General features: G+C 39.5%; 3 protein-coding genes and 1 pseudogene across 7 annotated transcripts; 1 reads left to right on the top strand and 3 right to left on the bottom strand.

Moving 5' to 3' along the window:
• Positions 1-43,085: 43,085 nt before the first annotated feature.
• CAMK4 (calcium/calmodulin dependent protein kinase IV) lies at positions 43,086-188,471 on the top strand. The gene is made up of 11 exons (XM_036310108.1): positions 43,086-43,379; positions 118,211-118,289; positions 130,609-130,671; positions 133,119-133,201; positions 141,734-141,806; positions 163,141-163,231; positions 165,280-165,354; positions 176,567-176,642; positions 180,787-180,913; positions 185,673-185,825; positions 187,151-188,471. Exons 1-11 carry the CDS (start codon positions 43,234-43,236, stop codon positions 187,607-187,609), a joined length of 1,425 nt encoding a protein of 474 aa, XP_036166001.1. The 5' UTR covers positions 43,086-43,233; the 3' UTR covers positions 187,610-188,471.
• Positions 152,353-152,876, bottom strand: LOC118656631 (replication protein A 14 kDa subunit-like). Its single transcript, XM_036310109.1, has one exon. It carries the CDS (start codon positions 152,848-152,850, stop codon positions 152,482-152,484), a length of 369 nt encoding a protein of 122 aa, XP_036166002.1. The 5' UTR covers positions 152,851-152,876; the 3' UTR covers positions 152,353-152,481.
• Positions 178,617-178,759, bottom strand: LOC118657222 (annotated as a pseudogene).
• Positions 188,472-203,999: 15,528 nt separating the features above from the next.
• STARD4 (StAR related lipid transfer domain containing 4) lies at positions 204,000-223,107 on the bottom strand. Of its 5 annotated transcripts, XM_036310224.1 has the most exons (6): positions 222,976-223,107; positions 213,477-213,595; positions 212,497-212,546; positions 208,213-208,339; positions 207,076-207,190; positions 204,000-205,678 (listed from the first exon to the last, which is right to left on the bottom strand). In XM_036310224.1, exons 2-6 carry the CDS (start codon positions 213,579-213,581, stop codon positions 205,458-205,460), a joined length of 618 nt encoding a protein of 205 aa, XP_036166117.1. In that variant the 5' UTR covers positions 213,582-213,595; positions 222,976-223,107; the 3' UTR covers positions 204,000-205,457. The 5 variants fall into 5 exon arrangements, with proteins under 5 accessions (XP_036166117.1, XP_036166118.1, XP_036166119.1 ...); XM_036310225.1 differs by lacking the exon at positions 213,477-213,595 and having other exon boundaries at positions 222,976-223,067; XM_036310226.1 differs by lacking the exons at positions 212,497-212,546; positions 213,477-213,595 and having other exon boundaries at positions 222,976-223,057.
• Positions 223,108-288,358: the final 65,251 nt, after the last annotated feature.

The raw sequence follows: 288,358 nt of genomic DNA on the forward strand, positions 1-288,358 counted from the left end.
CAAGCAAAGCATCCAGCAGTAGCAGTGGCAGTAGCCAGATCTCCCTATGCACTTTCTTAAGGCTATGCCTCCATCCCTGCTGCCATGGCCATTTTGCACTTAAAAAGCAGCAGGATGGGTGGGAACAGAGGCCAATGGACATTCGCAGAAGGTGTCTTTGTGTCACTTGATTATTGAAAGCTTCCTCTGCAGTGGATGCCTTCTGGTGATATTCACATGGGACAAAAATAACTTCACCTTGATCCATTCTGAGAGTTATTGCTCTAAAGTTGTGCAACTAATCAAAATTTGCATATGTTATCTGGATAAAATACCCAGCATACTAATTAGCCAAATGGAAAAAGCCCAGGGGAGTTGTCTGGATGTAGTTGCAGTAGCCTTTGAGCATTATTTTAGCTATTTAACTCATCCAAGGTGATGCATACGTAAAATTCATGGCACTTATCTACTGATATCAGAGTGAAGGAAGCTATGATCATCATATTCTGTCAGAGACCTCAAGTTCTCACATGTATAAAAGCCCTGAGAGAAGCTAGTAGATAATTCAGTCTAGGAATCTATCATGCTAAAGGTATTTCAAACTCGTAACATGTCCCACTTTCTCCTCTGACAGTCAGTTAACATGACGATATCTTTCTCTGCATTTGCTGAAGCACCAAGGACCCCTCCCCACTCTCACCCTATCTTTCTCCCCTGCCACGCCTCTGAAGAACCATATCCCAACATTGCCATTCAATTAAGAGTCATAAACTTCTAAAGTTAAAAGGGAGAGGGGGCTAATTAGTAATTAAGAATCATTCAGCGCTGGTCCGAATGTAGTGAGTTATCACAAACGACTGTACACAGTCTGTTACAGATTGAAAGAATCATTCAGATAATTGGCTCCCTTAGTCTGCATTAAAACTTACAAAGATTTTGGTATTTTCTATAGTAATTATGTTTACCGAAGCAAGGAACCTGATAGAATGGTGCAATAATTTACTGAGTCTCAATTACGTTTCTGAAAAAAGTGTTTTCCACAAAATAAAATCAAACCCATCCTTCCTCATACGTGGCACGCAAATTTCTGAAGGAAATGATGAGAAAGGATCTCATTTCAGGATTTACATTTATTGACCTCACTTGACCACTCCAATAGATCTTGTTTCATCTTCTCATTTCCTCTGAGAAGTAATTTGAAGTAATTTGGCTAAGCTCATGCTCTAGTTAGTGTAGTCAGTCTTTGTGTCTTCAGAGCCTATTTACTTAGCCAATGTCGTTAATGTTGAATAAAGATCTTTTTGTATATTTCATAATTTCCGGGGAGTCCTGGCTGGGATTAATTAGTACTGGTAAACTCCTCTTCACCTGTGGGGAAAGATCTGTACTTGTGCAGATGAAAAAAAATGACCTCCTAATTTTCTCATCAAGAATTATTTTACTGATCTGGTGAAGTAGCTGATGGGAATAGCTGTGAAAAGTGCACACCCAACTGCCTTCTAGACCTGTTTGTTTGGAAAGTACATCAGAAAAATAACCAGGCTAATAGAGGGCAGGTATTATCAATTCCTGGCTTTGATCCTCTTCAAATCCCAGCACCCTCAGGAACATGGAACTGTTTGGAAACTGACTTCCTGACTCACATATTCTTCTGGCCAATTTCACCACTTCCAGAGGAGAAAAATCCCAGCCGGCCAGAAACTGATTGTTTGTCTACCTCTGATTATCTCAGCTTTCAAAAAGGCAATTGAAACTTAGGGTCCTTGATTTATGGAAAGTGCTGGCAAGGCTGTCGGCAATGCCTGTGGCAGTCCTGTATTTCTTTCCTAAGTTTTCTTCTTGGAATTTAATTTATATATACTTAAATGTACAGATATTTAGTGCTCAGTTCAATGAAATGTTACAGTTGTATATATTAATGAAACAATTAAACAAAACAAGATATAGAACATTTCTATTACCCCAGAATGTTATCTCTTTTTTAAAATATATTTTTGTTGATTTCAGAGAGGAAGGAAGAGGGAGAGAGAGATAGAAACATCAATGATGAGAGAGAATTATTGATGGGCTGCCTCCTACACATCCCACATTCGGGATTGAGCTCGCAACCTGGGCATGTGCCCCGACCGGGAATCGAATCGTAACCTCCTGGTTCATATAATATATGAACCTGCCACCAGTGGTCGGCAAACTCATTAGTCAACAGAGCCAAATATCAACAGTACAACGATTGATATTTCTTCTGAGAGCCAAATTTTTAAAACTTAAACTATATAGGTAGGTACATTGTTATTGACTTAATTAGGGTACTCCTAAGGCTTAGGAAGAGCCACACTCAAGGGGCCAAAGAGCCACATGTGGCTCGCGAGCCACTGTTTGCCGACCACGGAATAGGTCAATGCTCAACCACTGGGCCACACCAGCCGGGCCAGAACTTTATCGCTTTACCCTCTGGTCAATGCCCTTCTCCTCCACACACACACACACACACACACACACACACACACACACACACACGGCAGAAACAACTACTCTATTGATTTTTATAACCATAGGTTAATGTTGCCTGTTCTTGCATATTATATACATAGAGTAATACACTGTGTGCTTTTTTGTGTCCAGCTTCTTTCACTCCACATAACACCTTGAGATTCATCCATGTTTTTGTGTATATCTGTAGTTTTTCCTTTTCATTGCTACAATTTACTTATTTTTCCATTTTATAGACATTTTGATTGTTTCTAGTTTGGGGTTGTTTAAATTTCCCTTTTAAACGATTTGAGATTCTTTAATTGGAGTAGACTTCATGTGAAATTATGAAAGTAGAGCATATATTTTGCAAAGAGGATGTATCTCTAATAAAAGTTTCATTCCTTTGTTGAAGAGAAAATAAGATTGAGTTTCTTTGGGACCAGAGAAGATTTCAAATAGACTTCAGAAATTCTCAACTATAAGATTTGAAGAAGTTGGAATTCTCTTCCAAGGGTATGAGTGACATCTCTTTTATTGAAGGACTTTAAAGATACTCGTTCTGATTGATTTGGGATGATCTGGGTGAAATTCAAAGGCAGAAGGAAGGAGTGCGTGAGCAACAGGAGAGAGCTGAGGAGTGAAGATGAAATATTAGGACAGGGTGCCAGCATGACTGAATATCCCACCTCATGTGCAAATGGCCTGACCTTCCGGTCTAGAGAAAAGTACAAGCCAGGACTTTGCCCTAATAAATGTAATGTCTCCATATTTACTTCATATGTTATTTTCAGTCCTAAGCCATCATTCTTTCAAGAAACCACTTTATTAGCTGTAGTAGTAGAGATATGCTATGCTGTCTGTCTTGACTCCCACTTTGCTCATAGAAAAGCTTCAATTTCCCCTAATATGCAGAAATCACATCTTATTCCTCATTCGTGTGTTCACTCAGCCATTGATTCATTTAGCGTACGCTGGAGTGCCAACTCTGAGCTGTATTAAAGGTTAAAGTTGAATTTTGAAAAATTACTTATTTTGACATATGAACAGATTGAGGCCTCTGGCAAGGTCCCAATATAAAAGTATTCCTTGTTATTGCTAGATATGTATTTACGATGCCAAACAATGTAGGCAGGAGACTTTACATTTATTAGGGCAAAGTCCTGGCTTGTACTTTTCTCTAGACCGGAGGGTCATGCCTTTTGCACATGAGGTAGGATATTCAGTCATGCTGGCACCCTGTCCTAATATTTAATTTTCACTCCTCGGCTCTCTCCTGTTGCTCACGAGCTCCTCCTAGCCCCCAGGAAGGACATGACTAACCCAACTGATGCACTGGGGAGAGGGAATTGTGCAAGTCAGTGAAACTCCTTTTCCTTTCTCTGCCTTTGGTGAATGTTGTGTCTACACTCTGCCACATAGTAGAAGTGGCTTATCTCTGTACAGTGTGTAGGCTGAACTGATCTGCCAAGAGCTGGGTGAGCAAGTGAGTTGAATTCAAGAGTGAAGTATTGTCTAGACTACTTGGCTCCAGCTCTAATTCCATGTCCTCCAGTCAAATGTTCTAGTAAAGTAGATATTTTGAGTATATTATCTTTAAGTATATCATCTTTCCTATACTTCTACCTATTTCCTAATTTAATTTACACTAGGGTGGAAAGAGGAGTGTAATAAAATATAACGTTAAAAATTTGAAAATAGCCAAGACCGGTTTGGCTCAGTGGATAGAGCGTCGGCCTGCGGACTGAGGGGTCCCGGGTTCGATTCCGGTCAAGGGCATGTACCTGGGTTGCGGGCATATCCCCAGTAGGAGATGTGCAGGAGGCAGCTGATTGATGTTTCTCTCTCATCGATGTTTCTGACTCTCTGTCTCTCTCCCTTCCTCTCTGTAGAAAATCAATAAAATATATTAAAAAAAAATTGAAAATATAGCTCTTATGCAAATATATAATGAGCACATGTGACAGATATATTTCAGTCTTTAATGATGAAAATATCAGGAAAGTAAGTCTGGTTCAAAGAAGATACAAGAGACTGAAAAAAGGTGAAAAGAAAAAACTGCTAAAATCAATTCCTAAGCTGGATATAAAAATACTTAATATTCTATGGAGAAATAAACTTCAAACGCTGGGATATCTTTTCTTCCAAAAAGAAATTACTTGCATCCATACTGGAAAAACCAAATCTGCAAGTTATCAATATTTTCTAAGTACACACATAACTTTACAGAAACAGGGCCTTAATTAAGAGTAAATGGTAAGTAAAGTCACCTTCCCCTACATCATCAGATGACTCTTGTTGGACACTTCTTAGACAATGCTCTAGTATGGCGTCTGAAAGGCATGAAGTAATAATATATTTGTTTTATTTTCAAGTCTAGATACCTTTTCTTAGCAGTTTTTCTTTATCAGGATACCAAAAATTCTAAAAGATAAGCACTCATTCAATAAAGGATACAAGATAACACCCCAGCTTGGAATATGGCCAACAGAAGGCAGTTGTCACTAATGGGCACCTTAACCACCACAAACAATATTTCTTTTTTTAAAAAAAAATATATATTCTATTGATTTTTTACAGAGAGTAAGGGAGAGGAATAGAGAGAAACATCGATGAGAGAGAAACATGGATCAGCTGCCTCCCGCATACCCCCCACTGGGGATGTGCCTGCAACCAAGGTACATGCCCTTGACCAGAATCAAACCTGGGACTCTTAAGTCCACAGGCCGACGCTCTAGCCACTGAGCCAAACTGGTCAGGGCAACACAAACAATATTTCTAAAACGAATCCATACTTACAGCATCTGTTAGGGACTGGACTGAATGTTTGTGTTTCCCCAAATTCATATGCTCAGATCCTAACCCCCAATGTGATAGAATTAGAAAGTAGAGTCTTTGGGAGATAATTAGTTCATGAGAGTAGAACCCTCATGATGCAATGAGTGTCCTTAAATAAGATGAGACATAGCGAGCTGGCTCTCGTCCTGCTCTTTCTGCCATGTGAGGATGGAATAAGACAGCCATCTACACAACAAGAAGAAGGCCTTCACCAGATACCAGATCTGCTGGCACCTTCACCTTCGACTTCCCAGTCCCCAGAATCATGAGAAATAAATGTCTGCAGCTGAGCCACCCAGTCTGTGGTATTCAGTTATAGCAGCCAGAACTGACTAAGACAACATCTGTATGATGATTGATTTAGGATACAAATATTTACCTTTCATATAAGTAAGTTGAAAAACATGCCTTCAGATTGCTAAATTAATTGACCTGTTTAATGGAGTTATTTACTGGGTGTGTTTATGTAGGCCTTAGGCTCGACTTTTATTGCCTTATGAATACTAAGGAGTATCTAATATAAACTATGATTTATTGTGAATCATTAATATTTAGCTCTTCCAACAACAGTTGACCAGAAGTTTCCGTTTCTTCTTGTTACCACACTTGGTTTCTGTGCCATAAACATAGAACAGAGCATTTGTTTATCTCTTATCTTTGGCTGGAAAACATGGCACTCATTCATCTAAAAGGCACACATAGTCATTTTAACTAAAGATAATTGGAACTAGGGCACAGAACTGTTTTATGCCACTTTGTAATGGAAGTTGTTCCACCACCTGCCTATTCCTCATAACTGAGAGTCACAATTATTTTTAGGAAAAAGATTCTGAGAGAGCAATAATAGCCTGGTATCTGTTTAAATATTAGTTTGGCTCTTCAATTGTTTCCTTTTATGGTATCAGGACTTGATAGCAGGAATTCAATCAGGAATTGTATTATTATTCAAAACAGTGAAGAAAGTAATTAAGTAATTTATAATAATTTATTAAGTTGTAATAGCTCAATAATATAATATTTCATCCAAGGTCTTGTACCCTTATGAGAATATTCAATTGAAGAAGTTGGACTACAGCATATGGTGTATAAAACTGACATAGAGTTATCAGGAAATACCTAAAGAAATTCAGTGTTGCCCTTTTGAAAATAGGGGGATTAGTGAAATATGTCTGGGAAGCCAAGCTAAGGTATAAATAGATATTAGTATATATTCTACGTCTAGGTTTTTGTTAAAATTGTTTTATATATTTTAGTGAGGTGCCTTAAGCTAAAATAAAAGCTCAATATTTTCCTCTGCTTATGTAAGAGTACAGAAAGAAAGAAAGAAGCATTGCTAAAGTGAAAGATGCCAGGTGTAATGTGAGTTTTTCTTTTTATTGGAGGATATTAACGGTTGCCACAGACAATGAAATCAAAAACAAATAGATGGGAAAAACCTTATATTTGTTAAGAAGAGATGAGTAAGTTGGGAAGGCACTAGATATGTTAGACAAGTAGAGCACATGTGTGTGAATGCAGAAAGTGATGGAAGGAACAAGTAGACACTAAGTTTTTATAATATACTAACTATAGATGAGACACTCACTATTTGTGAGATCTTCAATCAATCTCCATTAGTGACACCCATTCTGGCCCTACCTATGCTCTGCCATATTAAAAACCATAGCAGCTCATCGGGCTAATTGGAGAGCTATTTTGTGACCACAGGCACTTGCCCCTAGAACAGCTGGCCTGGTAATAAACATATAGGCAACTATTGCATCAATGTGATTTCCTATACAACACCAGGCATTGAGAGAAAGTGTATTTCAAAAGCTTGGAACAAAAATCATATACCTCAGGAAATTAGCTTTGCATTTGTATACCTTTAGAGTTTCTCCCATCTTTAAAATTTTTTATATGTTTTTATTGACGAGAGAGAGAGAGAGAGAGAGAGAGAGGGGAAGGGAGAGGGATAGAGAGATAGAAACCTCTGTGAGAGAAAGACATTGATTGGCTCCCTCCTGCACACCCCCTAGTGGGAATCAAGCACAAAACACTGGCATGTTCCCTGACTGGGAATCAATGGTGACCTCCTGGTTCCTAGGTCGATGCTCAACCACTGAGCCACACCTGCCAGGCTCTCCCATCTTTTATTAGTTTTTCTCTATGGATCATGTTGTTTCATTCTTATAATGAGTCATTGACAGTAATAGCATTTATTGTTCCTGCATAGATTTGGACCTGCAAAGTTCCCTTTCTCCTGATTATGTTTTCTGTTCCCTTCCCTCCCTCTTTCTGTCCCTTCTTCTTCCATTTTTTCCCTTCTTCCCTTTCTCCCTTATACCCCTCCCTCTAACTGTCCCTCCCTCCCTTTCTTCTATTTTCCTCTCTCCTCCCCTTTCTCTATTTCTTGTGACTGTCCCAGCTGCTTCTTACACATGGTTTTTTTTGGAATGTTTTAAGGTGGTTTAATGAGACAAGTAAGTGCAGCAAAATACTATTTATGAAAATAGGTGAAAAAGAAAATTTTAAATCTTTGCTGGAGATCTGTGATAATGCTAGAAAAGAGGCTATTATAATACTGCACACCACAGAGCTTTCCTTGAGCCACAAGAGAAAAGTCTTGGCTCCAAGACTTCTAGAAGTTAGTGTGAAAAGGGGAGACTGGTCAGTCACTGTGTTCCCAACTCTTGGACACATTGCTGTTCTGAACAAAATTAACGTTCTGTTAGTAAGGAATAAAAGGTTGTCTGGTAGAAAACTAGCAGTTCCTACCACCTGACACTGTACCTTTCCTGCAGACCTTTCCTCCTATAAATATAATTCCTTCCCAGACTCTTCCCAAGTACTACCACACCAACATCCTATCAGTTATTTCATTCAGTGTAAAGATCAGATTTCTGTGTGATGTGCTGTCCGTTTCTTCAGGTATTGAGGTGGCCCCTTATAGTCTGGATCAATAAGCTTGAACAGAAGTTAGAAGCCCCCATTTGGAAAAAGGGAGAATGAGAAACTCAGGCACTGGTCTACATCGCACAAATCAGTTCTTGTTGGGTGAGAATAATGAGCACTCATTACTCTAGTAGTGAACTGAATTCCTTGGGTAGCCCAACTCCGGTGGGTCCTCTTGTTTATTACTCTCCATGGCAACATTCAGGGAAGGCTTGGAGAGGACATCCTTTTGGGGGCTAGACAGCTGACACAGCTCATTTCCTATGGGTGTAATGTACGGGGGGAAGGGGGCCTCTGGAATTCTTGTATAAGTTGATCAATCATGCAGTGTTTAATATTTCTTTAGAAATATAGTTCCCTCTAAAATCCAGTAGGCTCTCAGTCTCTTCCAGTCAATTCTACATCTGAACAACCACACCCAGAGATCTTATGGAGTTATAATGCGAACAACTGGGAAATATTGTTTCCTAGCAACAGGTTTTCATATTCCATACATCCTCCCCTCATTTTTACTTAATTGCTATTGGCAATGTGAAATCGTAAGTTTGAAGGAAAAGAAACATCTTTTAGCCTTCTTTACCAGCAGGTTTACCGCCTTTGTCTTGCAGAGAACGTGAAGAATGAACTGGAAACCCAATAATACCAACCGCTGGTAAAGCCACTGCCTCTGCTCTGGTGAGGTAGGCTTCTGTTTTGGGGAGGAAAGCAGTCTGCTTCCCTCCCAGAGCAGGAAGACTCACGGCATAGGCTTCTCAGACCACTGAGACTGCAGGCTGCAGGCAGAGACCTGCTATCTTAGCTGTCAGACCGACCGCTCTTGCGCTCTTGCCCGAGTTCATCTCTCTCAGGTAGGACTTTGCAAAAATCAGCAGTAAGCACCCCACATATTTTGAAACTCCAAGTCTGCGCATGAAATTAAATGTGTAATCACCATATAAAAACAAAAGATCAGATTTCCAGCTTGAAATAGTGGGACTTAGTTTCCTGTCTCTCAATCTTTTTTACCTGGGAAATTCACATTTTTGGTTCTTTTACATGAAACATTACACTTATAGGTGCTGTTGAAAAATGGACCTTGAAAGGACTGACTCCATCGTGTCCCCTGCCCTCTATCTGAACCATAGGCACTCCATCTCATTCCCATAAATTTTGTAAGAGCCGCCTTCTAAAGTTTTCCTATGAGCACAGATGGTCCTTTGTTTTGTTAATTCCAGGATGTAACTAAACCAGATAAGTAACTACGCTATTTCTAGCTGCTGTAAGCACGTTTGCTTGAATAATGGGAAAATAAGACATTTTTGGAAAAGGGGTTGGGGGGGGGGGGGAGAGGGAGGCTGGCAATCTGAGTCTGTGACTGTAATCTAATGTACATTCTTATCGGCCTATAGTCTAGTCCAGTGATGGCGAACCTATGACACCTCTGACACGCGAACTCATTTTTTTGGTTGATTTTTCTTTGTTAAATGGCATTTAAATATATAAAATAAATATCAAAAATATAAGTCTTTGTTTTACTATGGTTGCAAATATCAAAAAATTTCTATATGTGACATGGCACCAGAGTTAAGTTAGGGTTTTTCAAAATGCTGACACGCTGAGCTCAAAGGTTCGCCATCACTGCTTCAGTCACTGCTCCCTCTTAATCGTCCTTGCAAGACCTGTTTACTTAAACACGACTCCCATTTTAGGAAGGCCATAAACCATGAACAATACAATCCCAGACGGAATTATCAGGGCTGGTGCCAGGCCAGGCCTTGAGATGTGGTCTTCCTGCACCCACCCCAGAGGGTTTTTTTTCTCTTTTTGCCGTTATAAGCTTACCCTTAATTTCATTTTGAGGCCGAAAGTTTCGATGAGGCATAAGCCCTTCTCGGCCACCAGCTTTTGAAATAAAGACTTCAAATTCAACCCTCTGACTGTGGCGTCTCCTGTTTGACTCACTGAATTCCAATACAAGACTGCATTTTGTATCTGAAGACTGCATATTCAAGTAATAGAAAAGTTATTGCACTGGCTTAATTAAATAGAGATTTGTATTAGTTTGCTCAGACTTCCTTAACAAAAATACCACGGACGAGGCGGCTAAACAACAGAAATTTATTTCTCATAGTTCTTGAGACTAGAAGTCTGACATGTTTTCTGGTTGAGTTCTCTGACTGGTTTGTAGATGATTGTCTTCTCCTGTGTCCTTACAAGGAAGGGGTAGTGATAGAGGGAGGGAAGGAAGACAGAGAGATATCTTTCTTTCTGTAAATTCAATTAAACATTTGATTTCATTCACAGAGAAAAAGACCTCTCTTCCTCTTTTTAAAAGGTGGCCAATCCTATCTGACTAGGGTCCCACCCTTATTACCTCATATAATCTTTTTAAAAAATCTTTATTGTTGAAAGTATTACATAGGTCCTGCTCCCCCGATCCTCCCCTTAACCTCTTCCAGCTGACTCAGTGGCCCTCCCACCCCACCCCACCCCCAGGCCCTCACCACCCCATTGTCTGTGTCCACGAGTTATGCATATATGCACACAAATTCATTTAATCTTAATTGTCCCCTCAAGGCACCATCTCCAAATACAGTCACATCAGGGTTTAGGATTTCAACATACAAATCTTTTTTGGGGGAGTGGGGGTGGGGGAGTCACAATTCAGTCCATAACTAGGTTCCTTTTTTAATATAAAATTCTGGAGGAAGGAAACCCAGGATTGGTGTAGCAGCTGCATGATGCCACTGCTGTCTTAGGCTCTATCTGTTTCCCTTCCTTGTTGTCCTTAGCATGTGGCTTCTGTTCCAATGGTCACAGCTCCCCTTGGTGGCAGAAAAGATGCAAAAGAAGGGTCATGTGTTATCAGGAAGCAATGTTGTTTTCTCCGGAAGTTCCCAGCAGACTGTTCCTTACATCTCACTGGCAGGAACTGTGTCATATGGAGGCCCTCACTGAGGGGGTGGAGTGCTAGACATAGACTTTTACAGCTTGCGATCATTTCTCTTAGAACAACATTGGAGCTCTGTTAGTGAGGAAGAAGGGGTGAATGATGATGGGAAAGGCAACTCTCAGTGTTTGTTATAATGTCCCTCCACACAGGTTGATAATAACAAAAAGCATAACTCAGTAAAAAAAATCAGGAGGGGCTCCTAATATAGTATACTCTGGATCTATAATTGGTTGAGGTTTTGGTCTAATCCACATACAAATGCTAAAGTTTTCGTCATAAATACTTTTTTCTATATTCTTCTCTATGAACATTTTTTTCTGTATTAAAGCATAGTTTGATCTACCACCAACGTTCATATTGAGGCCCAGCATCAGATTTTAGTTGCTAGTACTAGTCTCTACTTAAAAGAATTTGGAGGATGGCTGAATCTATGTACTAGACCCAGAGAAAACATGTCTTCCCTTAATTAAATCACAAGCCCTTCCTGGGAGGAGGTCTCCTCCCTCCGCACTAGCTCCCTGTGGAAGAGCGAGTCTCCTCCAGATACAAGGCCGAGTTGCATAGATGCAATATCACATTTTGCCAGTAGATGACAACAGCATCTAGCACATGAAGATTCCTGACTAGAAGTCCCTTAAGTTTGAGGCACTGAATAAGGAATTATTATTTTCTTTAATCAATTTTGTTAGCTGTTTTCAAAGAACATTCTTTGTGTGAAAGGGGCAAAAGTGTAAGTGGGATCATGTCATTATTTAATTTTGATAACCATCATGATGAATGATAATGATCCTTCAAGATCACAGAAGTCAGTCGATCCCCTGGGAGCTGTGTTACTCAGTATTTACATAGGATGATTCCACCTCACACAAGCATGGTGTGAGAACTTGGTATTATTTCAGTGTGCTATGTCGGGGCTTTCAAACTTGCATACGAAAAGGAAGGAAGCGGTGAATCTTAGAATATCACACTGAAGTCTTACTTCATCTGTACATGTGACAAATTTAAAATATGGGAACACCAGGGAATTGGTCTGAAATTCATTTTCCTCTTGCTTTTTACCCCAATTACAGGATCATTTCCAGGAGAGGCTGTCTCATGGAAAGCCCACGAATTTTTATGTTGTAACCAGGACAGGAGACCTAATGCTTTAGGATTCTGTAATTATCTTTCCCATCAGTAGTTCTCGGGGGACTGACTTCAGTATGCAAGGAAATGAGGTTGTTCTGTTTTTTAAAATGATGGTTTTTACAGAAACTTGTGTGGTCTTTAGTTGAAGAGGTTTAAGTAACAAAGTGATGGGAATGAGCAAGTGGGATTTTTAGCCTCCATAACTGTGAGAAAATACATTTTTGTTGTTTAAGCCACCCAGTTTGTGGAATTTCATTATGGCAGCCTGGGCTGACTAATATAACAATGAACCCACATCAGGAGAAATAAACTGAGAGCCCAGACTGAGGTGGTATCTTTAGTGTTAGAGAATGAGATAGATTAATAAAGTATAAATAACAGGATTTAGTTATCGGCTTAATTTGGGGAATAAGAGAGAAGAAAGAGTCTAGCCAACCCCAAGATTTCCAACATTGGCATTTGAATAGATATTGATTTTATTAGAACTGGTAAACTTGTGTGTGTGCGCGCGCGCGCGTGCGTGTGCCTGTGTGAGTGAGTGCGTGTGTGTGTGTGTGTGTGTGTGTGTGTGTAAGTTAGCGTATGGCTAAGAAGCTTTCAAAAAGACATCCAACAATAATTTCATGGCTTACAAAAAATAGACCTTTATTTCCCTCTCCCATATTAGTCCAAGTTCAGCATTTCAGGTTGGTGGGTTCTCCATTCCCCAAAGCCTTGTCAGCATCTGCATGGTTGAGGTGAATGGCTGCAGGTTGGGGCTGTGGCAAAGGGGAAAGAACGTGAAATATGAAGGAAACAGAGCTGGATGTCCTAAGTCTCAGAGCTGGAAGTGGCACACATCATATTTGTTCACCTTCCTTTGAAGGCAAGTTAGCAGTGTAGTCACAACTAACTTCAAGAAAGAAATTGTGTATGTCCTGGAAGTTCCATGCCAAACTAAAATGTGATTTCTATGGAAGAAAAGGGTAACAGATTTTGGTAGACTGTGAGCAGCCTCCGCCAGAGTAAGGATGTGAAGGTGGCTAAAGATGTACATTTTTGAGCCATTAAACTGTGAGGATGGATGAGATCTCAAGAGAAGTGTGCAGGTGAGAAAAGAATACAAAGGAGACACCAACATTTGGAAGAGGAGCCCATGAAGGAGATCCAGAAGAACTGACACGGTATAGAAATACATCCATATCTTTTGAGTCAACATTTCTCATTTTTTTTTTTAGCCTCCCCATCATCTAAGCCTTCTTCCTATGTTTGGGGAATTTCTCACCTGGTGAATTTGGGTAGGAGGAAAACCACCTCCAAATATAGAGGTTGAAGATACCAGGTCTTACTTTCCCAGCCTTCCTTGTATCAAGAGTATGAGCATGTGACTTAGCTCTGCCAGTCATATGCATCCAACCAATCTGTAAGTTGCAAGGTAGAGCGTGGGGAACTGTGGAGGACCCTCTGGTAGCTGTGGCTGTAGTGGGATGGAGTGCCCAGGGTAGCCATGCAGCTGTGCTAGGGCAGTGTCCAGGATCCAGTGCGGGTGCTGTTGGCTGTCCAAGCTGAAGTACGTGGTCCTTGTGACAGTAATAGTGGTTTTGGTGTTTTAAGCTGGCTGCTTCTGCTGGTTTAAGTATTGCTCCTATCTGCATAGTCTATGAGCCTTCTTCTCCATCTTCTCTGATATTCTTAGTTCATAGGTCTATGCTCAACCACTGAGCCATGCCAGCTGGGCTCCTGTCATTCTTAGATCAATTTAATATCATTATAACAATTCCTCCCCCTCCCCTAAAAAACATGATCTATTTTGCTTACTATTAAGAGCTGTGACCATACAGTTTTTCTAAAAATGCAAATTTATGGTTTGTTCGGCCCCTTTTAAAAGTCAAGTTAATGAATATGTTCTAGAATATTATCTAAGAAGGAAAGGATTCTTTTTCCAGAAAATTTGGGGGCATCTAAATTTCTCCAGAAAAATATGCATGTGCATAATGTAGGTCATGAGATGTAGGTTGTGGTTGGTTACAAAAACCTTTACCATGTTCAGGCAGGCAAACCCAGAAAGCATGACTTAGAAAATGTCTAGGTTTTGTTTTCTGTCAAACAAGGCTGGTGGTTTCATAAAAATGCACGAACAATGATTTAGATCACGAGAGAAGCTGGGCGTGTACTTTCAGCAGTGATTAAATAATGAGAAATGCAGAAGAAATGTTCATGCTGCTAAAGAAGGAAATTTACTAAAGATGTAAATTCCAAACATGATTTAAAATTTATTTTTTGGGGTCAGTTGATGGTCCATAAATTAACCTAGTCCCATGGGAATAAGTAATATGTTTCATAATTTCAGATTTAGTATTTCTTTATTCATCTCTGGACTTTGCTGATATGATAAACACTTTTTATGATAAGTAAGACACAGATTTAAATAGAGATAGGAGATAGTTGATTATTCCATCAAAACCAGAAGTCTTACAGCACTATTGTGGCATTATGATTTAAGCATTTTTATTTTTATGCTTCCCATTCCTTACCTTCTTCCAGTTCTCTCTCTTTTTTATCCTCCTTTTACCAAGAACTTCCTAAATGGACAGTGATTGCTCTATTTCTCATTCCCATCACTGGTCCTTTCTAACTTATCCAATGATCCTCTTCATTTTTTACTTAAAAAATAGAATTATTTGGGGAGGGAATGTATATGCTTATTTGCTCTAATAGGCAGTCAGCTGTGAAGGTAGGGGTCCTTAACAAGTTTTGGTGGTGAATGAATGAATGAATGAATGAGGGAGGGAGGGAGTGAATTAACAAACGATGGCATGTGGGTGAGGTCCAACTAGGTATTCTTCCCTATCTAGGGAGAACTAAAAAACAAATCTTTAATTCCAACTATTATTATCCTGTGTCTATGAATTTCTGGGCTGAAATTACCCAATCACAGCTTGTCTTATGTGGAAATGAGAATATTATTTTTAGGATGTAATGCTTAATAGTAGAGCTGGGCTTACCAGTATGCCCAGGGAGCTGAACTCATACCCATTGTTATAATTCAGGCTGCTAATTATTATAGATTCGAAGGCTTTACAGCAAATATTTATTTCTTAGCTCTAGAAGCTGGCAAGACCTTGATCAAGGTGCTAGCAGGTCTGGCAAGACCCCACTTTCTGACTTGTAGATGACTGTCTGGCCCTTGTATCCTCACATGACAAAGAGCATAGAGAAGCAAGTTTTCTTGGGACACTAGTTCCATTTAAGGGCACTCTGCTCTCTGGACCTCATTTAATCCTCATTACCTATGAAGGCCCTTCCTCCTCATACAATTACATTGGAGTCTAAGGTTTCAACATATGAACTTTGAGGGGACACAGACATTTAGTCCTCAACACTTCCTATGAAAATATGTCCCTTCTTTTATTTTTTTTCCCACTGAATTCTTCCAGCAGTGAAAACAGAAACATGAAAATCACCTGTGACTTCTCTACCTTCCTCATTTTCCCCAGGTCCTAGCTGTTGATCTTACCTCTTTAAAATATGTTAGGTGTTCACTCTCCATTTTTACTGCTTGCACTCTTGCCTAATTTACTTCACCAGCCTCCTAAATGATCTGCTTGTCCCAGTACGTTCATTTTTCGATACATCTCTCATTTGAAAGATCATTTTTACCTCAGAATGCAAATCTGTTCTGTCAGTCACATTCTGAGCACACAAGGTCCTTCATGACTTGAGCACCATCAGACCCAGCCAACCCCATTCCTCAGCAGTCTCCTCTCTGCCCACATTCCATGCTCCAACCGCAAAACACCACTTGGGATCCGCCAATGAAGCATATTCATGAATGCTACTTAGCTTTCGTTCAGGCTGTTTTTTCTGCCCATGATAACTTTTTGTCCCTCAACCTTGTGATTAACTTCAATTTATCTTTATGGTAAAGAATAATTTTCTCTGAGAAGACTTCCTTAAACTATACGCCAACTGAGATACTATGCTCCTAAAGAATACTGTCTTCATTTCATTTTATGGAACATCTCACAAACTATTTATTCATTCTTTAAAATTTTTTAATTTCATATAATTTAAAGTTTTATAAGTTTTATTATAAAAAATATCCTATTGTCCAAGTTCAACTATATTGGTGACCTCTTTTAGTTCTAACTCCTTATCGCTAAATGACAAGCTTTTACTGCTTATCCTGTGGCTTCTTAATGTTTTAGTCTTCTCTTGGTGGAAAAACAAGAATTTAATGTGTGTGTTTTTTCACTCCCTCCACAACCCACAAAATAAAGACAGTCACACACACACACACACACACACACACACACACACACACACACACACCCTTCCACAATCTGTAATGTAGATATACACAATGGTACCATAGGGCTCATAGCTGAGCAATCTATAATAATAAAAGCGTAAAAAAAAAAGTGGACCTCCTTCCAGAGGAACTTCCAGACAAAGCCAGTGGCTGGAAGGAAGCCCAAGTCCTGGGTGCCAGAGGGAAGCCGGTGCCAGCAGCTGGGGGAAGGAAGGACTACTCTTGCATGAATTTCATGCATCAGGCCTCTAATACAAATATATTATGATCACATTTCTGTTTGTTTTGTTTTTGCATAGCTTTTAGTGTTTCTCAAAGAGAATAAATCTTATTTTCTTGTCTCCTTAAGGTTTCTATGTAGCTAACACTAGATTTATCGCAACATGTGCACTCTTTACCTTAAATGAAAATTTCTGTCAACAATTCAAACTAATAAATATTTCTATGAACTTAATCTTTTTTTACCTTCTCCTGGACCCCACTATGCTCTTGCCAAAATCTGAAATTATTTCTCTCTGAGCCAGTAGTTCAGCTATCATTTGGGGTTCACCATCATTCTGTGAATTCCCATTGCCTCTCATGGTATTGGATTTTCTGTGTTGTGTACCTTATGTTTTCTGCTTTCTTAGTTTATTTTCTTACTAGAGGCCTGGTGCACAAAAATTTGTGCACTCGGAAGGGTCCCTCAGCCCGGCCTGTGCCCTCTCGCAGTCTGGGACCCCTCGGGGGATGACCACCTGCTGGCTTAGGCCCAATCCCCCAGGGAGTGGGCCTAAGCTGGCAGTCAGACATCACTCTGGCAGCCCGGGAGCACTGGGGGATGTCCACTTGCCAGCGGGGAGCAGGCCTAGCTGCAATCAGACATCCTTAGCGCTGCTGAGGAGGTGGGCGAGACTCCCACCACCACCGCTATACTCGCAGCCATCAGCCTGGCTTGTGGCTGAGCAGAGCTCCCCCTGTGGGAGCGCTCTGACCACCAGGGGACAGCTCCTGCATTGAGCATCTGCCCCCTGGTGGTCAGTGTGTGTCATAGTGACCAGTGATTCCCAGTCGCTCTGCTGTTAGGGTCAATTTGCATATTACCCTTTTATTATATAGGATAGAGGGCTGGTGCATGGGTGGGGGGAAGCTGGTTTGCCCTGAAGGGTGTCCCGGATCAGGGTGAGGGTGCCACTGGGGTGCCTGGCCAGCCTGGGTGAGGGGCTGAGGGCCATTTTCAGACTGGCCACACCCCCTTCAGGATGGGGGTTCCTGCTGGGGTGGCTGGCCAACCTGGGTGAGGGGCTGATGGCTGTTTGCAGGCTGGCCACAGCCCCCAGCCACCCAAGCTCCCAGTGGAGGCTGGCTGGAAGCAGGTATCTGGGATTTATTTAGCTTCTATAATTGAAACTTTGTTGCCTTTTGCAGAGGCCACAGCTGGCCAGAGCAGGTGGGAAGCTTGGCTTCCTCCATCGCCAGGGCAACCAAGCCTCCTGCTTGCTCCAGCTCCGTGGCTGCTGGCCACCATCTTGGTTGGGTTAATTTGCATATAGTCACTCTGATTGGCTGGTGGGCATGGCTTGGGTGTAGTGAAGGTATGGTCAATTAGCATCTTTGTCTTTTATTAGTGTAGATAATGAAGCATCTCCTTTAGAACTTGTTAAAAAGAGTGAGTATAGAGATAAACATGTGAGATTTTGAAAGTCTGAAATGTTTTTATTCCACTCTTTTATGTTAGATGTTGTGTTGTTCTGATTAGCTGATATTGCATGACAATGTTTCTAAATAATTTCTATCTTATAGATGTTTTCTTGTTGTATAAATTGGCTGATGTTAATCCTGGAGTTTAGGGATTGGCTGACTTTCAGAGTGGGTGTACTGAGCTGAAGCACTGATTGATTGAATGATTGCAGCTCCTTTAAACCAATTTGGTGATTACTATTTACAGATAAGACGGGTAAAGAACAGGCAGGCTTGGGATGTGGGAACTTTTACTTCTCTGTAACATTTTCTGTCCATTTATTCATGTCATGTGCTAATTCCACCCAGGCCCATCATTTTATATAACCAGAAATCTCATGGGTCTACTCTGAACATTTTGTGAGGAAGACAATTTTACTCACATGAGCCATGGGTAGTATGTCTGGTTTCTGCACAAACCTTGGTGAGTTCATTTCTCACAATTCTATTTTGACCTATTTCCTCACTGGTTCAGAGTGCTGTTGGGAGATAAGGTATTGTTGAATTTTTAGAGTTCTGATTCAAATAGGCAGGGGTAGCACTTAAGTTATGTAAATGTCTCTTGCTGCCAATGATTATGCTAGTCTGCACGTAAATATGTACCTACCCATCCTGAAAAGGTATATACAGTCATTAAAGTATTTTAATAAGATTAATACTTCTCACTTGAAAAAAAGCTCAAGCTACATGTTAGAAGAAATGCCTGTAATGAGGACTGTGAGTTGCCTATGTTTTGTAAGCGTTTCGGCACTGTAGACCTGATAGATTGACCAGGGCAGTCTGACACTGTTGAACAATATGGGAACTTTGGAGTCATTGTAAGTTGATGATATTTCAGGTTTGTGAAGTTATTTGTTACTCATCCATCTGGATTTCATCCTTATAAATTCTATGGTCATAATTTCTTCTATTCTATTTTTCCATGTAGGTTTATGCCTTTAAATTTAATTTTGTCCTTTGCTGTCATTTTAATTGGGTTTCAATTGGGAGTGAAGATAAATGCACATATTATGACACCTTCTTTAACTAGAAACCTTTCTACAGTATTGTAATTATGATTTTATTCATCTATCTCTTTGACTAATTTGAATATCCATGAAGAGATTACTCCTTATTTATTTTTGTATAGTCAGGCCTCCAGCCCGTGATAAACCATCACAGATGGTTAGACCATTATTCTTTTAATTAATTTGTATGTTGCAAAAACATGGCCACAACTTAGAGAAGGAACTCTCTTAAGGCTGCACTGACAGAAAATCTTCCATCAGACTGTGCTGTGCTCAGTAGAATTGTTCGGATCTGACAGGAGGTGCAAGTTTTTCTACTTAGTTCTCATTATCTATTTTAATCCATTTATTCTCAATATAAGCAACTTGCTGGAATTTGAAATAAGATTAAATCTTATACAGAAAAAAACAACAACCAGAACATGGCAACAGAAAAGATTGCAATCATTTTATGTCAAGGAAAATAAATCTCATTTCATGATAATATGTGGCACACTATAATAAATTCCCAGCACTCCCACTGCCTATTTTTCCAGAAAAAAAGTAAACAGCTCATTCCAAGAACTACTTTCTACTCACAAAAAGTTGTTCATGAAATGATTAGCCTATCCTTTCCTCAAAATCATTGGATTGATGCACTTTCTATATAGAAGTCCTTTGTCCACTCATTGCATCAGACTGTACATTGATCTCCATTCAATACAGAAAACAAGACAACCACGTTGATCATAAATGGAGCATTCTTATATACATTTACACATATATTTATTGACTCACAGGAGACAGTCTCATTTGACTTAAAAAAAAAAAAAGAAGAAGAAGAAGAGCTGCCTTGGCCGGTTTGGCTCAGTGGATAGAGCGTTGCCTGGCACTGAAGGATCCCAGGTTTGATTCTGGTCAAGAGCACATGCCTGGGTTGCAGGCTCAGTCCCCAGAAGCGGGTGTGCAGGAGGCAGCTATCCATGATTCTCATCATTGATGTTTCTATCTCGCTCTCCCCCCTCCCTTTCTCTCTAAAATCAATAGGATATTTTTAAAGAGCTAATCATATTTTTATTTTACCACTCAGATGTGCTATTGTGAGCAATGATATTGTCAGAAAAAGAAAGCAAATCTTAATGTTGACTCTTGATAAACCACTGAAGTTAACACCTCTTCCCTCTCTCTGTCTCCTTTTTTTCCCCCTCCCTTACTCCTTTGAAGGGATAATACTTACTATAAAGTTGTTTTTTTTAAAAAAAAAAAAAAAAAAAGCACAAAGCTATACAGTCAAAGTAAGTCTATGTCCATCTTGTTCCTCTTCCCATAGGCAACCACTGGGGCTCAGACAATGTATTGTGAATCATTCCAAATGTGTTCTATCCCCTACCAGTGCATATACACAGTCATTAAATTATAAATTTAAAACACCCCTCTTTTCTTTATCTCTTTATGAATATGTCCAACTGCATATGCATGAGGGCAGAATATGTATGACTTTTTTCTTCTTTAATAATGATCCACTTTTTCCAAATGTAGTTTTATGAATATGTGTGTATGAGACACTCCTCTCCTCTTCTCTACTCCACTCTGGCACCCACCCACCCTAAGTAACCAATATTATTAACACGTACTCGCATGCACACTAACACACACAGAGATCATTTTATAAATATGAAAGCATCACTTATATACTTCTCTGTGGATTTTCTCAATGACACACACAGCAGACGCTTCTGAGTCAGCTGGTAGAAATCCAATAATCTTTTTAATTGCCATATTACTCCGTGGTGTGAATGAAGCACACCACATTTAATCATTCATCTATTAGTTAAAATTCAAGCTATTTCCAATTTTCTTGAAGCTTGATATTACAATAAAAATTTTGTACATAACCCTTACTTACTAGTCATTTAATTTCTTTGGGATTAAAAGAGTTGTTAGGTCTGAGGGTATGGGCATTTCAAACGTTTATAAAATATAACTATATCATGAAAACATTGTAAGTGTACAGGTCATTGAATTTTCACGAATTTTACACACTGTGTAATGGTGTTAAATCCAAAGAATAGAAGTTGACTAGCACCCCAGAAACTCCTCTTATGATCCATTCCAGTCACAACTCCCACAAGGAAAGCCACCTGCTTCATTTCCTTTTTTTAAAAAAATATATTTTTACTAGAGGCCCAGTGCATGAAAATTCATGAACTCTGGGGGTCCCTCAACCCAGCCTGCACCCTCTGGCAGCCCGGGAGCCCTTGGGAGATGTCCACCTGCCAGCTTAGGCCTGCTCCTGGGGGGATCGGGCCTAAGCTGCAGTTGGTCATCCTTAGTGCTGCCGAGGAGGTGGGAGAGGCTTCCACCACCACCGCTGCACTTGCAGCCGTCAACCCAGCTTATGGCTAAGCAGAGCTCCCCCGTGGGAGTGCACTGATCACCAGGGGGCAGCTCCTGCATTGAACATCTGCCCCCTGGTGGTCAGTGCACATCATAGCAACTGGTCATTCCTGGTTGTTTCACCTTTAGGGTGAATTTGCATATTACCATTTTATTATATAGTACTAGAGGTCTGGTGCACGAATTCATGCACTAGTGGGGTCCCTTGGCCTGGCCTGAGGGATCGGGCCAAAACTGACTCTCTGACATCCCCCGAGGGGTCCCGGATTGTGAGAGGGTGCAGGCCAGGCCGAGGTACCCCACCAGTGACGATCAGGGCTGGGGAGAGACAAGGGAGGTTGGCCAGCCGGGGAGGGACCGCCGGAGGGCTCCAGGCCATGTCTGGCCTGACTTGCTCAGTCCCTATTGGCCAAACCCCAGCAGTAAGCTAACCTACCGGTCATAGCGTCTGCCCCCTGGTAGTCAGTGCATGTCATAGTGAATAGTTGAGTGGCCTTAGCATGTCATTAGCATATTACACTTTGGTTGGTTAAATGGACGACTGGACACTTAGCATAGTAGGCTTTTATTATATAGGATTGATTTCAGAGAGGAAGGGAGAGGGAGAGAGAGATTGAAATATCAATGATTAGAGAGAATCATTGACTGACTGCCTCCTGCACACTCGCTACTGGGGATCGAGCCCACAACCCTAGCATGTGCTCTTGACCGGAATCAAACCTGGGACCCTTTAGTCTGCAGGCTGACGCTCTATCCACTGAGCCAAACTGGCTAGAGCCACCAGCTTCATTTCTAACCACATAGGTACTTAACTGTACCTTGTGTGCTTTGTATGAGTAAGACATGTAGTGTGTGTTCTTTTGTGTCTGACTTTGCTGCTCAACATTATGTTTGTGAGACTTATTTATGTTGCTGCATGAGATTGTAAATAATTTATTCTTATTGCATACATTTTCAATTTTGATAAAGTACCACACTTTGTTTATTGACTTTTCCTTTAGCTATTTCTGACATTTGGGTAGTTTTGGACTTGAATGAATGCTTCTATAAACATGCTTCTTTTATTTGGTGAAGATACATATGCATTTCTGTTCCATATTAATCTGAGGTTGAAATTGTAGGCTATGTAGAATATGCATATGTTTAGAGATACAACTAAACAGTTTTACAACACAGTAGTGCCATTTTTCACCAGCAATGACGAGTGATCTGATTTCCCACATTCTCACAGACATTTGCTACCCTCTGCCTTTTTAATTTTAGTCAGTCTGTTGGGTGTTCAGTGGTGCTGCATTGTGCTTTAAATTTTAATTTGTATTCCTGTGGCTATTGATGAAGTTGAGCCCATTTTTATATGCTTATTAGCCATTTTGATATCCTCTTTTGGGGACTGTCTGTCTGTCTTTTGTTCATATTTTAGTTGATGGACCATATATTTATTATTGATTTGTAGGAGTTACTTATGTCCCTAGATATGAGTTGTTGAATATATACGCTGTCTCTATTCTATAGTTTGTCTGTGTAGTCTCTTGATAGTATCATCAAGAAGTCATATATTTTTAATATAGTCCAATGTGTCAATTGGGGGGCCTTTTTTCTCATTTTAAGAAATATTTGCTTATTTCACAGCCTTAAAGACATTCCCTATGTTCTCTAAATGCTTTGTTTTGTTGCCTTTTACTTTTCAGTGTGGAATCCATTTGAAATTGATTCTGTGTATGGTGTAAGGTAGGGTCAAGATATATCAAGTTGCTTTCAGTTTTCTTGTAGCTTAAAGTGGTATTGCAATAACTTTTCATATGGATATCTATTTGACTAAGGGTTATTTATCAAAACGACAGCAGTGTCATCTTTTTGAGAAATGCAGTATTTTTTCACTCTATTATATTTTGCCGGTCAATTTGCTTATCTTTGTGCTGATACACATTTTAAAGTATTATACCTTTTAATACATATTGATAGCTCTTTTTGTAATTTCTACAGCTTTTCTTTAAAATTGCTATAACTATTTTTAGCTCTTTGTAATTCTATATGGGTTGTAAATTTAGCCTTTTTTTTTTTTTTTTTTTTTTTGCGAAAAACAGAAACAAAAAAGACAACCTGTTGAATATTTTATTGAAACTGAACTGATGCTATGCACTAATTTGAGGCAAATTGGCAATGATATCTTTCTTTTAATTAATAAGTAATTGATATTGGCACTATAATAAAGCTTACTTTTAAAATTAATCATGTAATCTTAATGAAATTATTTATGCTCTTAGATTCTCAGTTCCTTTAATTATAAAATAGTAATATAGTATCTCCCTCAAACATTTGTAATGAAAATTATCTATGTATTCATCATGGCAGCATTTGGTACAAAGTAGCTATTACATAAATATTGTTATTTTTATTTATTCCAAAGTGTAAGACTTGACAGAAAAAAAGTATATATTTTAGAGTCAAAGTTGGAAATAAAACTTACATATTTCTATTTTTGAAGACCATTTCCTAATTGGTCCAAAATTATGTTATTGCATGTTATAATTTTTATATTATTTTCATATATAATACTAATATTTGAAGAAAATCATATTTGAAGAAAAAGCTTGCAGATTGACATGTAGAGACAAATTGCAAGATAAATTTAATCAAAGAATTCTAACACTGTTATAAACCAAGATTTAAGATAGTTTAGGATGTCACTGGCAACTTGAATAAAATTATGGCATAAGTAATTCATTATTTGTTACACGGCAAGGAAAAAGCATCACATTTATGAGTTCATTAATGTCATATTAATGAAAACATTTAATTGCAATTTTAATTTTCAGGGGATTTCATTTGGTATAGTGAAAGAATAATGAAGAGTTAAAACGTTAATTCATTCTTAAATTTTTCAATATGCATGTCCATTAAAATGTAAAAGTATAATTCCTGATTCTCTCTGTTTATTAGCTTTTATCTCTTGGCTTCAAACCCTTCTCTACTCTTCTCTATGATCCTGGGGCTGGAATTTTGCAAACTGCATTGTCTCATTGCCATCTGGCTCCCTGCTAAAAATGGGCACAAGAGGCAGATGGCAAAAGAAGAGGCAGGAAAGGAGACTTGCTCCTTCTAGTTCTACCTCCTGCTCATATCAGTGTCACCACAGCAATGGTTTTCCATCCTGGTAGTGGCAGTTTATTTCCAGCACTTGCAGAACCATCTTATTTGCCTCCTCACAAAGCGACACCAGCTTGCAGCTGCCCCCTCTGTGGCCTTTCCTCAAACATCTGAGTCCCAGCTATGAAGATCCCTCTTCTGAGCTCCTAGAATACCAGCACCAGCTGGTCAGTTTCAATAACTGCAAACTTGGTTCCTCCAGCCGTAGAGATAGGAGCACTTTCTAAAATTCTTATATCGTTTCCTTTCACCTTTCCATCATTCAATAACTCTTCAACCAATTCCTTACACTGAATTTACTCTGATAAAATAACTGTGTGGTGTCTGTTTTCACAACTGGACCCTGACTGTTACATTCATTGTCTATAAGGCAAGACAAAGGTGTGCACATTTTGTAAGTTTATTAATGTAGATGGCAATAAAATATCCAATAGACAAAAAAAATTTTTTTTGAGTTGCAATTCTAATTTTCTAAGGTCGGTAGGGATATTTTCATTTTAAATAATGTATACATAATAACAATTTAAAACATGAAGTGATTAAATTTTTTTTTAGTATGAGGTTTCTTTAAGACATAAAGGCCTAGTTACTGAAAATTTCTGTTTGTTTTTCATCCTTTTTGGCAGTTATCCTTGTTCATTATTAAAAGTTTTGGGAAAATCCTCTTGATTGTTAGTAGTGATTGTGCCTTACCTTACAGAATCTGTATTTGTCTACCTCAGAGTAGGTTTTGCAAGGCTTAGGCTGTCACTGAAGTGGCGGTCCCTGGAGGCTCCCCAGCCACTGGCTCTCCCAGGCTGGTCCACTGTAAGCTTGTGGAACACGACCTAAGGTTTGATTTTAATTGATCTTTCTCCTAATGAGTAATTTTAATTTTGTGAGGCTAAGAAGTTCAAGACAGAGAGGAATTGGAAGTACACAAAATTATCAACATTCTGCAAAGAGAACTTGCTCTAACAGATGCCTCTGCATTTGAGTACAATTTGTTACCGCAGTCTGCTAAAGAAAGAACTAGAAGAGATGTTTCCACCTACCCATTAGTCCAAATAACACTTCCCTTTGTGAAATATCCATTCTTCCCGTTAAACCATGCGATCTTCCCACAGTGGTATTAATAGGACCATTCCCCATTTTGTTATTGGAAACAGCCTTCAGAAGTTTAAACCATAGCTAAGTTTTAGTAAAACTGTTATCAGGAAATCTAAATGTTTGTGTATGAAACCCTATTTTTCCTTCTCAATTTCATTTAAATCTTTTTACACTGAAAAAATAAATAAAAGAAATAGAAGTGAATGTAAAAAAATAAAAAATAAAAATGAATGTAACTTTAGGGGAAAAAAAAAACCATGAGAAGACACTTTGTGATTACATTTTAAAGGTTTTAAATGTGTTTATATGTCAAATACTTTGTGTTCAGCTAATTCCAAATTGGTCTTTCAGTTACATAATCATCTGACAGGATATTGGAAGTTGTGCTCATGTGAAGCAGCCCTTCAATGTGTGTGTCTGTTCCTGGCATTGCAAACCCCCTAACATCCCCCCCTAGTCACTGTGATGACCCAAAATGGCCCCACAGGTCTGCCGAATTCTCCCTACATGTGGGACAGACTTCACTGAAAATCAATTCGGTGGAGCTCACTTATAAGCTTGCCTGGGTCAGACTCAAAGAATGAACACTTCTAGCAATGGTTTGAAAGATGGCTAAGTGATTTTTAATGCTCAGCATTCACTAAGCTGCAAGAAGGGGGCAATCAGAAGGGAATAATGCAAGATCTAAAATCAGAGATGAATAGTCTTACGTAACTGAACATTAGATTTTTAAAAGTTTGTGTCTAATTGCTGCATTTACAGGTTTTTGTAAGTAGTTTTGTGTATATTTCTCATAAGCATTTTTCTTTGTTGGCATTTTATCAAGGCACTGGATTTTTTTAAAAGGGGGATTATGTAATTCACTGTTTTCTGTAAAATTCAAGGTCTGAATATACTCCAGTAATAATTACATATTCAAGTTATGATTCAGTAAACTTCAGAACTATACATCAGAGTAAGTTAAAAAAGACTGAAAGTAGTTAAATTTGGAGGAAGAAGGAGCATTAGAAGTGCATGTTAGGGAAGTTGTCAACTGTCTTGAGAGGATAAAGGAACAGTGGGTGACTTAAGTGATGAACTCACAATCTCGGAAGGCCCTCAGGACCTGTCAGTCGGACAGATCATTACAGCAGCAAATGGAACTTATCAACATTCTCGTCTTGGAACAATGATTGTTTTAGACCTGTGAACACCTGTCCCTATACACTCATATACTATAGGAAATTTTTATTGATTTTTTTTAGAAAGAGATAAAGGGGAGAGAGAGAGAGAGAGAGAGAGAGAGAGAGAGAGAGAGAGAGAGAGAGAAAGAGAAGAGAGAAAGAAACATCAATTTGCTGTTCCACTTATTTATGCATTCATTGGTTGATTCTTGTATGTGCCCTGACCAGGGGTTGAACTTTCAACCGTGTCATATAAGGACAATGCTCTAACCAACTGAGCTACCAGCCAGGGCCTACACTCATCCTATATAATAAAAGGGTAATATGCAAACTGACCCTAACAGCAGAAAGACTGGAAATGACTGGTCACTATGACACACACTGACCACCAGGGGGCAGATGCTCAATGCAGGAGCTGCCCTGGTGGTCAGTGCGCTCCCACGGGGGGAGCTCTGCTCAGCCACAAGCCAGGCTGACAGCTGCCAGTACAGTAGTGGTGGTAGGGGCCTCTCCCGCCTCCTCAGCAGTGCTAAGGATGTCTGATTGCAGCTTAGGCCTGCTCCCCGCTGACAAGTGGACATCCCCTGAGGGCTCCCGGGCTGCCAGAGTGATGTCTGACTGCCAGCTTAGGCCCAATTTTCCAGGGAGCGGGCCCAAACCAGCAGGTGGTCATCCCTCGAGGGGTCCCAGACTGTGAGAGGGCACAGGCCAGGCTGAGGGACTCCCCCGAGTGCACAAATTTTTGTGTACTGGGCCTCTAGTCTATACTAATAAAAGGGTAATATGCTAATTAGACCGGATCGACCAAACGACTTCTGGGTGTCTGACATCCTTCTGGATGAAGCCACGGTGGCAGGGGCAAGGCAGAGGTGGTTAGGGGTGATCAGGCCAGTAGGGGAGCAAGCAGTTAGTGGCGAGTTCAGGCAGGCAGACAGAAGTGGTTAGGGGCAATCAGGCTGGCAGGGGAGCAATTAGGGGCAATCAGGCCAGCAGGCAGAGGCAGTTAGGGGTGATTAGACAGGCAGGCAGAGTAGTTAGGGGCAGTCAGGCAGGCAGGCAGGCAGGCGAGCGGTTAGGAACCAGTGGTCTTGGATTGTGAGAGGGATGCCCAACTGCCAGCAGTCGGACATTCTCTGAGGGGTCCTGGATTGGAGAGGCCAGGCTGAGGGACCCCCACCTCATGCAATAATTTTGTGCACCAGGCCTCTAGTATACTACAAAGGAGGAAAAAAAAGATTAATTAGATGAGTATTTTCTCAGACTTTTACTCCATTAAAACTATTTAATGGATTATACCAATGATCTAAAAAAGAAATCAAATTTTTGGTAAAATATTTTCTATTTAGTAAAGCCACATGTGCTATTGCAGGTTATTTTGATGATATACCTGTTAAGTTTTCACTTTAAATCAGGAAAAGATTTAGAAACAAAAAGATGACTTTAAACTGTATCACAGAATGAAATTACTGCCTTAATCATGAACTCCTTGAAGGCAAAAACCCATCCTAGTTTAACCAACTTTGTGCATGTAGTATCTACTAGAAAGGAAGTTGGGTTAGGGATACACTGCATTCACTTCTATCATAGCAGTTGTTTCCCTATGTTATACTTGCTTGCCTGCAATTATAATCATTCCCAATAACTCTACCAGGAAATAAGCTTCTTTTCTACTAGATTGGCCTAATTCTGAGTGACATGTTAAAATCTCCTTCTATACTTTTTTCAGCTTTATAGTTATAACAGTTTATATCACTATGTGTTTTAGTTACTGTGTTGTTTGATGCATATAAGAATGTGCCTATCATCTTTAAACACTTGAAATTTTCTCATTATATTTGGCCCTTTTGGCTGAAGAGTGATTGTGTTTTTAAGTTGTACCTTGTTCAATATGCATATTTCACTCTGATCCTTTGATTTACATTTTTCTGGTAGTTTTGTTTTTAAACAAAGTTGGAACAATTTGCCCCTTTCCTGTTTGAAATAAGAACTCTATACTGTCTGTCATATTAATGTTTACTGTTTTATTTCATTGTTTCCTTCTTGTCTTTGTTTTTCTTGGTATGATCAAACTATACTTTATTCTCTTTTTTCCTCGTGTTAATTTGAAAGTTCAACTTTATATTTCCACTGTACTAAGGATTAACTTCTAATTTCAAACAAAATTCTCAGTTGTGATATAAAAGGAAAATATGAACTGTTTCCATTGCTGACACTGCTAGTGATCTAGCCAATAGCTTTCCTCCCCTTCTGTACTAATCAGAGTGTAGTTTTCTTTGGGGGACATGGGTATTGCAAGCTAGAAATGCCATGCTCTCTTTTGACTAGGAGTTGTCAGGGGACCATTCTCTGGCTAATAATAGACAATAAGAAATTTATTGGGTGGGATTTTAGAAAGAACAATAATATATCTACTCAGCATGTACTTTTTGACTTTTGCCTTCTTCTACCTGCTTAAAATGCAGATATGTCCAGAAGTGGATCAGCCATCGTGTGATCATGATGAGAAAGCCACAAGAAAGAGGACTGAGTAGAAAATTCGGACATTTATTTTAGCACCTTGTTGTCAGTGTGGACTTGCTGTACTGCCTGCTCCTGACTTTGGCTGCATGAGAAACACAGCCCTGTTTAGTTAGATTTCTTGTTTTGTGTAGCTGCCTGCAGTCCAAAATGAGATAGTTGCCCTGACCAAGCCACATGTAATCCCCAGCTATTCCCCTAACATTAGATGGGTGGATGAATACCCTAATTCCTTATGCTCCCTAAGCTATGATTAGAATTCTTTTACTTCTCTCCCTTTCTCCTCATTCTCAGCACAAAAGGTTTGGTGAAATTATTTTCTGCTTTATTTCTAAACCAATGATTTTCAAACTTTTCTATCTCATGGCACACATAAAGTAGTTACTAAAATTCTGCAGTGCACCAAAAAAATTATTTTTTTGCTGATCTGACCCCTCCAAAAAATTGGTATAATTTTGATTTATTCACACCAAACAGCTATTGTTGTGTTGGCTATGGTCATTTTTAAATTTGATAATCTAAGAGAAAAGATATCAGTGCCCCTGACTAAATAGTCAGATATGCATATTTTAAAAATTCTTGTGGCACACCAATTGAAAATTGCTGTTCTAAACTATCATTTTAGAGAATGCCGTTATATTTCAAAGCACTTAACTACTTCAAATCACTTTCCCATTTATTGCAAAGTTCATTTCTCATGACTCTTTTCTTCTCTACCTTTGCTTATGTTAAGATTTCTGTTCTGAAATACTTATTTGACTAAATATTATTTTTTTTAGTATTCTCTTCAGAAGAGTTGTGTGCTGATAGCTTCTGTGAATTCTTGTTTATTTCTTCACAGTGTCTCTCTCACTAGCCTGTGGATGTTATTTAAATGCCATCTGGCTTCTAGGATCACAGACAAGAAATCTGATGTCAGTCTGTTCTCTTTTCCTTTATAACTAATTATTTCTGCCTGGAAGCTTATAATGTTTTATTTTTTATCTTCAGGATTCAAGCATTTTATCATAAAACTAGAGGCCTGGTGCATGAAAATTCATGCACTTGGGGGCGGGGGTGTCCCTCAGCCTGGCCTGTGCCCTCTCACAGTTTGGGACCCCTCAGGGGATGTCTGACTAACAGCTTAGGCTCACTCCCCTGCACTGGCCAGCCATGAGCCAGCTTCTGGCTGAGCAGTGCTCCCCCTGTGGAAGCACACTGACCACCAGGGGGCAGCTCCTGCATTGAGTGCCTGCCTTCTGGTGGTCAGTGAGCGTCATAGCGACTGGTTATTCCAGGTCGTAATGCGTTAGGGTCAATTTGCATATTATCCTTTTATTATATACGATGCATAGTTGTCTTTTACAAATAAATCCTGCTCAAGGTCAGTAAGTACTTTACACCTGCAGAATCAAATCTTTCTTGAAGTCAGGGAAATTTTCCCTGGTATTTAATTTTTCCCTGATATTTAATTTTTCTCTCTCCTGAATCATCTATCATTTGCTTATTTGGACTCTCATATGTTCTCCAAATCACTCCTCTCTTCTTTCAGTATGTCTACCTCTTCATTTTTTGCTACACCTTTGACACATTTCTATACTTTGATTTTCCATGACAATAATTCAGTTCTTAGCACTGCTCATTCTGCTTTTCACTTCATATAATGCACTACATTTTAAAAAAAATTAAAAACCATGCCTTTCATTTCCAGAAAGTATATCTCACTGCTTTGATTAAATGTCCTTAAGTGCTCTTATTTTGTTGTTGTTGACGCTATTAAAGGTGGGGCCTGTTTCCATCGGAAGTTCTTATCCCCAGGAGCTACCTTTTTACTGGGAGCCACAAGCTCTGCTTGCTCTTCCTCCATCAGGTGATGGGCACCTTTGAGAACTGGCTTTTATTGCCTTCAGGGCTCAGGTTGACCTAGCTGGGTCCTACAAACACAGCAGAACCAACTAAAGGCTGGGAGAGATGGCACTGTATACTCTTGTGAGTTGATGACAGACATGCATGGCTCCTTCCCAAGTAAGCCTCTTTACTTTCCATGCTGAGCTACAGAATTAGTGTCAAGCTGAAGAAATAGAAAAATCAATATTTCTGACTATGTTATGTTTCAGGTCCTGTTCTAAGCAATTTATAAAAATTAAAACATTCCTATTATCATGACCCTTTGGTCTATGCACTATTATTGCCATTTTATGAAAGAGGAGTTAAGAACTTGCCCAGGCTTTCGCTACTAGGAAGCAATGGAGCCAGAACTTAAATCCAGGCAGTCGTTGTCAATAGCAAGGAAATGTGCTGCTCTGCCCGTAGCAGCATTACTCAGGTATGTATTTCCAATAGCTCCCCAGGGCCTAAGAGACCAGTAGCTCCTCCAGAGGGACCAAGGGTCTCCAGAGGCCAAAATCTTAAAAGGAATTGCAGACCTCAGATTTTTGCTCCAGGCCTTGCCACAACTAGTTTGTAGACTGTTGGTCAAAGGAGGAAAATGTTCTGTATCCCATCACTCTTCAGAACCCAGGTGGGCAGAAGACTTTGCACACACACCCCTACACATTCTTCCTCCTTGACAACCATCATCCAGCTTAGGGTGTAGTTGGAAGCTGGAGCAGAGTTTGAATAAACTAAAGGCAGACATAACATTCATATTTTACCATCTTTGAATGTAACCTGCTTGAGGGTGGGAACTGTTTCTATTGACCACTGCATTCTCAATATCTAGTACATTATAGGGAGCATAATAGTAGCTCAATAAGTATTTACTGAATGAAATTATAATAGGCCTTACCCATCTGAAAGCCATCACCCTAAAGTAATGAGTAGGACCTAGGATTCCATCCCCAAACTCAAACCCCTAGACCAGTCCTCTTGTTAGTTTTTAGAAAGCTATGTCTCTGATGGCTACCCTCTTAGAAGAATCAAGAGGAATCCTCTCTTCATTCTTTTGGTTATGAGTATGCAACAGTACAAAAGATAAGACTTTTATTTCTTACAGAGCAAATGAGTGAATAAACACCATATGCATGAAAGAACTGTAGAAAACTCTGTGTGTGTGTGTGTGTGTGTGTGTGTGTGTGTGTGTGTGTGTGTGATGATTAGGAGGAAAGAGAAACATCAAGCTGATGAAAAGTTAATATGGCAACCAAGCTCCACAGAGAAGAAGGAAATGTTGCTTAGCAACTAGAATTTTCAGGAAGGAAAATTCTAGATTCCAGGAGAGGAAAGTGCAGAAGGTAGGTAAATATGTACCTAAAGTGAACGCTTTTGAGATTGTTTTGTTGAACAATTTGTTTGAGAAGTATGCTGCTTCTTTTTTTCTGTATTCACTGAATATTTGGCCCTGTCTCAAAGCATGATGAATAAATGACCAAAATAAATGGAGTGGCCAAGCTGGGGTGCTGTTTCTCCATTACAAACAGATGTGGCGATGAACCAAAAACAAAAATTCTTTGCTACTGCATTGCTCTAATTGTTTTGTCTTTTTCATTATCCTACTAATGCATCAATATTTTCTCATTGTAAAAGATTTTTAAAATTCAGAAGTATTAAGAACAAACCTGAAATGACCCCTGTAGTATGTTTCTCCTTACTTCCCTTTCCCAGTTGGTACCACTGTGAAGAGTCTGATATCCATTCTTATCTCTGCCCATGAATTTACATATGTGTCTCTCTCTTTCCTCTCTCTCTCCCTCAATCTCTCTCTCTCTATGTCCTTCTGTCTGTCTCTTTTCTCTCCCTCTCTTTCTCTCTCTCACACTCTCTCTTCATATATGTTTTCTTATGTATATGGATATAGATTGGCTTTCTAATTTTTAACACAAAGGGTATCAAGTAAAAATAACATGGTTGGAAATTTTTCCATGTAGGTATATAGGTATAAGTTATTCTTTTTACATGTCATACACTTTATTCCATTCACTACTTTCCTATTGATGGGCATTTCAGTGTTTCCAGTTTTACACTAACATCTATCTATAATAATAAAAGCGTAATATGCTATTTAGACTGGACATCCTTCCAGACGAAGCTGGGGCTGCCAGGGCTAAGGCTGAGCCCCTTGCATGAATTTCATGCATTGGTCTTCTAGTATATATATAAAGGGCTAATATGCAAAATGTTCCCTCGGGAGTTTGACTGGGAGACCGGGAGTTCGATCACTTGCTATGACATGCACTGACTACCGGGGGTGACGTGGAACAAAGGAAGGCCCCGGTCAGCAGCTAGAAGGCCCCAATTGGCCCTGATCACTGGCCAGGCCTAGGGACGCTACCCATGCACGAATTTCATGCACCAGGCCTCTAGTATACAATAAAGTTATGAGTAGCTTTGAGTGTGTTGTTGGACATTTGAGAATATATTTCTTGAAAATGTATTGCTAGAAGCAGAATTTCCAGCCCAAAGAAATTTAAGATTGAAAATGTATAATTGCCTTTCCAAACACCTCATAAAGACCTCTAGCTACTGCATATGAATATGTCTGTTTCCTCTTATTATTGTCAATTTATGCCATCTTATAAGTGAGAAACACATGCACACGCGATTGCCAGTGAGAATGACTATCCATGTTGTTTCTCTTCTTGAAAATTGCCATCTGGCATCCTTTACTCACTTCAGTGTTGAACTGTTTGCCTTTTCCTAAATTATTTATATCAGTCTTTATACATTCTGGTTATTAATACCTTGTCTGCTAAATGTGTTGCAGTAATTTCTCTCTGCCATATGAGAAATTAGCCTTTTTGTATCCCCTCCTTTTGCAAAAGTTTTAAAGCTTTGTAAGAAAAATTTGTCATGCACTCTTGATGGCTTCTAGGTTGGAGGGGTCTCACTTGAGAGAATCTTTGCTACCCAAGGCTTTAAAAATACTATGTATTTTAAATATATATATATATATATATATATATATATATATATATATATATTATTGATGTTAGAGAGAGGAAGGGTGAGGAATAGAGAGATGGAAATGCCAATGAGAGAGAAACATTGATCAGCTGTCTCCTGCATGCCCCACACTGCAGATCAAGCCCAGAACCTGGGCATGTGCTCTGACCAGGAATTGAACCATGACCTCCTGGTTCATGGGCCGATGTTCAACCACTGAACAATACCAGCCTGGCACTAACATATTTATATTTTTGCTTACTGTTTAATGCTTTAAACCATCTGGAATTTGTTTTAGTAAATAATAATAAGGATAGATAGCCTTTTACTTTACTTTTCATATGATAGCTACTTTCCTACAATGTAACGAGACACAATCTTTTCCCACTGGTTAAAAGGTCAAGTTAATCATAAATTAAATTTTTACATACCCATGAGTCTTCCTATATACCCTATTCCATTTTATTAACTTATTCTCCTACTAGAGGCCCAGTACACGAAATTCATGCATGGGGGGGAGAAGGGGAGGGTCCCTCAGCCCAGCTTGCATCCTCTCCAATCTGGGACCCCTTGGGGGATGTCTGACTGCCTCTTGCAATCCAGGACCGCTGGCTCCTAACCGCTTGCCTGTCTGTCTGCCTGATTGCCCCTAACCTCTCTGCCTGCCTGCCTGAACACCCCTAACTGCTCCCCTATCAGCCTGATCACCCCTAACCACCTCTGTCTTGCCCCACACCTGGGACCCAGGATTCTCTCCTCTGGCTGGTCGCAGGTACCCGGGACCTGGGCTTCCCTCCCTCTGGCTGGCCACAGGCACACAGGACTGAGGCCGGCTTCACCCGGGCCAGCTGCAGCCGCTGGGGACCATGGGTGGGTGGCTTTGCCTGGGCCATAGCCGCAGGTGCCCGGGACCACAGGCAGGCAGCTTGTCCCTCTCCTGGGCCACAGGCGCAGGAATAGCCGTTGGCACCTGGGACCATGGAGTGGGTGGCCTGTCCCTCTCCCGGGCCACAGCCTGGCTGGTCCCCATTCCTCTCTCCCCAGTGTTGAATGTCTGAGCAGTTATGGCATGATGGCGTGAGGGCATGGTGACCATTTGCATATTAGCTCTTTATTATATAGGATTCCTAAGCTCTCCAAGTTTAATTAGTATTGGCCTCATAACAGCTCTTCATAACGACGTAGACATCCTGCTCATGGATAGTCTTGGTCAAATCTTTTTGGCTCTTCTGGGGCATCTTTTCTTCCCTATGAATGAGTAGATTAGCTGGATAGATAGATAAATAGATATGTATAGTCTTTTGGATTTATTTGCCAAGTATTTTATATTTTTTAATGAGAACTGTTTTTCATCAGATATTGCATATAAAGAAATGTGCTAGCTTTATGTCTCCGTTTCTCAGACTGATGCCGCTTTCTCTTTTGCTTCCATTACACTGAACATTGCCATGGTAGCTATCCTTTTCTTGTGCCGTTAGTCAGAATGCTTCTTATAATTGGCCATGAACTATGGGATTTTTCTTTAGATTTCACATAAGCACCCTTTATTTGATTGAGGATGTTTCTCTTTCTGCTTGCTAATTTTTGAATCATTAAATATAATTGAATATAATCAATGGATTTCCCCCCTTAATCTGCTAATAATGATAAATGCATTTATTTCCAAATATTTAACCAGGTATTCTGGGAAACCCTTGATTAGAAGAATCTTTTTTATAAGTGTACATTTCAAGATTATTCCTCTCTCTTTCCTACTAAAGAACAGAGAGAAATTTGACCATTTAACTAGTGTGAATAAAGCAATTGAATAACAACTGGGTAGGATCACTGCAAATTATGGCTGTACTAGAAGAGGTTTGACAGAGATCCATCTATCTCACTTAAAGTGGGGAGAAGGAGGTCCATATTAAATCAGATACATGAAAAAAAGAAACCAAATCTCATAAGCAAAAGGTTGAAAACAGTGTGACAATATTTGGGTTGTATGTAATACTACAGGCCCGATGCATGAAATTCGTGCATGGGGCGGGGGGGGGGGGGGTCCCCTCACCCAGCCTGCATCCTCTCCAATACAGGACCCCTGGGGGAATGTCCCACTGCCAGTTTAGGGATTGGGCCTAAACTGGCAGTCGGACATCCCTCTCATAATTCTGGACCGCTGGCTCCTAATTGCTCACCTGCCTGCCTGCCTGGTCGCTCCTAAGTGCCTCCCCCTCCCCCGCTGGCCTGATCGCCCCTCACTACCTCTGTGTGCCAGCCAGGTCGCCCCCAACTGCCCCCTCCCTGCCTGCCTGGTCACTCCTAACTGCTTCCCCCACTGGCCTGGTTACCCCCAACTGACCCCCCTGCTGGCCTGGTCATCCCTCACTAAACCTCTGCTGGCCTGGTTCATAGGTGGACGCTCAACCATTGAGCCACTTTGGCTGAACAATACTCTATTTTCTAAATCTCCTAATGCACTGAAATATCTGCCTCTATATTTATCATAGTTTGTTGTTGTTTTTTTAATCTGAGAAGCAAGTTTTCTCTGATTTTTTCTAGTATCTAAAGCAGAGACAACTTCTACTTGATTATGTTTCATTCTTTAGTTTTCTGCCGGGTTTTAAAATGCTAATATTTACTTTAGGATTATGGCATTCATGCCCAGGAGAAAAAGGTTGGATTCTATTTCTCTTTCTTTGTATATCTTTTGTCCTTTGTTGAGAATAGAGTTTTGCTATTTTCATGAAATCACTTATCGAACTTTTATTTTTTTCTATTCTGGAACTGTTTATATCTAATGTGAAAAATATCTGCTATTTAAAGATTGACAAAATTTTTCTATGAAATAACCTGGTGCTAAAGTCTTTTAAAAAATAAATTTTAATTGCCTTGTTTATTTCTCCAATGCTTGGTTTCACTCAACAAAATATATCTGATTCTATTATCCTTGTAATTATGACTTTCCCTCAACCTTTCGAAGGTTTGAGACATTGTCCCCATTAGTGCTTTTCCTTACCATCTTTGTTCACCCCTAGTGAAATTTTAAACAATTATCCTGCTCAGCAGCTAGTCTCCTAAAATATGGTCCCAAGTTCACTGCATCCATATATGTGTACATATAAGTCACATATACTATTTTCTCTCCCCTTGAATCTGGCCTTTGCTTGGGGTCACTTTGATCAATATAATATTATGGTATAAGTGATGCTTTTTGCCCAACCCTTACTTGATGCAGTGTCCTCTCCTTGGGAACTCTTGTTCTTGGGATATTCCCTTTGGACCCCAACTGCCATGCTGTGAAAAGCCCACATATAGGCACTCGGTCACCAGTCCCAGGTGATCTCACAGTTGAAGCCAGTATCAGCTCCCAATCATGTGAGCAAGTCCAATTAAGCTGCTAGATGACTGTAACTTTGGCTTCATTGATGCTGGAGAACTGCTCAGTTGAGCCCATAGAATCATGAGCAATAAATAGTTATTTTAAGCCACAGTGCTTTGGAATTATTTGTTAGGAAACAATATGTAATCAGAATATGTTGCCACAGTATGTCATGAGCTACCATACTTCATTCACAAACAATAATGGGATCTTCATTCTTAGGCAGCAGGTGAGTGATTTGGCCCCAAAATTCCATCTTTAAAATCTTGGACCACTTGGCACCAACTATCTGAAGTTAGGTCCCCTTAGAAACATTTATTGAGCTAGAGAGGACAGACATATGCATGCACAAAGTTTACTGGGGAACAATCAGGAGCAACAGGGAGTAAAGGAAGGATTGGGCAGAAGGAGAGGTTGAACGGTGGTACATTTGTCCCAGAGGTCTCAGCCAGTTCCACAGAGAGCTCTGGAGATGGGCTGGACCGTCAGAGTCAAGGAGTCTGGGATGAGTAATTGGATGCAAACTTCTCTCAGGAAGGGGGCCAACCCCGAGTGAGACATCCTTGACAGTGCATCACAGCATCTGCTCTACTACCATTTCAAATATTTATAATGCTGCTGTGTTTCTTTTTTATCCCTCTGCATTCTGTCTACTAAACCTTCTTTGTCCTTTTTCCCTCCCCACCTTGTTGTTTGAAAGCTATAAACACTTCCTATTCTTATCATTTTTATCCTACATTTTAATGTATATTAACTGTATAACTTTCCATCAATGTCCATATTTAATCAGATATCTCTTCTTTGCTTGTCCATTCATGTTTGAGTGAGACACAAAATAGCTCAGTAGACACTGAGTCCCTGAGCCTGTTCAGTGATGGGCTTCACTTTCACGTGTTGGCAAAAATTAGAATGTTTTGTTGGGGGTTATTCTAACAGTATCCACAGGTCCTCCTCCTTTGGGGTGGTTTGGTTTTCTCAGGATTGACCCTGCAGTTCCCTGTATGGTTAGGCATGTGATAGGTATAAGCATACTTTTCAGCATTCTAGGAACCTAATGCACCTGGAAGTCTCATTGTTTGTTAGAGTTTCATGAATCCCTCTATTTCCAACATGATCTCACCTGTACCTTGTGATCTAAGACATCACTTTTGTTCAACATTTTCAAAGATTAAGTATACCCCCTTTTCCAAGAGTTTAGAAAGTGTTTTTGTTTGTTGCTATGAATAGTAAAAGAAGAAATGTAGGGGTCTAAGAGCTCCTTATAAAAACGTTCAACCAATGTCTTACTCTCTGCTCCATGATAGAAGGAGCTGGACTCTAATTCCCAAGCATTCTGGAATTCTGTGGTAAGAATTAGATTTCTTATTGTCTCCTCTCAGTGCAAATCTGAGTTTCAGGTCTACCCAGTTTTCTAAGTCAGTAGTTCATCTGTTCCTAGATTCTAAGAATTCTTCCTTTCTGCTTTTTTCCTTTTCTGGTCAGTTTAGATGATATTTTGTAAGGAGTGAAGATAAATTGCATGGACTTAATTCCTGTTCCACCTGTTTTAAAATAATGCTTACCTTCATCTTATATTTTTATTTATTTTTTGCCTTAAATGACACAGTAGAGAAGATGGATTTTATTGATATTTTTAGAGCATTTTACCCCCAAAGCAGCAGAATATGCATTCTTTTTAAGTGCACATGGTAGGACACAAAACATTAGTGTCAATAAATTATAAAATATTGAAATCATATCAAGCATCTTCTCTGACCACAATGGTATGACACTAGAAATGAATTAAAAAAAAAAAAAAAACCCTGAAGAAAACACAAACACATGAAGGAAAATAACTTGTTACTAAACAAAAAAAATGGGTTAACAATGAGATCAAGGAAGAAATCAAAAGCTACCTTGAGTTAAATAAAAATAAACACAAAATCTATGGGCCATGGTTAGAGTAGCACAGGCCTACCTCAAGAAACAAGAAAAATCTCAAACAATCTAAACTTACACCTAAAGAAACTAGAGAAAGGACAACATACAAAGCCCAAAGTGAGTAGGAGGAAGGAAATAATAAAGATCAAAGATCAAAGCAACAATAAACAAAATACAGTCTTAAAAAATACAAAAGATCAGCCGAAGCCGGTTTGGCTCAGTGGATGGAGCGTCGGCCTGCGGACTGGGGGGTCCCGGGTTCGATTCCGGTCAGGGGCATGTATCTGGGTTGCGGGCACATCCCCAGTGGGAGATGTGCAGGAGGCAGCTGATCGATGTTTCTCTCTCATCGATGTTTCTAACTCTCTATCTCTCTCCCTTCCTCTCTGTAAAAAATCAATAAAATATATTAAAAAAAAAATACAAAAGATCAATGAAACCAGGAGCTGGTTCTTAATAAAGATAAGCAAGATTGACAAACCTTTAATTAGACACATCAAAAAAACCAAAAACAAATAAAATCAGAAACGAAAGAGGAAAAGTAACACTTAACACCACAGAAATACAAGGAATTACAAGAAAATATGATGGACATTGATATGCCAACAAATTGGCCAATCTGGAAGTAATGGATATATTCCTAAAAACACACAATCTTCCAAAACTGAATCAAGAAGAAACAGAAAGTCTGAACAGACCAATTACAACTAATGAAATCAAAGCAGTAATCAAAAACCTCCCACAGGTGGCCCCTAGCGCCAGGCGGTACAGCCTGGAGCCCCCGTGGCACACCTGCAGCAGCTTCTGTGCAGGAGGCGGTGGGCGGACTTGTGAAGAGTCTGGAGGGAGAGGACATCAGCAGGGCCCAGGGCCCGTGTTCCGGTGCAGCGGCTGTTGTGAGGACAGACCAGTGAGTGCACTGAGCGCTGCCTGGCGCGCTTCTAGCTCAAGCCCAGGCCCTGGTGACTGGCGAGCTGGAGAAGTTGCAGGACCTCCCGGCCTGGTGCATGGTGCACTGCGCAGCATCGACAAAGCCAAGGGTTCAATAGATGCCGGGAGTAGAGCGCAAGGGAGGCAGCTGGAGATTTGTGTGACCAAGTGTGTGGATGACCACACGGACCTCATTCCAACCATAACCAGAGATGAAGGAGTCGCCCCCTTCCTTTCAGAAATAGAAGCCTTTGCCAATGGCCATTGGGACTGCAGGCCGGAAACTTTGGACACTGTTTTCCTATGTTTTAATCCTAGTGATACGGAATTTTTGGACTGGAACCCGGATTCTTTGTCCACCAGAGTCGAAGAATGAATCCAGGGGCAGAAGGTGGTATAGAAGAGGTGGAGATTTACTGAAGAACAAGTACAGACTCCCACGTGGGGAGGGGAAAGGGTCCCCTCATCTTATATTTTTAAATTGAAAAACTGCATTCATTAAGCCAAATACCCTCTTTTAACCTTAAGTTAATAGTACTTTTTATAAAGCAAAGGTGTCAAATGACTAATGTTGAAAGTAAATAGCAACTCTACAGTCACCCTTGGACCATGAAATGGTGTTTCTCTAGCCATTGTTCCTTAAAATGCCAGGAGAAAAAAAGGCTTATCATATCTTTCAATGTGATATGCTTGCTTTGGACTTACATTGTAAAGGAATTGCTCACGACAGACAAGTATCTACACGCAGTACTGCCACTTCAGGACCAGCCTCAAAGATGTGTGAATAAAATGGCCTGGCCACACTTCATGCCCATCCCTCCACTGTTCAGCACAAGTGAAGGGAAACTTACCTGCCGAGAACTGGAATTCACTTTAGAGTGTTTTATTAGCTTGCTTTGTTTATGAACTTGATCTTGTAACATGGAGATGAGTGAATTCCTTCTCCGAAGAGTAAAAAGTCCTGAGCATTTTCAGTTGAGGTGGACTTGCTGTTTGTTAGGCTATTTGTAAATTGAGCACGTGGTCATCATCACTAAACTGCGTGTGTGGAACAGATTTTCATTTCCAATCAACTAAGGATTACATTTCTACCACTAGTTGGTTAACTTTTTTTTTTTTTGCTGGTAATTCACCAACATAGCAGAAAAGTTCTAAGTGTAAGCAATAAGTCAACAACTGAGAGAAAAATATGGGACCTTGTTTACTGGTATTACTGGGAACGGGGTCATACTGGGAAGAGTTTAATGCATATTGGAGGAAAGTCAGGAAAAAAAAAAAAGACTAACACTAACACCTGTGAAGTAACATTAAATAAAGAGCTTGGAGTATATTAGCCAGAAATGAGATGGGATGTAATAATTGTTTTCATATATAAAGATTTACTGCAAAATATAATCAGTTTGCAGTTCATCCCTGCTGAAATCTAAAAAGAAACTGTTCAGGGATAGAAATATGCAGGATATATATTTAACCAATATTTAAACAATATCCTGAAGGTTGACGGACAGAATGTTTGTGATGGGACATATCTCTTGGGAAGGGGACAGAGCTTTAAAATGGAGCAATCTTCTCTGACACGAATGATGACAGCTCTTGCCTGAGGGCAGAGGGCGGGACCGGTTGGCTTCCACAGGGCCCTTCCAGGTCTGTAATTCTCTGGGTCACTTCTGCTGCTAGCCCTCAGAGCCTGGGAGTGAAGGCGACACAGCCAGTACCCGCCTCTTCAAGAGCTTCAGCAGTGCCCAAGGAGGCAGCGCCAGCAGCAGCACCACGGAATCTGTTCCAACAGAAGACTTCGCTCAGAGGCGAGCCGGTCGGCGTGGACACAGACCACCAACACAGGCTTTGATAGAGGTACACGCCAGGGATGGCTGGTTAGCTAGGGGTAGGTGGACGGGCTGGCCGCCAAGATGCGCTCCAGGAGGGAGGAGTTGCTCCCACAGCCAGGTCCCTTTCCCCCCACCCTGCGGGGCCCCCCGGATCCACGTGCTCCTAGAGCGCGCCGGCCGCCCGCCACTCCCGGAGCCAGCGTCCCACTGCGCGCGGTCCTCCCAGGCTCCTGCGCCCGCAGGATGATGATGCTCTGGTCCTTGTGCTTCCCCGAGTTCCTGCATTCGGAGCGGCCCTAGCCAGCACCGCCGCGAGCACTGCGGGAGAGGGAGAAGGGAAAGGGGGGCGGGGGGGGGGGGCGCTGGAAAGGCTGGGCGGAGGGCGGAGGGCGGAGGGGAAGTGGGACGGAAAGGAGCGAAGGGGGAGGGAGCCTCTCTCCTGCACCGCGCACCCGCCTCTCCTCTCTCCGCTGGCCTGGCGGCCACTCGGGCTCTGCCCCCGCACCCTTCTCCCCGCTCCTCGGCCCCTTCTCCGTCCGCCCACCCGCCCTCCCTCCGGAGCGTGCGGAACCGGAGCCGCAGCGGAGCGGCGAGCCGCCGTGGGAGGCGGCGGTGGGCGTGTGCGTGCGGGTGAAGGACGCCGCCTCTCGCTCCGCGTTCGCAGGCGCCGGCGGGAGCGGCGGGGCTGTTGGCTCCGGCAGCGGCGGCGGCGGCGGCGGCGGCTTCCGGAGTCCCGCCGCGAAGATGCTGAAAGTCACGGTGCCCTCGTGCTCCGGCTCGACCGCCAGTGTGGACCGGGCGGCCGAGAACCTCGTCCCGGATTACTGGATCGACGGCTCCAAAAGGGATGCTCTGAGCGATTTCTTCGAGGTGGAGTCGGAGCTGGGACGGTAAGACTGGGGGGGCGGGCTGGGGCGCTGGGGGGGGCGGGGGCGCCCTGGACCTGGGGGAGCCCGGCGCCCTGTGTGCCGGCTCAGGCTTCTGGGGAAGCCCGCGGCGCGCGCTGGGGTTGTCCCTTTCGCAGCTGCAGCTGCCTCGGATGTGGGAGGCGGCCTCCCTGCCCTCCGATTTCTTCCCGCCGAGCGTCTAGGAGAGAGCGAAGCGCCGTTCAAGTGGGAGCCAGGTCTTCCCCGAGCGCTCAGGCCGGTGCAGCTGCGAGCGGCAGCCCGACTCTCTTCCACCCTCCTTCCTCCTCGCCGGCTGCCACTTCCCTTGGGTGACAGCTCCCATCGCACGTGGGCCCCGCTTTCCCAAATGGTGTCTTTGCTCAGGATGATCGCTTACCAGAGGGTCCTGTTTGTCTAGTTACTTCGGGGGCGGTGGCGGAGGGTAACCCTGCAAATCACAACGGGATTATTAAATTGGATCCTTCCCCCTTCACCTCAGCAAGATTTCCAAAGCAAGTGACTCTGGAAATGAAACTCAAATACTAGCTTCCCTGCAAAGTCTGTTCCGAGTGAAGAGGGGAATGAATCATTCAAAAGAGTGGATGGGAGCATAATGAACTAGCTTGGCTTTCAAGAAAAAAGCAGCACCTGGGGTCCAGGCAGTGGAGATTAGGAGAGTTCTGCTGCACTTCCTAGTTTCGTGTACTGGAGTGATTTATTTAAATGATGAGATAACCCCCCCCCCCTCCGGGGTTGCAGAATTGCCCCTCCTCCCTCCTGTGAAGATCTGAACAGGTGGGAGTTCTGCCACCCGAATGATGCCACATGTTCTCATACTTTTATCCTTTGAATATTATTTTTCCCTTCCTTTCTTTTCCCTTCTTCCCTGTCTGTTATCCACAGCGAAGGAGAGCTGTTTTCACCACATTTTAGATCCAGGCCCTTTGTGATAGGGAATCTGAAGACGTAGTTTCAACTGTTGACAAGTTGAAGCTTCTGCGCTTAGTGCTTCTTTGCAATTTCATTTTCATTGTCTTTTTGCTGTAACGAGTTTAGCTAACAGCCTCTTTCTTTTGATGCCATCAGAGACCACAGTGCAGGATTCTGGATGTTGGTACTTAGTGGGAAGGTGTAAGGGTCACCCCCTCCTCCAATTTGTCACTACTGTTAAGGACTCATGGAGTACAGAAGGTGTGTAAGAAAGGCAGAACTGAATGAAAATTTAGGAGTTTGTCACTATTTAAAAATGTTCCAAATATCTGAGCATTGAGTAATGTCTACATTAACATCCTGATTTGACCACGTTTTTCAGTGTTCATCTGAAGACCTGCTGTTGCATGCATTCACTAGTAAGTTGAAAATGAAATGTCTCCTTCCTAGGCTCCAAACCTATAATTGTATGATGAGCTGCAGGGGAGCAGTGTAAAACTTCCGATGAAAGAGATCATCTTAAAATTGTTTACTTGGTGTTTTAGAAACTGCCACCAGTAGAGGAAGTGCCTGATGGTGCTGCAGGGACTGTCCCACCACCAAATCTAATTGCTTTCTGAGTAACCTCTACCCCAGATGCCTCTAACTGGCAACAGTGTATCATCAGCACATGTTAATCTTTATCAATAAGCTTCACCACCAGGAAACTAAAATTTTACTTAATTTGAGGAATGGGAAAATGGTTTAGAAAGAAAATAAACTGCAAGTTGTGCACATATATGGGATGGTAGATTTCACAGGGAAAACCTAGGGAATTTAAAGTTATTGTGTAAGCTTGTATTTTGCAATACATTTTGGAGGACAGATTAAATCAGTTCTATATTGCTAGGACTCTCAGTCTGCTCCCTAGTTGTTTCAGTACTTGGACAATCACAGGATTACAATATTTTGAGAAAACGAAAATTTTTTACTTTTGCTGTTTTCAGCCGTCACGTGTATTAGGTCAGTTCTGTCAATGCCAGAATTGGTGCGGTGCCTGCTTTACTCCAATTGGTTGAGATTTTGAGAAATATTATCACTTCACAATCAAAGTTATTTTTTAAAAAGTCCTAAAACATAAAGCAACTTGTGTTACAGGTATAATTACTAAGAATCTATAACGCCAGGAATTGCAACACAATTATAATAGTAGATACTGACTGCGTCACAGAAGTCCTCTTCCTTCCTGCCTTAGTGATGAAGTTGAAACAACTGGTTTCAAGTCTTTGCCCTCTTGACTCTCTCTTGGGCCAAAGCTGCCTGACTCTAAGGCCAAAACATTTAGTTCATTAGTAGCACAGTCATCATTAAGATGCTAAGAGAACTATGCTCCAGATATGTGGTTGCCAGTGTGGTTGGTTCCAGGGTACAGACAATCCCCACTAGATAAGTGAATTTGTGAGTAGTCCTTCTTGTATTATACTTATCTGTTGTAGGTCAGGGGCTCCTGAATTAAAGAGGATTGGACATGTAACCTTAGGAGGGGAACACACCCTGAGGATGTGTTTGGAAATTCCAGGCAGCTAAATTCCCAAGGCTATAACCACTTCTAGCCCCTGGATGGTGAGACAACGATCTACATGTAGCCATTTAGACCAGAGCAAATGTGATAGCATTTATTTATTTATTTATTTATTTATTTATTTATTTATTTATTTATTTATTTATTTATTTCAGGATGAAGGTGAGAAGTAGGGGTAGGGATAAGGAGGATTATTTTAGAGTATCAAGGCCCTGGCCAGTATGGCTCAGTTGGTTGAGCATAGTTCCATCCACCAAAGGGTCTCTGGTTTGATTCTTGGTTGGGGCATATGCCCAGGTTGCGGGTTTGATCCTCACTCGGGGATATGAGGTAAAGATTAATGTTTCTCACATTGGTGTTTCTCTCTTACTTTTCTCTCTCTTTCTCCCTCTCTCTCCCTCTCTCTCTCTCTCTCTCTCTCTCTCCTCCCTTCCTCTCTCTAAAATCAATAAAAATATATTTAAAAATACATAAAGTGTCAACTGTTTTTAAAAAAGAGTAACAGGGCAACTGATTAATATTTTCAAAACTCACATTTGAAAATACTGCTTCACATCGGGGTTTCGTACGTAGCAGAGCAGCTCCCTCGCTGCGATCTATTGAAAGTCAGCCCTCGACACACACACACACACACACACACACACACAAAAGAAAATACTGCTTCATGTATAGCTTGTCATAAAGTTTACAAAAATCATGATACACCAACAAATTCAGTTCTACTTAAAAATATCTTAGAGAGAGGTTGGTCCTTTGCCCAGTCATTTGAGAAATTGGTGTTTTAATGGCTTTGCCAAGAGAGAATGGAGCCTGTGTCTGGTCCAGGCTCTGTCTAGTGGTTTGGCACCAGGACGGTAGGATTTGGCCTGCCCTGCTCTGTGGTGAGGATTTCGCCCTGTGCACTAAACCCGTCTTGTTTTCTGTTACTTCACACCTTTTGTTCCTGTCTGTTGTATGAAATTGAAAAAAATGTTTATAACAAAACTAGATGTGTACACACACACACACACACAAATTCAGGGAAACCAAATAAAAAAATAATTAGGACAAAAAGAGAGTTAAATTATTTTGGAATCAATATTTTTAAAAACTTTTCATTCCACTTACCTATAGTTTCTTTTTTAAAAAAAATATATTTTATTGATATTTTACCGAGAGGAAGGGAGAGGGATAGAGAGTTAGAAACATCAATGAGAGAGAAACATCGATCAGCTGCCTTCTGCACACCCCCTACTGGAGATGTGCCCACAACCAAGGTACATGCCCTTGACCAGAATCGAACCTGGGACCTTTCAGTCTGCAGGCCGACGCTCTATCCACTGAGCCAAACCGGTTACAGCTATAGTTTCTTTAGGCTAGTGACTTTCAGTTCCTACCTCTACCACAACCTGATCCACAATGAAAAGAAATACATTTATATGGCACCCAACTGAAGCACAATCATGTAGGATCCCTTGCTATATGTGTTACTGCTTAGGAACCAAATAGATTTAGATAGTGAGACAGAGGTGTGTATAAAATGGAAACTAGTTTAATAAAACGATGCCTATTCTTATTACCAACAGTGTATTCTAATATTTCCTATTTTACACTGTGTGATTTTATTGTTTCATTAAAATTTATCAGGCGAATCCATGTGCTTTCACATCCCACTCATGGATTGTGACAGTTTGAAAAGTGCTGTTTTAGGCCCTAACTCATTGTATGCAGATTAAAGTTATGAGGTAGAGTCCTTTTGAAAAATGCCCTGCAAACCAGTTGGCAACATTGAGTGGTCTCCATTTGCACAGCTCTGTAGAGAAAAGGTCTCCTAGTTTTGCCTTCAAATTATTATTGGGTTTCTTTTTTCAAACACTTCTACCAACTCTGGTGTCTCCCCAAGGTCTGCTGGGTGCACTGTACTCTGGAACGGCTGAGGGGGCAGGAGGCTGGGCCTGGACACCTTCACTGTAGAGGGGAGGAATTCAGGAGCCTGAGCAGTGGTGTCTTCCTCTTGGTAACACAGAACTCTGGCCCCAGTGATGCTTCCCTCAGGAAACATGAAAACATGTGCACTTTCTAACAAGGGCTCCAACGGTGTTCCTGGCTGGGGAGGAATGGGACCCTCTCTTTTCCTTTAGCCAGTACTTCCTGTGCTCTTGACCGAATATCACTGTGTGGTCCCTCTCTTGCTCTCTGTGCAGCCAGTCTTTTTTCTTTCATCCTCATCCAAGGATATGTTCATTGATTTTCAAGAGAAACATCAATTGATTGCCTTCTGTATGCACCCCAACTGGGGATTGAACCTGCAACCATGGAATGTGCCCTGACAGGGAAACCAACCGCAACCTTTTGGTGCACGGGATGACTCTCCAACCAACAGAGCCACCCGCCCAGGGCCACCCAAGTCTTTCCTCAGGCTGTTGAGTCGGGAGCAAGGTGGGATTGCAATGAGAGAATAGAAACTGCAACTGCATGGGCTCTTTACAGGAACACTGACCGGAAGCTCCCAGAAGGCTGTGGGTGGATTTGGCTGGTTCACTGTTGTGTGCTCCTCACCTAGCACAGCGCTTAGTACTCAGTAGGTCCCCAACAAATAATTTCAGAGAGTGGATGAGTGATAGCGAAACGGACTAGACACAGTGGCATGCTCCCTTGCTCTTTGACATGTGGTCTCTGTTGCTCCTGAGGTGATGACTTCAGTCCTAGGGACTCAGGGGAAAGGGAAATCCTCTGACCTGTTCTCTCCCAAAATGTGTGGGGCCATGACTAGGATGTCATTCAGCAATTGGTCCCGTCTTCACAGTGGGAGTACCAATAACTGCCACCTCTGTAGCTTGCAGGTGTTGGAAATAGTGCTGCCTTTCTGATGGCTTCGTATCTCTGAAATGAAAGGGATTCAGTTTCACCTTCACTATCATTTCACCACAGGCGTGTCGGAATTAGGAGTCAGCTCAAGTTGAACCTAAAGGCATGAGATGCCTCTCCGCCATACCAACAATCGAAGTTCATACGTATTAACTTCTAAATTTGGAAATGTACGCATTATAAAGAGCCTCAATAGTAAGTGAAGACTATGATAGAATTATTACTTTAAGAACATCTACTTTTTCATATTTAAATACTGTTGCAAGGGTAAAAATAACTCTGAATTTGGAGAAAAAAAAAGACACAGGTGCCATCTGCTTCTAAACTGTTATGAAGAACTTTACTTGGAAAAAGAGAGAGAGAAAGAGAAAGAGAAAGCACTAACCACAAAATTGCTTCAAAGATTGTAAACAGTTTACCCTCAGATATATATGTGTGAATTATGTGCTTGCACTAATGCATTTGAGAATAGCGTGCTGAGTGATAGCCAAACATACTTTTTCAACCACTAGTTTTTTTATGCTAATTATTTGGGGCAGCAGGGGCAGAGGGTGGGGGGACTAGCTTAAAAAGTAGTTTTCTTTAGACTCCCTTTTGGGAAAGCTAACATATCTAATAAAAAATTAAATTTTTAAAATTTCAAAGTCAGGTTTATTATGTAAAATATATTTAATTGAGTCACTGAACCATATAACTCAGGCTGAAGAATAGCTTTACATAAAATCAGTAGCAGCTAGAATAAAAGTTTTACTCAAATTATATTAATCCTTATGTTAATTATTTTTTCCCTATTTGATAATGGGAGATCACCTAAAAATTTGTAACTACCGTGTTTTGATTAGGAAGTTAGATTTAAATATTGATGGCACAGTATTAGCACATCAAGGACATGGACTTTTCAATACAGTCCATTTAAAAAAATTCTAATCTTAATGGAGCACAGTGGTTGTGTGGGGATGTCAAACAGTGAAAGGTTTGGGTGGGGGATTTTCCCCAGGAATCTTATCAGTGGCAAAGATCAAATGAGGACTGGAGCAGTGCTGGGCCAAGAGTAGTCCCGGTGAGCTTTCTCTTTTCTCTTAGACTTAGAGCTTGGCTTCTCATCCTTGGTGCTGTAGATGTTTGGGCCAGATATTTAGCAGTGCTCCTGGCCTCTACCCACTAGATCCTCCCCCACCCCCAAGTGTGACAACCAAAAATGTCTCCAGACATTGTCAAGTGTCTCCTCCCCATCCCCCCTTCCTGCTGAGAACCGCTGTCTCAGAAGCCTGAGGTTAGGCTTTTACGTGACTTTCTTTTCGTTGTGTAGATGCTTAACAACAGGGAGGTTGATGGAGTAAGATTACTTGACCTTATTGAGGATCTGCTCTGACCAAATGTTTCTTCCATTTTTATGTAATACCATTAAGATTTCTTATATGTGCACACCACCTGTACTATAATTTGCTTAATATTTTTGCTTAAACCACCTCATTTTTGTTAACCTGAATTTATTTATCAAGAATACTTATTTTTATTAAATTGAAAACTAGTATTCGTGTCATAAATAGAAGCAATTTGTAAGAACAGATTTCAATAAAAACAAAGCATTTTCATTAAATTATTAGAGGCCTGGTGCATGGATTTGTGCACCAGTGGGGTCCCTCGGCCTGGCCTGCAGGGATCAGTGGACCTCCGCGCCACCACAGCCCAGCCTTACCTGCCAGCTCATCGGGCTCCAGCCCGCTGTCTGTGTTGATCCCGCACAGCATGAAGTAGTGCGTGAAGCAGCAGGTGCCGGGGAGGAGCCCACCCTGGCCCCACTGTGCCTGCGGCTGCTGCTCAGGCACGCAGCGGGGTGTCCTCAGGAGCTCAGGGGGAGTGTCCTCGGGAGAGGCTCACACTGCTGCAGCGGCGCCCGCCAGCCTTCGGCCTGGTGTCTGTCAGCTGAGTGGCGCTCCCTCTGTGGGAGTGCACTGACCACCAGGGGGCAGCTCCTGCATTTAGCGTCTGCCCCCTGGTGGTCAGTGCGCGTCATAGCTACTGGCCAGTCGTTTGGTCGTCCAGTCGTCCAGTTGTCCAGTTGCTTAGGCTTTTATATGTATCTAGACTAGAGGCCCAGTGCATGAAACTCATGAACAGGTAGGGTCCCTAGGCCTGGCTGGAGATCAGGGCCGATCAGGTTCCCCACCTCCCCACCTCCTCCTTCCCCTGCTCCCTCAGTGCTCTACTGCCGCCGCTGGTCACCCGCCATGTTCCACGTCACCCCCTGGTGGTCAGCACACGTCATAGTGAGTGATTGAACTCCTGGTTGAACTCCCAAGGGGACACTTTGCATATTAGCCTTTTATATAAATAGATAGCTAGAAATATTTGCCTACAAAAGGCTCCAAATTTGAGGATTGTTCTCTTTTTTAAAAAGGGAGATTATTAAAGTTATCAGGGTTAAAACCACAGTAGCACAAGTTGAGATTTTCTTCTTGATGTAATCAGAACCATTGAAAAGAGAATGAAGTTCTCGGTGTTTTTTTTTTCTTTTCTTATTTAATTCCATGTCTTTGTGCCACCTGAAAGTCCTTTTATAGGTTTGACCTTTTGAATAACTATGAACTAGGCAATATATGTTGGTAGGATGTGTGTGGTCGTGTGAGAGGCTAGCGTATGAATGGATATGATGTGTATAACACTATTTGGCCCCCAAACTTATCAACAATAATTTTAACATGAGATAAATAAATAATACCAGGTAAAATAATATGAGATAAAAAAATAGTAGAACCACTTTATAACACAGTGATAATTCTGACTGGGAGGATTGAGGTGTCTTTATGAGAGGGGTAGACCTTGAAATTTGGCAGAATGTTAACAGGTAGAGCTTTTGTGAGGGGCTTGCAAGGTGAAAAGGAAGTTAAAAAAAAAAAGGCAAGTCCAGCCGGCATGGCTCAGTGGTTGAGCTTCCACCTATGCACCAGGAGCATCGATTCCCAGTCAGGGCACATGCCTATGTTGTGGGCTCAATCCCCAGTGTGGGGCATGCAGGATGCGGCCGATTAATGATTCTGTCTCATCAGTGATGTTTCTATCTCCCTCTCCCTCTCCCTTCCTCTCTGAAATCAATAAAGATTTTTTTAAAAAAGAGCAAAAACAGAAAAATTCAGGCTGCTTATTTTGCAAACTTTACAAAACATGGACATTGCAATGGCAGATAAGGTTGGGAGAATAAGTTGATGTTAGACCAAAGATAGCATGTAAAAACAAAACAAAACAAAACAAACCAAAAACTATCTATATCAACTGAAAGCAAAAGAAAGTAACCATTATGAGAGCAAAAGGTGACTATATCAAAGCAGCTGCACCTTGGGTTTAAGTTGTGGGACTCAGAGTTTGCCACTTACCCATAGCCAGGGGAATGGGTAAGAGAGAACTTACCAAGTTTGTTAAAAAGAGAAAGAAACACCTCTCACAGACAGGGGAAGTTTGGGATTGAGAGGACTAACATCAGTTATCTAGACATGGTAAAGTGCCTGTGAAGTGACAGACAACATTGTAGACTTTGTGGGTCATATGCTCTCTGTGATGGTTGAGTGAAAACAGCCACGGACAACACAGCAACAAATGCACATGATTGTGTTCCAATAAAACTTTATTTATAACAGCGAAATTAGAATTTCAAATACTTTTTACATCACAACACATTATATATTTTTTTCTATTTATTCTTTCAATTTTTCAAGTACATTTAAAACTGTAAAAACTATTCTTAAGTTGCAGACTATACAAAGACAAGCAGTCCTTGGCCATGGCTTGCCAAACCCTGACTAAGATCAATCAAGCTAAAATTCTACTCCTCTCCAGTTGCATGAGCATTTCAGGTTAAAACAGCAAGACTTCATTTATGCAGCACCTCCATTACGCTTTGAAAATGTCAACCTGATAATTTTTAAGGTGGGCACAACCTTTAAATGCCTGCCTACTCATCCTTTGCCTACGTCTATTGAAGCCTCAACACAGTTCTTACTTGTGCAGCATGTTAGCTACTTCCATTCATCATTCATATTTTTGAAAATGGTGAAACTTTATAAGAAGTGTGTGTAAGTTAGATTTCCATACTATGATCAGCATTCACATCCAAAGATTATTTATTGGAGGATAATTTACTTTATATATAATAATTAAATATGTTTCAAGTTGATCATTCTTCTATTATATTTGAAGAGTCCATTATAAAACGATATGCTAAATAAACTATTGATAAAAGATTTGTCTCTAGTGAAGTTTAATTAATTTATCTGTTTATTAATATATTATCTGCATTTTGAGTAATCCTTCTATAAGCCATGTATATATCTCAGATGAACTCGTTACAGTCCTTACAGTCCTTAAATTGGGATTATGTTTAAATAAGCAATTTATTTTTTAAAATAGCATTATTATTATTTTATTTTGAATAGACTTTAGTACTAAACTGGTCACATATTTTGACTAAAGCAGAGGTCTCTAAACATGGGATGTCCACATCCAGGGTGTGTGTAACATAGTGGGGTGCTACAGGAAAGAGTTAAAGAATCCTTTTTTCCTAATTTTTGCTTTTAATTTTTGGTTTTGGATGTTTTAAAGAGCACAGTACATATTGGTTCAGTAGCACATGTATGGCATTTAAATAGGAACATAAGTATATATAACGGGAAGAGCATGTGCTTAAAACATCTCGTTGGATGATTATCACATCGAAAATGGTAGTTATAAGAGGACACTGAATAAGCTTCTTTACTTATATTTAAATAATATTCTGCTGTATGAAAATGATTGAACTGCAGATATATATATATATATATATCAAAATGCAAACAAAAAAGAATCACATTGCAAGGTGTGTTTTTGTGCAGAAAGGGGAAGTGGGTACGTATGTGCACTTGTTATGCCTTTGAAGACTACCTGATGAAAGATTTTGATAAGAACTTACTGCCGTTGTAACCGAAAAAGTCACAAAACAAAAACAGAAAAAGAGAAAAATAATACAGCTTGCTCATCAAGCAGAGGGTTAAATAAAATCTGTCTTTCTTTGTTGTTGAACCCAGATTTCATATTATTTTGCAAGAACCTTGATTTTAATATGTCTAATTTACTTTATGGTAAATGTTGCCAACTGCTGTCTTAGGCAGATGACTGCCTTTGCCTGAAGTGTTTGGTGGGCAGAGCTTGAAGAGCTGTGGGCATTAGTGCCAGGACATTGAGATTAACCCTGTTAACAAATGCATTGTCATCACTTAATTATTTCTTAAGTTATGCTTCAGGGAGATATGGATGAAAAATTAACCAGGTACAGAAACATTTCTTAAAAAATAAAAAAGGCTAGACTTGAATAACCTGCTGATTGGAATGGTCTGCTAAAAAGGCAATGGACATGACATGTTATTAACTATTTTCTCTCTCAGTTTGTAGTAACATTCCTTGTTGAAAGTGCACTTTCTTTGATTTATGTCATGATTATAGACAGAACTTGGCAAATATTACAAACTATAAGAAGAAGAGTTGGGAATAGCAAATCTGTAATTATGTTCACACATTTACTGTTACCTACAATGCTGCATTTGAATATGATTTCTTCCTACTTTAAATCTTTATGGACTCTTTAATAGGGATCTTTGCTTTTCTTTTACCCTTCATTACACTTTTTATTTTGGCCTAACTTACTTGTAGAGACTACTTTAATTTAGGATGTGACAACCATGCATTGGGACCCTAACAGTTGTACAGTATTATTCTTTAGTTGTGACAACTTGTCAATCCAAATTTTATCTTTGACAGGATATAAATATACTGCTATATATTATTTCAATTGTATCTTATATATTTTTTAAAAGCTCCCTGTTAGGACAAGACTATTATTAAATATTACTAAATTCAATAAATCAGCCTGTCCGGAGTGTTCAGTCATTGTAGGCCTCTGAAGATTTCCTGTGTAAGTGGAAACATTTTGAGTGGCTCCTATAGGACTCTGGGTTCTTCCTCTTTTTTCTCCCTCAATAAGAACACATAGGCTGCTAAAAATGTTCAATGAGATAAACTTTTGAAAAGCTCTCCTGGGTGTAACCTGTCACTAGAAGCAAACTAAAAACATAATAAACAGAAGTTTTTATGTGTATGTATGACACATTAGTGAAATGGAAATCATAGCAAATCAGTACAGTTCTTTTCTATCTTGAGATACTGAGGAAATGGAATGGTAGGATTAAACTGAGGCCCCGGGGGAGCCGTTGAGGTTCTGGCCCTAGACAGGAGGGGGCAGCAGAGTACCAGTCCCGGCTTAAACTGGCAGGTGGTGGAGGGTAGTGATCTTCAGGTAGCCCTAGCTCAAAAAGAGGTGGGCGGGCAGCTAGCTACTCAGAATGGCTTTAAAGCTGGGGCAGCAAGCAGACCGTTCTGGACAGTTGAGTCAGTGGGGTGAAAGAAGACTGATGAGCAACGCAGAGCTAAGACAAGAACTGAGTGAGATGGTAGAGGATGCGGGCAGGAAAATAGGCAGGATGAAATTGCTACTTGATGACTGTGTCCCTTTGAGCATCACATTGAACTTCACTTAGCCTCATTTGTATGTAAAATGAAGATCATCACAGTATATCCTCCGCCAAGGTTGCTATGACCATGAGATGAGATCACTTATGTATGGAAGAACACTTAGCTCCGTAGCTGGCACATACGCTTACTATTCCCCACACAGGATACAAGGTAGGAGGTAGGGGATAATGATTTCAAATTGGGTAGCAATAGAAGGAATACCAAGTCCAGTTTACATGGCCCTTTTAGCAGTCTCACCCAACCTGCCTGCCGGGCCCACTCCCCGTCACTAGGAGCTTGGCGTAGTGGTTTTACTGTCATATGTGTATTGAAAATCATTTCAATAATATAACAAGGTGATCATCACCAGCACCATTTTTCAGAGAAGAAACTTGAGGGCTAGAATGGCCAAGCAGCTTGTCCAGGCTCACACTGCGGAGGAGGGGGTCAACGCTGGGATTCAGGTCCTGCTTTGTTCTCTTTCCGCTCTACCTGCTTTGGCCTCAAGGACCCCTCACGGACCCTCTTTTCTCTGTGGTGTTGTGTCTGAAACTCTCTTGGCCTGAAATGCCCTTATCCTAAATGCTACAGAGTACTCATCTCACACCCCAGGCAGAAGGTTTCTCCCACCTTCCTGCTCTCACATCACTTTATATGTCTATTGTCTGACAGGCAAATGCTTTGTTTTCACCACCAGGGCATCTGCTCCTTGGGCAGAGGAACCCCATGTCTTATCCATCTTTTATCCCCACTGCTGAGTCTGTTCGTCAGCCTACTGCCTGCTCCCCATAAGTGCTTAATAAATGCTTGTGTAGTAGCGACTGAATGAGTAAATATTAGGTGAACAGCTGCAGGACAATGAGGCGGACTTAAATCTCTCTTTCTTCATGGTGTTTTCCCTCCACCACTCTCTGCTAAACCAGCACCCCATGAAATTACTTATTCAATCCCGTGGCCCTCTCTTTGGAATGTAAGCTGTTAGGGGCCAAATCTCTGTCCCCTTGTTCACTGTTCTGTCTCCAGCACCTAGAGCAGTGCCTGCTATGCAGTCAGCACTCCGTAAGCATTTGTTGTGTAAGTGAGTCAGTTGCACCAGCAGGGCTTCTGCAATTGAAAGTCCTTTGGAGCCCAAGGAACTCTTGCATCAGTCTACTCTCTCTTAAAAGGCCCCGTCTCGGTATGACCTTCTGTGGTTAAATTACTCACTTCTAAGGTCCCTTCTAGCCACAGGCATCTGTGCATCTGTGTTTTCTTCCAGTTGAATTCTCTGGATGATTATCTTAGTTCTCTACTAGGTGCTGAAGAGTCAGAGCAGCGTTTGGAGTAAGTGGTGCTCTAAGCTCTGAAGGCTTTGTAAATGCATGGAAAGATCCTGGAATAATTTTATTCATTTTTAAAAATATTTTTTATTCTTATTTTTAAATGCCTCCCTCTTTTTAGAAACATGTGCTCATTGTCATATTTGCTCATTTTTACTTCCTTTAGTGCAGTAGTTCTCAACCTTCCTAATGCTGCGACCCTTTAATACAGTTCTTCATGTTGTGGTGACCCCCAACCATAAAATTATTTTCGTTGCTACTTCATAACTGTAATTTTGCTACTGTTATGAATTGTAATGTAAATATCTGATATGCAGGATGTATTTTCATTGTTACAAATTGAACATAATTAAAGCATAGTGAGTAATCACAAAAACAATATGTAATTATATATGTGTTTTCCAATGGTCTTAGGTGACTCCTGTGAAAGGGTGGGTCGTTCGACCCCCAAAGGGGTCGCGACCCCCAGGTTGAGAACCGCTGCTTTAGTGGATCATATACATGCTGGCATATCTAGGACAGGATTTAGCAAGAAGGGAAGCTTCCTAGCTTTCCACAGTCTTCTCTTTTTGTTTCTGAAAAGGATGATTCTTTTTTTGTTGTTAATCCTCACCTGAAAATATTTTTCCAATGATTTTTGGGAGAGTGGAAGGGAAGGGGAGAGTCAGAGAAACATCTATGTGAGAGAATACATTGATTAGTTGCCTCCTGAAGTATGTGACCTTGACTGAAATTGAACCGGGGACCCTTCAGTCCAGGGGCGGATGCTCTATCTACTGAGCCAAACTAGTAGGGCAGGACCATTCTTTTTAAAAAGGTTGACTTGTGACCTGTTTGTGACCATGCAATCGATTAGCAGTGTCCTGTAACATAGTCTGTAGCACATGCCCTGCCTGACCATAGGAGGGGAAGAGCTAAACAGAGGGTCATGAAGGAGATAAGAACATAGAAGGTCTGCTGTGTTTATCTTTATTTGGGGTTGTTATTTAAACACCATCCACTGAGATGTCTAATTCTTTGATCAAAATAAAAAAAAAAATCACTCCTTGACTTAACTTCCAAGTAGGGTCATTAACTTTATGGTCATAATTTCTATGCAATGTCAAAATAATTATTCTGGAAATCTGCATGTTCCCATCTCTATTTTGACAACAAAGCCCAGGGGAGCATGGTGAAAGAAAAGCTGCGTGTAGGAAGAAGAGGGGAGGGGAAGAGACAGGGCTGAAGGGTAGAAGAAAGGCCCAAGTCTACTTCTTGTTTTCTGAATCCAGTTAAACCTCAACCTACAAGCACTCCTCTCCCTGCCTCATCTCCCCCTGTTCTCCTTGTCCCACCAGAGCCAAGATCTCTCCCATTTTCCTTATATATCCCCTTGTTATGGCATGGATGGCTGTGTCCCCTCAAAATTCTTATTATTACCCCACAGTGTGATGGTATTTGGAGATGGGCCTTTGGGAGCGAATTAGGGTTGGATGAGGTCATGAAGGAGGGCCCTTGGGACAGGATCCATGCCCTCGAAGAATAGACAGCAAAAGGCTTGTTCTCTCTCTGTCCTGTGAGGAATAAGCAATAAGACTGATGTCTGCAAGCCAGAAAGAGAGCTTTCACCAGAACCCAGCCATGCTAGCCCCTAATCTTGAACTTCCATTGTCTAGAACTGTGAGAACATAGATTTTTATTGTACAAGCCACCCAGTCTATGAAATTTTGTTATGGCAGCCCAAGCTAAGACATCCTTTTGCCTTTCTTCTCCACTTTGACATCTGTCTGACTTCAGTCATAGCCTTGGAATCTACTTATTATGTTTCGAACGCTAACCTGAGCTCGTCTATGCTAATTCGGCCAGCAGAGTTTTAAGACAGCGCTGTGCTTTTAATTCCCTGGATGCCCACCATTGTTCTTCTACCTGATGTTGGGGAATGAGGTCCAGAGACCCACTTCATGGGGAGTATAGCCCCTACACTTGCTTTGTCCAGGATGGCTGGAGCTGACTCTGAGCTGCTCTGCATTCTTTCTAACTAATTAACTACAAGAAAGCTTCAGGCACTTGTGCTGCCCTGCTGCGTGCTAGGCTGGGATGATTCTGCGGTCACACTCCCCTCCCACTCCTCCGCCTTCTAGGCACTAGCACCTCGGTATCTACTGTGCATCCCTACCTGCTGGCTTCCCAAGGACCAGTGCCTGCCAGCTCCAGGCACATTATTTCCTCAGCAGCTGGCACAGGAATGTTTTGTTGCCAACTGGAAGCTGAGATATTAAAAAATAAAACTTGGCCCATCTTGAGTATCATATGTTTCCATCAGAATTCGGATCTGCATTCTGGCACAACTCACACCATCACTTGGGCACCTCTCTCAGGACTGAGAATGCGTATTGTTCTGGTTGCTGGCTGTATTTTCACCTGCTTATTCCAAATGCAGTTTCCAGCCTCGGAAAACCTGGGATGCTTATGATTAGTTGAGGGCCTAATTGACCGAGACTCTACTTGGTCTTATTGAATTTATTAACCTGTTCAGTGTTTCTTTAGCACTGGGTTGCTTACTTTGATAGTTGGCATCAGTTTCATGTCTTAAATGGCAGATTCTCAAGAATAAGGCTCATGTTTCTCAGGTTAATGAATAGCTAACACACATCCATGCTGCATGACTTCACATGAGCACGAGGTGACCCAACAAAAGAGATCTTAATGTGTGTAAGATCTCTGCTCATCACATTTCACATTCTAAAAAGACTGCTGTTCTCCACACTTCACCTTCTAAAATGAGTATGTGGTATAAACCTAGGTTTTCCATATCTGCAGACAAAAGGACAGTTGAAGTAGTTAAAATAATTGTTATAGGTAGGTCTTCCTGTATAATTTTTACAGTTTGCTTATAAGAAGGGTTTTAAAATTAGAAAATATTAATCATTTTGTAGGTTTGAGATCTTATTTGTGCTAAGTTAACGCTTTGTCCTAGATTTATTCATTTTTTATTCAGGATAATGCATTCTTCACTGGAAAGTTAAATAGCCATACCCAGAATTACTGCAACTTGATTGTGATTCAGAAATAAAGAGTAGAGTTTTGGAAATCATTTAAAGATGCAAAACCCAAGAAAACAAAAACAAAACCCACATATGGTACGGCATATTTGAAAGCAGTCTGTAGTCTGTATACACTGATAGAAATATGTGACCTAGGAGAGACTTCTTATATTTAAATGATGTCACCATTAATCATACCTAAAAAGGTATTTTTCTAACCTGGTCCTTAAATGGTAAAAGTTTGGCTTTTGGTTTCATCATACATTCCATTAGTAGCTACTATTAATTGTCTTGGTTTCTCTTCTGATGAAGGGCTTTTTTTTTTTTTTTTTTTTTTTTTTTTTTTTTTTTTTTTTGGCAGCACTTAAGAAAACAAATGAATAAACTTTGAGGAAGGTGTTAATGAGATAGATATAGCTAGGAAAAAAGAAAGCATAGAGACCAGATGACTTAGGACATGCCTCACCTGAGTGTCATTCAGGTAAGGGGCATTCATCCTGGAATGGCTTTCTGTGAAGGAGGAGGCATTGCAACTGATTGGATAGCACAATCTTTCAAGATGTCTTCTGACTCCAAGGTTCTAGAAATGTGTTGGCTGTTTCATCTTGAAGGGTGTTTCTGGTTTCTTTCTGAAAGAGCTGCATTTAATACCAGCCTTTGCAGGTGACACTCATCATGATCTCCCCTACTCAAATTGATCACTGGGCTTGGTTGCAAAGAATAATTCAGAAAAGATATTCAAGTAAAATCTGCAGACGTCTCGTGATTATTTCTGGTCTTACGTTTCTCATCGTTCATAACCTGATGGACACTTATGACAGATACTGGGAGTCACAAGATGTCACCACGATCCAACTAGAATTGCCAAGGTGTCTCATTAACAAGGATCTGAGAATGAAAAAGGGGCTGTAGGCCATGTGCAATGAACCAATGACACTAACAGATATTAATAGAACCTCCAGTGATAACTATGGTAGCACAAAACTACATTCAAACTCTGGTACCTATTAGCTGTCCTTTGTTAATGAATCTTTTAAACTGTAATGAGCTTCACTTTCCTCATCTGTCAAATGAAAATGCTAGTGTCTTTTGCACAGGATTATGGCAAAGATTTAAGAAAGGTAAATTATGTGGCTGTATTAAGCAAAAGAAACTGTGCACATACTGCATGAGATTATTGAATAACAACGGTTTTCTTTCTATTAACTCCTGACTTTCTTTGGATTCCATCAGCTGTTCCATTAATGTCATCTTTCTTTTCCAGGATCCAATCCGGGCAACCATACTGCATTTAGTTGTCATGTTTTCCCTGCCTTCTCTGACACGTTACAGTTTTTTCAGTCTTTCCTTGTTTTTCATGACCTTGAGAACCTTGAGGAGTACTGGCCAGATACCCTGTAGAACGGGTTTGTCTGTGGTTTTTCACATGATTAACTGGAGTTATGTTTTGGAAAGAATACCACGGAGATGAAGTGCCCTTCTTATCCCATCATATAGTCAGAGGCACATGCTACCACATGATCTCATGGGCGATGTTAACCTGCATCATTTGTTCACAGTGGTGTTTGCCAAGTTTCTCCACTTCACACTTACTATGTCTCTCTCCCTACTCTGTCTAGACTTTGGAACTGGGTCACTAAGTCTAACTACTCTTGGGACAGAGGGTGATTAAGCTTTGCCTCCTACATATATTATTTATAGTTCTTCAGTAAGGAAGATTTATGAGGTATTATTTTATCACTAGTAAATTCTTATATGTATATAAAATGATTTCACATCATAAGTCATTTCCCACAATTCGTGTAAAAATGTTCTGCCACTATAAATAAGTCATGCAATGGGGAATGTAATAGACAATGGGAAACTCTGAAACTGGGAGAAGAAGCTGTTGCAGGAATCGTGTGCTTACATGGAGTGCATTAGAGATGAGGAGAGATGCGGCTAATGGTTCCCTCCTGTGTTCCAAAAGGGACAGTGCTGGTTGTATGTCGACCCTCACATTGTAAAAACACTGAATATATTTTGATTGTGTCTTGTGCCTGTGTCTACATGACTAAAATGTGCATACATCTACATCATTCTTAAGATCCTGATGCAGATGTTCAGGAATGTAGAGTGGCTAGCACCTTAGGAATCAACCAGTACAGTGTTTCATTGTACAGGTGAAGAAACCAGAGGACAGAGAGGGCACGTGTCTGTCCCAGCACTCCAGAGCTCATCAGTGGTAGACATGGGACCAGTACCTTGGTCTTCGGGACTTTGACTATGAGACACACTTCCTTTTCTCACAAGTGCTGTTTGCAAAAACCTGGGCTTTCCCAGCTTATTTCAGAATACAAAATTTCTTATCTCCAAGAGGCTGTGAAAGACTGATTTTTGTATTTGCACTATGTTCTGCCTTGCATGTTGTTTCCATTTATTTTTTTTGCAGAGGATGTAGTCTTAAAGACTAAAATGCAACATACCTATCAAACATTGGCTAATATTTATACTTGATTTCTTTCACATCTTTGATATTGTTCATTCATCTTGTAAAAAGCCTTTGTCCCTAAATGTATTAAATTCACATTTAGGAATCCTAGCACACATGTCAGAGTGCATTCTGGTTTTGTTTTCGAGTAATTTGGGGGCTGAGATTCTCATTCTATACAACTCATTGAAGAAACTTGTCAAATATGCAAGTGCCCCACCAACTTTTAAAAGGCTACCTATATTAAAATAGAACAGGATAAATTGACTTTTGTTTGTTCTTCCTGATGCCAGTAAAATTGAGTGTTTGAGCAGATGGATTGCTTTCTATATTACTCCAATACTTAGCAGAACTTAAGACCTGGAAAAATCATATGGAAGTATTTTATGGTGCTGGCACATGTCTGCAGACCAAGCCTGTTTTCTCATAGTTGGGAACGCTATTGACTCCAAAAGTTATTTACTCGCATAGGAGAAATATGCTGGATATTTATTCATAATTTTAATGAATGAAACCAACACCTGATTTGCATTAAATAAATATTCTTGTTTTCTTTACGCAACAGTTTTGCTGATTACAGTGATGGGTTGGCAACTTCTGTTTTAAATTCCTTTAACTGATAAGAAAAAACATTTTTAATTTATTATTGATAGAAATAGCAAAAGTTTTCATTATCAATAATGGGAAAATTGTAACAATATCCTATTTCTTTTGTTCACATCTGAGCCCATGTGGAAGAATCTATCTATAATAATAAAAGCGTAATACGCTAACTAGATCAGACGTCCTTCTGGACGGCAGCCAGGGGAAGGAAGACCTACTTTTGCATGATTTTCGTGCATTGGGCCTCTAGTATACTAATAACAGTTAATGAGAGATGTCTTTTTTCCTCTCTTGGTCTACCTTGTCTGATATGAAGCAACACTGTCATTTCTTTATTCCTCTCCAAAAACTTCTCCTTTGGTCCCTTCAATCTGGTTTTTATCTTCATAGTTCCATTAAAAAGGAGCAGCTGAGTTCCACTTGACCTCCACCTCCAAATTGATTCTCTGACCTCACTTTTTAAACCTCTTCACTGCCTCTGAATAAGTTGATAAAAAATTTTCTCTTATCTACTTTAAAGTGATAAGATGACCATGCTCTGTGTACCATGAATGGTAAGCATTCATGGGCAAAGTTGACTGATGTAAATGAAACTTACCACAAAACTCTTTGGGTTGCCTGGCTGGCATGGCTCAGTGGTTGAGCGTCTACCTATGAACCAGGAGGTCATGGTTTGATTTCCGGTCAGGGCATATGCCTGGGTTGTGGGCTCGATCCCCAGTTGGGGGGCGTGCAGGAAGCAGCTGATCAATGATTCCCTCTCATTATTAATGTTTCTGTCTCTCTCCCTCTTTCTTCCTCTCTGAAATAAAAAAATATATATACTAAAAAAAAACCCAAACAACTATAATGGATGTGCACATCATAATCATGGAGCATCTTAACCCCAGGAGTAAATGGTTCCACAAAAAACTGTAATTTGTGAATTACAAATAACTATTCAGCCAAACCATACTTTTGGTTTTATTCTTTCATATCTATACTAATAAAAGGGATATGCTAATTAGTCCAAACGTCTTCTGGACATCATTCCGGATGTCCTTCCTGACAAAGCCGGGGCTCGGGGGAAGCCAGCCAGGGTCCCAGGTGCCTGTGGCTGGCCTGGGGCAAGCCCGCTAAGGTCCTGGGTGCCTGTGGGTGGCAGGAGGAGGGAAGCCCGGGTCCCAGGTGCTGGAGGGAAGCCGGTGTTGGCAGCCTGGAGAAGGAAGGCCTACTCTTGCACGAATTTTCATGCATCAGGCCTCTAGTGTATTTATAAAAATCATCAACACTGACAGTTTTTCCTGCCATCTGTAGAGTAGGAGTTCCTAACTTTGATCCATAGACCTCTATGCCTGTGTTTCAGAACTACAGGAAGCTCCTGAAATAGAAAGCTAACTTTTATGTGTGTAAACAGTTTTTTTTTCCTGAGGAAAGTGATTATAATTTCATCAAAATTTCTAAGATGTTTTAGGATTCCTAATGTTTGAGGGGTCCACACATTCATGTTCTTACATATGCACAGAACAATTGAAAAGCACAAAGCTTGGAATAACCTAATCATTAGGCAAACTTCTTTTTTCCCTTGTGCTGCTCTGCCCAGTCCATCTATCCACAAGCAGGGCTTTCTGTATTCTTATGTTCCCAGTTTTTACCTTTTCTGTGTTCCATTTTGTCAGTCAGGATGCTATTACATCCAAGTGCAATTCAATAAATATGTATCACACCAAAAGAAACGCAACTCAGGTTGCCTTAAACAATGGAATGGATTTACTGGCTTCAAGTAACTAAAGTCCAGAGGTTGTTCAGGTTTCACGTGTGGTTTGATTTGGACTACTGGTGTATTTCTCTGCATTTCTTTCAGCTTTGTACTCTTAGGTGTGTTGGCTTTGTCCTCATGCCAACTTCCCTTATGGTCACACATATGCAGCAGTTTGAGTCCTGATGTTGACAACCAAGAGTCATCATCCAGGAGGGATCTTCACTTTCCTCTTATCATTTCATAAAGCAGATCTAGTCAGTGTGGCCAGAGGCATGTCTGCACACTAACTGACTTAGACCCATGCTACCATATCGCCACCACACCTGAACAAGTCAGGGAGACAGAGGGAAAGAGAGTGCAATGTTTTTTTATGCCAGTCAAGATCTACTTTCAGGACTTAGGCAATTCCAACTTGTTCGTGGGTGTGGGTTGGGTGCTGGTAGGGAAGATGCTCAACAGCAACTAATAATATTTATTATATCCCTAAATTAAGTAGGGTTCTGGCCTACAGCTCATGGTATCTGATTATAGTTATGTTGTGTAAGATCAACTTTACTGCTGTAGAAGATGGGAACTTATTGTGTTTCCTAAAGAAATTTATGTGAAATGTTAGTTTCTTGGGATGTTTTGTCAGTCAGAGTTCTACCAGAGAAACAGAACTGGTACACACACACACACACACACACACACACACACACACACACACACATAGAGGGAGGGAGGGGAGGAGGGAGGGAGCAAGAGAGAGAAAAAGAGAGGGAGAGAGAGAGAGGGGAGAGAGAGAGAGAGAGAGAGAGAGAGAGAGAGAGAGAGAGAGAGAGATTGTTTCTTTATTCCAAAGAATTGACTTGGAGGCTGGCCAGCCTGAAATCTGCCGAGACTGAAAACTCTTGTTCAGGAGCTGATTCTATAATCTTGAGGTTGAATTTCTTCTTCCTCAGGGAAATTTCAGTTTTTTTCTTTAAAGCCTTTCAATGGACTGGATGAAACCCAACCACATTATTGAAGACTAGTAGCCCTGCGCATGAATCCCTGTGCAGTAGCTTGCCAGCAGCTCGCTGCCGCCCTCCAGTAGCTCTCTGCCTGCTGCCCCACCCTCATGGAGCTCCCCCTCCCCCCATAGCTTGCTGCCCTGTCCCCTCCTGTAGCTCTCTGCTGCCCGCTTGTAGCTCGCTGCCCCACCCTCCTGCTGATCCATGATCCGGTCGTTACGCAGTCAGTTGTTATGCTTCACAGCGTACTATTTGCATATTACGTCTTTATTATATAGGATAACTTCTTATACTTAACATACAATTTTTCTCTCTTTTTTTTCTTTCTTTTTTTTACCATGTGACCCAGCAATTTCACTCTTAGGTATGTACCCAAAAGAATTGAAAATAGGAACCCAAACAGATACATGTATACCAAAGTTCATTACAACATCTTCTTATACTTAATATTAATGTTAATGAGATCTACAAAATATGTTCACAGCAAATCAAGACTAGTGTTTAATTGAATAATAGGCTACTATAGCCTAGCCAAGTTGACACATAAAACTCACCATTACAGAAGTTAAATGTAAGAGCAAGAAGGGATCTGTGGCTGAATAAAGTTGAGAAATGTTACATTAAACTTTGCTCTAAGACTTTCGATTCTTTAATGTGCTCCCATACATTGTGGTTTTTAACTATTTCTCAAGTTTGCTTGATCAAGGACAATTTTTTTGTTTCCCTTTGGGATCATACTTTGTGTCTTCACAAAGTGGAAATTCAATAATATTGACTGAGAAATGTTCTTAGATAAATGAATAGTTATGAAGTCTTGGGTTAATGATCTTTTATATTCTCTCAGAGCCATCACTTATCCTTGGCAGACATTACATTTTAATAGCTTTGAAATGTTTGCTGCCCTTTGGATATTTTATCACTGTAGGAAACCAGACAATAAGATGGAGCAAGTTCCATATTCTCTACATTATAAACCCCATCTCATCACTTTTGCTTTTTAATGTGAAAAGCTATAACTTGTTTCATTTAAGAGATTATTTAAATCCATAGAAAATGAATAAAAGAAAAGAACAAGACAGGTTAAGGTCCTTAAAATGACTTCATCTATGTTTCCTGTTACTGTCCTTTTACAACATCGAGCACATTGCTTTACTCTCAGCAATGCTTGGTGTATGTTGTGCCTAACTCTTAAGAGAGAAAGCATTTTCTCCTAATCTGATTAAATCTCTTTTTATTGTGATGATATGTTATTAGATCAAACAGAGATGAGATATGAGATTTGCTCATATTTGTAACCTATCGGTCCTATCATGTGGTCTAGAGTCTAGATGTGTCTTAAAGTCTTGGCCAAAAACTATGACTGGTAATCAAATAATGTTGTGGGCAGACTCATCTTCCGGGAAGAGAGTTGAGCATGAAAGACAGGTTTGATTGTCACCTGCATGTCCTGAGCATGTGGACTGTAGCACGAATCCCTGCCAAATCCTCTGAGCTGCTTGCTCTATGGGTGCCACCTTGATCTGGCTGCATGGCTGTTGTGAACAAGTAAAAATACTTTTGGAAAACAAAACCAAATTTAAAGTCTGATTTAATTAGAATATGAAGAGATTATTGTTTTAAAATAACTAGCCTGATTGAATTCAACTGGATTACTTAAAAGCCATTTCTGTGTGTAGGCATGAAGAAGTGGACATGTTAGTTTCCTATTCCTTTCCTTATTGTACAAAAGGAAAATATGTTTTAAAGCAGCCCTTGGTCAAGGAGTTGGGATAAAACTTAAAAGACGTTGTAAAACTGAAAAGGTTTCTTCCTCCCAAGGACAGTAATGATCCTGAAATTACCTGATGTGCTTGACATAATGGCCTGAAAACTAAAAAGGTGCCCTAGCTGGTTTGGCTCAGTGGATAGAGCGTCAGCCTGTGGACTGAAGCGTTCCAGGTTTGATTCTGGCCAAGGGCACACATCCTGGTTGTGGGCTCGATTCCCAATAGGAGGCCTGCAGGAGGCAGCCGATCAGTGATTCTCTCTCATCATTGATGTTTCTCTCTCTCCCCCCTCTCCTTTTCTCGCTGAAATCAATAAAAAACAAACAAACAAACAAAAACCCTTAAAACTGAAAAGGTAGAAATTTTGGAAATGTTAGATAAACAAAAAGCAGACAATAAAAATTACTTTTCTCAGAAAACTACAGGATGTTAAAAAAAGAGATAGAGGAAGACATAAACAGATGGAAGAACATAACCGTGTTCATGGATTGGTAGAATCAACATCATTAAAATGTCCATACTACCCAAAGCAATCTATATATTCAACGTACTTCCCATTAAAATACCAACGGCATACTTTACAGATATAGAACGAACTCTCCAAAAATTCATCTGGAATAAAAAAAGACCCCGAATAGCTGCAGCGATCCTGAGAAAGAACAAAGTAGGTGGGATCTCAATACCAGATATCAAGCTGTATTACAAAGCCACTGTTCTCAAAACTACCTGGTACTGGCACAAGAACAGGCATATAGATCAATGGAATAGAATAGAGAGCCCAGAAATCGGCCCGAACCAATATGCTCAATTAATATTTGACAAAGGAGGCAAGAACATAACAATGGAGCCAAGATAGTCACTTCAATAAATGGTGTTGGGAAAATTGGACAGATATATGCAAGAAAATGAAATTAGACCACCAATTTACACCATACACAAAAATAAACTCAAAATGGATAAAGGACTTAAATGTATGACAGGAAACCATAAAAATTCTAGAAGAATCCAAAGGCAACAAAATCTCAGACATATGCCGAAGCAATGTCTTCACTGATACAGCTCCTAGGGCACTTGAAACTAAAGAGAAAGTGAACAAATGGGACTACATCAAAATAAAAAGCTTCTGCACAGCAAAAGAAACCATTAACAAAACAACGAGAAAACCCACTGCGTGGGAAAACATGTTTGCCAATATCATATCTGATAAGGGCCTAAGCCCCAAAATTTATAGGGAACTCATACAACTTAACAAAAGGAAGATAAACAATCCAATCAAAAAATGGATAAAGGACCTAAATAGACACCTTTCAAAAGAGGACATTCAGAAAGCCAAGAGACATATGAAAACATGCTCAAAGTCACTAATCATCCGAGAGATGCAAATCAAAACAACAATGAGATACCATCTCACACCTGTCAGAATGGCTATCATCAACAAATCCACAAACGACAAGTGCTGGAGAGGATGTGGAGAAAAAGGAACACACATGCACTGCTGGTGGGAATGCAGACTGGTGCAGCCACTATGGAAGACAGTATGGAACTTCCTCAAAAACCTAAAAATGGAACTCCCATTTGACCCTGTGATCCCACTTCTAGGAATATATTCCAAGAAACCAGAAACACCAATCAGAAAGGATATATGCACCCATATGTTCATAGCAGCACAATTCACCATAGCTAAGATCTGGAAGCAGCCTAAGTGCCCATCAGTAGATGAATGGATTAGAAAACTGTGGTACATCTACACGATGGAATACTATGCTGCTGTAAAAAAAGAAGGAACTCTTACCATTTGCAACGTCATGGGTGGAACTGGAGAGCATTATGCTAAGTGAAATAAGCCAGTCAATGAAGGAAAAATACCACATGATCTCACTCATTCATGGATAATAGAGACCATTATAAACTTTTGAACAATAATAGATACAGAGGCAGAGCTGCCTCAAACAGATTGTCAAACTGCAGGGGAAGGCCTGGGAGGGTTGGGGGGGCAGGAGGGAGGGGGGTAAGAGATCAACCAAAGGACTTGTATGCATGCATATGCATAACCAATGGACATAAGACACTGGGGGATAGGGGAGGCCAGGGGATTTTCAAGGGCGGGAAAAAAATAAAAGGACACATATGTAATACCCTTTGTAATACTTTAAGCAATAATAAAAAAAGTTACTTTTCATCCCATCACCCAGAAATGGCCACTTCACATTATGCTCAGTACTTTTTGTATTTGTAAATATATGTAGGTAATTGTTTCTGCCTACTTATCTCCCCAAATAATTAATTTATTAATGTTTTATAAATTTAGAAATACATTTATTGTTCAATGCTTTTATATGATTCATTTAAAGTATTAAATCATATTTAATATGTTCTTTCATTGACTATGCAAAATCACATACAATAATGGCAGCTAACCTTTAACAGGTGTGTGCCATGAGCTTGGCATATTATCTTTGTCGTCCTCCATTCCCCTAATTACCTGAGGGGTAGAGGTTATTAACCTGAGCAAGCACAGGCCTGGAGACAGCTATAACCTGTCTATGTCACATGGGTAGTAAGAGCCATGGCCCAGGACTGTCTGGTTATCTGTCTGACTCCAAAACTATAAATCTACACTAATGAAAGACAAAGATGCTAATTGACCATACCTTCGCTACGCCCATCAGCCAATCAGAAGAGTATGCAAATTAACCCAACAAAGATGGCCATTAAATTTGCATACTGCAGGTGGGGTGGGACAGCACGAGCCACCATCCGGGCCTCCCGTGTGACCTGGGGCGGCGGGGCGGGACAGCGAGAGCCGCTGTCCGCCCCGCCACCATTGGGGCATCCTGTGGATAAGCCAGCAGGTGGTTATCCCCCGAGGGGTCCCAGACTGCGAGAGGGCACAGGCTGGGCTGAGGGACATCCCCCCCCCCCCACAGTGCACAAATTTTTGTGCACCGGGCCTCGAGTTATTATATAATTAACATTATTATATTGCCCCCTATGAAGGGAATTTCATGTCGAATTTACTAGGCCCTGGAGAAAATATCTATGATACAGTGGAATGAGATTATGAGCAAATTGGCCGTGCATACAAATTTGATATTTAGGACTTGACAGCAGCGTTCAGAGAGCTTTCACATTCCAGAGCAGTGACAGGACTGCACCATCAGGGAGCAGAGTCCTTTGCCTGGTCCCGCCTCATCGAAGGCATGATGTACTCCTTTAAAAGGGAAGGTTTTCTCCACAGACTTTCTTTAAAATCAAATTTGTGTCTGATAATGGCCTCAAAATAGTATTAGAAGACCCAAATTGGAGGCTAGCTGATAACATACTATATTTTGTCATCCATTGTCAATGCCTATGGGCGCGTAATGTGCCAACTTTATTTGTAGAAAAATGCTCAGACCCGAAGCTTCAGTCAATGGAGGGCATTTTTGTATCTTTAAGAAATATAATGTGGGTAGCCTTTTTTTCATTCTACTCCTGTTAGCTGCACTTTCATAATGTGCAAAGGCTCTTGTGTTATGAATAACCTGATTCTATTGTACTCTTCAATAATCTGTTGTGTTCTGCCCAAAGGCTTTTGACTGAATGAGTGACATGCAGTTTATTCTCCATTGGCCAAGCCACTTCATTGTAGAGGAATGGGTGTCTTTTTTTAATACTTTTTCTCCAGGGTTTTTTTACTCTAGCAGAGGTTTTAACTGCCTGGGTACTCAAGTTGATCTTGGAAATATAAGCCACAACTGTATCAGAAGATAACTATCGAACAAGACACATTCAATGTGTTTCCATGCCCATTATATCACAAAGCTGGAAGGAGGGCAGGACTGGGTTAATTACAGCCTATCTTCATTTAACTTCTTTTTAAAATAAAAAATACAATGATGTGAATTTAACTTGGAGGACTTTATTTCTCTCTGTGATGTTTTCTAGTGTCTATGATTTTCTTTAAATTTCTCTACTTGCTTTTTTTTTTTCTTTCTGCCTAGCCCTTCCCTCCTTTTAAATGCTTCTAATATCAGATGTAAATAAGTAAGAATGTGATACATAGCTGTGATGGAAGGGAAATCCAAACATATATTCACTAATGAAGTTTCCTGGTACACAAGTACATTGAGGAAGCTTGTACTTTTCCAGTTCACATTGTGTGATGTGAAGGATGTGACTTTGTGGTGTTGAGTTTGGGATTCACTAACATGTTCCTTCCCAGGTCTCCAGTGCTGATGTCTCCTTGCCACTAATGAATTCAGGTTGATTTGAAGGGAGAGGGAAAGAAATAATTATGAGTCCAAACTTTTGCATTTTTGTACATTTTCTTTTCCTTTTGCTTGTATTACTTCTTGAGTCATGTTAGCATAACAGAAGACATCTGGGCTAGGGCAGAGTTATGGGATGCCAAGTCATAGTTATAATTACAGAATGCTGAAGCACCATCGTATTTATGGCAACTCTGGGAATTACTCCCCACGTCTGGAGTCATACACTTTCCAAGAATGGATCCTTTTGGAGATGTATTTTAAATCTTGTCAAAGTCATTTGTCTCAGTTTCTTCAGTTGATTTATGTGGAGACTTTAATGGTTGGCTGCTGAAGTGCAATCTGTACATAGAGATATGGGGCTTGTGCTGTAAATAGTGTGACATATAAAGAGTATGTAAGCCAACAAAGGGCAAATGCCTTCTTATATATTTTTGTTTAGGGTGGAGAAGTGTGGACGAACACAAATAAGACTGCTTTCTTATTCAGGCCTTCATGATATGTTCAAGACTAACATTTTCTTATATATTTTCCCTGTATCTCTCTATTTAACCAACTTAAATAGAAAAACACTTTTGGGGAAATAGTGGTTACTGATGGAGTTAGTATAACAAAATCCTGTAAGCCTTATTTGTAGGTCTCAATTAAGACCTATACATAATACTTAACTTAAAAAACTTACAATGGCAATCTTAGCAATTCAGGTACTAATCCTATATAATAAAGAGGTAATATGCAAATTGACCCTCACACCCTCACAAGATGATTGCCTACGAGCAGGCCGGCAGAGGGGTTAGTGAGGGATGACCAAGTGACTGAACAGCAGGCTGCTGGGGCAACCAGGCTAGCAGGGGGGTTAGTGAGGAACAACTAAATGACTGAATAGCAGGCTGTGTGAGGTGACCAGGCCAGCAGAGGGGGCGCAGTTGGGGGCGACCAGGCTGGTGGTGGGGGGCAGTTAGGGGTTACCAGGCTGGTGGGGAGGGCAATACAGGGTGACCAGGCCAGCGGGGGGGCAGTTAGGAGCAACCAGGCAGGCAGGCAGGTGAGCGATTAGGAGCCAGTGGTCCAGGATTGTGAGAGGGATGTCCGACTGTCAGTTTAGGTCTGATCCCTGGGATTGGGCCTAAACTGGCAGTCAGACATCCCCCGAGGGGTCCCAGATTGGAGAGGGTGCAGGCTAGGCTGAAGGGACCCCCCCCCCCCCCGCACGAATTTTGTGCACAGGGCCTCTAGTGTAGAAATAATAATGTTGCAATATTAAGTTAATTGTAATGTGATAACAAAAATAACTTATTAGAAAGCCTTTGACTAAATTTTTGTGACTTGCTACATATTTTTATTCTCTGATTCTACTGATTTTCAAAATAAGGTCTAGATAAGGAATTTGTCCCCAACATAATGATAGTTATTGATGTAGCATTGCCAGTCTGACAATTACTTAGCAATAGCAAGTGGTGCTACTTGTACTGGTGACAGCTTTGCATGGATAATACATAAATTCAAGCTGCAAAATTTATTTGCTTTATATTAGCTTTATATATTTTTGTCAGTCCTGATTTCTTGTCTAAAGAGATTTATTTTTTTTAGGTCATTGGTCTCTGCTGATTAAATAGCTAGTTTAGAATAACGCAGACACATGCACATACACATTCACATTGGCAATGTCTTAGTCCCTGATGTGGAGATGGATACTGATTTCTGCATAGGGCATAGGTAATGCTTCAGGGTTCCTTTCCTGCCCCACCATCCCTGCCTTTCATCTTCCTCCAAAAGCACCGTAGAGTTTGGCAGCTGCATATGGTGTAGCCTCAGAGCCATGTGCTGATGCTACTCTTCTAAGCAGACCTCTCAAGCCAACAGCAGGTGCTGGCCGCCCCTTTGCCCTGGAGCCTGGGAGGAGAGACAGGTTAGTTCCGGACAGGGTCATGCTGTTCTGCCTCCGCAGATGGTCAGCATTTGGCTTTCTCAGTCCTGTCACCTTGGTGAACTCTAATACTGGTTGAGATTCTGTTACTTACTTTTCATTAAAAAGAAGTAGAAAAGCAGAACACAATGCCATATCAAAATAACCAACAGCTTTAATGTTGCCAAGAGTGAAGCGCCATATTAAAACAACAACAACAACAATAAAAAACAACCCTAGGAATGAACCTGGCACATTTACTCAAATGCTTAACTAAAATTCTGTGATCATCATTTTATTCCATATTATAGTAGATTAGAAATGCTTAGCAACTGAGAAGCTATTGAATAGATTTTATATGTGTAGTTTTTTCATTATTCAAAAATAAGTGTGCCAGAAATTTCCTATTTTAATTTTCTAATTTGATATTTATATATGCACATTGATATTTCTTCATCTCAGATAAGACTTTTGTCATTATCAGCTCCATTTAGCTGCATAATGACAGATCAACTCATAGTTTAAATAATTGCCACATAAATTTCAGTTATTTAAATACAAAAATTGCTTGTTATGTTATATATAATTTTTTTTCTTTTCAGTTAGAAAGCATTTCAGAAGCCTTATGATATTCAGATATACTCTGGTAAAACTATCATCATTTAAGATCTGAACATTGAATCTGGCTTATGAAAAATAAAAGCCTGGAATAAATGATCTTCCTCTAGATTAAGCTGCATGTGGAGGTGGCAGTGACTCAAATTTTGTTCTCAGACATAGTCAAGATCTGTTTTGGAGGTTGAGGGCAAGGGCCTTAGTTCTGCTTCCTGGAGTACAACTGCATTTGTTGCTGCTTGATATTAACTCATTCTATGAGTTTGGTACAAAGAAACTGACAGGAAGTGGGGCTAGAGTGGGGGACATGTATGGCCCAAAGGGAGGTAATTGTGAGTAGATTGTCTAGGAGGCTGGCCAAGGCTGCTGCAATGTGGCCATTGCAGTGTGGGCTGTCAGATGAATCCTTTCCTAGACTGTGAGCAAAGTTAGACTCCAGATAAAACACAGGGAACAGACCTGGTAACCTCATTTAACTCCGTCCCACTCTATGATGACATGAACTGACATTAATACCAAAATACAGACTTTTAAAGTGTGGCAGAGGTGACGTTCATGTAAGATATGAAGAAATTAACATATTGAGAAAGTGAAGAACTAAGAGGTCGTTTTCTCTGAAGATTCACACATATATCTTCTCATCCCATCTATTCTTGAGCACATCAATTTTTCACTAGGATTCCTGGCATCTATAGGGCAAGGGGTTTGTCTTTGCTAATCCCATGAGACTGCATCCATGTTGGCACCTATGGCTCTCTATTCCTGTTTTCTCTGGTGGTGGTTGTGGTTCTTGGGGGCTATTTTTATACCCCATGCAATTACTTGTGTTGACCTTGATGGGCTTCCATCAGGTGCTAGGGGTAAACATGAAGCACCTTGTAGCAATGACATTGCAGTGAGCCCAGTGACTGCAAAAAAATGATCCAACAAAATCTCAATGTTCTTGAAGCAAACTTTGTCCAATCTTTATTTAGAACTTTTAAAAAAACACCAGAGTGGTTGTATGTTTCTCTTAAACTGGGGCTGATTACTGGAATTCTCTGATTTGATTAAAGTACATTTTTGACTGGCTTTATTGAAGGTCTGATATCGGAGTTGACTATTATTTGCACTGTTGTGATGGCCCGTGTCTTACCAATAACTTGGTCTGCCCCTCATTTTGTCGTCATCCCCATTGGATCTGTTCACTTTGGTGAGCTATACATGGAAAACTTCTTTCCAAGTACCAAGCAATTATATTTCTCCTTACACACAGAAAATGTGTGCAACAGTCTTTATCATAATCTGAGTGGGTTTTGTTGGACTCATGCCCAGCAAGAATTTCTGTGTGCAGTCGGCTGATTTTCTATTTTTCTGTATATTTCTTGGTAGAGTTTACCAAACTGTTTATCTTTGCTGACAACTTCTGCAAGGTCAGGGTTCAAGTAAATGCAGTGGAGCCTTTAAAAAGCCTTTATCTAAAGTTCCCTATGATCTTTATTGCCAACTTTTATTTATTTATTTATTTATTTATTTATTTATTTATTTATTTTAGTTTTATTGCTTAAAGTATTACAAAGGGTATTACATATTTGTCCTTTTTCCCCCCACCCTTGACAATCCCCTGGCCTCCCCTATCCCCCAGTGTCTTATGTCCATTGGTTATGCTTCTATGCATGCATATAAGTCCTTCAGTTGATCTCTTACCCCCCCCTTCTGCCCCCCTACCCTCCCCAGCCTTCCTGCTGCAGTTTGACAGTCTGTCTGAGGCAGCTCTGCCTCTGTATCTATTTTTGTTCATAAGTTTATAATGGTCTTTATTATCCATGAATGAGTGAGATCATGTGGTATTTTTCCTTCATTGACTGGCTTATTTCACTTAGCATAATGCTCTCCAGTTCCATCCATGCCGTTGCAAATGGTAAGAGTTCCTTCTTTTTTACAGCAGCATAGTATTCCATCGTGTAGATGTACCACAGTTTTCTAATCCATTCATCTACTGATGGGCACTTAGGCTGCTTCCAGATCTTAGCTATGGTGAATTGTGCTGCTATGAACATATGGGTGCATATATCCTTTCTGATTGGTGTTTCTGGTTTCTTGGAATATATTCCTAGAAGTGGGATCACAGGGTCAAATGGAGGTTCCATTTTTAGTTTTTTGAGGAAACTCCATACTGTCTTCCATAGTGGCTGCACCAGTCTGCATTCCCACCAGCAGTGCACAAGTGTTCCTTTTTCTCCACATCCTCTCCAGCACTTGTTGTTTGTTGATTTGTTGATGATAGCCATTCTGACAGGTGTGAGATGGTACCTCATTGTTGTTTTGATTTGCATCTCTCGGATGATTAGTGACTTTGAGCATGTTTTCATATGTCTCTTGTATTCCAACTTTTAGAATAACAATGTCTGCAGCACCTTAGCTCAGTCTGGGAATGGATCCAAGAGCTGAGTTGTGTCTGCATCCCCTGTGCCCCAAACTGTATGTGTAAAATCTACATTATTTATCTGTGTAGTCTCAGAAGCTTTGCATTTATAGATTCATTGTGTCATTGCTTTATGATAATTTGGAGTCTTTGATGGTATTCTAATTAAATTATAACTTCCTAGTTACCATAACACTGTTTTACACTGCCTAAAATAATAACCTCACCCAGTTTGTTGTTGTTGTTTTTTTACGTGTTGGTAATGGGTTGAATTAACATTATTGCAGAAAATAAATAGTTTTGACTAATGATATAAAGATTAAAAACATTTATCCAAGATATATGTCCTTATCTGTAGAGCACACACACACACCATATATAGCTGTATATATTTTTACATTGACTAATTGATCACAACATTTATCCATATGTCTTACAAAAATGAGCCAGTGTGTTACATCCATACACTGGCTATTACTCAGCAATAAAAATAACAGACTATTGGTGCATGAAACTACTTGGAAGGACCCCAACGGCCATATGCTAAGTGAAAAAAGCCAATCTCAAAGGTTATATACTGTTTGACTCCATCTATGTAGCAGTTTTGAAATGAAAACATTACACAGGGAGAGAAGAGATTAATATTTGCCAGGAGTTTGCAATGGGGTCGGGAGGAGGTGGGGTTGGTGGTGATTACAAAGGAGAACATGAGTGAGACCTTTATGGTGATGGGGTAATTTTTTATCTTGATTGTGATGATTCATTGAGTCAACACCTGTGATGAAATGGCATAGAACCATACAACACACATTGTGCCAGTCCATTTCCTGGTTTTGATTTTGTAATATAATTAGGTAAAATGTAACTACGGGAGGAAACTGGGCGAAGGGATGCAGGACCTCTCCATAATATTTTTCCAACTTCCTGTGGATCTATAATTCTTTAAAAATAGATATTTTTAAATGAACCAGTAGATATAAGGAGCCTTAAGTAAAACAGGGATTTCCTTACTGATGTTGGTTAAAATGCAGTAATTGACTCTCCGAACTGGGATAAGGCTTTATACAACATTCACACACAAATGCCAGAATAATGTGCCCATCCTAGCATTTTTGTTGTAAAATTTTGTTAATGTGGCAGAACTTGTTTACTTTCTGTTTAATGCTTTAAAAAAAGTTCCACATTCAGGCCTTTAAGCTAACTCAGCAAAGCAAGCATTTCAAGCTATGGTTAAGGGAACCTGGGAAACCCGTGAGGAAAGAAACCTCGACAAATGGTAGGAATTTTATGTAAAACTGGCAGTCCTAAACCTAGGGAAGGGAAGAGAAGGGATGTCAACTTTCATGCTTTTCCTAATTGAAGTCATTCTGGGAATATGCTGTATGCACTCTTTCCAATCTTTTCTGCTTTCCCCAGTGAAGTAAAAAAGAAAAAAAAAATCATAGAACAACCTTCAGGAAGGGGCAAAAAGGGTGTGCCTTCCTCTCCTCCCTTAGACTTACAGAGTCTATACTTCTTGGAGGGCAATGCATTTTATATTAACTCTGTCTCTCACTGCCGTATCTCAGCAACTGCCATAGAGTTGAATATTTAACTATTGACACTTAGTTGTTCTTAAATAAATGGGAACTGAATTGTTCTTTTGAAACTGAGTGTAGTCTAGGGGAAAGTTATGGCAATGATACAAAATTAATGGGTTCTTTTAGTATAATTTCATTTGAAGTATAGAAAAGAAAGAAAAATGATTTTAACCCAAGTATCTTGACGGACTTTCTTACTGAAATCACGATATTCATGGGAAGAATATTGAAGGGGATTAAGGGCGAGTGTTCACAATTCATTGTAAATGACAGGGATCCGCTGTCTCTAAAGGATGGGACGTACACTGTTCTGAATTCTCTTTGAGACAAGCCAGTAAGGCAGGACGAGTGGACTAGGAAAACTGAGACAGAGCTGGGACAAACTGACAGAGCAAATTACAGCAGGTTCAGAAGGTCACCTCCCTAGAGATAACATCTAGGCCTCAGTAGTGTTTCAGCTCCAGACTCAGGAAAGCAGCAGAACTGGGTGGGCAACACCAGGACCATCTATGATGACAGACGACCCCCTGCCCTGACACTGACCAATTGGTGGAGACCAAGGCCCTTGAGGAGCACTCCTAAAACACTGGTTAATATTCTGCTGGAACCCTCCCCTGAGACCTCCCCTAAGATTCCCGCCTGCGAGAAAGAGGTGAAGCCTCAAAACCAGTGGTTCTCAACCTTCCTAATGCCACGACCCTTTAATATAGTTCCTCATGTTGTGGTGACCCCCAATTTCATTGTTACAAATTGAACATAATTAAAGCATAGTGACTAAACAAAAAAACAATATGTAATTATATATGTGTTTTTTCCGATGGTCTTAGGCCACCCCTGTGAAAGGGTCGTTCAATTCCCAAAGGGGTCGCGACCCACAGGTTGAGAACCGCTGCTCAAGACAAAGGACTCTGCATGCTCTCCCTCTGGGGAGCAGCTTCCCCCCACCATTCCCTTTCTCCTCTTTTTCCCCCACTTCTGCCCCCATTTCTCCCCCCACTGGATGCATCTCCTAAATCCCAAAGGAGCCCAGGAGACTTACAACCAAGGGAGCTATGGGCAATGGCAGCTAATCAGAGGGTAGCCTCTGAACCTGACCCCAAGGCCCCCTTTTCTCTGACTTTTCAGAGAATTAGAGTAGCCCAAGCCTAAACTTTCCTGTTTCTTTTTCCACACTAAGCCTTTCCTCGTTTTACTGTCCCCAGCTTTAATAAATGTTCCCTTGTAATCACTTGGACTCATGCTGTGAAATTTTTCCTGCACAAAGTTAAGAACCCACACACTGCCGGCTGGCCCTAGTAGACCCGCCAAGGGCCAGGTCCCCTTCCCGGTAACATCTTCACCAGGTAATAGCAGTGGCCCATATATATGCATTGATTGTTCCAAGTAATGAGAACATGTTGTAATATTTTGTAAAATACCATAGCCATATGTGTGATCTCCTAATTGTTCTGGTTTGCATTAAGAGAATGTGATTTACAAATTGTCCCCTGTACAAAACTAATTAAAGTTATTTCAAAAAGACTTCACATTAACAAAGGATTTCCTGCGATTAATTTAAGAGTGAACTTCTTTAGGGTGTGAAAGTGAATTTTTATAGATCATTAACAACCTGACAGGTTCTGTGGGTAGAAAAATATAAAATTGATGTGCTAGGAAGCAGTGGATGTTGAAGATCAATCAAAGGTGACATAAAGTATTCCTGAAACCTTTAGATGAATTAAGCAGAAAATAATTTATATGCAATTTTACAAGATCATATCAATTATATACACTTGTACACTGTCTATAAATTCTTTAGATGTTATCATAAATAATAGTTGAAAAGATTTCTAAAAGACAAAATAAGTATCTCTCTTTTTCCCTTTGTGGCTAACTTTCTTGCAGAAGAAATCATTCCATTTGCATGCTCCTCATCTTTGCCTCCTATTCTCTTCTCTATCCAGGTCAATCTTCATTCTGTCCTACCAGGTCACTAAAACTGAAACACTAGTGCCTCTTTTTACTAGACAAATTCAACAGAAATTTTTAGTTCTTACATTAATTGACTTCTTTGTGGCATTTGATGGCTTTAATCATACAAAAATTTGGAAACATTTTCCTTTGGTTCCACTTATATTTTGTCTTCTGGTAAAATCCCTTTGATATTTTTACTAGCCTTCCCTGCTTTCCTCACTGGCTTTTCTTTCTTGGTCTGCTCCTGAAGTGTGGGCTTCCCCCATGACACCACTCCTAGCCTCTTTGTCTTTCTCTACCACTCTTGCTGGGTGATCTCATAAGTGCCAACATTTTTAGTTATAACAGTATTCTTGGCTCACATATGTATCTATAGTACCTAATTTTCTTCTGAGCTGTACACCTAATTTTCCAATATGGATATTTTATTGTCTTCAAGAAGCCAGTTTCTCCCCTATATACCTGTTCTTACCAAGCTCCCAAGTGTGTAGTTTTCATCTTTTCTTTAGCGCTGTTCACTCCTTATTTCCCAGTTCACTCTCTCATATTGCAACCCTACAGATCCCGCAGATCCAGAAACTTCTCTATATCTCTACTGCCACTATTTTTTGAAGCCCTCAAACTTTATCACTTGAATTATTTCAATGGTTCCCTAATATGTATCCTGATCTTTCATTCCTTTCATTTAACACCCACCCTCTTCATCAAGTAAAAAAATATCTCTAATGAAAATCTAATCATCTCAATTATAGTTTTTAAGACATTTTCCAATCTGAGCATTCCTTTCATTTCTAGATACATAAGTTGACTGCAGTTTCAATACTCAACTTAATTTTTAACACCTCATCCTAAAATCCATTGTTACTTTTCCTAGAATGCCCTGTCTCAGCCTTTGTCCACCTGGTGAACTCCTGTTCATTCCTGTGATAGAGTTTGGTTGTCATACAAGGTGAAGTGTTCCCTGATTCTTCCAAAGTCTACAACTTTTTACAAACAATCCAATAGTAGCTGCCTTCATCTACTTCACCTTATCATCCTTGGGATTTTATTTAATTATTTATTATTTTTAAAAATATATTTTTATTGATTTTAGAGAGAAAGGGAGAGGGAGAGAGAGAAACATCAATGATGAGAGAGAATCATTGATAGGCTGCCTCCTGCACACCCCCTACTGGGGATTGAGCCTGCAACCCTGGCATGTGTTCTTGACCGGAATTGAACCTGGGACCCTTCAGTCCTCAGGCAGACCCTTTATTCACTGAGCCAAACCAGCTAGGGCCATCCTTGGGATTTTAGACTCTACCTCTGACAATTGCCTTTCATGTCACCAGAGTGAGGTCGTTTTTGTGCTTCCAATTTTGTGAGATAGTCACTCTTTCTATTTGGTACTCATATTTACTGTTCAAAAGTTGGGGGGAATGCCCTCTGCCTCCACGTCTATTGCATTCTCTTCCAATTTATGCACTGATCACAAGCAGAATTAACCTCTTACCCCTTTAAGAATAATACCCTACCCCTTACTTACTGTTTCTTACAGGTGCTCCCTCTTGTGAACCAGCTTAAGCTCCATTGGAGTGCCAAGTTGAGTGACTGGCACTGTGCTTTTCTGAAAAGTATTTCTTCCCTTCCCATGCTTAACCATTGTCCAGAGGCAAAACTTGTATAGTGTGTCTTCTCCTTTTTTTGTGGTATACAGCCTGGGGCATTAAAGAGAGGCCCCTATCCATGATAGTTTAACAGCTTAGGCATCCTAGATCTGCAGACTCATCCTGGGGTTCATTCATTAGCACCTTGCATGGATTCCCAGGGCACTCATTCCACCAATTTATCTTCATGGGCTGTGGAGACCCAACTTAAATCTTCCACCGGCAAGTTTGATGCAAGAAAAATTGCACCAAACCAGTTAAATTAGCGAGGAATATTTTATTCAAGACAATTTCAATAAGGGAGTGATACTCATGTAATCAGAGAGAGAGTTTGAACTCAACTCTACTGAAACAAAAGGCAAGAGAGCTCTAAGTTCTGGGATGGGCTAATGGGGAGGGTGGTCAGTGTGAGCAAACCATCTGTGTAGCCAGCACTTGTGGAAGTTAGGCCTCTCCCTCCCACTGAGACTGGGAGATAGGGATGCCATCTTTCTTGATGGTTACATTTCAAAAGGATAGCTCCCATATCCAGTAGAAAGACATTCATGGGTTATAGGTTTTATCTCAAAGGGGCAGAGAAAGAATTGATAATTGCAAGTTTTCTAAAGTAAATGCTCTAAGAACAAGGAGGTCAGGGTTTATAGTCAGGAAGAAACTTGTTTAAAGTTTAGTCAAGCAATTTTGAGTCCATCTTGGTCAGGTGACTAAGCATAAACTAAAAGACAAATGACCCACTTAACTTGCTGTCATGTGGCTCTTCATATTTCATCAATAACAATAATATGGGTTGTGCAATAGGGCAGGTGCCATAATTAATGAAATTTATATGTACTTTATCCCAATAATATGATACAGTTGTGAGTAATTTCCCTCTTAGGTTATGTCCTTTTGAGGAGAAATGAAAGACACTTCAAAATAAATGCTTTGCAATTATCACTATTTTCTTACTTCTGACTCACTGCTTATTAAAGGTGAATGCATTTATCACATCGGCAAACACTTGTGGTTTGATTGATTTGTATTATTGCTTTCTCTTTACTGTAGAAGTACCCATTAGTGTAAGTCTTTCTGCAACACAGAAAATGATTTAATGCCCTAACTCGGCAGTTTCTATTATAAGTGACTCATACCAGACCAGAAGGCAGGTAAGTTATAAAGAAAGGGTAGCAGTTAATAAGAAAACAAAAAAAAAATATCATGGTTCAATGTTATCATCTTTCTAAAGGCTACACTTTCAAGGGTGAATCTTAATTATATCCGAAATTTTTATTTTTTTAACTTGGTAGAAATGGTGTTTGACTTAGTTTCCCCATGCCTGCTACATGAAATAAATTTAATAAATACAGCTAGTGATCCCAAGGCTTATGTTACATTCATACAAGTTTGGTTATGGCCTGATCTTCTAGATAAAGTTGCAGAAAATGAGGAAGAGGAGGAAAGATAGGAGCTGGGTTCGGGTACTGAATGAGTGGTCAGTAAAGGCTCTTTGAGGACAATCAGTAACTTGTGCTCTTTAGGAAATACCATTGTTTATTCCTCCACATTTGTTCACTGCTCCACTTCTTTCCTGCTGCATGGCTCCCATATAAGTCTGTTTCTCCAAACCCCATGACATTGCCATCTCTATTTCTATCTCCACCCTATTCCTAGTCAGCTTCCCACATCTCAGCTGAACTACTGCAGTATCTTTATCAATACTTCAATTTTTATTGCCTCTCTACAGTCAAATTTTTATTCAGAGTAGCTTTAAGAAATATTAACTGGACCAAATCGTTCTGCTTAATACCTGTAAAACTCTCCCACTGCTTCCCAGTATCCTAAAAATAAATTCCCACCTCGTAACTGTGGTCCTCAAAACCCAACTGACTCTAGACTCTGCCTCATCCACCTAACTTCTTACCACATTTTAATACTTAAAATTACTTGAAATTTTCTTGTTTGTATTGTTTTACTTGTTCACTACTTTGAGACTGTAAGTCCCATGAAGACAAGGATCCTGCCTATCATACATACTGCTGTAACCTAAACACGCGCGCGCGCGCACACACATACACACACACAAACACAAACCCTCACCAGGAATCGAACCTGCAACCCTTTGGTGTCCACAATGGTCAGGGCAGATAGCTATCCCTCCCTCCCTCCCTCTCTCTCTAAAAATCTATGGATAAATATCCTCGGGTGAGGATTAACAAACAAAAAAACAACAAAACAAAAAAACCCCACCAACCCTGGAACATTGATACACTCAGTAAATATTTGAGTGAACTAATTACATTTACTAGGTAAATATCATTTATTAACGTCCTACTGTCTTCCAGGTCCAATGAAACATTCCCTTGGAGATCAGAAACGAATATTGCATAGTTCAATATCTCTCCCAGCTTACTGGCTGGCTGTTTTCTTTATCTGGGCATTTGGTTCCCAAAGATTTTTTAGGGTTTACTTTGGGGAATAAAGATGAATTGATAATATTCATAGTTAGATATATTTGGTTCTCTAAGTATATTCTATGTCTACCACCAAGGAAACTAAAAATTTAGCTTCTTGTATACACATTATATATTCACTTTAATAGTCTTTATCCAGCAGGGATCAGACACAAGGATTTTTACTGCTTATTATGAAGTATAGACATAAAGGTAAGATCTTTACCCTGTCTTCAAGGAATAAGAAATTTAGTAGGGAGAGATAAACTCTCTATTCCAATAAATATAAGCTAAATCTTGTAAATGCCATAAAAGGCAGAACAAATACTGGAAGAATCTAGAAAAGGGAGTGATCACACAGAGGGAAAATGAACAGGAAATGCTTTATTAATAAAATAAATTAGCTTCATGTTGGGTTTTAATAATCATTAAGATTTTGACAGATGGAGGAAATGGCAATGGAAGAATAGGAGTTTTTCCGTTGAGCATCAGCATCAGCATGAAGTTTTGGAATGGACCTCTTCCTGGAAGGCTTTGAAATGTCTTTGGTAAATGGGTGGACGCCACTGGAGATTTGTTAGCAGGCCTAGCATAGCAGTGCTTCGCAAGAGTAAATTACACTTCTTTTGGCAGAATGATTTGGAGTGAAGACAAGTGGAGGCAGGAAGACCAATGGACTAGCAATCTTTGTGGTATGATGATCCAGCGATGACAGAATAGAGTTTGATGGAAGTATAGTAGTTTTCCTAAAGAAATGTATTCAAGAGAGAGAGAGAGAGAGAGAGAAGAGAGAGAAGAGAGAGAGAGAGAATATGAGAATCATGCACCTACAAGGAACTTTTCTCTTACTACATTTATCATAAATTGGTGTTACTCTGTTCTTCAAACCCAGGTCTTTTTACCTTCACACTCATGAACTATTTCTGACTGTGCGTTACTGTTTTGGAATAAGTTTTTGGGGTCTATTTTATTATTCTCAGGTGTTTAAAAGCATGTTTAAGATCTCTAGAGTTCTCAAAATATTCCACATTTCTGGCATGCTTGAAAGAACCAGACTAGAGTTTGGTCATCAATGCTCTTTATTTTTATGCATTACTGTTTTGCTATTTATTAGGTTTTGTCAACAGATAAACATAGATGGACTAGTTTTCTCTGTAAGTCTGTCACACCTACCTACTCCCACTAAGTCGCGCGTGCGCGCGCGCGCACACACACACACACACACACACACCCTAGATTGAATCATAATTGTTTCAGAGATGTTTTGCCATACAAATCACATGTCTAACCCTAGGACATTTTGTTTATATCTCTCATTCTTATATTTTGGTTGAGCATGTGCCATAGCTCCAGCTAATGGTCCCAAAGTGCTAAATCTACTGTGCTTCAATCCTCACCTTATTTGAATCCTTAGAATATCTGATGCTGATGAGCACTCTGTCCTTGAAACATTGTTTTCTATCGGTTTCCATAACATAGCATTCCTTTGTTTTCTTTTCTCCTTGCCTCTTAGTAGTCTATTTTTTCCCTACAGGAATAGTCTCTACATGGCCATTCAATATTGACCTTTCCCAAAGACTAAGTCCTCTTCTCTTCTAATCCTGCATGTCTCCCAGATGTTACCTCCATTCCCACATCATTGGCCAGTAGGAACCTCTTCAAGTTGGCTCCTGAATCTTTTTCACATGATTCTGCTCATCTGATAGCTTTCTTGTCATCTAGTTTGTTAAGATATTTTAGGCTTTCCTTATACATGCACCTACAAGACCTGGGATCAGCGATTTCTCCAAGAAAGCCTGGTTTCTTGTAGTAGGAAATGGTATTTTAAGACCATAATTTGGGGCCTAGAGTTGCTTGCAGTGATAGAATTTGCCATTATTTCTAGGCTTTTTTTGTTATATATACATAAATTAATACTAATACTTATAATTCAAATTTAGGGCTATGTGGTTCCTATTTCATCTCTTGTATATTATGCCTGTGTTTCCTTTCTTCCACATTGAGACTCTTGGGGGTGATAGAATTAGAATATCCCACATTGCAAACCCAACAGCCTCAGAATAACAATTCTAACACTGTCACCGCCAGCATGATTTATACACTGCATTTGGTTCAGGAACTGTCAGGGAGAATATTGATGAATTTGTTCTGTGCATGTTCTAATCAATTTAGAAAGTTACAGACCTCTGTATTATTTATTTGTGTAGCAGATGGTACTGATTAGTAGGAATAACTTTTCCTCAGTATTCCCTTCCTTATACTTGAGGTTGTCAGTGGCTTCCAAGAGAGGCCTAGTGGGAATGCCACACTCAACCCATAGGTTAGTATAATTAGGCTCAGTGTAGTATTTCACTTCAAGGAGGTACCTGGTGGAGGAGTCTAGAAATAGGCCCTCTACTCCTCATTATTTTTACTTTTCATGCAATAAAAATAACTTCCAAACTTATGAAAATAGTGGATTCATCGGGATCAGCAGTATTCCTTTTGTATGTTTTACTTCCAATGAATATATAGTACTGATTTTCTGTTTCCTGCTAAGATATTTTAATGGCTAATCCCTTGAAAGCCACTTTGAGAGGATCTTAATTATTTTTCAAATAAGGATAGAGGTGTGTTTGTAATCTAGGAATAACACATGTACCTATTCATCCTATTGGAGGAAGAACAAAATTGAAACAGATTTCAGTGGGAATAATGAGCAGGCTGGAGTTTACACCTGGGCAGTGTCCCTTGAGTTTCCAGCCCACAAATGATCCCCACTGAGATTTGTTTTTTAAGATTTTAGTTTTTAGAGTAGCTTTAGGTTTAAAGCAAGAGTGAGAGGAAGTTACAGAGCTTTCCCACATATGCATGTCAAGGATAATTTATGCTTCTGTTTTAATGAGACATCACGAATAAGGCATTTCTGTCTACTTGTACACTTGAAAGGCAGTAAAAATAAAGAAATGCCATGTAGAGCAGGAAAAAAGGAATTAAGAAAACATGAGTATTTATTTAAGAGGAAAGATTAATACATACAACTTGAGTTACATCAGTATAAGAAAGGATTTAACCTACAAATAACGAAACGCAGCAAAGAAGAAATTCTAAAAGTAGGGAACACTTATTTGATGCTGTAGTGATATATGACTAGAAGGAATAAAATGAAATTAAGGCATGGGAAATTTAGTTAAAAAGTATTTTAATACTAACCAATAATGATAATTTGAGAAGATACTTTTTTATGCTTGTGTACATTGACGGTAAATGTGCACACTGCATGCATACCTGCCAAGAAAACGGAAGTACCTATAATGCCCCCTTGGGAAGCTGATCTGCATTGAGTAGTGGGGTTTGTGAAGGCTTTGACTGGGGAGGATTGAGAAGGCAAACCTTAAACTTGACAATTTCATTGTATCACATTATCTTTCTATTTAAGTAACCTATATTGATAGCTAATTCTTTTCCCAGGGAATATTGTTTCAATTTTTTTATATCCCTCTCCTCCTTTTCCTCTCCAAGGTGGCATCTGTTTCTGTGGGGGTGGGGCTGATATGATCTTAGAAGGACAAATGGGGTCACACAACCAATCCACATCCTCTGGCCCTTCCTGGGTTCTTGCTATGCAGTGACTGGTTTGTGTTGCTTTTGCGACTGATTGATGCTGCTGAAGACTGTCTGTCCGGGACCTGCCATATGGGTGCCATGGACGCACTTACAGCCGACCTTCCTGGTCTCAGCTATTTGCCATTGCTCACCAAGTCCCTGCACTGTGCTGATTTTGTCCCACCTCCAGTCCTATTAGCGCCTCTTTATCTGCTGCCTGGAGCATATGGAAACCTCTGGAGTCCCTGTTTAGGAGGCTTGGAGCTCTACCTCAGCTCGCCCATTGAACCACTTTCTTCTACTTGTGCCTCTGCTGTATGTCGTACATGCTGGGCATGGGGAAGTGAGCCACTTCCTCAGACAACATGTATAGAATGTGCCACCAACCAGACTTCTGGTGTTTCAGAGCTCCCCATCCTACCTGGATGTTAGTACAATATTTGCATTATGTGCTATGCCAGTGATTGCAAATTAGACATTAGGTAATGTTTCATATTTGATTTTTTGTAATTAGGATAATTAATGACTTGAAAGTGCTGTAAATACAATTATTCAAGTGTTTCAACAAAGTTTGCAAAATGTCTGAGTGCCAGGTTGAAGGAATCAAAGTAAGTTCCATTTCCAAAAATGGAAAAGGTGGCTTTGTTAGAAAGGAGTTGGATATTTCCACAGAGTTTATAGAAAACTGTTAGAGAGGCCATGGTTTTAAAAAGGTTTTGTCATTTGTTTGTATAATTTTTGTTTCTGTACAATGTTTATGAAATAGTTGGCAAGTAAAAAAAGTAATTTGCTAGTGCCATCCATACTCAATCATTAGGTTATGTGTATCACCTTTCCTCACTCTCATATACTCAGATATGATTTAGGGGCCACTTAATCATCAACTTCATCATCAGTGTCCAACTAAAGGATTGTCTTTGCAGTAAGGTACACAAGGACCATATCTATTTCTTGTAGAGTTGTCCAGAAAAAGGCAGTCTTTTAAATGTTGTATCAATCCTTTATTTTTCATTTATAAGCCAACTTGATGAACAAGTTTGGTACACTGTTGAATAATAGAAGAGATAGAAATGTCCTTTATTTAATTCCTGGCTTTAGTTTTCACTATAAATATGGTTACTTTTGCTTTATTTTTTAAAAAAATATGTTTTTATTGATTTTAGAGAGAGAGGAAAGGAGAGGGAGGGAGGGAGGGAGAGAGAGAGAGAGAGAGAGAGAGAGAGAGAGAGAGAGAGAGAGAGAGAGAAACGTCATTGATGAGAGAGAATCATTGATCGGCTGCCTCCTGCATATGCTCTACTGGGAATCGAGCTCGCGACCTGGGCATGAGCCCTGACTGAGAATTGATCCCCAGTAGGTTCATGGGTTGACACTCAACCACTGAGCTACACCAGCTGGGCTACTCTTGCTTTCTTGTAGCTTCCATATTGAGTCAAGAATGTTGCTTAGTTTGCTATGAGTTTTGTTTTGAATTTTTTGAAATTTATCTTTACTGTTGAAAATCTTACAGATGTCTCCCTTTAATTCCCCCATTGACCCCTGCCACCCCACACCAGCCCCCGCCCCTCCAGGCCTTCACCCCACTATTGTCTGTGTCCATGAGTTATGCATAATGCATATAAGTTCTTTGGTTAATCTCTGTCCACCCACTCCCACTTCCCTATGAGATTCATCAGTCTGTTCCAGGCTTCTCTGTCTCTGGATCTATTTTGTTCGTTAAATTCCACATATGAGTGAGATCATGTGATACTTATCTTTCTCTGGCTGGCTGATTTTGCTTAGCAAAATGCCCTCCGGGGTTTTGGGATCTCATTGCTTGAGGTCCTCCTATGGGCTTCCCCACTTCCTCTTGTTTATACGGTAGTGAATTGCATTGATACACAGTTTAGTATTGAAAAACTATTGCATTATTGGAATAAATGATCTATTTGGTCATGATGGAATCGATTTGCTATTGTTTTGATTTAGAATTTTTACTACATATTTGTAAGTAAGATTGACTTTTGGTTTCATATCTCCATGTCTGGCTTTGGTATAGGAGTTATTTTAGCATTATAAATGATTAAAATAGCTTTTTCATTTTCCATAGTTTTCATTTTTAGTTTCTATAAACTGGGAATTATCATCTCCTTGAAAGGAAATAGAAATTCATTGATTAAACTATTTTAACAGTTAACTTTTGAGGGTTAGATATTTTCCATCTCTTCTATTTTTTTGAGCTCTTTAATTTTCTGATTTATTTGTGCCAATTTTGATAGAAAGTGGGGCAAAAGTAAGTTTCCAGTTGTCCGTATGAAAAATAATGAAATAATTAATAAATAATAATACAAGAATAAACTCTGTTTCGTGTACTCAAAACTGTAAACCCACCTTTGCCTCACCCTGTATATTTTCCTAAAGCAATTATTTGCCTAGATTTTTAAATTTATTGTTAAGCTTCTCAGTGTTTTATTATATTTTATAAGTCTCTTACTATTTTTAATTTTCTTCTTTTTATTCCTTGTTTCTCTCTCCCACCTTTTTTAAAAATGGACTTGCCAAACCATCTGGATTTTATGTAAGTAGTCCTATTTTTAAGTGTTGGCAAGTAATTTCATTTAAAAAAAAATACTGAATTGGCCAGGTAAAACACTGGCACTGGTCAAACTGGAACTGATAATGATTGAAAATTACATTTTCTCTTTCTATCCTCCTAGTAGAATGTCTTCATTTATTATAAACACTTAAACTCATATTTCACTTTTAATGACTTATTCAGTAGCTACATTTTTCACTGAGTAAAACAAGAATCTGAGAGCACTTTAATTTTCTTCTCCCTTTCTTTTCTTCTTATATTGATAGCATGTGAGATTTAAATTCTAAATTATTACTGCGATTTTTAAAATTTACAATTTAGACTTATTTGCATTTAACCGTCCATTTTACTGTTTTCTTTTTGTTCACCACTACTTATTGTGTTCAGTTTTCCTCATATTTATTTTTCATTTTACTTTGGTATCTCTCGTAGTAATTTTTTCAGATAGCATCTGGGAGTGATAAACTTTGTTTCACGTACCTGAAAATGTCTTTATTTTACTTTCACATATGAATTCCAATTTAGGAATATGGAATTTTATGTTCAAAGTAATATATCTCATAGCTTTTAAGATATAATCTCACTATCTTTTTGTATCAAATATTACTGAGAATTATGTTTAAACCTAATGTTAAATTTGTTTTCTTCAGTGTTTATACTAGAAGCTTAGTATTCATTTTCTTTATTAGTTTTCCCAAACTGCTGGTGATCTGTGTCTGCTTATCCTCCTCTGAACTCTCTCATCCCTTTGTTTGTGAGGATTAATGTGTTTGTTTAGGTTTAATAAATATTCTTATTCGTTAAGCATTTCAATATATAATTTATTGAAGCATTTTCTCCAGTCAGCTGTATCTATTCTCTGTTTCAGAAGCTACTATTACATAAATGTTTAAAGATTTATATCTAGCCAATAGTTCTCTGTATTTTTCTTTCAAGCTCGCATTTTCTTTCTTTTTTAATGTTGTTTTTTTTTTTAATTGATTTTAGAGGAGGGGAAGGGAGAAATAGAAACATTGATGGGAGAGAATCAACATTGATCAGCTGCCTTCTGCACGCTCCCTACTGGGGATTGAGCATGCAACCCTGGGCAGTTGTCCTGACCAGGAATTGAACTAGTGACCTCTTAGTGTATGGGTCGACACTTTAACCATTGAGCCACACCAGCTGGGCTCTTTTTTGTTTGTTATACATTTTGGTATACCTTCTTTGCTCAATTTTCAGCTCACTTCCTTAATCTTTTTTCATTGAGTTGTAATTTACATACTTTAAAATGCATACAATCCACCCTAGCCAGTTTTGCTCAGTGGATATCCGATAGAGTGACAGCAGGCTGACTAAAGGGTCCCTGGTTTGATCCCGGTCAAGGGCACATACCTCGGATGCAGGCTGTATCCCCGGCCCCAGTCAGGGGCATGTGTAGGAGGCAACTAATCAATGTGTTTCTCTCACATCAATGTTTCTCTCTCTGTCTCTCTCTCTCCCTTCCAATCTGTCTAAAAAAATCAATGGGAAAATAAAGATCCTTGGGTGAGAATTAACACACATACACACAATGCATACAACCCAAGTGATTAACACTCTAATCAAGGTTCAGAGCAGTTTCATGATTCTAGAAAGTCCTTTTGGGACCCTTTCCAGGCATTCCCACCCTCCACCAGAGACAATCACTATTTTAATACAAATAAAATTATATAGCATATACTCTTTTGTGTCTGTTTTCTTTTTTCCACTCAGTATGTCTGTGAGATTTTTTTCCCCCTGGTGCTGTCTCAATAGTTTGTTTCTTTCTGAGAAGTATGTCATCATATGAATACATTTTGATGTCTTTATCCAGACTTTTGTTGATGGACACGTAGATTATCAAGAAAGAAGCTACTATAAACATTCTTGTATAAGTATTTTATAGACATATGCACTTCTTTCCCTTGGAATGAATTCACTCTTCAGTTATATCTCTTTCCTTCCTTCCTTCCTTCCTTCCTTCCTTCCTTCCTTCCTTCCTCCTCCCTCCCTCCCTCCCTCCCTCCCTCCCTCCCTCCCTCCCTCCCTCCCTCCTTTCTTTCTTCTTTCTTTCTTTCTTTCTTTCTTTCTTTCTTTCTTTCTTTCTTTCTTTCTCTCTTTCTTTCTTCCTTTCCCCTCAAAACATTTTTAATTACAAAGGGGGAAACTTAATATAACTTTAAGCTTAAAAAGTCAGGACATAATTTTATTTATATATGTAAATATGTATGTATAATAGCTTTGCTTCAGTGGTAGAATCATGGGTGTGTTTATTTCAATTCAGACTTTTATTATTCTATTATTATTTTTCATTATTATTATTTTTCTTTATTGTTGAAAGTATTACATATGTCTTCTTTTTCCCCAATTGACCTCTCCCAGGCCACTCCCATCCCCCAGCAACAGGCCCTCACCCCCTATTGTCTGTGTCCATTGGTTATGCTCATATGCATGCATACAAGTCCTTTGGTTGATCTCTTACCCCATCCCTCCTTTCTTTCTTCTGAGATTTGACAGTCTGTTCGATGCTTCTATCTCTATTTTTGTTCATCAGTTTATGTTGTTCATTATATTCCACAAATGAGTAAGATCATATGATATTTAACTTTTCTATTTTTTATTTTTAAGATTTCTTGTTGACCTTGGTGGGTGATTTGTTCTATGAAATGTGTTACTTCGTTTTGTTTTATTTTCTGTGTATTGGGCTACTTCTGTGTGTTCTAGTTGGGCCTCTCTTTCTTATGGTAATTTCATGTGGTGTTTACACCTTTTTCTGTGAGTGTTAGACCTGTTTACAGCAACTGCTGCTTTTCTGTCTGTGATTGTGAGAAAGTGACAGGAGACACTTGGGGATGAGACATTCTCATTCCTGGATTGCTAGAGGCCTGCTCTGGGGACTCTGCCTGGCCACACCTGCTCATGTCACCCTGGAGTCGGACACCACTGCTTCACTGCTTCCTCCTCCTGCACAAGTGAGGCCTGGGGTTACAGAGAGGCTGGCTTGGTAATGGGGAGGCACATGACTGCTGATGCAGCTGACTGCCCCCTTTAGCCCCTGAGCCACTTGGAGCTGGCCTCCATCTTTATTTTATTTTATTTTATTTTATTTTATTATTTTATTTTATTTTATTTTTTTAGCAATCTGAATCTGTCATTGAAATATTTCTCCTTCACTTAGGTCACACCTTATTTTCTACCAGCTTTGTGAATTTTTTGTTTTTCAAATCTGTTTCTGTCATTTGCCTAAATTTGGAATGGGACGGAGGCCTTAATGAGTTATTCTGCCATCTTGCTCCCATCTCTTCCTTCATGAGTTAGATTATAGTAGTAACTTCCCTGTCATAAATAAAAACATTAGAGCTGTTAAGACTGAAGAGTCCTTACTGAAATTTCTAAAAAACATGATTCTTGGCCATATTTCTGTTATCATTTACTTGCCCTTTCCAATCAGAAGCAATTGGCTCCTTTTAACTTTCCAAGGCTATAAGCAATTTGATCTTAAAACTAAGCATGCATATTTCTGTTTCTTTGCTATAGACACTTTTTTTGCTAGATTGAAATTAGTTGTTTAAATGAAAATCTTCACTTGACTGAATTTTCATTTCCCAGGAGTTAGGTTCACATAGCCCAAAAGATACTATTGGGAAGTTATCTCTGATCTATTTAATTTTAATTAAGGTTTTAACACATGGATGATAAACTTTGAGAAACTGGGTTTATAAGTATAATCCAGGAAGCTTCGTAAATAATGAGGTATTTGAATCCTAGAGATGCTGGCTGTGGTTTTGGAGACAACAAGCTTTCATCCACTTACACTGGAATCTAGTAGAAGTTGGAATAAGTCCTTGGCTTGTTCTTGTAGAAACTCGCTGAAAAATAACCATTGACTTAAACAGTGGCATGTGGGTATGCTGTGTCATAAAGCATTAGGAGCATCATACATCACAGAGACTCCCCGAGATTAAAGGCAATGACTGTTTCACTTAGCCAGTTGCTTGTTGCAATTTCAACAAACTTGAAGCCATTTTATTTTTTATTTTCCTTTTTACCTCTCTGTCAAAGTTTCCTGTAATAAGGTTTACAATGACTTGACTTTTGGTACAGTATCATAAATTTCAGCAGCTCCAAAAAGGTGAAGAATCGGCATTAACTTGAAATCAATATACTTTTTAGATGTTTAAATAAAACCACAAATGAATTTTTAAACACTGGTCATGAAACCCAGACACATTATTCTTCTCTAGGTTTATTTACACAGCTTTTTGTGTCAACTCTAGCTTTTACACTGCATGTACCATTTCATATATTTTATAATGTTGCTAACTCCTTTTATCAATGCTTGCAGCGGTTCTCAACCTGTGGGTTGTGACCGTCGGAAAACACATACAGCATATCAGATATTTACATTACTATTCATAACAGTAGCAAAATTACAGTTATGAAGTAGCAACGAAAATAATTTTATGGTTGGAGGTCACCACAACATGAGGAACTGTATTAAAGGGTCATGGCATTAGGAAGTTTGAGAACCATTGGTTAGGAGATCAAATGACTATTAACTGCTTCTTGGCGGGGAGAACTTAGAATGTGTTATGATGACAAGTGTGTATATATGTATAAAACTGTGAACCTGGAAAATTTTTTAATCCAATATGTCCAAGATAATGTTTGATCATTATGGATAATAATTACTTACTAAGGTTAGGATAACTCAGAGAAAGAGGAAAAGCTAATATGCAGCGAAACTCTGCGTCTTGGAACTTGAAAACAACTTACTCTGTTACTTTGTTTGTCAGTGGCTGTAATAGTATGTTCATTCCTCTGTATGCTTTGTTTCTCCTGACTGAGATGGCCATGCCCATGAGGGCAGGAGTTTTGCTTCCCTTCTGTATGAATAATTACAGTGCTGTACACTCTGTTCACTAGAAAGGAGGCTTGGGAGCTTTGGAGTCACTTGCACAGCCCTTGACACTCGGGATGCCAACCTTTGTGTGGGAAAGGATAGCGACTGAAACCCATTAGTTGATGCAGTTCCCAGATTTATGGAATAACGAGTTTCAATATGAAATTTGGAGAATTGAGCTTTTTTTTTTTTCACAGTAAAGCTTAAGTAGTTCAGAATAATTTGGGAAAGGCCATTCACAGTTACTAAAACCTTTAACTGAACGAAAAGTTTAAAAGAAAAGTGCTTTTGTAACATTCAAATGCATATACATATTATATATCAAATTACATTATAATATCATAAACAGAGATCCTGCTATGTCTATGTAAATGAATAGTTAAGAAAGCTAATGTACAAATATTTATTGTCTAAGTAGTTATGGTTTATTTTCTTAGCAAGGCTTGCCATGCATTTTAAACTGGGTCTCTGCCTCCTTCAAAAAACCACTCAGTTCTTCCTTTACAAAAAAATGAGAGCAAGGGGAAAAGGATGGTTTCAAAGTGATTACAGGAAATACACACACACACACACACACACACACACACACACACACACACACATATATAAGATCTTTTTTCATAGGAAAAAAGTGACCTTAGAAAGTTCTAGAAAAAATTGTCAAGTGCCTTAAGACCCTTGGCAGTAGGGTATCTCAGCATAGCCTGAATGGTGCCCCCTGGAACACCACCTTAGTTCAGTATGAATGGCACCCCTTAGAGTTTTACATCACACGGGCTTCCTCAGAGAGATGAAGTGAGTCCAGTTTGCATCCTAAATTCCCTTTGTCTGAGGCACATTCGGTTGTAGGCTTGAAATGATTATGTATATTCACCTGAGAAGTCAGGGTAGAATAATGGATACTACTGGGAAAAATGAGTGAGGCCAGGCTAGGGTCAGGGGGACCTGGGTTCTCGGCCCAGTGACTGCAGTTCAGTACTACACACCCTGATTCAGCCACTTGGAAGCATGAGCTCTGTCACCATAGCAACACTAGGGACCACTTCTGCAGATCTTAGCTGTGTCTGCCAATCAGCTCCAGCCCTGAGCCATCGAATTCACGATAAAGCCAGATGCTACATACTGAAGGATGCACAAACCAAGCATAGATGAGCAAGAGGAAGGGGGGATTAAAATTTTTTCTGAAGGTGATTTTCTTTATTGATAGAAATAATCAATGTTTATAGAATACAACTATTCTAGTTTGTGTGAAAGCACAGTAAGTTCAGCAAATCCTGACCTCCATTGCTTATTAATTGCTTGCTTTAAGAGCTCCTGAAGAACATTATTGTATTGTAAGAATGGCACTCATTACTATGATGTGTTTGTTGGTAGTGCACATGCAATGTGCACATGTGTATGTGCACTGCATGTTGTGTATCTGTTCTCTAATAGATTTTGAGTGCTCTGAGGATGAGAATTATGTGGTATTATCCTTGTGTCCTTTGTATCTACCACACATCTAGCATTTACTTAGGCCCTGCATCAATACTATTTAAATTGTTGAATGTAATGAGGAATGGCTAAGTTTCGTGAACAATAGAGCCACTCCTGACTAAGTTTCATTGGCGAGTGGACTGGAGGTGGTCATACAGAAGAGGAAGTGTTACAGAGCAAGTATTCAGAGAAGCACTGAGGTCAGACAGTATTTAAAGAAAATTGTCAATTTTATGTGTGCAACTTGTAAACAATAACATTAGGAGGCACTGTTCATAAAGGATACAAGAACATCTCTCAAAATGTGTGTTTTCATAAATCTGATTGTGGTTTGCTAATGGGATAAGAACACTTCCCAAACCTCACAATAAGAGTACCCATTTTAAAACAAAACAGGCTTTTAAATGATTTTTTTTCTGATAGCTTATCGGGTAATAGTGATCAGCTCCAGCAAATCATGAGCTTGATGTGAAGAAACATTCAGAAGCCACTAGACAAGCATAATTGTTCCTGAAAAGGCAGAAAAGAATTCAATAGTTCAAATCCCTTTACTGTTTTTTAGAAACCAAAAATAAATCTGGCAGTTGCATAACCGAGTTATACATCAGGCTTTAAGACAACACACCAAAGGCCCTGTCTGTAGCACCCATGTTTCTTTCCCTCCATCGTGCTGTCTTATTATAATTAAAATGCATGCAGATGATCAAGAATTTGACAGAGAAAATGAGCTCTCCAAAATTGTAAATACAATGATTTCTATAGGAAAGCCAACTATTCTGTTAAAAATCCAGGCTGACTGACCTAGATCTTCACACGGAAGGTTTGCTGAGACACGGGCAGCCATGTAAATCCCTGCGATGTGGGTGATTTAAACAGATGGTAACTGTGACACAGTGAGCTCTACATGCAAATTGGCAGAGGCCAGAACCAGAAAGGAAGCAAGCTAGAGAGGAAACATGATCTCACTGTGAACCTTGGAGCATTTTAATTAAAACACAGAACAAATTTCAGGGTGCTTGGATATACCTCTTCAGAATAGTAATGGAGCATCAGTATTGGTTGTATTGTTGCTATGATACCAATAGTTGGGCGGGCTGAGGAGTTTTTAGAATCTCCTTTAGATTTTACTAACTTTGTGGATGTATTTGGCCCTGCCTTTTGTCTGCACACAGATAAAATCTAGAAGAAGTAAGTCATGTGTGGGCAATGTCTCTGCTGTGGTGTTAATGTTGGCAAGTAAAGTTGTAGAGTTTTGTTTTGTTGTGTGTTTTTATAACAGCATTCTATGGCCAAGGTGCTAGTTTGGCAAGTGTCAGGAGACTATTACGACAGAGGCATGAGTGACTTCTAGATTCATGGATCTGGAAATCTAAAAATTCCTGATATGGGGGACAATCCTGTGGTCTTTTCTGGTGGCCTACCCTAAAGCCTGCTACTCCAGTCCTGTCAATGATTTTGTAGACTCCTAGTTTTCTGTCTTAGCTTTTTTGCCTGCAACCCAGACCTGATTGATAGAGTACATATATAAAATACAGCTCTTTCCAGCTGCATTCCCCTCCCCCAAATCTGTGCTAAGTCTTTAATGAGTTCTGTTTCCATGCTGACTTGTAAAGTACACATCTTTACCTCATTCATCATTCTCTAGAAGGAAGAAGAGAATAACATTTTAGGAGAAAGGGGCTAAGCTTATATATATATATATATATATATATATATATATATATATATATATGGCTAAGCAACTGTCTGACCATCCAACCATCCGACTGGCTGGTAAGTATGATGAGCACTAACCACCAGGGGACAGATGCTCAATGCAGGAGCTGCCGAGCTGCAGTGACTTGGCAGCGGTGGTTCTCGTGTGACACACCCTGGAACCAGAGAGGAGGGAGCCTGATTCCTTGTGGGCCGCATGATTCCACCTTCAGCCATGGGTTATGTTGTTGCTGGGGCACCATCGGCCCCGAATCTGGTTTACTGCCGAGCTGCTGTGACTGCAGATGCCCCTTGAGCTATGGCACTGCCCCAGGTGTGGCCAGCCGGGAGGGACCATGGGAGTTTGGCTCTAGGGCATGTCCGGCCCGTCTAACCCAGTCCTGCCCCACCAGCCACCTTCTAATTAATTTCCTTACAATGTGTATGAATCTGTGCCGGGCCTCTAGTTCATTAAATAACTCAGAGAAACCATTTTAAAAAATGAGAAAGTTATCAAAAGAGATAAGGATAAAACACTTTGAGAAGTGAAGTTTATAAGGGTTTAAAGGCATGTTTACAACTTACATGCATTAAGATCGAAGATGAAAGAATGGCTGCTTCTCCCAAAGAGCTCTTATCTAAAATTGACAAGAAATTTCCTGGAATCAGGGCAATGAAGTTCAGTTTTATTGCATGTTTTCTTCATTGCATCAGAATCAAGGGACAAAGCAAATACAGGACTGTTCGGTTTATATTACTGGATGCCTCTGATAGAAAAATGTATAATCAAGTTCATACTTGATTACTTTATCTGGCATTTAAAATACAAGTGTGTGCTTAATACCTTTATTTGTTGTTTTTTTCATCTTTTTTTCAATTACAGTTGACATACAATATTACATTAGTTTCATCTGTACACCCCGGTGATTAAACATTATATAACTTACTAAGTGATCATCCGATTAATCTTGTACCCATCTGACACCATACATAGTTATTAGACTACTATGTTCCCTCTGCTGTATTTCACATCCCCATGACTATTCTGTAACAACCAATTTGTACCCCCTCACCTTTTTTACCCATCCCCCCAATTCCCCTCCCATCTGGCAGCCATCAAAATGTTCTCTGTATCTGTGAGTCTGTTTCTGATCTGAGGGGGAGCTGAGGCAAGCAAACCTCAGAGGAGTTGAAGGCTTTGGTGAGCTGGTTAAATATGCCATACTCTATAAATGCCTCAAATACAGTGGAAACTGGCAGGAAGTTCTAGTTTCTCCCCAAGCAAATTCTTGAGCTCCTGGAGAAGGCAGAGACCTCCCCATTTCTCTGTCTGCCTCTTTTTATTCCTGCCCACCTCCAGGCAGGTGAGGTGGCCTATAGAGCAAATCACAACACGCAGTAGGGTGACTGGGAGCAAGCACTGAAAAGGGACCATATGAAAGCACAGGCCTTAGTTCCCACATCCTAGCCAAGAGTAGAATTGGGCACTGAACAGTGTTGTCGTCCCACAGGTCCTGGAAGGTGAGGCGTCTGGGGGGACTCTTGGGATAATTCCTTATGGAGACCTGTCCCCTCCCCCCAGTGACAGCTGGCACACAATCTCTCCCTTTAATTGTCAGCATGTTGGACAAGTTAAGTGAAGCTCATAAGACTGGACAAGTTAGGTGAAGCTCATAAGACTTTAAAGCAGGGTGCTATGCCCTGATTGTATCTCAGGAGTGTGGATTTGGTCACAGTATCTCCACATTTACCATCGGAACTGGGAGGATTGGTGGGCCATCGGCATACACAGGCCAACCTCACTAACCATTGTCTGTGAGTTTCAGTTTTATGTCCCACATATGAGTGAACTCATATTGTTCTTAGCTTTTTCTGATTGACTTATTTGGCTTAGCATAATGTTCTCAAGGTCCATCTGTGTTTTTGCAAATGGCAGTGTTTCACCTTTTCATATGGCTCGAGATGTGTCTTGAGAGCACAGGCAGGGTTTAGACAGATGAAGAGGGTGAGAAATGTGCTTCAGGGGCAGAGAGTGGGCACACAGCACAGAGGCAGGAGAGATGAAGATGAGACCGGAGCACAGGCCCCTCAGCGGCCTGTGAGTGAGGGGACAGGGTAGGGAAACAGAGGCCCTCCATGGTCCCCTGTGCCTGGCTCTCTCCCCATGTAATCTCCATGGAGAGTCCCCTACCCCCCTGTCCTGACTACTCATGAAGACTCAACTTCACAATCTTTGTCCCAAATACAGTTAATATTTGATCCATATAATGGAAAGCCTTCTTTTAATATGATTTCAACACTTTTGTAATCATGAATCTACAAATCTATTTATTAGTAAGTAGTATACAATAATCCAATTTTATAATAGTGAAGCCTATTAATAATTAGAAACTATTGCCCTCCTTCAATATAATTACAATAATGTAAATGGCTTTACATTCTTCTGATAAATATATATTATTGCTCATTTGCCCCATAATACACATTTTACATTTCAAAAAATTGCTTTATTATTGACCAATAAATTTAATAGTGCTTTTAATTCAGAAAAGGGATAAACATCTCATCATTTTTCAGAAGGTTTTTGTATTTTGATAACTTTCAAAGCTGTAGATAAAAATTTACAGAAGCTAATGGATTAATTAATTAGTTCTTATGAATACTATAATGATATATTCTAATATAACTTTGTTTCATTTCTGTTCTGACTATGATTGATAACCATTAAAATAGTCAACTAAGTATTTTGATAATATGCTTACATTACTATTTCCACCTTCAGAATTAACAATATAAGATGAGGAAAGTTGACATTTACTAATCTGTGATATATCAGTGTGTTTACAATGAACCAGAAACAACTACACACAACTGAGTGAGGTTTCTCAATCTTGATATTTTGATGAGGTAATATCAATTTAGATGACAAAGTGTCATTTCTGAAATGGATTTGATATAAAAAAGATATTTATGTCAAAAATACGAGAAGACAGTACTGAATGATATGACAAATGGATAACATACATAGCTCCATACGGCGATTTCTGTTTAAGACCCTTTGTTTCCTGATAAACATTTTATCTTGTTTATTGCTGGATCTGCTGGGAAATTATTCCATACTTTATTTGAAATGCAATTGGGTGACCTTTTGGACAGAGTTCTTTAAGAAAAAAACCCCTGTTAATTGAAAGGTTTTATTTCCTCAAAATTGGTAAGGAAGGGAAAGGTCACTGCTTGCACATATAATCAGAAACTTTTGCTAGCATTAGCTTTTCAGTTGATTAGGGAGAGAAATAGTGAGCTACTTTAATTTAACATACTACTTGCCTTGTGCAATTTAATGACTATTGATTTGTTCAGATTAATTTGAAATATTAACATTGTGGGTGGTGAACAGAACAGAGACACCCATGTATTAAAGAGTGTTTTTCTATCTGACTAGGTTAGTCTTCAGTAGGGATTCTGTTATCAGATACAATAAAGGGAAAAAGAAGGAAATTAAAATTAATCTAGCTCTATTTCTGTGCTTGGCATTGTGCTGGGCCTTTCTCAGAAGATACCTCATGTAATCCTCATGAAAACGTCAGTTTTTGAGGATGGTGATCTCCATTTTTGACATATAAAGAAAGTCTAAACCTCATTTTTATCTCTTTTCCTGTAATTCTCAAACTCACTAATTCTTTGCCCCCAAGTGCAGAGGAAGACCTAAATAAATATTAGCTTGGAAAAAATGATTTTCTGTTTGGCAATGTTTAGACAAATTCTAGTATACTTTGTTGAAAAGGCTCATTCTCAGTTTTTTCCAGTCTGTAGCCAGTGGCAGCCTCTTCTGCTAAATAATTTGGATTGCCACCTGAATGACTGCAAAGGGCTGCAATGTCATAGCCAGAATCCTTTTTGTCTATTTAAGCAAGTTACACATGCTTTACTGCTTTCTCCTGGGTTTAAAGTTAGAGAGGGCTCCAAAAAGCTTACCATTTTGTTTGGCTCATTAGGCAATAATTAGATGTCATTTCTAATTAATGTAGGCAGCAGAATAGACCACTACATTTTAGCCATTAAAGATTGCATTTTAGGCTAACTCAAATTATTTCATGGTCCTAATCAAACATTACCAATAATAAGGAGAAGTGTGGCATTCTCCCAAGGGACCTCCAATGATTTCTAATCACACCAACACCCTGGTGTGTGACCCAATACTCTGAATCCTTTTCCCAACCTCCCTTGGCCATTCCCACTTCATAGGGATGAGGCAGGAGATATGACCAGCTCCCTAGGGAAGACAAAGCATCCGCTCAGTTTCTTTTCCGTGACCAGCCTTTTACAGTTTCAGGTCGGGGTTCTTTGTGATCACCACTGTCCCACTTAATGACCTCAGCCATTTAGCCCCACCCCACAGACATTTTCGCAGGGGACCCAACCTGACATTTGGAAACACACATTGAGTTGTAACCTCCTTCCCCTTCACTTTTCCTTTGAAGATTAGGACACCGATTTGGCTTTTTCTTTGAACTCAGAGCCTCTGATAGAAGTTGAGTGATTGGTCTTCCTCCAGCTCTGAGGGCTAGACCCTTAGCTCTACGTGGATGCTGAGGCAGGAGAATGAAGATGCACAGAGAAGGCTCTTATACAGTCATATATGGCGCCATGTTCAACTGGAGAGCTTTATTCTTTGTTTAAATTACTTATTTTAAAAGGCAGTTTCCTTAGGACTACATTATAGTTATATTATTACAAGAAAAAAGAGTTTGGAGCCTGTAGGGTATCATGATCCTTTACTGGCATTGATAAATCATGGGAAAGGGGAACCTATAATTTTAATTGATATTACATTTTCAGGGATAGGAATAGTATTATTCTAATGTTTCATAGGTATTGAAATGTTCCTTGGAAGGCTGAGTGAGAACCAAGATTAGAACAAAAAGTGGAAACATTTTTCCTACACAGTAAAAATGGAATTGTTTTTGTAATTGCATCCTGGCACGTTTTGTGGTTTGAGAATCAAGAATATTCAGGAATGTATTTTGAAATTTTTAACTGGTTTAAGTTTGTTTCCTTTGCCTTTGACTCAAAAGCAGAATGTAAGGAAATTGCTGATGAGACATTTAAAAAGAAAAAAACAACAACTACTCACCACAGGATAGGAAATTCTGCCAAAATGATACAAGAGCTCAGAAGTGAGGAAACCTCAGGCTTCCCTCTTTATAAACTCTGAGATCAGCAACCAGGAATAAGTGCCTATTAATGCATTTGATAAGCTAATATGCTGGGAGAATTTCTACCCAGACGCTAGGGAGGCCTGTGAAACTGGAGGCAGACTGATGCAGGGATGTGGACATGCCAGAAAATGGACATAACACTTAAGAGTTACATTGCAGAGTGAGATGAGCAGTTCAAGGTAGTTTCAAGTCATCCGGTGTGATCAGGCAGATCTATTTAATGGGCTCTTCTTTCAAGGGCTTTATTATTGCTAACTCTCCAAAGTCCACAGTTAGTGTGAAATCATGGTAAAGCCTATTGTTTTAAGAAAGAATTTGGGTCTTCATAGGGAAATAAGTAGTATTCATTGTTTCAGGCTTGGTCTTTAGGAGGTGTTTTACAATATTTATTAATTAAACTTTTAAAAAATCGGCGCATTAACCAATAAGTTTTATAACACAAACTTATATATTTCTAAGTGATTTGGAGTCTATAAAGCATTTGAACTTATGTGATCCTTACAATGAGCATGAGAGGCATAGGCACTTTGAGGGTCAAAGAGATCAAATGATTTGCCTGTGGTCAGGAGTGAGTTCATAACTCCTCTCACCAACATTTCTGGGCAGTATCCCTGTGCCAGGCCTAGAAGTTGTCAGATAGCAAAACCCCAAATATGGTTCCTGTTCTCTGGGATGAGTAAGCGAGGTTTATTGAATACTGTGTACGGAGTATAAGACTCTATTGGGTTGATTGCCTTAAATAACTGTGAATAACAGTTATTTTATTTCCACCTGAACTTGATTATCTAAGGGGAAAGGGGAAGAAGACATTATTATGTTTTGGGGGCAGGACCAACAAACTGGAAATGCCAAGTTCTGCTCTCAGTCAGAAAAAAATTTAATTCAGACATCACTGTCCAGAAGAGCAGCATCACTTCTAATGATAAGATTGACTCAAACAATCTGGCGTTAATGAAAGAAACATATGGTACTATTAAAGAGAGAAGTGGCTGTGCTGTTAGTGGAAACAAATACAAATATCTGAAAATAAATCCTATATGATAAAAGGCTAATATGCAGATCCAAGCGGTGGAACGACCAGTAGCTATGATGTGCACTGACCACCAGGAGGCAGATGCTCAACACAGGAGCTGGCCCCTGGTGGCCAGTACGCTCCCACAGGAAGAGCGCCACTCAGCCAGAAGCTGGGCTTATGGCTGGTGAGCGCAGCAGCGGTGCTAAGGATGTCCAACTGATGGGCCTAGGCTGTCAGTCAGACATCCCCCAAGGGCTCCCAGACTGCAAGAGGCCACAAGCCGGGCTGAGGGACACCCCTCCCCCCCCCAAGTGCACAAATTTCATGCACCAGGCCTCTAGTATGACAATAATATAGGTCACACTTGAAATCCTAAATGAATTAGAAACAGTTTGAATTTATCAGTTTTATCATGACAGATACTGTTGATAAGGATGGAAAATAGTAACTAGGTGGAAGTACCTGCATTTTTATTTTTCTTCTTTTATCACAATATTTTCCTTTTTCTTCCTTCTTTCCTTTCATCCTTCCTCCCTTCCTTTCCTCTGCCTCTGCCTCTCCATTTTTTCCTTCATCCCTTTTTTCTTCCATTCTTTCATATAGGATTTAAGGCATTATTATGATAGAAATAATAAAGAATAGAGAGTTATTCATTCAATTTTTAAAAATTCTTTAAATTGATAGTGCAGGTCTATTATATGAAGAGCACTGGCTGATCACAGGTTTTCATTATTAAGTCACATTAGGAAGACACATACATGTAATGATATAATACAAAGCAGTGTGTGATGAGTTCTGTAATGGTGGGGATCTAGAAGATTAATTCATCAATTGAGAAAGTATTAAGGTTTCATGATGTTTCCAGATAAACAGCGATGAAAGACTATGTGTCTTAATGAGAAATCCTAAAACATGGAACAGAGATTTCCATCTCAGCTCTGCCTCTTATGAGTTATCTTTTTGAACAAGACATTACCTCCCAAACTATAGATTATCAACGATGAATCATATAATGTACCTTGCCTCTTTGCTGGACTGTTGTGATTATCATATCAGATTATTCAATTATAACATATTTCTTGAACTCCAACTATATATGCCAGGCTCTGTGCTAGGCACCAGGGGACATAGATCAATAGGATCTTAATTCAAGGAGTCCACAGTCTGTCTAAAAATCTGCAGACTCTGATGCTTACAGAGGCCATGCCTGCAGTATAAGTGAGTGAAAAGACATTAAAGACCAAGGGGGCTGATGGGTTTTCTGACACACTGTAGAAAATACATCATATCTTGATGGGGCAGCCTTTGCCATAGACTTAGCTGGTTGTGGTATCCAGGAATGCTAATCCAATGTTTCTGGCTTTAGTGTTCTTAAAATGTGAGGTGTCTCTGTTTTTAATGTTGACATCTAATTACAAAAATTGTCTAGACATTTTGTAGGCAAAATGCACCTGTAAAGGGTGAAATCAACTTACGAGATGCCATCATCTCAATGGCATTAGCTCTGGTCTAAACAGGCATGCATGTGAATAAACCACAAAGCAGGTATTAGGTACAGATGTGGACCAAGTTAGCTTCAAATGACTCCAGGATGGAATGAAAAGGATGTGGTATGTGTGCCATGGGAGGTAGCCAATAAGAAGTGATGACCAAGCTGAACTTAAAGAATGACTAAAATCTTGTTAACCAGAAAATTGGAGGCGGTGATTTAAACAAAAAGGGCAGGATGCTCAAAGACTGATGAATTTGGTGTTGCTATGTATAAGAGGGAGGGCCTGAGGAGGTGAGACAAAAAAAAAGGGGGGGGGCAAAAATGGTAAACGGTCTCACATGAAAAGCTAAGGGATCTGAACCCATTCACTCTCATGGGGATAGTGACCATGGGGGAGATACATGGTCAGATTTCTACTCTAGAAATATGGTTCTACTAGTAGAATGGAGGAGGACTGAAGGGGAGTGAGATTAGGCCTATTTAAGAGACTGTGGCAGTAGGGATGGGAATTAGGAAGAGATTTAAATTGATTTGTAACTGACAAAGCATCCTATTAATGTGTGGTACTATTTATATTTTAATTGATACTAAAATGCAAAATCTTCCACATTTTTAACATCTCTGCAATCAGAATGCATCCTTCAGTTCATGGGATGTGGTTGTTAAATGGGGGCAGGTTTTCTTTCTTTCAGGGATCATAGCATAATGATGCCTCTTCACATTGATGGCATCTTTGATACAGTGAAATGGAATAATAATCATGCTGTTTTAACCACTAAACTGAATTTAAAAGCAGAGAAGTGGAAGAATTTCTACAAGTGATGATCCCACCTACCTCTCTGGAAGGGAGCCTTTAAGACATTTCTCTGCTTTGGTGAGCAGCTGTCCCCACTTTCTAAGTACTCATTAGAGCAGGGGAGGCACCTGTGTATGCCGCAGGAGATGGGAGGTGTGTGAATGGGTAGAGCTGGGAAGGGACCACAGGCCCTCTCTAAAAGACAGTTGCTATTTGTGTTGTGCCAACTGCTGCTGGACGCGAATTAAAAATTAGTGTTGCCAGATTCAAGAGATGATGGAAATATGAAATTTTTAATAAAATGTCTCAATATTTAAATGTTGGCAACACATCCAACATTTTAAATAACCCTGTGCAGGCCAAACAAAACGTACCTGTGTGCTCTGTAAGCTACCAGCCTAGTCTCTCTGCTAAGCCTCTTGTTGAAGGAGTGATCATACTGATTTCTAATCCTTTCAGTTTCATAATATTAAATGCTAAATGTCGCTGAATGCCAGTGATAAGACTACATCTCATCTGGGAAGATGAAATCTCCTCCTTGACTGTATCAGCCATCTGGTACAGCTCTCAGCCACATGAATCCTTTAGAAACAGCTGTGGGGGTAGTCTCAAGGCCTGTGATCTAAAATGAGTTAGTTATTTTGTTCTAAAATATGTCTGTCTGATCATCTATTCAACAGGAAAAATTCTTGGGCATAGTCTTTTGAAATAATAAAATGATATCTCTCGCCTCAAAATTCCTTTCTTCTCCAGACACAATAACAAAAGCTGTTGGTGTTTTGAAAGCGGCCTGGAATGCCAAAGGGGGCTTTCTTAATTCAGCTCTTGTAGATTTATCATTTGCTAATCCCCTGCAATCACAAATATTTTCAACATTTGTAATGTACTATTGATAAAAGCATAAAACATAAACATTGTTTTTCTCTTCTGCAAGAGTAATGTCTGATTCAAACTCAATAAGGTAATGAAAACTGAGACTGTAAGGGAGGAGTGCTGCTCTGCCAATGATGGAATGGCAGGTACTGTACTTGACCTTCTTCCGTACATGACTTGGACATACTGCATGAGGCAGCTGTCTTTTGTAACTGAACAATTGGCAGTATAGGGCTGTGATTCCTGAGAGAAGGGAAACACAAGGACAGTACCACAGTCACCTTGGCTTTCTAACTGGGACAGGTATGGGGCTTTATGAAGCTAGGTAGGAGCAGCTGGGAAGGAGCTGTGAGCTAACAAATATATCAGAGGGGAGATAGGCATATACTGTTGGAAGACCCTGGATCTATGGCCAAGGATTGAGAGACTTCACTGAGCATCTCAGATATTTAGTTGAGATGTCAAAAAGATCACTTAAGAGTGAAGATCATACCTTAGAGAAGGACCATGACATAGGCCCAAGAACATAACTCAGTTAGATCTGCTGTAACAACAAATAAAACCAAACTGAACAGGATCAAATAGATTGGTCAACAATTTAACTGCCTGCCACTAAAGGTCAACTCTCTTTGAAAGAAGATAATATAATCCAAACTCCCTAGTGTGTATCATTTTACAATTTTGATCACACAATAAAAAAAAAAAAAGGTACCAGACATTCAAAGAAGCAGGAAATTGTACCCTTAATCAAAGGAGAAAAAAACAACAGTCAATAAAATTGACTTGGAGATAACCCAGATGTTGGAATGAACAGATGAAGAGTGTGAAACAAATATGGTAAATTTATTCAAGAACATGAACCAAAATATGGGCATAGTGAGTAAACATATGGGGCATCTCAGCACAGAAATAGGAACTATAAAAAAGAACCTAATGGAAATTTTAGAACTGAAAAGTACTTACATGAAATTAAAAATTCATAAGCTTAAGACTGGATTGGAGGCTGCAGAAGAAAAGGTCAGTGAACTTGAAGATAAATCAATAGAAATTACCTAACTTGAAGAATAGAGAGACAAAAACTGGTAAAAATGAACAAAACCTCAAAAACTTGTGGGAAAATACCAAGTAGGCTACTCTACATATAATGTGTGTTCCAGAGGGAGAGGAAAGAAAGAACTAAACCGAAAAAAATTTTTAAAGAGATAATAGGCAAACATTTCCAAAATTTGGTAAAGAATATTGCAGATCCAAGAAGCTCATTGAGCAGCAATCATAATAATTTAAAAGAAAACAAAACATCAGTATGTAGTCAAAAGACAGAAACTGAAGAGAAAGAAAACATCTTTAAAGCAACCGAATAAGACATGAGATATACAGGATACAATGATATGAATAACTAATACCTCATCAGAAAAAAATGGAGGTCAGACACACTAGAATATTACCTTTAAAGTTGTGCAAAAAAACTGTCAGCCAGAATTCTATGTCTAGTAAAAATATGTCTCAAAACTGAGAATAAAATAAAGACATTAAAAAATATATTCATTTTTATTGATTTCAGAGAGGAAGGGAGTGGGAGAGAGAGAGAGAAACATCAGTGATGAGAGAGAACCATGGATCAACTGCCTCCTGCACATCCCTCTACTGGGGATTAAGCCTGCAGTCCAGGCATGTGCCCTGACCAGGGATCGAACTGTGACTTCCTGGGTCATGGGTCAATGCTCAACCACTGAACCACACTGGCCAAACAAATAAAGACATTTTTAAAATAAATGAAACAACTCCAAGTAGGAGGATATGATACTGAAATAGGGTGCTTGCCCGCACCCATGTGGGCAAATAAATGACCCAGAGAAGGGGAGGGTAGTTATGGACAGAGTCTGAACCCAAACTTATTAAAACCTTGGGCTGGAATGCTTCTTAAAATCTGGAGTTCAGTATCATTCCTCAACATGATATTTTTGAGATTTACTTTAAGACTGTAATATTGAACTTCCTTGGAAAACTTCCAGGTCTAATAACAACTTTTTAAATTCTAAAGGTTAGCCATTCATTCTTCAAGTTGTAGATTGAAAATGCCAAATCAGTAATTAAGTCATCTCAGCAGTTTTCCTCGTTCTTTATTGGCTTACGGTTCCAATTTCTTTTGTCTTTGGTGACCAAAGAACATTTTGAAACAAGTATTGAAGAGCATTGAGGAGTTACCGGCTGACAGAGCTGGAGGATGAAACAATGGAAACCTGTCATTGGAATGGGGCAACGTGTGTGCTGACATTAAACACTTAGAGACTGACTTGTTCAGGCTCCTGTTCCTGAATATGACTTCACTTTCACCCCCAAGAAGAAACAACTGTGAGGTTATAACCAGTCTTCTTTAATAATTCATCTAATTAAAAAATCAATGAAAAGAGTAGGCTTGTTAAACAATAGCAAGTCAATCATGTAGAAGCAATATAATGATATGTAGAATTGCACACATTATCTTTTCAACAGATGACTGACAGTTCTTATAAATCACAGCTTTGCTTTTAAACCTTTTCATAATGCGCATTAGGAGGCTCTTTCCTGCAAGCACATACACACATTGAAAATAAAAACATTAAACATCAAATGCAAAAACAAACAAAATAAATGCATTATAATGTTTAAAAATGATTAATATTTTGATATATAGTAACCATATTCTTTAACCAAGCACCTACAACATTAGAAAATGACAACAAGATTCTTTGGGTTCAAGACCCCTCCCATTAAAAAAAGAATGAAACTCTTCAATAACATACTGCCTTGATAGCCTCAGCAAAGATAGTTTTACATGGCTATGAAGCATATCATTGCAGAAATACAGAGGGAGCAAAGAAACAGTAGTCAGCAGTGCCTCCAAGACTTCAGTCTTTTAAAAGATTCTGTATCTGAAGTTCTCGTGCATTTCCAAAGAGCAAGTTGTAGGTTTGATGGGAAGGGAATCCAAGCCTCTATTGCTTCAGCCTAAACAACCACCAATGTCCCATTAGGTTTGCTCTCCCAATAAAATCATTCTCTGATTTATAATCTCCCTTACTGGGAGAATGCCCATGATGCTAAATTGTCTTCACATTGTGCAATCTCATTCTGATTCCCTAAAACAGCTATGTGAGTTCAGACTTCTGCCTTCCTGCTTCCATTTCAAATCAGAATTGATCTCTACCTGGCCCTTTGAATGCATTCAGATATCTATCTCTCAGCTGGTGGGTAGACAGTTATAGGTCAATGTGCTTGGATTTCTTTTGCAAGAAAAAATAAAATTGAACCAATCTCTCCTTAAGACAAAGAAGGAGAGCAAAGGGGAGAATAAAGGAGTGAGATTATGAAAAAAGAAAAGAAAAAACATGTTTTATAAAAGAGATGAAGCAAATTTTTATAGTTGTTCTTTAAATGTTGAGTGGGAGGAACATGTAAAGATAAACTGTAGGTTAAACCTCCCCTCCCTCTGCTTTTTTTGTACCAAGTAGTCCTAAATGGGTAGCAAAGGACTCTATACTTGAAATGTCTCCAGGCAAATAAATATATATGGAGCTTTTTCCATACATCCATAAGTTTGGCCAGGTATCAACATCAAGTGCTTCTTAATAGCTTAACAGGGTCTATAATGCGTGTGCATATAATATCCTATATAATAAAAGCCTAATATGCAGATTGTCCCCTTGACCGGGAGTTCGACCAGGGGGTGGGGCTAACTGGCCAACCGTGCGAAGGGAGACCCCATCTGGCAGCCAGCAGCCGTTAGGGACCCTACCCATGCATGAATTTCGTGCACTGGGCCTCTAGTACACATATAAAATAGCATATACATCACATTACGGTTATCATGTACCCATGATAAAGTAGGTTTGACTACTTTTTCTTCACTCTCTGACATGAAACATTTAGAGCCTTTTGCCTTTAACTTTTTAAAAAATAACCATACTAGACAAGACTAGAGCTAAAAAATGATTTTTCCAAGATTTCTGTTAAACAAAAACAATTTGAAAGTAGAAGTCAGGTTCTGATTCCCAAGGAGTATTGATTTTCTTTCTCATCAAATGATAGCAGAAAAATTTCTACTTTCTATATTTCTTGGCCTTTTTGTTAAAGAGTATGTTAAAAATGAAGAGACATGAGTAGTGAAGCATTATTTTTTCAGTTGAATAACTCTGACTATAATATCCTCTAATCTCTGATCTCCTTTCTTTCTTTGGATCTCAGGAAATTTTGTTTATTCTCTCTTTATATTATCTATTTTGAAGCAAGAATACAGCATTATAACAAAATGTTATTTCTGTTAAAAATGAACTGTTACTGTGCATAATAATTTCTATCTCTCTATATAAAAGCCTAAGTGACCATTACAAGCAGACGACTGGACAACCAGGTGACCAGACAGTAGCTATGACACACACTGACCACCAGGGGGCAGACACTCAACGCAGGAGCTGCCCCAAGCTGGCCAACCTCCTGCTGTCCCTCTCCCGGCCGGCCGGGTGGTCAGTGCACTCCCACAGCCAACCTCCCACAGCCAGCCAACCTCCTCCAGCCGGCCAACCTCCTGTGGTTCCCTCCCCCCGACTGGGACTGGGTGAGACTGGGACTGGGTAAGACAGCCCCGATTGCTGGCCAGACTGAAAGACCCCACCTGTGCACGAATTTGTGCATTGGGCCTCTAGTTTTTATATAAACATACTGAATTTATATAAAATTTATATATTTCTGAAATTACATTTATACACATTATGAGAATCATTTAATTTTAGCAAAGACTATAAACTATATTTTGGAAAAATTACTGAAATATTATTTTACATAAATTTATATGAGCTGTTCTATTCTTTTGGTTGTTGTTAATCCTCACCCAAGGATATTTTTCCATTGATTTTTAGGGAGAGTAGAAGAGAGGGAAAGACAGAGAGAAACATCAATGTGAGAGAAATCAATTGGTTGCCTCCTGCATGCATCCTTATCAGGGCTCAGGCCCAGCCGGGGAGGAGTCTGCAACCAAGGTACGTGCTTTTAATCCGAGTCAAACCTGGGATCCTTTGGTCTGCAGGCCAACACTCTGTCCACTGATCCAAACTGGCTAGGGCTGTCCGATTCTTTTAACTTAATACTTCCACCCTTTAAAAAGTTATTTCTAAAATTTTAACTATGTGAGGTGATAGATGTTAATTAACATTATTACTATTGTGGTAATCATTTTACAGTATTCATATATCAAGTCATTACCTTGTATACCTTAAACTTTCACAATGTTATATGTTAATTATATTGCAACTAGAGGCCCAGTGCACAAAATTGTGCACGGAGGAGTGGGGGTGTCTCTCGCAATCTGGGACCCCTCAGGGGATGTCTGACTGCTGCGGGATCAGGCCTAAACCAGCAGTTGGACATCCCTCTCGCAATCCAGGACCACTGGCTCCTAACCGCTGGCCTGCCCTCCCCTAACCACTACCTGACTGCTTGATCACCCCTCACCACTTTGCCTGCCTGCCTGATCACCCCTAACCACTCTGCCTACCTGTGTGATCACCCCTAATAACTCTGCCTGCCTGCTTGATCACCCCTAACCGCTCATTTGCCTGCCTGATCGCCCCTAACTGCTCGCCTGCCTACCTGATCGCCCCTAACTGCCTCTGCCTGCCTGATCACCACTAACCACTTGCCTGCCTGCCTAATCGCCCCTAACTACCCCTGCCTCGGCCCCCACCACTGTGGCTTCATCCGAAGGACGTCCGGAATGATGTCCGGAAGGTTGTTCAGCTGTCCAGTCTAATTAGCATATTACGCTTTTTTTATTATAGATAAAGTTGGAAAAAATTAAAAGCTCTGTAACATTAATAAGTCCATTACTCAGCAAAATAAAATAGGACTTTCTTAATAGATTCCTCATGTACAAAAAATAAAAAGTTAATTCTAACATACTTGTGTCCTGAGGTCGATGAATCAAGGGTATATTTTGTTGAAAAAGTTTTCTTAAAGCTTTGCTAAGATAGCTTGTATACTGAAATTACTGATAAGTTAATGTGAAGAGTCATACAGCCTATAGCCTTTTGAACATAGCTTCTTTCACTTAGGGTATTAATTTAGAGAATCACCCAAGCTGTTATGTGTACCCTCATTCATTTCTTTTTATTTCTGGGTAGTTTTTCACTATATAGATGTATCACAGATTGTCAATCTATTTCTCAGTTGAGGGATATTAGAGTTGTTTGCAGTTATGGGTGATTACTAATAAGCTGCTATAAAGATTCATGTTCAAGTTTGTGAGTGAACATAGCTTTCATCTCACTTGGGTAAATACCTGGGAGTGAGATGGATGGATCATATAATATTCTTTTTTTTTTCATCTTTATTGTTGAAAGTTTTACATAGGTCCTCATTCTTCCCCCATTAGCCTTTTCCAGCCTGCTCCCATTCCCCCCTCACCCACCCTCACCACCCCATTGTCTGTGTCCACAGGTTATGCATATATGCATACAAGGTCATTGGTTGATCTCTTCCCACCCACCTCCAAACACTGCCAAGCTATTTTCCAAAGTGGCCCTATCATTTTGCACTTCCACCAGCCATGTATGAGAGTTTCATTGTTTCTGCATCCTTGCCAGCCCATGATATTGTCTCTCTTTTTATAAGGTGTCAAATAAGTATAGTATAGTTGTATCTTATTATGGTTTTAATTTGCATCTCCCTCATGACTAATGATCCTGAGCATCTTTCCTTGTGCTTATTTTTCATCCAGATATTTTCTTTGGTGAAGTGTATGTTTAAGTATTTTGCCCATATTTTAAATGCATTGTTTGTTTTCTTATTATTGGGCTTCAAGGATTTTTATAATTCTAAATACAAGTCCTTTGTTAGGCATGTGATTTGTACATATTTTTCTCCCTGCCTGTGACTTTCAAATAAAAGTATTCCTATTTTAAATAAAGTCCTATTTATTCTTTCATGCACTGTACTGTTGTTCTTTTTAAGACAGCATTACATATTTAAGGCTGCACAATTTTCTCCTTTGTTTTTAAAAAAAGTTTCAGAGTTCTAGGTTTTACATTTAGATTTGTGATCCGTTTTAAGTACTTTTTGTATAGTATGAGGTGAATGTAAAGATTTTTTTTGCATATGGGTATATGTCTAGTTGTTCCAGCATTATGAATAGTTGGAAGGACTGTCCTTTCTTCACTAAATTACCTTTCCACCTTTGTCAGAAACGAATGGGTCATATATATGTGTAAGATGATTTCTGGATTCTTCCTTTCTGTTCCATTTGTCTCCATGTTTATTATTCCTTCAATACCACTCCTTTGATTACTGTAGCTTTATGGTAAATCTGGGAATCCAGTATGTGAATCCTCTAACTTTGAACAGAATGTGTATTCTGCTGTTTTTATGTGGAATTCTCTCAAATTGCCAATTAGGTTAATTTAGTCGAAAGTGCTGTTCGTGTCTTCTGCATCTTTAGTGACAATTTGTCTACTTTTTTCTTTTTATTGATTGTTAACAGTGTGCTTTGAAGTCTCCAACTATATTAGTGGATTATTTTATTTCTCCTTTTGGTTCTATCAGTGTTTCCTTCATGAAGTTTGAAGTGCTATTGTTGGGTGTATACACAATTATAGTTGTTATGTCATCTTGGATAATTAAGTAATACCTCTATCTCTGTTCTGAAGTCTAGTTAACCTAATATTAGTATGGCTATTCCTGATTTATTTTCATAGTGTTTGCATGGTATCTCTTTCCTATCATTTTATTTTTAACCTGTTTGTGCCTTTCTATTTATTTCTTTATTTAAACTTTATTTTTATTGTTGACACTATTACAGATGTCTCCATCTCTCCTGTCCCCCACTTCCCTCTGGCCATCACCACACTGTTTTCTGTGTCCATGGGTAATGCATATATGTTCTTTGGCTAATCCCTTCACCTTCTTTCATCCATTCTCCCCTGTTCCTCCCCTCTGACGGCTGTCAGTCTGTTCCATGTATCCAGGACTCTGGTTCTATTTTGTTCATCAGTTTATTTTGTTCATTAGATTCCACATGGTTTCCTATACACAGCCTATAGTTTGGTCTGATTTTTCAATCTAATTTAGCCATCTTTTTTTTTCTTTTCAAATGGAAATGAAAAAAAAAAGCAGGGGGTACAATTTTTTAATTGATGTGTTCATAAGATTTAAACTTAATGTAATTATTAGTATGAGTTTATTAAAATCCACCACATTATAAGCTTATTTTTAATCTCTTAATTAAAAATAAATAATATCATGCTACTGAAATAATATTATACTACTTAAAATATAGTATAAGGATAATACTTGTATCTGTCTTGTTCTCTTGCTCTCCTATTTCTTTCCCCCATTCTTTATTTTTTATTTTATTTTATTTTTTTATCTTTCCCCCATTCTTTATGCTATTGTTGTCATGCATTTTACTATTACATATGCTGTAAACACAATGCATTGTCAATATTTTGGCTTTAGATAGTTGTCTTCTAGAGCAATTAAAAATACAATGAATTATATATTTACCCTCATTTATTCCATTTCTAGAAAATTTTATTTCTTTATGTATATGTTATATCTTAAATGTTGAAATTTTTAAATCTATTAGCATTTACAATACCAATTTCTGACTCCTCCTGACTCTATTTAAAATGTGTAGTGTGTAGGCATCTGTTTGACTTGTATACTTCTGTTCTGCTTAAAATTTCAAAACCTTAGGACTGTATATATCATAAGAGGTCCTTCAGCTTAATCTTCAAAGTCTGACAGATTTACTTCAACTGACCTTATTTTAAGATTTATCTGAAGTTCTCCTTCCTAAGTTGAGATTTAAACCTGCTTGTCAGTGAGTCTCTTTGTACCTGTCTTGTTCTCTTGCTCTCCTGTGTGGAGAGGGAGCATCGGGATCACACTGTCCTACTTTTTAGTATTCTGTCAATAACCTGGCACATACATGAAGTTAGGTATTGAGCCGCTTTTTACCATTTTCTTTTATAGGTAAAAAAACAACAACAAAAAAAAAACCAAAAAACGTTCTGTACTCCTTAAACCTTTTTTAAAAAATGTATTTTTTATTGATTTCAGAGAGGAAGGGAGAGGGAGAGAGAGATAGAAACATCAGTGATGAGAGAGAATAATTGATCAGCTGTTTCCTGGACACCCCCCACTGGGGACTGAGCCAGCAACCCGGGCATGTGCCCTGACTGGGTATCAAACAGTGACCTCTTGGTTCTTAGGTTGACGCTCAACCACTGAGCTACACCGGCTGGGCTCCTTCAAGCTTTTTCCCCCCATATATCTCTCACCATTTTAAATAGTATTTTCTCTTGAACATTTCACAGAACTCTTTTTGTTAGGGCATGTGAAATGAGTAGTAGCAGTATTTACCAACACAAAGGAGCCAGGATCTCTGTAGGACTAACACTGGCTCTAGGAGAATGCCAGGGCACCAAGTGGTGTAAATTCTTAGAGATCCCCAGCTCCCTTGCCAAGTAGTGGAGACTGTCCTGACTGTGAGAGCCAAGGGCTGAACTTAAATCCTCTCACTGAAGCCACCATGCCTCCCTTTACTCCAGACTCATACTTTTAGGAAAGCTCAGGGGTTCTCAAGTTGAGTGGATATGCACCCAACAAGCCATTCTCACCTGAAGGCCTAGTTTATTCCAGAGCCACTGGCTGCAACAGCTGTAAACATGTTGCTACTTGTGTAGGGGTGGGGCAAAGGAAAAGAGCAGACCGGAAAACCTCGGACTTTTTTGGAGCCAACTATATTCAGTTGCAAGAGAAAAAAATACTCTCAACAGTTGGGCGGGTTCTATAGTAGAAATTATAAACAGTTGTCAACTATGAGGGTATGTTGTAATGTACCCCACGAATCACAGAAGGACGCCTCAAGAAGTCGAATTAAAGAGTCACATTTATTGCAATCTGGGACTATGAGGGGTCATCCCCAAATCTCATAGTAATAAGATGGTGGCAAAACCAGACTTATATAGGCAAAAATCACAAAGGTATTGATTACATCTCAGGGTTTGGAATGAGGCACCTGGCTCGCAAAAAAGCAGATTACAGAAGCAGAATTAAGTATGTTAATTACAGTTTCGAGTCTTGGGGTCACTGAATTGACAGAAATACATTATCTAGAGCCCTTGGGTAACCTGGGTTAAACTTAGGCATGTTATCTAAATTACAGTTTTGGGTCTCCGGATCACTAAGTTGATAGAAACACATTATCTAGAGCCCCCAGGTCTCCCGACCACTGAGTTGTCAGGACAATTTAGAGTAATTGTGCTGTCCTGGTCTCGGGACCACTGAGGCAGCTGGAACGCACCACCTGTGGCCACTAAAACAATTTAGGGTAATTGTGCTGTCCTGTTTCCCAGGTACAGAAGAATGTGTTTCGATAACCAGTAAGATCATAATTAATGGGATAGTCATTCAATCAATAAGGCGTTCAATCAAAAGGGATGATTTATACAATTCAGAAAATCAAAATAACCTGTCCATTGTTAAAAAAGCAAATAGGTACCATACTTCAGGTAACTGCAAGAGATTTGTATTTTCAAGGTTTCCCCTTTATTGCATGTTCAGAGCATAACATTTTCTTTTTGTCTCTTTCCCCCTCAAGGGGTGCTACATCCATTGTGTACAGATGCAAACAGAAGGGGACTCAGAAGCCTTATGCTCTCAAAGTGTTAAAGAAAACAGTAAGTTTATTTCGTTATATATACTAGCATCACTAAGGGATCTGTTACCTGAAGAAGCCAAACGCCCTGATTCCAAGGGCAAAGAGCCACTTTGTTGCAGTTAACTCATTTGAATTTCAATTATGAGGGTGCAACCAGATGAATGTTGTTGTCTGATGCTGCTTGTGGCTCTGAAAGCAGCTGGATCTCAGATTGGATGTGGGGGGGAGGAGGGTGGAAAGGAAAAGCATGTGGAGCTGGCAGGGGAACCTTGCTCTGTGTATCAGTCATGATTTTAGATATACATACAGGCCAAGATTTCAAATGTTGGGTTTGCTTCAGTGAGTTACACCTGGACAAAGGCTAATGTCTCTGGGACTGAACTGGCTCATCTAAGAACGTTTGTTTGGGGGTTTCTTCTTTTTGCTCTATACCTGTAGGAGAGCTGAGGAGGCAAAAGTTACTTAGGCTCATCTCCAGTGAGTGAGAAATGCAGGTGAAAGTTCAAAATACAAATGCCAGTAGGATGTAACTACTACACCGCGTGCCCCAGAGGGCATTTGTCATTCTAATGCCCCACAAACATTTTCTGTCCTTAGGTTGTTTCTCCTTATAAAACCACAAAAAGACAACATTTCCTTTTATAGCACATTCTTCTTTTCTCAAATTTTATGTCAACAAATATGTTAAATATATATACTTTGGAAACCCAGTTATAAAGTATACTGAGATGTATCATAAATTTGAAGTCAAATAATGCCAGCTTTAGGGCAATGGACTTTTTTTTTCCTAAAGACAGCTTAGTATCACCAGCTGTTTATGCATCGTCTGGCACAGGGAAATTTTAGAATCTCATATAATGAAGATGAGAATAATAGCACAGGGTTTTCAGTCGAGTAGAAGTAGCATGATATTGGGAAACAATCTCTGAGAATTTAAAGCCATAGCAAACTAACAATGACAGCTTAATTGAAGTTGGTAATATTTTTAAAAATATTTTTATAGATTTCAGAGAGGAAGGGAGAGGAAGAGATAGATAGAAACATCAGTGATGCGAGGGAATCATTGGTTGGCTGCCTCCTGCATGTTGGACCAAGCTCGCAACCCAGGCATGTGCCTCCGATCGGAATCAAACCCGGGACCCTTTAGTCCGCAGGCATACGCTCTATCCACTGAGCCAAACTGGTCAGGGCTGAAGCTGGTAATTTAATGGCAATTGCTACTAATCAACTCTATATTCTGGATTTCCTGTTTGGTGTAGGCAATGATTTAAGTTATTCCAGAATGTGGAGGAATCTTTTGATTAGCAAGGTTTGGAATTTTCTCTTAAATCAGTTTCTTATAATCATAAAATTTATTTGAACTAAGGAATATTAAATTTTTTATGAAATAGAATTTTCTGTTAAATATCTACTTCTTATCTCACTAAGTTGGCATGCTTTATCCAGAATCACACATGAGACGTTTTTGGACTTGGTTGTATCCTTTCCTGCAGGTTAAAAGCATTGTCATTAAAATTTGTGAGTGGTTATTTTTCGTCTCATATTTGAGGAAACCTTTAAAGGGACTAGATATATGAAAATATAGAAAAATAAACATTCAGAAATGACTTGTGAATGCTCAAGTGAGTGCTGGTTTAAGTCAAAAACTTTGGATGAGACATTTGGTAGGCTCCTGACTCATTCTCATTGGAAAGTAAAGCTCTTGTTTGCCCTCACTGTATTCTCTTCTCCACCTCTGTTGTGGAAACATCTTCCTCAGAAGGCAGGCAGGAAGAGAACGTGGACGGGAACCAAGAGTCAGATGGAGCTGCAGAGCGATGCTGCAAGGCAGACGTCAAACACAGTCACTGCTATGCCAAATGGAAGGAGAGAAAATCCCCTGGGGAAACCCAGCTTTGAACATGCATTAGATAGAACCCCCGGCATTGTTTTCTAGAATAAACCATGCATGGAGAGGAGAGAGAACTAGCAGGCAAAACTTCAAGGAGGAGGAGAGGAGCACGGGAGGGGGCGGGGGAGAGGAAAAAAAAACCTCAAGGGGCAATTGCCCCCAGTGTTTTATTCCGCATAGGTCATGGAGATGGTAACTTCCGTATCTGAGTGAAGTGAATGAAGCTGAAGAATCTATAGAGGGAAAGTGATGCAGGGAAAACAGTAATCTCCTAGCAAATCCAGTCAAGGATCTGCTCTTGAGGAGAAAAGGGGGGTTTCAAAAAACTTGAATTATTTATGCAATCTATTATAGGAGCCACATAAAATTACCTCTATTAAATTATTTTTTTCCTACAAAATGGCAATTTTATGTGGCTCAATCTAGTAGATACATATTATTTAATTCAACAACTTTGGGACCACTAAACTATTTCACTGGATAGTTTGTTAGGTTGTCATTTTATGACTAGAACTAAACTTAAGAAACCTGAAAGATTGTCTGTCTATCTATCTATCTATCTATCTATCACCGATCTGTGAGGGTTTCTTAAGGCTGCCGTACTAAGTTACCACAACTGACTTAAAACAACAGAAATTTATTCTCTTACAGCTCCAAAGGCTAGAAGTCTAAAATCAAAGTGTCAGCATGGCTGGTTTCTGCTAGAGCTCTGAGGGAGAATCTGTCCCATGCCTCTCTCCTTGCTCCTAGTGGCAGCCAGCTATTGCTGTTCCTTGTTGTAGATGCATCACTCTACTTGCTGCCTCCTTGTCACATGGCCATCTTCTCCCTGCACGTCTGCACATCATCTTTCCCCTGTGCAAGTCTGTATCCAAATATCCTTCTTCTTTATAAGGACACCAGTCCTACTGGATTAAGGGCCCACCCTTCTCTAGTATGACCTCATCTTAAATTGACTACTTATATCTACAACAACCCAATTTCAAAATAAGGTCACATTCTGAAGTACTAGGGGGTTAGGACTTCAACAAATCATTTTGGGCACAGTTCCTCCCATAATACTATCTAAGAAGTGCAATGAAAGTTTCCTATCTCTTTTACAGTTAATTATTTGATAACAACAATAATCCTCTTTCCCAGGATTTATTTAAGTACTTTTTCAGGACAGTTTACCCACATTTTATTTTGTGGTAGTATTAGGAACCTTTCTCATAGCTTAATATTTTATAAAGAATTCAGTTTACATTGGCAATAAAACACCCTGATCATCATTGAGAATACATTAGGCACTTATATATTTGTGCGGTAGACAAATACTCTAATTTATCCCTAGGAAGATAGACTAAAGCACCAGCTTTTATGGAGAAATTCATATCCCATTGTTGGTCAGGTACAGGACATAGTTAATACTGATAATGAACATGACTTATCATGTTCAGACCATTGGGTATTTTAGCTAATAAAATATCCCTGTGGGAAATTAACATGTAATTATAATACAGATATTTTTATTACCATATATTTTATAAATGGATATAATACCATATATTAGGAAAACTATAATTCAGAGAATTTGACTATATTGAAAAACATACCAACCAAAAGAGAGACAGACAGACAGACAGACAGAGAGACAGAGACAATATGGGAGGGAGGTAGAGATAAAGAAAGACAGAAAATGTAACAAAAACCATTATTGAATTTAGGACAGTATGTTAGTGTCCATGATGGTATTTCAATATTGCAGCATATATGAAAATTCTCATAACAGAAAGTTTGAGAAAGACATAGCTTCAACATTGAGATCCTGTTCTCTATAACTTTTAACATTACTTTCAACATTCGGAAAGCATTTCCAGATCTTGCAGCTTCTGAATGTTATGGTAAATATTGGTGATTCTCTATTATAGGTGTATTTTAGTGCCAGAAAATAGAAACCGATAGTTGACCCAGCTTTTTCTGTACTGAAAAAAACCTGGATGTGTTCAGAAAAAATGTTATCTTGTCTCATTGCATCTTTAATGAGGATAAGGGTTAGAGAGAGAAAAACTAATTGAGTGGCTGTTTTAGGTGGGTATTTATAATTTTTTCCACTTTGGATTAGTGATTCTTGTACTGAAAAAGTCAAATCACTAGGAGTGGCATCGATACTCTCTCCTCTTTGGCAAAAATGTCCTATTTTGTACCTTTTATTTTGAAATAGTTACAGGCTCACAGGCAGTGCCATTTACTCCTGAATACCTCATCCTATATAATAAAGAGGTGATATGCAAATTGACCATCACACCCTCACACAAGATGGCCACCCCCATGTGGTCAAAGATGGCCGCCCCATATGGTCACAAGATGGCCACCACAAGATGGCCACCACAAGATGGCTGACAGGGGAGGGCAGTTGTGGGCGATCAGGCCAGTAGGGGAGGGAGAGCAGTTGCGGGGGACCAGGCCTGCAGGAAAGGTCAGTTAGGGGCAATCAGACCAGCAGGGGAGCAGTTAGGCGTTGATCAGGCAGGCAGGCGAGCGGTTGGGAGCCAGCAGTCCCGGATTGTGAGAGGGATGTCCACAGGAATCGGTCTAAACGGGTATCCAGACATCCCCGAGGGGTCCCAGATTGGAAAGGGTGCAGGCTGGGCTGAGGGACACCCCCCAACCCCAGCGCACGAATTTTGTGCACCAGGCCTCTAGTTTGCACATAAGAACGAATTCGTTTGCAGGCAGAGTGGAACTTACTATGACTTTGTAAAACAAGAATCAAGTATGAAGGAAAGAAGGTGATTTTTTCCCTTTATGCATGAGCCCTTTGTCATCCCATTTGATGTGATATTTAGAAGAAATTGAGTTAGAGTTGAAAGATTTACTAAGCTACTTCTTCAGGTTAATGACTTTGGGGTATTAAAGGAATCTGACAGACACAGCTAGTAGGACAACCAGTGATTTACAAGATGGAACCTTTTAACTGATGCTGCAAGACTGAATATGCTGATCTTAAAAACTGCACAAAAGGGAGTGTGTGGGCTAAAATTGAAGACATTAAGCACCTGGAACCTTCAGCCTGGACCGAATTTTGCTGAGTAAAATGGAATCTCAACTTTTGAAGATTGACATGGTGATAAGGAGCCACTATTTCAGGGATGATTTATTTGCTTTACCGTCTTTAGGAATACACACCTCAGGGTATATTTAAATAATCACACATTTTGGTGCTATCAGTAACGCTCATTTTAAAGAACTGATTGAGATGTAAGAAAATTATGCTCACCAGTAACTTATAGTGTCCCTGGAATTTTGGAGACAAATATTTGAATTCTGGAATTCAGATGAAATTTTGAACTATGTGGCTTAATTCTTGGAAAAGGTTGCATTCAGTTTACTGTAGAACCTTTGCCCTTTCTTGAAATACACAGTATTGAATCTAAGAATTAATCTCAGTGTGTAAATTCATAATGTATAGGTATTCTGACTCTCCTGATAAATGGCTATGCAGCTGTGGGCTCTGGAGCCAGACACATTGGGTTCTGGATCACTTCTGCCACTACTCCCTGTGTGACTCTACAACGAATTATGTAAATCTCTCAGTCTCACTTCCTTCATCTGTAAAATGGGTTTAAGAATGTCTAGCTCATGGTGTTCTATCAAAGATAATAATGAGATAATGTATGTAACATATTTCTCATCACCCTGAAAGCATATAATAAAGGTGAACATTATTCTTATTATTAATTAAAATGGGATCAGACAGATATTTTATAATAGTACCAGTTTAGTCTATGCAATTCTAATGCTCTCATTAGCTTGATTTAAAACTGTACAGTTATCCTGGCTGGTGTGGCTTAGTGATTGAATGTACACTAATGAACTAGGAAGTCATGGTTTGATTCCCAGTCAGGGCACATGCCCAGGTTTCATACTCGATCCCTGGTAGGGGGTATGCAGGAGGCAGCCTATCAATTATTCTCTCTCATCATTGATGTTTCTATCCCTCTCTCCCTCTCCCTTCCTCTCTCCGAAATCATTTTTAAACTGCACAGTTAGCAGCACCAGACATATTGTGCATTTCTGTATGAACAAAATTAATTACATTGTTTTTGGAATACCTTTAAAATTTCTGCTAAAAATGGGGATATATAGTGTATCCATAAATTTAATGTGGCACTTAATAAAGATTTCTGATCAGATTGCCTCACACTTAAACAAATCTTGAGTGCCTGGAATTCCTACATTTGGAACACTTTGAACTCTGTAGCTCTTACCACTTATGATTCTTACCACTGGAGCAGTGTGACTAGACCACAGTGTAGAAGCTGCTCCAAGTCTGAATTTTGTCATTTTTTAGTTATTATAATATAAAGTTACCTATAAATTTCTGGAAATGTTTTTCCTGAATAATTTAATTGACATTCACCTAGTTAAATGCCCATAACTTATATAAAATTTTTCATAGGTGCTAGTTTGGCCTTTTATGCTCTTCTCAGTTAGATGAAGAACCATGCATTGTGACTTGCTAATCATCCTATGAGTTAGTTTTTAACTTCTAGTCACTTTTCCTTATATTCTTATGAGTTATCATTTGAGTATATATAACTATGATGATGCAGGAGAATTTGAAAGGTTGCTCTAGATTAAACTATAGAATGTACACAGGCCTCCTTGCAACTCTTATAGGTGGACCTCTGGGACATCTCCATTAGAGGAGGTTTTCAGGTTCCTTAGTTCCAAAGCAGAAATAGTACCATTTATACCACTGGGTAAACTGAGGAAAACCTGATCTTTTCTCTTTTTATCTAACCTGTGAGAACATAGAAAACTAACCATGGGTCATTCATTTTTCAGTTGCTATGATGTACATAATAGAGAGGGCTGGGTCAATTTGGGTTAAAGATATGCATTTTTACACCACTCTAGCCACTTTTGACCGTTCATGGGTATGCTCGAGATGTGCAGGAAAGGTCACCTTTGGTCAGTGATGGAGAGGAGAATAAGAAATCACTGACTGAAATGGACTTTTTTGGCCCAATTGAGGTCTCAGAACATATTAAGGAAAATAGTTTGCAGATAACAAGCCGCATCAAGTGAAGCAAAACGTCTCAAGCATTCTGTCAGTTGGAACCTATTGATTTTCATAGGGACTATTAAACCAGGTTTCCTGGAATAGGAACAGGGATATTTCTGTTCAGTTTGTGACAATTATATGTCTACAAGAGAAGAAAGGTAGTGGGGTGGAATGTTAAAAGCTTGGCCTGATCGGTATGCCTCACCAGTCAAAGAGCCACTTGGAAGTCTGAACATTCTTCTAGAGAATTCGTTGTTAGAGTTTGATTTGTTTTCTTTTTTGATAGAAATATTGCTAGAATGTGACAAAGTTCAGCTTGCTTATCCATCATGCCATTATATTAAACTCTTATAGATATTTTGTTTAAATTAAACACCATAATTCAGAGGCAAGCTGAAAGAATGGATGGACAAGACAAGGAGAGAGAGAGAGAGAGAGAGAGAGAGAGAGAGAGAGAGAGAGAGAGAGAGAGAGAATATGAGAATGAATATGAGAATATAGGCATATGCCTGTTTTCTGTTGCCTAAAACAAAACAAACTTTACAGTTACACCATCCACTCAAGTTATCACATGTAACCCTCTAGTACTTTTCTAAGTAGTAGTTTGTTGGAGTTAAAGTGTTCTTTACCCTTCATATGGAGTCTATGGAGCAGAAAAAGGAGATGTATAACTAGCCAAAATAGAGGAAATCTTAGAGGGAGAACTTATGTTACTGTACCCAAGTAGAAGAGAAAGACTAGACATTTCTCAGAGAGCTGTATGAGAAAGGTCTTGTAACCAAAGGAGAGGTGCTGGGCAGCAGGAAGTTGACAGGGGCCCAAGGTCAGGAGCCTGGGGCTGGGGCACTGGTACCCAGAGGACCACAAGCAGGAGAGCTGAGAGAGCCCGAGGAACAGAGCCTGTCAGCCTCAAAGCAAACGTAGGACTCACACCTTGTGAGAAGGAGAAAATCTAGAATCTTCGTGTTAACAGGGAAATCATTTTTAATCCGTTTTTATTTTTGTATTTCTTCATGGCACAAAGTTGAATGGTGATCAAAGCTGCATCCATCCATCCAAAGCGGGAAGAAGAGAGGAGAGAAACAAGGCTTACAAAAGACCAAATCATGGAACTCCAAAACCTTTCCTTTGTTAAGAGAGAGGAAGCAGTGACTATGTATAGAGGATATTAATTAGAAGAGGTCCAAATAATTTTCAGGATTGAATTAGCTTTCAGCTATCTTCCCCCCCCCCCCCCTTTTTTTAAGTAAGCACTCGAATCAGCATTTGCCACTTCAGTAGTTTTTAACAGTAAAGGAGCATAATGCTAATGAGAATGGAGCCTGTATTTCATCCGTAAACACTGTGTGGTAGCCCCTGTCACATGTTAACCCGAGTGCCCCAGGGGGTGGATTACTTATAGGAGTTTTAGAGAAGTGACATGTCCAAAGTACGTAATAGCCTGTAGAATTTGAACCCAGGGTTTTCCAGTCCCCAACAGGCCCTTCCCACTTATACCAACTAGGTCCTGAAAAAGACAAATAAGAGGTCAGGAGTGTTCATGGCCCATATTTAGGACCAAAACTAGATGATGGGGATTGCTACGCGTATAAAAGATGAAAAAGCCCTCATGTACACACAGACACAGAGAAGCTGATGCAGTTCTAAGTCACACTGGGAAACAAGGTTACATAATATTCCCTATGTGCAGAGAATACAAGCAGCATATCTCTTTTCCAGTGCTGTCAAAACCTTTGTCTAAGGAGTATCTGCATGCAACAGCCACTAACAAATGAAAGAACAACTGGAGGTGTACAATATACAAAATAGAGGCATCGCTTGCCGTGGCTCTTCCTGCTCTTTGTCTCAATGGTAGAGGCGATGCAGTGATGGTCCAGGTGCAGTTGTGTATGTCGAGCTCCAATTTCCTTTCTGCTGCAAGTGTCAGTATCACAGGATACATTCAGTTCAAGCTGCTCATATTTATCTCTACCCCAGAAGTTTGAAAGCTCTATCGAAGGGATGGTTATATCTACAATGGTTTTTATCCTCCTACAACATCTCCAGCTGTCGCTGGGAGGATTTTTCTTTGAGATTTGAGATCAGAATAGTCTAGAACTGTTTCTCCAGCAAGGCATCAAGACACATGTAGGTGTTGTGATGAGTTTCAATGTGTGACATACATACTAGAGCACTATAAGCTGCAAATGATTTCTTTTATTGATAAATCAAAGCAGATTCAAGATGATCATCTTCACCTTTTAAATTCCAATGTATTTTTATGAAGGGGAATGTGGGTGTCAAGATTTACCTACCATAGTTACATTTGAAAATTTATTTTAAAGTTTCTTATCACAATTCTCTGTTTCTTATCATAATTGAAATTTCTCATAAGACAAGCACCACTGGATATCTGGGAGGACAAACACTTAACATTTTAGTCAAAGATATTTTAGGGTTTATTTTTCCAGTTTGAGTCTCTTTTCATTTAAAATAGTCCTGGCAAGTATCGGAGAGGGAGCAATGCTGGGACATGGGCAGGAATGTGCGCTTATCTACCCAATTATGCATAGGGGAGCTTTTAAACTATGAGTCCTTCCACCGAAAAGAGGCTTAAGGCCATGCTGATGGGAGTGCATTGAGGATGTGCACATTCCTATAAAGAAAAAGATGTTGAAAAGGACTGAGCTGAAACTTTAGTTGCTAATTCTGGAAAGACCTGGGAGCAAAGTAGAGCTCTGGGGTTCACTCATGTTAGGATGCTTCCTCAGGAAGGGAGTCAAATCCACGCTTCCACGTCGAGGAAGAATCCTGCTGGGCAGCAAAATCAGTAATGGTGTTGTTTCAAACCTTAAATCTTTAAGATCTCTTTCTTTCCGATTCCAGCCCCACAGCATGATTATTCTACTTTTGAAGTCATTTAAAAACATTTTCCCCCTATAGCTGTTTTTTTTTTAGGAAGTTTTTAGCATCCTTGAGTAATGTTAACTAGGGTATTTGAAGGTCTTAATTATCTTAGGAAAACAACAGGCAAGGTTCTAAGCATGTCTGGGCTTTCCCCTATTCAAAGCTACCCTCAGTAAAAGATTCAACCCAAGATGCAACTGATGGGCCTTAAAATGCAATTCTTCCAGGAGTAATTTTTGCATTTGTTAATTTACAAATTACAAAGTCATAAGCTTCTTGGATCCCTAATTACTCAGTTTTATAACTAAGAAATAATCACTTCATTTTAAGATCGAAGGGGTATCTCAGGGCCTCTGAGAGTATACATTGTTCTGCCTCTCACTTCAGATGGTTGGGAATTGTGCAACTGAGTACTTGCTGCCCAATTGAAAGAAATGTAAAATTAAGAGTAGCCCTAACCGGTTTGGCTCAGTGGATAGAGCGTCGGCCTGTGGACTCAAGGGTCCCAGGTTTGATTCCGGTCAAGGGCATGTACCTTGGTTGCGGGCACATACCCAGTAGGGAATGTGCCGGAGGCAGCTGATCGATGTTTCTAACTCTCTATCCTTCTCCCTTCCTCTCTGTAAAAAATCAATAAAATATATATATTTTAAAAAAGAGTAAATTTCCTTATTTTCATGCCTTCTTGGTAATTTAAAAAGCATTTTGGGAAAAGTACTGTCTTAACCATGTAAAAATTACTAATGGCACTACAAAGAAATGGTGCCGGTTTTCACGTTTCTATTAGAACCTGAATGTCCGCAGGGCGTGGCTGATGCCCAGGTCTGTAACTCAGGTGTGACCATGGTGGTCAACAGTAATTAACAAACATAAGAAGTGGTCTTTTAACCTCCCTGAAGCTTAACCAAAGTAGTACAGCTCTTATCCCAGTGGTTGAAAGAAAACACACAATCATATTCATTGGCCCCATTTTAATTTATAAGGCTCTCTCACTCTACAAGAGAACATTTTGCACTTTCTCACTCAAACCTCCAATTTAGTCCTCATTACTTTCTTCTTCACATATTTTTCACTTTTTTCTCCCTTCTCTCCCCCAACCTTCTCAGCTCTCAGCACAGGAGTATATGTATTTTTTAATTTTGGAAAATGTAGTTATTTTTAAAGACAATGTTACTTATGCTAAAATATAACAAGTTTCTTATTGTTCTATTTTAAGTTATTAAAATACATTTTTTCTCTTTAACATATTTTTGTTGATTTCAGAGAGGAAGGGAGAGGGAGAGAGATATAGAAACATCAGTGATGAGAGAGAATCATCGATTGGCTGCCTCCTGCACGCCCCCACTGGAGATTGAGCCTGAAACCTAGGCATGTGCCCTGACTGGGAATCAAACCATGACCTCTTGGTTCATGGGTCAATGCTCAACCACTGAACCACACTGGCCAGGCTAAGTTATTAAAATACTTCTTAAAAATCTGTTTTAATCTCCAGTATAGTAGTGTGTGTAGCTATTTGGGAGAGGCAGACACTAAGACCTTTCTTTCTAGTATATGACTTCTAAAACTTCAGTTCACTGTGGTTGAAAGTGTCAATCATTGACCTAGAAAGGGGGATACTCCTAATTTTTAATGTAAAGTAAATGGCTACTCTTTTAAATATAGAGATCAAGTGGTGCCCAGCTAGGATTCCTTAATGGCAAGCAACAGAAAACTAACTCTGGATAACTTAATAGAAAAGGAAATTTAGTGGCTCATATAGTAAGAAATCTCAAAGGCCAAACTGAATCCAGTGGATTACATTATGTCACCAATACTCATTCTTCACCCCTCAGAACAAAATTTTTTTTTCTATTTTGGCTCTATTTTCAGTTAAGTAGTTCGCAGATGGTATCAAAATTGGACACTGGTAGTGGCATATTCTATTTTTTTTCTGATCTCACAATTTCAGAGAAAAAGAAAATACCTATTTTTTTTTTATTATTTGAGGAAAATTTCTAGGGAAGACCCTGATTGGGATGACTTGGGTCTGGTGGATATCCATGACCCAATCACTATGGCCAGGAAACAGTACTCTGATTGGTCAGGCTGCTTTATGTGGCCACTGCTGAGTGAAAAAGACAGGTGAAGTGATTGACAGCTCCAGTGGGTTTGGGACAGGGATTCATAAAAGAAAGGGAGAGAAAGAGAAGGAATAGGTTGACATGAACTTTTGCCTTAATGGTGATAGCAATGACTTTTGATAGGAAACGGGGCAGGCAAGGGGTCTGGTAAATTGTGTCCCGTATGTGTAACTAGTTCTACTTTATGTATAAAGCAGAGAGGAAAGACATGGGGAAAGACAAGGAGGGTGGGAGTGAAGGAGACACAAGAAAAAAGCTTAGGAATGCGCCTCTGCCAATTACCTGATTCACCAAGGTAGTGAGTGATTGCTGTTTCTGATTCTCTGCTATAATTAAGACATTTCTAAAGTGGGAGTTTCTTTCAGTTTCTCTCTTTCATTTTGCCTTTTAGGTGGACAAAAAAATCGTGAGAACTGAGATAGGAGTTCTTCTTCGCCTCTCACATCCAAACATTGTAAGTGATTTTTTAACTACTATTTCAAATTGTCTCTAAAGTAATAGAATGGGATTTTTGTTTTTTACTGTCCACGCTGATCATGGAAAAGAGATTCACCCACCACCCATAAACAGCCACAGGTTCTTGTCCTCATCTGACCACAACTTTCAATTCTTTAGCCGAATGAATCTTAAATATAGTGCCTTTTCAACAGAGTTTAAAAATGGACAGGTCAGCAATATATACCCTCTTTATTTTTATGCATTAAAGGATAGCTAAAATTTGGATAGCTTTGTCTTGCGCTAGTAAAGCCATGTATTTTTCCTTCTGTGTGTCCATCTTATTAATACACCATTACTGAAAAAGCCTGTAAAAAAAATGCATTGCTTTCAAAAGTCATTTCAGCCTCCTCAGAGGGAGTGTCTGCTTCAGAAACAATGTGAAGGTTCAAATAAATGCTGTGCTTGAATGGGGAAAACAAAAGGTTTTCGGAAGCTGTGCTTTAGGCTGTGTCCAAAGGCACTGAGGGCAAGGTCTGGAGAAAAGCTTTCTCCAGCCAGTGAAGTGAAAAGAACAAAGTCAGTTTCCAGGCCATCACTTGTTTTTATGAGTTGAGCCAACTACTTAAAGAAAGTATTTTACTCATTTCTCTGGGAAAGTTGCATCCAGGAGGGTGGCTTGTAATGCTTAGGCTCAAAGCCAAGTGCTTAAAACTTAATATATGAGTTAGCAGTGTTATTTATAGCATTCAAGCTATAAATAACAGAAAACTTGAATATATTGGTCTAAACCAGTAGCCCTTTAAATACAGTTCCTCTTGTTGTAACCCAACCATAAAATTATTTTTGTTGCTACTTCATAACTATAATGTTGCTACTGTTATGAATTGTAATGTAAATATCTGATATACAGGATGGTCTTAGGCATCCCCTGTGAAAGGGTCATTCGACCGCCAAAGGGGTCGTGACCCACAGGTTGAGAACCGCTGGAGATGTTTTCCTTAAGTTATAAGAGATCAGAAGGCAGGCCATTCCTAGCATTGGTTCAGCCCCTCACTGATGTCATACAAAACCCAGATGCTTACTATCCATTGGTTCTGCCACCCTCAGTGCCTTTGCTTTCATGCTTTTCCCTCATGGTCTTCAAATGGCTGTTCCATATACTTCTTACGCCTTCAGGTCTGTATTCAAGACAGAATGAAGTGGAAAGTCCCCAAAGCAGAGTCCTATGAGAAGAGTAAAAGTTTTTTCAGAATTTCCAGTTACAATAAAATTCTCTTCAGATTTTATTGGTCAGAGCTGGTCACAGGAGCAGCCTTAACTTCATAGAGCCTGGGAAAATGGGGAGCAGGGTTATCATAAGTGGCTCAGACCAATTACCATCCATATTTGGAGGCCAGGCACTGTTCTTCCCTAAACAAATTCAAAGTTCTGTTTGCAATTACGTAGGGGGAGAAGGGCTTTGCGTAGGCAATCAATGAAATGTGCCACATACAATCATCAACTTTTCACTGTCCGTCTTTTTTCTTTCAAAGAGAAGTCAATGTAGAATTGACCTCAAATGTAGATCAGTCCTGTCACTAGATTCTCAGATGTATTCAGGAAAATATCCAAAATTAGATGGATTATCTGAATGTGTTGGAATCCCTGTTATGGTCAATCAAATCATTGCCACTCTACATTTCTGAGGATTCCTTCATCTATCAGTGACTTTTTAGTAGTTGAGGTTCCTGCTTTCCACAAACACATACTTTCCCCTGGTCCTACTCTGTTCTCAGACCCAGATTCCAAGTTCCTTCCTGGAAGAAGATGAATTTGCATTTCCAGCAACCATGATGCTTTCCAATGGCTTAAGAAGTTTTGTTTGTTTGCTTTTATTTTTAAACTAGAGGGCCAGTGCACGAATTTGTGCATGGGTGGGGTCCCTCCGCCTGGCCGGTGATTGGGTCCAATCGGGGCCACGGGAGGTTGGCCCACTGAAGGGAGGGGCTGCAGGAGGTTGGCCAGCCATGGGGAGGGACCACGGGAGGTTGGCTGTGGGAGCGCACTGACCACCAGGGGGTAAGTCCTGCATTGAGCATCTGCCCCTTGGTGGTCAGTGCACACCATAGCGACCAGTCAACTGGTCATTTGGTTGTTTGGTCGCTTAGGCTTTTATGTGTAAAGATTCTGCAGCAATCCAGAAACCGAGATATTTTGATAAAAATTAGAAAGTGTTTCTAAGGCAGGTATCTTTCATCTGTCAAAAGGAATAATATCAAAACTCAAAAGGACCCTTGAAGAAATGAGGTCACTGATAATAACAACCAGAGAGTGACAAAAGGCTCCCTGATACTGGCATATGGACCTTTCATTGACAATGATCCAACACCTTACTGTTAGAGTTTTGTTTTAGCCATAGCTTTAGCTATTTCTTAGAAAGGTGAAAATAAGGAATGTGTGATCATTTTTTATATCTTTCTCCAGATAAAACTCAAAGAGATATTTGAAACCCCTACGGAAATCAGTCTGGTCCTGGAACTTGTCACAGGAGGAGAGCTGTTTGACAGGTGAGTTGGTTCTGGAAATCCAACCACAGAAAGGCTTTGCTTCTAGTCACCAAAAACGAATTAAAGGGAAATTTCTCCTGAAATTTTTTATAAGGACACATCATACCAGTTAATAAATTCTACTAAAATAAATCTTAAGGGGAGTGTAGAACAAAAGGAGAGTCAAACCTGATAAGATGTAAGTGGATGAAAAGTTGGGATGTTTAGTGAATAAAAAGGGAAGCATTATATCTACTTACTTTTGCAAAAATTTACTTCCCCAATAAACACAGAATTTCTAAAGTCATAATAAATCTAAACTAAACAGTAAGATTTATGCCAATATTTTGTAAGAAAACATTAGATTAAAAAGTATAGAAAGTTAGAGGTGTTATAATTGTATTCTTTATTATGATCCAAAAGCTCTTAAAAATCAATACTCTTCAAATGGCTATTTGAGGCCTACTTTCTCTATTAGGCTCTGTAAAGAGTTCCAAGTTGCAGAGTACAACATGTTTTTCAATAATAACCAATTTTAGTTGTCTGTTCATATGCTCATCACTCAAGACAGAGGTTTGAGGATGGCTGGGAGTGTGCCTAGAAAACTGGTAGAGCATAATAATATAGACAAACTGTTTGTCTAAGAGACACAAGCTTCAGGTCTCCATGGCTTTCCACCTTCCCCGTCTTCTCAGGAGAATTCCCTGTTTACCCTGATTATCTCTTGGGACCCCTTTGCTGTGTTCATTGGCATAATAAAAAAATAATGAAATTGGAAGAAGTCAAAGGACTGAGTAGGTATATATTAGAAATTATAAGAAGTTATGCACAGATGTAAAGGTCCTGTTGATTTATAAAATTGGTTAAGAAGATGTGGGCTGTAGACAGAAGACAGAAAAGAGATTGATGTATCTGCTGATGTATCCAGGTGCCTAAAGCACAGCAAATTCTCAATAAATATTTGCTAAATGAATGAATGAACGAATGAGCAACCACTAAGATAAGTGGACTCTGAGAAGGAAGATACTTAAAGGGGATAGGTTTAGCCTTAGATGGTTTGGCTCAGTGGATAGAGCATCAGCCTGTGGACTGGAAGATTCCAGGTTCGATTCTAGCCAGGGCACATGCCCGGGTTTTGGTCTTGGTCCCCAGTAGGGGGCATGCAAGAGAAGCAGATCAATGATTCTCATCATTGATGTTTCTCTCGCTCTCTCTCCCTCTCCTTCCTCTCTGAAATCAATAAAAAAATATTTTTAAAAAATAATTTAAAAATAAAGGGGATAAGTTTAGGTTGTGTTGGGCGAGGAAGCACTTCTCTCAGGAGCTTCTAAAAGTAATTATATTGGTTTTCAAAGGTTCTGTTTTAAATGTTATCCAGTGAAGGTTTGGATCATCAGGTAGGAAGGAGCAAAATGGCACAGCTTGATTGGAGCTACCTGTATATCTTTAACAGATACATAATTTGTTCATTACATATGTTGAAGTTTCCTTAACATAAGTGCTATGAATGAGCAGACTTTGAGAGTTGTAACATTTTCAGTATATTCATTCATCACCAATAAATGAATCAACTGAGGGAACTGGGCATCAGTTTTTAAATATATACGTCTTGTGGCAGTTGGCTAGTAGCTATACTTAAGGGACAAATAACTAACTAACCTGATTTGCTTAACTTCTCCGAACCTCAGAACAAATTTGATGCAGTTCTCTGATGCTAAGGAAGCTGAGACACTCTGTTCCACTCAGTTCTCGGATCTGACACAGTCTGATCACTCTGATTATATCAGGAAAGTCCTGTTCTAAAACCACCATGTTCCCACGCTTATTCAAGACTCATCTGGACTAGCTTATTTGAATGTTGCCAAAATTTGCCAATAGCAGCTCCTTTTTTAATACCTCTTTAGCTGACTCTTTCATGAACATATTCCTTCTTTAGGTACATTTAGAGTCTATGTATAGTTAAATCCTGCTAGCTTTGTGGCCATGAGGTCTCTTGAAGGAGAACTCAGAGAGAACTCTCATGTTCTTTAATTGTAAATAATTGCAGGACAGGGATGTCACACTGAAGCTATTGTCTACCAACAGCACATGTTATTTACCTACCTACCTCTCTTTGTACAAGTTATTTTGGAATCATGAGTCTCTTTCCTTCCTTATGTCCCAACCTTTTTTTTCATGAAAGAATTCTGGTTCTCTCATCTTGTAGTCTAGCTTATTTTGATGGGATAGAGTTAATTCAGCTTTAAACAAAAACGAAAAAAACTGAATGCTGGTGATAAATTTCATTTACAGAGAAAATTGATGAAATATTCAGAATTAAGAGAATACATCTAAAGAATGGCAGACAGCCAGTAAAGCACTCAACTACTCTATAAACTCTCAGTGGTCTTAGACAGTAGACTGTCTTTCCCCGTTAATATTGTTGTCTACATGTCTGTTGCCATATCTGAGATGAACTTGGTTTCTCCATTATATTACTTAATTCTGCAGTTATCTTTAAAATTGTATCAAGCTGAAAATATATCATTTATTATTATCTATGCATTGTTTTCTTTCTGAGAGTTAAAAATCATAATATACTTTCTTTTTCCTTACCCAGGTCAAAAACCAAATTTATTTAATTGTGATGATAAAAATTCATCCCTGGTCTAATGATGGCCTTAATTGTATCTAATGAATGCACTAATGGAGCAATTGATGAAAAGATAATCATGTTAGTACATTATGGGCAAAATGGTTGTATTTTATTAGCAATAAAAGATTTATTTTATGGTGCTTCTAAAAAACTAAACTTAGTAAAAGTCCAAGTGAAATTTTCCATTTCATGTAGACTATAAGCAGTAAATTGCATAGGAATATTGATTAACATTTTTGGAATAAAATCAGTGATTTCGTGTGTACGTCCAAGAAAATCTGGCCCCCAAAAAGACTTCTACAAAATTATGATATAATGTGAAAAAGAAAGTTCCAGAGGTTTTGGTCTTCCATCCTGCTTGGGCTAGTCGCTACTCTTAGAAATTTATTGAACATTATAAATAAATAAATTAATCAATTAATAAAATAAAAGAATAAATAAATGAGAAGGGACTAACAATATATACAGATAAGAACTGGCACAGAAAAGACATACAATATGATGCTTTGTATTTGCTAGAGGTTGGCCACGGATTTGGCTATAAGGATTCTCATGATAAATGCTGTGATTGGGAAATAAACAGTACATGGGATACAAAATATGGGAGTCTTCTAAATCAGAAATGGCTTCAGGGAGGAATAGAGTCTTTGAGCTGAATCTTAAGTAAGAAATCATAAATCAGCAGGCAAAGGGAAGAGGGAAGGACAAAGTGATGTCCCAAAGCAGGTTGCACTAGTGGGGGATAGGTAGAGAACCTTAGTCTCCATTTTAGAAGCTGTTTGAGACAGGAAGCAAGAAGTTGCTGGATATTTGTCAAATGAGTGATTCAATAAACAGTGGACTCTTGGGCACTTTATATAACGTCTTTGGGTCAGACTTTTATTGTATAGTAGGAGAGAATTGAACTAGAAATCCCTGGTCTCTGTTCCCAGGTCTACAATTTGATCTGGCCTTCCCTTCCTCCTGCACTGTCAGCTCCCGGCCAGCACCCACATTGACCCATAGTCTCCTCACTCTCTCCCTACCTTTCAAATTTAACAGGTGGTAATAATACCTTTGAAATTATTTTTTAAATATATGAATTTAATACTCTTTGGGAAAGTTCTTAGAAAAAGCATCAATACAGACCAATGGGCCATCGATGAAATGAGGAAAAGCAGTGAATGAAGCTTATAAAGGAGTGGTAGGTTTTATTGGAAACAGTGGAATTCATTTTAGTGTAATTTTTTTTTTTGTATGTAACGGCATAATGATGTACTAGCAGTCTTTAAGACTTGGTTCCTAAAACTCATATTATTTGGGGATTTTACCTTTTGTCATTCAGTCTTTTAGTACACATTTTCATAAGAGCGATGTCTTTCTCACATTAACCTACAGTCATCTAATCACAATAACATCGCCATTTGAAAAAAAGCTGTCATTGGTGGAGAAGGCAGTAGGCTCCCAATGTACGTGCCAGGAAGTCTGAGGCCTCTGGATATGATCAGATTAGAGCTCTTCAGCTGCACTGCCTGTGCTAACTGCCCAGCTGGAGATGCGCTCAATTCAATTTGCAGCAATTAAGGTGACAGAACAAATGCACAGAAGTCGTATTTTAAAGCAGATCCATGGAGAGAAAGAGGCATTGCCTGTGTTTTCTCCTACAATTTTAAAATGATGAGAAGGAAAACAACCCAGTTGTGGGGAAGAGTAGCATATGAGCTAACACAGCAAACAGTGGCAAGAAAAGGCACAGCCTGGAGTAGAAGGCCTGTTGGGGCCACAGAGTCACAGCCTGGAGCCCAGAGAAATACACCTTGATGTGCTGCCTTCCCAGATCTCCAGATGTCGGCTAGACGAGTTAGCGACTCAGGGACCTGAAAGAACTAGGATCCCAAAGCAGCCTTTTGGGTCAGGTTTGTTATTAAAATCCTAGGAAAGATTTTGCTTTTAGCACTGAGTCTTCTAACCAAGACCGCATGGAACTATGGGAAACTGTGTGGCGTAGCAACAAACTACATGGCCGTGGGCCTTTGAAAATGATCTTAAGATGTTGGTGGCATTGTAACTGCCTTCTCATTATTTTACAAAGCATGAAAAGGAACTTAGTTTATAAAATATGAAGAGAAATACAGCAATAAGTATGTTTAAATATAAAAACAAAAATAACCATAATTATCCCCCTATATTTACAGCTCTAAAAACGCTATCATGATTAAACATTTTATTGCTTCTAAAAATTGAAGTCCTGGTATTTTCTATGTAAAGCTACAAACTCTTTACTGTATATGCATGTTCAATTCATGGGAAACTAAAAAAAAATTTTTCCAGCTAAATTTTAGGTAGGAATTTGTGTTGCTTCATGGAACAAAATTACTCTATTTTAATGAATTTGAATCATTTTGATTTTGCTCAAAATACGATTCTAGAAAGGTTTATGTATTACAATGATATCTTGAAACTATGTGACTCTGACTTTCCTCCTAAGGCCAGTGTAACCCTTCCACCTATGGGTTTGGGAAGCATCTATATGATTGTTCTCCCCTGGATCCATGGCCCGTGTACTTTCCAGTTCAGTGCTTTTGTTCCCTGTGATAAGGAACATAGGCAAAGGAGTTGTCCAAATGTCCACAGTCTGAAATTTTTCTGGCATCATTTACTTGGTAATTAATATTGCTTCCATGAACATTTATTGATTACCTACTATGAGTAAGTCTTGGAGCTAGTCTCTCTGGGTGATCAAAGCAACCATCTAGTGAGAAACTAAGAAGTTTGCCACCATACCTGTAGAAGGCACTGGCTCAAAACATCTACTGTAGTCATGCTACCTAAATGGAAAGATAAAGATTGCAGAACTTCATTTTCCTTTGCTTGGTCACTAGTATCTTCACTTATCATCTTCGTTTTGAGTAATAAACCTGCATTTGCAACTTGAGAAGTTCATGCTATTGATTTTCCTAGTCAGTCATGGATGGCCTTGGTGGTAGCGCAACTTATAAAATATTTAAAATTGAATATCTGAGTTCCAGGAACCTAACTCTGTGACACTCTGATGAAAAATCAACTTGGGAACAAAGTTCCTTTTAGAAGAAGGAGCCTGGAAGAGAAACAGTCGCATTCTGATGGTAGGGCCAAGCTCTGGTGTGCAGAATTCACACTGAGATGAGGCAGGGAAGGTGCCTGCATTTTGTGCTCCTGCCCCACATGTTACTCTAGAGACATTTCTGACAACAGAATTAATAAACCCTTCATCCGTACAAACCGTAATATAGCATGAATTGCATCTATGGTAATGTTTTTGTTAATAACTTCTCCACTATGTGAGGTCTCATCTGAGGCTTGCAGGTGCAGTACACAGAAGAGACACTAATTACATTTGTGTTGGGTGGTAGTTGTCCCACAAAATCCATATTTAGAGCAAAATGCAGTGGTTAATATAATGGTAGCCAAAGTTTTCAACTTCCTCTGATGCAACAGTCCTTTTCTCCTTCTCTTGTACCTAATTTTAAAATGTTCAGAAAGTATAGTTCAAGAAATTATTTCAGTTACATTTTTAGTAGGTAGACTATGAACTCAAACATGAATTCAAGAAAAATGTGTATTCTTGGAAGGAAATATCAGATGAAAATTGATTTTCAAGAACCAATTAATAATAGTCCCCCAAATATTTTAATGTATTTTCACATTTTATTTGATCCTGTTGCATACCAGTTATCTAAGAAACAAAAAAGGGAAAAATATTCTATCTTCTATCCTTTGAAAAGATGAGCTTGTGTTTCTTGACAATATTCTAAATAATTGAATGGAGAAAATAAAATAATTGGATTTTCTGTATCAATATATTTTTTCTGAATCTTGACAGTTATGATCATTGGGAAATCTTTTATTTTTCAAAATGTTGGGTTCTGCATTTCTCACCCTTAATCCCCTATTATGAAAACATTTTATAGATTTTAAATTCAACTTTTAACACCAGCTATTTCGAGAACTTACAACTTCTTGCTAATTTCTTTTTCAAAAAGGAAAATAGTTTCTGAAAAATAACTATACTATTTGAGGAATCAATGATCTAAAACAAATTTCAGTCCAAAATTATGAAAATTAGTTGTTTTGTCTCTTTTATGTTTTGAGTTGATCTTTTTCACGTCTTTACTACAAACTTTTTATTAGCTAATAACATCTTATGCAAGTTGCTAATCTACAATGCCATCTCCAAAATGTGTTTTCTCTTGAAATTCTGGTAAGATAAAAAGTAATTTAAGAATAGACAGAGAAACTAGGACAGAAAAAACAAAAACTCACAGACAACATAACAAAACCAGGTGACAAGGCATCCCCATGAAGCCTAACATACACGTGAGTGAGGAAAAAATGACAAGCCCAAGAGCCCCCTGGTGTTAGCATCTATGTCAGAGGAAGCCAAGGTTAACAAGAGGTCATGTGACCTAAGAGTGGCAGAAACCTCAAATTTCTAAAATCTCCAAATTATTGGGAAGCAGGATGAGCCAATACAAGGAAAGCAGCTGAAATCCATTTTGCCATCCGAATTTCTGAGAAGTGTAAAGGCTGGATCCACATAAGGTCTGAAGTGACTAATGCATTCAAAGGTCCTATGAACTCTTGAAATTAATAACTGACACCCCTTAAGAAAAAGCCCAATATTTAGGAGAAACTGCTAGGGAGAAACTCCAATAATCAGAGTAGAGATGGTAGAGGCAAGGCAATGAAGTTCCAGATAGAGGAGATCTCAGAAAGTATGAGATCAGCCGAAACTGGTTTGGCTCAGTGGATAGAGCATCGGCCTGCGGACTGGGGGTCTCGGGTTCGATTCCGGTCAAGGGCATGTACCTGGGTTGCGGGCACATCCCCAGTAGGAGGTGTGCAGGAGGCAGCTGATCGATGTTTCTCTCTCATCGATGTTTCTAACTCTCTATCTCTCTCCCTTCCTCTCTGTAAAAAATCAATAAAATATATTTTAAAAAAAAAAGAAAGTATGAGATCATACTTTTAATGCTTCATGAAAAAACAAAAACAAAACACAAAACACAGAAGGTCAAAAGCCATGAAGCTAGAAAAGATAGCCTGGCCCACCTCTCTGTCAGAAGGGTGAAGGGGGAAAGGAGATACAAACCTCCAGTTGTAAAAAATAAAACAAGTCATGGGGATGTAATGTACAGTGTGGGGACAATAATCGATGCCATCGTATTAACTTTGCACAGTGACAGGTGGTTACTAGACTTGTGGTGATCACATTGTAAGGAACATAAAAGTCAAATCACTATGTTGTACACCTGAAACTAATAAAATATTGTTTGTTAACTTCAATTTTTAAAAAGCAAACCAATTTGGCTTAAACATAAACAGCAAGAGAGAGGTGTCTCACTTAATTCTAATATAAAATGATTATAAGAGCACAGAAAATAAGCAGGAAAAAGTTTCCTTTAGGCAGTGAAAGCATGCCAGGAGGATGTGCCCATGGTATGGCTAAAAGTATAGCTCAATATTGCAAAATAAACTAAAATTAAGAAAATTATAGAAGAATCATGTAAATCAAAAGTTGAAAAACATTTATACGTGTATAAATGCACAACCCAACGAAGAAAACCAAAGTAATGGAAGAAAATAAATGTAAAACATTCCTGAAAGTACAGAAATGGTTGATGTCATATTGTCAACTTGGTATATGCTTATAATGATTCACAATACAAAGTTTAAAAATAAAAATAAAAATTTGTCCTCTTTATTTTTATAATGTTAATAGAAAATGAATGTCTTTTATTTTCTTTAATAAACCCAAAGGTTTCAAAAGTGCCAATTTATGGAAATTTTTGTCCTGGTGTTAGGGTAGCCTGTTGTAATTATTTGGATGCATCCCCTTAACAGTAATATAACTAACTTCTTTTAGCATCCACTCAACTGAGCGCATGTGTATTTTTTAGGATTGTGGAAAAAGGATATTACAGTGAACGAGATGCTGCAGATGCTGTTAAACAAATCCTGGAGGCCGTTGCTGTAAGTATGAAGTGACAGCTGTAGTGCAACTCCTGGTAATATCTTCCTTCCTTTTCTAGAATCTTACTGAAGAGGTATGTATCTGTGACAAGCCATAAAATTTACAGCAAAACCATGTGAAGTATTTGTGAGAAAATATGTTCAATAAATTTATATTTTCTATTGATTACTCAGACTCTTAAAGATGCAGCCCAACCATGTAATGCCATATGTTTGTTGAAATATTTTCTATTCTATTATTATGAAATCACATCAGACTTTGGTGCCTATAGTTGTTATTTTCTTTCTCTTTCTCTTTTCAATTTATTTTTTGTTTCTTGAGTTTGTTCCTTTATTGTTTTTGTTGTTTGTTAGGAAAGGGGAAGAAGGTTGAATGTGATCAATATAGACCTTGGAGCATAGAGATCATTGATTTTTCTTTCAAGACAAAGAATGAGTGAATTAGAAGGAAAAATACTGACAATTTTGTTGAAGTGAGAAATAGAAGTTAATATTTTAAAGTGGAATAAAGTTTTATTAAGTTAATGATGGAAACATGCACACACATTTACAAAATATAGATTTTTGAAAAGCTTGTTTGGATTGAATTAATAAGGAAATATTTGAGATAAAACTAACTCCACTGGTAAGGAAAATTTCCCATATGTTAAATGGTATCTAATACATGCTAAGACACTTTGGTGACTCATTTATTGAATATAAAGTAAGAACAAATTCTTCTCTGAACAAACAGGATGGGGCTCAAGGGGAGATATTGATCAAGATCAGTTAGAGACAGATCTATATGAAATATACCCCAAATTAAGATCTTTTCTGTTTTTCAGTCAGTTATCCAATTAAAATCATTATTCAGAATCTTGAGAAATCAGTTGCAGTGACTCAAGCACACATATTGTGAATTTCACCTACAACCGAAATGGGAAGGAGGGGGCAGAAAGGCAGAGAGGAAGGACAGAAAGACCCTGGAATCTAAGTAACTGCTATACCAATGACAAAAGGCAAAAACAGCCTTCACTGTCTTTGCATAGGGCTCCTAGAAAGAGGGGATCTCTGGTCTAACCAAATCCATTATTGAGTTATCAACACCAAGTTCAACCGGCTTTATAGCCCAGTCTTTCCAAATTATCGCTTCCTATAAAAGTGTTTTGATCTTTTGCTCTGGTGTGAGATAAAAAGTTTGAATTGGGGGTGGATAAAAGCTGGAGAGGATGCCATAGAATTGTACTCTCTAAATATACAATGCAGCTCCTGATTATGTGAATATTGAATATCAGATTCACCTTTTCACCATACCCAAAAGAATCACTTCATTCCATTTTTTTATCAATCATAGTATACTTACCACCCCTGGTTTCCTAAGCTTGCCAACTAAAGAATGATTTTTAACTCTTCCATTACCTTAGCACCTCACCTTCACCTTCCCAGCTTCGGATGAATTTTCCTTCAAATTGTCCATAAACCTAATCTTGCCTCATATCATGCTATGACTATTACTGGCATGCCTTTTCAAAAACAAACAAACAAAAAAATCACTTCTACTTCCTTCCAGTTCTTTAATTAAAGAAGTCTAGAATCCTCTTTTGCATTGTTGTTACTTTGTCACTTCTGAATTCGATAATGACAGTCTTATGCTTTTATTAAATACTAATTTTAAAACTTCATTTTTCATTACTATATACTATAGATTATCTGTTCAAGTAAACTCACTGGCAGCGGTACACTGTCACTTTGCCAAACTCTGGCCGGCAGCTGGTGTGGCAGTTAAGAGTAGTTTGGGAGTCAAATAGAGATGGTTCAGTTTCTAGATGTGAGCTTGGGCCCCTCACTAAACACCTCTGTGCTCAGTTCCGTCATGTGAAATAAGCATAGCATTCCACCTACCAGGGTTGTGGAAAAGACTAATGAGGTAGGTATGGAAGCCATAGCAATGTTCAAAAGAGAGGGAAAAGAAAATAGGCCACCTCAGAGTCAGTACCTTCATCTAAAGATGTATTAAATGTTGTTATTCTGTATATACATACCTACTTTCCAGCTAAGTACTAAAAAACGCACACACAAAAAAACAATAAGTGCTCAATAAATATTTACTGAACAAATAAATGAAAACAGTTCAAAATAGAAATAGGCATGATCTATATTTTACCTCTCTAGAGGATGGCACATTTACTGAAACATCCTTACTATCATTTTTCTACTCATCTCATATGAAACAAAGCTAAATAATTTGCTTCCATTCATCAGATTATTTTCTGCTCCCTTACGATCAATTAATTATCTTCCTGCCATTCTAAACTCACCTTTTTCAATATGTTCTTTCTGGCTCCCTCCACCCATTCAGATCAGCTCTGGATTCTTCTTGCTTATCCGAATGGGCATGTTTCAATCTAGTTATACCTTGAGTAGCTGACTGGGAGAACATTCTTCCCATTCAATGAATGAGAAATGGATGCTTTGAGCATCAACATTTTCTAACTATTGGAGTTACCAATTAATAAATAAAAGGTCCCCCAACTGGGATGCCCCAGAGGGCTGTCCTACATAGAACAGAGGGACTAGAGTTCCTAGAAATCAATTCCAGGTCTGCAAAGATAGACTGTTATTTATAAATTTAAAACAAAAATTGTAATTTTTCCTACTCACAAAACTGCACCAAGCTCCAGTTTAAGAAGTAGTTACCACATTCAAGTCGAGCATTCATTGAAAGAAGTCTTATACAAAATCAAATTTTCTCTGATTGCTGCAACTAAGGGTTAAGTTAGAGAAAAATTTAAAGTCATTTATCTAAGTGTTTCACAGGTAGAAAGCAAGCAATTTAAACTTGTGAGAAGTGGCTGACATTTATAAAATAGTTTATTGTCAACTACATAGCTATAGATAGCTATAAAAAATAGGACAGCTGGGAACTCAAAGTAATCAGTGATATGTCTCACATTGCCTCTGGATTACACACTTTTAAGGCCGGTTTTTGAAAGCACAGAAGCTGAAAACTTAAAGATTGAAATATCCCTGGGAAATATGTTGCAGGCATAATTATATCCCTTAGGTAACAAGTCTTGCAATCCTTTTCTTCCTTCCTACTTCATCCCAATTCTTACCCCAAATATTTCACAGTATTAATTGACTGTGTTCTTGCTTCTTTGGCTTTTTAGCTTTAAATAGCATTTTTGAAACTTTTTGAAGTAAATTTGGAAGATATTTCCCCCTAACTAATTCATTCAGTTAGTCTTTGAGGTAAAGGTCCTTAATCCTTCTTGAGTGTTCTATCTTCCTGAAATGAATTCCGGGTGGTCCCAAGTTAAAGTGTCTAGGCCAGTGGTCAGCAAACTCATTAGTCAACAGAGCTAAATATCAACAGTACAACGATTGAAATTTCTTTTGAGAGCCAAATTTTTTAACCTTAAATTATATAGGTAGGTACATTGTTATTAACTTAATTAGGGTACTCCTAAGGTTTAGGAAGAGCCACATTCAAGGGGCCAAAGAGCCGCATGTGGCTTGCGAGCCGCAGTTTGCCGACCACGGGTCTAGGCCAATTCTGGAAGGGTCATTGTGTCCTCATGGGTCATAAAGCGCAATGCACACCTTTACGCCCTCCTTGTCCATTACTTATAAAGATAACCAGGGTATATTCCATCTCCTCTGACATCTCCTACTGTTACCACACAGCCAGTCCTTTCCTTATCACCACTGGTAGCCTACTGTTTCTCTATTTCCAAAAAAAATCACTGTCCCTCTTTTTCCCATCCCTACTGCCACCTTCCCTCTTTTCCTAGCTATGTTTGTCTTGGGTGTGTTTTAACTTCAAAGCCAGGACTTAAGAGCCTAGAGGAATTTGTACACAGAGAGTATACCCTGAATTTAATAAAATACAAAAAAATGCTTGAAAATGCTTAAATATGTCTGCTATGCCAGCACAGATATTTTTGGTTAGAATTGTTTTTAAAAATTGTAATGATGTGGGTGAAGAATTGCAAACAAAACCATCTAGTCCTTTAAAGTTAGGGAAACCCATATGGTATCTGAACAATGAAGAAAAATGGTAAATGAACAAGATTACGGGGATGCAGAAAAAGGATGAAATAGTACAGGCTGCTTTTGGTGAAAAATTTAAAAACCTGTAGCCACCCCCTCAAAAAAAAAAGAACAGACTTAACCTATTAGAGGATCATTGATAAAGAATCAATGACTAGATATTGAAGACCTGGAAAGGCGAAGGGGGACACTGAAATAAGGGATTGTGGGGCTTCAGGAGGCAGCCTCCCCTTGGGCTGGGGAAACAGGGAAGAAGCTGAGATGATTAACACCTGTCAGACTAAGGGAAGTGCTCTGTAGACTCGCTGCTTGTCTGGTGCTAGCATCTCATTCTGAGCTCTGAGGAATTGCCCACGGAGCTGCCACTCAAACCTTTGAAAATGGTGTCCTGGCCAGCCATGCGAATGTCGCTGAGGAGGGACACTGGGATTGGTTCTATGAGCATTGGAATAACTAAAAACTGGCATCAACATCTGCTACAGAATGATGTGCTACTGCAGCATGAAAAATGGTTTCTAGGGTGCACGGGGAGAACAAGCAGAAAGACAGATTCAGGAAGCAAATAGGATGGAGCAAGCCTCTCCTGCTCTCCCAGCCTCCTGCTCTCTCCCTGGTCCCCTCCCATGGCAGCGCCAAACTGGGGGCCAACAGGAAGTGTGGCTTGTAATTCCAGTGCCAGTTTCACAAAGTACATTATAGAATGGTGAGTTTAAAGTTTAGAGATAGTAGTTTAATAAATGGCACAGGAAGTTATTTGAAAACAAAAATCTCAAAGTTTCTGTTTCTACTTATAGAGTTTTCTAACATGTTCACAATCCTAACTAATGTGCATGAAATGGTTCTGGAACAAAGAAGATATACGTGCTGAAATGAAATCAAAACAAGTATGGCAACATTAAAATAAGTTACTATCTATATTTAGTACTGAGCACTATGCTTGATAACATTTATGGATTTAATACACACACACACACACACACACACACACACACACACACACACATTATTGAACCTTACATTACTTGATACATTTAAGTCATCTTCCATTTGACCTCTCATTTCTTGCTGGAAGAACCAATCTACCTTTATAAAGATGGGAAATACCAGTACTTTCCCCAGCCTTCCTTGCAGCTGGGCAAGGGCACATGACCTGGTCCTCACAGATGAGTTCTAATGGGCAGTCTGCTTATGAGTTGTGGGAAAAGTTTGCCCCCTTAAAAAAAGGAGACCCAGGGGAGGAAAGACCATTTCCCTTTTTCACGGGCATGATTGCATCTGCATTTGATGCCAGAAACTGCTTTGGTTGTATTCTAATTATGAAGAGAAGCATAACTGTGTTAAATAAGGCAGAGAAAAAATAGGCACGATTGGAATTCTCCTCCTACTTTATATCTCACAGAAGATGATAAATTTCTTAATATTCCTGCCACTTTAAATTGTAAATCCTATTACTTAAAGCAATAAGATACTGAACTTGTTCTTGAATGAACTTTTGAGTGTATACTAGTAATGATTCTGTGGTCAGAGCATGTGTGTAATTTTCTTTCCATCGAGCCATAACATGGTCACGCTCATAGATAAAAAGATTCTGGTACCACAAATTTCTAAAAACTGAATTTTACCAACTAGCAAATGCACACCCACACACTGGACAGTCAGGATTAAGTGTGATTTGAAGGCACAGTGAGGTCGAAGGTTATTAGCAATAAGCTTGCTTCTGACACCTGTGCTTTGTTTTTGTGAACATTGTTCCTGCTTGGCTCCACCTATTGTCAATAAAAAGAATCTGAGAGTTCAATTAAGTAATAAGAGACTAGAATGTAAAATGTGGGGGTTTTGTTCTTTGTTTTAACTTTTTCAGTTACTATGGTATTTGCATTTCTTTCTGGGAGGATTCTGTCTCTTGTTACTCACGTCTGAACATGGATCTCTGGAAGATGGAGAGTAATGCAAAGCTCAAAGCTTTGGAACATTATAAGCATACTTTAACCAACAGAAAGTAAAAGTGCTTATTTATTCTCATTAAGAGTTGAGAGATCACAGTTATCAGGGAAGAAATAACAAACAGTTCTGTTAATGTTGTAATATTTTCATATTCAAACAGAATAAAGTAGACAAATGGCTCAGTCCAAACAAATATTTTATCAGAAAAAAAAAGCATCTGGAACAAAGAAGATATACATGCTGAAAATTATAACTAATTTTACAAAACTGGAGGTCTAAATTCTCAGGAAAGGGTATCTTTCTCATTAAGTGTTTCTGTATGTCATTATTGGCAAGAGTAATGATATCAAAAGTTTATCAAATTCTACCACTTCTCGGCCTTTTGGCTACGATCAAGTGAAATTTTGTCTAGGTTGCATTCTCTTTTTTTGATTCCCAGAAGAATCACAATAAATTCTTGAGCATATGTCAGAATTTTCCAATTACTATACAAAAAATATGTCAATCATTACTTTCTAAATGGCTTTCATTGCTTTAGGGTTTTGTAACCCTCAGTTCAACCATTAACTGATTCTCTGGTATGCACCAGAATCTTGGATACAGAGATGAAGTAGTTCACCAGATTTTAGGGCAGATAGACATATATGAGCACATGGCTTTGAGATCACATATGTGAACCAATTAATACACTTTGCAGATTCAAAGGTATTAGAGAGGGTGAACGATATTTAGTGTGTCAGAAAAACCTTGCCAAAGGAAGTTATATCTGAGTTGTGTTTTGAAATAAAAATTGATAAGGCAGCCAATATGAAAGAAAAGGAATCCTAGGAATACTCCCTTTCTCCCACACATTTTTAGGAAACATAATAGACTAAAGGTACAAAGGCACAGATATGGATAGTGAAGCACACCTGGCGAGAATGTGGGCTTGAGAGAGAGGCAGGGACCTGTCCTGAGGGCTTACATGCCTAGTGAGAGAGGTTCACGTGATTCTGAAGAGGAGACCCCAAGCGACTTTTGCTGTAGGACCTTTACTCTGATGGCTGCATGAAGTCCCAAAGCAGCGAGGCCAGTGAGGCGGCCCACAGGACTGGCAGGCAGAGACGCGCTCAGGGTCCTTTACAGTCGGCCTCATTTGGGCACCGTTTACACCCCCAGGCTCGTGAAATTAATACGTCCGACACTGCCATATGTCGGGAGAGTGTGAAGAGCCACTTGAGCAACACCCTGGTGTTATCCTGGAAGATGAGGATGGGCACACGTGTTAACAAAGAAAATGGGCAGGCGACCAGCGACCCAGCCAGATAGCAGAGGCTGCCCGGTGTCCTGGCGATGACCCCAAGGCCAGACTGGGGCAGGGGGTCCAGGAAGAAAGGGAAGGGACCTGGGAACTGTCATTCCCCATTCACTTCCCAGGATACACACACTGACCCCAGGGCTCCCCTGTGGAACCTGACCTTGGGAACTGCTACCCATCTGAGTAGCGGGTGGTCATCCTAAGGCCAGCACCCTAGACAGGGCCCCCTGCAGCCCCTGCCCTGAATAGGGGCTTACAAGGGGGAAGTAGGGCAGACACCCAGACCTCATTCAAAATGAGAGGACTATTCTATTCTAACGGTGAAGTCTGTGAGGCAACAGGGCCCTGTATTCAGGGAGCCCCAGTTGGAGGGGTAAGGTGGAGGTAGAGGCCCGTGCTGTGCTGTGAATCGGCAACCTCTAGCCAGGTCTCCCTTTTCAGACAGGCCAAAGAGCAACCCCACCTATTCTCTAGGATGGAGGTCCCAGCTGCCTCCATTACCCAGCCTCCCTTGCAGCTAGATACAGTCATGTGTCTAAGTTCTGGATCACAAAACATAAGTAGAAGTGTGCTGTGGGACTTCCAGGGATGCCGTTTATTCTCTGGAACACGGAGGTGATAGCTGAGCTCAAGCAGCCACTGTGGGGCCATGAGGATGGTGGTCAACCCTAGGGACTAGCGGAGAGCTGGAGGGACCCAGCTTCCACAGCTGTGGAGCCAACACCAGCCCCTGATGTCCACCAGCCCCTGAACATGGTTAGTGTGAAAGAAAAATAATCTTACTTGAAAAAAATAAAAGAGGATATAAAAATGTCCAATCAAAAGATGAAAAGCATCTGAAGAGACATGGTTTGTGATTCTAGAAATGAAAAACGCTAATTAATTAAGCCCATACTTCCCACTTGGAACTTCACTGCCAGTACTTATGAATGCTACATGTGCAAAGACGTAGAGATTATGAAAAATAATCTAGAGCAGGGAACATGCAGATAGAGGATTTAGACAATTGATAAGAACTTCTCATCCAAATTTCTCACCTTTATTAACACTTAACAAGATATTCTCTTCTCCTCACCTCTCTGCCCACTTGCTCTCTGAAGTTTTAGTCCCTTCTCCTTCAGCCAGTCTCACAGTTCTTCTAATTACCTCTTTTTCTTCATTTCCTGCTTCTTTCTCCTACATTTTTCTTTCTATGCTCTCCTTTCCCTCTCCTCTATCTGAGAACTAATGGTGAATAAAATGACAACAATAAAAATGACAAACATCTTAAGAGACCAACCAGACCAGGATGAGTGTGTTCACTACGTACACACACTGTAGCGCCTGGGGAGAGGCCCTACCAGCTAGGATTTAACAAGAAAAAGAGGCTAGAAAACTAACATCTAAATTATCTTTCTGAAAGGAAATGCATATATATATATATATATATATATATATATATATATATATATATATATTAGAGGCCCAGTGCATGAAATTCATGCACGGGTAGGGTCCCTAGCAGCTGCTAGCTGCCTGCAGGGCCTCCCTTCCCCCAGCTGCCTGTGGGTGGGTGGGATCTGCGGGGGGGAGGGGCCACGAATGGTTGGCCAGCCCCACCCCCTGGTCAAACTCCTGGTCAAACTCCCAGTTGAGGGGACAATTGCATATTAGGTTTTTATTATATTGGATATGTATATTCTGTTCCTCTGACATCCAATGTTCTGAAAAGCTAAAATTCAGAAAAAGCTGAGCAAAGAATTTTACCACCCACAATGGGCTCTAGTTTTATACTGATGTGGTTTTGTGTGACAGCCTCTACCTATCCGGCTCAAGGGAAGGGCTCTCAGCTGGAAGGATTCCTTTGACGATGATCCTCTTTTAAGAAAGAACAATTGGCCCAGCCAGGGTGGCTCAGTGGTTGAGCATTAACCCATGAACCAGGAGGTCACAGTCCAATACCCGGTCAGGGCATATGCTCAGGTTGTGGGATCAATCCCCAGTGAAGGGTGTGTAGAAGGCAGCTGATTGATAATTCTCTCTCATTGATGTTTCTGCCTCTCTCTCCCTCTCCCTTCCTCTCTCTGAGATCAGTTATATAAAAAAGAACTACTGTGTGAAAATTATGAAAGTATTATGGTTAGAAGGTGAACAGTGATCCTTCCTTTGTATGTCTGCCTCTCTCCAAAGATGATGGAGTGACTAAGGTTAGACTCTCGTTAACTACTTCCATGTTGTTCTTTCATTAATTATCTATTGGAGGATGGGGGTAGGACCAGGAAATGTATTTCCTTGCTTTCTGGTAATAGTTGTCTGCCCCAAAGCTGACGTATTTCCTATCTTGAGGGAATGAAATCCTATATTTTATTATTTGGAGCAACATGAACCTAGTGCTTATGATGTCTTTGACCCATTAAAAAATGAATTTTTATTTTGGGAATGGCTAACTCAAAAATAGTGTTAAAAAAAATGCCCAATTTTCTCAGTAGTCAGGTAGAATTTTTTTTTCTGGGTCAGAAAAAGAGCTTTCAGGAAGTATTCTAATAATATTCTGTTATCTTCACTCTTCAAACATGGAATTTTGATTTTATTATTAGATAATTTGGTAAAAAATTCTGCAAACATTTAAAAAATATTTTGCCTGCCTAATAAAAATATATATTTTAATGGAGGTGTCAAATTAATAAATAGCCATAAGCCTGGGCCGTGGCCTGTGGACATTGCGCCCTTCTTAGAAACAGAAGGTTAACTCATTTTGCTTGCTCTAGTCACTGTTTTCAGTCCCACCTCGAGTGTGTAGCTCCTGAATAAAGAATGTTCACAAAAGTCTAGTGTACTCACTTTACTAAGACAAAGAGTTTTATGTGCGGACAATGGAAATGCTAGTTTCATTTGGGCAGGGCAGTTCTTTGTAGCTACATAGCATCCATGGCTATCTTAACCTCTTCAGGCTGCTATAACAGAATTCCACAGACTGGGTGGTTTAAACAATTCTTCATCACAGTTCTAGAAGCTGAAAGTCCCAGATCAGTATGGTGAGGGCTCTGTTTCTGGTTTACAGACTGCTGCCTTCTTGCTATGTCCTCACATAAGAGAGACATCACCTCTGATCTCTTCCTCTTCTTTTTTTTTTTTTAAGTACCGTTTAAATTTTTATTAATAAAACAGAAAACAAACATCAGACAACTGCTTTGTTACTCTTTGATCTGACCATATGCCAGATAAGTGATTCTTTATGAGGAGGTAGGAAAGAACTGTCAATATACCAGTTCCATTAAAAATGGCATACTGGAATATCTAATAAAGTTAGGTAAATGAAATTACAAAGAGAACAAATTAAATATTAAAAGTAACAAGAATCTATCCCTCAAATATCAGGGATCTCCTTTCACAGTCTTCAGTGCAGCTCATTTGCAATTAAGATCAATCATATTGCATAACCCCCAAAGGAAAAAACTGAGGGAACTCATGGATAATTTTCACAGCTTCATTGTAAAGTCCAAGATCAAAAGGATGGTTATCTTCTTTAAACTGGACATAAGCTGAGCACATAATGGTTGCCTTGGATGTTACTCTTCCAACTACTTCCACGATTCCAGAGATTTCTTCATCAAGAGGCTCCATCAGCTCAATGGTTGCACTTTTCCCTTCTCCATCTGAAAGAATAAACATTTTTCCAGTGGGATGAATCTTTTCCAGCCTCCCTACGAAGCAGATGGGCCGGTCGATGGACTGGGCTAGCATGCTGGCGTTGATACGCGACTTGGGCAACTCCATCACCTCCACCATCATTTTGGACGGAGCCTCTTCCTCTTCTTATAAGGACACTAATCCCTTAGAGTCTTGCAAGGTGGAAACCCAGGTGTTCCGCTGGACTCCTAATGCGGGCTCTGGAGAATCCAATTCATTATGCATTCAGGTTGTCGGACAAATTCATTTCCATGCGGTTACATGACCACGGCCCCTGTTTCCTCACTGCTTGTCAGCAGGGGCTGCTCTCAGCTCCAGAAGGCTGTCTGCATTCCTTGGCACGTGCCTTCCTCCATGTCGAAGTCAGCTAAAGTGCTTCCAATTCCTGACTTCTTTTTCTGCTGCCAGCCAAAGAAAACTCTCTGCTTTTCAAGGGCACATGTTACTGGATTAAGCCTACCTGAATAATCTCCTTTTTGTCATTTAATATAGTCATTGGAATGTTACTTCATTGTCTTCATAGATACTATCCACTCTCAAAGGGGGAAGGCATTTAATATGAAGGCAAATTTCATGGAGGGGTCATTCTCAGAGCTCTGCCTATTACACGCAGACCAACCTACTCTCTATAATAAGGGTTTGATGCATTAGTTTCCCAACATAATGTATTTAATCTAATCAACCCCAAACACCTAGACACAGGATAAACTTGAATGTCATCTGTTTTCAGACCTTTCAGAGATTCATTCACTCACAAGTGTTTTAGTTTGTTTGCTTGTTTTTTTTAATGTGTAGCAGTTATTTTGTGTGCTCATGCCTTTTTCCTATTGTTCCCCACCCCCCTTGTTTTCCCTCCTTTTTTACATGTTAGGAAATCAATTCTGTTAATTTACAGCATTAACCAGAGTATTTTTAAATGTTTTCAAACCTATTTGCCATATGTTATATAGGAAGGTCACACACAAGTCCATGATCAAAAAGCAGGAATGACGGCTGTGGCCTCTTGGCACAAAATATATATATATATATAAGAATGCAATATACTTATATACATTTGTTTTTTCATGTTGCTCTCTGACATTTTTTCCCTTAACAATATGCCTTGGTAGTCCTTCCATTTATGTGTTTAGTTTTTATTGTTGCATAACAAATTACCACAAGCTTAAACCTCACCCATTTATCCCCTCCCAGTTCTGTAGGTCAGAGTGAGAAGTGAGTCATGGCATAATCGACTGGAGTCTGGCAATTTCAAAATCAAGGTGTCAGCTTTTGGGAAGAATCTGCTTTCAAGCTCATGCCTTTTGTTGGCGGAATCCAGTCCCTTTCTGTTGCCTTGACACTTGGCTCTTCCACCTTCAAACCTTCAATGGCTCACCCAATCCTTTGTATGCTTTGAATTTCTTTCACTGACTCTTCTGCCTTCCTCTTCTGCTTTGAAAGGCTTATAAATTTACATTGGGCCCATCTGGATAACCAGGGTAATCTCTGTAACTTAAGGCCAAAGTGATTAGGAACCCTAACTACATCTGCAAAGCCCTTTGCCTTATTAAATAGCATTTTCACAGTCTTGAGGATTGTACAAATAGCAGAACCAAAGCTGTTAAAACTCCCAGTCTAGACTTGACAACATTGCCAGGCATCTGTAAAAGTCTTCCTTATTAGCATTTGGGATTCTGTGTCAGTTTGTACAAAATCCATTAATTTAAGCAGGCTTGTAGGATTTTGATAATTTTCCTCACTCTCTCTTTAAATCAAAGCAGATGAAAATTTTGGTCTATTTTAGTTTCAATGACTCCCTGTCCCATTTCTTAGAGAACTTCTGAACCTTAATCTAAGGTTCTACCTGCTTTTTCATTCACCTGTAATAAATTCTGAAGCTAACTGCATTTTTATATTTTTCTATTCCTGAGAGATATAAGTTCAGAATTTCTACCACTGGTGTGTATGGTTAGTTGTACAAGAGCCTGTCTCCTGAAGTAGGCAGATTATCTCTAGACTAGGAATAATAATTTATTCCTGTCATTATTCTCATCTGCCATCTACCCTTCCTCGCCCCCCCCCCCCCCGCCAAACACACACTCCATATACATTTTGTATTTATAGCACATAGCAGGTGCAATATATACTTATTGACTTGATCCAGTTATTTACAAATTTTGTTTAGTATCCCAGCATTTCATTATTTTTTAAATCTTTATTGTTGAAAGTATTACAACATAATACTTTCAAACAGCAACATGTCCCCTTCCCCCCCCCCCCCATTGACTCCTCCTAGCCCACACCCATTCTTCCTCTCCCCACTTCCCAGCCCCAGGCCTTCACCACACTATTGTCTGTGTCCACGGTTTTGCATATATGCATACAAGTTCTTTGGTTCATTTCTTCCTACCTACCTACCCAACCCTGCCTTCCTAGGAATATTTTGGAACTGGCTTTATATTCATGGTGTCTGCAAGACAATAGGACTTCAAATACATTTAATAATTCAAGAAATTGTTAAATCACATAATTTTTAAAAAATCACATTACTTTAATGGTAATGGTAACCCAGCTCTGCGGAAAACATTTTTTAAGGAACATATGGTTGAAATATCTAAGTAAATATACAGGGCATATTTCTCTATGTTTGGGGAAAGATGTCTAATTTCATAGACCTTGACACAATGATAGATACAGGGGAAAATCCACATTGAAAAATGTAATTTCTCACACATATATTTTACATTGCAATCATGGTTTCTACTTCTCAAAATTTAACCTTGAATCCTTACACGTATGAATAATGTGTGGAATGTGCCGTAGAGTCTGGCCATCTGTGTAATTTATCCTTTGAAATGTTCCCTTGAATGTTGCAACTGATCCAAAACCACAGTATCTAACTTTTAAATTATCTTCTTGACTTTTACCTGTGAAATTACTGTTACAGAACTTAGCCACACTGAAGGCTTTATTGGCTTTGGATCCTGCGGAATCTTAGAAATGCCATCTTATTCTAAGTTCATATCACCGAGGAAGAGCTTTGTTCCACACTGATTCACAATGGCCATCCCTTCTGTTTATCCATATAAGGGGCCATTTAGCAAAGCAGCTAAATGCTTATGCTCTATTTTGCTAGAAAACTGAAAGAAGATACAGTCTTAAAAGGAATATACAATTGGACTGAATGTGGCTACGACCTAATAATAACTATCTCAGTAATTACAATAATGCCAGCCATCACTACCATGTATGTTGTTAAGCACTTAATGTGGACAAAGCTTTAGCTAAAAGCTTTATGTACATTATTTCACTTACTCTTCACACCTATAAGACAATGGGTCTCCTTATATTCATTTCACAAATGAGGAAACTGAGGCTCAGAAAGATGAGGCAACTTTTTCAAGGTTATGCACCTGGTCCAGGGCAAATCAGGATTAGAATGCAAAATACAAAATGACTGCAGAGTTTATGCTCTTAATCCCACGGCTGTCTGCCTCCCTCTACTATACCCTGCTGTGGACTATGTCGGGCCCAAAGCCAGAGACACAGGTGAGCAGACCTAGGCACCAACCACAGGAATTCGAGGGCTAACACTGAAACAAGACAAGTGAGATACATCCATTTTAAAGTCACATAGCAGGAAAAGGGTGATATATTTTTTAAAGACACAGATGTATTGCAGTAGGTGTGCCTGTTTATATTTCCCCCTGCTTATTTTACTCTTGGCTTCAGTAGGTGTGCCTGTTTATATTTCCCCCTGCTTTTTTTACTCTTAGCTTCAGTTCTTGACATAATGAAAGAGAGCCTCATTACATGCTAGACTTAAAAATCTGTCTCAAATAAATTAAGAATATGTGCAAGTGCATATTCCACCCTTTTTAGAACGAGAGTAGGTGGGAATAATGATAGCTCCACGGGTGTGACTTTTCTAGGTGCAAGCAGCTCTGTAACTTTGTTAGTAACCAGGCTAATGGTGGGACCCCAAGTCTAACATGCCTGATGTGTAATATGCGTTGCCCATGAACACAGACAATAGGGTGGTAGAGGCCTGGCGTAGAGCAGGAACTGGGTGGTGGGGGACAAGAGCGGGAAAGAGGGGAGCATCTATAATATTCTCAACAATAAAGATAAAAAAGAAATAATATCAATTCTTTTAAAAGTTCAACATGCCTGATGTGATACAATAGCAAGACATTGGACAGAAGATTTATTCAATTCTTTGTAGCCAAATTCAACTTCTGTTCAATTATTGTATTTCTTCACAAGCAGTTGCCTTTTTATGCCTGTTTTGTGAGGTCAAAAATATAGAGTTCAAGGGTAAAGACAAAAGTAGAGGCAGGTCTTCAAAGAAGACACAACCAAAAGTGGAATGTTCCACTATGAAGTTCTTACTTAAATTGATCTATATTGGTTCTAAATTTTCTGAATAGAGAAGAGCTAATGCATGCAGTTTAATTTTTCCATCCCAATAGAACTATAGTCAGAACACTGTTTACTTTTTTTTTTTTTTTTTTTTTTACTGACTGGTTCTTCGTCCTGTTAGATTTTTAAAGAGATTTCAACTTCCCCTTACTAACTCCTGAGACATTATCAATTAACCACACACAGCCCATCGACCACAGCATAGCTGTAATTAAACTAAATTGCTATGCAGCAGCTTTCATTACACAATGACACAGTTTTTGTTAGGACCATAGAGAGAGTTTAATTACACGTCTAGATTCCTGAATTCAGAGAATCAGTATTATCTTCATCTGCTTAAAAGAGAGTTTAAGCTTTGAGTGATTGCATATTTTTGAAAGACCAAATGGTAAGATATGTTTGGGTCATTTTTTTTAAATCCTACATTCTATTTTAATACTTAAGAACCATTTACACATCTGTGGATTTAAAGAAAAATGTACAGATTTTCACTCTTTTCTATTTGATATAATTTTCACTTGTATCCCAAAACTTTCTCTAATCCACCCCAAATATCCATTCTTAACTTATTAATGTATAAAGCATGGAGCGGTCTGAAGCACATTAATCTTTCATAATGTTTCTTCCAGCTTCTTCATTATGAAGAAGCTCGTCTTTTTGCCTGAGGATAAGGTGCTTTCTACTTTCATCCTGTATCCTGCCCAATCAGCTTCTCCAGCAGAACAGAGAGCTCAGCCTCTCTGTTGACTACAGACTGCCTGACCCCAGAATGCAGATTCAGGATCTCACTTTAATTTTCTTGTTCTGCAGCCTGATTTCTTCAGTCTCATTATAAACATGTGTTTTCTGCGTCTTTCTCTGTTACAGCAGATTATTTTTGGACCTTATTTCAAGCTATGCATTATCTCCTGGTTACTGCCTCCATTTGATTGGCTGAAACTTTTCATAGTCTCCAGTCCTAAAACCTCATCTTTTCTCAAATCTGGACACATGCATTGGACATAAGAGAATGGATTTATCACGTGCTTATCCTCTCTAAACGTTCTCAACAGCCCCTTGGACAGTTGCCTCACAACATGCACTTGCTCTGATCTTATATACAAATACATCTGACATAGTAATTCATTTGTAGATTACATGCACATTTCTTAAGTTTTCTTTATATTTTTGTATTGTCCCAGCATGAGATGTACATGTTTAAATCAAGGCACATTGCTTTTCTCCATTAATTTTTTGCATAATGCCTAATTTAAAATAATAATCACTCACTTAATAATTGCTATTGAAAGCAATACACCAAAGTCTTAGTTGAGTGAATGTTTTAGGTTTTGAGTTTAACCTAAGGAAAATAGTACAGGTAAATGATATTTTCCACCAGCACTATAGAGACCATTCTTGGAAACATGTACTTTATATAGTTTTCTAACATGTCCATATATAAATAGACAGGAAAATGAATTTTCAACCTGTTGAGACTCTCCATGTTTTCCCATTCTAACTTTTTACACCAAGTGATGCAAAATCAGAAACAAGAACTGAGTCTCTGATCTCCGGGACCTCTCCCCCACCAACTTCGCCAACGTGAAACCCCAGGTTTCCCCACCTAGTGGCATCACAGTTATTCTCTCTGTTAGCATCCTGCTCACTTTCCCCATGATACAGCTACACCAACAAGCATTTTTCAGCAAAGCTTTGCTTTATCCAGACACTTCTAGGCCATACCCAAACCCCAAAGCATAGTGCACACCTGTGGCCCTCACTGCAGGGACCCCAGCAGGCCTGGTCACCTTTAAGCTCCCCACTGGGGTTCAGCAGGCCTCCTTCCTTCACTAACAGAGGTCTTTCGGCTTGCCCACTGCTCCCTGACATGTTATTATCATTGGCGAATCACTTCCCGGTTCCATTTTATTACGCTGGCAAGTGCAATTTACGGATGTTTCAATCATGAAGGAAACGGGAGAAAAAACTAACAGGTGAATTTTCAACTGTCATTGCCCAAACTCCCCTGAGGCATATGATGTTCAGATCAACTTCAAAGGATGTGAAGAAATTAGTTCAGCCATAACTATCAACTTAATGCTAATATAGAAGAACAAACACGGATTATGTAATTATTCAAAACGTCATTTCAAAGATGAAATCTTTTTGCCTTATCTTCAGTTAAAATGTTCTTATTGGGTTTTGGCTTTTCTCAAAATGATGCTGTAAATCTAATCCATCTAACTGATACTCAGTGAGCATCTTTGAGGAGACTGAGTATCAGTAAACAATAAGCCTAGTATGTTTCATAAGCTCACAGATGTTGAGCCTTGTTACAACTAAACATATCAAAATGTTGCTTTGGAACTTACTGTTGCAAAGGAAGCACAAAAATGTTAACTTCTATTACAAATTAATAATGGCAAATGGATACAAAATGCAGATTATGCCCATAGGCATTGCAATTTCTCAATAGGAAAACTGAAGAATTTATTAATCATTCAAAAGTGTTTATTGAGTGCATACTTAATGCCAGGCATTGAGAACCTGAGAAAACAGATGCAAATTTCCATGTCTTCACAGAGTTTTCAGTCTAGTGAAGGAGACATCCTGAACGTAAAGCTTGCAAGGAATCAGACATGCTGTAAAAAAAAAAATAAGAAAGAAAAGGTAAAAAAAGGGAATCAATGAGCACACAGGAGAGTGGGCACATACATATGTTACTTTGGAAGGACAGGTGCAGCCTCCCTGAGAAATTGACATTATAGTTGTATCCTGAGGATGAGGAGGGCTGGCCAGGTGAAAGGGGTAAAAAAAGCATCCTGATAAGAGAGGGCAGCTGGTCAAGGATGCTGAGGTAGGAAGGAGAAGAGGGCGTTGGAGGAACTGAAAGGAAGTCAGTATGGGCAGAACAGAGCAATAGAGAGGGAAGTGGCAGAATATGAGACTGGAGAGGGAGGCAGGAGCCAGATGACCAAGGCCTGGAAAGCCGGGATAAAGTATTGGGAAACCTCTGGGTAGTTTCCCAAGGAGGAGTAATGCCTAGCTCTCTGTGCTGCTGAGTGGAGAGTTGATCGAAGGGGGCACCCTGGGAAGCAAAGGAGTAGTTAAAGGACTGCTGTGATGGTCCAGCCAAGATCACGTCAATGACATGCAGAGAGGTGGGCGGTTCAGGAGACATTTTGGAATTACTATCGACAGCACTCTGTTGAGAATTGGATGGAGGCAGCGGGGTGGGGAAGAGAATCTGTTTCTGGCTTGAACACTTGAGTTGACCGAGAGACCACATTCTGTGGTGGGAGCAGCTGGAAGAACGGGGCTGGGGAAGGTCAAGAGTTCCATCTTGGACATGTAGAGCCGAAGGTACCTGGGAAGCAGCCAGCTGGGAATAAGACAGAGGCAGGTGGAAAAATGGTGCTGGAGCTTAAGGAACAGGTTTGAACTAGAGCATTTGTAAACTGCTAGCAATGTAATTACATAGTTTGTTTAGTTAATTTCAGACCAGACGTAGTTACCAACTAAATGTATTTATTCATATTCAGAGCACATCATTTGTAGCAGATGGATGGTGTTCAGGATAAGCAAACATGAAAGGCCTGCCAGTTATATAAAATTTATTTTTAAAAATGTATCACCCAGCCCTAGCCGGTTTGACTCAGTGGATAGAGTGTAGGCCTGTGGACTGAAGGGTCCCGGGTTTGATTCCGGTCAAGGGCACATGCCAGGGTTGTGGGCTTGATCCCCAATAGGGGGCGTGCAGGTGATTCTCTCTCATCATTGATGTTTCTATCTCTCTCTCCCTTTCCCTTCCTCTCTGAAGTCAATAAAAGTATTTAAATATACACTGAGTGGCCAGATTATTATGACTGGCCAGATTATTATGACCACCTCATTAGTACTTCATTGACACTTCCAAAAATACTGAATATTGAAAACTTCCTAAGCAAATACTCTCCAGGTTTTATTATTATTATTATTTGCATAACTAATTCACTTCATTGTATTGATGGGGTGGTCATAATAATCTGGGCACTATATATATATATATATATATATATATATATATATAATCACCCAGACAAGAAAAAGCTGAAGGAGTTCATCACCACCAAACCAGTATTACATGAAATGTAAAAGGGTCTTATGAATAATAAATACATATCAACAATTGACTGTAATAATCAAAATAAACAACCTAATGAACAAAATAAACTGGTGAGTAATATAGAACCAGAGGCATAGAAACATGGAACAGACTGACAAATCTCAGAGGGAAGGTGGTGAGGGGGTGGAGAGAGATTATATGCAAAGAACTTACATACATACATGCATTACCCATGGACACGAACAGTAGGGTGCTGAAGGCATGGAGGAGGGTGGGATTCTGGTGGAGGGAGCAATGGGAGAGGGGTAAGGGGAGACATCTGTAATAATCTTAACAATAAAGATTTTAAAAAACATATCACCCAATATATAATTTTATAGTTAAATTTTACATAATAAAAAATTAAAATCAGATTCCACCACACATTTGTTTTACACACGTACTTTTGGGGGCTATAACAAGTAGCTGAAGGGAAGGAGTACACAAACACTCAAGGCAAGTTTACAGCAAAAGAGAAGCCTAGCAGCACCGCCTCAATAAGGATTTAATTTAAGAAGCAGTTGGGAAAGATATTGTATTCATGTACTTAACAATTTTCTATTGAGTGCCAAGGATTGTTTTAAATTCCAAAGCAATAATCAAAGACTGCAGAGTGTTTTGTCTGACCTGTACAGGGTTTAAAATTCATTGCCAACATTTAAAATTTGGAATATTTTACATTAAAAATAATGAATTTTCATCTTACCTAGAAAAGTCAGAAGAGCTAGCAACCTGGGGCCTGCATTCCCGCCTGACAGCATCTTGCTGACTCTGAGTCACCTTGGCCTCGTCAGAGTCGTACTCCCTCCAGGGACAGTTGCAGACCCTAGGACTTCCCAGTGTCTCCCTCTTATTTCACGTGCTTCCAACTCGCTTCATTCTTTTACATGCCTGCATGCCCCTGGAGAGTTTTCAACCCCTGCTGGAGATACAAAAGCAAAGGCTGCATTGCTGTGGCCACGCAATACCAAAAGCAAGCGAAAGCAGGGAGTGGCCTGACTAGATCTGCACTTTACAAAAATGACCCTGTGGGCCCTAACCAGTTTGGCTCAGTGGATAGAGCATTGGCCTGTAGACTGAAGGGTTCCGGGTTCGATTCCGGCCAAGGGCACATGCCTGGGTTGTGGGCTTGATTCCCCAGTGGGGGACATGCAGGAGGCAGCCAGTCAATGATTCTCTCCCTCTCCCTTCCTCTCTTTCCCCCTCCCTTCCTCATGTGACCCTGTGACAGTGTGGAGCATGGTCTGGAGAGGAGCTGGCCATGTGGCCTGCTGAAGGCAAGAGCAGTAGTAGGGATGGGAGTGGGGCGGGGGCGGACACCTGAGGCAGTGAGGAGAGAGACCTACACAGGGTCCAGGATTGCATGTGTTCTCTATAATAATTACTTACATCCAAATGTCTGTTCAAACAATAATTTGAAGTCTTCGCCCTGGTTCTGAATTTATAAGATGACACATACAATTATGCTTTCTAGATAATAAACCAAATTTCAAGACACAACACCTTGACTTTATTATAATAATAATTAGCCAATTTGAGCTGATATGCATAAAGAGAACTGCAACTAATATTCTCTGAGGGGTAAATATTTTATTCCTGGCAATTGGTTCTATTTTATTTATTTCTGTATGTATTTATTTATGTGGTTTTATATTATTTAAATTGCATTTCACTTTTAGGTAACTATATATAAGCTCTTCTAGAACAATGTATAGTTTTTCTTTATGGTGTTTATTTTGAAATTATATGTGTGTGTTGTTGAACCACATAATTTAGTAAAGATTATTAAAGTTCTGAAAATAGTAAATAAAAATGTTGGAACCATAAATATAATTACATGAATGTTACCTCATTATATTCCCTATTAGTACCTCCATGAAAATGGGATTGTCCATCGTGATCTCAAGCCAGAGAATCTCCTCTATGCAACTCCAGCCCCAGACGCACCACTCAAAATTGGTGAGGACATAGCCTGACCTCTGCTGACCCCTTTTCCAGAACAGAAGAAATGTATTCTGTGGAATTTTTAAATATGGCTCCACTCAATGTCACCTCCACTTAATTTTCTCGGATATTTGTTGTCTGTAAAAGAATAAGGCACAGTGTTGGAAGCCAGTGCACTTTCCTGGAATGTTAACCTGAATTAGTGCCTAAAGTTAGTGTTGCAATGCTGGGCACACAAAGGAATCACAACTCTTAGAAATAACAGGAACTTCAGGAGGTGAAATTGTATTTTGTAAATATGTTTATATAGGAAAAAAAAGTCACAAATAACATAATACTTCTTTCTTGGTTATTAACTTTCATTCCACAAATTAGATGGAGCTTAATTTTAAATAATCAAGAACTCTGACACCAAATGTTTGGTACCTATCAGTGAATTTAGGCTCTGAATCACTTGTTTATATGAACAGAGATAAACTGAGCTCTGCTTCCCAAAGTGCACCTCACAGAATGCTGTTTCCTTGGCCCAGGTACAAGGCCCATCAGTCCCTTTGGAGGAGGGGAAGTGGTTTGTGGAGGTCCTGAGTTAGAATAAGTTAGAAAATGCCAACTTCTACAAGATTTTTATTTCTTCAGGACTTATCCCCAAACCTTTAAAATGCTAACGTGTACACTGACAGCTAGTCTGACTCCGGAAACCTTGTTTGTTTGTTTTTTCAATAAGCTTTTTGAGGAACTACAAAGATGAACTTTGGGATCTACCCAAAGAGATCTTTCAATCAGCATTTTAGAAAAAAACCATATTAAATATTACTTTCCATGTGCCTTTCAAAGTAAATCTTCATTTGCAAAAAAGTAGAATTTATTTTAGATGAGTTCTCCCTAGCAGAATCTGTTTTGTCCTGCCTGTGTAGGGTTTCACATTTTTTAAATTAAATCCTCTGAAGGACATTTCTCTCTTGGTGCTATCCTTTATCATGCTAATCTGATGAGTTCACTGCATTTGCAAGTGTTAACACCTTTGAAGATTAAGTCATACATATCATGGAAGCGCTCGGACCACAGAATGTGCTTTATGAATGCAAGACCCTAAAGAAAAGAGGCTGACGTCCTGCGGGGCAACAGCCTGTTCTCATAATCACTCCTGACGGCAGCGGACGGACGGCAGGCAGGCTCCCATTTCCTTTGACATCACTTTCAAAGATTTTATCCTTAGAGAAATGTCTTTAAATGGATGGACAGATTCTAATTTAGGCAGGAGCGCCTTTCTTTCTGAAGGACTTCCTGCTGCTTCCTCTGATAAGGATCTGGCTTCTCCGTGGAAAAGTGGGTTTATCTCTGAAGTCTAAAATGGCATCCATTCTGCACCTGCCTCTCCTGAAGAATGGCCTCAAAGTGCTCCTGGTGTTTCCTGAGTGAGGCAGATGTAGCCCAGCAAGTAGACCATAATGATAGCAGCCTTTGATAATGTTTTATCTAGGTAATAGTCTGTGGAATAAATAAAAAGGATTTTTGCAAAAAAAAAAAAAGTCATCTTTCTCATCCGAGAGTAAATTCTTCTCTGTCAAATACACTAGGGAATGACATTGTTTTGAAGTAGAATAAACCTTTTGATGTTTCTGTTCATTTTTTCAATATTTATGAATGTCTCATTTTTTATTTTAATTCATTCCAGTGGATTAAAAGCTCTGAATTACATCACTAATTCTATATGGTCCTTCAGAGTTAGTCTCATAAATCGTAGAATTAATATTTAACAAAATAACAAAATATGTCTCTTGCAACTATTACTTCAAGAAGAAATAGCTTATATGCTGAAAGCTGGGAATTATAGAAAAAAAAGTATAAAATGTATTTAGGAATCATATTTTCCTCCAATTTAAAGCAAGATTTAGAATATTATTGCTACTCTTTTTAACTTTTCTCTCCCTGGTGACTGGTCTCCATCTACATCCACTCATCAAATACAAAAACAAATGTTTTATTTTGAATAACAAAGGTATTCTGTCATCTTATATAAGCTGAGAAAAAAAACTTGCTTTTTTTTTTTCTTTTGTTGTTAGCTGATTTTGGACTCTCCAAAATTGTGGACCATCAAGTGCTCATGAAGACGGTGTGTGGAACCCCAGGGTATTGCGGTATGCTCTTTAATACTGACATTTTATAGTTTCACTGTTATTTGAAATATATTTTATTTAATGTTCTGATTTTTTAAACTCCTAATATCTCTATTTAAAATGCTTACAATTTAATGCGAGTCTCCACAAGGAAGGCATATGTCAATGATACTCAGACCACCTCTTCCTTATAAGGGGCTCTATAATGTCAGTTTTAGGGCACCCCTGTTAGAACAGCAGGAATGGAGGGGGCCCCCGTGGGGAGGACTGGGGGGCTCTGCATCTGCCTTTTGGGCCGTAGCTACTCCTGGACCCACTCAGTAGCAGAAAGACCAACACTGGTGAAGAAGACAGGAAAACAGCTTTTTTTTGTTTTTGGAATTAAAGCCATGAGCTCTTTGTCACTTCCCTTATTTGCTTTTATTTGGGAGGGTGTGTGAGGATGGGTGTGTCATTAATTCAGATGGTATATAGGACAGCAGAGAGAATGGGGCAGTCCCTAGTTCTCATTGATGGCACTGGCCTAGCCTCGTTAACAGAAGGGCTTCAGGTGGTCTTTCCCCGCCAGAGCTCCCCAGTCTCTGGAGATGGACAGTGCAACAGCCCTCACATCCTCTTGCACAATCTCCCAGGATGGCCTGAAGGCACCCCCCACACACTGCACAATCCAGACAGAACAATAGCTGTTAACCTATGCCAGCAAGAAACTCACCCTTTTTTCTCTCAATGGCTATTCATCTGCCAACAGCCTAAAGCTTGGGAAGACCAGTATGCAATTACATTAATTATCTCTCAGTGTCCCTTCTGTGACTAAGAGAGAACAGCAACCTTCCAAGGGCTTTAATAATAGTGATAAGAGCAGTTCATTTTTGCAGCATACCAGAATGGTCATTCTGTGAATGAATGATTCATTCATTGATAAAATGAACATTAGCTATCTAATGGGCTCCATTTTAGGCACTGAGATTACAAGAGCAAGTACAGTATGGTCTTGCCCTCCAAGGATTTCATGGGCTATAAAAGAAAGACCTGTACACAATAAATCAAAGTCTATTATGATCCATTTTATATTTATCTGAGCCAAAGGCTCAAGAGTACAGAAAGGAACATTTGAGCTGAACGCTGACGGATGTGTAGGAGTTTAACAAGTGAAGAGGTGGCCACCAAGCATTCTTCGCCAGCAGGGAAAGTCACAGAGGAGCACTAGCACCTGGCAAGTTCGGGGACTGTTTGTTACTTCATCGCTTTGCATGACTGGAACATAGACTCCTTGGAACAGAGGATACAGATGGACTTGGAAAGGTCAGATGGACCATATTTTCAAAGAATTTGTACATCAATCTAAACAATTCAGACTTGCTTTGGTAGATAATAGTAATTTATCAAAGGTTCTTAATCAGAACCATCATATTTTAAACTCAAATCAGTATTTTATAAATATCCTGACAATGACATTATGACAGATGGATTTGAGGAGAAAAGAGGTCAGAAGAAGACAAACGAGAAAGCTATTGTAAATGCTCCTTCTTGGCCTTCTCATGTCAGAAATCTAAACACAGTTTATTGTCACTTCATAAACAGCTGCTCAGCAGATAATGTGTCTGGCCTACTCCTAAGTTCAGTCATTTATTTTTTAGATATAAAATGATTGTAAAACTACTATATCAGATGCTTGTCCTTGCCGTAAACAAGCCTGTCTTACAGGTAATGCCGCCTTATGATGAAGGCCTATTTTCCATTTACTATTTTTTCCTCTGTAGACATCCAGATCACCCTAAGGCTGTGTTATTGGGAAAGAGGGAATTGAGTGGTTGAATGTGATCGCGATAATCCTTCCACTCTGCTATATAGGTAGACGCTCACAAGGAAGCAGTCATTTGCTAAATTATAAGAAAAGGAGGAGAAAGAAGCAAGAAAACTGAGGTGGGGGGAGAGAGAGAATTGAGATGAAAATTAAAATGCTTTTGTGGACTCATGTACTAAACATACGCATGGAATTACTTTTCTAGGCTGAGGCAGGCTTGGAAGTCAAAAACAAGTAAGTTCCATGTATTTAATTACAATAGCACGGTCTAAATTATGTATAAATAAACAGTTATTTATACATTCTCTTGACCTAAGGAAGCTCACGAAAATATTACTTCAGTATGTTATAAAATATTGCTTCAAAGTGGGAGTAGTTGAGAGGGCAGGATTTTAAAAATACACCTGTGCATAGTAACACAGAAAAACTGGAAAAGCTGAGTTAGGAGAAAACAGAAGTCACAGTAACATCAGGGGAAAGGAAGTAGATGGCCTGGAGCCGAGGAAAGATGCAGAGTTCTGAATTTTTAAAAATTTAATATAATAATTACTGTTTATCTGTCTTACAAACAATTACACCATTTATGGACCAGGCTAAAGTTCCCTGTGAGGTTCACCCTCAGTTCTAGCCCCTTCTCTCCTTACCACATATAAGCACTGACATCAGTTTTGTGTGTGTCCTTCTGAGATACTTAGGTGGAAAGGAAACTGTCCATTTATAAAATGAGTTGAAAATGAGACCCAAGTACAAGACTAGTGTGCTCCTTTATACGGGGACTTTACATTTAACTCAAAGTGTCTGGGGGCCATATAATTGATGGAGAGGGAAGATGTGAGCTTGTTTCCTTGCATTCTAGATCAATTATTTCTATGTATACTGGAAAGTGGGTGTTTATGTTATACCATTTGTCATTTGTCAAGAAATACAAAAAGGAAAAGCCATTCAGAAATCCTTTACCCCAGAGGGTTCTCTTATAAGTAAATCTCAAAATAAAGTCAGATACTTGTGTTTAAGCAAATATTATTTCCTGGGAAATATGCCCAGTTGAAACAAAACTCCAGACCAGAAAATTAAAATTTGTGACCCAGCTAGATGAAATCAATGACTAGTTCTCTGAATTAATCCATGAATACTTCAACATTAAATAAATTCTTGACATCTTGTTCTTGGGAAAAGAAATAGGTTTCAAAAAAAAATCCATTGGTCCATGACTCCTGATAAATGTGCTACAATGTCACTATGCAATATTACTACCAAAATGTCTTAACTGCTTTAGCTATTTAAGACTTAACTAGCTAAAAACCTACCCATAGCAATCACAGAAAAGAAGGATAGTTGACCCTTGAATAACTCAAGGGTTAGGGGTGCCAACCCCTTGCAGTCAAAAATCCATGTATGTCTTTAGACTCCCCCAACACTTAACTATCAATAATCTACTGTTGATGTGAGACCTTACTGATCACATGAACAGTCGATTAGCACATACCAGTATGTTATATATTTATTATGTACTGTATTCTTACAGTAAAGTAAGCTAGAGAAAATAAATGTTATTAAGAAAACCACAAGGAAAAGGAAATACATTTACAGCACTGTATGTATTGATTGAAAAAGATCTGTGTGTAAGTAGACTTGTGCAGTTTATGCTCATGCTGTTCAAGGGCCAACTCTATAAGCTGGTAGAGTAGGAAAGAAACTAATATGGTGATGGGTGAGATAAAAATATCCCTAATACCAATTATCTAATTCATTTGTAAGTTTAATTAAACTGTGTATTTTATATTTCATATTTCTACTTGTCTATTTATTCAAATTCTATTTCCAGGGTCCATAGCTGTTAAGAATTTATTATCTCTTGGCATTTCCCAGGGTCTCGTTAGAAATAAGCTATTATGTTCACTATACCAAAATTAAAAACAATTTTTCAACAATCTACAGTCAGAGAGGTTTCTGCCACAAGAACACACACTAATAAGAAAAATGTAGGAAAATATAAATGAAAAGTAAACGTAAAATACAAGCTTTCAAAATACTTTCATAAAAGACGTGGTTTTGTTCTTTTCTAGACGACTAAATAGCTAAAGTGAAATAAGAAGAGTACTTTAGAGGTAATCGAAACATGTAAGAAATGATCTCATCTGAGAATTAATTAAATACCCCCAGTGATGACTTTCTTCTTACTATGAACTTTTCAAAAACTAGAAGAATTAAATACACAGTAAAATGTCAACTGCACTTTCTGTAACATTCTGCTTGATAGATGGTGTGTGTACCCGAGGGTTCCCGTGGGGCTTGTCGACAATAGGAAGGGAGCAGGGAAGGTGAGAGGAAGAAAGAGAATGTTAAGCAGGTGGGTAGAGGGTGCCCAGATCCAGCTTCTGTTCCTGACCACAGCCCTTCTTTGTCCCTGAGATAGACTGTGTCCCCAAGCATCATATGACTGTCCCAGAGGCATGCTTGCGATGCCTGGTCCAAATGAACAAGTGCCAGGTGAAGAAAAGTGGTGAGGAAAGGCCGTAGCTCCTTTGTTCTTGACCTTGCAGAGGACAGGACTCTGCAGGTTGAATGTGGGCTTATTTTAAGCTGTCTTGGGAGTTTTACATCTACAGGAAATGAATCTCTTGAGGTCTCTGCATTGGTCTGGCACTGACCTAAACAATGTGTATCCTGTGGAACTTCAATTTTGTAGACGTTTGCTCCTTTTTTGCTTAATAAATATTTACTGAACTCCTATTACACACCAGGCAGTGTCCAGGTGTTAGAGGTATAAAAGTGAAAAACAAAACACTCTTCTCTTTAAGGATGGTACATTTTAGTGGAAGAAGACAAGTAATAAACAAAATGAGTGTGTACGTTAGATGAAAAGAAATGACAATTTCCATGGAAGGATATGGAATTAGGAAAGAGAATAGGAAGTGCTAGGGGCCTGGGCCGCAATTTAAACGGGGTGATCAGGGAAGGCTTCACTTAGAGGGAACATAAGAGCAAAGACTTGAATGAGGTGAGGGAGAGAGCAAACCATGTGATGTCTAGGGAATAATATCCCAGGTAGAGGGGACAGAGGCACCAGTTCTGAGGCAGGAACACGCCTGGGTGTCTTTAAGGTCCAGGAAGGAGGCTGGTTGGTTGTAGTGCAGTGACAAGGCGGGAAATGGTAGGAGAAAGGGATCCGAAAGCTCCAACTGGAAGGATAGAGTTAACATTTATTTACATGAGGGAGACTTTTGGAACAACAGGTTAGGCCTTGTTGATTTTGAGATGCCTGTTAGACATCCTGGAGAGATGACATGTGGGCAGAAGGGTGTATATGTTTGAAGTTCAGGAGCAAGGACATGGTGGTTGATACAGATGTGGCATTATCAGCTTATAGGTGCTATTTAAAGTCATGAGACTCTCCAGGCAGAAAAGGAAATGACCCAGATTGATCCCTGGGCAATACCATTAGGAGGCCAGAAAGAGGAGAAAGAACCACATTTATCATTCATAGATATCAAATAGTAGAGGAAGCTCCACAGGACAGAATTAGGAATTGTGAATGAATGCTGAAAGGCACAGATTTGGGCCTCGATATATAACACTCTTTTAACATCTAAAGCTGTCAGCGGTAGAAGAGGCTGCCTCCCTGGGTTGGGAAATGGTCACAAAAGCTGATTGACTTATTTCTCAGGATTCAGGGCTACCAACAAGGGGAGGGAGGAAGAATCCCGCTAATTTTGGTATTACCCAGAAGATATATGGTTTTTAAATATTACCAATACAGCTGCGTGTAACTGTGTAGTCAACTTGAGGAGTATGGCAACCACCTAGTTAAATCAAAGTTAACCACATTTAATTTGGCCTGAGAGTCTAAAGAGGTTCTCACCAACATCATATCCTCATTTCTCCTGTTCTCTTTGGTTTAGAAACCGTCTTTTAAGGTCCTGGTATTCCTTAACTTCTGTCTCTCCATCTATGTCATTCTCTGCACCTACTTCTTTGTAACTGTGACTGCTTAGGAACAGAACCAGCCGTTCGCACGAATGCACAGGGCTGTGAGACTCAGCTCTGTTATCATACGTGAGGGTGGAATGATGTGTGGGAAAGAGATCAGAAGGAAGAGGTGATTGATGGCAAGTGGGTAGAAGACTTAACTTAAAATATGTTATTTGGGCCCTGAACACCTGCAAAATGTTCCATTTTAAAATGTTGCTGCAGAAAAGATATGCATGAAATAAAAAGTTTCAAAAGAATCAGCGATAGTTATCAGTAAGATTTATAGCACCTTTAGAAAAAAAAGCAATACTTGCCATACTAAACACTGGTCAGAGTTTGAATTCTAAGTCCATGACTTTATATTTGCATCTCCATATACAAAAGAGATTCTTAAATAGTGTTCATATTAGGATGAGTTGGGTTTATTTATTAATTCGGTTTATTTTTTTATACCCCACCTCATCCCACAAAAATGGAAAGGTAAGAAAAAGAAGCAGGCTAACTTTCTTCATCCAACAATAGTGGGGGGGGGGGGGTTTAATAGGGGAAAAAAGAGGGACATCTGTAATACGTTCAACAATAAAGATAAATTTTAAAAAAGAGGTGTGGCCTCTGTGCTATTATCTTAAAAAAAGATATCGAGAAATATCACACAGTTCATGTGGCAAAGAAGACTTTTTAACAACTTAAATGAAAAAATATTAAGTGAGAGGTGGATTGACGGATATTTATAGTATTAAAAGACCAAGAGAGTCCAGGAAAATGGACAGGCTGAGTTAGAGCCTAAAACATAGATTTTTGTGGCCCCAAGAAACTCTGAATTTAAGAAAAGCCTCTACAGTGAAAATTTCCTATGCTGTAGCATAGAAGTAAAGATAGATTCAGGCTTTAAGATGAAAAAAAGACACACACACACACGTATGTTTTGAATCACTAAAATGAAAGCATAGGAGAGAATTCATAAACAAACAGCAACCCTGACCTAGAATCCGTAGCCTGGCGCTGACCTGCCTGCTAAGTGCTCCAGCCACACTGACTTCCCCCAGTTCCTTGGGTGCCCCTTGCTCCTTTGTGCCACAAGGTCTCTTCATATGTGCTTTCTCCGCCCGCACCCTCTTCTCTCTTTCCCCAACCACTGCCCTCTCCCACTTTGCCTAGTTAACTGCTCTGGATCCTTTACATCTCAGGTTAAACTGCTTTCTCATTCTGACCAAGTCAACCCTCTATCAGAGACACTCTCCCTACAAGCACTTCCAATCACCACTTTGCGTTTCTTCACATGGTTTTCTTGATCAACCTCACCTTCCCCCTCCAAACTATAAGCTCCATGATGGCAGGCTTGAACTCTAACTCCACACTCCTCTTCCCCTAGTACCGTGGTGGGCAAACTGCAACTCGCAAGCCACATGCAGCTCTTTGGCCCCTTGAGTGTGGCTCTTCCTAAGCCTTAGGAGTACCCTAATTAAGTTAATAACAATGTACCTACCTATATAGTTTAAGTTTAAAAAATTTGGCTCTCAAAAGGAATTTCAATCGTTGTACTGTTGGTATTTGTTGACTAATGAGTTTGCTGACCACTGCCCTAGCACCACCTAACACACTGCCTGCCATACAGCAGGTGCTTAACGAATCGCTCATAATTCTTTAATGAGTGAATGAATGAACCTGTTAATTTCATTCACCTTAGTCTCCCTTGGATTTGACTTTCTCAAAACAGTTAACAGTAGTTTGAAAAAGTCCTCTGATAAAGAATGCCACTTTGTAATTTTCACTCTGTATTACACCTGAGATGATTTTCTCCCTCCAGTTTGTTGGTTTGTTAGGTAGGAAGGGATCATAAAGGTCCCCTAGGGCCGTGGTCGGCAAACTGCGGCTCGCAAGCCATATGCGGCTCTTTGGCCCCTTGAGTGTGGCTCTTCCACAAAATACCACGTGCGGGCGCGCACGTACAGTGTGATTGAAACTTCGTGGCCCATGCGCAGAAGTCGTTATTTTGTGGAAGAGCCACACTCAAGGGGCCAAAAAGCCGCATGTGGCTTGCGAGCTGCAGTTTGCCGACCACGGCCCTAGGGCATTGACAAAATGAAGGTACAATCAAGGACCAAAATCAACCTTAATTTTTCTCTAGGCCCTAGAGTCTCTAGGGCTTTAGGAAAAGAGGGAAAACCTTGCACAAATGGTCCCTGGGTGTCATACTCCACACCTGATGCTTTTTATTTAAGACCATTTCCAGAATTTGGTACAGTGAGTTTATTTAATCAATTGACAATCACTCCTATCTATAGAGAGGTCCTCAATCTCTAGATATTTTAATGGTACTCTGGTCTTATAAAAAAATCAGCACTGCGAGGTCTAAGTGGTATACTGGTGAATAAGTAATATAATTAGAGCTGGAATTTTTAATATAATTTTTGTATTCAGCTAAAAATGCTTCTTTAAAAGGTGTGTCTGATATCTTGGCAATTTCAAAACCATCTACCAAAATTATTCTTCATTGGAGATTGGAGTATGTTTTCTCCTAGGACCTCTGTCGTAGTTAGTGTTCCATGGACAATAGCATGACCGATAAGGTAATTTTAGGAAGTGGCAGGGAACTTGGGTCAGGCAGAAAAGGAAACTTAAAAGATAGCCAGGAAAATCAATAAATGATTACTGACTATTTCAGAAAAAGATGACTCTAAACTATTTTAAATTAATTCTAAAAACTGTATCACACCTGAAATTTTCTCCCTCCCCCACTTTGTTGGTTTGTTTGTTTTGGCAATGAGTTGAGAAAATATAGGAAGGACATCCAGATGTGCGTATAGCATTAAAGGTGGGCTAGCTGATGCCTTTTCTTGAACTAAGTTGGAGGTAGTCAGCTATTTCTCACTCTAAGAAAATCACAGGTAAGTAGAATTCCCTGCAAGGACATTTGATCCCTGGGAGACTTGAAGCCCTGGTGTGCCCGAGCCTGAACTTCATTCTAGAAAAACTTTTGGCTCATGGAAAGGCTTCGGATAGATTGATTACAAGAGTATGTCCTGCCGGCTCTGAAGTCAAGGTCACATTAATTAGTAATTGCAAACATTTAAAGGATAGTATGAATGGTATCTAACTGTGTCTAGGTGTTTAGAGTGTGTTTTACCCAAATTTTATATTATGATTAATAAATATTATTAATTTCTTTTTAAAAAAATCTTAAGAGAAATGTATTATGGAGGACGAACACATTCTATATTTCTTTTGTCTATGAGCCTCCTGATGGAAAGTTCAGCTTGTCATACCACAAGTTCACGTGCATTGCGACATAATGCCTTACAAGGAGATGAATTGCCTCTGGAAAGTGAGGTTGTACCCAGTGCTATGAAGGGAGATATTGCCATGGCAGTTAAGAATGCTAGATGCCCTATAAAGTGGATTCGAAGAGAATTTTGTTCCACGGTATTCACTTTATTGGAGGCTGTTGGCCTGGGAGCTGTGAATAATGGCCAGCAAAAGCATCTCACCTTTGCGACAGCGTCCTGACCTCTAAACAGCACAGGGTGGGAGGGCTGATTTCACTGGAGCCAATAAGAGAAGTGCCCATGGAGCAGCACACACAGAAGGCGCTCTGGCAGGAGGGAGGGAGTGTAGCAGGTTCCGTCGGTAGAGTACTGTCCTCTCGTCTTGCTTGAACGGTCAGTGACTCTCCCTTTACCAGCATCGCAGTGGCTTGCAGGCTAAAACTTAAAGTAAACTTGGAAATAGCCAGTCCAGTTCACTCAGATTTTAGAGGTTGAATCCAAGCCCCAGAAACTGTAAAAGACTCTGCCCACCCTATTTCTGTATTTCTGTTTAAATGCAGCGTGGGGCCTGGTAGCCCTTCATGGCTGTGAAGACCTGTGCATGCATTTCAGTTCCCAGACTGAACAGCTCTCAGATGCACAGACAGACGTAGGAGCCCTCGTGAGAGTGGCAGCCTAACTTGAGTTTCCTATGCATTATGATGAGCAAAGCATTTGTGAGTGGGAATTCAGTGTTGGGGCTGCTGGGGCCCAAAGGAACCGTCTGTGGGGTACAGATTGCTCTGGGAAATGAAAGCTAACCTGACAGAGTGAATGGTGTTGGCATGCAGCATGCATTTCCCTTAATTATGTTAATTGAATCTTAAAAGGGAAGTTTTCTAGGAATAATTTGCCTATGCATGAGAACTACTTGGCCCCAGATATGATTCCTTAAAGGGTGCATTTTGCCGACTTGCTGCTAAGAGTGCTGTAATGCACACCATTTCACCACACAGACTCTTCATCTTCTATGTCGCCTGGAACACAAGTTCTACAGGAATGAGAAGAACCTGATTGGGGAAGGATGGGGAGAGGGGGGCAGTATGGGAATATGTCAGTGGAATAGCTGCTGTGTTTCTTCCTGAAAGTTAAATCCAGAGTCCCATGCGGACAGCTCACTGTGGCAGTATGGTATTTCCAGCCTGCAGGGACGGGGGTCCCGTTCACATGCTCTCCTGTCCCCAGCCACGAGGAGGAATGTGGTGCCCCCTCATCCCCATGGCCTCCCTCAAGGAGCCCTCAGCATCCATCAGTCAGCTCCTTCTTTGGGGACCCCACTGACACCTACAGCATTTTTGTTTAAAATAAAAAAAGCCCACTCTGGGCTGTAGTTCTGAGCCTTATTTCTGCATAGACGTAGACTTCTGGCATCTTTTGTTCCTTTGTTAGTAAAGCAAACCAACACCACCTGCAATCCATAAGGCTTGGATTCAGTTAACTCTCCATTTTCATGGCTCCAAGGTAATAAAACATAAAAGAGCTCTTCACAGTTCTGTACTAAGGGCTGTTTTGTGGTTGAGAACGCCTTCCTCTTTCACAGTGTGGGCCGGGCTAACAGGAGTAGCCCCATTCTACACAGAGAAGTCCTCCTTTCTCAGTTCATAGCCCCAAACTCACTGGGGACAGCTGCTCTCTGTAGTTCTCAACATCACCCGGGGGCATATGCCAGGGCCCTCCCAGCTCCTGTTCCAGCCTTTCGGCACTAGGGATTTTTCAGTCCTTCCCACTGTTTACCCGGCCTCTGTCAAACAAACATTCATGAACACCCGTGCGCCAAACAGACCGAGTTCTCAAGGTAGCATAATTGTGCCTGTTCCCTTACTATGCCAAACTTTTTTTCTTTCCTTTCTGTGTACAAAGCTTCCTTTGAAGTAAGGGATCTTTTGTAGCAGAGACAGATCTCTGCATAATGTGGAATATTAAAGCTAACAGCTTTCTCTTTATGCACTCTAAACACAGAGAGACAATAATTTCTCCCACGAATATAGATGTAAGAATTGTAGCCTTCTACTTTGGTTTGGGGAAAGAAGATTGGTTATAAAACTCTTCTGAAGTTTATGTTGATGAATTCATTTCTTCCCCATTGCTTGTTATTAAAATGTAAGTGTTGAATTTAAACTCCAATTTAACACAATTTTTGCTCTTCCTGCAGCACCTGAAATTCTTAGAGGCTGCGCCTACGGACCTGAGGTGGACATGTGGTCTGTGGGGATAATCACCTACATCCTGTAAGTGAAGAAAAGCAATCTTCATGCAAACTGTCTGCCTTTACTGTAGTATTCGCTAGGTACTCACGGGCCTCATAAAAAGCATGATTACTTTTTGACTTTTTGTGATTTTCTACAACATACTAAAAATACTTAGTGATATAATTTTCTGAAATTGAGCATTGCTTTTTATTTTGTAATTTTCTTGGGCCAGTACTCCTGTCCAGGGCTTTCTGTGTCTCATTCTGCTATGCAATGCAGAGCAGATTTGGGGAACAATTCATTATTTGGTGATAATAATATATGTGAAACTCATGTTCATTTATTTTAAATGCTGTTATTTTACCTATTTGCATCTTGTCAAAATAATTAGGCTATTAGTCCTTTTTAAAGGGAAAATAGATATTTAATCTCTTAAGCAGCCCCAAACTGGGACATTTCCCATCAGAAATGTCTTAAATGCATTTTAGCTATCAGTTTTATTTCCTTTCTCTGTTAGGTTCTCAAGGCCCTTGAGTTTAATACCGTAAACTTCGAGAAACATTAGGTAGGGAAAAAAATGGACTAAATCTCTTACTCTCTGGTATCCCCAATTTCATTCTTGAGCTCCTTCTATCAATAAACAAGGGGTTTGGGGAAACTTGCCAAAGAGATGATGGAATTGCAGATGAATACAGGGGAAATAAGAAAGAATGATAAAAGAGTGAAGAATATGCCTACAACAGCAAAAAAGCAAGATATCAATGAGTTCCAGAATTTAATTCAAAACAAGCAGATTTGGTTGCCATTTAAAGGATACTGCAAGGTTAATTGTTGGAACCTATAATATTCAATTCTGTAAGGGGATTTTAGAGAATGTAGAAGAAAGTATATTGTCAGGTCAGCCTGCCATAATAAAATACCACAGACTGGGTGGCTTAAACACAGACATTTATTCTCACAGTTCTAGAGGCTGGAAGTCCAAGGTTACGGTGCCAGTAGGTCGAGTTCTGGTGTGAGTTTTCTTCCTGACATGTAGACAAACACCTTCTCACTGTATCCTCACATAGCAGAGAGAGGAAGCTAGCTCTCTGGTGCCTCTTCTTAACATGGTACTTATTCCATCATGAGGTCCCACCTTCATGATCTTCTCTAACCCTGATTTCCTACCAAAAGCCTCATCTCCAAATCCCATCACATTGGTTAAGGCTTTAATACATGAATTGGAAAGGGGACACAATTCAGTTCATGGAAGAAAGAGGGCTTTGTTTTGTTTTGTTTTGTTTTTAATTTGATAGTGATCTTAGAAATTGCAGTGTCTAGGTAATATGGCTAGGCATGGGGTGACTGGGGTCAGACCCCCAACCAAGTTAGTAAACTCGGAGCATAGACATTGGTCAGTAGCCAAGACTAAAGGGTCAACAAGCAACCTATAAGTAGCCAGAGGCGATTATGTGATGTCCAAAGATATTTCCTGAATGTATTGAAGCTTCAGAAGATTTTTCAGAGATCACTTTTATATTGGGAAAGAATATTGTTTCCTGAATTATGGAGGTGGCATATCATACTTAGTGACATTAAGAGAAAAACTGAACTACACAAATAATGATTCATATTTGCCCCTAAAATGTAACTATGCCCACCCAGTTACAATTTCATGTTGAAATGTTACTGGAGGGGTTAAAGCATTAAGGATGTGTAAGAACTCAGAGAGATGGAAGTAGGAAATTAAGTCACAGTCACCCTGAAAAAATGAAATATGGAATGACTGTAACTCCATGGTATGGTCACTGACAAGGAGAAATGTAGAGAAAAATCTGTGATCATTTGAGACACATCTTATAGCCTTGAAAATAATTTTAATGTCCTTTCCCCTAGTTACTTAAGGTCATTAATTAATAGCTGTTGGTTGAAAGTAGCAGCAGGAACCCCCAGAATGAAAATAAGATTGCTGCTTACAACAAATATATCCCTTAATTTTGGTCTAACTCCTGTTAGCCTGGGGGCCTTTATTTTTTATGTGCCCCAGGCATGAAACGCTCTGGCCACCCACACAGGCATCAGCTAGGATGAACCCAGGATTGTACATCTGCTTGGCCCCTGACTGATATAAGAGCAGCACCACCCATCAGGTGTCTCCTTGCCCATTGCCAGGGGGTCTGGGGACTTTTCATGTATCTGTAGCTCATTAATAATTGGTGAAGTCTACCTGGGGAGGCTCACTGGAACATTTTCTCCAGGGAACTGTGCCCGTGGACCTATGCATCTCCTTTATTATCATTGAAAGTTCCGCCAGGCCATTTTGTGTTATGACCTCGCTATTTCCAAGGATGACAGTAGGCTGGAAATGAAGGCCATGTTGTTGTTTCTCACAGGAATTCTGGTCCCTCTACCTTTACAACTAAACTCTTTCCCACAGACAAAAACAACTACTGCAATGCTGAGGTCAGAGTCAGAATCAGATTAACGAGAGAGATTCAAACTCTCCTTCAGCTTTCAACAAGGCACTTCTGCCCAACGCCTTGGAGCCATTGTACTATATACATTCACACATCAGGCCAGTGTAATCGTAGCACCCTCCTAAGTGGTCCTTGTCAGCACTCTCGTTTTCCCATTTTGAAAGGGTTTTTGACGTGTGTGTGTGTGTGTGTGTGTGTGCGCGCGCACTCTGCTGTGTGTCACATTTCTTTCACTTTTGGCACTTCAGGCTGACATGACATAAACTTTTTACCTCTGTCACCAATGTACAAATTTGCTGACATGACTGAAATGAAAGAAAGGCATTTGAGTACTGTACCTTCTGAACTGTCATTTGTCTCTCTAGATTTCCAGGAAACACAAGCTAAACTAAACCTGGAAAGTTGGCTAATTTCTCCATGACTAACCAACAGGCTATTTTTCTAGGGTTGTGGAGGGCCAGGTAAGGCTGGGCTGCCTCCTTGTCAAGGTGTGGACATGCGCTTCCTTCTCTCCTTAAGCTGGAGTCGGATCCTCTGTGGGGGCACTGCAGTGGGAGAGGGGGGTGCATGGCCTGGGCCACAGCACCTCTGGCCTTGCCTTTGCCTGGCTGCTCCTGAATGTTTGAAAAAGACAAAGACTCTCCCAAAGGGATGTTCCCAGAGCAAAGGGTCGTGCGGAATTGTTTCTTCTTAGAAACCCATTATGTTGGGATGCAAAACATTTCATGCTCTGCACCAATCTAGCCAGGAAGAATTTGGTGAAATGTTTTTTAACTTATTCATTCTTCCCCTCTTCTTTGCCCCATTCTCTGTCAAATGCAGCACATGCCCTGGCAGGGATTTTTTTTTTTATAGTTTCCTTTTGGTGCCTAGTGATTTCAGAACCTTCACCATCTAGAAACAGTGGAGGCTTCGCGATCCTGGACCTGGAGCTCACTTTTCCTCTCTCTGTCCTTGGGATGCCACAGGTGGTTCTCCATTTCTTTTCTCCCACTTCCTCCATTCTTTTTTTTTCCTGACCCTGCTGTGGAAAATGAGTGGGAACATAGTGAAATGTCTGTAAAATGTACAACAGCGAGGTTCTCATACAAGGTGGAAGAGACTCTAGGCTGCTCATCTCTGTTGGTTGCATCTATCTGTTCACTGTATGAAGTTTCAAAAGGCCATTCTCCAACAGTAGTTTTAGCTCCTGTCTTTGTTCACTCTGAAATCCAAACTGGAATGCAGTGGAAACATAATGCTTATGTATATGTAGGAATTCAGTGGATAGGGCTGAATAAAAATGACTGAAAAATCTTTTCTTCCCACCTTTAAATCTCTATTCTCTAAATCCTAATTCTTCCACCTCATAATAAACTGGAACTCTAATCAAATCACTATCTTCTCGATTCCTGGAGAAAAAATTCATGGAGAGTCATGAGCATGGTGCTTATAATAACGTTAGCTATTGTCATAGGTGTTTTTTGTCATAATTATTAATATTAGTGTAACTGTTCTTAGAAATCTAACGTTGGTTTTGTATCTATTCCTACTTCCTGATAACATGATTGTGTGTTTACACACTCAAAGGCAAATTGTAACAAGGCTATTTCATACCTGTGCTGAGTAGACTTGCATTCATAACATGAAGCTGTGAGAAAGAACAATCTTGAAATTTCTACAAAAATATTGGTGAAAGATACTTAAGTTTTGAAAGACATTGTATTCTCTATCTTTTGTCCCTCTAGACTTTGTGGATTTGAACCATTCTATGATGAAAGAGGTGACCAGTTCATGTTCAGGAGAATTCTGAATTGTGAATATTACTTTATCTCCCCCTGGTGGGATGAAGTATCTCTAAATGCCAAGGACTTGGTAAGTGTGATCAAAACAAAACAAAATAAAATCCCTCACATTCATTTTTAGCTTACTAGTGGGCAGTGTCATTTGTAAAATTTGCCCCTCTTAATATCTTATTTCTTTATAATTGTATTTTTAATAAAACAATGCAAGCTAATAAATTTTCATTATACATAATGAAAAATAGATATGTTTGACTCATCATTAGCTGAGTTATCACAGATTACAAATTACTACAGTATTAATTATCTTTTCCCACTTAGTCAATGTAGAGCCTTGCTTATGAAGACAGATGTGCTAGGTGAATCTAAACATAATTTACACAGAAGAATTCTGTTTTAACATGGCTGGCTATTACCTAGATTTGGTTGTATTTAAACTAAAACAATATTCTTTTCTTAAAATGTTTAAACTTATTAAAATATCCTGATACTAACACAAGTCCCACCATGCATCATTGGCACTGTAAATAAGTTACACTGTACTAACAGTGCATTTTGTTTGCTTTTTATTATTGTTGGCTTGATTTACTTTGCTTGTCACTTAGGCTTATATTGAAGTTTGTTTGCATTCAGGAAATGAATGGGGAGATGGCCCACCAGTTCTAAAATAAAGAGGATACTAGCATATAATTAAACATTTACCATCAATCCTCTAGAAAAAAATTATTCAGAAATTACTAAAAGCTGACTTTTAAATCACAGAAATTAGATCTCCAAGGGATCTAAGATGACTTCCCTTCATTTAAAAAAATGTATATTTTTTTATTGATTTCAAAGAGGAAGGAAGAGGGAGGGAGAGATAAAAACATCAATGATGCCGAAACCGGTTTGGCTCAGTGGATAGAGCGTCGGCCTGCGGACTGAAAGGTCCTAGGTTCGATTCCGGTCAAGGGCATGTACCTGGGTTGCGGGCACATCCCCAGTAGGAGATGTGCAGGAGGCAGCTGGTCGATGTTTCTCTCTCATCGATGTTTCTAGCTCTCTATCTCTCTCCCTTCCTCTCTGTAGAAAATCAATAAAATATATTAAAAAAAAAACAAAACATCAATGATGAGAGAGAATCATTGATTGGCTGCCTCCTGCATGCCCCACACTGGGGATCAAGCCCCACAACTTGGGCATATGCCCTGAATGGGAATCGAACCATACCTCCTGGTTCATAGATCGACGCTCGACCACTGAGCCACACGGGCCAGGTGCTTCCCTCATTTTTAAGATGAATGTGCTAAAGCCCAGAGAAGTGAAATGACTGTCCAAGGTCATATAGCTTTCTAGCAAAAAGTCATTGTCAGGAACTAAAGAATCAGGTTTCCAGACCCCTCATCCAAAGCTTTTTTTTCCCTCCAAACATTTTCTCTTTACCATCCACATTCTTTCATGAGGCAGATCCCCTATAGGCCGTGACTTTTCCAGTGTGCCTAGGGGACGAGGCAGTATGTGTGACATGTGGATGTGTCATCCCAACTTTGCCCTCAAGTCAGGCCCCACACTCCTAAACATCTCTTGAATCCATCCACTTCTCTTTACTGCCACCACCACTGTCCAACCCATGCTCCAATCTCTCCCACTGGACCACTGTCACAACCTCCTGTCTGATCTTCCTGCCTCTTCTCATGACCTTTGCTATACAGGATCCACAGGTATAATCCTGTAAGTAAATCACATCATGTCAAGTCTCTTAGGATAAATCCAAGCTCCATAACAAGATCTACTCACATCGCCTGGTCTGGAGCTTGTCACCCTCTCTCATGCCACTCATTTCCCATCGCTTTCCTTTGGTCTCTGCACTCCAGTGCACCAGGGTTCCAGTCCTTGCAGCTCTGGATTCAGATCATTGTTCTCTCTTCTGCCTTGTAATGTTCTTTCCTCCATTCTTCCCCCCTCTTCCTCCTCACCGTCTCTCTCTCTCTCTCTCTCTCTCTCTCTCTCTCTCTCTCTCTCTCTCTCTCTTTCTCTCTCTCTCTCACACACACACACACACACACACATACACACACCTCTTGCAGGGGTAACTCTTATCTTCAAGCCTTAGCTGTCATTTGACATCCTCGGGGAGGCTTAGTCTGCCCCCCTTTGGCAGTCCCTCCTCCTTCATATAAATTATTCTTTTGCCCCTAGACTTCCTCTTTCATGATAGCCCCCACTTATATTTACTTGTGCAAAAGCCTTCCTTAAGCTTTGGAAGAGGATCAAACATATGTGCCCAGATCTTAGTGCCTATGGACATGTAATACAGACTATAAATGTTTACTGAATGAAACAATGAATCAGGGCAGAGACCATGGATTTTTAAAAATTGGACACAGCTAGATTCAAGTGCCCCTTTCCTGACAACCTAAAGGTATAGCCTTGGGCTTGTTATATAACCTGTTATATAACCTGTTAGTTTTCTTATCTGGGATGACACTGGTACCTATCTCTAGATTGTTGGGAGACTTAAAGGATATAATACATGCTAAGTAACAACCACCAACTCAATAATAGTTCCTTTATTTAGCCCTTCTTTCATATTTTTTTATCCCTTCCAAAATTAAATGGATAAGAGCATTAGTTAGTAGTGATGTTTCTTCAGTTAACTAAATTCTGTTAGTCAATAAATTTATAAAGCTTCAGAACTATAGGAATCCTGAATCTGTACTTACTAGCAGAACCCACATCTGTTCTGTAGTCAACAGAGGCAACAGTGCCAATGAGGGGGGAGTCAGGTTGTAAGGGGGCTGTAGGATATTTGTAAGGTTTGGGTTTGAAACCTGGATCTCTCTGACCTTCTGCAAGTTTCTTAATAATTCAGTGCTTCAATATCTTCAAATGTAAAGATTAATGCTGGTATATGTAAATTTTTAGTACCTATTGTCTTTCAATAAATTCTTTGTATTTTCATGAGGAGGAGAATGGTAATCATGAGAAGAAAAGGATGATTGGAAAATGGGAGGAAAATATCTAATTGTCAAGGATTGTTAAAGAGTAGGCATCATATACATAAAAAGTATTAGTTCACCTGTTCAACAGATGATAGCTATGACTACTATCAGATTTTTATTTATTGCTGTGCATTCATTTTCTTAATCATCTGTACCTCCCTCCACCTCCTTCCAGATTTTAAGCCTAAGCAATCTCATGTCTTTGCCCTTTACAAATTCAGTGTTTTTACCCCAAATACATATTTCTTTGCATATTTTACAGAAAAGCAAAAGGTGAAGTGGATATTTATACTTCATTTGACATGCTGCATGATTTTGTTAGCCTGTGTTCAGTTCTTGGATTATTAGAGTTAGAAAAGATCTCAGACCTTAAATCATTCAAAGTTCCTCATTTTACACCCTAGTAGACCAAAGAGCAGAGAAGCTGACTGCCTGGGCGGCACTACTGTGTAGTGACCACAAGATGAACTCTGAGGTAGCACAGACCTGAGTTTGAATACATTTTCCATTAATTACAAGTTGACCTTAGACAAGTCACTAAATCTTTCTGAGCTTCCTTCCATCCCTCCTTTATGAATTAATAAGGTTATGCAAAGGATTATATGTGTTTTTAAAAATTTATATATATATATATATATATGTATATATATATATATATATACATATCTGAATTCAACAGATGATAGCTGTGATTTTCACACACACACACACACACACACACGCACACACTAGAGGCCCGGTGCATGAAAATTCATGCACTGAGGGGGGCGGGGGGAGTCCCTCAGCCCATCCTGTGCCCTCTTGCAGTCTGGGAGCCCTTGGGGGATGTCTGACTGTTGGCTTAGGCCCACTCCCTATGGGAGAGCGGGCCTAAGCCATCAGTCGAACATCCTTAGTGCTGCTGTGGAGGCAGGAGAGGCTCCCACTACTGCTGCTGTGCTCACCAGCCATGAGCCCGGCATTTTTTTTTTAATTATATAGGATGAATGGATTTACAAAGGAAATGAGATCATATAACAAAAGGGCCTAGGAGAGTGTCCATCAGCACTCAATTCACAGTAGGTCTTTGTCTAGGGTCACAACAGTTGGAGACATAAGTAGGGCTTGAAACATGCCTTCTGACTTCAAATAGTCTCTGACTCACTCCAGATACCTCCCTTGTTAGCCTTATTTGGGTTGTTGATCTTCCTGGAAATTTATTGTATGCTCTTTCTCAGAAGTAAGGGTAAACCTCCCAGAATGGGCTGCCATGGCTGGATTCAGTTCTTAAAACAAATCATGTCCCCAAGCCACTACCACCTTACTTTGATTCTAAATAGGTTTTTACCCCTGCACTCTGTTTATTTCTTCAAGTATCCCCAAAGGATTAGAGAGAACCATAAATGTATGCATTGTGGCATAATCATAAAGGCTATGATACTATCCCATTTTTGTCACTTAATCCCCACAGAATGAATGATGATGAGCAAATGATTCCATCTTCACTGAGACGTGTTTGAAGTTCTGAATTCTAAGTGATGTGAAGTGCAGCCTAGTATTATTCAGATGCCGGTTCTCCTTGAAAGAGCTTACACTTCACAGGCCAGCCAGGACCTGTTTCTTTGACCTCTGTTGGAAAGTCTTCTCACAGTTTGGGCTCTCAGGTGGCATACACCACTGTCTTTTCACTCCCTCAGCTACCACTGCCTGAAGCCATTCTTATCCATGGTGGTCTCTGATAGCTTTAAAAAAATGTTTTTTAAGTATATTCAGTGGTAATGCTAGGGAAACAGAATCAGACCTAGAAGTTCACAAGCTGAGGGGCAAGCCCAACTCACCATAAAAATCTCCTTTGGCTCTTTGTCACTTCAGGTCAGGAAATTAATTGTTTTGGATCCTAAGAAACGGCTGACTACCTTCCAAGCTCTTCAGCACCCATGGGTCACAGGCAAAGCAGCCAATTTTGTACACATGGATACTGCTCAAAAGAAGCTCCAAGAATTCAATGCCCGACGCAAGCTTAAGGTAAGATGGTATTTGACTTGTTTGTTTGTTTTAAAGATGTCTCCCTTATCTTGAACTACCAAAGACAATTCCACCATTCTTCATCTAATACTATTATTCATCTCCTGTGGTAATAGGAAAATCCTGCTTTGAGATCCCAACCATGCTGGCATAAAACCACTTACAGTCTTAAATTATCCGTGATAGTAATTTATTGTTAACAAAGGGAAATATGTTGTATATTGAGATTTACTCACCAAATACATTATCACTGCTTCTCATTTACTTAAAGCTGACCTGCTTAAATGGCATTGTTTTGGAAACTGATATTTATTCAGAAAGTTGTCTTCTTCATGAATATATGAATATTGGGAAACAATCTTTAAAAACTATGTTTTATAATATAGATAAATAATTAGCATACTTGGTAAAAATTTAAAAAATTCAAATGACAGAAAATTATCCAGAGAAATGTATCTATTTTTTTTTTTTTTAAAGTGAGTCACTTTATTTATTTATTTATTTATTTATTATATTTTATTGATTTTTCACAGAGAGGAAGGGAGAGAGATAGAGAGTTAGAAACATCGATGAGAGAGAAACATCGATCAGCTGCCTCCTGCACATCTCCCACTGGGGATGTGCCCGCAACCCAGGTACATGCCCTTGACCGGAATCGAACCTGGGACCCTTCAGTCCGCAGGCCGACGCTCTATCCACTGAGCCAAACCGGTTTCGGCGAGAAATGTATCTATTTTTATAAGACATATGTGGAATAGAGAAAATAGCTTTTCTCTTATATATTGGTGTTTAGGACCAGCTATATATACAAGGATTTTAGAGAATAGCTGGGGGCAAAAAATGGTGCTCTACTCAGACATCACTTATAGGCCGATACTAAATAAACCTGAAGGGTTTCATGGTTAAGCTAATTTAAAATACTCTGGATTAAATAACCTTAACTCGGGATTTCTCAAATAAATCTGACCATGGAACTCTTTTATCCCTATAACCTCTATTATAATACATCTATGGAACCAATGTTTCATGAAATGAATACTTTGGGAAACACACTCTAAAATTTTTGAAAACTGGTAATCCATGGACAAACACATTTACTCGGACTTTCAATTGTCCAGATAATTGAATATACAGACCGGTTTAGGATTAAAGAGATTTTTCTGTTATTTCTCCAAACGAGTTTTCATATAACAATCTTGGTATAATAATATTTTGAAAGATTGAACACTAACATAAAAAGCAAACTTCCTAAATGCAAAGTTGAGATTGGGCTCTCGTTTGGGATTTTCAGTGGAGGTGACACCCGACCCTCTGTTTCCAATCAGGCAGCAGTGAAGGCCGTGGTGGCCTCCTCCCGGCTGGGCAGCGCCAGCAGTAGCCATGGCAGCATCCAGGAGAACCAGAAGGCCAGCCGGGAGCCATCTCCAATCCACGATGGCAGTGAAGCTGTTGCTGAAGCTGTTGAAGCTGTTCCAAAAGAGAAAGTTAAAAAAGATGGGGCCCAAGTGGCAGCTGAGATGGCAGAGGCTGAGCTGAGGAAGAGTTGGGCTGAAGAAGAAAATCAAAATGCTGATACAAATGATGCTGAGGCCAACTTGATGGTGCCCGAGGCCCTAGAGGATGGGCTAGAGGTGGCTGACCCAGAAGCAGAGGAGGGCCCAGCAGAGGAGCAGCTGAACATTGTGAAGGAAGAAGCAAACCCTGAAGCAGAGCAAGAAGAGCCTGAAGAGCCTGCTCTGGGATTTGGAGCTGAGCAGAATGATGTGGTCCTGCCAGAGCACTAAGCTGGCTTCCTTCCAATCTGGAAGCCAACTCCCGGTACTTTATACATTGTGTTCTTCAGCAAGGAAGGTGTGGAAGCATGACAGGCGCTATAGTGATTCTGTTTTTGAGGTGCAAAAAAATACATATATATCAGTTGGTAATCCTAACTTCAATGCATGTGACTGCTTTATGAAAAATAGTGTCTTCTATGGTATGTAGTGGATACTTAATACCGATGAGAGTTAAATTTGAAACTATAAGTAAAGACAACGTTTAAAAACATGCATTTTCAGGGACCAGGAGCACACATTTGAAGTAAATAACCAATGGTTTTTGCTTTGAAAACCTAACCATTGGTACCCTTTGGATTTCTTCACAAGGCAATCATCTCTTTGGACTGTTCCTCAGCCAGTAGTAGGTAGTGCTCTAAGATGTATTTCTATGACATTCACATTTTACTTATCATCAGTGTGTTTCAAGTGTTTACAAGGAGATGGTTATACTTTATAGTCGTATGGCATGTGCAAAAAAATCCACAGCGGTAAGAAACTGAAGCATACTTTAAGGGCCATGAAACCATATGCTCCAAAGCTTGTGTAGAGAATGCTTTTTTATTTTATCCTTAGCTGTATATTCTATATTACTAATAACCAAAAATATTCTATCTTACAATTGTTCCATTTTACAATCCTAGAGAAAGTATTTTACCAATTCATCCTTCATTGCTATCTAATGAGATGTCCTTCTGATGGACAACACTTAGGGAGAAGTAAAAAATTTTAGGGAAGCCCTAGCCAGTTTGGCTCGGTAGATGGAGCATCAGCCTACGGACTGAAGGGTCCCAGGTTCAATTGGTCCCAGGTTTGATTCCGGTCAAAGGCGCATGCCTGGGTTGCAGGCTGGAACCCGGATAGGGGGTGTGCAGGAGGCAGCCAATCAATGATTCTCTCTCATCATTGATGTTTCTATCTCTCTCTCCCTTCTCTCTGAAATCAATAAAAATTATTTTTAAAAAAATTTTAGCTAAGAAAAAAAGATAAGGACAGGATAAAACTAGGACTTAGAACAACATATACTGACTCATCATTTTCCAGGTAAATTTGGATTTATTAATGAGTGTGTACAACTTTAAAGATAGGAGCATTGTTATGGATAAACTATAATTACCAAGTTTCAAATATTTAGGAAAATCTATCCCACAGGCTGATGCCAAAATGTCTGAAGAGAGTCGGAATAGTATTTCATTAAAAGATCATTCATTATTGATTTACTAGCATAAGGAAACATTTTTGTTTATAAAGTCTTTTCCCTTTCAATCGATGGTTATTTAGATATACTGCTTATAAACTAGAGATAGTTTTGAAAAGCTAGTATATCTTTCTCTCACACTTAGAATGAAGTGCCCACATTTTGCAATGTAGCTTTGAAAGTGTTCATGTCAATTTAGGACAGTGCAACTTTTTATTTACCTTAGACAACAAAAACGAAAGAAAGGACGAAAAAACACTGATTTTAAGTCGGACTTGAGAAGCTGTAACATTAGACTTTATACTTTACTATGATTTTTTCCAAAAGATATTTCTTTGATTTTCATATAAACGCTTTTCCCTAATACAAATCACATTTAAATTACAAGTACCTCAGATTTATTTCATTTGAAATGAGATGAACATTTTAATGAAATTATGTATCACATTTTAGTACACTTACATAATTTCAAAAAAGAATTACAGTGTACAAAATTATAATAAAAAATGACTATCACATAAAAATACTATTCCAAAAAAGAGATCTTAAAAAATTATTTGGGCACTTTCTCAAAGCTATTATATTGGACAATGAAATAAAATCTCTGGTTTCCGGAGTGATTGGACCTTGGCAGACATTCTGCTTTCCAAGCACAAATCTTCCTTTACTGCCATTCTCCTGAGAAGAAAACAAGGTAGGATTTCTCATCTCCCAGAGTTGAGGGGCCTGACAGGTCGCTGACTTGGAGGAAATAGCCCTTAAGTGAGGCACATCACCTGGGCTCAGAGAAAGACGATGTTTGTTTTATTTTATTTTTATTAACTAGTAGAGAGTACTTATTCTCCTCTTCTCTGTTTCTTTCCATCTTTACTCTCTCTCAAAATTTCCATTACAGCTATTATAAAGGGCTCACTATTTTTAACCTCTAAGAATGCCTTTCTTTTACTAAGCATTAAGATTTCCATTAAAAGTGATAAATTGCCTGGTGTACTTTTCCCAGTGAGATCTAACAGGTATGTACAGTAAGAGTTCCATATATTTCAAATGGGAAGAAGAGAGGGAAAAGGGATATTATTATCAAATGGCAATTAGTTAGAAGATCAGATCATAGGGTCCCTCCCAGCCACCTCCATTTTGTTCCCAGGGCAGTTCTGTCATCCAACACCCAGGGCTGACTTCAGTGGTTGGCCCTGTGGACTTTAGAAACACACTGTGAATGCCAGGGCCAGGGTGTATGTGAGCGTTTTACCCATTTAAATGAGGAACATGCCTATTCCTTGATGAGTTCTAGAGGGTGTAAGGGTAATTTATTTTTAATCTATAAATTGCACTCTTTAAAAATCACTGGAAGTTTTGAATCTTGACTTGTATGTTAAAGACTAAGTTTTAATAATGCCTAAGTAGTGGCTAATTTAGTCAGGTCAGAAGAAATACAACATAGGTTCAAATTATTGGGTTAACATTTTGAAAGTACTACAAACATTGAAATTACCTGATGAAATGGGATAGATCATCTCTCTCAAAGATTACTTAGCTAAATAATAGCAGATAGAGCTTTATTTTGATAAACTACTTCATAATGTTACCCCTAGTCAAATTATATTTAAAGCAAAAGAATTAAGGGAATTTCAGCAAAGAACAATAAATTATGTTTTGCATTTTAGAGCTGACAGTTATATTATATTATTGATTTTTGTTATCAGATAAGTTCAGATGCATAGCATAACCTAGGTTATTTTCCCAGAAAGGACAATCTTGATCTCCACTATTTAAAAAACCTAATTGGAATTCCAGTGATTTTTCTCAAACTGTAAAGCTCATTCATTCCATGAATACATGAATAAGGTAGAAGTTAGAATAATATGGTTGAAGAAGTTATCATCTAGAACAAGTGCTATCTAATATAAATATGATGCAAGCCACATACGTAATTAAATATTTTCTCTTAGCCACTTAAAAAACAAAACAAAGTATTAGGCAAAATTAACTGTATATTTTAATCCAACATAGCCAAACTATTATTCCAGCATATCAATATGAATAATTAATATTTTAAATGTTTGTTTTTATACTGTATTCAAAATCAGGAGTATATGTTACACCTTTAGTAAATCAAGCGCTCAATAGCCACATGTGACTAATGGCTACTGTATTGGAACAGCACTGTTCTAGAGTATTTTCTAAACAAAATGACACCTGAATTTCTATGCTAGATTATTAGATTTGAGCTGCTTCCATTTTCCACACTGATGAGCTGGTAGGAAGCCAAAAGGAAAATATTTCAGACATGTCATACCCTGAAATAAGTAAAAACTTCTGCTTAGTCACGTGCTTCAGAGGAGTGTTTCCCAGCATGACTCGCAGAGAACAATACTTTGCTGGGCATTGTTCAGTTGGCCACAGTCCCTCTGATCCCTCTGGGCCCGGGAATCTTGACTATAGGCTAGTCTCTCCTGAGTACTGCCATGAACCTAGTAGTATTCTTGTGGACCCATATTTACTGTGGGTGAACCATGTGTCCCCCAGGAAGGACTGCACAGAGAATCTTAATAGGATTTTGCTGGCCTGGACTAGGCTGGCACCATCCATGTGTTGCAGGCAAGAGTTATTTCTATAAATCTACTAACATATACCAAATCTGAGTGATGAAGATTACACGATGAGGACAATAAGCCTCCAAGTGTGGATATGACCATCAGCTGGCTTTTTTTTTTTTTTTTTTTTTTTTTTACATTTTCTTAAAAGGGTTTAATCAACACTGCCATTACACATGGATTCAAAAGACTTTTAGATACTTCTTACATACTGCTATTTTAGAATAATCCTCAACGTTCTATAGCCATTTTTAGTGGCAGACTTAAAAAGAAAGAACAGTTTGCCTTATACTGTGACCTCAACGACATAGCATTTTAAACATATTTTGTAATTTAGAATGTCTAGCAATCCCTATCCAGTTTCACATGCAAGGTAACTGCCTGGGTTGCCCACAAACTGAAGATTTAAAGAGAGACATTTTGTTTCATAATTCTGTGTGTGTGTGTGTGTGTGTGTGTGTGTGTGTGTGTGTTGTTGTTGTTGTTGTTGTTATTTTTTACAGAAGCATCTGGTTGCATTCCAAATTAGGGTAAAAAAAAGTAAATGCCAGAAAAGGCAAAGAGTGAAATTAGTAAACCATTTATTCTGTTTTAGGATTATTCTTGCAAAGCAAATGCAAAAAGAAAAAGTCAACAAAGTGAATCAGCACTAGGTTTTTCTTGATGAGGGTTAATATCATATACTAGTATAATTGACATAATTACAATGCCATTATGTAATTTACTTGTCATTGCAGAGTATTCAGTATACTATTTTAGATGGTGCAAAGTTTCCAGACGTTTACCTACATAATAGCATTTGTAATATCCTTGTAATTGCTGTGTATTAGGTCATATTCCAATTTCTTTAATGCTCATCGCTGATGTGTTCCTGATCAGGGTCATGGCTAACATCTGCACACTTCCTGGTTAAGTACTAAGTAATGGTTACACTCTGTATGTATGTGTCTTCAGTGTTTTTTTAAACATTTATGCACATGTAATCTCAATATTGGTATTATGATATTCATAACCATATAATAAGCAGAAATGTACCCAATCATTTTCTATAATTTTTTCAACATCCTTTCTTCCCCTGGCACAACTCAGGGGAATTTTCTGGTCCCTCGGCAAATAGAGAAAATAAAAGACCACTGGTGAGAAACCAGCTATCCACCCATAGTAACCAAGTTCAGCATTTCCGCTTTCTATATTTTGATTTATTAAGTACCAGTTTTTGTCATTATTACGCCTTTCAGATATCACCTGAGATCAGATCACCTCAGCTTATAACGTCCAAACATTTATATACTTATCTTGGAAAGCAATAACAAACTTGACTAATGTATGCTTCCTTGTTTAAAATTCTGGTTTTCATAAATGCTTGTGATGTACTTGAGGATGTGCTTGATTTTCAACACAGCTTTTCCTCTGTCGCCTGGCCCAGAGGTCTACCTAGGGCAGGATGCAACTCTTTCCGTGACGGGACCATCCACTCCTTCACAGGAATCAGGCATTGCTCTAGAGAAGACTCCAGGCATCTGACCTGGTTGAGCTCACATGAGCCAAATGGAAGAAAACCTCTTCCCAAGCTCTGATTGAAAGTGATGCGGTTTGAATATTGGTGTATTGCCTGCTGCTCCTCGGTAATGGAAAATGGGATTCCACCAGTCACTTGCTCTTTCCAGTGTCTTGGTTTGCTACCACTTGTTCCATGTCTCTGGCCATCAGGCTGCCTGTTAGGAGTGTGAGATCCCACACTGGCTGCAGAAATGTGGGGCCTTTGGTAGCCCAGAATTTACTCTAAAACTAAATGGCAGTGCTAAGACTGCAAAATTACACTGAGTTCTTAAGAGTCCTTTTCAGCACATTTTGAAGAAATTTTGACGTGGACATCTTGACCTGGAAATCCATGGATATGGGATATTTATACCCATGAGATCTTTGCTGTGATTCATTGTATTCAAAATGACAAATACTTCATTTCAGTCAGATTAAATAATCTTTCTTATCCATTTAAAAGATCATTTCAAGCTACTCAATGCAATAGGATTCACATTAAATTTTTGAAAATTGTTGTTTTCCCTAAGCACTCTCACTCTGAGTCAGTTGTGGATGATAAAAATGTACTAGGTTTGTCCTTTGTCTTTTCCTTGGTACATGTATGGTAGCTAATCTGGTTTGTAAAGGATACAAGTATGACTATAAATTGAAAACTTATCTCATGACTGCCTCCTCTAACCTGACCTGTTTTATAGCTATCGTGCAGCTAATATGCAGCAACACAGGATACAGATAGCATAGTCATGAGTGACAATTTTGTTTACACTGTTATCGTCAAGGTTATTATTCATGCCAGAAGTTCTGAAGGTATTTCTGTTCACATACCCTGTCTCAGCAGTATTTTCATGGCTTCCCTAAAGCCAAAAGAATTACCTAGTATGTCCACTTTATTAAGTAGTTAGGTCCAAACAGTATGATAGCATTCCATGTCTGACAGATGTTGCTGTGTTTCCCTTGAAATTTTAACATTTCCTGTGAGTTCACTGAGTAGGAACAGCAGACAAGGTTTTAAGTGAGGTTCATTATGCCCAGTGAAAAGTGATCATTACTAAGAGAGTTAGGGGCTGATGTTTATACTCTTTCTTATTTGAATGCCAATCATTCTTTTATCTATGGTCTTTGTGATATACATATAAAACATGGGCATTTTTTTAAAAGTAATTTTCACATAATTCCCCAAGGAAATAAATTTAAATCTCCCAAGAACAGTTTTCAGGAGTTAGGCAAACTATGGTTCACAGACCAAATCTACCAGAGGCCTGCTTTCTTAATAAAAATAAAGTTTTATTAGAACATGATCATTCTCATTTATTTATATATTGTCTGTGGTTGCTTTCATGCTACCAGTACAGAGTAGTTTCAACAGAGACCATATGGCCCAGAAAAGCCTAAAATGTTTAACTGGCCCTTTACAGAAAATAAAAATTAATGGACAAAGAACACCACAAACCCTGGTTTTTCATGGCACCCGATATCTGTTGGTGACATCAAAGAATACAGATTCCTATAGTCTAGATTTCTCCTTAGCTTAAGGTTCTTGTTTTCATTTGCTTCTTAAGAAGTTGGGAGAGCTTTATTTCTGTTGCAAATGATCTTACCACAATCACTGTTCTGAAAGCACAACTTAACAGTAAAATTTCACTACAGAATTCAAAATTCAAAATTGCAACATTCCTGAAAAAAGAAATTTAGAGTATAAACTGACTTAGGTGAGAGGGGAATTAAAAAGCTTTCTACCACTCTGAGCAGGTTTTAGAAATTGGACCCTTATATTAAAAATCATGTAATGATATCTTACAGTGCTATTTCACAGTTAAGTCAATTCAGAGCTGTTACTTAGCTAAGAAATAAGAGAGTCCTTTGGCTCTGAGTAATTCCAAATATTCTCAAGTAGTTCATATCAATTGAATCTTCATTTAGTCATTTTTAGGAAATGTGCTTTATTATGACATTCCATGACAATGACTTGCTCATCAATAGCTCAGGGAGCAGTGGCCAATTCTTTCATGCAAGAAAGCTTCTTTTCAATCTCCATGTTTTTCTGAGTGTTATATAATTAATTTGAAAAGAGGGGGCCTTGAGTAAATGCTTGCCTTTACTGTTCTTATATACTTAGAAATCCAAGAAGGGCCTTTTTTTAGACTATTTCTGTCACAGAGAAATTACTCATTCCATAGTAGCTGCCTTAGGGGAAGCAGGACATCCAGATAATTGAGAAATGTAGGCATGCATGACCTTTGTGTTTGACTTTCAACATCTGTGGCCAAAGATTACAAATGAGGTATTAAGTAGAAAACCCATTATCAGCTTATTATTAGGAATACCTAAAATTATGACTGTAGTTAAATAATGTATTGTTTTCTTGAAACTGTTACAGCAATTAATAATATTATGTAACCACTGAGACACAATGTAGAGTTCAGGGAAAAGGAGATGAATTGTCTGCCAGGTCCTCGTGGTTGATGTATGTAGGAGGGAGACAATTAGAATGGAAGAGGGAAAAGATAAACTCTACATTAGGATTCCACAGTCCTACCTGCCTATTTTTCCTAATTGCTCAGTTTGAAGGCAGTTGTTAGTGGACTTAAAAGCATTTCTACATTTCCCTCAACATCTGGGTTGCCTGCTTCCCTTGGAAATGAATAGACCAAAGTCAAGAACTAATTTTCCTCTTAGAACCATTATAAACAGTGGAGTTTAGGGGACATTAGACCTACATCACAAGCACACTTTAAGGAAATGATTTGCTATATTTTGAGGCTTCCAGGAGTAGCCCATTCCAGGAACCCATTGTCTCTGTAAACTTTCACTGAGAAACAATTATACACAATGAAGGGATCAGAGGTGAATTCAGCTACTCTAGGAGTGAGCTTTGTAGTTGGAGAAACAAGTTTCCTTGTGTTGCCCATGCTACATCTACGCCCACAGTAAGCCCCCAGGGATGGAAAGAAGAATAGCTCCTTTCTGCCTGGAATGATCAAGGAATGCTTCCTGGGAACACTGGCTGGATTTGAAGGATGGGAGAGTCTTTGCAGGAAGCAGGGAGGAAGGGGATGCATCTGGCAGGAAAATTTAGAGTGAAGAAATGCAAGGCAAGGTGGTGAAGGAACAACTTGGGGTTGAAAGGCTGAAACCTAAGGGAAGTGTTGCTAAGACTGCACAAGTCTCAGATCTTGTGCAAAGTTGAGTTAGAGACCTCCTTGCTCCTTTCTTATTCTTGGAAGAAACATGTGCAGCATTTCCTCAGAGGACATAGCCCTCTGTGATGTACTTTACTAATTGGGGCATCCCTAAGCAGAATAAAAATCACCCAAGACATCAAAGACATTTTTGCACTTCATCAGTTGATGCAAAGGCTGCATTGGCTAGGTCTCCACTGACAAAGCAGAGGAAATAATGATAGTGGTTATCTGAGTACGTTTTGCAGAACTCCAATATCTGAATAACTCTCTGTGACTCTAGATATCACCTAATGACTTGCTAAAGCTTTGCCATTGGAGGCCTGCATCAATGTTACTTCTGCTACAGTTATTTTAACCCTTTAATAATGATCTACTCTGAAAACGCAATCCCTGCAGTTGAGATAGAATTATATCTGCACATTTACACTTCAAAAGATAACCTGTACAAAAAAAAGCTAAGTCTCAATGAAATTTAAAAATGTTCTCAACTGCTTTCCTCAAACATCAAGCTGGTCCTGTCAAGTCCTTTCTCCTTCATCCCTCTTTTGCCCCTGTATAAATCCTTTCTATAAATCCCTTTTTATATCATTCTTTGCAGGCAGTGTTTGACACCCATCTTCAAAACATTTTTAATACTCACCAATTAGGATCAGATTACGGCATATATACGTTAGTTGTATTGCCACTTAGCTTGTTTCAGATCGTGTCTGCGATTGTGAATGGCTGCATTATTCTTCAGGGCAAATGAAATGAAAGAAAGTATAAAGATTGACTATCATATGAGCGATGAAAGGGAAACTAAGACATAGATATAGGGAGGGATCAGAAAGCTTAGCAGGCATTAAGAAAGAAGTACCTACAAGGGTTCTTCAGGTTTATGTGGCATTATCTGGTATGTCTTTCTAGTTTTTCGTAGAGAAATTTGTATTCCTGGGTTGTGAAAAGTTTACTGAACTAGAGGGACATAAGTATGAAGGCTTAGATGACTGGATACCATTATATAGAGGAAACCTACATTTCCAGTAGTTTAAATTGCAAGTCATTAGCCAAAAACAAGTGCATGTAGAATTTGGAGGAATATATGTATAATCTTGGCTGTGTAAACAAATATCCATATCAGATATACGCTATCACGATTATACGCTATATTCCCAACTTCTGATAGAAAAGTACTGAAAAAGGAGCTGTGAACATTTCATTTTTAAAGCTTGTCAAAATGGTGCTATCGACTCCTTAAATACAGATATATTGAATTTCTTTCTTTTTTATTTTCTAAGTAAACATGTAAGTCTAACCTGGCCATAAATGTAAATACAGAAAACATTTGTGTAGAGCTCATCAAAATCATGTCCATTAGCTTTTGAGAGAGCTACCATATTCTTCAATGGTGGGGACTTGCAGGGGGTCCTGGGTTCTCAGAGGACACAGCACACTCATTGGCTCTCTCAGCTGCCCAGAGCTGGGGCAGGCAACGTGAGAGCCACACACAACTGTAGCTTCTTCTTGGACTTAAGTTGAATAACCTGGTTAAATGACTAAATAGGCTCATTTTTGGGTGTTTCCCAGAAACATAAAGGAATAATATGCAACATGAGGCAAAACGGACATTGGCAAACTGTTGAAACTAAACTTATCCAGGGCCAGTGTTACTTTGCGTAAGTCACCTAGATGTGTCAAAAAACATGCCAAAAGAAGCATATTATCTTGCTGCTGGGAAATCTGTAAAGCAATCTGCATGTACAGTATGATAATAAATCATCTAGGAGCCCACCAAAACTGTGCATTCTGTGCTTTGAAATGTTACCACAAAAGTTTTCCTTACATCTGGAGTTGAATCATTCCTTGAGTGTTTTCCCATTCTCTTGGATGAAATTATACATTTCATTTCATAGCATTTCTAAACACTATACAGCGATGTCATTAAAATCATGACACCATTAATGTTAAAAGGGGAACTCAGTAATCATTTAACCCAACAGTCATTTTGTTAAAGAGATATGACACCCAGAAAGGACATGCCTTATCTGAGGTCACAGTTAGTGGCTGAGAAGAGACCTGGGCTGCCCATCTCCTAGCCCTGTGGTTGGCAAACTGCGGCTCACGAGCCACATGCGGCTCTTTGGCCCCTTGAGTGTGGCTCTTCCACAAAATACCACGTGCGGGCGCGCACGTACAGTGCGATTGGAACTTCGTGGCCCCTGTGCAGAAGTTGGTATTTTATGGAAGAGTCACACTCAAGGGGCCAAAGAGCTGCATGTGGCTCCCGAGCCGCAGTTTGCTGACCACTGTCCTAGCCCAACCTAGTGCTCTCACTACTGGAAAGTCAGTTCACAGGGCACAAGGTAAATGCAACAATTCATATAAAAACTGATTTTTCATTGTAAAGATTTGAAAATACAGAAAATTAACATCATAATGTCTTCCAAAGGGAAGCATTCTTTTCCTGTTTTTTTCTTCTTCCAGACTTGTAATTATATTGTAACTAGAGGCCCAGTGCACAAAATTCGTGCACGGGGGGTGGGGGTAGGAAGTGGGGGGACATTCCTCAGCCCGGCCTACACCCTCTCACAATCCGGGACTGCTGGCTCCCAAGCTCTCACCTGCCTACTGATTGTCCCTAAACACTTCTGCCTGCCAGGCTGATCGCCACCTAACTGCTCCCCTGCCAGGCTGATCGCCCCCAACTGCCCTCCCCTGCTGGCCTGGTTGCCCCCAACTGCCCTCCCCTCTGGCCTAATGGCTCTCTACTGCCCTCCCCTGCCGGCCATCTTGTGATGACATTGCAGTGGCCATCTTGTGACATCGCACGATGCCACCTAGGCTTTTATTATATAGGATTTTTGGTATCAACCTAGCACTAAAGCACCTTTTTTGCAGAATCTCCCCACTTATGATAGCTGCCTAATAATGCAGTCTCAATTGTGGGTTTTTTCTCAATAACACTACACAAATCCCCTTTTGTGTTTGGGGAAACCTATTCTAAGGACATAATCCTAATGTGCAATTAGTATTATTTAGACCAAGTGCTATTCAGTGGTCACTTCATGATGACGCTTTAGAATTTACAGGACCTGAGAACTAGAGGGACAAAACCACACACTCTTATGAAGCTGGTGGTTAGCCACATGAGTTGTAAAGATCTGAAAGTCCTTCTTAAGCTCAGCCACTCAATTAGCAATCATTTGTGTGAAAGATTTGAGAGCCACATATGACAGCAGACTTACCCTCAGAATCGCAGCTTGCTACTACCATTGAATACCAAATCCTCACTTTGTTGAAAAGACACATGTAGCCTAATAAATGACATTTTAATTGAGGCAAGTGCTTGAGAAAAACAAAAACTTCTTCCAACCGCAAGTCCATTTTGACTATATGAAACATGTTATTTCAACCTCGTTTGGCACAATCCCTGGACTATTTCCTTTAACAAAAAAAAATCAGCTGTCACTTCAGGGATGTCACTAAAGCAAAACCTAAGTAGGAAAGTAAAGCTCCTGAAAAAGAATACCATGCAAATGGGTGAAAAGCCTATTTTGGTGCTTGCACACTACACTTGCTCCAGTATTTTGTGAGAATACAAAACCCGTGGTCTCTTGGAAAGCACCTCTCCCTTCCCCTTCCCACTGAGGTGCATCACCTTTGTCTTTCTCTCTAAGCTCCAAGAGCCCTTCTGCCTCTGTAATTTGTTTCCTGAGCCTACACAGCCCAACTGGCTCACTTCTACTACCTCCACAACATCCTAAAATGTTCTCTTATAATTAAAAAAAAAAAAAGACTACTACACTCCACTAAACCACCTGTGCAATTGATAACACAGTGTAGATGCACCCTCTCTCCTGGGATACACATGCAGTTCACATTTTCCATCCATTTGCTGTTACCTCCGGCTATAGGAGCCTTCATCTATAGTGGGCCCTTAGCTCCTGAGGAATAGGAACATGATGTAATACAAACATAGATCATTCATGTTGGATGTCATGTGACACTAGCCATTAACCTACAGAGGATGCTCCATCACCTCACTACCTCAATTAAGGTGTAAATGTTTCATGAAGAAGTGAATGACTACTCTGCTATTGTCACTTCTATTTTGGGAGTCTGTCACTCTCCTATTGACATCTGAAGGAAACTTATACACTCTTCCCAGAGCTGATCCACTGATGCTATGGCTGGCTATCCAGAATCACGCCATCTCTCCAAAAGGCTGGAAATCTTTATGCTTGCCTTTCCAGCCACAGTTACAGCTAGTAGTCATGCTACCCAGACTACTGGAAAGAAAAACTACTGGAGGCTTCTGGGAAAGCTTTTGCTTTCGGGATAAAAGACACAGATGACTGGTGTCATGCCTTCCCCTACTTCCTGACTGGAGTACACATGTAATGTCCACGGCTGGCCAGTCACCTCCACACTGTGAGTTAAAAATGAGGAGACACTGAGTCAAAAGCCCTGAATTCTTGGCTGATAAATAAATACTAACAATTACCTATATCCAGCTTTTTTAATGAGAAAAATAACTCTATTTGTTTAAACCATTTAATAGTCATATTTTCTAATGCACATATTTTCTAATATCCACGGTATTCATAGCACAGATCAAGCACTTCTTTATAATCTCTTCCAGCTTTTTTAAACTCCAAATAAAATTATCAACATAATTCCTAATCAAATTAACACAATTATTTAAACATATGTACAATAAATGTTACAGTACATGTATCCATGTTACTGTAATAAAGGCACACAATAATTCATCAACATCCTGGCTATATAACGGCACATCAAGATTCAGAAGTATTATATCTAATATTACATGAGATACTGGAGGGAGTTACCATCGGTGTTACTAATCCTTATTTTCCAGTTTATATGTATCCTTTTGGAAGAATTCAGAAAGTTAAATTATACACTTTAAGTTTAGATATATGAAACTATTTGTTAATATTTAAGATTAAAGCAACTTGTACAGATTATATCAGTGATAAATTACATGAGTCTAGAAATTTTATTCTGATTTTTAAAATATACATTTTATTTATATTAACACATACTTTTAATATAATAAAGGCTCTAGTTTTACAGACTGGCTCATAAAGGAATTATAAAATATCTTAAAAATAAAATCTATATATAGTATAGCTTTTATTGAATTGCAAGAGATGAATTTTTATTTAATTATACATGTAAAAATCTTTGGAAACAACAAAATAATGAAGACATCATAAGTCCAATTTCCTGTGTTCTGGGATTAATTTAATGTTTCTTTCATACTCAGATCCCACCATCCCCTACCTCAAGAAGCTGAATAAGGCAAGGGATAAAAGTAAAAAAAAATAAAAATAAAGGCAAGACAGATACATCAGATAGGTAATTAATTACACAATACAGGTTCTAATGGAAGTCTGGCCCATTCCCCAACCTTCCCTGGGCTCTGTTCATTTACCCATTGGGTTGGGATAGCTACAGCACCTACTGAATAAAAAAGACACTGGATTTTAACAACGTATTTTAAGGATGCTAGTGTGTTCTTGAGGAAACAGGTAAAACTTTTATCTATAACAAAGGGAATTACTCAGACATAAAAGCTTTTTTTACTGGGAGACGATTTCAGACATAGAAATCTACAATTTCAAATATACCCAATCTCAATGAACAGTGAAATGAAGAGATTTTTTTTAACATTTACAACCCCTGTAATACTGTAGAAGTTTCTATTATACATAACTGCAGAACACTAAATTCTCATAATTATTTTTGCTGATTATTATGTCAAATATCAAGAGTTAACCAATCAAGAGTTATCAATAAAACTAGATTTCATGCAAAAGTATCACTTAGGATAAATTACCTTTTCTAGTACGAAATTAATTTCCTTAAAGAAAATAAGTACCATGTACTAAAAACAGTGCTATGCCAAGTAGTATTCCTGTATACACGTTTCTAATACAAACTAGCTATAAGCAAGAGAAAATAATCAACCACATAATAACAAGGCAGATTATATGCTTTCATTAACTGTCCTATGAAAAGTTATCTTTAAAGGAAATTTGGGAGGGCTATCATTTTTATTTTATTGACAACTACTAAGTGATTTATTTCTAATGTTTAGCAGTCCCAATTTAGTAAACACTGAAAGCTCTGGTAATCAGAAAAGATTTTGTATTTAAGAGTAATTCCATGAAATTCTCTACTTCATATTATAGAATAACAAATTAATGCATGCACTATAGAACTGTGCTATTCAGTACAGGCCACTGGCCTCATGTGGATAATGAGCACTTAAATGCGGCAAGTCCACATTAGAAAACACACGCCAGGCATTCGTATAAAAGAATATAAAATAGCTAAATGATTTTTAATATTGATTGCATGTTGAAATGATAATATTTGGGATCTATTGAATTAAATGAACTATATTATTAAAATTAACCCCAGTTTATTTTTTTAATATTGCTGCTAGAAAATTTAAAATGACATATGGCAGGGGTCCTCAAACTTTTTAAACAGGGGGCCAGTTCACTGTCCCTCAGACCGTTGGAGGGCCGGACTATAGTTTAAAAAAAAACTATGAACAAATTCCTATGCACACTGCACATATCTTATTTTGAAGTAAAAAAACAAAACAGGAACAAATACAATATCTGTATTTGCATGTGGCCCGCGGGCTGTAGTTTGAGGACCCCTGACATATGGCTTCACATTATTTTTCTATTCTACGGCAATGCTATAGAAACAGCAGGCTCTTTAATCCCAACCCACATCCTTAAATTCTTATCATTATGGAACTTGAGATAACATATTTCAATATATTAACACAAGGTTTCTGAGCTTAGATTCAAATACAACTCTACTCTTAAAAACAAAACAAATCCTATTTTATAATCTTTTTCATCATCTTCTGTATACTGGCAACTGTGCTAAACTTTGGTTAGTTATGAGTCTGCAAACAGGCAAAGTAGTCTTTGTGGGAGATGAAAATGTTCTAAAATGATTGTGATGATGGCTGCACAACTATAAATGTACTAAACAATCACTGGACTGTATAACTACAACCGGCAAATTGTATAGCATGTAAATTCAATAAAGCTGTTTGTTTTTAAGTATACAGCTAGACCCCAGTAGATCTGAAGTGCCATTTAGAAACTGCATATAAATTTTAGGTAATTCGAATATAAATTTTCAATCCCTATGACTCAATATTGCAATGAGAATTTTTCTATGAGTATCCTGTTACTTGCAGTTGGTCCACAGTAAACAGTGGATTATGTAATCACTCACCAGAGGTATAAGTGGAATAGGACAAAGGGAACATTAGAGTAACTGGGAATGGACAGTTCATTTGTGTTTAGGGGTTCCCAGATCAGGCAATCACAGCCCTTATGTACAATATTCTTGCAAATCCTTTACCCAGTCTGGGCACCTTATAACTGATTATCTGTTGGTATTTCTCCATCTTAGACAGAATACTTAAATATAATAAACTTCCTACTCTACACTAATAAAACCAAATAAAAAAATACATAAAGTCAAAACTAACATTTAATAAATTTCCGTGGGGAGCTAAAAATTAAACTACTGATGTTTTTTTCCCTATTACAAGAAGAAGAAAAAAAAGTGGGAGAAAAATCCAGCAACTCAAAGTTCCAATTTAGAAAAAAAATATTAATAAATTTCAAGTTAAGAAAATAGGATCATTTACACATCATTTCTGTCAGTTCTTGAAACAAATTATTTTCAATCTAAAATTTGTGAGATATTCACCATGGATAATGTAGTACTACAACCTTTTATTTATATATTTTTTTAACATCATTGCTAATAGCAAAAAAATAAAGACAAAAACCAGCTCAACTTTTTTCACGTTATCAAAATGGGTCTGAGGATCTAGGCTTTCTTTACACTCAGGTAAACACAGTAAAGTGAAACACAGATCAAACCTTCATGCACCTGAACCACCATATGCTCTTGTGCTTTTTGTAGTCTATCTGGCATGAATTTCCAGAGTTCACTTTACCCCATATTAACCACACACACAAAAAGGAAATAAAATGATAATAATGCAGAAAGAACTCACACTGAACACTGAAATGGATTTCAAGATGTGTGCATGTACACAAACAGATACACGCAAAAATTTGCCTGTATTAACCACACACACACAAAAAGGATTGCCTGGACACATTGAGATGCCTCAAGTTCTTATTTTAGAAGTAAACTAGGTGGACAGTTCAAAAGCCAGAGTCATTTGGGATATTAAAATCATGTAGAATGTTCCTTTAAGGCAGCCATAGAATCGAGGGACCAATTATTATTGTTCATTCTAGTTACAAAATGACTCTCTGAATGCATTTGTTATAGTTCCAGACAAAAGTTTCATCACAATTATGAATGTTTGTGAAGTAGTAATATTTTATAGTTGAGTGATACTTTTAAAACTGGAACATGTACAGAACATTCACTGAATTTGACCTAGATGATTCCCTGTTGCTAAATACAGGATACCACCAGCCACTTCACAAAACTCAGACTACTGTTTAATCAATGGTGTATCCCATCACATAGATGGCAGTTTTTGTACTGTTTCATGCGTAAATGTTTTAAGACTCCCAAAATAAATGCACATAAAAAACAATCATATTTTTAAAGATATTCACAAAATAATGCTATCTAGGAATCAAAATTGAAATGCTTTTGATTTGATTCTATAGTTACTATAATATCTACCCATTTATTTCTGATCTTTTCAATACTTAAAGCAGTGCAAGTCAGTTGATAATGAAGTTCATATTTATAAAATATAAAGAGCATTTTCTTTAGTCCAAGATATTGGCAAACTCATAGAGCATGCCAAAACTAAAGCACTAATATTTAACTTTAAAAAAAAATTAGAACTTTTACAAAATGTCCATAAAGCTTTAAAATAGATTATTTTAACCTGACGGCATAAAGCTTGTGCTCTCTCTAAATTCAAAGCAGCCAAAAAATTCATACTGAGGCACTATTCATTTTCTTAAGAGTTTGAGTCAAAGAATTGTTATCTACTTCAAGGTGGATTTCTGTCATGCTCTCCATTCATGACACACAGACTGCCATACCAAACAAGGTGCAAATAACTATTTAAAAAAACTACAATGCCCTCTCTTAGACAGCTATTTACTTTAGGAATAAAATAACACAAAAATATCTCAAATTTTTCTACAAGCTATACAGAGGAGAGAAAAGGGTGATGATTTTTACAGGCCATGGAACTGAAAGGAATTGATTCAGAGGGTCATAGTACTACAAGTTTAAACGTCTTATGCCTTTCATAAGGCTTTTTGTAAATCACCATAGAAGTTGATTAAAGTGCTTGCCATGGCTGTATCTACTGCAGACTGAGGAATCATCCCACGCAGATCCGTCTGAATATAGCCTGTCAAAAGACTCTGGTTTGTATTGTCTTTAAGTGGAACACAAAACCAACCGCAGGGATGGTTATATCCACGAACAAATTCTGCTCTCTTCTCACTCCAGTCAAGGCTGACCCCTACAAGGCAATTTGAAAATAACACTATTAATAGGAGTGACTGACATAAGTCTAAAACTCTGGATATTTAAAATATTAGATTTCTTGTTTCAGTATTTGTCTTGTTATCCCTGTAGATGAAAATTCAGCCCCAAGAGGGACCATGGAAGAATGAAAAAGAATAATTACCAAGCCGAAACCGGTTTGGCTCAGTGGATAGAGCGTCGGCCTGCGGACTGAAGGGTCCCAGGTTCGATTCCGGTCAAGGGCATGTACCTGGGTTGCGGGCATATCCCCAGTAGGAGATGTGCAGGAGGCGGCTGATCGATGTTTCTCTCCCATCGATGTTTCTAACTCTCTATCTCTCTCCCTTCCTCTCTGTAAAAAATCAATAAAATATTTTAAAAAAAAAAAGAATAATTACCAAGTAGATTTCTGACAGGGAGCTAAGACAGGTAATGCAGAAAACTCTAATCCCTTCAGAATGGATGGTATCATGTCATCTTGGGAACTCCTTGGAAACTAAGAATCTTGGATGTAGCATCCAGGCCTCAAGGTGCCAATAACAAACTTATGGACCCAGCCAGTATGGTTCAGTGGTAGAGCGTCGACCTATCAACCAGAAGGTCACGGTTCAATTCCCAGTCAAGGCACATGCCTGGGGTTGCAGACTTGATCTCCAGTAGTGGGTATGCAGGAAGCAGCCTATCAGTGATCCTCTCTCATAATTGATGTTTCTATCTCTCCCTTCCTCTCCCTTCCTCTCTAAAATCAATAAAAAATATATATTTTAAAAAAAACCTATGGTACCACCAGTCTCCACAGGCACTCCGTATCCAACTTTGGTAGTAGCTGGTCAAAAATAAACAAATAGATGTTTAACTACAACTGGCAACTCAAGTATATACAGAAAACATATTAACTTACATACAGGTATATCTTAGGAAGCAGGAACCTTCTAATAGCACTATTTTTAGTTTCAAAAGTAAAATTGTACACAACTCAGAAAAGGAGAACACCCTAACACATACCAAGTCTATTTGTGTGTGTGTGTGTGACTAAGAAGCTATTTTTCATTTACTGGATCTCTTTCTTAGAAGCAGTCATGTTATCCATGTTTGTTAGCTGTGATCTGGAGCAGCGGCTGCCAACCTTTTGGAACTCACAGACCACCAGTGGTCTGTGGACCACCGGTTGGCGACCACTGATCTGGAGGATAGCATGTAACTGGAAACAAAAACTTGAATTTCAGAACCCTTCTTGATATTGTTATTTTAATCTCTAGGGTTCATTATTTATAAAGCTTAGGATTATAAAATAATTATGAAAACATATCTTGCATAGAAAAAAAATCCAGCCTAGAAAACTCAAATATTTAAAATAAATTGAAAGACAGTATACAGTTTTGAGATCATTACCACAAGATAAAAGCCCTCCATTATAGTCCACAGTGTAGGAGAAATCAACAAACTCTCTTGGGGAAATGATATTCCAAAGCTGACCAGCAGTAGTGTAACGCATCACACAGCAATTCTGAAGGACAAAAGGTAACAGGTGTTACTTCCTACTCTAAGGACACATACAATCATGTATCATAAGTTCATCCTTAGTAAAAAACTAATACTCATCTAAAATGTCTTATAATTAGTAGTAATAATTCTTACAGTGATTCTGACAGGCTTAGATTTCTATTCTAAATCTCACTGCTGCTATATACACATGAAGAAGATATATAATAAAAATATATCCAAATCTCTAATTCAATAGTCACTTTGTATCCTGTATAATATTCAACATGGAAGTAGGTGGTGTAACCCTTAGGTGTTTAAGATAAAATACACAAATACATTCACTAAAACACCACATAATTCAATAAAGACGTTTAGCCCAACTGGCATGGTTCAGTGGTTGACCATCAACCTATGAACCAGGAGGTCATGGTTCAATTCCTGGTCAAGGCACATGCCCTGGTTGCGGGCTCGATCCCCAGTATGGGGCATGCAAGGAGGTAACTGATCAGTGATTCTCTCTCATCACTGATGTTTCTATTTCTTTCTCCCTCTCTCTTCCTTTCTGAAATCAATAAAAATATATTTTAAAATAAATTCAAACATGGTAAGAACTAAATTAATGAAGACAGAAAAAGACAGGAAGCCACTTTGTTTAGAGTGACATCTTTGGTCTTTGATTTTGACTTCAACAGAAAATTTACATACAATTTACCTGGAAACCTGAATATAATAGTGGTGTTTTCAGAATCTTAGATTTCAGAAAATAAACTCAGTTCTTCTGAACTTCTGAAATCTTAGATAAATAAAAAACTCAAGCTTTTTAAAAAGCAGCAAGGATTCCCCTGTGAGACCTCTGCCATGACTACTTATTCTCAAAGCAATGAATGCAAGTGTGTACACATGCTCACACCCACATGGGTACTCGCCCCCCCCCCCACACACACACGCACTCTCTCTTCTCTCTCTCTCTCTCTTACACACACACACACACACACACACACACACACACACACACAATCTGAAGTAATGTTTCTAAACAAATACCTCTTCAAAGTTCTCCAAAATGTCCAATGAAGTCATTAAGCTGTCCCAATCCAAGCGACAGGGACCTGGGCGTATATGGTCCATTATATCATTAACAACACCATCTATAATACCTTGGGCTTTGAAACTGGAAAGAAAAAAAAAAGGCAAATACTACTGGAATGAAAATTTCAGCATGCCCTCCTACATAGTTCGGAACTAACTAGAGCAAACGTCAATGAAGATTGATTGATCGATTTTTTTATTGTTAATCCTCACCCGAGGATATTTTTGCATTGATCTTTTGGAGAGAAAGGAAGAGAGGGAAAGACAGAGAGAAACATCGATGTGATAGAAATACATCGATTGGTTGCCTCCTGGATGCGCCCTGACCAGGGCCTGGGCTAGGGAAGAACCTGCCACCAAGATACGTGCCCTTGACTGGAACTGAAACCGAGACCCTTTGGTCCGCAGGCCAATGCTCTATCCACTGAGCAAACCAGCTAGGGCAATGAATATTTATTAAAGGGAGTAAATCCCAACAACTTTTCTGATAAATTAAGTTCTATCAATTATTTTATCAGAATGTACTCTTTGTCCTCAAATCTAATAAGAAATCTGAAGGCTATATTATATGTTATCACGAACACAGTACTGGTAAAGTACCGTCATGTTATGCCATTGCCAAAAAGTCTGCAGAACACTGTAATGTTCCCATTTATTTTGCATACTATTCTTTTCTCAGTTATACTCTGACATGTTATTAGTATAAACATATTTTTATACACTGGAAGAATATATATGCAACACATATGAACAGAAGTGTAGTTATTATACAGGATATATAATTAGTTCCTATAAATCAATAAAAAAAACAGACAGTCCAAAGAAAAGATGGGCAAAGGACATGATAAAATTGACCTGAAATGTCAATAAATTTAGAAAAGATGTTCAACTTCACTCATAGTCAACTAAATACTAGTAAGATACCATCTCATGTGCCTCAGATTGGCAGAAATTATAAACTTAATAACAAGTATTAAGAATTGAGTGGAAGGGAATGAGAACTCTCAAACTGTTATCACCACTTTAGAGAGCAATTTGACAATGGTGAGTGAAGTTGAATGATGCACATCCCTAAGACCCAGGTACATACCCCAAGAAAATCACACATGTGTAGGAGACATACTAAGAAGTTTACTGTAGCACTGTACTTACAGGGAAGAATTGACAACAACCTACCCATATATAAAAGCTTAAGTGAACAGACGACCAGATGACCGGCTGGTAGCTATGACACACACTGACCACAAGGGGCAGACGCTCAACGCAGGAGCTGCCTCCAGCTGGTCAGTGCGCTCAGCTGATCAACGGGCGCCAGACACAGGGCTAATGGCTGGCAAGTGCAGCTGTGGAGGAGAGAGTCTCTCCCACAGATACTCCCCCTGCATGCTCCTTCCCCATCCAGACTGGGATCGGGATTGAGACTGACCAGACGTGAGCCCGCGCCACTTCTCCGGCAACACACGAGGAGTGAGGATGTGATGATGAGTGGCAGCTGTGTGGTCATGGGTGCGCCGGTACCGCCCTAGGGCAGGCATGTGGAGACCACAGCAGAGCGGCAGCAAGCCTACCTAGCCGCAGCGGCAGCAGCAGGTGCAGCGGGGCTGGGATGAAAGGGAACTGCGCAGGCTCCTCCCCAGCCACCTGCCACTTCGCACACTACTTCATACTGTGTGTGACTGACAGTGGTTGAGGTAGTAAGCAATGGCAAAGGACGGGCTGGAGCCCAATGAGCTGGCGGGTAAGGCTGGGCTACGATGGCATGGGGGTCCACTGATCCCCTCAGGCCAGGCCGAGGGACCCTACTGGTGCACGAATCCATGCACCAGGCCTCTAGTCTATATATATATAAAAGCCTATAGTGACCAAATAACTGGTCAACCAGTCTCAATGATGCACACTGACCACCAGGGGGCAGATGCTCAATGCAAGAACTCAGCCATAAGCCAGGCTCATGACTGGCTAGCGCAGCTGCAGCAGCATGAGCCTCTCCTGCCCCATTGGCAGCAGGCGCAGCGGGACCAGTATGAGCAGGAGCGCTCCTCCCTGGCTGCCTGCTGCTTCATGCACTGCTATATCCCTCAGGGGATGTTGGACTACCAGTTTTAGCCCAATCCCCGGCCTGGCCTGCAGGGATCAGGACGAAACCAGCAGTCCGACATCCCCCGAGGGGTCCTGGATTGTGAGAGGGCGCAGGCCAGGCTGAGAGACCCCACCGGTGCACGAATCCGTGAACCAGGCCTCTAGTAAAGTTTTAAGTAGGAAATCTGCAAACAGATAAACACATTGTGGTATATATACACTGAGTGGCCAGATTATTATGACCACCTGACGTTTGTAGGCAAATTAGCTGTAATTTTGCACTGAAGTTGCTAGAGGGCCAGACCATTATAAACAGGGAAGCAGGTTGTTTACCACGACAGTAGAAGTGATTTTTTTCTGAAGATATGGGTAAACAAAGCGATTTAACAGACTTTGAACATGGGATATATTTGAACATGAGTAGCCAGATTATTATGACCACCCCATCAGTACTTCGTTGGGCCACCTTTTGCCTTCAATACTGCGGTGATTCTTCTTGGCATTGACTCCACGAGATGCTGAAAGGTGATGCGAGGAATCTGACAACATGCCTGATGAATAGCACTGTCCAGTTCTGTGAGAATCCATGGTTGTAGAACCAGCTGCCTGATGGCTCTTTTAACTTCGTCTCACAATGCTCAATTGGATTGAGATCTGGTGATTGTGGGGGCCACCTAAGCAAGGTAAAGTCTCCCTCACGTTCTTGAAACCAGTCCTACACAATACGAGCACCATGGCATGGCGCATTGTCTTGTTGGAAGAAGCCATCTCCGTTGGGATACACCATCAACATGATAGGATGAACCTGATCAGCAATGATACTTAGGTATGTTGTGCTATTCAGATGTTGTTCCACACGAATTAAAGGGCCCAAATAATGCCAGGAAAACATGCCCCAAACCATAACACTGCCCCCACCAGCTTGAAGGGTTGTACTCAAGCATGTGGGGTGCATGCTTTCATGCTATTTCTGCCAAATTTTCACTCTGTCATCTGCATGATGCAACTGGAAACGTGATTCATCGGACCACATGACTTTTTTCCAATGCTCGACTGTCCAATCGTTGTGTTCCTGTGCGAATTGGAGACGTTTAATCTTGGTAACTGCAGAGAGCAAAGGTGTTTGAACATGCCTTTGGCTTCCATATCCCATTTGATGCAGTGTACGGCTAATTTGCCTACATATGTAAGGTGGTCATAATAATCTGGCCACTCACGTTCAAATATATCCCACGTTCAAAGGCTAACGTTAAATCACGTTGTTTACCCAATCTTCAGAAAAATATCACTTCTACTGTCGTGGTAAACAACCTGCTTCCCTATTTATAATGGTCTGGCTCTCTAGCAACTTCAGTGCAAAATTATGGCTAATTTGCCTACAAACATCAGGTGGTCATAATAATCTGGCTACTCAGTGTGTATGTATATATATATATATACATACTAGAGGCCCAGTGCACAAAAATTTGTCACTCGGGGGAGGGGGGGAGGGTCCCTCTAAGCCTGGCCTGTGCCCTCTCACAGTCTGGGACCCCTCGAGGGATGACCACCTGCTGGCTTAGGCCTACTCCCTGGGGGATTGGGCCTAAGCTGGCAATCAGACATCCCTCTGGCAGCCCGGCAGCCCTCGGGGGATGTCCACTTGCCAGTGAGGAGCAGACCTAAGCTGCAGTCGGACATCCTTAGCGCTGCTGAGGAGGCAGGAGAGGCTCCCACCACCACTGCTGTACTGGCAGCCATCAGCCTGGCTTGTGGCTGAGCAGAGCTCCCCCTGTGGGAGTGCACTGACCAACAGGGGACATCTCCTGCATTGAGCATCTGCCCCCAGTGGTCAGGGCACGTCATAGCGGCCAGTTGTTCCGCCGTTCGTTCAATTTATGTTAGCCTTTTATTATATAGGATGCTAAGAAATTAAGATCTTATTAGTCATTTCACATCATTATTTATGATCCCCTCACCATCAACTCAGTACAGAAGGGTTATGGAAATAGGCTTTGACTTCATAAGGTAACTTGCTTCTCAGAAAGTTTAAATCTTAGAAGCAGAGGCCTAATTTTATTGGCAATGATCATTTAGTGATCATTAATGTTTCTGTGTGTGTATGTATAAAACATTCAGCAATGTCTTAAGAGCTACATAAAACTACTAGAATTTACGTACAGATATCCATTAAATTCTTCTGAAGGTTTTCTCCAAATCGTCACATTTCTCTAGAAAAATAAAAATAGTAAATGGTGATAATTATATAAGTGGAACCTTGGATATAAAACTGACAATTTTATATGTCTAAAGTATTAGTCTTTGCATTAAAACTTAAGCAAATATTCAGAGATGCATAAAAGTTATTTATACCATCAAATGATCCACATTTGAATTTTTTCTCTATCCTAAAATCCTTCACATTTTATTTAAATTTTAGACCTCCAAGAAAGATTTTTCAGTAGCTTAATATGACCCAAATACTGTAAAGATTCAATGATGGCACTATCTCACTGGCCATTTATTATTTTCCTATTCCAATCTTGTCTACTGACACATTTAGACTAAGACATTAAGAATGCTAAGTATTTCATTCTGAACTCACTCATATCTTTTAAAATATTAAATAATTCACATCTGTTCTGACAGTGCTACCTTGAATTAATCCCTACAATTTTTTACTGGTAATTACCCAAGAAATTCTGAATATCAGAATAGCTAAAGCACTTAACTGGAAGAGTCCTGGATTCTAGGATTGGCTCTGTGAACACTCAGCCATATGATAATTTGGGCAAGTCATGTTACTAAAAATACTAACTGGCCACTCCCACAGGCTTGTTGAAATATCTGAAACTATTCCAAAGTACCAATTACTATACTTCCTTAAATTAATAATGATACATTTTTTGTTGACTTAAGAGGCCATTCTTTAGGCTCTTGTTCCCCAAGTCTATTCTCATGTCCAATATCTAAAGAATTACTGAAAGCAGTACAGGATTACTATGTTTGTTCCTTTATGACCTGCTAAACCACCCACTTTATTCGGAAAATTATCTATCTTACACATCCATTTGCAGTATGGTCCACATTTTCCCATACTATTCTGAAAGATATTAACCAATTCGTTCGACAGAAGATACGCCCCAATTAAACAAATTTACCGTTTTCTTTGCAACACGCCACTTATCATCTTCAATGCTATGGTACTGGATGAGAGTGTTTTTAAGTTTAGTTGCAAAAGCAGCAGCATCGGGCAGGCCTTCCATTTTTTATTTTTTCCCTGTTACAAAGACCAAAATCAGCATCAGCAAACACCACAATTTGATGCAGTAGGGCAGGGGGTTTCAAGTGTGGCTTCATAATAGAATATCTCCTGGTGCTGGGAGCCGGTCCATCCTTGCTGTTTCAAGGGACCTGGCATATAGGGTATACTGTTCTTAATATGTTTGCTCACCTTCTTGGCGCTATGTGTTTTAACCAAGGTCATCTCTCTGAGAAAGGTTGTTTCTTCAGGTAGGGATTTTCCCCTGAAGTTAGGGAGGGAATAAAACCCCTTAACTAAGTGCCAGGTGGGTAATTAATCACTTTAACTACGAACAATCATGCTTAAGCTACATAATCTTTACTCCCTGGAATGGAGATAAGAAACGCCCTAACCTTTGGAATAGAGATTGATAGGATTGGAATCAACTGGTATAAATACAGATGTAACAAGACAACAGGACACAGAACCTAGACACAGAACCTACACAGAACCTAGAGACAGAAGAACTTCGCTGGAGAGAACATGGCAAAAGATCCTGGACAGAAACTGGCCACAGAACCTAGAGACAGAACCTAGCGAGAGAACCTGGCTGAAGAACCTAGAGACAGAACCTGGCTACAGAACCTGGATAGAACATGGCAAGAGAACCTGACTAGAACCTGGTGACTAAACCTGGCAAAAGATCCTGGACAGGACCTGGCTACAGAACTTGGTTGGAGAACCTAGCCAGAACCTGGCTGAAGAACCTGGCTACAGAATCTGGTGACCAAACCTGGCTGGGGAACCTGGGGAAACTGGCTGGAGAATCTGGACAGAACCTGGCTGGAGAACCTAGCGAGGGAACATGGCTACAGAATCTGGCTGGAGAACCTGGCTGGAGAACCTAGCAAGAGAACATGGACACAGAACCTGGCTAGAGATCCTAACCAGAACTTCGCTGGAGATCCTGACTAGAACTTGGCTAGAGATCCTGGCTAGGCTGCTGATCAACTGAACGCTGTCTCCGTGTCATTCCTTCTTCGCCAACTCCGTCCACACCTTTGGGGACCCCAGGACCTGCTGGGGCAGGACCCCAGCATCCTGGGGTGCTACAAAAAAGACCTATACCTGGACCCTACCCCAAATCAACTAGTCAGAATCTCTGAGAGTAGGACCTGGGCATATAGGTTTTTTCCCTAAATATTTCTAAAGTGAGTAACACATAGTTAGGGACGAGAATAATTTTAAGTTATTAAAAACTCATATAAATAATAAAATACAATCCTATTTTTCTTTCCTAATAGAATCCAATGAAAAGGAATAAAATTCTAAAATTCCAGATCACTTAAAGAAAAAAATTGCTATTTCCAAAATACAAAAATAATACACAAGTCATAGCTCTTTAAAAACTTTCTTAGATTTTAGCCACTGAACATTTTTTAATTTTACTATCCAACAGATTTAGGATTCATTCTAGCAAACAAATGAGAACCAGAACCTCTTCTAAAGACAGGGCTACAGAACTCCACACAATTTCACATTTTTTAAATGCTCCACTGTTTTTAATACTGTATTGCATTTGTTGAAGTGTTACAGGATTCAATTAGTTGACAGTGTAAGGAAGAAGGTCCTATGAAGACTTAGAACCACTAGTAAGTACAGCATCAACAAATGGTTCATAATTTTAAGGAAACAATTTTAACTATATAAAATAGAAAAAGTACTATATCATTAATAATCCCAAAGACAAGGTACTATTCACCATTATTTTAAAAAGGAAATTATTACTAATATTAAAAAATAACAAACTTAATATAAGGAATTCCGTAATGTGATGGTTTTAAAACACTACTAGAAATTCTTTGACACACCTCCCATGAAAAGATGGAGTCTAGGACTCCCAGGCTCTCTTAGGAAAGTCCATGCAGGTTCTGCAGGTTTCTTTTAGGATGATAGCTTTGGGAGCCTTTGAGCAACAAGCAAGCATGCAAAAAATCTGGCTATCCTGCAGCTGACATGTGGAAAGCAGAGGAAGAGGGAGAGAGACACCAACCATTCCCAAATCCAGAAGCTTAATGCCTAATTGGCATCTCCTGCTTCCCTCAAACTGCCTTAGCCTTCCCATCTTAGCATTTGCTATAAAAGGATAATTGAGCCAGCTGTGCAAAGTCCAAAACCTTGAAACCACTTGAGAGTCCTATCCACACCCTTCATCCCATTTACCTACAATGTTCTTGTCCTACCAGCTGTCTTTCTGTTTCTCAAATAGGCCAAGCTTGTCACGGACTTTGGGCTTTGGACTTGCTATTTCTCTGTCTGGATTGCTAGATCCCAAATTTGAGCATGACCAAAAACAACCTATAATGACAATTTTTCAATGTGAACCTCTGTCCTTAATACAGTCTTCTATTAAGTTCACTACTATAGTCTTCTTTTATTTTCTTCATAGTGTTTATCATGATCTGAAACTAAACTGTTCACTTATTGATATACTGTTTTCTACTCTTTGGCCATGACATCCCCAACTAAGAGCAGGGGCCCTTGTCTGCCTTATTCACCACCATATCCCCACTAATGAGAACACTGCCTGGAACACATCAGGCACCTAAGTGTGTTCGCTTCAAAACAAGAATTATTTGGTCTTAGTCTTGTCTCCTTTTGGTTCCGTGGTATTCTCCAGGAAAAGCCTAACGGAGAAAAGGTTTTGGGGGAAAAGCTGCCCATTTACAGACCCATCAAGCCAAGAGAAGATTTAAACGAAGTATCAAGCCTCTATGGAAATAAGGCTTCAATTCTCAACTACAGATGCATGCATTAGAACAGTGATGGCGAACCTATGACACGCGTGTCAGAGGTGACACGTGAACTCATTTTTTTGGTTGATTTTTCTTTGTTAAATGGCATTTAAATATATAAAATAAATATCAAAAATATAAGTCTTTGTTTTACTATGGTTGCAAATATCAAAAAATTTCTATATGTGACACGGCACCAGAGTTAAGTCAGGGTTTTTCAAAATGCTGACACGCCGATCTCAAAAGGTTCGCCATCACTGCATTAGAATCACCTTTGTTGTATTTTGTAGTAGTTGCTGCTATTGACAAAGACTCTCTCCTTAGTTCCTGAGTCCGATGTCTGACGAGGCATAGCTCTTGAGCTTGTCCTTAGCCCCCTTGATTGTTTTAGCAAATATCCTGCTAAATCAGTTTAGTGAAAATTCCCCACCCTCAAAAATTCCTCATTCCACCCTCATTCAACCACTCTGGCCTGCCTTGAGCAAGAAGCCTATCAAGTTGATTTAGCCAGAATCCCTCTTACCCCTAACGTTTCCCCTTAGTCATTTTCCCTCTGGTGATATCTTCCCTGTTCCTTGGCTATAAACTCCCACTTATCCTTGTTGCATTCAGAAGGAAGTGCAGCTCTTTACTGGGGTTTCTTTTTTCCCATTGCAATAGTTCTTAAATAAGATTTGCTTTTACCACTTTAACTTCTGCCTCCCTCAAGTTTTGACACTGGTTTTAAATGTTAGCTTTCAGGGCCCACTGCTAGGCAGTGTGATTCAGTGGGTCTGTTCTGGGATAGGCTCCAGAAATCCAGGTCCTTTAAAAAGCCTCACTGATCATTCTGTTATCCAGCCAGGACTGAAAACCATTGATGGAAAAACTAAAGGTGAGAGAAATAAATCAATGTTGCAGTCAATATTTAAAGATTGCAACAAAGAGCATACAAGCCATTAAAAACGATAAACTCTAAAATGATATAGAGCAGTAGGGGAGGAAAAAAACTTTTTCTCTACCCTCTTAAGGTTCTGTCTCGGAATGTGCGAATTAAACTGACAAAAGACAGGTTAACAGGAGAAAAGGTACACAAATCTTATTTGATGTTAACATTTTAATTTTAGGCTCAGAGGCCTTCATAAAAAGAAGTGTAGTGAAGACTGGGGAGGGGGGCAAGGGTCAGGTGGAGGGGGGTAATGAAGGAACATCTGTAATACTGTGAACAATAAAAAAAAAAAAGAGAGAGAGAGACATGAAACAATGCAATGCATGATCCTGTTTGGGATCTTGGACCAGAATGAAATTGTTATGAAGGACATTATTGGGACAAGTAGCAAGATTTGAAATAAAAAACTATAGATTAGAGAAAGCAATACTGCAAAAGGTTAACAGTAAATCTGGTAGAAAGATAAGCAAGACTTCTTTGCACTATTCCGGCAACTTTTCTATAAGTTTGAAATAATTTCTAACTAAAAATAAAAATTTAATAATAAGTTTTTTAAAAGTATCCTAACACTTTAGAAAAACCAATCACATGAGGCAATCACTAAAATATTTTATTTACCCCAAAGTTTAATCAATACAGCAAGAAAAAAAAAAGTGAAGACCCAAAGTAGTAGTTAGACCAGGGCTTATACAGCATTTTAATAAAGGGTGTTAAATTTTGGGGAAGTGACAAGATGAGGAAAAGGGATTGGGCTTCTAGGGGTGATAAATTATAGGAAGTAATTATATGGAAGAAAACAATAGAAGATAGGGTTATTTTAGGAAAGTTTGTGCAGACCATCTCGATGCCAACTTTCTGTCTCCAGTGATGAGCTGTCCTCCTCCTGATGTAGGAGAGTGGACAGAGAAAACCCTCGCAAAGGGAAATGTATGTCCTACTTTTAGGCAGCTAGTGGGAGGAAAAAGAGCTCTTTTTTTCATTTGCTGCTGATTAACTGCCTTCAGCTCAAATAATCCTTATCCCAAGTGGTATATTTTGGGGTGGCATATCACAGAAACATGGGAAAGTATATAGAGAAAATTCAAAAATAGAAAATTTAGGATCTATGTAAGTGGTGCCAAATATATAACAAGTACAGGTCCTACCTGCAGACTAAAAGTGAATGAGCTCATTCAAAAAGTCTGCCAGTCAGGAATATATCCCATTTCCACTCAAGAGACTGCCAACTTGTTAGCTAGTACAATGATCTTATTCAAGATCATTTATGTTATAAACAAGCATAAGTTCTTAGAGAAGACTTGCAAAAGTCTTTTATCTATTTATCTATTACAAGGATCATTATAATTAAAACAATGTTATTTAAACACAAAGTCACCTGGCAGGTTCCTGTGGTTGGCAGATAATTTTCAAAAAATATTTGATAGAAATCAAAGATGAAATGAAAAGCTATTATTGTAAACAACGTTATCTCTGCGCAAATCCAGCACACAAAATGTAAGCAATAAAAACTACCTATAAAGATGAGAATCTTTAGTAATCATTCACTCCTACTGCTGATCAGTATGAAGTCCAAACTCCTTAATATGGCTTATGGGCTCCTTCATGCACTGGCCAAGCTTCACTACATAATTTCTACTTTTCTTTCTTGGATTCTCCTGAAAATTAAGGTAGTTCCCCCTCCCAAGTTTTCTCACAGCAACTCTGTAATGTAATTATTTGCTTATCATCTTCTCCCATTTAACTGTAAATCTTTCGGGGCAGGAAATGTGAAGTCTAGCATGCTGTAGGGACACAGTGAATAAAACAGAAAAAAAAAGGTGGTGAGCTACTAGCCTGACTTATGGAAAACCTCAAGATATCTAAGGCAGGTCCATTTACACTAATTATCCTTGAGTTTCTGAATGGCTAAAACATACATTAATGTAGTGAAACAACAATTTCTCAAAGAGGCCTACTATTTTATTTACCAAGCATCTAGTGTATACCAGGTCTTAGAATGACAGAGATGGATATAAACTAGTTTTTGCTTTCAAAATTGATTTATTCCACCCTTCAAGTAAACTTTTTTTTTTTTTAACTGCAATGATAACAAAAACTAAAACATTAAAGATCATTAATGAGTTACTTTAAGGGTAGTGGAGTAGGAGATAGGAAGGGAAGAGAACAAACTACATAAAGTTGGAAAGCTCTCTTTTAGCCAATGAACTGTTTAACCAGGCAGTTAACTCTTGCATGAATTTTTGTTCATCAAGATTAAGTCCAAAAGGGAGTAACAGTTACTGTCTAAACCGGTGGTTCTCAACCCCCTGGCCCTTTAAATACAGTTCCTCACGTTGTGACCCAACCATAAAATTATTTTCGTTGCTACTTCATAACTGTAATGTTGCTACTGTTATGAATCGTCATGTAAATATCTGATATGCAGTATGGTCTTAGGCGACCCCTGTGAAAGGGTCGTTCGACTGCCAAAGGGGTCGCGACCCATAGGTTGAGAACCGCTGGAACCATCCGTGGGTGGGCAGGCATGACAGAGGATCTCTAGAAATATATTCCAAGACCAAAAAGGGGCAGTATTGGGGTTACCAAAGTCTTGGCATTCTCCTAATACAGTGGTCGGCAAACTCATTAGTCAACAGAGCCCAAATATCAACAGTACAATGACTGAAATTTCTTTTGAGAGCCAAATTTTTTAAACTTAAACTATATAGGTAGGTACATTGTTATTAACTTAACTGGGGTACTCCTAAGGCTTAGGAAGCCACACTCAAGGGGCCAAAGAGCCGCATGTGGCTCGCAAGCCACAGTTTGCCGACCAAGGTCCTAATATAACAGGGTATTCATGCTAATTTAATGGAAAGCATACCATATGCCCTCCTGCAATCTCCACCTGTGGAGAATGTCAGGAAATGTTTTAAATGCCATTTTGAACTCCCTCTTATTAATTCTTTTATTCCCTTTCTTGACCTTTTATCAAGAAACTCTCCAACTCTACCACTTACATTTCAGAGAGAACAGGTACCACTTAACTTTATCAGAATCTAAGAGCTCCACATATAAGATTATATGCTCTTGACAGTTTTATTACACAGTGCTGGGTAATGTCTATTTTCATGTTTTACTTACTTTAACCTTTTTGTTCATGTTTCCTATGTCCATATTTTTGAAGTGATCACTGGTGTAGATAGTGGGTGTCATCATAGAGTGGGCAGCTTTCCCCAGTTAAAATTTTTCTATAAGCACCACAGTCATTGATAAAATACAACCCCAATTTTTGTCAAATGTATGTCCAGAGAAATGGCCACAGGTTGTATTTTTTTTTTTAAACATACTTCACTGATTTTCTACAAAGAGGAAGGGAGAGGGACAGAGAGCTAGAAACATCGATGAGAGAGAAGTATCTATCAGCCGCCTCCTGCACACTCCCCACTGGGGATGTGCCCGCAACCAAGGCACACGCCCCCGACCGGAATCGAACCCGGGAACCCCCCCCCCCCCCCCCCCCCCCCCAGTCCCCAGGCCAACGCTCTATCCAGTGAGCCAAACCAGCTAGGGCCACAGGTTGTATTTTATAGAACATAATAAAACCCTAATAAAAAGTGAATGCCATAAAAATCTGTTTCTATTTATATTAAGTAAAATTAAGTCACAATTCATTTTTTAAAGAAGCTCATATAGAAATCGACCTTCCATTAACCAATAGATGAGTTTCATTTATGTGAATAACTTCAATTTAACATACCATAGATTTTCCCCTAAGATGTGGTGCAAACCAACACCTTGTAAATTAAATTGTATTTACCTAAGATAAAAATTTCAGCACATGCATGATTTCCAATCAATCTTGAATTGGCAATTTAGCTTTTCTAACTCAGTCAACTATGGAGTTTCTCTTTTTGAGAGTTGGCTGTAGCATTTGCAACAGGAAAGCCTATTCTGCAATGTGACTAATGTTCCTGTTTTAGTGCTCACTTTGACTGATTTTAGCACAAGCTTTACAACAATGTTGAGACTTTTTACAACACTTAAGGCAATAATTCTAATATCACAACTTTAAGTTTATGTCCAAGTTAATAGTGTTCAAGCTCCTAATGCTCTAATCCTTTATTTAAAATAATAAAGCTAACATTTTAAAATCATTTACTGTGCGATCAACTTTTGGGCCACTTTAAATCGTATTTTTTCATTTACTCTTCATAAAGAACCTTAAGAGCCACCCTATAACTATTCCTAATTTACAGAAAGGGAACAGAGAGCAATAGGGAAATCAGGTCCCTTGTCCAAGACCAGAGAGCTAGTAAGCGATGGAGCCAGAATTCCAACCCAGGGCTTCTGCCTTCAGAGGCTAAGGATCTATTCTGTAAAACGCTGAAAGCTGATCACTGACTAGAGGACACTTTACATTAAAAATATGACTATGCAGTAGTAAAAAAGAATCTCTTATCTGTTGAGACAGCATGGAGGGACCTGGAGAGAATCACGCTAAGGGAAATAAGTCAGTCAGAGAGAGACAAGTATCACATGATCTCACTCATATGTGGAACCTAAGTAACAAACTGATGAACTTAGTGGATCCAGAGACATGGAAGCATGGAACAGAGTGCAGGATCTGAGGGAAGGCTGGGGAGGGTGGGTGGGTGGGTGGGAAGTAATCAACCAAGAACTCTGGGGCGGGGGCAGGCTGGAGGGGGTCAATGGGGGAAAAAGGAGGACATGTAATACTTTCAACAGTAAAGAATCATTTTTAAGTGTATATATATATATATATATATATATATAATATAACAAAATATGACAAATATCATATTGAATTTGTCATATTTTGTTCTGGTTTCTGAACCCAAAATAGCTCAGGTAATCCTTTTTCTTTAAATATCTTTTTATTGATTTCAGAGAGGAAAAGAGAGACAGAAACCTCAATGATGAGAAAGAATCCTGGATCGGCTGTCTCCTGCACGCCCCCCACTGGGGATGGAGCCACCAACCCGGGCATGTGCCTTGATCAGAGTAGAACCAGGGACCCTTCAGTCAGCAGGCTGACACTCTACCCACTGAGCCAAACCAGCTAGGGCTCAGGTGATCCTTCCTAATGGCGAATCAAGGGTAACAGTAATAAGGCGAATTTATTGAGGAGCTACATGAGCTTATCCGCTTAGCACCGAACTTGGAAAGCACCTCCAGGAAGCACTGGAAAAAGCGGTCTTTTATCCCCATCATCTTAGTCAATGCTTATTGTGAGAGGATGGATCCTGGGTTGTCTGAGCTTCTACCCAAAACTAGGCAGCACGGTGCCCCGGCACAGAACGTGACCTCGGGAATCTTCACCGCGGCCCTAGAAGCGAGGTTACTACCGCCCCTTCCCCACTGAACAAATGAAGAAACGGAGGCCTCACCGGTGCCCAAATCCTGAAGCCGGCGAGCAGTGTGGAGAGACGGGGGCAAGCCCTGGGTTACTTCTGGATCGCCCTCGCCCCTCCCTGGGACTCAGTGTTCTTTCTCACCTGTGAGATCTACACCCTCGGGGAGGCCAGGGTGCGCCATCTCCGCCCTCCACGGCCGCCTCCCCCACCCCACTCCACGCCAAAGCTCCGGGAAAAGGCACCGGGCTGGGCGCCCAGGACGCCCGCCGGTCGCCCTCCCTGCCTCCCTCGGGGCCGCCTCAGGGCCCCGCGCCCCCGCGCATCCACCAAGGCTACCTGAGCAGAAGCGAGGAGCGAGGGTGCTGGGAAGCGCCAGGCCAAGAACCGACTCGCCGCTCTCCGAAACACCGACGCGTTCAGCTCCCCAAGCTTCCCCGCCCATCGGGGCAGCGGGCGACGGCAGCCAATGGGCGTCAAGCCACTGCAGGTCTCAGCCAATGAGAAGGCACCAAGCTGCACAGAGGAAGGCGGGCCGAACCTCTAGCCACGCCCGCGGCTCGAACCCGGGGCCCCGAGGGCTAGTCGCTGAAGTTGGCCCAAGCAACGTGTGTTTGCTTGGATTGGCTGGCGTGGCGGCGTGCGGAGTGCTGATTGGTCCCCGGGAGATGGAATGATTCCGCGTGGGTGGGAGGTGGCGGGAACCGGCCAGGGTTCCTTGGTTACGAAGTTTCCTCTGGGTTAGTCTCGGGCTGGGTGTCCCAGGGCCGATTCCCGCTGGGAGAAACACACACACAGAGGGAGTGCATGGTGACAGTAAGGGGTTAGGCTGGCTTAATCTCCCCGACTATTCAGATGTCGTACCACGCAGCTGCACTACCCCCCAGGACCGAAGTCAAAGTAGAGAAGGCGCCTGGGCTGAGGGTGACGCGCCCCTCTGCCCCCACTTCTCCTGACTTAGAGTTGAGGACGCATATAAACAAAGTCATTGCCACAGGGCGAATCTGTGTTCTCAGATAAGGGAATTTAGAGGGCAAACAACCTTGACATTAGAGAAGAGGTGTGGCAGGTGGCTTTAGCAGCCTCATAAAGTGTTCTGGTTTTCATCTCTTTGAAGGTAACGTTTTTTTTTAAAATTTCAAGTCATTTTATTTATTTATTTTTAAGCAAGTTTACTTTTAATATGTAGAATCTGATCCAGAAAGAAATTTGAAATGATCATAGTGGCCCAAATGGTTATATATATATATATATATATATATATATATATATATATATATATATTTATATATATATATATATATATATATATATATATATATATATATATATATATATATTATAGACAGATAATGTAAAGCCCCAAGAAAGGACATATTCCCTGAGTTGCAGATTTGATGGCAGAGCTGAGTTATGACCCCAAGAATTCTGGATTTTTCTTGCAGAACCAAAGTAGTTCTGGTCAGAAACTCCCAAATAAGGGTCTCTGTGCTGCAGCTGGTTACTGGGTGGATAGGAACAATAAAACTGCAAGACGTGCCACGAGGTATGAAGTAGGGACTTGATTTCCACTTAAAAGTTGTGGGAGGTGGGCAGCAGATCCGATGAAAGAAGCAAGACACACATGGAGAAACATTTTTTCGAGGGGGTTCCTTCTGCCTGGGTCGCCTGACAGAGATACAGGGGCTCCTGCAGTCTTTCTGGTTCTGAAAGGTTCACTCCAATCAGGAGTGAAGATAACTTTTGATCTAGTGGCTGTGAAGTCACCCATCTGATAGGATATTTGGCAAATCTGAATTCTAAGAATCAGGTGTTGGCAAATTATATTTACTAATATATATAGTTTAAAAACCAGGAATAAGAAGGAATGCACTGCTACTCCATTAGTCACTATTGATAGACTTGCAATGAGAATAAATAATACTTTATAAATTTTAAAATTAGCATCACTGAAAGAACCACCACACACCAATTGCTATTATTAGCTTTTTAAAAAATCTTACCCCAATGTTTATCTACAAAAGGAATGATAGCCCTAGCCGGTTTGGCTCAATGGATAGAGTGTTGGACTGTGGATTGAAGGGTCCCAGGTTCGATTCTGGCCAAGGGCACATGCCTGGGTTTTGGGCTCCATCCCCAGTAGGGGGAGTGCAGGAGGCAGCCAATCAATGGTTCTCTCATCATTGATGTTTCTATCTCTCTATCCCTCTCTCTTCCTCTCTAAAAATCAATAAAAATATATTTTAAAAAATAAATAAAAGGAATGATAATTTGTATGGTGATTACTTTTCCATTATCATCTCACAAATAAAACACACCTACCTTGGGGCTAAGTGGATTCAATGAAATATAAAGTGTGTAAAACTTTATACAAAACACTTTCCTACAACTATCTCAAAGTATTACCCATTTATATGCAAACAAGGACCACAATAATTGGCCAATAAATAATTAGCAAATTACCTTAAGACAGATTAGTTTCTGAGTAGTTGGACTGGAATTTGGTCCAAGTCTGCTGGAAACTCTTAACTCTCACAAAAACCAATGGGTTTCATAGCTCTCTGTCAAGTATATGTGCACAGCAGTGGGGAACAGAAATAGAAGGCCTAATACCTACCCAGAGGTTTACACCATTTAATGGAGGAGAGGAACAGGTTCTCATACCCTTTTCAGAAAAGTAGAAAATTAGTATCTCTTATTATTAGCATTCAGATGTGGGTACGTTGCTCAGCAGTTTTGCATATTCTCTCACAGAACCCAGTAGAACATATTTAAGACAAAATTAATGGCTTTCCTTTCGGTGTAAGGGGTTGCTGCATAAGGTCATTACATCACACTTAGGGCCAGTAGGGTGGTTTCTATTTCTTTGCCTTTTATTCTTCATCGGTTGTCATGTTTTTGGTGGTTACAAGTTAGGGTAATTAAAAACTACCCCATGTCCATCAAACTGGAATGCTACTAAAAGCAAAACTGCAGGTTCAGAAAAAAATATATGTCCTCTAGAGCTTTTGATGAGGACTTACTATGGACCAAGCACTGTGCTAAGCATTTTACACATATTGATTCATTTAACCCTGATAACAACTCCATAAGAATGCACTATTATTATTATACTCACAATGTAACTATAGCATAGAGGGCAACAGACAGGTCCCCCCTCCAAATAATGTTAATATGGAGAAATAAACTTTTCATCCAGAGTTTAACTACAAAAGAGATTTGTAATGTATTTGACCAACTGTATGGAAAAATCACCCTAAAGAGACAAAACTCATTTAGCTTCTCTGACAAGTTCTGACTCTAATCAGACTAAATATATTAACAAATCTAAAGAGTTTCCAAGAAGAAAAGCAGGAAAAAAATTCAAAACACAGAAATAATATATCCATAATTTCTGACCAAGAGATAATAAATCTAGAAACAAAAACACACATGCACAAATATCCCCAACTACTTAAAAACTAAAAAAAATAAAAATAAAAAAATTTGTCCCCAAATTCTGATCAAAAAGAAAACTAATTATTGCATAGTGAAAATATTAATAAAATATTTAAAATATCAATAAATATTACCATTATTAAAAATAAATTTAATAAATGCTCCAACCAAAAGACATCAAGTGGCTGAATGGATAAAAAAAACATGGCCCATACATCTGCTGTCTACAAGAAACCCACCTCATTAGAAGGGACTCACACAGACTGAAAGTGAAAGGATGGAAAAATATCTTTCAGGCAAATGGAAAGGAAAAGAAAGCTGGGGTAGCAATACTTATATCGGACAAAATAGACCTCAAAGTGAAGGCCATAACAAGAGATAAGGAAGGCCACTTCATAATACTAAAGGGATCAATACAACAAGAAGATATAACCCTGGTAAACATATATGCACCCAATGCAGGAGCACCCAAATTCATAAAAAAACTCCTGGAAGATATCAAAGGAGAGATCGACAACAATACAATCATAGTAGGGGACTTTAATACACCACTGACAGCACTGGATAAGTCCTCTAGACAAATAATCAGCAAAGATACAGCAATCCTAAATGACTCACTAGATCAGATGGACTTAATAGACATCTTCAGAACACTTCACCCCAATGCCACAGAATATACATTCTACTCAAGTGCTCATAACACATATTCAAAAATAGACCATATATTGGGTCACAAGCAAAGTATCCCCAAATTCAAGAAGATTGAAATCATAAAAAGCGTCTTCGCAGACCATGATGGCATAATATTAGAAATAAACTACAATAAAAACAACCCAAAATACTCAAACACCTGGAAGCTGAATAGCATGCTATTAAATATTGATTGGGTTACCAATGAGATCAAAGAAGAAATTAAAAACATCCTGGAAACTAATGACAATGAAAACACAACAATCCAAAACCTATGGGACACAATGAAAGCAGTCCTGAGAGGGAAGTTTATAGCTCTACAGGCCTATCTCAAAAAACAAGAAAAAATGGTAGTAAATCATCTAACTCTACAACTCAAAGAATTAGAAAGAGAGCAACAAGAAAACCCCAGAGTGAGCAGAAGGAAGGAGATAATAAAGATTAGAGCAGAAATAAATGACATAGAGACCAAAAAAACAATACAGAAAATCAATGAAACCAAGAGCTGGTTCTTTGAAAGGATAAACAAGATTGACAAACCTCTAGCCAGACTCACCAAGAAGCAAAGAGAGAGGACCCAAATAAACAAAATCAGAAACGATAGAGGCGAAATAACAACAGACCCCACAGAAATACAAATGATTGTTAAAAATGCTATGGACAGCTCTACTCCAACAAACTAAACAACATGGAGGAAATGGACAAATTCCTATAAAAATACAACATTCCAAAACTCAATCAGGAAGAATCTAAAAATCTCAACAGGCCAATAACTATGGAAGAAATTGAAGCAGTCATCAAAAAGCTTCCAGCAAACAAAAGCCCAGGACCAGACGGCTTCACAGGGGAGTTTGACCAAACATTCAAGGAAGAACTAAAACCTATCCTCCTCAGACTACTACAAAAAATTCAAGAGGAAGGAACACTTCCAAGCTCATTCTATGAAGCCAGCATCACCCTAATACCAAAACCAGGTAAAGACAACACAATGAAAGAGAATTACAGGCCAATATCCCTCATGAACAAAGATGCCAAAATCCTCAACAAAATCTTAGCAAATCGGATCCAGCAGTACATCAGAAAGATCATACACCATGACCAAGTAGGATTTATCCCAGGGATGCAAGGATGGTACAATATCTGCAAATCAATAAACGTGATACATCACATAAACAAATTGAAAGAAAAAAACCACATGGTCATATCAATTGATGCAGAAAAAGCATTTGACAAAATTCAACACCCATTTTTGATAAAAACTCTCAGTAAGGCGGGAGTAGAAGGATCATACCTCAACATAATAAAAGCCATATATGACAGGCCCACAGCCAACATCATACTCAATGGACAAAAACTAACACCATTTCCCCTAAGAACAGGAACTAGACAGGGATGCCCCCTCTCACCACTCCTGTTCAACATAGTACTGGAAGTGTTAGCCATTGCAATTCGGCAAGAAGAAGAAATAAAAGGCATCCAAATTGGAAAAGAGGAAGTAAAACTGTCCTTATTTGCAGATGACATGATATTATACATACAAAACCCTAGAGACTCCATCAAAGAGCTACTAGACTTAATACATGAATTTGGCAATGTAGCAGGATACAAAATTAACCCCAAGAAATCTGAGGCATTTCTATACACCAATAGTGAACTTTCAGAAAGAGAGATTATAAAAACAATCCCGTTTACCATCGCACCAAAAAAATTAAGCTACCTAGGAATAAACTTAACTAAAGAGGTAAAAGACCTCTACTCAGAAAACTACAGGACGTTGAAAAAGACATAGAGGAAGACATAAACAGATGGAAGAACATACTGTGTTCATGGATTGGTAGAATCAACATCATTAAAATGTCCATACTACCCAAAGCAATCTATAAATTCAACGCACTTCCCATTAAAATACCAATGGCATACTTCATAGATCTAGAACGAACTCTCCAAAAATTCATCTGGAATAAAAAAAAGACCCCGAATAGCTGCAGCAATCCTGAAAAAGAACAAAGTAGGTGGGATCTCAATACCAGATATCAAGTTGTATTACAAAGCCACTGTTCTCAAAACTGCCTGGTACTGGCACAAGAATAGGCATATAGATCAATGGAATAGAATAGAGAGCCCAGAAATCAGCCCCAACCAATATGCTCAATTAATATTTGACAAAGGAGGCAAGAACATACAATGGAGCCAAGATAGTCTCTTCAATAAATGGTGTTGGGAAAATTGGACAGATATATGCAAGAAAATGAAACTAGACCACCAACTTACACCATACACAAAAATAAACTCAAAATGGATAAAGGACTTAAATGTACGACAGGAAACCATAAAAATTCTAGAAGAATCCAAAGGCTACAAAATCTCAGAAATATGCCAAAGCAATTTCTTCACTGATACAGCTCCTAGGGCACTTGAAACTAAAGAGAAAATGAACAAATGGGACTACATCAAAATAAAAAGCTTCTGCACAGCAAAAGAAACCATCAACAAAACAACGAGAAAACCCACTGCGTGGGAAAACATATTTGCCAATGTCATTTCTGATAAGGGCCTAATCTCCAAAATTTATAGGGAACTCATACAACTTAACAAAAGGAAGATAAACAATCCAATCAAAAAATGGGCAAAGGACCTAAATAGACACCTTTCAAAAGAGGACATTCAGAAAGCCAAGAGACATATGAAAACATGCTCAAAGTCACTAATCATCCGAGAGATGCAAATCAAAACAACAATGAGGCACCATCTCACACCTGTCAGACTGGCTATCATCAACAAATCAACAAACGACAAGTGCTGGAGAGGATGTGGAGAAAAAGGAACACTTGTGCACTGCTGCTGGGAATGCAGACTGGTGCAGCCACTATGGAAGACAGTATGGAGTTTCCTTAAAAAACTGAAAATGGAACTCCCATTTGACCCTGTGATCCCACTTCTAGGAATATATCCCAAGAAACCAGAAACACCAATCAGAAAGGATATATGCACCCCTATGTTCATAGCAGCACAATTCACCATAGCTAAGATCTGGAAACAGCCTAAGTGCCCATCAGTAGATGAATGGATTAGAAAACTGTGGTACATCTACACGATGGAATACTATGCTGCTCTAAAAAGGAAGGAACTCTTACCATTTGCAACGTCATGGATGGAACTGGAGAGCATTATGCTAAGTGAAATAAGCCAGTCAATAAAGGAAAAATACCACATGATCTCACTCATTCATGGATAATAGAGACCATTATAAACTTTTGAACAATAATAGATACAGAGGCAGAGCTGCCTCAAACAGATTGTCAAACTGCAGCGGGAAGTCTGGGGAGGGTTGGGGGGCAGGAGTTAGGGGGGCAAGAGATCAACTAAAGGACTTGTATGCATGCATATAAGCATAACCAATGGACATAAGACACTGGGGGATAGGGGAGGCTAGGGGACTGTCTAGGGCGGGGGGATAAAATGGGCACATATGTAATACCCTTTGTAATACTTTAAGCAATAAATAAAAAATAAAATAAAAAAATAAAAAAATAAAAATTGTGGAATCCCACCCACAATCAACAGAAAAAAAAAAAATTTAAAATAAAATCCCTATAATCAAAACCAGGGACTATGACAAATTTAACACAGAGCATTTGACTCAGAAAAATTCATAGCTTTAATTCAATTCAGCAAATACGGATGAAATACCTGCTGTAGGAAACCTGCTGAAACTGGGGCAGTTTATAAAGTGGCCCCAGCCAATTCCAAAGCTGAATTTAATTCTGAACCTTTTATTTATATAACCAAATAAATGTTGTTGTTGTTTTTCAAGTCAATTTGAGTTGATTTTTCTCTCGTTTAGGATGAAAGAGCCTTTGGGAAATAGAGGGCCCCTTTTCCCTTGCCACTCTTTCTACCTTTGTTTTATCCAGCAATGGGCCTGCAGCCAGGGAAAGGGTGGGGTTGTTGGGACAGGATGTCCTAGACTCAATTCTAAGGAAGGAGGACCTGAAAATTTTCAGCTTTGGCAATGTGGAGACAACGGGAATTCCTGCATTCCTGGGCAGCTTCTGCACCTAGCCTGAGCAACTTTCTGGGTGAGGCCATTTATACATATGTCAGAATCCTATATTACAAAAGGCTAATATGCAAATCAACTGAATGGCAGAATGAGCTGCCGCTATGATGCGCACTGACCACCAGGGGGCAGATGCTAAAAACAGGAGCTGCCCCCTCGTGGTCAGTACGCTCCCACAGGGGGAGCACTGCTCAGCCAGAAGCCCTGGTGAGTACAGTGGCAGCGGCAGTGCTAAGGATGTCCGACTGCCTAAGCCAGGAGTGGGCAAACTTTTTGACTCGAGGGCCACAATGGGTTCTTAAACTGGACCGGAGGGCGGGAACAAATGCATGGATGGAGTGTTTGTGTGAACTAACATAAATTCAAAGTAAACATCATTACATAAAAGGGTACGGTCTTTTTTTTTTTTAGTTTTATTCATTTCAAACAGGCTGGATCCAGCCCGTGGGCTGTAGTTTGCCCATGGCTGGCCTAAGCCTTCAGTAGGACATCCCTTAGGGCTCCCAGACTGCAAGAGGGCACAGGCTGGGCTGAGGGGTCCCCCCTCCCCCAGTGCATGATTTTCATGCACTGGGCCTCTAGTACATATATAAAAGTTATGTTTTTCTTTTGTTGTTACAAATATCAGAAATACCCAAGGCGGTGTTTAAATGAGTTTCCTTAAGGCCAAACTGCATTTTCTACATTTGGATTCCATGAAATTCTCCCATATCATTTCAGTAAACCTTGATGTCTTGAATGGGTTTCTGTTCCTTGTAATCCTTCCCTGACTCAAAGAGGTACAACACTTGGCCCATCCCTTCAAGGAGATTTTTTTACATGCTTAAACAAATCAACTAATGCCAACTATTAGTTACATGCTCTTGTCAAGGAAAGAGAAGAGTTTGCACAACTTACTAAAATGTGATTAAGAATATTTTCTTTGCAGGGTTGTTATAATTATTTGAGACAGTGCTGCAGAGGCTGGCAGAGCTTTTGGCACTGCATGGCACACAGACAATGGTAGTGGGCTTTAGGGAGGAACACTTGAGTGAGAACAGGAGTGAGGGTGTGGAACACAAAGGTCTGCAAATCTCCCATTCATTTGCATCATGAGAGGCATTTTTAAAATAAAGATTTCAAACCCTATTCTAAAACTACTGATTTAGTAAAATCAGAATCTTTGGGGATGCAGGTCTAGGAATATGACTGCTAACAAGCCTCTCTGGATTGTGCCACGTTGCTCATCTAAGCCCAGTATGTCTACTGTGTAAGAATTCCTAGAAAAGAAGGGGCCAGAGGAAACAGGCAACTGTTAAGAATCAGTAGGGACAATACTGAATTGTCCATGGTATTTGTTTCTGTTACTTACTTCCTGTGTTGTACTCTTTTGTGCTATCTGCCCTACTGTTTAAAGTTTATGCTCATTGGTTTAAAAAAAATAAATATACTTTTAAGAAGATTTAGGGCATGTTTTATTAAAACATGTTGTACCAATGTATACAAAATATTCAATTAGGAGACCATAATTAAAACAAGCAAACAAAACTCAACTTTTACCTATTGTTCATATATCAAAATATTCAGATGAAAATGGAGGCCAATTAACAAAATTATAATCATCATAAATGATATAAATAGCTGATACCAAATGCTCTGTTGTAGATAGCACCTATGGAATAGTCCAGGCACTGCTCTAAGTAGGTATTACCATGATCCCCTATCCTGCATATTAGGAAACTAAAGTATAGAAAGGTTAGGTAGTTATCCTAAGGCCACATGCCTAATGAATGGCAGTGGTCAGATATGAACCCTGTGCTCTTGGTCACTATGCTATTCTCCCTTTCATAAAGCTAATGTCCTGTCAGGGGCAACAGACTTTCTGTCCTGTGTGGGGAGTCATGCTAGTCATGGTACCCATGGTAGGTGAAGGATATCAGGAATTTGTAGGTGAATCCAGCCCTCAGAAGAACATATAGATTGTTTCAGGTGTGGCAGAGCACAGTTGGTGGCAACTCGCTGTCTCCTTCTGAAGACAGTTATTGAAGTTAAAGAAATGTAATGTGTTTAGGGTCATAAAGGTTCAGAAGAACAACATTATATGACCGTAAAGTATCTCAAATGCTGGAAGTTAGGTTGAGTGTATGTGTGAAAGAAAGGACTCTACATGTGCAAGGGAAAGAGAATGGGCCAACTAGAGTTCACATCTTCAGAGGTCAGCAAGGTACTTCTGATGACGGATTTGTTTTATTTTTCATTTCATGCAATTATTTAAAACAAGTGTCTGCAAATGACAACTCACACTCCAAATTAGGCCCCTAACCTTTTCTGTAAATAAAGTTTTGTTGCAACAGATGAGCACTGATTACTCTACGGACTGTCACACTACAACGTCATGATTGAGAAACTGCACAAACACCGTGTGACCCACAACGCTGACCTCTCCTCTAAAGCGTATTTTGCAAATCTAGATTTAAGACTGAAATGTTTAACGAGATAAAATCAGACTTGATGCACATCTGAGAGCCCTTACTTCCTTGGAGCATGGGTATCAGAGGACATGGGGAGGTAAAACCACTTGAATAAGAATAAAGTACAAGAGAATTCAATTAGATTAGGACCTTTCATTTTTAAGGTCAATTACTCCTCCAGAGAATGAACTTTGTTAACCAGAAGGTTACACTTATAATTATTCCAGCTCAGAGAACAGTGTATTGCACTTGAATAAGCAAAAGCGCAAAGTGATTGTGGTATAGTTTGCCTTGTACGAACCTGATCCTATATTTCTGATTTCACATTTTCTCTCTTAAAGAGGGAACTTGTATTATGTTTCTATAAATGCTTAGTCTTTGTCAGTAACTCTTTAAAAGTGAAGGCATACGTGTGTGCACCTCCCCCCCCCCCCCCAATCCAGTCCTGCGACTGGCACAGTGGCAGGAACTCCTCCAGTTCTGGACTCCCCACCGACCAGTTCCCAGCCGGTGGCAACCAATTATTAAGGGCCTGCTCTATGTCAGAAATAATCCTAATACATTTACCTTCACAATGTAACTACTTGTTGTTCTTTATCTCCTTCCCCCTTTTCCTCTCACAGAAATAGAACCCCTAATTTTCAGCTGGGCACGTCATAGTTCAGAAAAACAGACATTTCCCACACACTGATAGCTAGAGCTCTGAATTGACTTGGATCCTCTTAATCAGATGTACTTGTAAGAGATTTGCAAGGTATACGTCATGCTTTTGCTGCTTCTGTAATTCTACCGCAGGTTTGTTTCCCAGTCCCCGAACCTAGCTCAAGATTGCTATGGCCTTGGTGGTTTCCCAGTAGCTATAAGAGCGTCAGCATTGGTGGCCCCACTCTGTTGAACTATTCTCAAAGGATTCCTTGATTATTTCCCTGTACTCCAAATGGCTCTCTAAACCATAACAAAACCTGTACTAAATCCCTTTCTGATTAAACTAGCTAAAATGGATTCTGTTCTCTGCAAGTGAACTCTGACCAATAAAAACATTTAAAAGTGGGTCACTGTGTAAAGGATATTCATGTATGTTTCCTTGACTTAACAGTTCAAACTGCAGATAATAAGGATAGATATAGTAGTGTGGAAAACTGGAAACCCTTATATTCAGTGGCAAATCAGTTGATAAATGATTGCCTTTAGAAGAGAGATTACATTTTGATCAAGCCTGTTAAATCATTGAAAAAGTTCATAGTGGGGTAGGTTGGCTGCTTCTGCAACTTTCAGTAAAGTTTTGCAAGAAAAAGATAAACTAAATCTAGATCTAGTCTGTCTACAAACAGAAATGAAAGGAATATTATCTCTGCCAAGGAAATAACAGAAAATCTAAAATGGTAGCAGAGAATTTCAACTGTTGCAGAGAATCTAAAATATTTGTGAGCCCAATAATTTTGTGCCTTACAGTGTTGAAAAATTCAATGGGTCTGTACCTCCACACTGAAGTAATGCTAAGAATTTGCTCTGAAGGACCTTGGTGGCGCTAACTATCTCCAAAGCATTCTGGACTAGACAACAAGAATCAAGCCAACTGCATAGATCAGATTAAGGGTGTTGCCCTACCATTCAAGACCCTTATTTTAAGGCACGGTATAGCTGCTGTAACAAAGTACCACAAGCTGGGTGGTTTAAACAACAGAACTTTATTGTCTTACAGTTGTAGAGGCTAAAAGTCTGAGATTAAGGTGTTGGCAGGTTTGGTTTCTTTTGAGAGGGAGAATCTGGTGGTTCATTGGCAGCCTTTACATTACTTGGCTTGTGGATGCATCACTTTGATCTCTGCCTTTATCTGCACATGGCAATCTCCCTGTGTGCATAACTATGTTCTAATCTCCTGTCCTCATAAGGATACTAGTCCCATTGGATTAGGGTTCACTCTAATGACCTCATTTGAACTTAATTACCTCTGTAAAGATCCTGTCTGCAAAGATCACATTCTGAGGTACCAGGGGTTAAGAATCAAACATATTTTTTATGAGGGGATATAATACAACTAATAAACACCACTGTTAGGTTGAAAAGAGGCTGCACAGAGTACAGCCTGTTTCTACTCCATTAGTGGTGTGTGTGTGTGTGTGTGTGTGTGTGTGTGTGTGTGTGTGTGTTGGGCAGGGAGGAATAACTTACCTGTCACTTCCTGAAGTACCTGAACACAGGTAGTCACTCAGATATTTTGGTCTTTTAGTTGGGTTAATATCTGGATGGAACTTTGAGATCATACCTCTTAGGTAGGGTGTGAATTGTTCTCTGTTTGGGAAATCACAGATCTCAGGAATGGAAATGGATGGTCTATGGCAGACTGCTAGATGTTTTCCAATAGCTGTTCTTGCCCCTTACAAAAATATCTATGGCAATGGAATCCCTGATTTTTTATCTGGACAAAAGACCACTCCAAATAAACATTACATGTCTGAGCCGCTTATGCATCTATAGTTCTGGTTATGAATTAGTTTCTGCCAATTAGATATTGTACTTTTTTGAAATATCCAGAAAGCAAGAGGTGGGTAGAGGTAGTGTGGAGGTCTCTGGTTTGCCTGCAGTATCTTTCCTGATCACGGTAGAGGCATGGACAGGCAACCATTGCAGCTTCCCAAGTGGGAAGATAGCTTCCTGAACACAGAAGAGACAGTAGGTGCCTTCGGTGGCCCAGTTTTGTGATGTGACTCTCAAATTTGTTGAGAGCTCAAACTATAACCTATTTTTATCAATCTCCCCTACAATTCTGTAGGGCATTTAAGACGGTCTAGCAAATTCCTTTTCTAGTTAAACTAGCAGAGAGGTTCTGTTTACTGAAACTAAATGTGTCCAGTACAAGTTGGAATTACTTTTCTTATTTTATAGATGAAGAAACTAAGCCTTAGAAATAGCAGTGAGCTGGTAAACCAGTTCTCTCTGAGGAAAAAAAAAAGTGCCCTATTTGTAACATTTATCATTATTGTGGTAACTACTCCCACCACCTCTGAATTAGTCTCCAAAGGTTTTGCAAATTGTAGGCAAACTTGTACATTTTATGACTGGCTTTCACAAGCTGGCTTCTACTTCAACATACCATTCACTGCTTAGAGAAAGTAACTTTCCCAAGGTACCAAGATAGTAAGTATTTAATAAAAAATTGAAAATAGAATGATATTTATTTTGCCTGAAAGACCATTATATTTTATCAGAGAGTTTTTGACTGCCAACACAACACTAAACAGAAATTTACAACATGTAGTATAAATGCCATCAATGTCTTCACTTCAGAAACTTAGTTAATGAGCGTTGAGAAAGTAGTGGAGAAATTTATAGTATTTTTAGATCTTTAGGTTGAATTTGAATAGGTAGTCATAACCAATACTATATACATAGACATAAAAGGGTTTAAACAGCTTAAGACCATCAAAGTTGCAGATGGGACTTAACGTGTAAGAGAAATTATTCATAAATTGATAAATGTAAAGTTGGTGCTTCCTGGCTCCTGTGTGAGTTTGTGGTTAAGGTAGCTATACAACAGACCTACTAGACAATTCCTGAAGACCACAAAGTGAATGGAAACTGGACTTTCTTCAGGCACATTTTGGTTACCACAGTATTGCTTTTTTACATTAAGTGAGCAATAATGAAATAGTGTACTTCCCATTTCTCTAGGTCAATGGTCAAATAGGTTTTGCTTTTAAACATTGCAAGATAACAATAAATGTGTAATAAAATTAGAAATAGGTCTCAAATTTACTATTTCTTTATATAGTAAGGATATAATTCAAAGGGGTAAAACATTTTGAAACTATAAGTTTGAAACTATAAGTTTATTTATAAGTTATTATATATATAACTTAGGTGTTATATATATAATTGACATAATTATATATATAACTTAGATATAATTGCTTTAAAAGCATCTTCCCATTTTTTTCCATAGTCTATGAAGAAATGCTTCTTGAGTAATTAGAAACATTACTGCTTAACAAGTGAGAACAAATGTTAAGACAATAGATATTTTAAAGATAAATATGGAGAAACACTTTTGTCTAAAAATGCTACCACTTTAAAGATAGAAATTGAAAAAAAATGAAAACAAAATAAAGATAGAAATTGATTTTAATTGCCACTGAATCAGTCATTAAGTGTGATTGATTCCTTTGCTTTAATATTTCTTCCACTCATCCTGATTCATCTCCATTCCTCTGTCTCCACCACAACCTCATGTTTGTGGTATTAGATTAAAATCCTAGTATGGAACAGATTTCTTACTTTCAGTCCTTCTCAACCCAAATCTACCCTCTGCACCACTTCCTGATTAATTTTCCTAAATCACTACTTTTATGAGGCCAATCCTCTTCCACATATTAATGGTCCACAATATCACTTCTTAAAGCACTATGGAAATTCATCCCAAATTAGAAAGAGTGGAAATGTCCAACAATAGAGGATTGTTAAATATAATTTGGTGTTTTAATAAAATAATATGCAGTCATTAAGAACATGTGATAGAAAAAAATTATTGATCTGAAAGGAATATTTGCACATTGTTGAACATAAAGAAAGCCTAAAACAAGCCACCTAGATTAGAAGTATGTACAAATTCTATAAAAGGAAGTAAATATTCTTTGACTCAAAATTTTGCTTCTGGGAATTTATTTAAGAAAATACCAAAGAATTGGTGCAAAGATTCCAAGTTCATCTTCACCCAAGAATTGTTTTTCATAGCACAAAAATTAAAAACAAGCTACAAGTCCAAAAATATGGGCTTGAATTTCTGTTCACAATCAAGATAAAGTAACAAAAGACCTAACAGTATGTTCTCTAACCACAATGGAATTAAATTAGGAATCAATAACAGGAAGTTATCTGGACAAACCCCAAATATTTGGAAATTAAATTACATATGTTTATGTAACCCATGGGTCAAAAAAGAAGTCAAAGGGAAATTAGGAAAATTTTTAACTGAATAACAATGAAAATATAGACTATGAAAATTGATAGAATTACTGCTAAAGCAGTAATTACAGGGAGTATTTTTGCTATGAAATCTATTAAAAAAACACATACACACACAATGAAATCAGCTTCTACCTTAAAAAAGAAGAAAACTTTCATGTTCCTTAAAAGAGTCAAACCTACCAGGCTTGCTCAAGAAAAAATAGATAACCTGAAGAGCCCTGTATCTATTAAAGACATTTAATTTGGAGTTTTAAACCTTCCCACAAAGAAAATTCTACTTGCAGATTCCTTCACTGGCAAATCCTATCAAACATTCAAGAAAAAATAATATCATTTCAGCAAACTTTTTCAGAAAATGAAAAACTTTCCAGCTCATTCTATGAGCCAGCATTACTATGATATTAAAACCAGAAAAAGATACTATAAGGAAAGTACATAATGGCATCCCTCATGAATATAGAAACAATTACCACATTTTAACAAATCAAATCTAACACTATATTAAAATGACAATACATCATGACCAAGTGGGGTTTATCTCAGGAATGCAAAGTTAGTTTAACATTTGAAATGTAACTCACCATGTTAACAGACTAAAAATGAAAAACAATATGATTATCTTAATAAAGAAAGAAAAAACATTTGACAAATACTCAGTATCTGATCCTGATTAAAAAAAAAAACAACACTCAGCAAACTAGGAATAGAAAAAGGGCCAGTATAAAAACTGTACCACTAACATTACAGTTAATGATGAAAAACAAAATTATTTCCCCTACTATGAGGAAACAGGCGAGGATGTCTACTCCCACCACTTCTAGTCAACATTGTACTTGTGGACCAAAGGGGCCACAGGCTGACCTGACCAGCTCAGGGGAGACCTGCATGGCAGTCTTGCAAACTCAGAGATCTAAAGTAACCACAAAGGATGGTCTGAAATTAAACTTTAACTAAAGCAGGTAGTGGGCAGTTACGCCCTAGGGCAGTATCTTCACTGACAAGGTCCACCTTTACCTTAACTGAGACTATCTGTCTTTTTGCATCTATGATAACATACCCTTGAAATGCCTGGGTAACTTGTAACTTCCCTTTTTCTGGAGCCCCTGGGGCACAACCAAATGTGCTGGGCGCCAGGACAGATACCACAGATTCCTTCATTATCATGTTAATTGTTCTTGCACCCACCTAAGTATGTGTCCACCATTTTACTTTTTATCCAATCCCAGAGGTTTCCCCTGCTTTGCTTTATCCCACCTCCAAAATCTATCACCAATGAATTTCATGTAATCCACCTATGGCCATCCTTTGATTGCAAATGTATAAATACCAATGTAACCCGCCATTTTCGGGAGCATTATCTCAACAGTTTGGCTCAAATAAACTCACAAAAATTCTTTACAGGTTTCAATGATATTTTTTATGTTAACATACTAGAGGTTTTAGCTAGTCCAACCAAACCAGAAAAAGAAATAAAAGATACCAAGATTAGAAATGAACAAGTAAAATTGTCTTTATTCACAGGTGACATGATTATCTGTATAGAAAACTATGGAATCTATATATCTATGTAGTTATTAGACTTAATAAATAAGTTTAACAAGATTGAAAGATGTAAGATCAATATACTATAGCAACAAACAATTGGAAATTAAAGTGACCCCTATATTTGACTTTTTCATATTTAATCTCTTAAGTAAATCTAAGATTTCTCATATATTATCTGACTCTAAGAGTAGACAGCAAAGTTAGAGCTAATATTTAAGAGAAAATTAAATTTCCAATTGCAAAGCCCAATTTAAACCACTAGGTGGCCATAAAACACTAGTTATGATTTTATCATCTTCAAGAAACTCATAATTTTAAGCAATGTTCCATATTTCACATTTACTTGAATAATTTCTAATTTCTCCATCCTCCAATGGGGAAGAAGGGGAGAAAGGGAATCAAGAGTCCGAACTCTTCCTCTTAGAGTTCATTGGTCCATGGTCAGAGGAGATTTTGGGGCCCCCCTTAGCTTGGCTGCACACCCAGACAAGAAGCTGGCAAAGGTCGTGTTTTATAAGGGGCACTGCATGTCTAACCTGTGCACTGCTGGAGAAGTTCCCAGCATGGATGAAAAAAGGGCTACATGTTAACCTAACTAACTCAGGGAAGGCCTGCTTGGCAGCCTTGCAAACTCAAGGGACCTAAAGTAACCACAAAGGACAGTCTGAAATTAAAAACCTTTAATTAAAAAACAATTTATAATGGGTAGCCTTGTCCTAGGCCAGTATCTTCCTTGACAAAGATCAACTTCAATCTTTACTGAGCCTATTGTCTTTTTGCATCTAAAAAGATAACTGTGAAATGTCAACGTAACTTGTAACTTCCCTTTTTTCAGACTCCTCAGGGCACAACAAAATGCATCAGGGTGCCAGGACAGAGACCATAAATTCCTTCATTGTTATTGTCATGTTAATTGTTGACTGTTAACTATCCTGTACCCACCTAAGTCAGAGAAATTTGTATCTTCGTTTTACTTTTTATTCAGTCCCAGAGATCTGCCCCCCCCCCCCCCCACTTTGCTTTCTCCTACCTCCCTAATCTATCACCAGTGGAGTTCATGTAACCCACTTACATCTCCTCCTTTGATTGTAATGTATAAAACAAGGTGAAAAACTGCCATTCTCCAGAGCATTATCCCAATACGTTGAGATTCTGCTTCCTGGCAAGTGTGGACAGTTTGGCTCAAATAAACTCACAAAAATTCGTTACAGATTTGAGTATTTTTTTACACTTACACCAGATACTCATCTGAGCAGCCTGTGCAAGTTCAAGGGAAGGCTTAAGTACCTAGGGGTCAGTGCTCTAATTTGGAGATATAAAATATTCTTAGTCTCTATATCTGTGGGTCCTAAATATTCAGAACTAAAATACAGGGTTATCCACTATGTTTAAAGTTCTGGAATACAGGCTCCCCAAGATGACTGCCACTGGCCATTTGTGTAATTGACCAGCTTCATGCATTTAGGTTCGTGCTTACAGATCGCTAGGACTTAGTTTCCTTCCGTAAAAATGGCAGACATACACTAGAAGACCTCTTAGGATTTTTTATCAGGAAGATAAAACAGACTTTAGTGGACACTGGAGAATTCGAGTCACAGATCTGAAGGAGAAAGAGACTGAAGAGAATTACGCTCTTTTGGACTCATTGTGCCCGTGCCCCAGAACAGAGGTGGGTGGGGCTTTGGGATTGCAGAAGTGAGGTTTGGAAATCTGGTTTGGAACTAAAGGACTGCTTCACAGAGGAGGTTAGATTTGGTCTGCTAAATTTTCTTGGTTATTAACTTACATTTTCTATTTTCCGTATGCTCTATTCACATAGCCAACTGTACCTCCTTACTCTTCGTGATGACTATGGCAGGGTTGTTTGTATTCAAACCTAGTCACCTAGGCTATTGTATGGAGGAAATAGAAGGAAATGGCAGTGAGAGAGGTTTGAGGATGTAGGTCCTCTATAAGACTCCTCCAGGCTGGGAGGGAGAGAGTGGAAGACAATGGTTGGGATTCTCAGAAGTGTACCTAATTGCTAGTTGGTACTGGTGGTGGGTGGAGGTAGAAAATTCTCTGACACAGGGCATTCAAGAAGGAGTGTAGACAGAGAGGACTGTAGCCTCACATACGTAGCAAATATAGCTACATATCCCTCAATACATAGTAGAATATGGTGCTTCCAGGTCTTTGCCGGTGCTGTGTTGTCTGCCTGGAAAGGTCTTCCCTTCTGTTTACTTGTTAACTTTCTATTGTCAGAGCAAAATTATATCAGACAAAGTTAAACAGTCATGGAAAACTTTATTCAAGGCTATTGCAATAGGGGAGAGAAACCAGAACTGAGTCTCAACTCAAATCCACTAAAACAAAGAGTAAGAGGATTTTTAAGACTGAGGTGAGCTAGTGATAAAGTACTGGAGGACATCAGGAGGAGGTTAATCAGTGGGATGTATCAGCATGTTGAGTGATTCCTGAGTTTGTAAAGGCTTTTCTCTATGATTGGGCCACCTGTGTTTTCTAACTGGCACCATGGAAATAAGATTCTAGCCACCCACAGAGACTAGGAGACAAGGGCATATTACAGTTGTCTGTGTAGTCTATCTCTATATTACGGTACAGTATTAACACAACTTTTATATGCTTTAGGAAGCCAAAAAATGCATGTGACTCACTTTGTTGTGATATTCACTTTATTGCAGTGGACCTGAGCCCTCCATGTCTCCAAGGTATGCCTGGTGTCTCATTCTATCAATTAGTACAATGATGATTACATGGTTTGGACTGCAGGATAAACATTTGTTAAACTGAACTAAATCTTACCAACTCACACAGGTATTCTGACTATTTTCATTGACTTGACCTTTCTATTAAACTGCCTATCAATCAGTGCACTTATTTTTGCCCCATCCATTCACCACATACAACTTGCTTTATTTGTTCATGTGTTTTATTTTTTGTTAACTTGAATATTTTTCATGGCTCCTTGGGTTAAGTGACTAGAATTCTAATGTGACACACTACCAGTCAGTTTGAGTCCAGTTCAAAGACTGGATAATTTTTAGCCAACTTGTAAATTTTAGCAGTAAGTTTTCCACTTTCTCTATTGGCGACACTCATGCATGGTAAAACCAAGGAAGAACCTTCATGGGTGCTTTTATTTTTTTAATATATTTTTATTGATTTCAGAGAGGAAGTGAGAGGAAAAGAGAGATTAAAAACATCAATGATGAGAGAGAATCATTGATAGGCTGCCTTCTGCATGCCCCACACTGGGGATCAAGCCCAAAACCCTGGCATGTGCCCTGACTGGGAATCAAACCCTGACCTCCTGGTTCATAGGTAGATACTCAACCACTGAGCTACACTGGCTGGGCTTCATGGGTGCTTTAATGGTGACTCCTGGAAAAGGAATTTGAGTAACAAAATGGTTCCCAATTTTCCATCAGCCAAAAAAAGTGCCCCATTGTATCAGTGTTTCTGTGTAAGCTGAGGCTTACACAGTAAAGGAAACTATAAAGACTTGGTTTACATTGGTGCTAAATTCCCTCTTCAAATGACTCTTTGTAAGAAGAAACATCATTCTTTTGATCTGAATTATCCAGAACTAGTGTCTGGTTTGATTAAAACCACCAGACAATTTCTAGGCAGCTCTTAGCCATCCAAACGATTGAAAATGCTCTTTTTTTACAGGGTTATTTATCAGACACAGCTATTATTTATTTTTTAAAATGTATTTTATTGATTTTTTTACAGAGAAGAAGGGAGAGGGATAGAGAATTAGAAACATCGATGAGAGAGAAACATCGATCAGCTGCCTCCTGCACACTCCCCACTGGGGATGTGCCCGCAACCAAGGTACATGCCCTTGACTGGAATCGAACCTGAGACCCTTGAGTCCACAGGCTGAGGCTCCATTCACTGAGCCAAACCGGTTAGGGCCAGACACAGCTACTTTACCTTGGATTTCAACTGGCTCATACACACAAAGAATGGGATATTATATGGTTGTTGTTACATCAACCAAAGGCTTTATTCTACTCCTGAAACTTAATTTAAGCGATCTGTGAACCACCAGTTTCTGTTCACCAATAATGTAGCATCTTGTACACAGCACCACTAGGTTTACCAAATGGATCTCATTCACATGAAAGAGTTAATGTATTTCTAAAAATTCTTAGTTGCTAATTCTCAGAAAGTTGATTATGTCCAGACCACCAGATGACAATGAAATAACATTATGTGCAAGCCTAATGATAATGTGTATCTAAATTTATTGTACTCTGACTAAAACATAAGAATTATTTCTAAATACAAAGAGGGTGGGGTCTTTTGAAATACACCATATTTATTAAAATATAGGCCCCTGTTTTGCAAATATCTCTCCCTCATGTCCCTTTATTACTCCACTGCCTCATTTCTCTCAATTACAGTCTATTTTTAATATAATTACCTGATTTGTTCACATGGAGATTGATGTAGTACATATGCTAGGTTGAAAATCAGTTGTATGAGAAATATATATGAGAAGATGGACAGTCTCTTGTGGTGTCTAAGATGGTTTTTCAGTAATTTTTAAGTCTGAGGCTCTGATGTCATGTTTGTGAGAAGCTTGCTATTGAAATTGGTTTTAACATCTTTGGTATAGGGAAAAGAAAAACGGGTACACATTTAGATGCTAAAAAAACACCCTCTGCTCTTATGCAGCTGACATATTATTAATTTGGTGTGACACTGAACTCGGATGCCAGTAAGGCATGGCCACTAATACATTCTACTAAGTCTGGTTCATAGTGGCTCATATCTTTGGATGTCCTTCATGGTTAAGACTTTTGTTTATACACATAGAGGTTTGGAATAAAGCCATTAATAAATTGTATTTCTAGTTCTCTCATGGAAAAGGTTATGTCTCTCCAAGGCCATTGAATTGATTGATTGAATTAGCTTTGCATTAAATTCAATGCAGTTTAGATAGTTCAAACTGCCACTATTAACCATTTCTCAACTTGTGTTTCTTCTGCAAAGGAAAAGTTGATAACCTAACTAATGTAATCTAACAAAATTGAATAAATTTAGTATCAATCTTAAAATAATTGTCTTATAATAAAAACATGTTCCATGAAAACAAAGTTTTTACCCACAGATAACAGAGCTAGGCTGTCCAGGAGATGTCAATTTTCTTTAAATCTGATTCTAGACAGATATATGATCAAATTCTTCCTCCTTCTAGCTGTGCAAGCTTGGAAAGTTATCTCCGGTCATTTGGCCCACGTTCATCACTGCCTTCATCTATAAAATGGGAATAAGACCATCTGTCTCTTAAGGTGGTTGTGAGAATTAAATAAGACATTATATAAAACAAGATAAATGTTTGGTGCCTATTAAATTCATTGTAAATACTAGCTAATATTAATTTTGTTATCAATTAGGGAAGAAAAGGGCAGGAAAAGATCAGTGAGATGTTATTATCCAATGCCTACCGAAGAACTGTGGGAATCAGAAAGTCAAGTAGGATTCATGGTTTCCTTAGTTCTCAAGTTGGCTGTGAGTAATGGCATTTTCTCTTTCTTCCCCAGGCACTTCCCTTGACTTTCCTCTTCCTGCAGAGGCTCAGAGGGTATTCCAACTTCTAAACCCCACTCTCATTTTCTATGATCCCTAGGCCCTGGCCTGCTTTCTTCTCCTTTAGGTAACTGTCAGTACCCGTATTGTCCCTGGATGTCTCGTTCCTTCCATTTGCTAGAGTGAGGGTATGAACTCCTTACCTCCTTTCTTCATTTCTGGCCTTCAGTATGAGGCATCTGCAATGGCGTGTAAACATAAGGAATAGCATATATTTTTTTTTGGGGGGGGGGTACATTAATATGGCTTGCATTGAAGCATAGGGGCAAGGGAGGAAGCTAAAACAGGGAGAAAGGGTCAAATCATGGAAGGCCTATAAGGTTCTGCTGAGAAGTTGGATTTTATCTGGAGGTCAAGAGAGAGCCAATAAGTTACAATTTAAGCCGGAAGAAACCTGATCATAGTTTCATTTTATAACAAGAACTCAGGACAATAGCATTGGGAGGCCAGATCATTTAAGAGAAATTAATAGGAACTTCTATAGAAGCTGTGCAATGGGATGGAGAAAAGAGACCAATATAAGAAAATATTAAGGAGGCAGATTCACCATGACATGGTGGCTCCTAGGAGGTGGGAAATAGCGGCAGAAGAAGTCCAGGACTCTAGGGTTTCTGGCTTGGAAGACTAAGTGAATGGTGGATATAATAAGAGGAGCCAGTTGTAGAGAAAGAGAATAAATTCAGTTTGAGATGTTCGCGTAATATTCAAGTGAATATGTGGAGCTATCCAATGGGCAGCTAGATATGGGTCTAGAACTCAATGAAAAGTTATGAGCTGCAGCCCACTAGTGTGGCTCAGTGGTTGAGCATCAACCTATGAATCAGGAGGTTAGGGTTCAACTCCCAGTCAGGGCACATGCAAGAGGCACATGATTTGATTCCTAGTAGGGGCCATGCAAGAGGCAGTTGATCAATGATTCTCTCTCATCGTTAATGTTTCTATCTCTCTATCTCTTTACCTTCTTCTCTGAAATGAATAAGAATATATTTTTTAAAAAGTTATGAGCTGCAGATATAAATGTGAGAATTACTAGCATATGAAGATACCCAGGGATAATGTAGAAAGGGAAAAGGAGGACGTCGGGAAGAGGGTCCTGGGAAGCACCAACATTAAAGGGAAAGACAAAGCAAGAGAGAGAGTTGGAAACCAGGAGGAAGTGCTCCCAAGCCATGGGATAAGATGATTTTAGGAAAGAAGCAGTGGTTATCCATGGTGAAAGGAATGGCTCGAATTTTGTTGAGAAACTGCAATAGCTATAGAAAATCACCAGAGTAGGATATTGTGGAAGCTCATCTGTTTGATGTTTTATTCCATTCAATACACATTTATTAAACCACTCATTTGTTCTTACAGCATGTTGGAGAAAAATATAATCTATATATAGTTTCAGTGCTCAAGAAGCTTAAGATCAAAGAGCAGACCCTGAAGTCAAATATAAAAAAGGGCTAGCAAGATTCATCTAAGAAAATTCAAATACATTGGACTGAATTCTTCAATTTTACTTTGCGTATTTATGCTTCCTTAGACAGAGGCCTTACCTCTGCTATGTCAAAAACATGACCAAATAATGGAAAGATTAATTAAATAATTAGACTCTACAAAATAAAATTTAAAAATAAAACCAGTTATTTTTGAATTCCTATGGATCTAGTCATGATATGTACCTATTTGGGATTATGACACAGTTTGATTTGTAATTTCATTATATAGTAGCAGAACTTGTGAGCATTTAAATGCTTCCTAATTATGTTTATTATAAAGTTAAATTCATTGTTCTAATTTTTAAAGGTCTTTGAAAAACTATAAATCAATCTGTTTCTGTAGGGCCTATTTTCTAGTACTTATATTTATCACATTTCTACATCTTACACTGAGGAACGTTCAAATAGAAATCAAAGAACCCCATTATTAACTTGATTACCTCTTTGAAGAAGCTGCTGAGAACATTTATCAATTATTAGTGCAGTGGAAAAGGAATGTAGAATAAGGACTTGGAAAACTGGGCTTTCAATCTCAACTCAATCACTTACTATTTGGGCAACTTTGGGCAAATCACTCAACTGCTCTTAACCTGTGTTCTTACCAATAAATTGCTAATAACAGCAGGATTGTTGTGAGGTTACAATAAAGTGTAAAAAGCACTATTTCTAATAAATATTTGAAATTTCTTTGAAAACTATAAGTTCTGTAAGAATATTTATCCTGTTATTATTTCCTTGAGAAATAAAATGTGAGGAAAAAATTCATATATGAACTTCCACTTGAGGCTCATAACTATATATTTTTATCAGTGTCAATGGTGTATAGAAGTATTGCCAAGCTGTAGATGGAATCACCAAGTAACAAATCCCTTTCACTAATAATGGAATAAAAATAGTCGATTAGGGCATTTTGCTGATCTTAATTACCAAATGTCACTCCTTGGCAATTGCTTATTAATTTCATGATAGATAAAAGAAATTAATTGATACCCAAATAAATCAATTATATAAACAAGGTCTTGGAATTTTAAAAATTATTTCATATGCAGAAATATATGAATATATATTCTAGCTATATGAATACATGTCCTAGCTTGAATATATATATATACATATTGTATTCATGTAGCATAATTACATCAATCTTTTAATAAAAAATATTTTAAAATATCTTTTTATTGATTTCAGAGAGGAAGGGAGAGGGAGAGAGAGATAGAAACATCAATGATGAGAGAGAATCATTGATTGGCTGCCTCCTGCCTGCCCCCTACTGGGGATTGAGCCTGCAACTGGGCATGTGCCTGTGACTGGAATCTAACCTGGGACCCTTCCATACAAAGGCTAACATTCTATCCACTGAGCCAAATCAGCTAGGGCTTGATAAAATTTTTTGATTTAAGAAAAAGAGAAATTGAAGAAAGATGTAATAAGAGAATAACACTGAATAATTTGTGTATATTTCCCACAGAATCATTGAATGTTAGAGTAAGAAGGAATCGTGCACGTATACAAGATAAGGCAAAAGTTGGTTTACAGATGTGAGTAAGCAAAACACAGAGTTTATCCTGTATTATTATTTATTAATTATTGCATTATTTTCCAGACATAAAAAACTGTAAACTTACTTTTGCCCATCCTGTATTTATGCCCTCCACTAGATTCCTTAGTATGATTTTTATGGCCTCTCTGGCACAAAGAATAGGAGAATAAATATTCTACAAGACAGATAACCCTTTTAAAAAAATAATTATCTTCCATTTTACTAATAAACAAAATTAATTTGAGAAAATTCTTCACCATATTGAGTTAAAACATCATCTTAATACTTCTTTAAATTTTTGTAGACATGGACAACATTTTATGGGGTAAGAGTATCATTTATTCTTTCATTGAATATGTATTGCCAGTTGCCAGTTGGCATTCACACAAGCAGATTCCACTCATGAGCCACTGCAGTCAAGTTTGCAATATGCACAACTCGATCATCATTGTTGTCTTTCAACACTAAACCCCAACCTCACAGAAAAACCTCTTTCCCTACAATAAATCTAATTGTCTCTCTGAAATGCTTCCCTGAGTTAATTTTTGCAGTTGAGTAATTATCACATTTTCCTAATACTTCCCCAAACCAAATATTGAAGTAATAATATAGGCATATCCAGAGGGTAGCAGGCAACAAAACAATTCCTGTCTATTCTCTTAGAGATGTTCTCTACCTCTAAATATGCACAATAAAGAGTAAAATGGACACATATGGGATAATTTTACTTGCCTCCCAAAACACAGTACTCTGAAAATTTAGCAAGCATATGTTCTATTGGTTTTCAGGTGTGTTATCAAAAGACTATCTTGATGGATCCCAAGTTCCTGCAACCAGTCAGGAAAACTTCTATGCTTTTAGAGGGGTGGGGAGGAGAAGCACACAAGAGCAGAGGAAAGAGAAGGGAGTCACTGACTTCTAGCAGACACCAGTTCTGCACAAGGCAGCTGTGGGCTCTTTCTCCCTCAATTTCTACATCTGTAATAAGGGACCTTTAAAGTTCCTTGCAGCTTTGAAAATGTATAATTTCAACTCTTATTTGAATAAAATCAAATACCTTTGGAAAAACTAAAATGCACTTTTAATATTCCACAGTATGACAAAGCTTATTTTAAACTTTTTTAGGTTGTTAGTGTCAAAGAAGAGATTTCAGACCCAAATTCAAACTGGGTATTGTTGGAGGAGGTCATCAAGAGGATGTGACAGCTGCTGGACCCTCGGGCTGGACCCGGCTATCTGAGGCTCCTTCCCTTCTCCCTGTCCTTGGAATGTACATTCTGCCCACCATTCCCACAGCCGGGGCTGTTTTCAAGGACGCAGCCTTGAGAGAGCAATGTGTTGTTGAGACCATCTGGATGGCATACATGACTGAACCCCGTTAAGGCCTCTATGTAAACTTTAAGATTCTGGCAAACAGGTGCATAGATCTATTTGTCTTGAGGCTGCCCAAGCCAAGCCTCGTAAGCTCCTTGCTTATTGAACCTGCTGCCTGCCAATCTGGAGTGGTCCACCTCTGTCTTCAGTCTCTCCTTGCCCTCTGTGTACAGGGGCCGGTTTATAAACTAACAAATATGTAATCGTCTTCTTATTACCTTTTCAATTTTTTCAATGTATGTGATCCATTATTGCAATATACCAAAAGTTGGTAATATATTTACAAATTTATTTCTCAGTCAATTTAGAATTGTGATTGCTTTATTTACTAGCTGTGTTATTGCCCTGAGGTTGTCAGTGACTTTGAGACGATAAGAAAAGCTAGAGAAAATATGGAAAAACGAGACAAATATTTGTGAATATACATGATAGTTGAATTAAAACTTTTGATCACTCTGTGTCAGAACCTGTGCCCTGTAACATGGAGTGGACTAATGCACAGCCTCTATCCTGGAGGCCCTCACAATCTAATGATTTCATCTGCTATCGACGCAGGCAAGCCACGACTGCAGCTAAAGGAACTCTTCTGGGATGGAAACATGCTGCTGTTTTCAAAATTACCTTTCACTGAATGTCTCCCCAAACAGTCACATGATTAGCCTTTCTTGGCCTCCTGCCTTGAGCTGTGAAATTGTGTTGTGCTTTGTTTCTTAAACATAGTTGCCCCAGTTCATACCAGGGCACTGATGGTTCCAGAGGAGATGGGTCACCACCATAGCCTTCGCCAGGAGGACAGGTAAATCCTCCTCCTGAGTGAGGAGCAGAACCTGCAGGCGCTACGGACCTCCAAATCCTGATTTCCCCCTTTCCACATGCAATCTGAGCAAACTGAAGAGCCTCTGTCCACCACGCCTGACGACGTTAATTCGCGCTGAGTTCATCTTTAAATCCTTAGGACTCGCTTGAATATTTCGTGTAAGAAATGCAGGAATCACCTGCAATGTCTGAAAGAGGAAACAAAGCACAAAGGCATAGAATCAGGGTTCTGAGCCAACAGGTAAACAAGGCTGTCAGGATGGATTACTAAATGACGGACCTCCCACCTGAAGGAGGCGCTCTTGGACATGTCCTGTTGCTGCCCCTGTTGGTCCCTTTGACCTCAGAGTAGGGCTGTGCTAATAAAAAAGGGAGGGGCTTATTAGCTTTCTGTTTCATTCCTGTTTGTTTTGAAAACATTACATGCCTTGCAGATTACATGATAATTATATTTAAGGGCTGCCAAGGCGCTTCAGGAATAATTATCATATGATTTGCAGGTTTTAAAGCTCATGATCACAGCACTTTAAGGCTAGGAGACCTTCTTTAGTCATTCACAGCAATTACTTTCTCCAAAGTGCACTCTTACAATTTTAGATTGTTCCTTGAGCCCAAAGAGAAACCAAAGAAGCTTGATGAGATGTGTTCAAAGGAGGCAGGGACATTTGGGGGATATGAAGCTCCACCAGGGTCCTGAACCAGGGACCAGACAAATCAGAACCTTTCGCTAGGGCCACATGAAGGCCAAGATTTAATAAAAACTAACAACTGCTTGGGGAGCTTTCTTGCAACAGGCATAACAGTGCCTACTCCTTCCTTACTCTTCATGGAAACCTTGAAATGTGATTAAAATAGCATTGCAAGCCAGTCATTTTCACCACTTAACTGGAATTGCTCGTAAGAATGTTTCTAACCTTGACTACCTAACCAGTCAAGCCTTTAAGCATTTTGCTGTCAGCAGGTTAAGCGTTATCTGATCAGTCCTCTCCTGGGTGAAACTCTCTTCTCCTTTGGCATTGAAGACACCACTCTTCCCTGCTTTTAATCCTGCTTCTCCTTTCTTTCTCCACTAATTCCTTCTACACTGCTGAGTTCTGTGTTTGACACATAGCTGATACTGGGTAACTTTTACTCTATAAATATATTAGTGGTAATCATATACTGCTTACAAATTGAGCTGAATGTGTATGCATTAGTGGCTAACAAGTATGTGTGTAGTGTCAGAATGGTGTCTGGTTATGTGTCACTCACTCATTTATTCATCAACCAATACCTACTTACCATCTGTTAAGTGACAGACAACAGGCTGGGCACTGGCGTCACAACCAGGAACAAAATAGGTAGAAACAGACAGAATTTCTGCCTTCGGGGATCAAAATAGAGTTCAATAAGAGCTGTAATAGGAACGTATGAGAGCCACACCATCTCCATGCTGGAGGAGAGCAGCCCTCCCCAGCCTTTGAGGCTGCGACCTGAGGAAGATGTGGAGAGGGTTAAGAGGAAGCACAGTGCAGATGGAGAAAATAGCCTGTGAGAGTACCTGGAGGCAAAAGTTGAGTTGGGAGACTTTGAGGGAATGAAGGGTGAAGGCAAGGACAGAGGCAAGTAAGCAACAAACTGATTTTGTGCATTTGGGAGAGTTCAGAATGTCCAAGCTGGGTGCAAGCAGTTTGTGTTCAGGACACTCACTTTGCTTGATGAGAAACGGATCTAATAGAATCAAGAAATATATCAGTTTAACCACAGTGAGAAGAGAGAGGGGTGATCATTTCTGGATGAGACCTGATGCTTAAGGCTTTATAGGAAACATAAATTTTCACAGTTGTTCCTGTGTAAGGCAACAGGGTGGTACAGTAGTCCCCCCTTTACATGGTTTCGTTTTCTGTCATTTCAGTTATCCAGGCATAACCATGTTCCAAAAATATTTAATTTGAAGTTCCAGAAATAAACAATTTATAAGTTTTAAATTGCACAATATTCTGAGGACTGTGATGAAATCTCCAACGTATTCACACTGTACATGCTACCCACACATTAGTCATTTAGTAGCCACTGTATTATCTCATATCATCACAACAAGAAGGGTGAATACAGTACAATAAGGTATTTTGGGAGAGAGACCACATTTACAACTTTTATTACAGTATATTGTTATTATTATTCTATTTTATTATTAGTTACTAGAGGCCCAGCGCATGAAATTCATGCATGGGTACAGTCCCTAGGCCTGGCCTTCGACCAGGGCCATCTTCTCCAGCTGCCTGAGCTGGCCGGACTCCCCCCCCCCCTGCCCCCCGCCCCCCCCCACCCCACCCCTGGTTCCCTGCTCGCCATCAGCTGATTGGTGCCTGACAGCCAGGAGAAGGGACCAAGAGATCGGCTGTTCCTGCCCGTTTGCCGGCCTGGTGCACGGTTGGGGGCCAGCTGGCCTGCTCTGAAGGGGGCCCTGGATTGGGGTGGGGGGGGTCCCCACTGGGGTCAGGGCCAGCTGGGTGAGGAGCCACGGGCAGTTTGCGGGTAGGCCACTCCCCCGGCTTTGTCAGGAAGGACATCCGGAATGACGTCCGGTCTATCTGGTCTAATTAGCATATTATCCTTTTATTAATATAGATTATTAATCTCTTACTGTTCCTAACATACAAATTAAACTTGTCACAGGTACATATGTATAGGAAAAATCATAGTACATTCAGGGTTTGGTACTATCCACAGTTTCAGGCACCCACTGGGGTTTGGAATGTTACCTCTTCTCTCCCCCCCAACCCCCCCGCACCCCCCCCCCCCCAAAAAAGGAACTGTACTATATATGGCTCCTTCCCTTGCAAGATAATGAATGAGATTTCCACAAGAGGGTGCCCTTGCAGAAGAAAGTCCTTGTCATTCATTTACATCCTTTATGAGGGACACCAGCAACTGCAGAGGAAAGGAAGGCCCTAGAGGGGCCCCAGAAGGAAAACATCCCTGATGATGACAGTAAGGACACTGGCCCACTTACATTCCTGTGGAGCTTAATCACAGTTGTTTCTGTGATTCCAAAACAAAACACTCCTATTATAACCTTAGTGCTCTGCTTTCTAAGTCATCACTCTTTAGGAGCCCCACGCTCCTAATTAGTCCTAATTTAATTTGTACTTACCATATAAGCAATGAGCTGCCTACTTTCGGCACCCTAGGAGGATTCAAGATGAACTTTTTGACTTCTATCATTTTTTAATGACATGCATCACCATCAGATCTGTTGGAAGACCAAGAGACTGTGTCTAATTTTACGTGAAATACTACAGTCATTTGTCCCTAGGAATGTGCCTGTCACATCTGGCTTCTTAGTGATATTATCTTGGAATTTCAGCCCATTTCCTTAGGAAGTGCTAACAGCAGTACAGGATGCAAAGAATTTAGTCTAATGAGCAGACAACAATTCGGGTGTTTTAAGCCCAGGCTATGACTGCTTAAATAAAAAAGAATAAATAAACCGATTTTTCTTTGCCTAAGGACCCCTGTTGGAAAGGCGCTCCCCTGCTCCCACAGATGTTGACATAGTAATATGTAGCAGGTAATGAGTATTACCTGATATGGTCCCTCACTTGTCCATGCCCTTTCCGAGGCTCTTGGAGGGGCATAGCAATTTTGTATTATAATTATTTGTATTTTTTTAATGGGACTCCCCAAATTATACAAACTTCAGCCTGTCCCCACAATACCTTGATTCCACAGTTGCTATTTATATGAAGCCATAGATAGGTCCACGCTCTCAGCAGCAGGACACCTGTGAGTCTCTGCTAGATTGGACATGTCCAGGACAATAGCAATTGTTTCCAATGGTGCGCATTTCCACCAGCTCTCCCCGCCCCCTGGTTTTTCTTTAAGGGACTATTGTACCAAAGAGAAGGAAGGAAGTGACTAAGAAAAGGAAGTTATGCCTAAGGCATTTAAGAAGTGTATTTTTCAAAGGACAAAACACTTTTTCCCAAATTAGGGGCTTCAGGTGAGGCCAAGGACTGCGGATTGAGACATGCATCTTTGAGCAGTTGAATTCCTTCTTTGGTCTGCTCCTACTCTTTGGCATGCAGGCATACAGACTGTTCTCTGCGCCTTCAGGGATTTTCCCAGGGTCCTCTTGACATTCCCAAACTCAATTCCTGGTCCATCTGACTCTCTGTTTCCTTTTTTTCTCAACCCCCAGAGATGTGCGTGCCAACTTTCTGCATTGCTGACTTTATTTTCATCTTCGGCACGGGAGAGTCGCTGTGCTGGCTGCAGATACATTACCTCTGTTTTCGTGGAGTCGTTCCCATCGCAGCCTGTCTCAGATAGTTCCCTTTCACATTATTTTTTCTGTCATCCCCCTCAGCCACATCAGCTAGCAAGACTCATGGAGACAGTGAACTTAGCATGCTTTTTGTCCATCCCCAGCACAAGAAATCATTTCCAACGGTGTTTACTCTTTGCAATGGAAAAAAGCAGGAAAGAATCTTGTTCTGTGTGGTCTCAAGCCCACGGTGGCAGAGGCTGACTTATTATGAAACTTCCAGCTCCAGGCAAAGAGGGGAAAGAGTGTAGGCATACCTAAGATACAGGAATGTATATGTGTGCGTACACATTTAAACATACAGTAGGTTTGCCCAGTAATTGAGATGCACCTGGGTACAAGCCCCAGTTTCACTCTTTTTCTGCATGTTGGATATGTGCTTGTGAGGGAGCCCATTTTTTCCTTTGACATTCAGTTAAGCTAAAAGCAAAACCAGCCATCTGCACTGCCTTTGATATAGTAGATTGCTAAAAGCTGTTCCCTGTCAGACCTCTCCTTTCAGCCTTGGCGAGGAGAGACATACACATATGACACTTCTGTCATCCACATCTGAAACACACAGATTTCAACAGAGTCATAGGTTGCTCTATGAAACCATCATGCTAAATACTACATTTTCCCTAGTGGCTGGCTTTCCTTGTATTGCCACAGCAAAATGAAAGGCATTAATTTCGCTTTCAGGTTTTGTGTTGTGTGTGTGTGTGTTTGTTTTCACTGCTGAGGGCACCAAACATTCTCTGTGATCCTCAATTGTGCTTCACATTTTTCCTTAACACTTGCATTTAAGCAGCTCATTCTCATTCTTCCCGTTGTTCCTGTTCTGCCAGAACTAGTTGCTGGCAGTTGCCATGCCAACCCCAAATCCTGGGGTCCTGCTGCTAGATCACAAGCTGCTATTAGCATATTTTTAATAGCACCTGATTGCCCTCCAAAGACCTTCTAGTAGCTGAACTCCATTAGCTCTGAGTGTCAGGAGATTTGACTGCATATCTACAGACCGGATCGGGGAGAGAATGTGCTGAGCTGCACAGCCCGTCTCCAGGCTGTTCCACGAGAGCCAGATTGGTTCCTTGGGCCCAATTCTGAGTGAAGATCATGACAACTGTGTGGTCTATGTAGGTATCAGTCTTGTTTGTAGAGCTGACTTCCTATAATGTGGAATGCCAGTGGGATTGTCACATTTGTGGAAAATGTCTCAATTTTAATTGAAAAGTCAGCACTCTACAGTTTGGGGACATGGGTAGGGGCGATGCTACCATCTTGCTCTTTCTAACTTAGGCCAAACCAAATAGAGCAGGCAAACCAAACAGCAGGCAATATGGATCAGAAGTCAGTTTCTATTTAACACACACACACACACACACACACACACACACACACACACGCAACATAGATAGAGAGAGAACAGTGTGTTAGAAGTGTTTTAGTAATTAAGAGAGTTAAAAAGACAGATTATTTCAAAGTACATACTTAAGAGCTTTTGAAATTAAGTTTCTTTGAAGTTCTGAAGACTCTCAGCAGCCAGGGAGCTAAGTAGAAGAATTTTGATGCCTAAAGGGAAGATAAGAGGAAGTTTAAAAATTGCTACTAGAATTTGAATAGAGCCAAACTGGCCAAAAACAATTTGGTGAGGAGGGACTTTGTTAGCTCAGATACTATGGAGGTGAGGCAGACAAGGCAAATGAGTGAAGTGAAATGATTGGAAGATGATGGAAGGCAATGGGCACAGAGTGCTATGGAAACATGAGTGACATAAGGACTAGAGCCTGTCTAGATTGAGTGCGCGCTCCTACACGTGATCAGGAGGCCCCAGTGCTGCCAAATATTCAGATAGTTGAAGAAAAGGCACAGATATATATTGTTGGTGAAATCTCCCAACTTAAAAATATTGAATATATAATAATTTAACTTTAAAACATTGGGCAATCCAAAACTCTGGGGGGGGGGGGGGGGGGGGGGGGGAGCCACTTCTTGCATTGAATACGGTCCAGAAACTGGCAGTTCACAACTCATTTTGAAAGGAAGTATTTTTGTTTGTTTGGTGTTAATCCTCACTTGAGGATATTTTTTCCATTGATTTTTTTTTCTTTTTTCTTTTTTTAGAGAGAGTGGGAGAGGGATGGCAGGGAAGGAGAGAGAAACATCGATGTGAGAGAGGCATTTTAATTGGTTGCCTCCCACACATGCTCTGACGGGGTGGGCGGGGATTGATCCTGCAACCCAGGTATTTGCCCTTGCCCTGGAATCGAACTCGTCACTCTAACAACTGAGCAACACTGGCCAGGGCTAAAAGAGGACATTTTTTAATCCTAGAACTAAGAAATTATACAAATAACAAATCCAAATTACTAATTTAGGACCTATATTTTAGTAGAAAGCAATACTAGGTGAGTTTATATGTTAATCAGTACCCCTAGGTAAATTTTCATGAAACTGTATTTGATTCAAATAAGCAATGCTAGAAGAACAATGAGCAATGTAAGACTTCAAAAGATAAAGCAAAATATAGCTGGCTGGTACAGTCATAAAAAACTTCAAGGAAAGGGTAGAACCTGGTTGGATTTGGAAAAACAGATGAAAGGGGGAATTTTTCTGGGCAGAAGGCACAGTGGAACCACAAGTCCAAAGGGAAGAAATTGTAAGATGCTTGATTCTTCACTGAGCAAACTGGAACCTCACAGAGGCAATGCTGGACAAATAAATAAATAAATAAATACACACACAAACAAAACAAAACAAAAACATTACTACTTACTTACAGTTCTTAATTTTCCATATGAGGGCTGAGAGGCATGAAAAATTCAATTTATCTTGGGAATGTAGATTCAGGTATTTTAATAAGGCTGCCCAAGAAGCAGACAATCTGAAAGGCATTGCATTAGTGCTCAGAACATTGACTTACATTATGTTCATGTGGATACACTTTTCCCTGATTTTCTTCAGAAGACTTGCATTTCTTCATTTTAAAAAATTAGTTCTACATGCTGCCTCTGTGTTAATAGATCACCAGCTTAATTTTGAATTCCACTTGTAAGCCTGGGATCTCAAGCATAGATTCCCGCCCCCCTCCCCAAGGATTTAAAGTGTACTTGCCTGCCCAGTCGGTGTGGCTCATTGGTTGAGAATCTACCAGGTAACGGTTCAATTCCTGGGCAGGGGTTGTGGGCTCAATCCCCCAGTAGGGAGTGTGCAGGAAGCAGCCAATCAATAATTCTCTCTCATCATTGATGTTTTTATCTCTCTCTCCCTCTCTCTTCCTCTCTGAAATCAATAAAAATATATTTTTTTAAAAGTGTACTTTCTCATTGAGGTCAATTGTAGGTGCCTTAATTGATACTTGCCACCTATGGACCTTAAAGAGCTTGGTGGTTTCAACATTATTTTAATTAATATACTAAAATTATAATACTCTAACTATTGATAGAAAATTGGGGTCTTTTAAGTATTAAGACTGCTTTCTGCAGCCTCCTAGGCAAAGTCATGTGGAGGGTGGGACGGTGGAGTCAGTTCATCTCCAATCAGGGCTGCCCTGGAGAAGAGTCTGCAAGTGTGGGAGGGGATCCTGGAAGGAAGCCAACAGGGCTTGTATGGAACTATCAGAGGAAGAAAGTTAATTAAAAGTCCAGTTAAGTCAACCCAAAAGAATCATAAATCAAAAAGTTCATCAGGCTGGAGGAGCTGAGTTGAACAGGAGCCAAAGGATCAAAGTGAGGGTCAGAAACAGGATGATTGGAAACAAAGCCAACTCAGGAACTTGCCCTGGGAATGCTGAGACAATGCTCTGGCAATGTCTTACGCACAGGTCAGTGAGCCCAGCTGGACAGCGCCCTTGCTCTGACAATATCAAAGAATGGACAGGTCCTCATACTTCGATGGAACGGAACAGTATTGAGAGACACTTTTGCAAGCACTAGTTTTGGAGCGTTTTTTCCTACTCTGCCAAATGATTTGTGCTGATGACGGCTCATGTCTGTGTGAAGGGTAACACTCTCGGACACCATCTGGACAAGACACCTAAAGCACTAAGTCAGGCCTCTCCTACACCCAGCCAGTCCTCCCTCAACCTTTGCAAATCTATCCACGGTGAATGTGCTGACCATCAGCACCGACCTGCCCCGGTAATGTTTGAGGAGAGCTCGCAGCTGTTACCTCAGTTACCACCTTCTGTAGGAAGGAAACACCTGTGGAGAGTTCCTCTCCATACATCCTAAGATCAGGCCCTGGAATCTGGGGAAATGCTTATGAAGGCAATGTGACGTCCTCTAAAATCAAGTACACCCATCAGAAAGCAAGGAAAGTGCATGCCAAGTTTGACTGTGGTCACATAAACGGGCCTTAGCTGTTTCCTGAAGATAGGAGCTGGAACTCTCCTGGGGAAAGCTGACTGAGCTCACACATTTCACCCTTGGCCTACTTTGTTTATCTTAAGACCACTGAAGCATTCAGTCTAGACCATACAGTATTTCCAGTATCGCCTGTGACTTTTTTTCCCAAGCATCTGGTTTTTCTCAGGCCCCACGTGACTCACCCTACATGACCTTGTGCTGGGATCCAAGAACAGCTACAGAATGTCCTACCCATGCTCGGTCACTGAACACATCTGTTGAAGGCTGGGGCCATTCTTCTAACTTGTCAAACAGTACAGACTTGGGTTTTTCTTTCCGGACAGCGAATGTGGGCATTTGAGTATGACTTTATCCTGAAGTTCAGAACTCAGGGGAGGGAACAGCCAGGGAACTCTTTCCCTGGGAACTCTGGCTGCAGGCCTGGCATCCTGGAAACTTCTTGAGGTGAAAGCACTGAAGCTCTTTGAAAAACCTCAGCCACCATAAAATTGGTTTTCACACCATTCATGTTCATTGTATCATGGTGTTCACTTTTCCTCACTCTTACAATGTTTAAAAACCCACCAATTAACAAGTATTTTTTGAGTACCTGCAATACAACTGTGCTAAGTTAACTGCTTTGGTGAAAACTTCTGATCTCAAGAACCTTATCTCTGAGATGAGAAGATAAAAATGGTTTGTATAAAGGAACACTGAGTAGCACAAGGAAGTGTGTCCTGAAGGCCTACATTGTGAGTGGCAGACAAGTTTCCTGGAAATGGAACCTTAAAAAGGGGAGCAATGGATGCTTGAGAGTAGAAATGTTATGGTCAGCTTTGTAGGATGGGTAGAAACTGATCAGTGGATGAATAATAAAAAACTTTTATGCACAAAATATTAACTGAATTTATTTATCTAGGAATACATAGTAAGCTAAGTAAAGCATATGGCAACAGTTCAGATTTGATTTATTCATCATGGTGTCTCATCATCTTGTATTACCTATTTATATGGTAAGAGATAAGGAATTTGATTTCTGTTTGATACAAATTCAGATAATCTACAATTACCTATTTACCTCTGTCGTTGGGTCTAAGGTTTATGAGAACTTCTGATTCTCATAAACTTTGACCAAAACACTATATGTTCCCTCAATATCACACTATTTCCTTTCAACCAACAAATTTTTGTTATTGTTCTAGATATTGTTATATTTGTAATTAGATCCATTTCCACCACTAGATTTGCCCAATCTGTGATATACCACTTTCATATTACATTTTCCTCTCCTACCTAATGAATGGTCAAATTAGATACGAACCAACACATAAATATTTATGTATCTTGGACTTCAGAAAGCCTTGGTGTCCTTTTACTAATTGTTCTGTTTCAAACTAAGAGACAATAAACAATCAATAATTGACATCCAAAGGAGGTATACCAGCAGCCTCAGGAGATACTGAAGTCACAAACAAGTTTGTCCTGTTGATTCCCTGAGGGACCTGCCAAGGGGTCAATGCCACCTCCATATTGAAGACAGGTACCAGAAAAGATAGCCATGATAGGAACCATGTGAACATTCATAACCAAACAATGATTCATGCGGTGTGCTTAATATGAACTCTAGAAGACAATCTCGTCAGTCACAAAGAAATTAATACCCTGCAGGGAGTACACCTAAAACCTTTGCATTAGGAAAGCCTACTCTAAAGACATGTTCTGAGCTGTACCTGGTGGCTCCCAGTTATGACTAAACCTTTATTTCACACAATTTTTAGGTGAATCCACTAGAGGACTAACACTCAGGCCTGGCTATGGGGAAAGAAAAAGGAAGTATGTAAATAAAGAAACTATAGCTTCAACAGGCCCCTTGGAACTGTTTCCCAAAGTAGAGGAGGATTTATGCGAAGGTTTTGGAACTCTATTGTAAGAGCAGTGAGTGTATGCAGTGGAGCAGGCGTTGGCGTATGCATAAGAGCCAGATATTCTTGCCCTAAAGTGGTCAGTTTTGTCCCTCATAAGCATGTCAAGTCCTAGTGTGTGTCATTTGTCCATTAGCTACATTAGAACATACTCTTGAAAGTGACAGCACCTGAATTATTGGGAAATCTCTGGCATTGTTATTTTCACAGAGGAGGAAGCATAGTGCTGTGTATGACAAGTAAACACAAAGTTCATTGGAAAAAATTTTTAAATTCTGCACTGGATTCTAGGAGTAAGATATAAATATCCTTTCAGTGTATATTCTGTTATGTAAGGCCTAAAACATGTGCACCTGTAAAGTGAGACATGTGTACCCCTAAAGTGAGTTTCCCATTGAGATATGGCTGAGATAGGAGGGCCTTGGGGGAATGCTACAGGGTAGAGTTCTGACTAAATGGCGATGCTGCTTCATTCATTTGACTGCCAGGGACACCATTCACTATATGGACAAATGAGTAATAAAGAGCACAAGAAGCAAAGTGTACTTGATTAACCACACCAACAAATTTGTTTTTAGTCCTGTTACATAGTACACAGTGTGATAGGGATCAAAGATATGGCTACAAATGGTCCTTCCTCTCAAGAACTCATGGATTATTGAAGGTGAAAAATAATAATTCAGGAAAGTAGTTGTAATAGATATACACATGAAATGTATATTTCATGTGTATATCTATTACACACATGAAATGTATATTTCTCAGGATTTGTATGGATCTTATGTGGAGGTGGTTGAATTACACCATAGGAGACTTCCCCTTACAGGATCATTAAGAATTGAACTAGGAGTATGAAGTTATAGGCTAAGCTGATCTCTAGTACCTCAAACAAGTTACAAGTTAATTTTTTTCCCAACATAGGAAGGATGTAAGAAGCTTTACCCCAGTAGATTATTTAGGATTCCAAGTTCCTATGTCAAGGACCATGAAGGACTTGAGATTTTATCTTATTTGTAAAGTATCCATTTAGCATGCCACAGCTTCATAAATAGAAACAGACATGAGACTCCTGGGTCAGAGACAAAGGACTGTGTTACTCATGGTAATAGCAGCAGCCAGAGTACCAGCATTTGCTCCAGTTGCCTGAGTCCCAAATCTCACAAAGCACACTAAAGGGGGCAGGCATCACCTGCACTGGCTGTGGCTTACTATACAAGAGAGGAGCCCCATACTTATGAAACCAAATCTTTCATAATTAGCAGTAAGTTGGCCTTTTGTCCCAGAGTATGACATTATCTCTATTATCCTGGATAGTTAACAAACTTGCCCTTCAGAGGGAGAATATCTTCTAAGGCTGTTTGATACACAAACATCTGTGAAAAGAAAAGCATTTGGAACAAAGGTGAACAGTGTCTCTGCTCACCAGATGAGCAGAAAAGTTCAACTGATGGAGAATTGCCTCTCAACTCCTTCTTAACTCTGTCCTTTAGGGTGAGATTGGCAAACTGTGAACCTCAGGCAAAATCTGGCCCACCTCCTCTTTTTGTAAATAAAGTTTTATTGGCACATAGCTATGCACATTTATTTATGTATTCTCTATGGCTGCTTTAGTGCTACAATGGTAGAGATGAATGATTTCAACAGAGACCATATAGTCTCTTCACAGAAAAAAAAAAAGTGCCAACCTCTGCACATAGGGTATGGTCCTTCTCCATCTGATTGAAGCTGGCTGGCAAGTACCACACCCACAATTCAGCATACAGGAAGAAGGAAAGGAGGAAGAAGAACCAAACAATTGTTTAAAGGATGTGACCCAAAAGCTGACTTCTGTTCATTCTCATTGGCCAGAATTTAAGTTACATGTTTAATTTAGAGTCCCCAGACTTCTCCCAGTTTTACTGATTCACTAGAAGTACTAACAGGACTCAACATACAGTTGTATTTGGGGCAAGATTTAATGCAAAACAAGGATAAAAAGAAAAAGCATCAAAGGGTAAAGGCACATGGGGCAAAGTCCAGAGGAAACCAGCTGCTTGCTTCCAAGAGTACTTTCCCAGTTGAATCACACAGGATGCGCTTTATTTTTTCCAGCAACAAATTGTGACAACATGTATGAAATGCTGTTTGCCAAGGAAATTTGTTAGAGACTCAGTACCCAGGTTTTTTTTGTTGGGGCTGGTCATGTAGTCCTTTTCTACCTGAGGACATACCAAGATTCCAGACTCCCAGAAAGAAAGCAGCTGTTCATCATACACTTTGTATTTTCACATAGCTTAGGCAAGGTGATCTACTCTTACCCTGAAATCTGAGTTCCCTGATGCCAGCCAAGGGTCAACCTGCAAGCAGGCCTTCTTAAGGACATCAGCCTCAAGCCTGCTATGTTAGCTCTGCACACATGCCTCCATTTGGCATCAATGGAAACTGGAGATAATAGTCCAGCCAAGTGACTGTGTGTCCAGCTGAACCTTGGGAGGTTTGATTAGTAAAAGGAAGATGAAGCATGAATACCATGACAATTAGTAGGCTCTGTCACACCAGGGAAGAAGAAGGACCAAGGTAGGGTTTTTGAGCCCTAGAACTATTGACATTTTGTGCCAAATAATTCTTTGTTGTGAGCAGCTCTCCTGCACATGTCAACAGCACCCCTCTCAGTGCTGACAATCAAAAATGTCTCTAGATATTACCAGTCTAATGGGGGTCACAAATGTCCTAGCTGAGATCCAAGCCAGTGTCTGAAGGCTCGAGAAACCAGGCCTTGCTGAAGAAACTACAAATAGTTTGCTCCAGTTTGAGTGTAAATATGATGAAAAGTGGCAAGAAATAAGGCTGAAGCATAGGCTGGGTCATATAATAAAGCAATTTGTGTGTCATAATAAGGGGTTTGAATTTTTTAAAAAATCACTTAAAAATAGAAGGAGCTACTAAAAGATATGTAAGCCAAGGATCATATTTATATTTTCAGAAAACCAGTTTGACCTACATATGGAGAATGAATTGAAAGTCAAATAGTCTAATTAGAGAGGCTAATTACAAAGACATTTCACTTATCCAGGTAAGAAATTTTGAGGAACAAAATGAAGATATTTGTAGTGGAAAATAAAAAGGGAAAATTTTGATAAGTATCATAGAAATAGGAAAAAAGAGGATGTGGTGATTGGTTAGAGATGGGAATGTTATTAGAGTTTTGATTTGGGCATCTGAGTAAACTGGGATAACAAAGTCAAGAGAAGGAGAATAATATACGGGGAAGAGTGACTTGATCAGTTTTTGACTTGCTGAGTTTGAAGTGACCATGGGATTTCCAGTGGAGACTGATGATGTGTGATGTACAATATGATGGACACTTGGTGTAAAGTGAGCCAGCGAAGCTGAAACCTGCACCTACAGCCAACTATGGCCAATATTTCTTTGCTACTGAATTTTAAAAACCTGGTAGCTTACTTTTAAATGTATAGAGGGTGGGGCAAAAATAGATTTACAGTTGTACATGAAACAGTTATTTCTTGTATTATTATTTATTAATTATTTTATTATTTTCTATATAAACAACTGTAACCTACTTTTGTCCCACCCTGTATAAAACAACTGTTCTACCAAGCTTGCTAGGTCAACATGGTGGTTCTCTCACTCCCAATTTATTTAGACAGGTTTTAAAATATTGCAAATTACTAGCTACTCAAACATTTTCATATCTTTCTAGACTGGGTGTCATTCCTTGGGCAAAATGTATTTTGGCTTTAGTAACTTTTTTTCTGCTTTGAGAACTTAGACTCTATTGGCATTCAGTAACCTTAAGTAGAAATAATTCTTTTTTTTTTTTTTTTTTTAAGAAATAATTCTTGAAGGGACTAAAGTACAAAAACTTGGGCAGATATAGAAACTATCATTCTGCAGGTAAAATGATTTAACACCATGACAGTTTTTACTGGTGACTATAGTTTCCCCATCTTTAACAGAAGATATTCTGTGTCTGGCAGAGTAGATAAATTTGCGTTCTTCCAGGGAAGATATTCATCATGTGGTTGAAGAATTCGGTGGAGATCAGTTATTTTAATTAGCAATCAAGGCACAATATGCCAAACATAGGGGCACAGATTCTGAGCCCTTGCATACCTCAGCTCATAATGATAAGGGAAAGTTCTTGTATGCATTCCTTGCAGAGCTTGATGTGAGAGTAAACAGTGGGGTGAAATTCAGGTTCTAGTCTTTAATGGCTCAAACACAGATGTTGTCGTTGACAGGAAGAGATGTGTTGAGTGTTATTTCTCCATTTGCTTAGCAAGATTTGACATGTGGTGAGCCAGAATAGAAATCTGAAGAGCTGAATCAAGTTATGTTGAGGGAACTTTGCGTGAAAGAAGTGATGAAAGAAACAGGTCTGCTGCAGATGGAAACTTTAACAAAACTTTGTAGGATTGCATTTCGATAAGCTGGCTGGTAAATTCAGTTCTTCTTAGAAAAAGACTTTAAAAAAAACCTGAGGATATTTTAAAAAACAGCCAGGATATTATAACTCTAAACAATGTCCATTGTCCATCTATTTGTGTTTATTTACGTAGTGATAAGTGCTTACCCATGGCCCTGGAAGCTTGAGCTGGGGGAAATAAAATAAGGTGATGAAGTGTGGGGTGTGGTTGTGCACCAGGTTCCAAACTGCCTAGTCTCCCAGGTCCTTTTGATTCATAGTCACAGTGGTTTCCCATGCTGGCAGAGGTTAGGGAATGCATCATAGATGGGTTAACAAGAATAATGACCAGGTTCTATTAAAACAGGAGACATTGATATGTATAGATCTCTTCTGTGATAAAAGAAAATAGTCATTCTTTAAATGTGTAATAATTACAGACATGGCGCCATTCTAAGCACTAGAGCTTTCTCCTTAATATTGCCACATCTTAAGCATGAGCTGGTTGAGTATTCTTTATTGTCTATAAGAGCAGGCAATAAAGGTGCTCTTCTCCCACCAACCAGCCTTGCTAATTCCTGAAGGTTTATTCATTGTTTTTGAGTTGTCTATTGTGTCTCTTCCTCCTTCGTGACTATGTTCACCTATTTTTTTTTTTAAAAATATATATGTATATTTGATTTTTTACAGAGAGGAAGGGAGAGGGATAGAGAATTAGAAACATCCATGAGAGAGAAACATCGATCAGCTGCCTCCTGCACACCTCCTACTGGGGATGTGCCCGCAACCAAGGTACATGCTCTTGACCGGAATCGAACCTGGGACCTTTCAGTCCGCAGGCCGACTCTCTATCCACTGAGCCAAACCAGTTAGGGCTATGTTCACCTATTTTATTTTTCAAACTAAACAAGGCCAGGGCAGTGAATTTTGATGGTCCTTGTTTGGGATCAGTCACCTCCCACTTAATGAACTAGGTTGTATTCTGGCTGGTGCTTCCAAAAGCCAGTGCTCTGGACCTCAGACCTGTTAAAATCCATATCCCATTTTCAAACTAGGCTATTGGGTGGCATTTTAAAAAACACTGCAAAGTCACTAAGCTACTAATGACTAATGTTCGTGGGGAGGGTTACTCTTTTCCATATATATTTTCCGTCATTTACTCCTATAAATTTATTAACCTGCATGCTAGACATTGAGAATATGTAAATTTTGTCAGTCAGTGTCCTGAAAGGAAAGAAATTATTGGGTAATAAAGGAAATAAATTAAGTTGGGTAATTTAAGGAGTACCACAGAGTGACTATTTACAAATTATCAGTTGGTTGGAATTAAATCATAAGGAAAGGATAAGGGATAGTGCAATTTTGGGGGACTATCAACAACAGTGGTAGGGAATTCATTTCCACCACTACACAAAAATAGCTGAGAGGAGGTAAACTGAGTCAGGGGAAGCTGAGTGGAGAAAGGCAACTGATAGGAAGCAATGACCTTTAGTTAAAGGAAGACGTTAGTCCTTGATTTTGTAGGAAGAACATTGGGAAAAAATAAACATCTCAAACTCACAACTCTCACATCCATCTCCTGGTGTCTTCTATGGGTCAAACCCCACAGGATGCTGGTGATATTAACAATACAGATCAGCTTCTTAAACATGGCAGTGTGAGCATGCAGAAGAATGGATCTGAAGGGGTTAAAGAAGATAGCTAACCCACAGATGGATAAGGCAGGGTTCCTTCCCAGTAGCCTACAGCAGTTTTGCCCACACTTCAGCAGACACAAGAATCACATGGAGGGTTTGTTAAAACACAGATATTTTGGCCCTAACCACCAGTAATTCTGATTCAGTAGATCCAGAGTGATATGGGAAAATTGGTATTTCTGGCACATTCCCTGTCTTCCAAGTGTTGCACGTGCTGCTGTTTGCAGATCACATTTTGTGTAGCACTGGTCTGTCATCTTTAAACAGAGTGGTATCAAATCCTAAGTAATGGATGTCCAATAGCAGAGAACCAACTCTGTTTTAATAATTTAGAGATATTTTTGCCACCTTCTTGACACAGGCAAACTGATCTTGACTGGAAATCATCAAAGAAGGGAGTTCTGTGTTTGCAAATAAGAATGTGTAGATAGTCATGGGTTTATCTTTTCTCCTAAGTAAATCTTCCTTAATGAAGCTGTTGCCTCATTCAGAGTAAGCTGGAGATATTTCATTTCTGGTGTGCACAAAGGCTAGCCTATGTAGAGACATCACATTTAGTGTTGAAACAGATATATTATTTTAAATGTTTTAATTAAAAGAGAGAATTGATTTCATTTTTAACATTTTTATGAGAACTTTATCAACTAAAATAAATCAACAAAATATTTCTAAAAAAACACACAGGAAAGCATGGAAAGTCCTGTCCCAAATATCTATACTAATAAAAGGGTAATATGCCAATTAGACTGGGAGACCTTCCAGGAGACCGGACGTCCTTCAAGACAAAGCCATGGTGGCGGGGCCAAGGCAGAGGTGGTTAGGGTCAAGCAGGTCACCGGGGGGTGGGAGGAAGTTGGGGGCAAGCAGGCTGGCAGGGGGAGCAGTTGAGGGTGAGCAGGCCAGCAGAGGGGGGCAGTTTGGGGTAATCAGGCCAGCAGGGGGGGCAGTTGGGGGCAATCAGGCTGGCAGGCAGAGTGGTTAGGGGCGATCAGGCGATCAGGTGAGCAGTTAGGAGCCAGTGGTCCCAGATTGCAAGAGGGATGTCTGACTTCCAGTTTAGGCTATGGAATTGGGCCTACACCGGCAGTCGGGCATCCCCCAAGGCGTCCCAGATTGGAGAGGGTGCAGGCCAGGCTGAGGGACACCCACCCCGTGCATGAATTTCATGCACCGGGCCACTAGTTCTTGTATAAGAGCCAAATTTTTATTCTTTGCTACTCCTCCTTTCGCATTTTGTCATGAGAATAATGTGTAGTTGACCAACAATAATGAGGTAAGTGGCTCAGCGATCAAGTTATCAGAGAAGAGAAGCTAGCCTTTGACTTCTGAGCAAGAGAGAATCAGTGCTTGAAATGAAAACAGCTGCTCAGATCAATGACTTTTTGCATGTATAAACTGATGACTCACTTCGTATAGTTTTCTTATATCCCATTACCTACTCCTACTTCTTTCCTTTATCAGTCAAGATTTTTGTTGGAGGAAATTGAATTCACTGCCCCACTTCCGCTCTCCGCCTCCCATCCATTCTTGATCCATTTACTTCTGACTCCTTTCTTCCAAAACTACATTGGCAGAAGTTAATTGTGGTTACCTGCTCTCAGCAGCACTCTGTGTTGTGGGTCTCTGTCTCATTTCACTGGTTTCTGTGGCATTTCTTTCTTCTGATGATTTCTTCGTGTACTCCTGATAAATCTGTCGTGTCATATCACTCAGCCTATATTCAGAGACTTTTTCAAAAGATGTCCAGAGCAACAACTAAAAACAACTTAGCTTTGTTTCCCTGAAAGAATAAAAAATGGAATCTAATTCATCCACTCTTATCAACGACTCCTCCTATAACACTCAAACGTATTCTTAAACCTCAGAGCTGGCCTGGAGCCTTTCACACCATGATCTCCAAAATTCTCTTCTGAAACTCCAGATATGAGACTTTTCCCCTTTATTCTTCCAAACCCTTCTTCCATCCATCTCTTTATTGTTTAGATTTACTTGCCTCCTGATTTCCTTACTATTTTGGAAAGGGGAAGAAGCAAGAAATAAGAAACCAAGTACAGGTTTCTTCTGAAAAGATGTGTGAGAAGTGGAGGAAAAGTTATTGTAGAGAAATGATGACTCACACATGAGGGCTTATATTCCACTATACGCTCATCACTTTATTGGCCCATGTTGCTCTTCCTTCCCCTGATATGTTGGCATCCCCCTCTCCCCCCCGCACGCCCCCCCCCCCCGCCCAAGTTTCCATGATTGCATTGCCTCCTGGTTTTTATCAGCTACACTTGTGACTCTCTCTCTCTATCTGAATGGGAATTGTAGACAAGTTTTTCTCTTGGCCAACGTGTACTAGACTTCTCCACTTGGGAATCTACAGACCCTCAATATTCAATGTCCTTCAAATTAAACTCATCTTTTCCATACATGTTTTTCCTTCAGTGTACCCACCGTAATTGCTCAGTCCAGTAATGGATGGGCATCACCTTTGACCCACCTTCCTTTCTCATATGCCATCTAAAATCAATTTGTCCACATTCTTGAGTTGTTCAATTCCCAACCCCTGGTCTCTCAAATTCATTGTTCCTTCCTGATCCCTAGACTTCTGCCCTATATACCGTATACCCTTCATATGTATTGCCTAAATTGTTTCAATAGCACCTTACTAAGATAAGTGTTCCTGTACTCATAGACTAGCTCTTCTCAAATCAAACTTCTTCACCACTGACAAAGTGATTTATCTAAAATGCAAAATTTACCCTGCTATCCCACACCTTGCTATTTAAAATGCATCAGGGTCTCCCCATGACCTATAAGATCTGGGTCCTTTACAACGTGAGCTCTGCCTGCCTCTCTTTATGCAGCAGCTCTTCTGAAAGATTTGCAGATGCCTCACAAACCCATCTTTATGCCTTTGCTTTTACTTTCTCTAAAATACCCTTTGGTGACCACTGGTTATTGCTGCCTTTCCCCTTAATCCTACTAGATGGAGCTAAATAACCCACCTGGTGTTCCTGTTCCCCTACCATGAGATTTATCACATTGTATTCTTGTGTCTGTTTACTGCCTGTCTTTGAGGATGAATTTCTCTTAAGTGTTCTGAAGATTGTCAGAGCTGAGATTTAAGTTTAATGGGGGAAAATTACTGGACTGGAAATCATGATAACTTGGAGTCATGTCTAAATCAGCTATTAATCTGCTGCGAAATCTTAGACAACTCACTCTTCTTCTCTGGTCCATTGTTTTGTTCTCTCTTTCATAGAAGGGCTTGGTCCATCTTTATAGAGGGCCTTGGACCATATAATCATAATCTACCTTTGGTTCCATTCTATACCTTCTTACAGAGGGCGTTCATGTTGTTCACACATTGCTCTTTCTACCTTCCCCCCATTCCTCTGCTTTCTTTCTCCAGGGCTTTATCCAAAACAGTTGTTTTCAATCCTGGTGTCTCTGTGGCACTTCAATAAAAGATACAGCTGGCCAAAACCGGTTTGGCTCAGTGGATAGAGCGTCGGCCTGCGGACTGAAAGGTCCCAGGTTTGATTCCAGTCAAGGGCATATACCTTGGTTGCGGGCACATCCCCAGTAGGAGGTGTGCAGGAGGCAGCTGATCGATGTTTCTCTCATCAATGTTTCTAATTCTCTATCCCTCTCCCTTCCTCTCTGTAAAAAATCAATAAAAATATATATTTTTAAAAAAAGGTACAGATGGATGGCCCTGTCCCAAGGGATTCTGATTTCATTGGTCTGATATAATACTCTAGCATCGGCATTTTAAAAAAATTACTTCAGATCATTCTAATGTGCAGTTAAGACTAGCAACTGTTAATATCAAACAGAATCAGCATCATCTGGGAAACTGTTAGAAATGCAAAAATTCAGGCTATAGCCCAGAATTACTGAATTAGAAACTCCAACCTCCATAGCTGATTCTGATGCAAACTAAATCACTGTCTCAACTTGAATTCTTCCCTCTCAAACCCACCACATAGGAATTAGAGATCACTACTACAGTTTTAGAACATTACACCCCTGGTGTTTAACTTGAAAGAGTTCCCCGAGACAACTTAAATCCACTTCAAAGAAGTTGTTTACATCACCCTTACATCTTCCAGGGAGAAAGTCTCCTTGGCTGGATCAGAGTTAACATCTTAAAAAATATATTAGGTTGGGACATAGAATGGAATGATGACATTTATCTTGGAGATCAGTGGGGCATATCCCAGGCTGGGCTATAGGATGGGAGTACAAATCAGGCCCAGGTGTTGCCCACATGGGCAGGGCCATTGGAAGCAGGCCAATTGGAATTGGCTATGGCGTTGCCTCATTCTTCCTCTCATATAAACATCAATTCCCAACCCTTTCTCACAAGACCTAGAATGAATACATGGTATGGGCATAATTACCAGTCAACCAATATCTAAAGAATTAAATGTTTCTCATAATCCGTGCCCTGGGAAATAGAACACTGATTTTAGAGCCATACAACTTGACTGTCTGAAGCTGCATCAGCATTAATACTACAGTTTGATGAGAAATTGTTTACACCATCCTCTTATCCTCTGAAGAGGGGCAGACAATAGCAGCATGAACCGATTTCCTCACTCCCAACCTATTCTGCCAACAAGAGGCTGGCACTCACTAGAGGGCTAGAGAACAATTCCAGCGCTATTTTTTCTTTTTATTTGTCCAGGCAATCTCTCTTCCCTAAATTATGGAGCCCTGGAAATATATTTATTCAATCCTTAATTAATACTTGAACAAAATGTTTCTATTTGTAAGTGGCATATTTGTTTTATACTCATCACATTTTTAATTATACAGTTATTTGTTTAATTCTTTGCCTTGCTCCCTCACTAACTGTAAACTTCATTCAGCTAAGACCATGTCAGTTTGTTAACCACAACATAGTCAGTATTCAAACCTGGTTAAATTACATATTGAATAAATGAAATATTGAATGTCTGCTTCAAGTGTAACACAGGGAAAGAAGAGGCCACTTTTTGGGCAGACACGGTAGGCTCATAACCCATCTAGTGCAAGTGCAAGGACAAATACAAATGAAAAATAAGAGGCTTAATTCTCCCTGTTGAAAATGAGGAAGAGATTTCCCTCTCTTCCTTTCTCTCAGAGCATTTACCTTAGAAAACTTGTAAGCATACATACTTTCTCCTCTCTTTGAAATGTATATAAATCCTTTTGAAAACTGGATAGGCCCTTTGCCAGTTTTATGACCAGAAATGTCTTTGTCAAGGACCTGAGAGCTATCTCTTTAAAATAGAAATATCAAGTGTGACAGCACCCCTATTCCCAATTTCTGTGGGAGAGCAGGAGCCTAATTGAAGTGGGCACTTTGTTCCAAGTTGCAAAACTGCCTCCTGGCATAAAAGTGTGAGAAATTTGTTTTTCTTCTGGATAAAGCCAATTAGCTAACACAGATGGTCACTCCAATAACCAGGTAAAGTTCGGGTGAACTATATGTGACAGATGGTACTGCCGAGTCCTCTTATTTGTAGACTAGTTATTATTTATCTCAAAAACATGCATGTAATGGTTTGTATCTACTTGGCTAGAAAAAGGGTGAGATTTCTTTCTGCAGTTTCTTAGGGATTGCCTGTGACACACATCACTTTCTGATTTAATGCTTATTCGATAATAAAACTGTTTTTTATTTTCACTACTTTTGTGGGGAGATTTTCTGGGCTGGGAGAAGGTTTTGTTTCCAATTATGTTTCCCCAATCCGGACAAGAGGCACTCAATAGGAAATTTATGGGAGAGCTGGAGTTATCTGTGTGAGGAAAGGGAAGTGTTTCAGTCACATGAAAAGGACCAGGCATGTCAGCAAGGGCTAGTTGCAAGAGAGATGCAGGGAACAGCCAAGTCCTGAAGAGCCTCCTCAGTGATGTTAAGGGATTTGGACTTTATCCTGAGGGAAACTGAATAATCAGGGTGGCGCCATGATAGGATTTGCCTTTAGGAACCATAACTTTTCAAGTGATGTGCAGAAGGTATTGGAGAGAACTATTAATGAATATAAGGAGGTGAAGTTAGGTGAGAGATTCAGTTATCAAGATGGGCAATAATAATAACATTAACAATAATTATGGTGAATACAACTAGCACTTTCTTGAGCTAACTAAGTGCTAGAAACTCTTCTAAGCGCTTCACATGTATTGTCATTAATTTTTACAGCTCTGTGAGGTTTGTTGTACTATACTTTCTGTGTACAGATGAAATTTAAATTCTGGCTCTGGAGCCAGTTTTCTTAACCTCTACTCTGCACTGCTTTCTGATGTCATAGTTTGGATGAAGATTGCGGCATAATGGAGAGATGGTGTATTGATTCAATAAATAGAAGGTAGAATAGATAGGACCTGGGTGTGGGGAACGGGCAAGAAGCTGGTGTTGCAGATATCACTCTGTGTTTTGTGAGTACAGTTGGGCCATTCACGGAGGCAGGAGTGCCAAGAATGTAGCAGTTTTGGGAGGGAAAGGCAAAGAATTTGAGGGCCACAATGCACTGAGGAACCAGAGTGGACATGGCCAAGGAAGCAGCTTTTACATCGCTATGGAGCTCAGAAGGGAAGGTAGCCCTGAGCACAAGGATAGCCCTGAGGTGGTGAGGGAAGACCCAGGCACCTACGGAAAGTAAGATCCATAGAGAGGAGAGGCCGGGAGCAGGAACATCAAGAAGAGAAGAATCAGTCCTTGGGAGAGTAATAAGACAGGTCCAGAGAGGGACGAGGAAAAATATTAGCAGACTGCGGTATTTGCAAAGCCCAGAGAAAAGAATGTCCTCAAAGGAGATAGGGTCAGGAGTGTTAAGAGCTGCCATTGAAATCTCCGTTGGCTCATCAAGAGGTGAGGCTCTGACCCTTCCTGCCAAACTATCAACTAGTTCGCACATAAATCTGTTTCTGATGGAAGGCCAGCATGGCAATACTTCACTTCGATTTTTGCTTTAAATGTTGAGACCGCTATCATCCCCCTCCCACTCCCCCCCGGGTGGGGGGCGGGGGTCATCTTATTGCTTTCCTTCTGCAAAGCTACATTTGCAAAATAAGGCATGGCAAAGCCTCCTGCTGCCTCAGAAGGAACGTACAGAAAAGGAAGACTGGCGCAGTCAGCAAGCTGAGTACTTGTCTCCGTAAGAGCAAAACCAGCCATTTTCACGGTCTCCCATTAAAGCCTTGCAGATTCCACGGATGCCATGTACTCCACAGCCTTCCCTTGTTTGTGACCCACATCTTTCTACTGATATCGTTTCATTACTTGACATTTTCCTTCGGAAGCAGGTGTAGGGTGAATTAATGACGTTTGCAGAGATTTTTTCTTTTAATAGACCTGCCAAAGGGATGAGTCTTGTTTGGGTAGGCTAACATGGAGCCTATTGTTTATGCTTAAAGATTTCGGGGAATGGCTCCATGTTTTCATTCTGTGCATCTGGGCAACGTAAATTCATTTTATCCCCTGACATTTGAAGATAGCTTTAGGGTTTTCTTTTCATTTCCTCTCTATTCATTCTCTCCCATATTGTCCTGTTGCTTTTCTTACCCTCCCCACTATTGTTCATCTTTATTGACTTGGAAGTGGGGCTGCAATGTGATTTTCCACTTGGTTTCCAGTGGAATGGAATTTTTAGAAGTTTTTCTATCTTCTGGCTGCACGTGAGTGATGACGAAAACTCCACCAAGACTTAAAGGATACTATAATACTTCCCTACCAGGAATGGTTGAGGTCTGGAGTTGAGGTGGCTACGCCAGTATGTAAAATAAGGTCAGACCTAAAAGAACTGAGGAAGTAAGGAGCTGGTAATGGGTCTTACAACTTGGAGATACTCTCTCTACCCCTTGTCTTTATGTATTGAGTTCTCATGGATGGGAACTAGCACGGGTTGGAATTCTGTGCAGAGCTCTGCCAATCCTGTTTTAGCTCTTGGCGTGGGTAGTGATAGCGTGAGGTAAGATGTGAGATCATGAACAAGATAGCTCTGGGTATAGTGCCAGATACCTTTTTTGTTCTTAATTTGAGAACTATTTAGTTCCATTTAATTTGGTTCCATTTGCTCCTAAATATCTATTCCCAGCTTTGCTATTGATTTGCTGAACATTTAGCAAATTCTGTGAGCACTCTGTGCTTTGCCTGTTCCACTTTAAAGTTCAAGCAGCAGACCCTCTCACAAGGGCAGTGGATGCTTTAGGTTGTGGGGGAAATGAGAGCAGCTCTGGGTGCACATTAGCGCTCGCATTTTCCTCCCACTGCAGATTAAAGCTGAGCAGGGGTGTCTTTCGAGGGATATACACCTCTTGCAGGAGCACAGCGCTTCACTGTTTCTAAATAAGTAACCGAAGAGCATTCTCTTTCAGCTAGACAAGCATGAAGGATTCTGAGACGGCCAAGAATTCCCCCATGGAGCTGGTAGACTCAAGTTGGCAAAAGGTAGAGATGAGTAAGGCTTTCTGGAGAGTAGTGAAATCTGAGCCAAGGGTAGAGGTGTTCTGTAGGAGGCTGCCTGGCTGCGGGACATTCACCTTCACTAGATGGAAAGAGAGAAGGTAACTTACATTTCCTGAGCGCCCTGCCCATGCCAGGCCCAGTGCTAGGCAGTTTTACACTGATGATCTGGTGTAAGAACTTCTCAATGAAACACTATGACATAACTTTGCTTATGAGGAACTGAAGCTCAGAAAGGTTATAAAATTTGCTGATGGGCACCCAGTTAGTAAAGAACAGACATGGAATTTGAACCTCCCAGAACTCAAAGTACATTTATTTCCCCGATGTCCCACTTTGGACAATACTCCCTGCCCTGGCCTTACACAGAAAGGGAGGTCACTGTAGACTCTCTTCATCCTCATTCCACAACTTGCTGTCTGGGCACATAACCAGGCCCAGTGATGGGACTATGGTACACCTTGGTGTGGACACCTTTGCCACCATTCAAGAACAGCTTATCTGAGAATAAAATAAGCAACACAGAGGAGAGATGGACTTCTGATAACATCAAAATCACTTGAGCATCTTTTTTCACCTGTGCCTGAAGCTAGACCTCCTTCAGAACTTTTCATTGAGTGAGCCAGTTTTCCAGCTTAAGAAAAATGCTGCTAACTTTTCTGTTACTTGCAACCAAAAGAACCCTAATTAATATTAACATTAAAAGAGGGGATTTTAAAAGATATTTTCATTGTCTCTAATCTCTGTAAATTGGTAATTTATATTGGGGGATATAACACATTTTTGAAAGAGTTAGATAACATAGAGTGCAATTTTAGTTTTCTGTGGCTGACATAACAGATTAACACAAACTTAGGCTTAAAAACAATACAAATGTATTATTTTACAGTTCTGTAGTTCAGAAGTTCGACACGGGTCTCATTGGGCTAAAATCAAGTGATGGTCCCATGACAGGCTGCATTCCTTTCCGGAGGTTCCAGCAGAGATTCCATCCCTGGCCTTTTCCAGCTTCTAGAGGTCACTCACATTCTGTGGTTTGTGGTTCCCTTTCTCCATTTTCAAAGCCAAAAATACAACTTGCATCATATTCTTTCTCGTCCACTTTTAAGTTCCTTTGTGATGACATTGGGCCCACCCTGATGGCTCCGGATAATATTCCTATTTTAAGGTCAGCTGATTAGTAAACTTAATTTCATCTGCAACCTTAATTCCCATTTTGCCATGGAAACTAACATATTCATACCTTCTGGGCACTAGGATGTGCACATCTTTGGTGCTGGTAAGGCATTATTTTGCTTACCACAGTGCCTTCTCCTACTATGGTAGGGAATTTTTACTTATTTATTTGTTATAGTTTCATGTTGACTTGTTGCTTCTCCAGTAGACTGGGACCATCTCTTGTTTCCAGTTTTGCCCCAGTGTCTACCCAGGAGCTTATCCTGTTATAAGTCAGTGCCAATTAAAAGTAGTGGGTTTGTTTGCTTCAAAAGATCAGGAAAAGGGCAATTAGGCAGGGGATCAAGAAAGACTTTCTAGCCTAGCCAGCATGGCTCAGTGGTTGAGTGTCGACCTATGAACCAGGAGGTCATGGTTCAACTCCTTGTCAGGGCACATGCCTGGGTTTCAGGCTCAATCCCCAGTGTGGGGCATGCAGAAGGCAGCCAATCAATGATTCTCTTTCATCATTGATGTTTCTATCTCTCTCTTACTCTCCCTTCCTTTCTGAAATTAATAAAAATATATTAAAAAATAAAAGAAATGAAGGTGAAAGGGGAGTCAAGTGACTTGACAGTTCTTAAGTAGGGAACTAGAAGTGTGAGTGCCACTAAGGAAAGATGACACGGGACCCTTTTGGACCAGTTTGGGGCTGGATTTCATTTGGTCTGTCTTCAAAACATCCATTTGGAGGCTTCTCTCAGGGGAAAGGGCGGAGACCAAGTCTGTATCTTCCTTTCTATAGGGCTCCTCAAAGAAGCCAGGCTTATTGGATGGGCAGGAGTCTCATGTGCTTAATTGTACCACAATCTAATGCTCGGGTGGGCTGGTATCCAGTGTGGTTGAGGTAGGAATCAGATGAGTGTTCTGCCCGCTGTCTGGAGCTCAGCATGCTGTCAGAGGTCAGGCACGGGAGGGTCTAGACAAGTGCTCAGTGGGAGGGCAGAGACAATTAGCCAGCAAGGGGGGAGTGAGAGTGTGTTTACCTCTCTGTTCATGTTAGTGAGAAAGTTTGGGATTTATCCTGACTCCTGAAGACAGGAAAACGCCATTTTATAGGAATCCCAGTTTCATGGGTTGAGTGACGGAGACAAGCTGTAGCTTTAAGTCCACTGATAACTAGACTGCGACGGCAGCCCTGCCTGCTCAGGAATGTGCTACCTCATAAATCCTGCTGGAACACTTACTGCTCCCATGTTAGCCTAGATGGGATTTCACCTAAGCAGTTTCCCCAGTTAAACGTTGTCAGAGTCCTGTTTTCCCACCACGTAGTGAAGGATCCTGGTTGCCTTCTCCTCCAGAGGGCTTGTGGTGTGAGTAGAAACCTTTCACACCGTCCATGGTGAGGACAACATGGCCCTGCTGTGCGGGCTGTGGTGCCTGAGAGGAAGGAGCCAGCTCCCTAGACCAGAGCTTGTCCTCAGATGCCAAGGGAGGACAAACCGCTGAAGCAGAGCCCATCAATTACCTGGCGAACCTCACTAAAGTAATAGCACTCCCAGAGCGGACCTTGACAAGTCATTGGTTGACTCATGCCAACTCCCTTCAGATATGCTTTTGAAAGCGGGAATGATTTATCTTTAGCTTGGCACCTCGGAACCAACAGCTGAGAAGACCAATGACCCTCCTATTTAAACTGCACACCTGTCTGTGCTCCTTCAACGCTCTCCGCCTCCCTGCAGGGTTCCCCACTTCCTTAGCTGTCTCCTCCTCCAGCCCTAGAACAGGTGTACATTTTCCCCTGGGTGGTAGAAGCAGATTCCTAATAGAGATGTTAACTTGGTCAAATACTTAAACAAATTTCTGATTTCTTTAGGGAAATGAATTGTTTTCATTTTTGCTTGATTTTTGTAATCTTAAGGGGGAGTGACATGGAATAATGTTATAGGATATGGCTTTCTTATCTCTATTCATCACACTGACATCATTGTAGTCGAAACCTAAGTAATCTTTTAATATTCAACTAGTTAGCCCAGGAACCTGCTTTGGGAGTGACACTGTGTTGGGGCAGGAAAGCCAGGGCCTTCTGTTTTGAGTCATCCCTGGGACCAGGTCCCTTTGAAACTTCGCTTTCTACTGTGTCATTGTAGTGAACTGGACATGCTTCTCCATGGCTCCAGTCTCATCCTTATTCTGCTGGGATTTTCCTTTCCAGGCCGGATCCCCTCAAAGGCATTCCCCTCCTCTCTTCCCCGTCAGGACACTAATCAGCTCTTCAACTGGAAGAAATACAGGAAACATATACAAATACAGGAAAAGCCGCTGCCCTCAAACAACCCAGCCGCAATCCAGAGACAAGGAAATGCAAAACCTGACAACCTGCTTGGCAGACTGGAAAATGGGAAAATACAGGGAGAACCACCAAATGACTCTTCCAACAAATTATTCTCACACAGCACTAAATCCACCTTGACCTGTATGGAGCCTTTCACAGGCCTTGTCTTTGCTTTCCATTTATAAAATGAGGGGCCTGTAGGGTTGTTATAAGAGGTAAATATCACAGTTCCTCATGATGAGTAGTAAAAATCTGTAATTCAGTCTTTCAACAAATACTACTGAGTGTCATTATATGCTAAGCACCAAGAATAAAGCAGTATGGCCTTAAGGGGTTGACAATGCTAATGAGAAGCTGAGGCTTGAATAAGAAGAAGGAAGCTTCCAGCCACAGGGAGTCAGGAGGAGGAGCATTTCTGGGAGAGGGCACAGTTAATGCAAAGGCTCTAAGGTGGAAACAAGGTGTGGCTTGAACCTTCGGGTGAAGTGAGAGTGGGGAAGGAGGCAGAAGTTAGCTCTTGTGATACTTTAGGAGAGGGTCTTTGGATTTTACATTAAGTACAATAGGAAGAGCAGCACTTTCTGATTTACATTTTAAAAGATCAAATTGTCCAACCCTAACCAGTTCGGCTCAGCGATAGAGCATCGGCCTGTGGACTGAAGGGTCCCAGGTTAGATTCTGGTCAAGGGCATGTACCTTGTTTGCAGGCACATCCCCAGTAGGGGGTGTGCAGGAGGCAGCTGATCGATGTTTCTCTCTCATTGATGTTTCTAACTCTCTATCCCTCTCCCTTCCTCTATGTAAAAAATCATAAAATATATATTTTTAAAAAGTTCACATTGTCCAGATCTTGTAAAATAGAAACCCACACCTGAAACCTATATGTTCATATCAACCAATGTTAACCCAATAAATTTAATTAAAAATAAGTAAATCTCAGCCAATAGAAAAAAATATAAAAAAGATCACATTGGCCTCTCTATGTAGAGGACTGCAAGATGATTGCAAATAAGACTGAATTGGAGTAAAAGATAATCATTTAGGAAGAGAGAATGTGGCTTAGATTCTACACATAAGACTTTTCACTTCTGGACAGTAAAAATTGAGTCTTAATTGGTTTCCATCAGCATCTATTTGCATGCATTTAGAGTAAAGCATCTTCCCTTACGAGCTACATAAAGTTGCTAACTCTTTTTAAACTTCCAATCTGTTTAGTCTTTGCATCACATCTAAGTCTGGTATCTTTATGGGTCAAAGTCACAGAAGAATAGTGTTCTAGAGCTGATAAGAGGTCACATGGTAAATTTTTTTGTTTCAGGATAGCTATTCCTAGACCCTTTCAGTTAAGATGAGTACCTACTCTTTAAAAAATATTTAATAACTTCATTGCAATGTAATTTACATGCCACAAAGTTTATCTACTTTAAGTATAGAAGTCAGTGGTGTTTAGTATATTCCCAGAGTTGTGCTAACATCTGCACAATCTAATTTTAGAGTATTTTTCATCACTCCAAAAAGAAATCTCATTGCCTTTAGCAGTCACCTGCCATTCCTCCTCCCCAGTCCCCCTAGGCAACTACTAACCTACTTTCTGTTTTCTTGAATTGGCTTATTCTGTACATTTTACATAAAATATGTGGTCTTGTGTGTCTGGCTTCTTTCGCTTTGCATGTTTTCAAAGTTGATCCATTTTGTAGCCGGTATCAGAACTTCATTTTTTTTTTATTGATGAATAACATTCTATTGTATGGATAAACCATATTTTTCTTATCCATTCCTTAGTTAATAAATATTTAGGTTATTTCTATCATTTCTATTTTGTGGCTATTGTGAATAATGCTGCTATGAACATACATATACAAGTTTTTGTAGCTGTGTTTTCGCTACTCTTGGGTATATACCTAAGAGTATGGATCATATGGTAATATTATATTTAATCATTTGAGGAACTGCCAGATTGTTTTCCACTGTGCACAAGATTTCACCCTGCTCCCTGCTTGCATATTTCTTAAGTTGTCTCCCTGAGCAAGAAGTTTTTCTTCACATGAATCAAAAAAGTTATTTCTTTTTAATATTTGAAAGTAATGCTAAAAGCAGCATCCTTTAGCTTCCTCCAAATAAAGCAATAATGAATTCTTTCCTTTAGATAATTTCTTTTTTTCTCCTACTCCTTTCTAGATTTCTTCTTCGATTAAATATAGAAATCAATATCCATCACTCTAAAAAAATCTGACCAATGCCAATAATTACAAAAGATTGAGTTGATAGTAACAACACATATTGCGTTCTTAATTCTATCTATAATTACTTTGACCCTTGAGTCTTTTTTTCTTTCATACTTATGTAAGTTGGATCAATCTTTCTCTGTTATCTGCATTTTTCCATATATATGCATGTCACTCTACATGCCTTGAATCTGACCCCTGAAATTGAGGCTTTCTTTCTTGCCACCTTGGACTGTTTACTTACTTCATTTTGGCTCCATAGCATTAACGCATACTTTTTAGAGGCTGGGAGAAGGGGCTCTTTTTCTGAACTCAATCTTGTTTTAAGTTCTCAGCTCCCATTGGGCTCTTCCTTTTGAGACAAGGGAAGCTGAATCCTCCTTGCTCCCCAGTTCAACATTATAATTTTGCTTGGATCACAGCTCTTTGTTTTCCACTTTTTGTTGCATTTATTGGGGTGACACTTGTTAATAAAATTATACGGTTACAAGTGCACAGTTCCACACACATCATCTGTGCACTGTATTGTGTGTTCACCACCCCAGGTCAAGTCTCCTTACATCACCATTTATTCCCCCAATACCCTCCTAACTCCCCTCCTTCCAGTAACCCCCACATTGTTGTCTGTGTCCATGAGTTTTTTCTCTTTATTCTTAATTCTTCCACCCCTCCAGAAACCTCCCCAACACCACCCCTAGCTGTCAGCCTGCTCTCTGTCTATGGGTCTGTGTCTATTTTGCTTGATATATATATATATATATATTATAAAACTCTCTTGGCAAAGAGTTTTAATAAATTTCACATAAATTTTCAAGTATGAGAGAAAAAGTGAGAGATAGACACACAGAAAGACAGAGAGAAAATGTGAAATTATATTTTTATAATAAAATATGTAAACAAAAACAAACAGAGAAAAAAACAAATTGAATGTACAAAAGAAAATAATCTCAGCTATTTTACTTTGTTTATTAGATTCCACGTATGAGTGAAATCATATGGTACTTGTCTTTCTCACAGCTCTTAATGCACCAATGCCTTCTATTTGTTGTTCATTCAACAAATAGTTATAGAGGATCAAGAACTGTTTTAGGTTCATAGTAGTGAACAATACAAACCAAGACCCTGCATTTATGGTTTATATTCTAATGAAGGTTGTATAATTTAAGCATAAATAAGCTTGAGCTTTGGGATCATATCATTTTTAAAAGGATTTGATATTTTCTGTGAAATCCACCCCTCTCTTTAAAAAAAAAAAAAAAAGAAAGAATGAAGCCTAGCCAGTTTGGCTCAGTGAATAGAGCATCGGCCTGCAGACTGAAGGGTCTCAGGTTCGATTCCAGTCAAGGGCACATAATGGGGTTGCGGGCTCGATCCCCAGTAGGGGTGTGGGGGAGGCAGCCGATCAATGATTCTCTCTCATCATTGATGTTTCTATCTCTCTCTCTCCCTCTCCCTTCCTTTCTGAAATCAATCAAAATGTATTTTAAAAAAATAATGAAGCCATAGAACAAGAGGATTATTTGACTTGCTCATAATTAGTCCCTGAGCTAAAATGGATTCTGTGTCATAGACTCCCAGGGTTCTCTGCACCACTGTGCTATTGGGAAAGGTTTGAGAAACCCCTTGAACTGACAGCCATGATGTGAGTTAATGTAACATTTCTTACTTATGGGAACAGTTATGAGACGTTAGTAGACATTGCCAAAGATCTTGGAATGAAAGAACACAAGGAACATGGAAGAGAAGGAAGAGCAAGAAGTGGTATTTGAAACTTCTTTTTAAACCAGACCTTCTTACATGAGTGAGGGTCTTTTAAGTCAAACTTCTAAATTACAGGCAACATTGTGAGCGATCCTATATGATGTAGTGAATCTTTCACAAAGAGCTGCCTTTTGTTTTCTTCAAGGGACTGTGAAAGCCACTTTCAGAGGGCAAGCCAGGCAGTGAATTTTCCTGTTTTACTTTCAAAGTTCAGCATGTTATTCTATGTTCCTAATGGCTTCCTGTTTCTCCTCTCCCTTAGAGTTCAAGATTAACAGCTTTCCCCTCTTGAAAATAATGCAAACATTTCACCCCTGTGGATGACAGGGAGCTGGGCTTATTGGCGTGTGCTTACATCTGGGCCTTTATGAGGTGGCTTTTGCTTCCTCTCAAGGCCTCTCTTCAGACTGGACAGGGAGGTGGGTTTTTTTCACTGGTGCAGGAGATAATTACAAAATTGTATTTAGTAGGAGCCTGTGCTCAGAATCACACCCTTGATGCTTCTAAGTTTGCCTGGAATAATCACTCTTCTTGAGGTCTCTACTTGGCTTTGACGGCTGAGTATCATGAGTCTTCCTCCAACCTCAAGACCAGACATGTCAAAATTGGCTCCATGCTATTATCACCATGTCCTTTCCCTTCTAAAACCCCAGGGAAGGCAATGAGGAATCAGTGGCTACAAAAAAAAAATGTCTAGAAAGAAAAAGAAAAACGTTCCAAGAAAATGCAAGGTTTATCTTCTAAGATAAAAATAAATGAAAGGGGAAACCATTATGGTTGCTTAAAAATAAAATATTTATAAAATAGAGGCCAATTTAAACATTTAAAAGACTGTGTAGAAAGAGATTAAGGCAAAATCTTTAGAATACCTCTATCTTTCCACCCTTCCCTAGCATATTCCTTTCCCCAGTCACTTCTTTGCTCCCTTGGGCCCAGCACGTGCGCATGCATTCTCACACACACACACACACACACACACACACACACACACACACCAACAAATGCAGCCTGGTAATAAGTGGCAGCAAAGGACAGAATGATTTCCCAAGATATGCAGGAAAGAGCTGGTCCTTTGTCTCTAGTATCTATGATTCACAAGGTGTCAAAAACCTTACATACTGCAAATGGAGCAATCCTGTTTCCTGACAGAAATCTCTCTGTCTACATTTATTTGCTTAGAGGTGACGCTTGTTAGATTCATCAGTCCCAGGAATCAAAACCCTCTGGTTTGCAACTGTCCCTGGCCACACATGGCTTTTAGCCAGATCTCTGAGCCACCTACCAGCCATCTTTCTGTTGTCATTGAGGTAAAGTGAGATTATTTTCAATTCTATCAATATTTTTTGAATACTTAACTATGTGTTATTTTTCTGCCAGGAAGTGGCAAGTTGAAAGATATAAAGGGGAATATTATATTCTCGGGTTTTAAGTCACTCATAGTCTTGGTCTTTTGAAAATAAGAAGAAACAAGGTAACCCAATGAGTAATGTGAACTTATGCTCACATCTCCACCAAAGGCCACTAACTGGTTAGAACATGGTTTCATCAAAGGTGAGGTGTGTCTTATACCTGGGACTAAGGGCCACTTCCAGTAATGGCTTCATTTCCCAGGAGAACAGTGGCTATTTTTCTTGCTTAGTCTTGGAGGAACCAAGTGAATCAAAGTAGCTTTGACTGATATCATGGTGACTACATGGCCAAAGTAGCTTTGACTGATATCATGGTGACTACATGGCCATCACAGTGTGATATAATTAATCTGAAAGAACAAAATTATATCCATTTTGGTCTATCACCCTTACTAGGCTTTTAGAGAAAAGCAGAAACATTTACAATTTAATAGGGGAAACAAAACAAATGCATAGCAGGTAGGACAGTATAGAGCAGCGATGGTGAACCTTTTGAGCTCGGCATGTCAGCATTTTGAAAAACCCTGACTTAACTCTGGTGCCGTGTCACAGCTAGAAATTTTTTGATATTTGCAACCATAGTAAAACAAAGACTTATATTTTTGATCTTTATTTTATATATTTAAATGCCATTTAACAAAGAAAAATCAACCAAAAACATGATTTCGCGTGTCACCTCTGACATGCGTGTCATAGGTTCGCCATCACTGGGCTAGAGAGTAAAACCAAGCTCTGGAGCCAGACTCTCTGAATCTGGATCCTGATTGTGCTGCTGACTGGCTGTACAGCCACGGACAACTTTCTTAGTCTGTGCGATGTGTTGGTTATCCCTTCTGTAAAACTAGGATGATAACAATGGCATATATCTCAGAGAGTTATGAGGGTTAAATGAATTAATACTTTGAAGTGTTTGGCCATAGTAAGGGCTTGGTAAACGTTAAATCTTGATATTATATTCACTACCTTAAACAAGTAAGTTAATTCAGGACCAATTAGTGTAATATTGCCCATGCTGAGAACTCAGAGAACAGATGTACTGATAAAGGCTAAAAAAGTCAGAGTTGGCTTCATGGAGGTGGTGACTTTCAAGGTAAGGGAATAACACCTGCAATGTCATAGACATTTGTATGAGTTAAGCATTGCACATAAGGAGGAGGCTGATTAGTACAAGAGTCAAACTTGCAAGATTCTCAGACAACAGCTGAAGGGAATAAACACTCACTGTTTAAAATTCCTCCGAGACTGAGTGAAAATGAAGCAAAGGTGACAGAATGAGTACATTGCACAAGTTGACAGAAAACAGTTTTAATTATATAATTAACTTTTATATTAGTAAAAGAAAGTGTCTTCCTTCAACAAAATTTAAAGGAGGTACGATAATGTAAGGCAGCGATTTTCAACCTTTTTCATCTCGTGGCACTAATTACTAAAATTCTGCAGCACACCCAAATGTATATGTTATATATTTTGCTGACCTGACAAAAAAGTAGCTATAATTATGATTCATTCACACCAGATGGCTATTGTTGTGTTGGCTGTTGTCATTTTTTAAATTTGAAAATCTAAGGGAAAAGAGGTCAGTGCCCCCCACTAAAGAGTCAGGTATTGCACGTTTTAAAAATTCTTGCAGCGCACCAGTTGAAAATTGCTGATGTAAGGAGGAGGGTGTATAAATACGACTTTAAGTTTCAATTAAGAAATTTACTCTGTTGACTTTAAGCAGAAAAGAGATTTATTAAGGAATATTAACTATCTCCCAGAATAGGGAAGGGGGAGTAGAGTCCAATCGCAGAGTTACATAGCCCAGAACAACGTCCCGCTGTGCCAGGGCTCCTCTGACTGAAGTTCCTGCCCCCACTGCTCAGCACCCATCGCACGCAGGACCGGAGAGCAGCCCCACCACTGCCGTCTCCGAAGTAATGGTCCAAGTCAGGGGCTGGCAGACTCTTAGGCTGGCCACCTATTTTTGTAAATAAAGTTTTATTGGAACAGTCTTGCCCAGTGGTTTAGGTGTTGTTTTATCACTCCATTTCCCCTCTTCTGTTAGCTTGGAAGTTATATTCTCTTCCAATCATTAGCTGCTTGGTGTTTTTAAGATTGTTTTTTGTTTTGTTTTGTTTTACCTTTGCCTTCACCTTTTTAGCTATTCTCAGTGGAAAGGTTAATCTAAATTATGTAGTGCACCATTTCTAGAAATAGAGGCTCTGGAACATTTATTTTTTTGGAAAAAATATAACTAAGTGCCCTGAACTATGACCCCAAAACATAAATTCTAAGAAATATTTTATTAGGGGAAACAATTAAGAATTTTTATATAATTACCCTGGCCAAAGATAGTGGTTAAGATGAGAGGAGAGGAACTATTTTCTCAAGCAAGACATAAAACCCATCCTATATAAATAAAAACCTACTATGCTAAGTGTCTGGTCGGCTGGTTGGCCATTCAAGCAATCAAAGTGTAATATGCTAATGATATGCTAAGGCTGCTCAACCGCTCACTATGACATGAACTGACCAACAGGAGGCAGACAGTCAAATGGTTGACCAGTTGTTATGACGTGCACTGACCACCAGGAAACAGACGCTCCAATGGGTAGGTTAGCTTGCTTCTGGGGTCCAGCTGATCGGGACTGAGCGAGACAGGTGGGACACGCCCTGGAGCCCTCCCAAGGTGCCTTCCTGGCTGGCCAACCTCCCATGCCCCTCCCCGGCCAGTGGGGTCCCTCGGCCTGGCCTGCATCCTCTCGCAATCCAGACCCCTCAGGGGATGTCGGAGAGCCAGTTTCAGCCCGATCCCACAGGCCAGGCCGAGAGACCCCACTGGTGTATAAATTCCTGCACTGGGCCTCTAGTGTGCTAAAAAGGAAAAAGATGGATAAACTTGACCACATGCAATTTTAAATTTATTTAAATTTAAATTGAACTCATTACAAATTCACCATTACCAGTTTAAATTTATTTGGCAAAGGCGTCATAAATAATGTAGAGATACAAGAGACAACTTAAGATAAGAATATATACCAAAGAATAATGTCCATAATATGAAGGATTTACAAATACATAAGAAAATGACAAGGGACTGGACCCCCTCTCAAATGAGCTGAACTTATCAATAAGCATTTTACAGAACAAAATATGCTAAGGATACATAAAGTTAAGAAGATAATCAACTTCACTAATAATCAGTGAGGTGAAACAAGATGCCAGATCCAGATAAACTAGTATGGCATACACTGCTGGTGATAACAAAATAGTACATGCCATTAGCCAGCATTTTATGTCTGATTATCTGCCCTAAACAATTCACACATGTTTGCAAAGATGCTTATTTGGAAATGCTCAATGTCCCTCAGGGGCAAAATGAAGATTAAACATTCAAATTATAAAATCTACTATGCAGCTGTTGTAAATATTGGGATAGATTTATATACACTTCAGGGGAAATATCATTATAAAAAGATATTAGGTAAAAGAAGTAAGTTTGAAAAAAATTTTTCATTTATGTAAAAACAACACCCAGGTGTAGTTTTGCATACATATTTATAAATGCTAAAACAAAATGAGAAAGATGCACACCAAATTGTTAGCAATGTTTGCATGTGGGAAGCATTTGAGAATTAGATGTGGGTGAATGGGGACTTTCACATGTTTCCCTACATAATAATGTATTTCTTTTTATATATTATGATGAGCTGCAGTCATTCATCACATATATATATTTATTTCTTATGTATTTTTTATTTTTTTAAGTGCGGTGCATAGGCTCTGAGACA

This window comes from Myotis myotis, unplaced genomic scaffold (genome assembly GCF_014108235.1).
Source record: "Myotis myotis isolate mMyoMyo1 unplaced genomic scaffold, mMyoMyo1.p scaffold_m19_p_5, whole genome shotgun sequence".
NCBI lineage: Eukaryota > Metazoa > Chordata > Mammalia > Chiroptera > Vespertilionidae > Myotis > Myotis myotis.

Excerpts from the sequence above, each read along its gene's own strand:
- CAMK4 (XM_036310108.1), top strand. The coding sequence starts at position 43,234 with ATGCTGAAAGTCACGGTGCCCTCGTGCTCCGGCTCGACCGCCAGTGTG. Across the intron at positions 141,807-163,140 it reads AAATCCTGGAGGCCGTTGCT|TACCTCCATGAAAATGGGAT; the intron begins GTAAGTATGAAG and ends ATTCCCTATTAG. Across the intron at positions 180,914-185,672 it reads CTCTAAATGCCAAGGACTTG|GTCAGGAAATTAATTGTTTT; the intron begins GTAAGTGTGATC and ends TTGTCACTTCAG.
- LOC118656631 (XM_036310109.1), bottom strand. The coding sequence starts at position 152,850 with ATGATGGTGGAGGTGATGGAGTTGCCCAAGTCGCGTATCAACGCCAGC.
- STARD4 (XM_036310224.1), bottom strand. The coding sequence starts at position 213,581 with ATGGAAGGCCTGCCCGATGCTGCTGCTTTTGCAACTAAACTTAAAAAC. Across the intron at positions 212,547-213,476 it reads GGCGTGTTGCAAAGAAAACG|AGAAATGTGACGATTTGGAG; the intron begins GTAAATTTGTTT and ends TTATTTTTCTAG. Across the intron at positions 207,191-208,212 it reads TTTTGGAGAACTTTGAAGAG|AATTGCTGTGTGATGCGTTA; the intron begins GTATTTGTTTAG and ends TTTGTCCTTCAG.